The sequence below is a fragment of the Phodopus roborovskii genome, unplaced genomic scaffold (genome assembly GCF_943737965.1).
Source record: "Phodopus roborovskii unplaced genomic scaffold, PHOROB, whole genome shotgun sequence".
Taxonomy (NCBI): Eukaryota; Metazoa; Chordata; class Mammalia; order Rodentia; family Cricetidae; genus Phodopus; species Phodopus roborovskii.
Genome location: NW_026126602.1, coordinates 1,382,501 through 1,600,496, shown reverse-complemented (window position 1 = coordinate 1,600,496; position 217,996 = coordinate 1,382,501). Strand labels below are relative to the sequence as shown.

The 217,996-nt window shown below is 41.5% G+C and overlaps 1 protein-coding gene across 2 annotated transcripts; it reads right to left on the bottom strand.

Annotated features, from left to right (window-relative positions):
* Positions 1-6,579: 6,579 nt before the first annotated feature.
* Positions 6,580-147,022, bottom strand: Mpp7 (MAGUK p55 scaffold protein 7). Of its 2 annotated transcripts, XM_051205611.1 has the most exons (16): positions 146,882-147,022; positions 120,460-120,578; positions 76,238-76,315; positions 73,373-73,453; positions 58,831-58,962; positions 57,659-57,740; positions 56,636-56,721; positions 55,497-55,571; positions 55,154-55,350; positions 54,640-54,704; positions 32,512-32,682; positions 21,419-21,499; positions 13,007-13,100; positions 11,879-11,987; positions 9,775-9,918; positions 6,580-9,085 (listed from the first exon to the last, which is right to left on the bottom strand). In XM_051205611.1, the coding sequence occupies exons 1-16, from the start codon at positions 146,916-146,918 to the stop codon at positions 8,906-8,908; spliced, it is 1,731 nt and encodes a 576-aa protein (XP_051061568.1). In that variant the 5' UTR covers positions 146,919-147,022; the 3' UTR covers positions 6,580-8,905. The 2 variants fall into 2 exon arrangements, with proteins under 2 accessions (XP_051061568.1, XP_051061569.1); XM_051205612.1 differs by lacking the exon at positions 55,497-55,571.
* Between the last annotated feature and the right edge of the window lie 70,974 nt (positions 147,023-217,996).

The window sequence follows — 217,996 nt, the reverse complement described above, 5'->3', positions numbered from 1 at the left end:
TTTTTGTGCCCCTTGCTGTCACACCCTCCCCCACACCCTGCCATCATTGATCTGCCTTCTGTAGCTGTAGATTACTTTGGATATTGGATAAGAAGAATCATGCAGAATATTTTCTGTTCTGTTTCTTGCATTCCGAATAGTTAGGATATTAATAGTAGCCTGTATTACGGTATATTTCATTGGTTTATTCCTTTCTAATGTGGTATTTTTCTCCACTGAATGAACAGATAATTCTCTAGTCAACTTAAGTTGACTGCAATTTGGCCTATTATAAACAATACAAAGACAAATATTTGTGTAGAAGTCTTTACATGACCAGATGCTTCAGGTCAGCATGGCATGGTGCGACAACCAGCAGACTCACTTTCCAGCACCCCTTTCCTTCCATCCAACAGCTTCTCATCCTTGCTGAAGGGCAGTCTGCACTCTTAGCCAGCAAGTGTAAATAGTGGTGTTCTCTGTGTCCTTGTGATTTGCATTTCCCTGTTGGCTGAAGAAGCTGAATGTCTTTCTGTGTACTTAGGACACATTTGTAGATTTTTCTTTTGTAAAGTGAGTGCTTTGCCTGTTCAATATCATCAAGAACATGGGCAACTTAAGCAAGAGAGTGGCATAATTGAATTTATGTTTTAGAAAAATCATACAAGCAGGAAATAGTGAGGGTGTGACACCCAGCGACGCTGCAGAAGAGGGATGTGGGGGCTAGGGAGGATCAACACATATCCAGTTGGAATAGTTACAGAAGAAATTAGCTAGTAGCATAACTGTCACGTGGACTGGAGGATTCAGTTAAAAAAATACATACATACCCAGTACAAACTGTTCCAGTTTGAATGTTCCCTCTAAAAGCTTATGAAGGTTTATTGCTGTTGTAATGGGTGGGAGTTGAGACTCCTGTGGGGTGGGGCTTTACAAGTGTCCAGGCCATGAGGCTGTGCCCTCTTGCATGGGTAAATTCCTTATTCTGGGTGTTTATTTTTCTTCTCTCTTTCCTCCCCACTTTCTCCTTTCTTCCCAGTATCATGTATTTGAAGAAGCACTTCATCTTGCCCACCATGGCAGGGCACCAGATGGAGATTTTATACTAAAATTTCCAGTTTAAGGAGGTGATTTTCGTGAGTGTAGCTTAATTTTCTCCTTTAGGGGATCAGGTGGGCGGAATCCCTCAATTCTATTACTCTCCATTTCAACTTGTAGTCTTAATGTATATCAGACCATCAGCTCATCATTCCTAACCTAGTGTTTATATCTACAATTTCTTCAATCTTACTAGATTTGTTTTGTCCTTCACAGCCTATTCATAGGATCTATGGGGACAGTTATCACATAAAATACAACATTCACAGGATTTGAAGGGATGCTTTGCTACAACTTGTACATTTTTAATTCTGAAAATGATTTTACACATGTACACAAATTCTATTGACCACTCTCACCCTCAACCTTCTTCCATGTCCTACTACCTCCCTCTTCTGCCTACAAATCTTTCTCATATTCATGTTGTTTTTTTCCCATTTGTGAATCACTAAGTTAACCCAGGGCCATCCGCATTAACATGAATTTGGGGCTGTCTGTTGGGACCTGGTGGACTCAACAGTGGTACGCATTGAAGACCATACTCTCCCAGAATCTATGCACAGCTAAAAGTTCAGCCATAATCCTGTGGGTCCCTCATCCATCCATGACTGGTTTTTCACAATCTGAATCTTGTATGACCCCAATGTTGGGTCCATGATTGAAATAATTGTCTAGTCAAGAGGATAGCATGTTTTCAATCCTTCACCCTACCTTTTGCTTCTTATATACTCCTTGCCCTCACACTGTTCCCTGAGCCTTTAAGTGGAGAGCTCTTAATTATCTGTTATTCTCAGCATCCTGGGCAGCCATGAATCTCTGTATACATCAACATTTACTTCAAAGAGAGGCTTCTTCAGTTAAGGCTGAGAGCAGCTTTTGTGTTTGAGTACCGTCAGCACAGATGTTTAGGATGTGGCTTGATGCTGTGTCAATGTAGTTCAACTATAGTAAGCTCATCTCTTAAGCAGATGACCTCTCCAGTCAGATTGTTAACTGGACTCACAGCACAAAGACCAGGTCCCTCCTGTGGAATGATCCTCAAATCTAATCAGAAGGCAACAACCGTGTTACTATTTTGTAGGTTGGCACATACTGCTCAGTAGGTTGATTTTTGTGATTCTCAGGGTTATGACTGAGTAAGATCACTGATGCCTTTATTCCCCCATCATCCTGCATAACACCTCCCAGCACTTTAATAGCTGGCCAGCAGGGAGAAAGTTGCCAGCTCACTCCCAACTTGTTTTCTCAGCATATTGCAACTGAGGTACAACCACAATTCTATCCTCCAGTTCTGGTGGGCAACCAAGAGGACCAACAAAAGCTTACATTGTTTGGGGGAGTTTCTGGGGCCTCTCAAACCAACTCTTAAAGGGGTCTCCCACACCACTTTCATGGAAGGGAGAAATAGAAAGAAATCCATTAAAATAAAAATACACATTTTTATTCATAAATGTTCAACTGACTTCCCTGGAAGGCAAGGGTGATCAAATGAGTGTAGTTACTGTACATGCCACAGCAAGAGTACACAGACATACAAGAAGCCACCAGGGGCCTTGCTAGTAGTCACATTATACTTCAAAAGAACAAATGGCTTACTTAAGTCCTGGTGGGAGAAAAGTTCATAACAGCCAAAATCCTACTCATGTTCTTTCCCAAGCTGTGTTTAGCTGTGTTCTTGCTCCTCTATTCCCAACAGCTAGGAAATGGAAACAACCGGAATGCTCGTCAGCTGATGAATGACTACGAAATGTAGTACATATACACTATGGAATACTGGTCACCTGTCAAGAAGAGTGAAATGTTGAAGGTTGCAGATAGTATGATGGAACTAGAAAGTATGGCAGGCATTGAGTGAGGGAACCCCGGTCTAGAAAGCCACAACCTGAATATTCTCTCTCATCTGAGTTTCCTAACTATACCTGGAGTGAAGGTAGAAACCAGGAAAGAGAAAAAGGGGCCATGCAGTTGGGGTAGGAAGAGGCTCCAGAAAGAGGCATAGGAGGAGAGAGTTGATATGGAAGTGGGAATGGGGGAAACGTGGGCCGAGCTTTAACTGGGGAGTATAGCACGGATTCTAATCATTCTTACTAATAAAAACCAGGAGTCAGATATTGGGGGGGGGAGTGGGCAGTTGCTGATAGATCAGAAAAGCAAATCAGCCAGCCACTAGAGAGTTCTTACCTTTACCAATGCTCAGAGCAAAGGGGCAATCCTATCCTCAGACTGCTGCCTCAAACTTTCAGGAGCTCCAGCTCCTCCCAATTTATGTTCCTCCCTTGACCCAGACATATCCCTTCCTACCTCCACCTCCTTAGTGCTGGGATCAAAGGTGTGTGCCATTTCTCCTTTAGACTGGTTCAATTTTGTGTAATCTAGGATGGACTTGAAATAACAGATCTGCCTGCCTCTATCTCCTGAGAGCAAGTGCTGGGATTAAAGGTGTACATCACCACTGCCTGGCCTATGGCTAACTTTAAACTCTGTGTGGCTAGCTTTAAACTCTGATCTTCAGGCAGGCTTTATTTGCTAGATCATAAGCAAAATATCACCACAGGGGAGGAGGGTACAGAAGGAAAGGCGTGAGGAGGTATATATAAATAACACTAAGATGTTTGAAAAGGCCACGGAGCAGGGGTTCTCAGCCTTCCTAACACTGCGACCCTTTAGCACAATTCATGTTATCATAACCCCCAACCATAAAATTATTTTCATTGCTACTCTATAACTGTAATTTTGCTACTGTTATAAATCATAATGCAAATATTATGTTTTTCAATCATCTTAGGTGATCCTTGTGAAAGGGTTTGTTTGACCCCTCCCCACAAGGGTTGTGACCTGCATGTTGAGAACCAAAGTCATACAGCATCATGTTTCTTTACATTTTTCTAAAATTACTGTTAAGTCTTAACTTCATTCTCCTTGTCATCTTTATACCCACACTTCTATACTCTCATTTATAAAGCTTGCCTTTGCAGCAGGCAGAGAACAACATAGAAACCACAACTGGTCAAAATTCAAAGAATAACAGACCATTGGGTGCCCAGCCTCAGTGGCTACATCTACACCACAAACCCTATACTGAAGGCTCAAGAAACATTTTGGAAGTGCAGGAAGGGGGTTATAAGAGTCAGAGGACCAGGAAAACTGCTGAAATTGTTCCTTCTAGAAATGATGAGAAAGCACAACTATGAAATTTCAACTGTATGGTTACCTAAACAAGACCTGAACAATGACACCACCAATTGACATGCCAATATGTATGGGGGAAAATCTCATGGGGCTCTACTCTAGATGAAGTCATTTAATGACTGGTGAGAAGGAGAAAACATCTGCAGGGATAAGCATCCTAACTGGATAGCTAATACCAATTGGGCAGTCCTGAAACCATCTACACATGAGCAACACTAGACAGACTCATCAGGTTGTATGTACGTATGTATGTATTTGTGTGTGTGTGAGAGAGAGAGAGACAGAGAGAGAGAGAGAGAGAGAGAGAGAGAGAGAGAGAGAGAGAGAGAGAGAGAGCACGTGCGCCTGTATAAAACAATAACGGAAGCAAAGGAGGCTAGGGATTTGGAAGAGTGTGAGGGCATGGGAGGAGTTAGATGAAGGAGAGAAAGCTAGGGGTGTGTGATTAAATTTTAATTCAAAATAAAGAAATCTAGCTAAGCTAGGCATGGTGGCATGGTGATATACCTTTAAGCCCAGCACTTGGGATAGGAAGAATGGATAGGGGAGTATGGACTTGCACTTTGTATACATGTTTTTAATTCAGGTGTGTCTCCTAGCTCCAATGCAGAAGGGGCATGGAACCTGGAACAGGCAGCATGATCCACTCACATCACACACACAAGACTGTCCTGATTAATTCAGACTAACTTTAACTTTTGTTGGGATATTTTATCTCAGCCACAGGAAAAGAAATGAACACACAAGGTTCCCAGTTTCCCAACTGTGAAGTATGAGATAGATAGCATCTCACATAGCATATGGAGCATCTCATAGGCCTTCCGTGATGAATACAACTCAGACAGGCCATGGTTACACAGGCATACAGGTGGGTGATATGCAAAATAGCTTCTGTCTTCCAGGACTTTAAGCATTAGGTGAGAAGGATGGCAGAAGAAAGGACACTGAATCAAGGAGGGTTATTTCTTTCAAATTGTTATTGAGTATATTACACCAGAGCCAGCAGCTTAAAAATAAAATGTGGTTTGTTCCCTACTAAGAATTACCTATTAAGTATGATGTACAATGTGTTGTGTGGTGGAATGCAATGGAGCTTTCCCAATAATAAAGCTTATTATAGAAATTACTTACTGTGACTCATGAGTTTATTACTTAGGGGCTGAAGAACACTGACTATGATTACTCTGTATTGTGGTAACCATCACCATCAAACACAAGTCACCATCCTTGAGTGCTTTCATCCCTCATTTCTAAGTACTCTACACAGAATCTGTTACTTGAAGCCCACAGCAAACCTAGGAGATATTTACTGTTGCTATCTACATCTTCCTGTTAAGAATGGATGATGAGGTACTCAATTTACCACATCCTCCCTCCCCTGTGGTCTCATGGCTGGCAACAGTTAAAACTGGAAATCAACCAAGAACTTTAGATTCGTGGCTGGGAATATACAGCAATGGTAGTTATCTATATGGCTAGCATGTGAAAGGCCCTGAGTTTAATGCCGACCTACAAAAATCAGTTGATCACTCAATCAATCAATCTTGGCTTCAAACACCAGACTCTTAACTGCTATATCATAAATCTCTCTGTGGAAGCAGGGCTGGGCTAACGTCAATGACTGAGGCATGGTCAGTATTAATTAGGTACTCCATAAAGCAGAAGGCAGTTGTTCTCCTAGGCCCACCTGCCTAGGCCAGTTTCCTGTAACTGGACCAAGAGGAGGACACAGCATCTCGATTCCCAATGGGGAAGGTGAAGATGGGCATTCCCAACACGCTAGTCTGGACCACCCGTCCCATTCTCCTTCTGCACATCTTCAAACTGCTGCACTTACAGACCAAGACCGGCTAGTTCCATCTGTCCAATAATTGAATATAACATTCAATTCTAGGCATGGAAAGATCAAATAAATTACATCATGGTGAAGGAAGGAATCTGTTCCACTGTGGAAAAAGCAACACAGGGTAGAACAATTACAGCATACTCAAGTGCTAAACAACTTTCGAGCAGATACATTGTTTGAAGATACTTTATTAAGATTTAAAAAAAAACTTTCCATTACATTTTATCTATAAATCCATCATAGACCAAAGGAAAATAAATAAAAATTTGTATCTTTAGGGACATTTTGACTCCATAGTTTTGTAAATCTGAGTTTACATGTTTTCTCACTTTAAATTACTACAGCTTAGGTTCGCTCGATGATTATAGTACCAGGGGTGGCAGCCTTATAGACAGACACCAAGTTTCCATATTCCTCAGGGAAAACATGGTTATTGTTTCAATTTTATCTCTTTACTTTCACACCACTCTAACTGGGAGGTGGACAAGGAGAACAGCATTCCACACTAAGTTCAGTTCTGACTGTACAGGCAAACACTAAACACAGCTTTTCTCTCTAATTGTGGCTGACACTCCATCCCAGGAACAGGCTTCTGGAAGCTAGGAGCAAAGAGTTCTCCTCCTTGGTGCTAGGATCGCTGAGGTCAGAGAGCAGAGAGAGGCCTCTTGCTGCAGGTATCAATAGCTCTTTGTTGGCCTGGCTTTTTACATTTTAATTCAATCTCTTTGTAAGCATCAAAGTACGGTTAATGCTACATGTCACCTAAAACGGCTTTTATTTCCATTGTTTTAAAAAGAAATATTGTTTGGCTCTGCTCTAAAAGGTGCAGACATTTACATTTTCATAACATTCCATCACTCCCTACTACCTATAAGGACTCACAAATTCTACTGCAATACATAAGCTCTACCCCAAAATGAATAATGGAGACAACAATCCCCAGATGAAGAAAAACAGTCAACAAAGGTATCTCAGAGTAAGGAACATGGGCTTCATGAAGTAGTACAGACTGTCCTATGCTAGTATACCTTCCTCATCATTCTTGGTACAGAAATTTGCTTTGTGAGAAGTGCAAGTATTGCCCAAGGAATGGATTATTCCACCCAAACCAACTCCTTAAGACTTGTGCTTCTAGACGGGCCACACAGGACACTGGCTTCAGAACAGGAATATGTTAGTCATCTTATCTGTGTGTAAACTGCATAAACACAGAACTTACATAGATTGTTCACTAGTCCAATGATCTGACTGCTGGGTGTGAACTAGAGCAGTTTGTTTCTGCTTCTCACAGTAACTTGACATGTCTTAAGGAAAGCTAGCAATGGAGACTACCAGGCAGTGGTGAACAACTAACACGCACGTGGGCCTATCTGCCAAGAGGTCAAGTATTTACATGGAATGTTGATCTTGTTTATAAAACTACTACTTTAAATTATATCTTTACATATAAGTTTATTTTATGAATAGCCTTATTTGATAACTAAAAAAATATGCCTTTCAAATATTTCACAAATATATAAAATTTCCCTACATTTTATTTTTCTTTAAACATGTTTAAATTCTATACAAAGCAACAAAAATAATTTTGTATGACAATCATAGATATGATGATTTTTCTACTGGCTGAATCACAGTATTCACAAGAATGGCAGGAGTTCTCTGAGCAGTAGACATTTGTAATATTGTAAATTACTCACTTGCTGGAGACCTATGGCATCAAAGAAAAAGGAGAAGAGTCATCTAAGTATTTAAAATTTCATCTTCCTTCAGAATAGATTGAGATGGAATCTGGCCAATGTCAATCATTTTGGTGACAAAGAACTTAACACAATCTAAGGTTTCTAAAACACACTCCAGCACAATTTAAATGTGTAGTAATTGAATACAAAAGCATGATCACCTTTTCCTTTTCTGTACTCTAACATGTGTGTTACATATTTTGGAATACTTATTTTCACGACTTGAAAAATTCCAGAGCAAGAGAAAAAAGAATGACTCTAGCAATGTCCTCTGAAAAGTAGCTTTGTGATCATTACTTGCCTTAAGACCACACCATTTTTCCTAAACCATGAGGAAAATTTCTTTTCTACATCTATAATATTATTGAAATTTATTTCCAGGTCTCTTGCAGTGGCATGTACCTGTACTTAGGAGGCTGAGGCAAAGGAAGGCTGAGTTCAAGGCCAGAGTGGATCTTCAACTTAAAAAAAAAAAAAAAAAAAAAAAGTATCTGATTTTCCCTTATAGAATATCTGCAACATTTCTGAATGTACTCCAAAGGATTTCGTAAGCTACAATACGTGAGCTACTATCTTAAGAAAAAAAAAATTTGAGTTTCTCCTTTGTTTTTAAACATGCGTACTAAGAACACACTTTGTACAGGGGCAGTAAGAGGATGGGCTCTCACTTCCAGCTCAGTTAAATCCATAGAGCTGCCCAAGGCTGCTAAGTCCATGCTGTCAACTGCAATCATGCAAAGGGAAGGGCGGTGAGCATGGGGGAGGCATGAACTCTGATACACACTGCCTCTCACAGCACAGGCAGAATTAAAGACAAACAGGAAGTTCAAAGTTTTGCTAAGAATATAGCACTGTGCAGATTTTGACTTTGATTATACAGTCATATGCTTCAAATAAGGCTGGCTGTAAAAGACATAAACAAAGCCACATTAAAATTTTATGAAGACTTTACATCTATGACAGTGATACACAGTTTTAAAAATACTACCAAAACCATGGTAGCTGACCTAACCATGCACTCTGTAAAAAAGACAATTATGGAAATTTTACTGAGTTATGAATGTAACCAGCTCACTGGGACCCAATGGGGCTCAGTCTCTAATTTGTCAAATGTTGTTTTTAACTCATTAAATGCCATAGTGAGATCATCATTTATTATGATTTTGTCAAAAAGATGGCCATATTGACTTTCCATTATCTGTGCCGATTTAATCATTTCTTGGAAGTCTTCTTCCTATAAGCATAAGTATAAACAAAAATGAAGTAACCAGGTAATTGCATCATTTCACCTCAACAGACATTTTACAATGGCTTTACTTAAAACTGTGCTGTTAGACTTTAAGACAAGCCCCAAACAAAATCATCTTCTCTATCATGACCTTTCCCGGGTTTTAACTGCTAATACCAGCTATTATTGGACTCTCTTCAGAGTCATCACTAACACACCATTATATGGACATATCACTAATTAGCATAGATATCAGGGCAGCTGTCGACCCAGCATGAACTCATAATACCATACTTTTGTAGTTGATGCTTTTTCTTTAGTTCATTTGGTAGTGTTAGCTTGTGCATGCTCGGAAGGCCTGACACAGTGGTTAATACTACTGTTGAGATTATTGGTTGGAGACCCAGAGTCTTGCTGTGGACCACATTGGTTCCAAACATGCCAGGCAGAAGAGAATGACCTCTAACTCTCCATTCTCCTACCCTAGCATCTTGAGTGGATTACAGAGGTACATTACCATACCAATTCAAAAAACTAAAAAGAATTTACAATGCTATTGTCCAAAATGCACAGACTAAAGCACAACTACCTTTCGAGAATTCTGTATCACAACTTCATCTGTAAAAGTGTGCCTAAATAGTGCATGCAAGCATTTCAGTGCTGTTTACATGATGGCTAAGCATCATGACACCTACCGTGAAGGGCTTTGCGGTTCCTTGGTCATCTCTGCTTGAAATAATCTTTGCATTTTTCCTTGTCTCTCTCAAACGCTCTATGGATGGAGGTTTTATAAATATCACATAGGGTTTGAACTCCAGGGTCCTTAAATGCTTCACTGTCTGCAATAGAGAAAATATTTTTTATTCATATTTCTTCATAATTTCATGATTTCTGGATTTTCTAATGAGAAAATTTCTTGTAATTATTCTTTAATGTCAGAAGGTTATCATTCAGTAAGTTCCTGACAATCAAGGTAACAAACAATCTCACTGAAAAGCAGCTAGAGAAGGCAACTTTCACTTTAAAGGTTTTGAAATTAGCCATTGCTAATATAGAACACAGTGGCTAAAACCACCAGAAAACTAGGTTCTAGACCAAGCTTCTTTTTAAAAGATGTGATGAGGTTGCGAATTTCCTGTCTATAAGCTGTCCATTTCTTTCACATTCTCTCTGTTAGAAGCTGGAGTCTATGCACTCTGCTCTCGATGAGGTCACCAGCACCCCCCCCCCATAAAGCCTTTTGTTTTGTTTGGAGACAGGGTCTCACTATGCAGCCTGGGACTGCAGGGGACTGCATAGGAGCCTGCCTGGGACTCCTAATACTCTAGCCTCATTTCCTGAGTGTTGAATTATAGGTATGTACCAATACACCTGGGTTGTTTTTATTCTTTTTTTTATATTTTGTTCTTCTCTCATACAATACATCCAAACTACAGTTTCCTTCCCAGCACCCCTACCTCCCAGATCTACTCCTACTCCACTTCCCTTCAGAAAAAAACAGGCCTCCCAGGGATATCAACTGAGCACGGCATAACAAGATGCAATAAGAGTAGGTACAAGTCCTCATATCAAGGCTGGGTGAGGTAACCCAGTAGCAGAAAAAGGGTCCCAAGAGCAGGCACAAGAGTCAGAGAGAATACCCATTCCCACTGTTAGGAGTCCCACAACAACAGCAAGGTAACAACCATAGCATATATTCAGAGGACCCAGCACTAACCCATGCAGGCTCTGTGACTGCTGTTTCAGTCTCTGAGCCCCCATGAGCCCTGCTTAGTTGATTATGTGGGCTCTGTTCTGGTGTCCTTTGACCCTATAATTGGCTCCTACAATTCACACCTGGAATTTTAAGTGTTGACGCCTGCAGATTGAAGTATAGTCAAGGGTAACTGACAGAAAGGTCAGAACTGAGAGATAGTATCTCTACAAGAGGGCATCTCCAGAGTCTGGATACTTCATATGCCCCACTGTGAGGTTAAGTAGATGGATGCCATGTGTTAAATAGAGAGAGATAGCGGTGGTGAGAATGAAGGAAGGATGGCAGAGTTGGGAAGGGGCACAGAGGTGCAAGTTAAAATGCACAGGATAGGCCTGGGAGTAACCAGCTCCAGTACACAGGCAGCGAGCTGAGAACAAGCATGAAAATGCCCCCCTTCTTCCTGGTTGGACAGAAGACAGCCTCCAAGATGATGCTAAGGATTCTCTAATTTCAGCTTCTCGATCCCTAAGAGGTGTAATTGGGAGGCTAAACATGCCAGAGCACCACCATCATTAGAAGGAGAATCTTTGGCTCCAGGAGGACTAGGGTAATACTGGGCTTGGGTACCAGAGGATGAGGAGTAGGACATAAGGAACTGAATGTTTTCACCCACAGGCCTTAGTTCAAAGTGCTCACAAGAGGCCCCTAGGTGATATACAAGATCTCTCTGTGGCATCTCAGACATTACTGAACAGTGCCCCATAGATCTGCTGGGTTTTATATGTCTACATTGTGTTCAAGATCAAATTAGAGCAAGAGAACGATGATCTGAAGTGCCACTGTTGGATTGTAAATACAGAGAATAAGGCATAACACAAGCATGTTATGTATGCAACATTTTTAAAAGATCCTAAGTAAATGTGTAATAGCAGAAAACTTGACTGAATAAAAACAAGAGATGTAAACACTGACCTCAGGGCTTCTTCCCCTCTTATTTTCTAATAACATTATGCCTTTATTTTTCTTAACCAGCCCACATTTAAATGAGAAGACTTCACATGCCGCAGTAGGCTCATGGGGAATTGCATGCTTTGTTTACTTACATGAGGTTGGACATCCAACAGACAAACTTTGTTCTTAGCTAGGACAGAGCGAACCGAGTCTATACTTGTACCATAGTAGTTGTTTTTATATTCACCATATTCAATGAACCTGTAGAAAATTAGACATTCATCATAATGGTTTGTGAATATGAAAAAAGCAGGCGGCAAGTTATACTTCATAGGCAAAAGATATTTTTTGCTGAACATGTAAAAAAGTTTTTTTGCAGTATTTAATAAAATAAACAGAGCCAAGCATTTCAGCAAATGTCAATTTAAAAAAAGTCTTCAACATTTTCAAATCACTAACACTTGCTTGTATTACACTTAAGCCCAAAAAAAGTACTTTGGTTCAGTAGAGCGCTAACGTTTTCCATCACCCCCTTTCAGAACTAATGCAATGCAATAAAACAGCGAATAAGCCAAACAATAGAAACTACTGGAATTTCACTGCACACTACAGAGTAACAGAGCTGGGCACTGGAGCCACAGGAGCTGGGAGGTGGCTAATGGAACCAGGGCAGCGATTATGTGCTATAAAAACACAGTCATAGGGCCAAACTTGAAGAAAGCATTTTGATGTTTCAATAAAATCCCACAATACTGCGTGAAAACACACCCTACTTCTGACACCCTGAGTAGCCACACCTCAGCAATGGAAAACTGGGGGAGGGTGGAGTAAGAGCTGGCTGGAGGAGACAGCTTTATTCCAATGTTGCAAAGTGCCGATGTGAGACTAAGGTGTGTATGAAGACGACTATGGGGCAAGCATGTCATATAGCTAGCCATTAATCTTTAAAATAAAGTCCTACCCAAGTTACACATTGAGATTAAATTGCTGGACTGGAAAAAAAGTCACAGAAACACACTGGGAATTTTCCCTCATGCTTCAAAATAATTCCTTTGGGTTTAGCTGAAATGTTGTAGCTCCCGGGTACCCTCTGCCCCCCAAAAAAAAGAAGGAAGAAAGAAAAAAAAGATGTGGATATCAGTAATTGCTAAGTGAACTTTTTAAGGACTTCAAATAGTACTGTAAAATAGAAGGGAATCCTAGACCATCTAAAACTAGATATACAGGCACCAGCTTAAGAACAATAGTAATAGAAAACATTCAACAAAATTTTCACATACTTGTTATTTTGAACATCTGTCTCAAACAAATGCTTGGAAATAAAAATATATTCCACACCGTCACTCTCTTGGCTTCTTCTTGCTCTAGTGGTGTCTGTGATTGGATAGAAAAGGAATTGAGAAAAGTCCACATCAGCTACCTTAAAAAGTATTATAAAGAAATCAAGTACATTAAGTTAGTTTACTACATGAGATTTAAAAACAGAGGGGAAAAAAAAGGGGGGGGGGAATTAGCCGCTAACATACAGTGGAGTATAAATTGAGACTTTTCCACTGTTGTTACAATGTTCAGGTTGACGGTCTAATTGCACCATGGGTCTGATCATTACTCACACCTTTAAAGAATCTTTACTACAAGAAAATACAAAAAAGTAGCCCTATGTGTAGTTCAAACTACTCCCCAGGAAATCGCCTTTCTTTTGCAAATAACTTCCTTATTTTGTCATGTACTGATCTTTCTTTACTAAAGCAAGCATACTTGTTCACTGGGTAGAAGGTAGAGCCTTCTTCACACAATGCACAACGAGTACCTTCTGTGTTCTGTTATAACTGGATGAAATCAAATACCTCCATGTGTTATTTACCACCCTCGCCAAGTCATTAACAACAGCATCTTGCAACCTGTTGACAGTGTGGCTTTTGAGTGAATCATAAAGAAATAGAAAATATAGGCTGGTGGAAAAACAATGACAAAACATGCTTTCCAATGTGGACACACACGTGAAACCCCACCACAGCCTTACCCTTCCTGCTCTTACAATCAAAAGCCCTGGACACCTGATAATTATCTGAGAATCTTAAAACTACATAAAACAGGAAGGATAGAGAACCTGCAGGAAGCCAAGGCATACTGGTAACAAGGCTGGGGCTAGTAGGCTTCTGTAGGTAGTTAGGGGAAAGGGCTATGCAGCTAATTACAAACGTTACTCTGAAAACACATATTGGACTTTAAAAAGTGTCCGAGTTAAAAGAGTGAGGTAGGGAATGCCAACGAAGAGAAGTAAGAGGGTGTGAGACAGCCAAGCTGAGCAGGGAAGAGAGAGGACGGGGGCTCAAGGCAACAAGGCTAATGGTGGCAGGCTGTGTGTCTGTCTGTCTGTCTGTCCCCCATGAAGCCCTGGGGACAGTACATAAGACACTAATGATTCTCACATACTCATGATTCTAGTGACACTCAATGTAACTGACTAAACTGTGGGGAAAGATGGCTTTTAACGGAGGTTCCCCTATTCCAGAAAAGAGACAACTTCAGATCGCCCCATGGAGAAGGAGCTAGATATGAGAAAGTTAAGAAAGACGGAGGCTACAACTTGGTAGCTGTGTTAACATGAGACCCCATGTTGAAATATAAGCTGGACACATCCATGCTGGAAACAAAGAGCAGTGTGACAGCTGCAAGGTTGACAGTGGCCATTCAGTCCTGATGCCTTCTTCTGGCACGCAGGCATACAGTCAGATAGAGGACCATATACATAAAATAAATAATCTTTAAACATTAAAAAGAAAAAAGGAAAAGAAGTGAGTGTGGTTAGAATACACAGAACTTAGTCTAATCTCTGAATAATGGGGTGGCACACACAAGGTGGAGTGTATGATTCAGGAGCCACCCACTTTGTTTCTTTAGACAGGTCCCTCCCTAAACCTGGCAGCTAGGCAGGCTAGCCAGAGCTGCAGGGATGCAGCTGTTTCTGCCTCCCCATCCCAGGAGTAGACACACGTCACCACTTGTGATTCCTTTTCCATTGTGCTGTGGTGACTGAAGTTAGGGCACCCTGCTTATAAGACAAGCATTCTCCCAGCGGAGCCATCGCTCCAACCAGTCTGCTAACTTCTAAAAACATCAAGCCTACAGTACAGCCGTCCTCCTACTTATTTGTTCAAGGGAAACAAAAACCTACGCCTTTTCAAATTTGTCTGCACAAAGTTCGCCATAATGCTCTATCTGTCAATAGCGAACAGTGAGGATGGTGAAGGGACCACTGTATCCACCATCAGGTGAACGCCAGTATTTCCATGCTACACACACACACACACACCAAAAAAAAAAAAAAAAAAAAAAAAAAAAAAAAAAGCCAAGTATTGCAGATGTTTGAGACTCCAAACATCATAGAGACTGCACATGCACTGCAAACTCATGCTGAACTGAAACAAACAAAAAACAAAACAATAACAATAACAAACAAACCAATCTACAAATAAAAAACCTGTGCAAAGACAAAATGGTTTTCACTGTGTAACTCAACAGATGCTCAGGGTTAAAATGAGTCCCCAAGCAATGAGGCAATGAGTACAGAGCGGCACTTGACAGGCTGGGGGCAAAGCCTGGCCCAGGCATGGACATTTCTGAGGTGAAATGTCTCATTATGCCTGCGTTAATGCTTGCACACATGCAGACAGAGGCTGAAAAAGATCTATGTCCATTTTACATATTTCAATTATATCTTTTAATAATGCTTAGCAGAAAACTATGAAGTAGGGAAAGTAGAATTTTAAAAAGTCATTAAACATTTAAGTGTGTGTGTGTGTGTGTGGTGCATAGCATGTGTGACCATGGAGGTCAAAGGACACCTCCTGGACTGCTGTTTTCCTCCATCATGTAGGTCCCAGGGATCAAACTCAGTTCCCTCAGGCTTGGTAGCAGCCTCCTTTATCTGCTAAGCTGTTATGCCAGCCACAAAGCAAAGGATTTTTAAGGCCAAATAACCCCGTTATGTTCCAAATCCTAATTCTCTTTATGGAGCCAGCAAGTATATTTTAATACAAAGCTCCTTCCCTCCTCCCCGTGGAACACCAAGAACCAGTGCTGTTCTTAATGGAATGCCACAGTCTTTCCAAAAGGAGGACTAAGGACTGATACATTTTATTCCATCAAGAAAACAAGCAACACATTTCACAGTAGGAAATTATTTTGTTGAGTATGTATTAGATGATACATGTTCAAGAGTAGAAACAGTATTTAAGTGAGTACTTTTTTTCTGCTTCGGGAATGGGGCTAAGTTCATTTATTATTTTTACTGTTGATATTTGCTGGTGTTCCTTTACCAAATAGTGAGCTAAAAAAATCCAAATAAAGACACAAACAACAACAAACACTACGACTGGAAGTCAAAACTGAGACCTTTCTCTGCATTAATTTGCTGGTAATAAAGAAAAGACTATGCTTGTCCAACTACAAGAGCTTCACATCATGACTAGCCATGTAGCACACATGTTAGGGACCATTGGCCCCTGCACCTACACACACCAAGTTAGACACCTTTGGAACTATACCAGCTAGTAGGTGAGTCCAGGACACTCGGGACAGCTCCCAGAGTTAGCCATGGTTCCTGTTCCTTTACTGAGAAGAATTTCATGTCTAATTGAAAGCCTTTAACTCTTTAACAAGGGCTAATGCTTAAGGAAGCCTTCAAAGTGCTTGTGAGAAGATTACAAGGGCTGCCCTGTTCTAGAAATACTCAAGTGAGCATCCTTTAGACAGGTAAGTCTTCTAGAACATAGATAGTTTCACCTCTATGAAAACACAGATTCAACTCTGCCTGAGAAACCTCAAAAAAGGAAGAGGAAGTGTGGGCAAGAATGAAAGGTGTTCAACGCCCAGACCAAGGATTTGGAATCTATAGATCCAAATGTAATACCCATCTACTTCAGAACCTTTTATTAGCTACATGTCAGCTGTTTGAACCCAAGAATAACAGCACTCACTAGATTTAGTATCTCTTTAAAATATGTCACATGCAGTATGATGACATCATGCACTCTGGAATGCATGCTTGACAGCAGTCTCATAGATTATCTAGTAACATTCTTGCCAGCTTAGTTATACTGAGTCCAAATGATAAGACGGCATAAGGACACATTTTTCAAGATGAATACTTTCACTAAAACATGTGACTGCCTTTTTAAGTGGAAAAATGATATATTCAAAATTAATATAAAAACAGTACAGCTGGTCCCTCGGCTAATTGTAGCATAGCATCAAAAACAAGAAGTCAAATGTTAATGAATTATAATTAGTTGAACTATAAGGATCTCTATTTAACATTTAAAAACCAGACTAGGATATAGGAAAGCTCACATATAAGCCTTACACAAGTGTGTGGAGATATTATGTATATGTGTATTACAAAGACCAAAGAAATCCCAAAGATCAGCACAGCTGTATGATCAGTGCTCTAGCACAAAGCAGAGCATAGTCAGCCCTTGAATTCCACTTGAACTGCCTTCTACTACAGTTGTTGAAGACTTAATGCATACTCTCTTTTGGACCTGTTTTTTCCTGATACAGTAAAAACAGACGCTAGCTTTAGGAACACAGGTTAAAATGCAAGACTGGAAACACCAAGGAATGTAAAGAGGTCTTGCAGCTGAGTATGAGATGATCAAGCTGATCTGATATGGAGGACAGGATCTGGGGAAACAGCAAAGTTAGTGTCACCAGGTCCGCTGGCTTCCACTCTCTTGAGCCCCACCCCCACCAAGGAGCATACACGAGTCAGCCTTGTACACACAGCTTTGCATCTAATGCAGCTATTTATAATAGACTAAAGCCCCCGTTTATCCCAAAAAGGAAAGGATCACAGATCACCTTGCAGACAGGGAGCTAAATATGAGGTAACCAAGAACAAATGCAGCTATCTTGATAGGCATGGTAAGAGCTGACTCCTGATAGACAGTAAAGGAAAATGGTCCATGCTAATACTACAAGCTGGTCATGTAAACATGAGAAGAGAACATACTTTTACTAATGTATAGAAGACCTGGCCAAGGTCAGAGACCAGTAATGCCTTCAAGGTCAATGAGCTGCAATGCTGGCAGGGGCTTCTGACTAGCAGATAACCAAACCCATAAGCTAATAGAGTTATCACCCTAACTGGCCAAGCTGCCCAAGTATAGCATGTTATCATCTCCATGGGTTGTGTCAAGACAACTTGCAGTGTGTAGGGCTCCCTACGTGGCTTGGCCCATGACATACATACTCAAAGAACTAACCAATCCCATCAGGGATCATCCCTGCCCATTTTCTGCTGTAAGCCCAGATGAAAGGCTCTAGGCCAGTAGCTCAATGGCTATTCCTCTCTGGGATCCCCACCTCTTCTCCAGAGTTCCCTCTTCTTCCCTCATAAAAATAAACAGGTGAGCAAAAACCATGCTTCCACTTTCTCTACTTTCTTAGCTCTCCTCTTTTTTGTGTGTGTGTGTTCACTTTGCTTACTTCCCTGTGTCTATGTCTTTAGTAACACTGACAGACAATGGACACAATGGCTATTGACTCAGGTTGTCTTTTAGTGACTAATGAGTGTCTGGCACCCTAGTCCCCCAAGCCTAGTCCCCCTGGGCTGCAAAACTCCAGTGCTCCCAAAGATCTGCATCACTCTTCCTCAGTCTACTCTTTATGGAATCAGTTCATAGTACTGGCAGTTACAGAGTGCTGCCCCTATGCATTCTAGCATCCACTATGCAAATAAGCTGTGATTTACTTATCTACTCACTACTGGTGGCGTCTGGCAGCTTTCAGTTTGGGGCACTTATAAAGAATGTTTCTAAGAACATCAGAGTACACGCCTTTGTTTGACAGCGTATACATTTCCATTGAGTGTGAAGTTAAATTCATGACTCCTGTGGTATTTGTGTAGTTTTATTGTAGTTAGTTTTGTACACTGTTGACCTGAACTCCCATCAATGCAAAAAAAAAAAAAAAAAAAAAAAAAAAAAAGACACCGCTCCACAATGCTTATAATTTACTGACTCTAATGGCTATTTAACGTAAGGTTTTAGAAAAGAACATTAAAGAAGCCATGTATCAAACAGAATACTACTGTAATCAAACAGAAAGTTTCCTCTAAAATTCCAGGCTCTGCTCAAAGTATTTTGAAAAGCAATACAATTTGAAATTGCAAATCTGATCTTCAAATTTTAAATCAACACCATGAATCACTAGGGATGCTTGCTATAGACACACAACTTAGTGTACCTTCTCCTGTGAACCTGAAGGATATCTTACCAGGCCTAGGAAACATTCTGCATAGGAGTCTTGGGGCATTGGCATGTGTACAAGCGAAGCCAAGCAGGAAGTAACTATAGTGAGGGACTCTTTGGCAAGTTCAAACCCTGGCACTTTCTTGATATTGTCTCAATAGGATCTTAGTGTCTGGTTGATCTGAGGCCCAAGGGCTTTGCTTTGGAATTCCCAGCAGCATTGCAACAATCACAGCAGGCCATGTCTGATGTACAGTGCTTTCCCTCAGAGGAAACTGTTTTACTACTTACTGGGCCACAGAAGTTTGAAAGGACAGTGCTACACAGGAGAGAATGAGAGGTGTCATTTTTAGAATGTGAAGTATCCCCTCAGGACCACGTTCTGCTGTTCCACAGCTGGCAAGACCATTTTTGGAGGCTCTGGAACCTTCAGGGGGTGGGGCTTCATCAGTAGACATAGATTACTAGGGAGGGGGCTTTGAAAGTATAGGCTGGCCTCCAGCTCTGGCCTTGCTCTATGCTTCCTGGTCCTCTATCAAGAGCATAGTCTCAACCACATATGATGACCACTGCCATGCTTCCTCATCAGGATGAAATCGATTCCTTTCTCTCTGAGGTTGGTACTGTTAGGTACTGTGTTTACACTGAACAAAAGTAACTCAATAAACAATGTCAAAAAACCTGATTCCAAGTACTAGTGAAACATCCTTTCAACTTAGGTCCTCCTCCTAGTGAAGCATCCTTTCAACCTAGGTCCTCCTCCTAGTGAAGCATCCTTTCAAACTAGGTCCTCCTCCTACTGAAACATCCTTTCAACCTAGATCCTCCTACTAGTGAAATAACCTTTCAACCTAGTTCCTCCTCCTAGTGAAGCATCCTTTTAACCTAGTTCCTCCTCCTAGTGAATCATCCTTTCAACCTAGGTCCTCCTACTAGTGAAGCATCCTTTCAACCAAGTTCCTCCTCCTAGTGAAGCATCCTTTCAAACTAGGTCCTCCTACTAGTGAAGCATCCTTTCAACCTACGTCCTCCTACTAGTGAAATATCCTTTCAACCTAGTTCCTCCTCCTAATGAAGCATCCTTTCTATCAAGGTCCCCCTCCTAGTGAAGCATCCTTTCAACCTATTTCCTCCTCCAAGTGAAGCATCCTTTCAACCTAGGTCCTCCTACTAGTGAAATAACCTTTCAACCTAGTTCCTCCTCCTAGTGAAGCATCCTTTCTATCAAGGTCCCCCTCCTAGTGAAACATCCTTTCAACCTAGTTCCTCTTCCCAGTAAAGCATCCTTCCCCCAGGTCCTCTTCTGTGAATCTGTTCTACACTGTTGCATGGAGGATTATATAAACCAGGACATATGAAGGGATTGACACAACAGGAAAGTAATAAATCGGGTCTGAAGCTTCTAGGCTTCTCCCATAATCATGTACCTGATAAGGTTAGCAATTGTTTGCTAAATTTTTCTAATTATCTGTACATTAGAATTCAACATCTGTAAGAAAAGGGAATTAAAAGGGGAAAAAAAAAACCTGTACCATTCCACATGTTTCTTTACTTTCATCTTGGTTGTTGAAAACCAGAAGTCCCCTTACTTACAGCTAAAAGTGATTACAAACAGTAATTTGGAAAAATGTAGTAACAAGAAGTAACTGGAGGTAGCAGAACACTATAATTTAAAAACACAGATGAACTCTTCCAAAACTAGAGAACATTGCTAAGGGCAATATACAAATGATTTTTTTTTAAATGCAGCACTAAAACCACTTGAAAAAGCCAACATTTCAATTTGGCCTTTCAGACAGCTTTCTAAGTCAACATATTAAGTAGTCAAATGGCATTTATTCTGGAGATCAAAATGTTTCAAGTATCGTATTTCATTTGTAAAAATGCATATGAAAACCATTTTTATAAAAATAGATCTAATTCTGTGTACCCAAAAGAAGCCTACCATGTTTGTTCTATTAAGCTATGGAAAGCCTATTTGAAACGCTACCTGCCAATTACTACATATAAAAGGTAATTAAGAAACATTGGTGCTATGAGACGTCTCCCCCTGCTCTTCGTGGTTTGGTCTTTCTAATCATAAAACAAAACTGGTGAAAAACTTTGGGGGAACAGAACAATAAGACTTTTATTTAGAAGATAATTTGTAACTATAGATTGGTGTCATCTGTGCATTTGAAGTCACCATAAAAATCTCAAGTAGGTAAACTGAGATAAAGAAATAAACCATCAACAATCTGTGGAGTGTGGGGGAATTCCTTGAGTCCCTGGTACCCCAATTCCTTCTCTAAATGTGACGTCACTGTGTATCGTGCACGGATGCGGGTGGTCTAGAGGAGAAATGTTGAGAACAGTAATCAGCATCGTGCAAGCTCCCTAAGCCATAACAGCCATTACTAATGTCCACAGAGAACCATTGTGTGCTAGAGGACTCACGGGGCACTGTCACACCATAGTGCTGTGTGTCACTGATCAACAGCTTCCGCTTCAGCTCGTTCAGCCCAACCCCGACAGGACCTGAGAAACAAGACAGAGACACTAAGAACAATGGTCTAATCCCACATTCCCAGCAAGGAGTCTATTTCTAGCTAAGCTATACACAGGAAAATAATTGGGTTTCTAGAGTTGCTTCAGAGTGGTTTATATGCTTACCTTTTTTTTCTAGAAAACTTAAAATAAAACATATCCAAGAATACCTTAGCACATTACCAAGTAATCTATGTACAACAGCCTAAAATATGTTCCCCTACAAATTGTATTTTTAAATATTTTCAGATTTCAATAAAAGAAAATTGTTGATTTAATTTTGGAAACAAATCCAATTATGCATTTCAAATGTGCAAAGCCATGCTCACACTGAGCTTTGTCATGACACCCTACCCTACAGAATTTCAGACAGTCCTAGGCATCTGAAAGCTGCCACAGGCCTTGCACATTTAAATATATCAAATACACACACACACACACACACACACACACAGAGAGAGAACATATGATGAACAAAGCATGTGCTATGACAAAGAAAAGATGGCAGATACACTACATTGCATTTAGTGAAAATGGCTAGTCAATGAAGATATTGGGGCTAAACAAAAAATACCCAAAGAGTGGCTGTGAACAGTAGCCTGAAATCAAAAGTCATAAAGGTTACCAGCCTCAGGGCCAGCAACCTTTCCTCATCTTAAACCTCACACAACTTGTGGTTAGGTCTATGGATGAAAGGTAGAGAGATGCAGACAGAGCAGCGGCCGAGACCAGCCTACCTACAGCTAGGTCCCTCCCCATTCACTCCTAGACAAACTGCTCCTCCTGTGACACTAGAGAAGGTGATCCCACCCCAGTCAGCATCACAAAGCTCCCTTTCTTGGGAGAAGGGACGAGAACTTGGTATAGCACAGGCATCTGACTTTGCATTCCTCTATCTCCCCTTTCTCCTCAAATGTGGACCAGAGGGGTCCCAGGGAAAGGGTAATGATAGGCTTGCAGGCACACAAAGCTGAGGCCAGCCAAGTGGGCACTGTGAGTGTAGGGAACGGTGTGAGAGGCAAAGGGGCAGGACTGGGAGCCATACCTTCCTTACCCACTGGCACTTCTAGCCCCCACCCTGTCCCACTATTGCCTTCTACCTTTCCTCCACGGCTGTCAGGACCTTTTTTCTCTACCAACTTTCCTTTGTTCTCTAAGACTTGATATGCCCAAGTTGTGGTCACAGTTACCACAACTTAGTAGAACATATAGTTCCCCTCTCCAAACTAATATGCTCCCCTAAGAGACAGCATAACAAAGAAAAGAAAGGAATGTAATTTATGACAACACAACTTGTATTTTAGGATATGCACACTTGGGAGTGATCAGAAGGACAATGTACAACGAAGTCAAATGTCTGTATCCACTTAGGAGTTCAAAAGCCAGAGAGTACCAGCAAGTACTGAAACAAGGCCCCTGGGCACAGATAGAGTCAACACCAGCATTTGGATAAAAGCTATGACCAGGTTTACCTGAACATGAAGTGTCATGGATCTGCTACTGAGATGCCCTCCCTAAAGTTAGGTTCAAAGCTTGCATGGCAGCTGATGTGGCCAGATCATAAGGACTCGGCTTGGTCGATGGCTGAATGGTAGAGCCCAAGTCAGAAGGCGTACCTTGCCCTTGGAGCCTTCCTCAGTTTCATTCTTCTTGGTCACCATGAAATGAGTAGCACCCCACCTCCTCATGCCCTTCCACTCTGATGCTTCTGATTGCCAGGAGTCTCAAAGCAATGGAGTCAGCTGGCCATGGCTCGAACCTCCGAAACTATGATCCCACATAAATATTACTCATTTTAAGCTGTTTGCTTGGGTTATTTTGCTACGGTGACAAGGGTGACTATCATAAACAGAAAGAGAGAGGCAACCTTAACTGGCAAGAGGACAATGAGTCAAATGTCTCAAAGTGAAACAATACAAATGACTGGGCTTGATCTAAAGGGCAGCATGAGAATATTAACCTGGGTGCCGGAAGTGAATCCAATGCCACAGAAGGCTGGCGTCTAGCCCTACTCTAACTTTGGGTTATGTACCAAGTTCATGGGTTTCCTACACTTTCCCACTTCAAAGGGCGTGCCTCCCACTAATTACACATGCTTGCTTACTCGCCTTGATCCTCTAACAGACTGTGAGGTCTATGAATACAAAGACATCTCCTGCTTCCCTCACCTACTATTTCCACAGCTGGCAAATTATAGGTACTTATGTGCCTGCTTCCTGTTACTGGAGCAAGAGACCAGGGTCTCACACGTGCTAGGCAGGTGTGTTACCACTGTGCCACATCCTCAGGGCCTAGATCATATTCCATAAGGTACAAAAATCTGAAGAATATAGTCTTGAAAAAAGAAAAAGTGTTTCGATGGAATACCATTGCGTGTACCTTCCATCTATAGAAGAAGTGGACCCAGTTACTTATGTCCCCAAGCATGTCAAATACTAGAGCACAGTGGGCCCTGCTCCAGCAAAGATGAGTGGGATATGGGTGTTTTTCATAGGTCTCAGTTATGAAGCTCTTCCTAGAATGAGAGACTCTGAGGAGAAACAGAACTCTCTTTATTTCATGCACTATCCAAATCACAAGCAAACAAACTAAGAACAAACACTCCCCCCAGCCTCCAAAACCAATGATTTATTTTAGCTCAGGAGGAAAAAAAAAAAAAAAAACTAGATATGTGACTTAGTAGGGAAAGTTATGCCAAGTCCAGGATGTCACTCCCAAATTCTGGCCACACTCACTTTCAGTTCCTATCACCTCATCCTCATAAACAGATTCCAGACACCCACACTCACTCACACCAGGAATGACTAGAGAAAAAGATTGTGTCTGAATTTCCTAATGTTTAGATTATTCTAGATCATAATCTGCAAAGCTAGACATAGTCACATAAAAAGTCCAAAGGACAGATTTTCAAAACTGCTTCCCTGTGGGATCCCTGCTCATTTTGCACCCATGCTGAGGAGGAATGCAAGTCTCTTTACTGACTCTGAAAAACAGAAACAAGGCCCCACATTCACACCTGTGCCCTATGACCCCCTTTTCATGAGCAGATGCAATCACATCACTTTTAGTTGGCTTCTTTATATTTAGAACATGTGATCTATGTGCAGGCAATGTAGGGATATGAACAGGTTAACTCATACATGTGCCTCCGCTAAGAGGATTCACTGTGCCTTTCAATACATAAACCTTTATCACACTCAGTGAATAATATTCATGTGTACATAAGCAGATGACGTTATAGTTTGTTTTCAATGGTTCTTGTTAATGATAATGAATGAAAATCTTCAGTTCATATGGCTTTGGTTTGATGAGGACTCTAATAGAAGAGGTTTCCATGTGGCAGGCGTCTGTTACACAGACCATCAGAAACCTTCAACACATCTCTGAAAGGGTCATCATTATCCTCATGTTGCAGAAGAGGAAGCTAAGACAATAAGAGGTGGGTCTTTTGTTAAAGGCTACACTTGAATGCAACTCCCAAATTATTCCAAAGTTCCAGTCTACATTTCCACACACTGCCTACATTCTCATCAAAGCAACCTACATAAAGCATGAAGTCAGGCTCTGCACTGTCTATGGTGATGGTTTCCAATGCTCCAGCTTGTTGACTCCTTCCTAGTGCCCATACTTTCAACAGTTGATTACCTATGCTTGTGGCTAAGAAAACTGGTATCAATAAAATCTGCTGAGCTCTCCACACACATCCTGAAGACACTCTAGGAAGGCTAAAATAACCCTAAGTGTGTCCCAAACCTGGATAGCTTGGATGCATCTATTACGATATTTTTCATTTATGATTAGATTAACTAAAACAAAATAAAGATGATGACACTGAATTGACTTTAGTTTATTAATTTAGAATTGAGATGGTAAACTAAGGTTGGTGCTCTTTGTCTTTTTAGAAAGAGTGCTCATGGCCAAGCCAGGAATGGCACTCTGCAGCTGATTCACAGAAACAGTCTCTCCTAGAGGAAGGAGGGAGGTTCTCAGGACTTGGGGATGTTGCCAAGAAAGGTGTGCAATTCGCAGGCCCCTCTTCAGCAGTACATGATTGCCAGGGAGAGGATAATCTTGGGTGGAGCTGCCTGTGTAGGGAGCTCCAGGGATGCAGTTTTTGTATGTTATCGTCCATGCTCAGATGGGCCTGCCAGTGGTGCGGCTGACCCAGAGTCATCCATGCCCTTTCTAAGAAACCCCAACAAGTCCATTGGTTTGCTGTGCCAGACTTGTATGGAGTTGGAGTTGTTTCTCTGATGTATTGTCAGTATCCTACTTGGGGTGAATAGACGGCTTGTTCATGTCACCTCAGTAAAACTTACGGAATAAATGTAAATTAATTATATGCTTCATTTGATAAACATTTAATAGGGTTTAGGATCAAACTCAGTGGTAGAACACTGAGCTCAATGTACAAATTTAATTCCCATATAATAATCAAGTAAACAGGCCAGAGAGTTGACTCACAGTTAAGAGCACAGGATGTTCTTCCAGAGGAACTGGGTTTGGATCTCAGCACCCACATGGTAGCTGATAACAATCTGTAACTCTAGCACCCTCTTCTAACCTCTGAGGGCACTGCATATAGGCAATACACAGTCATACATGTAGGCATAACACTCACACACACACAAATAAATCTAGTTATCCAAAATTTTAAAATGCATTTTGTAAATCCTTGCAAAATAGCACTGGGAAGAAGAAACAGCACCATGTACATCAGACCACATTAGAAATCTTTGGAAAAACATAATTAAATAAAATTTCAACTTAATCATTCTACCTTAATAAAAAGAGCCAAAATAAATGTGATTTGTGTGTGTGTGTGTGTGTGTGTGTGAAAGCTAATTCATTCTAGCCAAAGAAATATAGCCATGTACAGTATCAATGACAGAAAACTCCTCCCCTAATTTTATGTGTTTGTTTTACAAGATAGAGTCTTATTGTGCAGCCCAGATTTGGCCTCAAGATCCTCCCGAGGCCCCTGAAAGCTAAGACTATTGAAGATGCAAGTGTAAGAATGTCCCAAGAATGTGACACATCTTCTCTAATGTCCCTCAAGTCTTTTGACTTCGTGTTTCACCACCCTTGCTTCAGGTTTTATCTCTTTATTTGGCAAACATGCTTAAGAACTTTTCATTTCTGGTTCATTTTGTTCTGACGCTCTCACTGTGCAGCCTGAACTGGGCTTGAACTTGTGATCCGGCTGCCTCTGCTTCCAGAGTTCTGGGTACACAGGCATGTGGCACCACACCTGGCTCATCTGCATGCTTATCACCTGTAACGGACGTTGCATATGACCACTTTTGTATCCAAGTGCTAGCACAGTACACATTCAAAATTAACTCAAAGTTGACACAGTTTTCACTCTAAAACAGGGTTTTAAGAAAGATATCTATTGTGAATCAGAAACAGTCACATCCAAACAACAACAGAAAGCGCTGAAGGAATAGAGAAAACATCAAGATAGGTCATAATGCTGGAGCCTACAGTGGTTCTGTGAAAATGGGTAAATATTCTGCAAGAATGCATTGGTAGTATGTTCTCATAGGAGCACATGACTGCAATTACACTTTCATCACTCACTACACACTGGAGTTTCAACCATCTACTTATTTATGTGGCAGTGCTATTTCAGAATGAGTATTTATGATAACAATGATGAACTTTTATGGTGAAAATACTTTTTTATTGAAATTAGTGAAATACACATAAATACACTTTTCACAGTTTCACAGTTAAGAACACAAGATGATTATTATTTCTGCCATAGGATATTAGTATAGTGTTTCCTGAGAGAGGGAGAAGGAGAGAGAGAGAGAGAGAGAGAGAGAGAGAGAGAGAGAGAGAGAGAGAGAGAGAGAGAGAGAGAGAGAACCTGGAGGTTGAGTGTCTTTCCCAATCACTTTCCACTTCATTTTCTGAGGCAGGGTCTCTTGCTGAACCCAGAATTGTCACTTTTGCTAGTGGAACTATCCAGCTGTCCCAGGGTCCCCGCCTCTGCCTGCTAGGTTAAAGGAGGCTCACCAAGTCCACCCAGCTTTTAGGTGGGTGCTGGGGATTTGAACTTCAGTTCTCGAGCTCAGCAAGTACTTTGTACACTGAGCAAACCCCAAACCCCTGTGTATAGTATTCTTAAGGCTGATGAGTATCAAATTCAATTTAATAATTTAAATATAGGTAGTGCCTTAGAGATGAAAGACATATTAATAATCTATTAGCAAAATAACTAAATAAAGATAAGTCAACAGAGCTAGACAAACTACACATGTAATCACTGCAGTAACACATTAATGACAAAATCCTTCTTGTTTATACATACTTCTTTTTAATATTTGGATTTATGTCCAATATTAAGTGGAATATTGGAAGGACATGTGTTGCTCTGACCAAGTACTATTTATGTTTTCTCCTGCTCTTTGTTCATCTTGGCACAAGCCAAAAACAATCTATTATACAAAGAGTTACTGGCATGAATGTGGCTTCTATTATGTATTCAACCCCAGAGTACTTATACTGCTTCACACAAAAATTCTTCCCCATTTCCCTACAGACATTTTTTTTTTTTTTTTTTTATCGTACTTGGCCAGACTTGTTACTCTTTATTATCCAGAGAAAAATACCAGAATTATTGGAGTCTGCCATAGGGACCCAAACTGCATTGTTACCTGAAAAAAAGAACCCCATGCTCATTCATTTGATTTACTGCAAGATAAATCCAACCAACCCCCTAGGTATCTCTCAGATCAGACACATGCTATAAAGTGTCTACTTATCATATTGTAGCAATGTGCTTTTATTGCTCTAGGCATAAAATAAAAACAGCCATGCTATTACACTTGATCCGTGTCCATGGGATGATCATGTTAGTGGGTGGCTGCAGTTCTGGGTTCGAGAATGACAAATCAAACTCTACAAAGTCCAGCTTACATTCACAATGAATCAAGTCAGAGCTCATTTCTTCTGTCACTTTCATGAGAGAAGCGCTCTTAATGAGGCAACCATCTATCGGTAAAGCAAATGCCAAAACAGGAAATGAAAACAGAGGAGAAGAGAAAGTTTGCTGAAAGAACGTCAGTGTACAGCAGATGTGTGGACCCGCTTAAGTACTTGTCTCCTTTCCACGCCAGCTGTGACAAGAACACAATACAACCGAAAGGACAGAATCCAACCGCAGTCATTTTCCTTAGCAAAGCAAAGGTAACAGTGACTTCCTTCCTTCCTAACCCGTCTGAAGGTGACCTTTCACTGGGGATAGCATGATCTCATTCAAAATCCATTCTGTTCTAGTCCCAAACTCAAAATTCCCTCGGTCCGCACTGCTTGTCACCCCCTCTGTAGCATTCACCACCTCTAGTAGCTATGTTCCGTTACTATGAATAGATTTTTGGTTCATCATTGGAATACAGATGGCTTGAGGAAGAATGCTCCTGTTGTATGTAACCTAGAGAAGTTGGTGCTCAGACGACGCCTGCTTACTAAAAGCCAGTTCAATGAAAAGAACTGTGTCTTATGCCAGAAATGAATCCCAAGTATAAATATTTAAGATAGACTATAGGCATAAGAAGCCAACTGTGATTCTAATAAAGATCGTATTTGTCTCCTCTACATAGGATTATACTTTGAAGCCCACCACACACTCATAAATTTGATTGTGACTTTCAGTTTTAGAGTATCACATGGGCTCCTCCAGAGCAGACCCTACAAGGTTTCCACCACGGTCCAACAACAGCAGCGGAACTTCTATCATTCGCGGCCAGCTCTGAATGTGCATGTTCTACTCTGCTCAGTGCAGCTGCACCACTGCCTTCGTTCTGTGGGAAAATGGTGACATTCTTGTAAATGTCCATTTAGTCAAAGCACCTTTGCATAGTGGTCTTCAGGCAACATGTATGGTTCAGCCCAAAGGAGGACCAAACAGTACTTACTGCTTACGTTGTAAATGTGAAATATACAGAGATTTATTGTTAGTTTCCTCCCTATGCCGAATAACCAGACAGAACAAGTCACAGGTTGTCTGAATATCCACAAGATGAATTTCTGCCCTTGCTCTGGCTGGCCACAAAAAAGGGCTTTCGTGGCTTTTTTTTTTTTTTTTTAAGCACTGCAGCTCTGCTTTTCCCACAAGCCCACATACATCATTTGACTTTATTACTTTTGAAAAAGATCAGGTTTTACTAAAGATGAATTATGATACACTATATAAGACAACATGTTAAATGCCCCAGGATTTAATTTAACACTTTTTAAGAAATATTTTTAAAGGTGAAAGGAACCTAACAGAATCATCACTGAGATATCAACGACTAAACTGTGGCCCAGGAATAATGTGTGTACCCACAGAAGAGAAAATCAAGTATTTCTGACCAAGTCTTACAGGTCTCTGATGCCACACTTCTGAATGGCACCAAATTGGTTTAATTCTAAGGTCTTCAACACAGGGTCTAAGATTACCACATCATAACACTATTGAGAGAAAACACCCTCAGCTCAGGCTATTACTATCCATGGCTTTGACATGCACATGTCAAAGAAGTCAAGAAAGTATGTCTTCAGCATGCAACCATGAAAGAAAACAGTTAACTCAGGACAACATAAAATTTCCAAAGCGTACATCCATTACCCAATATTACCCAAGTGCTTCTTCTTTCTGATGATCAGCTGCTAAATAGTCTAACAACATCACCCAAATGCTGAGGCTCAAAATCAGCAGGAATCTAAGACTATAACACTTCATGCTAATTTGAAAATATTTCAGAGAATCTGTAGGAATGGCTTTTTACTCAGTCTGTAGCAGCAGCTTTCAGGAGCAGGTCCTTTGCTAGACTAGCAAAGCTCTTAGCACCTCTGCATCTCAGAGAGGAAACTGAGGCAGAATGTTAGGGTGCTCCCAGAGGCTCCTTTCTTCCTTCTTTTGCTCTCTGTTGCTGAGATAAACATTTCCCTTCCTCCACATGCTCTTGCCATGATGCACTCTCTCCCGCAGGCCCAAAGCCACATGAAATTCATTAATTTATAGTTCAGATGGAGCATATGGCAGAAGGTCATTTTACATAGTGTTTTGAGGCACCTGTACTAGGACTCTGATCTGTTACCTGGGGAGGGGGCAGCTATGAGGTTTCCCACTGTGGCACTATCTTGGAGATGAAGACTATGAGCCAAGTGAACCTTTTCCCTTTATTAGCTAACTATCTCAAGTAGAGGCTTTGCTGACAGAAGGTTAACATGGCCTCCTTCAGCTGGTTCATCCTCTCCTAAGGTAAGTCCAAGATGGCGAACTCTATCATGGATGTACAAGTCTCTCTCGCACAAGTTCCCTATTCCTCTGAAGGAGCCTAGGGGTTGGCTACTTCTTATTCATAACCATCAACCATCTTCAAGACCTCTACCTACACCGTGACTTTCCTCATTCTCCTCTGGCTTACCATACAGATTCATGGCATACCCAACTATCTATTGTCCCTGAGGCCTGAAGAGAGGGCCTTATGGTCAGTGCTTAGAAGAGAAGAAAAATGGCAGTTTCTTCTTCCTCCTTTTAGTCTCCAAGTGAAGACCAAAGCTATGACAGCATGGTAACTCCAAGAGTAAGGCTCACCTGGAAGGAAGGAGAACCATGAACTCTGTCACACCGTTCTTCCCCTTTTACCACAGCGCATGGCTCCTGGATCTGAACAGGAGAGCTGATGGGGATGGAGGGGTGTGTCTAGGATACATACTAAGGGGAGGAGAGACAGAAGGGACAATGGGGCCAGAAGATGGGGCAAAGAGGTCTCAAGTAGCCTCCTTTCAGGACCAAAGGATTCAGCCATGCCCTCTGGATGCTGTGTGGACTGGAATCTGGAGTGTTAGGAGCACTTGTGGGAAACAGTAACATGCACAAAACTCTCCTTTCAAGTGTGGTCAGAGCTATAGAAAGGTAGGTCTCACTAAGAATGGAAAGTGTGAATTCCCTTTAAATATGCAATTTTGTATTTCTGAACAATGCAAACAATTTCAATATCTGCCAGGTCAGTGATCAACTCCAGCACTGTCTGGCATGAGAAAAGCGTATCTCTTCCCCCAAATCACCCACAGCCAGTCTCAGTCAACATGTAACAAATTTACAGAGGATCTGTCCTTACTAAAAAGGCTGATTCCTCACCCTCCCATTTATTCTCAGTCCCCAAACTGTCATCCTAAGTTTACAACGTAGGAATTAACAAGAGACATTATGCTCCTCTACCCGCAAAGTTTTGCAAAACCATTGGCTTCAATCCTGGAAGCTGACATAGCTCTCACCATATTTTAAAAGAAACAAAGTAAGGGAGGGATGGAGGAACATAAGGTCATGGGGGGTCATGTCCGAGAAGGCTGGACAAGACACTGGCCAGAACATTAATGTGAGTCAAACCAACCACTGTAAAAATCATCTGCCCAAACCTCACATTTTATAGTATTGAACCCAACGCTACGCAGGTACCCTACTCTTGAGTAACAAATTTCCCCCACATACTTGTAAATGGTTTGAAACCTCCTGTGACTCTGCTACTGTAACTTCATGATGGGTAACTGCTGTAGGAAGCTTACACCATGGCTACTGCCACAAAATGAATAAAAACAAATATCACTGATAATTACTCAAAATTTCATTAACAAACATGCAAATATTGACAAATGTCTGAATTTTCATTAACAACATTCAAATACTCATTGGCAAATATTCAGGTTTTCATTAACAAACATTAAAACTTTCATTGACAAATATATAAATACCCAGTGCTCTTGACACATCTCAAGTCATAGTGCTAACCCATCTCCAGCAGAGGCTGCACAAGCACATGGTCCACTTTTGAGGTACGTCTCCAAAGCATCATCACAATACAGAGACATAGCCAAGCACTTCACTTCAGAGACTAGGCAAGGTATTCTAGATATAGGGAATTTTAGCTTGAAAACTTCAACTACAATAAACTTCAAAGTTCTTAGTGTTTTCCTTATCTGCTCACGATTACAAACAAAACACTTACCAACCAGGACAACAAGCCTGTATTTCTCATGAGCCTGCCGCCGATATGGTGTCACTTCTTCGTATGTAGGCACGTCTGCTGTGTCGTACTGGTCACTCTTCTTGCATTCATACATAGACTTGTTTGTCTTCTTATCTTTCCTGCTAAGACGGAAACTTCTTCTAAAACCAGCTACAAATAAAAATAAAAAAAATTAGACATATATACCTTTAGAAACTGTTTAGTGTATTTCAAACTAAAAAATTAAAGCCCTGAAGCCAAATATTGAACCCCTTCTATATCAGCTCCTCAACAATATAAAATAAAATTCAAGTATCCTGTAAATGTCCAAAAGTACATTTGCTTTAAAAAGAATACTGAGGGCTGGAGAGACAGTGCCTGCTCAGGCAAGTTCCATCTAGAACCTTCATAGGAGAACGAGAGAACTGACTGGCTCAGCTGTCCTCTGACTCCACAGGCAGGCAATGGCACGTGCACATCCACACATATCCACACACATGCACACAAAAGAAACAAAATGTAATAAAAATTAAAAATAAAAGGTACTAAATTGGGTGAGTAGAGTACTTTTAGAGTTTTTCTACAAGGTATAAAAATGAAACAACGTATGTATGGATTTGGGGGACTACATAGGAAGTGAGTAATTATTCCTTTGGGTTTGAAAAAAGGAAAAGAAAAAAGAAAGGCGATACTAAAGTAACAGCAGTCAGGGCCAGGAACCTTCCTCAGTTGGTTGAGTACTTGCCTGGCATGCAGAATGCTCTGGGTTAGATGCCTAGCACAGCACTGCACAAAATAGGCTCGGTGCTACACATGTGTAATTCCAGCAGCCGGGAGGTAGAGGCGGAAGGGCCAGACATCCAGTAATCCTTGGCCATACAGTGAGTTTGAGGCCAGCCTGGGTTACATGGAACCAAGTCTCAAAAAGAGAAAAGCAACAGTGAATGAGGAAATATGGAGCTAACTGAGACGCCTTATGGAGTCAGTTCAATTAAAGGAAAATCAGCAGATACTTCTGCAATGGCCACTGAACTCACGTTTTAACAAGAAAAATTTGAATTGGCAAAGAACGAATGGATTGATAAAAGTCACTCTGTAACTCTCTAAAACTAACCCTGGTTTTGAGGCAATCCTGGGTTATTCGGGAGTTCGGAAAGGTTACTTACAAAGGACTTCATACAAGGAAATCTCAGCACAGCCCCTTAAAGGTAAAGAGGAGTGAACAGACCAGTCCTGAAATCCACTGGTGTCTCATAGAAAGAGTGAAATACAAGTTAGGTGGAGGGCAGCATGCCACCCTGGACCCAGTGGGGGGAAAGCATGTGAATTCTAAAGCCACATGGGAGAGCATTCAGCATTCTATGAGGGGCTCAAGGGAAAAGCCGTAGGTGACCCTCTGCTCCTCTCTTCCCAGGACACTGAGGAAGTAGTAGCACCTGGTCCTCCAAGCATCCGTTCACTAGCTCTATCTTCCTAACAGCATGCTACAGCGAGCCTGAATGCTTACCATGTACCCCGGTGTTAGCACAGTAGTCTCAGACCACAGTATCTGCCTAAGCTGGCATTATCTACCTATCGATGCCCCCAACTCTGTCATCAGTGACGAGATTTGTGATTGGTTATCCTGGCTTTAACAAGTGGGATGCTGGCAATCCCATCCCTTCACCGTTCTTTCTGGTACGGAAGTCACTATAAATTCTGAGTACAAGGATCATCGAACACAAATGAAGTTCCACGGCTAAAATAGTAGAGAATTCTGATCTGCAAATTCAGTTGAACCCTGACCTCTGAGAGACTGCTTACCTAGCTGGATCTTTACAGGCTGTTGATGTTTGTTTTTACTCCCACTATAATCAGAAAAGTGAGGGCAATGGAGGGAAGGAGACAATCATATTTCTAAAGTAAGACTGTGAAAAATATAGGAGCCATGCTCCACGGGATGGTGGTGGCACCTGCTCTGTGGGGCTTCGCATAGAAAATGTACTTAAGAATTTACCATATTGAAGTTTAAAACATAGCAGCACAAACTACAAACACACACCGTGTTTCACTTTGTAAATGTCAGCTAAGAAACCAGGGGACTTTAAAGCAGACCTGAAGTTGGACAGGACTTTGTACAGCACAGGTCTTAGAGCTAGTGGGACAGCAGAGGGCACAGGCTGGTGTCCGTTACCCTGGAATTCAGCCCCACCTCCAGCTTTTCAGAAGCCATGTCCTGGAACAGGCTCACCCAAGAAACTGCCTTTACAGAACACAGGAAGAAAAGTGGTCAGGTGCCCACGGAGTTCTGGAGAGCAGGTGCCCACGGAGTTCCAGAGAGAGGAAGCCACACACTTCCGGAGAGCAGATCCACCAAGACTTGAGTTGGAAAGGGAGGGACACACAGGAAGCACTGCCTGCCATACTGGCCGTGTATCTCTGCAGTTCCAGGAATCTTCTAAGACTCATTTTCTGTAGCTTGAAACATGGGTAACAGCAGCATCTCCCTCCCAGGGTGGCAAAGGACAGGCTTGGCCCACAGCAAAGCCTTCTCCATGTCTCTTACAGATCCATGCTGTATTGTGTGTCTCCCACTATCTGACTGGGCCTTTAGGGCAAGCATGTGGATACCCACAGCACAGACTCTCTCAAAAAGGAGAAAAGCACATTTGGAGGCTCATTAATCAATTTGAAATGGGCTCTCATAAAAGAGGAAAAAAAAAAAAAAAAGCAAAATGAAAGCCAGATTTAAATATACGAATTGGGGCTGGGGTTTTACTGTGTAACATAGCACGTGGCTTTCATGAGGCCTTGGGTTCCCCATCTACAGTGCTACAATTCATAAACAATTATTTTAAATGCCAAACTGACTAGTCATTTTGAAAAAGCACAATAGAAAGGCTTAGTATGTAGGAACTTTTTTCTTTTACTTATTTCTCCACATCATAAAGGTTTATGTATGATTTACACAGCCACTTTATGTATATATACTCATATCATATACATACCCACACACACTTGTTAACATATTCATGTACAGGAAACAGGAAGAAAATTTCTCAGCTCAGAATCAACAGTTAACAGGCTGTGAAATCTAATGTTGTTATTGTAATCTTTTTTCAGACAAAACCAAACCCACACACAGTCAAGACACACACCCAAACCAACACACACGCACACACACACACACACATATTTCCCTAGAATCTGTCCCTCCAAGGCCACAGCTTGTAGTTCCCCACCTCCAGTTGGAAACAAGTGACTGTGCCTGTCTGTCCCATGGCTGAGTCTCCAAGAGACTGTTACATCAAGGAAAGGGAGTTGGTTAAGAACTTCTTGACTTTGAATTTTTCTTGGTTTTCTTACTAACATGAGCTTAACTATCATGAAACTAAACTGAAAGGAAGCAGGGGTTCTCCTCAGAGGAGCGCTGGTAACAAAGGCATCATAAGTCAGCAGTTGGTACCATGGCTCAGCAGGGTGGCTTTGGGAGCAGAGGGGGAGGAACTATCAAGGAATTGAGGGTAAGGGAATAAATAGCCTCACATGAAATGTATTTTCCTTAAAGTTCATATTTTTTGTAATTTATAACATGCTCAACATTTTTATGGACAGGTTTGTTTCCAGGGAAGCTTATCCACAGCTGCTAGAAATCTGCGTCTTTGAAAGGAACAACGGGTTTTATTACAATAGGAAAGTGACATCAGAGTAGGATGCAGCTGCGAGACAGGGCTTATCTAATACTTGCAGTAGTGACAATTCACAGTAACCTGCCAATTTATCATCTGACTCTACAGCTCTGCTAAGGCATTGACTATGAAGGGGCGACTATAAAGAAAGCTGCCTGTTATCTGAAACAGCTACTCCATATCCCTAGTCCAGCTGTATGCATCAGCTGTATGCATCATCTGTGATCCCTGAGGCAGGCTATGCTGCTGGAAGCCAGGCTCTTCTCACCCAGGACTCCTCTGATGGACTAATAACAAGGCCTGTTGGCAACTGCTTCTTTACCTTCCTCCCACAACGGTGTCTCACTGCTTCTTCAAACCCTTCAATAGTGCGGCCAATGTAAATACCCACATCACTGTTATTAAAGGGGGCAGTGGGATCCAACATTTCACATCATTACTCTTTTCCCTGCCCCCTTCTTTCCGTCATTGCCTAGTTAGTGCTCACTAATGAAGCCGAGTCAGCCCTTCCGTCGTCATATACACATGTAAATGTCAAGCACACATATAAATGTCATATAGTCATGTAAATGTCATACACACATGTAAATGTCAGCAAACCGATGAACCTTCTACCCAAAGATGAACCGATTTTAAAGAAGTCCTAAATCGTGTGTGTTGGAATCAGTAATATGTTGTTTTTGATTTCTACCACTGTTTAAAGGAATCCGCTCCTCCTATGTTTGACAAATATTCTCCTGCATTCTTCTCAATTTTAAGAAGTGGGACTCATGGTTTTATAATTCATTTTTTTTGCTTTCTTTTTTAAATCCATCTGGAACCACTCAGATGTAATCATGTTATCAGGCCTGTGAAGTGTGGCTGTAACTTTTTACTTTTCTAAATAACTAACTAATGGTTCTAAAAAATAAAAAAATCCTGAAGGAGAAGGACCCCTATACAACTTCATACTGACACACATGTGCAGAGGGCAGAGGTGTTACACTGTTTCTGTCTTGATTTGAAGGCGCTCACTTTCTGTTTAGTGTCCCCATCAAAGCACACTCTCAATGGTGGCAGGATGGCTTTGCTGGGAACTCACCAGGTGACAGGCATCACTCAAAGCACCTGATGTGCTTCATTTATTCAGTCCCTCAGCAACCACTCCCTTCCCCTTCCCCATAACAGAAAGTGACAGGCAAAGCCTGGCTCTAGTACTCCACAATGAAATGAGATCACAGAGTGAGAAACACCACCTTACTTTCAGCTGTGGAACAGGGAAAATGACAAGCCCCTCTTACAATTTAACAGAAAGAAACTGTCAAAGAAAAAATCAGTTTAAGGTATGGATTAAAAGGTTATTTTTCCTAATAGGCTCCCCCCCCTTTTTTCAAATTAAACAAGTATTTATGCCTCATTATGTTCAAGGTGAGTTGTAAAGCACAAAAATTACAAAACTGTGTCACTGGCCTCAAGAAGTACTCATCCTCCAGGGACACAAAAGGCTATTCTTACATATTATAATTTATAGTGTTTTTCCAACACAGGATCCTGACTGTAACTTGGGATTCGTTGAAAGATTCAGAATGTCTGATTTGACTTTCGCCATTTTTATATGTATGTCTATAAATTAAGCTCAGTTGTAATTTGGTCATTCTCAAAACTTGCATCATACTGCATCCTTACAACACAGTAACCACAAGCATCAAATGTAATGCTTTGGGCATGGAATTTGAGAAGCATGTGTTACTAAAATAAGCTTTAACATTGTGGGAAGCAGCATTGTCTCTCTACTCCACAGCTCCACACACTGATGTCAATTTTAACAATAAAACTAATTTAGAAAAGAAACAGATATACAGAAATATGGAAATAGTTAAATGATGAAATAACCACTCAGAAAAACAGGACTGAAACAATTAAAATTATAAAGTGTACAGCACCATAGACAAAATATAATAATCAGAAGAACTAGACAGGATATAATAATTGCACTTAACATGAGGAGCTTTGTTTTTGCTGCTATTAAAAAGTGTTATGAACACAGAATTGCAGAAGAAAATACTTTAAAGGAAAACAATAGCTGTGTTGGGCAGAGAGAGCCTTGACAAACTCACTACACTGTGTGACTTTTCAGTTTATAATATATGACCACACAGATGAAAACCGATCTAGGCAGAAATAGTTGTGTGGCTCTTTCGACAAAATACGTAATGTACTTACTGCATATCTCCAAAGCAAGTTCCAGGCTCCTGGATTTTGAAGTGATTACACAAAACACCAAGTTTCTATGTAAATGATGGTTGGAAACAGCCAATAAATACAATACAAAGAAAACAATGAAAGCGAAACCAATGGCATGTTATAAAAGCATAATAGAATATAAAAAATCAAGAAGACAGAGAACCAGAAAAAAAGGTAAAGACCAAAAGAAATACACTGTTTCACAAGCTCAAAATGGAATAAAATGCTAAGTTTATTAAAAAACCAGAAGTCACCATATTCTTTTGTTCTTGTAAGTAAATCCAATGAAGAATAAACATTTTTTTTTTAAATGGAATTGTGCCTTTTAGGGTGATGACATGTTATTAAAATGCTAATTTCATAATGAACTATATCTTGGCTTTCTGTTTGCTCAAAGAAAATAAGTATCTAGCCATCATGTCACCACCTGCGATGCATCAGATAGGATGGTTTCAATACCTGATTTCAATTGTTTTATATAACCAACCCCGGTCGATAACAGCAGATGCTATGCATTGCTAATGTTTAAACAAGCTTTTCATAGGATTACATTCCACAGATGTTCAGTGCACAAAAAGAAAAATCTTAATGAAATCTTGAACCTCAGCAGTATAAATATGTCATGGATACCTCAAAACTCAGAGACTCCTAGAAGAATCCATCTCCACCTTCTAATGTATGAAAAAACACAGTCAAAATGATATGTTCAATTTTTCCTAAAAGGAGCCTAAAACTAAGCATTTTACAGCTTTTATCTCCATTTTAAATATACTGAAATACAGGTCACATTTTTATATACTGGGAGTACTGCCAAAAACATCATAGGAAAAAAAATTTGCATCTTAAAAATCAGAACAATTTAACCATGCAAATATTTACCTAGTATCTAAATTACAAGAGAGAGTAAATTTTACTATAAAGGAGTGCTTAATGAAGATTTTTAAAATCCCATGGAGATAGTAATAAAAACTAGGCAGCTGGAAGTTATTCTACAATATTAGATTCTTGACAAGGAAACACTGAGTGTATCCTCAAAAACATTCTGACCATAAAGTTGGTGCCTAGCAAATCAGCACAGGCATGATGACACACCAGAGAGGTGACTTCCATTGTATCACTGATAAAAAGATGCCCACACGGTCACATTACTTAAGTATTTCATTGCTGAGTTGATGGCTGGTACTTAATTGGCCAATTAAACATTATCCCAGAGAAGATGACAACAACCAAGCACATCTTTAAGTGACAAGTAGCAATCTTGGTGGGTGGAGGCTTGAATTGCACAGGAAAAAAAAAGTCTGAATCGAGAACTGCGGACATCAAATGAGCTCTAAAAAGTCTGGATGCGTGAGTCCTCCAGCTACCTCACAGTGCCGGGAAAATCAATAAAGAAAGAACGATGTCATGACTATATTAAACTACACATACTGTGAATCTTTATTGCTCGGGAGTGGAACAAGAGGTTTTTGAACAAATTACCAGGAAAGCCACCTTCAGCATGTTACATGTTCACAACTTCCTTTATAGTGAGCTGCATTCAAATCCACAATGGTCCTTGAACCATGCAGCTCATTTCAAGCTAAAAATAAGAGAGAAACTCGAAAGTCCCCGGTACAACCCTGGAAGCTAAAGTAAGATATAAAGTGCAATTTCCAAGGGAAAAATAATTTCTACTTTAAGATTTCCCAATCACACTAACACCCAAAATTTGTTGTTCAAATAAACAACTGGAAGAACACCAAAACATTACCCCTACCACACATACACAGAGAAAGTAAGTGAGAATTTAACTCTCTGCCAAACAGCTAATAGAGAAATGAGTTCTTACTTCAAAATTGTGACAAAATACAGCATGTACACATAAAACTGAAGTTCCAGGCAGGGAAAAAATTTGGATTTGAAACTTTAGTATTTTTTTTTTCTTAGCTTGAGACTATCCTTACAACATAAAAATCTCCAAGCAGGAATAGTTTCTGTCAGGAAACAAATATTTCCAAGCAGGAGTCCAGACTCCTTGAGATTCTGCAGAGGTCTTTTCTGTTTGAGAAAGACCCTGTATTGCTTTTAGGGGAAAAAAATGCTTCTAAATATTCTCTTCACAAATTCTATCTCATGGAAAACATCACAATGGTGTATTTAAACACAGCTGTACTTCCCTGCCTAGAAGTCTTTAATACTGGATTAAATGGGAATTTTCACTTGATTTATAAAATCAGCTGTGTTCTTAAATACAAGAGAACCACGGGGAGAAATAAGAACCTGCCCTAAGAAAAGCACATACACAGAGAGATAAACATCAACTTAGGGGGAAAAAATTGACATCATGGAGTTCTGTTTTATTATTTAACTTTAGGCTAAATACTTTGGTTAAATAGAAAGGGCAGCCTAGGTCCCAAAACTGACCTTGTTTTAAAAGAATGCAATTTGTGCTCCAGCAAGGACAGAAGCACCGAAAATCCGATTCTTCAGGAAATCATTTGCAGCAAAGAATTAGAAAACATATGCGTGATGCACAGTGCCTCCTGAACTGATTAGAACAGGATTCCTGTAATGAATTAGCCAGAGGAAAATAATGATTCATACCAATGTTTGAAAACTGCTTCATACTGAGTATTTTGGGATAAGGCAAGAAAAATAGGATTTTATAAATCTCTTCTACTGGGGAATGAGTATAAAAGTCCAAACACACCAGTTTCCACATCGCTCACCAAAGTGAATTTTCCAGACCTTTAATCCTTGTCAACTGTGTAAATATGTAGTGAACACACATGTGTGCCATGTACCGACCAATGACAATCTGCTTATATAAACATGTAGAATACGTACACATGTACACCACGTTATCTATCAGAGGCAATTTTTAATGTAGATAGCTCCTGACTTACAGGGATTCAACACTAAAATGTGTTGCCTTCTACAATTTCTCTTTACAGTGTTCTACTGATTTATCTTCATATAATTACAAAACTTCACACAGACAGCAAATGGCTTAAGTTGATTGTTCAGCCCTCCAGCTTCTTCCCGATTTTCAATAAAATAGCCAACACTGACCTTTAAGAAACTGGTTCCATGCCAGTCAGAATCATATCACACAGTAAATCCAATCAGTGAAGCCTCAGCCAACACAGGTGGCACACACCTGTGATCCCAGCACTCAAGAGATTGGAGCCAGATGCCAGGAGAGGGTGACTGCTCCCCTGGAGCTGAAGTGATGACTGTGAGTCCACAGTGTGGGAGCTGGGAACCAAAGCTGTGCCTTCTCCAAGAGCAGGTCACATTCTTAACTGCTCAGCCATCTTCCCAACCTGTCCTCAGAAAGTGAATCCTGGTGGAGAATTAGGGGCTACCCATACTCTGCGTCATGACTGATTTTCATGTACTTCAAACAAAGTGAACATAACCAAATGTCTCCCCCGGGTAGTGTCAACACATGAGGCCATGATCCAGTGGGGGAATAAAAAATGCTAGTCTAGGAATATCCTTCTCTGGATATGGATGTGGGTGACAGAGCAGGGTACAGCCCTAAAACAAGCCACAACCTTAGCTTCGCTACTAACTAATCTTCACGAAAGGTCATACAGAAAGACCAAATTCCAGAGATGTTGCAGAGCCAGAGACATGTGTGATGTGGCAAGGATGGACACAAACCCATCCTGTACGAGCCAAAGCTGTTCCAAACAAGCTAACTACAGTGTGTGCTGGGACAGGCTTATCACAGAATGCTGGGATCCCTTAGAGGGACACTCCACATGACTGAAATGCGAAGAACCAGTTCCATCTGGCTGACTCAGGCCATCTGGATTATTTCTCTTAAAGAAACAGCAGACATGGAAAATAGATCAACTCTCCAAAGAGGATTTTTCTCTTCAAAATGACACTTACCACAGATAGATCTATAGCATTAGAAAAGCCAAATGGAATAACTCACAGCTGTAATCCCAGTACTCAGGAGGCTGAGGCAGGAGGATCATGAATCTGAGATAGTCTGGATAGAGAGCACAACACTGCCAGAAAAAGCAAAAAACAAAGGGCTGGAGAGACAGCTCAGCAGTTGAGAGTACTGGCTGCTCTTCCGGAGTCCCTCCCCCCCAAACTCCAGCACCCACATGGCAGCTCACAACCACCAGTAACTCCAGTTCCATGGGATCTGTTGCCCTCTTCTGGCCTCTGTGAACAATGCATGCACATGGCACACAGGCATAACTGCAGGCAAAACTCCCACAGATAAAAAAATTCTTAAGCCAAATGTACACATACATGCACACGCACACACACGTGCGCGCGCACACACGCACACACCACACACGCACACACGTCAGTAACAGTGTTTTCCCCCTATATTGGTCAGTTATCTGGTCAAGATGATTTGGAAATTCCTCTTGACAGAAAATAATATCTAAAATATCTTCCTGAGAATGGTAAAGCAGATCACGACGTGGGAACAGTCTCTAAGCAGGTAAAGGCCGTTGTGAGGGAAAATTAGTAACTAAAAGATACAGACTCATGGCAAGAAGGGAAAACCAGAAAGAACAAGTGCTTCTGCCAATAGATATAGATGACTCCCTGACTGGAGAGTACATTCTCCCTGCTCCCCTTAAGGACAAGGCCACTGAGCCTGTCAGTCATAGAGAAAGAAAACCCCGTAACCTTGCAGATGAGCGAAACAATCCCGCCTTGTAAGAACTTTGTACTCTATGAAATCTCTGTAACCTTGGAAACCTTATGGACTGAGACTAGCAGTCTCAAGCCTCCCTTTCCCTTTAAACATGCTTCACAATTGTAAGCAGGCGCCTTACTCTTCGGATAGAGTGAGGTCCCAGCTGGTTTGGTTCTTAGCAATAAAAACCTTTTGCTTTTGCAGTCGGGAGTCACTTCCTTGGAGGTTGAGGAAATCTGGTAGGCACAACAGCCTTGACAGAATGAAGGCAAAGGGACACTGCCAGTAGACTGACAGTTCCTGTATCATGCTGAAGACCTTCCTCCCAGTCTTAGTTTATACATTTTTATGGTGAAAAGGTGTTAGACTTCGGCAAGTGTGTTCCATCGCAGCTAACACTGTTCTAACTTCTCACCCGGATGTCCTGGCAGCTCCGTTCCTTCCTTCTGAACCTTTACTTTCATCAGTCTCTCCTCTCATCTGGACCACCACTTAGTCCTTGGGTTGTCTCATCTAGTTTCATCATTTTAGTAGACCCTGATATTCACAACTTCCAAACTGATGACCTCGACTCCTGTTCCTCACGTTTGTCCCACTGCCAGTTACATAAGGATGTCTTCAACACACTGTGTCCAAAACAGAACACTCAGGCAGATCACGCCTCCAATCTCTCCTATCTCCATACACATTCAAGTCCAATCTTGTACTTAAAGTCACCCAAACCATAAACTCATACCCAACTCTCCTACATGTCCAGAATTGGATCTTCTGGCTACCTCCAGTGGAAATCCTTGTTTAAAGCTCATCATCATCTTACCTGCATTGTTCTGCTCCCTGCCAGATACTCAACCCATCAGCTAGTGTGACCCTTAAAATACAGATAAGGTCATGTTACTGCCTTGTTCAGGACCTGCCAATGATTTCCTGATTTCTATAAAGGACCGGCTAAGTGTGTGCCCCACTTGCCACATCCTGTTGCACAGACTGAGCTTCTGATCACTCTGTTCTAGCCACACAGGCTCCTTCAGGTGCAGCAGACACCCTACCATAGAGTCTTGCACCATGCTTATCCCACTACTTAGATGCTTTTTCCCCCAAATGCTCCCTCCCCAGCTTTCTGACTACACAGGATCTTTTTCAGGAAGACCCTCTTATTTAATGAGCCCCTTCATTACTCTAGTTTCTTCTCAGTACTTACTAACATCTTACAGGTTACGTACAGTTGTGCCCTCCTCACTGCCAAGGGTGGATTTCACATCTCATGCTTCAATCATTAGATAATTTACTTATCTCCCATCAGGGAGTGTGACCTTTTGTCTAAGGGCTATGCATCTTTTCATGACTCTCAGTACCCATGCTCTTAGGCCATCCCTCCTCACTGACTCTATCTTGGCCAGGAGACCTATTCTGGTCCCTAAAAGACTTTAACTGTGGGAACACTCTTGAGTGCTTCTTTCTCTTGCTGAAGTCAGGAACTCTGAGAACCCTGTTTGGGAAGCTTCCTGGGCCATGAAATGCCACACAAGGGGCTGAGAAAATGGCTCAGTAGGTAAAAGACCTGAGTTCTGATCCTCAGCATCAATATTAAAAGCCAGGCATGGCAGAATGCACTTACAACCCTAGCACTTGGTAAGTGATAGAGGCTGGCATACCCTGAAGGCTTGGTGACCAGCTAACTCCAGCCACATCAGTGAGTTCCATGTTCAGTGAGAAATCCTGTCTCAAAATATGTTAGAGGGTGATTGAGGAAGATACCTGACATTGACTTCAGGTTTTCACATGCAGAGGCCCACATGTACATAGGAGCATGTGTACACAGATACCCCCCCCACACACGTAACAAATGAGCTCACTCAGCTAACTCCCCACAAATCAGACAGACCCCAGCCACCAGGCTACAAAAAACCCACCAAGCCAAGCTTGGGCAGAACCACACAGTTGACCTCTGATCTACAGACCTAAATGCTTGTCGTGTGAAACTGTTAGGGATTGCAGGGGTACAAGGGGAGGTGCCAGCCCCCAGAGCACTGGGGACATTGCACTGCACTGAAAATGAAACAAGGAAGGCAGGACCACCCTCTCTCTCTGGTGCTCCAAATCTTAGACTTTTCTGAAAATTCAGGTGATGTACAGATAAGAAGACTACAATTTTAGCTTGGCTGATAATATGAGATCTTAAGTATGAAAAATGGGAAGACTATGTGTTTTAGAATTTCAGGTATGTTTTACATAACCAAAACCCAGAAGGCAGCTGTAGGGAAGCAGACTATAGTTGTCTTTATACAGATGTGGGATGAATCCAGAAACATTAACTGTATCCTTTGGTTCTTAGGTGAACAACACTAATTTCCCAGGCCTCAGTCTAACTGTCATAGAATGGATAGAATATCCCAACTTTGATGTATTAGAAATGGTATAGATACTAAATACCTAGAACAGTATTTGCCTGGCTTCCTCAATAACCAAGAGATCTTATCACCATGCATAAGAATGTAATCTTAAAAGGCTGAAAGGTAGATACTCGGCCCTTTGTTTCCACACATTCCCCCCCTCTTGCTGAGCACAGAACTTGTTGGCGAAACATAGCAAGGGTCAGAGGAAAGCTGGAAGCGAATTGCAGAGGAAGTGAATCTTGTTGCTTTTAATGGTTTCTAGACATCTTTGCTTCTGTTTGCAACATCCCCCAGCATCTCCAAACTAGAAAGCATTTCTTCATCCATACATTAGAGACTAATAGTAAGGCTTAACTATGTTTGTGTTATTTATGATGCTGTGGTAATAACATGTTATAAGAAGATGTATGGAAGAAGTGATATGAGAAGAAGAAATTTATTTGGAAATCTGAACAATCTCAGCAAACCCAACTGTTTAGTAAAGTCCAGAAACTGTATAGAGAAAAATTATTAACACCATGAGTGTTAAGTGCTCATCCTCTATCAAAAGCACATGTATCCATTTATAAAGCTGCCTGGAATGCTCCTGCTATAACACCTACAAGCGCAGCATAAAATCCTCCATATCCAGCCTGCTAAGCCTGTAATACAAGGTTCCACCTTCCTTAAGTGTTGGAGCACGCTCACACAAACATGCTAATTTAAAAGGAAATAATGTAATTATGTTGAAGAAAGCAACAGAAAGCAAAGAAATCATCTTCTATGACCAACTGCTCACCTATGTAGGTTCCACTGTTGTTACCATCATATCCGGCATCTTCTGGGTAGAATGTAAAAGCCAACAGAACAGAAGTCAGGAGACAAAGCAGAATGGTTAGGAGTCCAGCCACAGACGCCAAAAGTCCACTACCGGAGACAATCATGTAACGCACAGCATGGAGCATCACTAATGATGGCATGCTTAAAAAACATTTTTTATTTTGTTTTCTATTTAAGTTCAGGTATTTTAAGGTCTCATACAGGGTTGCTTTTTTTTCTTTTTCTTTCTTTCAACATTCTTCAGAAGTTCCTTGATGCAGCTCCAAAGAAAATGACTTTTTAAATTATCTGAAATGTTTATATTTTCACAGTAAAGAAAATTACACCAGTTGACTCCCAAAGTAAATTTACTTCTATAAATCAGCTCTTTGATAATATGTAAAACACAGCATTTACTTTGGCTGACTGGGGTAGATAGAAAGGTGAGACTAGAATACACCCTGGCTGACAGGTACGGGTCCCAAGTTGGGAAGGCATAGAAGAATAACATTCTATTTTCATTAAAAACATAGAACAAATAAAACTTTTTAAATTAAACAATGTGTTATTGTTTGGGAGCATTAGGTGACTTCTGACCTGCACTTATCTTAAAGAAGTGAAGTTGTTGTTTGTCCTTACAGTAGTCAGTCACACAAACACACCCCTGGAATTTACCATGCAGATATCAAGGCTCCAAGAGAGCCAGTCACCTGGCTGCCACTACACAACAAGCAAAAACAACACCACTTTTTCCATTTACTTTTATTTAAGGCAAGCACAGAGCTACAAGGATACCATGTAAACTGTGATATGTTAGGTAGTTCTTCTGCATGAAGGAAAAAACAAAACACTACACCCCTTTCCAAAACAAAGTCCCACCATGACTTTTGATACTGAACGATGGCAGTTTGTACTCATAAAGATCATGCTGCCACAACTGCTTGTCATATCTGACACTAATATTCACTAAATAAAGTTGTTAACCACACAGGGAAACTTTTATACATGTACCTTTAATTTCCTCTGAGAAGCATGGAGAAAATGAGAAAGAAGATGGTTAGACGGACAGAAAATACAATGAAAGTAGAAAGATCCAAATAAAAATAACTAAAATAAAATCTCCCTACCTCTTTCAACTGTTTCCTCATCTTAGAAAAGCCAAAGGAGGGAAAACACACACATTTAAACATTTCGGTATTAGACAGTGCTGCAGGCTACATGTACAGAATGTATACATTTTAGTAAAAACACTGAGCACTCATAGAGCTTATAGTCAGCAAACAAATGGGGGAAATAACTAGGAAAAATGTAACATTTTTACTCAAAATTAATACCTTGAAAAAGGGAATTTCATTTATTTTGATAGATTTGTTAGTTTATAAAAGTGTAAATAATCAAATGAAAAGATCTTAGAAACAAGCAAGTTTGCCCGGACATGTCTAAGTATTCTACAATTTCAACAATATACTGACAAGTCAATTATCACATATATATTATTTCATGGGAGATATTTTGTTAATTTTTCTGTTTCTTTAAAACTTGAGACAGATCACTGTGTAGCCCTGGCTGGCCTGTAATGCCATCATGGCTCAACCCCTCCCTCTGTTACTTCCTGTCCATCATCGCCTTGTCTTTTCCATATCTCTCATGCTCCCCTTTCTCCTCTTAGTTTATCTTTTTGTCTCCCCCTAGCTTCCACCTGAGAAAATACATGCTGTGTTTGTTTTTGTAAGTGGTTCATCACACTTAACATTATGATATGCCAATTATCCATTTCCAGCAAATGACATTTTTTTCTTCTTTATGACTCAGTAAAGACCTTCATGTACACACATCACATTTCCTTTCCCCATTCATTTGTTGATGGGTACTCAGACTGTATCTGTAACTTGGCTACCATGAATAGTACCATGATCAACATGGCTATACAGTTATCTTTACAATAAGTGTTATTCTTTAAAAAGTAATTTCTACTCATCATCATCATTTGTGTATGTGTGTGTGTGCGTGTGCTCACGTACACACACACACACCACAGCACACATGTGGAGGACAGAGGACAACTCCGTGTAGCTGGACCTTTCCTTCCACTTTTCTGAGGGATCAATCTCAAGTTGTTAGGCTTGTATAGCAAACCCCTTTACTACTGAGTCATCTGGCTGGCACCATCTTTCATCCTTTTAGATAATTTCCCAACAAGTAGTATAGCTGGATGGTATGGAAGTTATTTATTTATTTACTTACTTACTTATTCGAGATGGAGTCTCGCTATGTAGCCCTGGAACTCATAGGCAAAGCAGGCCAATCTTGAACTTGCAAGGGTCCTGTTTTCTCCACCTTCCAAGTTTTGGGACTATAGGCATGTGCCACATACCTAGGCTTATCTTTAATTTTTGAAGAACCACATGGAAAGTACTTTTTAAAAGAATCCTCAGTAATTCTTGAATTACTAATTAGATAGCAACTTAAAAAGCTGCCTAGGAGACTCCACTCCAGTAAAGAACGAGAAGCATATTGGCAGCATACTTCAAGTAAAATCTCACCCTGAGTCAGAGTGGGACATTTTTCACAACATGGCTATAGAGAGTGAATAGGGGTGATGGAAACCTCCCAAAGCTACAAAACAGCAGTCATAGAAAATGGCTCAGGGAAGGTGTCATCTGCTTTCCTAAATTCCCATAGCCCTCTGACTGCCTTCATGAAGTGTGACTAGTCCCATGACCACCTACCAGATCTCTAACTAGGAACAAACTCTTCTTACTGACATGCCACTGGGTCTCCATGGAGAACTGCAAAAGATACCATGGCTAGGAACCCTTGAAATTTGAAGAACTGCTCACCCCGAGACTGTCTCAGAAGTGACACCATCAGCGATGCACAGAATTTGCTGATTCAGCGCTATGTGACCAACTGGATGCAAAATTGACAGCCTAGCTCATCAGCACCTCTTCCCACAAAGCCCTGACCTGTGGAGTCTCCCCAACAGAAGGTGTTAGAGCTAGGACCCAGGTTGCCAACGGCCCACACTGCCAAGCTTTGGAAGGAAGTGGAAGTTTCATGAGGGGATCTAATGTGAGGGCATCTGGCCCCCCAGAAACATGCCCATGAAGGGGGCAGAAGAACCTCTTTCCTCTTCATATGTTAAACACCCTGGCTATCACACAAACATCTTTACTCCATTTGTAACCCCTAGCCATGACTGGCTCCTGGCCACAGATAAAAACAAGGAGATCAAATGATTATGGATTGTACCCTCTAAAACTGTGAGTCGAACTTTTCTCTTGATAAAGCTGACCAGTCCAGATATTTGTTAAGGTATTGGAAAGCTAACATAAAGGGAAAATATTCATAGGGTGTTTAAATTAATATTTTAAATTATGTGCCTGGGGGGTACATGAATGCAGGTGTCTAAGGAGGTCACCGATGTCAGATGTCCTGGGAGCTGGAGATATGGGCCATTGTGAGCTTTCTGACAGGTGTGGATACTGAAGTCTCTGCAAGAGCAATAACACTCAACTGCTGACTAAACTTTCTAGCCCATGACAGGAAATTCCACGTGTTTCTGTTCATGGCAGATGCTACCAACATTAAGAAAATGCACGACAAAGTTTTAGTTATACAAAAATATTCAACAGCATAAACAATCTGTTTCTAAGTTGATACAACCTGTGAAAACACTAAATACACCAAAGGTGGCATGTACTCAACAAGAAATACCTTATTACAACAACATGTGGGATCTGACAATGTGGCCTTAAATATTGGCACCTCAGAGAAATGGCATTGTTTTACTCAAATGTCAGAACTCTTTCACTGGCTGTCATGTCTGTCTATCCATAATGAGCAAGTCCTACCAGCTTTTGATGGGTGCTCTTTGTCTGAATTTAAGTATTTCCATTTGTCTACAAGTCCCAAATCACAATTTGTTAAATTGAAATGTTTTGTGATTTTATGTTTTCAAACATCACAAATTTTGCACATTCACTCATCTAATGCCAAGAATTCCACAGAGCTATTTTTAAAGTAAAGAATTTAAATTAACATTATTCAGTCTGCTGTATGAGAAATGTTGAGGTATTTATACTTTGATAACTGAAAAGGAAAATTAAGTACTAGAAATAGAAATTATGCTTGGATATTCTGCTGTAAAATAATCTATGTGAAAAAGAGGTTTCCCTTTCCATCCTTTCTGAAGGTCATAAATACTGGATTTAAATATAGAATATATCTGGATACAATTAGGAAGATCATACTTAGCTAACCTGCCTGTGTTTCAACAGAAGAGGAATAATATTTCAAGTTGAGAAATGTATATGTCTTTCTTACAAGCTAGTTGAAGTTCTAGGATACAGCTCATGGCATAACAATTGGCTACCACACACAAGGTCCTGGGTTCCAACAACAGCGTACAGTGTGCATGTGAGCAAATGGGGTACATATAATGTTCTTATGCATGCAAATGAGGCACAAAATAAATTATGGCAACATAAGAATTACACGCTGCCAAGTCCTCAGCATCAACCACTCCCATGTGCTACTGGAAACACTAGCCCATATCCAGGACTTACACAGCTGCCTTTTTGCTGTAAGAACCCAAAGCTGGCCATTATCAAAGGAGAACTACCAGACACCTACCTCTCTGTCCTTCTGTCTGTGTCACCAGTACAGGGCCTCCATGTGAAAACAGTGGGAAATTTCTTCTAGTATAGTTTTGCTTTTTGCTGTATAATCAATTTTTCAAAATGGGGATATGGGCAGAGAGAGAAGAGGGGATGGATCCCTGTACCAAGGTCCTAAGGTTCAAGAACGCTTTCACTGTAAGAGTTCTGTCTTAGCTTTCAGGGCTATTTAAGAAGCAAACACTCTTGTTTGAGAAGCCTGCTTCCTGGATACATATCGAGATTTCTTAGTCCTTAAGGAGAACTATGGATCCACCATCAAGGACGAACGCCACCCACACATATACTCGGAGCTTTGCACAGAAATGCTAGCTTCAAAGTCTGGAGAGCTCATTAGCTGATGCTTCTTGGTTTCATTTTCATTGGAGTAAAGAACAAGAATGCTAGCACGAAGACAAACGCAAACATAATGTGACTCCAATTTGTTTTCCTTTGTGTTCGTTGTTAAAATTAACAGAGACACTATAGGGTTCTAGAATTATCTTCTATGCACTCTTTTTCCAGTTGTTATGAGGCACTTATGAATCAAACAAGAAGTCAAATTACACAGACACAAATAATTCCATTGTGATAAGAGGTAACTAAGTGATTTAATGTGTTATTACATGGGGAAGTTGATTTAATGTATTATTACATGGTGACATTTAGTACTTCAAAGTGATTGCATGCTGTACTTCCCTGGATCTGAAGTATACTTAAATTTTAGTTCAAACATTCTAGGAACTGTGGATACAGCTCAGTTGGTAAAGAGTTTTATAATATACAAAACAGCCTGAGTTCCATTCCAGCATTTTATAAATTATTTATGTGGTACTGGACACCTGTAATACCAGCACTCAGGAAGTAGATACAGGAAGATCAGGAATTCAAGGTTATTCTTGGGTGCACAGAGAGTTCAAAGCCAGCCTAGGCCACATAAACGTGTGGTGGCACACACCTTTAATCCCAGCACTTGCAGGGGCAAAGGCAGGTGGATCTCTGTGAGTTCCAGGCTAGCCTGGCCTACAGAGCAATTTCCAGGCCAGGTTCCAAAGCTACAGAAAAACCTGTCTTGAAAAAAAATGTTTCATTATTGTATTTTTCCCATAAAAATTATAAATCACTACTTCTAAGATTCCTTTTTTAAAAAAGATCTATTACTATATATGTGTAGGTCTGTGTATATGTATGTAGGTGCCCAAGGAGGTCAGAAGGAGGTGTTGGATCCCCTGATGCTAGAGTAAGAGGCAGTTGTGAGTTTCATGATGTAGGTGCTCAGAACCAAATCTGGTCCTCTGCAACAGCAGCGCATGCTCATAACCACTGAACTGTCTCCCCAGCCCCACCAATTACTTTCTTTCAATTATTGGACATCAATAATATTAACCTTGTATTTTTCTTCCTGGAACTGTCCTATAATATGGAAAAGGTTGTGACAATGAGGGTTTCTTGTTCTAAAACTCTACTTAGCAGTTGAGTCAGGCAGTCCTTACAAAGAAAAATGCTACACAGACAAAAAGAATAAAGAATAAAGAAAAAAGAATAATACATAGGTTAACATGTGTTTAAATGTTACTGCAAATATACAGAGCTAACACAACCATTTCTGTAGACAACTGTCACAGGAATTCCAAACAAAACTTCAATCTCCGAGAATGACAGAGAATGGCTTTCAAGTTTCACAGAAACCCACTCTCTCTCTCTCTGAGCAGTGCTGTTTTTAAATGCACTCGTGATTTGATTGGGTAATCTTGGGCAGATTTACTTGAACTATAAATAGGCACGTAGCATCTCTTAGTGAATAAAAATTAAGGTATAAAAAGGGAAATTCAGAAGCACCGGCTTTAATTTCAGCCCTGGGGAAGCTGAGACAGAGAGCTCACAAGGTTGATGATACACTGGGACTCACTCAAGACCTTGTCTCAAAAACCCAAGAACCAAGAGTCCAAGAAGTAACAGGGGAGGGGGAAGAAGGAAGAGAAGAGCGAGCAGGAAGGGCCAGTAAGCTCACATGTGTCTCTCTCTCATTTTGCAGTGCTGGGACTGGAAGCCCAGGCTGTGCTGGGCAAGCACTCTACCACAGTGATGCTCCCTGAGTACTGGAATGGAACTCAAGAGGTAAAACAAAATCAACCAACCAAACAAATTCAGATGATGATTTGGTAAAGATACCTTTGGAATAAATACCAGATCCAAATATTTAAATATTAACACACAAATGAAATGATGACAAATAATGAATAAGCCTCCATTACAATTCATGTTCACACCAACACTCTCCCTTCACACCCACACACCCTCAAATCCACACACACCTATACCAAGTTGAGAGAGCAATTAAAAAGCTATCACTTCTTCATAGTTCTTTAAGGAAACTTACAGTGAATTGGCTTATTTTCAAAATAAGAAAAAATTCCCAATTACTTCAAATGATCTGTTTCTAGTTTCCTATAGTTCAAAGCTGAGTACATTTTCAAATTTTAGTGTAGTCTCATTTCCCTCCTTTGTTTAGTGGCATAGTTCATCTAACAAGTACCAAATACATTCTAACTGTGCAAACCCCCATCCAATGTCCAGGTTCAGTTCCTGAAAGCTGGAGGAGCTAACAGCGAAAAGTTACCACACTTAGGAACAATGCGCCATTAAGCCTTAGGCCTTTTGACACTACAGAACTCCACATGCATCACAAGAGTGTCTTATTCCCAACCAGACACAGGGAGAGCAAGCAGGCTTTTGATTCAGTGGTGCATGCCCATCCTGGCTTGCTGTGAGATTTACACTTAGCTGTAGCTTGGCTTTCTTACTACGTGATTCCTGAGCTGTATGTGTCTGCAAACTAAAGGAAATAACAGGAGATGTGAAAAATGCAACAATACTAAAAACAGATGTTGGTATAAAATTTCAGGGCCATTTATTTGTTCATTTCACTTTTTAACATGCAATCTCTATTTTTTTAAAGGGGGGAGTCTGTTTCTCTCTCTCTCTCTCTCTCTCTCTCTCTCTCTCTGTGTGTGTGTGTGTGTGTGTGTGTGTGTGTGTGTCTTAAAATGTCCAGACACATTTAGAGAGGTGAATATAAGATGGAGATCTGAGAGGGTGAAAAGCAGGGAGTAAATGGTGAAGAAAGGATAAACTGAAAAAAGGAATGTCCAAGCCCTCTCTTTTTCAGTAGTTCTATGAAATCCTTCTTCCTCTCATTTTGGCCTGTCAACTCTTTGCAGATGGGATCAAAGTCCCAGTTGTGATTTGTAGATAAGGATTATGAAGCATGGTTGTTCTTAGATGCAAAAGCTTTTGTGCCTGGGAAAACGTTAGTTTTATTTTGTTTGTCCCTAATTTTTACTGAGAAATATTTACCCCAAACCTCCTGGCTTGGGTAAAAACAAACAAAGCAAACAAACAAACAAATAAACAAAACAAAACAAAACCCAGAGTTGTGCTACAGGCTCTATTTGTTCAGTCCTTAAGAGTGGAAGTCACTGATGACTGTCTTAGACAGTGAGTGGCACGTCACAGTCAACACGCTATCATATTTTCTTTCTTGCAAAGATTCACATTATTATCCCTACTGTGAATTACTCCTTTGTTAGTTTTCTGAGAAATGATGGCCCAAGAGCTACTGAAGGCTAATATGACCCCTCCTCCTGGAGCACCTCCCTGGAGCACCTGCTTTAGCAGTCAAAAACCAACAGCAGGATCAGGTTTCTGTGCATTCTTATTAACAAACTTACATGATTTCCTGTTGGAAAGTTTCAGAGGTTGGACTACTATTTCTGGTCGTCTCAGAGCCAATCTCCTGGGGAAAGAAAAGGTCAATGGGCCTATCAACTTTCAGCATAGGTTCAAGGTTAACACAGCACCAAAATATAAAATCCATAAGGAAGATCTTAAAGGAACACAAGATGATCTGTTCAAACAAACTAAATCCGGCACTTTTCGGGTTTTAAAGTTATCCCTCTTTCCTGAAATGACTACGTGCTCTCCCTGTAGCACACACTCGATAGTAGCATGCTAGTTTCTGCCTGTTTCACAACAATAACCCAAGAGGACCTGGTACTGTCATATTACTTTTGGTTATTATTCATAGTTAGACAAAACAGAACTCCAAATCCAAACTCGAGGGATAACAGATTCGCAGGCAGGGTCTGAAGCTCATTTTATCATAACGGTGCTAGCATGATACTCTGCAGGGAACGGAAAGTCACTTGAGGAAAGGTCACTGTGCTGTGCCAGCGAGCGGCTCACCGTTCCTGGAAGTGCTTGGAGGGAATCAGGCCTGCTCTGGGGTTGGCATCACCCTCGTGTTTTGCCTGCCACCACGTCACATCATCTTGGCTCATGATTTGAAGAATGTCTCCCTTTCGGAAAGACAGCCCTGCCTCCTTACAAGGGATGGCCTTGTCCTCCTTTGGGTCATAGTCAAAAAGGGCTTTGATAAACACCTGGAAGGGAAGAAAAACACAGGAGGGGTGAGGCTGTCTGCATTCTTGCAACTTAGACATAGGAATGGTCATTGTCAAAGCTGATATGTATTGTTGAAAAAAATGAGGTTAAGTCCCACATCACAAACAGTATTTTGGAGACTTACCTTGCCTTCCTTGGAAGCTGTCTCCTCTTTGGCACTGGGTATTATCTTAAATGTAATTGCTCCCTGGGACTGACTCTGGGATCAAAGAAAGGGTCATGAGAGAGATGGAGACAAGAGGAATGTAAAACAGACAGGCAGAGAGCTAAACACAGCTAGGAACACATAGCATTCTACTCGGATGAAACCAAAAAAGTATGTTTGTAAAAATTCCGGAAACACAGAAAAGCTCTGCAGTATGTGAGGTCATCTGAAGACCATTTTTACACTTTTACATCCTGTGCACTTAAGGCATCAAGACATCGACTGCCATCCATGCTAAGTTACAGCAAAACAGAAACACAATTCGAATAAGAGTCAATGCCTAGAGTACATAACACAAAGTCAAGAACCTGGCATTTAAGTGTTGGTATCTGTATTTGGTAAAGTAAAATGCTGCTACCAGATGCTGTCGTCGTTTCTGTGGTTATGAAGATGGGATTCATTGGGCATCAATGTGCATCAGGAAAAGCAACTAGGCACAGCCTGGCCAGTTTTATTCTAGTAGTGGGATAAACATCACGTACAACAAGTCCATTTAAAGACAGAATGTCTACTCAAATTTAACTGAAACCATAATTTCATGACCCACAGGCACTTGCTCATTATCTCAGACCTCTTATTAATGGGTATTTATGAAGACAGCTGTTTAGAGGCACTCAGGGAACTGTCTTACTGTTGTAGGTTTGTATGTTCACATATGAATGGGCAGTCTCCATTTTATCCTTATACCTGAACTTAACACTTAGCAATTCCCATGCCTAAAACAATTTCACTCAAGTTTTAGCACTAATGAGAGGGGGGCAGAGGCAAGAGGCTCACCAACAGCACTGTACTGACCTGAAACCCTGCAAATATTATAACCTCATCTGACCCTCAAAACACATCAGCAGATAGTTACTTCCTCCTACATTCATGTAAATGGAAATCTTGAAGCTACATGGACAAAAGTGTTTCTATGCATGTGCCCACAGAGGGCTGAATCCAAATCAGACTGAGAAACCTAAAGCACAGCAAGTTGATGTTCACTGAGATTCACAACGTTGCAGCTTACCAAAATCTGTATGATTTCCACTGAGATTTACAATAAAGTGGCAGCTTACCAAAATCTGTATGATTTCCTCAGGCCTCTTGTCTTCCACTGGGATCCCATTCACTTCCCTCAGCTCGTCACCCACGTGAATAAGACCTGACAAATACAAAACCCCGTAATGACACTGTGGTCTGTGACTGTTCCCAACATTCAAGTGTCAGTCATTCCTCAAAGTTACTTAACTATCACAAAAGAGACCTTCTTCCCAACTCGTGTGCTTTAGTTCTGCAATTCTCTTATGATGGAGATAGCAAATCACATAACAGTATCTTGGTCTCTTATCTAGAAATGCACATTACTGATGCCTTAAAAAATAATTCATTTTTATTGTTTACTTATTACTTTTGTTTGGTATGAGCGTGTACATGCCATGTGTATCATGTATGCAAGTATGTTTAAAAGCCAGTGGTCAAATGTGGCATCATTCCCTCAAGTGTGAACTACCTTGTTGTTGAGAATAGTCTCCTGCTGGTGTGGAGTGTACCAAGATATGCTTACACTGATTGGCCTGTGGACTCTTAACTCCTTAGAACTGTGATGATAAGCACATACCACCACATCTGGATTTCAATATGGATGCTTTGGATTAAACTTGGTCCTCACACTTGTATATCAAACGCTTTTCCAAATGAGCTATTCTCCCAGAATCTAAAATAATGTGTAACTTTATTTTTAAATTTTTATGCTCTTAGTAGTATGTATTTTTTCACACCAGAAACACTAAATCATACTATAACTCTATAGGATGGGTAGTATCTCTGTGGTATAACACTTGACTAGCACAGCCAAAGCCATATGGGTGGAGTGGGGAGGGATCAAGCATCTTCGGAAGCCTGTGTAAGCTAAGACCACAGAGGGAGAGCCATCTATCATTTATTTGTATGGTGTCTACATTTCAACACAGTGAAAAATGTCTTGTTCCTGGTTCTGTTATATTGTACCAAAAGACTGTTAGCCACTTAATTACTCACTTGAACTGTTACTCACAGAACACTATACAATCTGTCCTTACTCAATGAATACAGAGACTCACCACTTCTGTCTGCAGCTCCTCCCCGCATGATCCGGGCCACAATGATTGCCCCCGTCTGTTCATCCTTCTTAATGGTAGCACCCTTTCAAGACAAGAAAAAAAAGTGGGAGAGGAAAAAAGCATTTGTAGGCACATTTTCAAACTGTGTCATAAGATAGAGATGTAAAATAACCTTTATCTGGAAAAACCAGAAACTACTACAAAGAGAAAGAACAAGGTAGGAGGAACAGACATGTCAACTGTCCTCTGGATGCTCACACTGTACCAAAATTCAGGCTACATAGCATCTAGTGTTTCAGCACAATTTAAAGATTGAGGAAATCTTATATCTTTCAGTTCATGCAAAACTATTTTTCTTTAAACTATCCACCTAGTATTGCTTTACTTTCCGAATACTTACTCACTTTATTTTATCCGTATAATATCCTATGATGGGGACTGGAGAGACAGCTCAGTGGTTAAGAGCATGGGCTGCTATTCCACAGGACCCAGGCGTGCGCACGCGCACACACACACACACACACACACACACACACACACACACACACACACACACACGGTGGGGAGAGGGGGAAGGGAGGGAAGTACAAAATATCTCTTTGGATAAGCTAGGAGTTTTTCTGCCTGAGATCCGTAGCAGAATCATGGAAAGTCCACTTAGAGGTTGAGGATTAGGGCAGGACTTCCTTGGTTGCAAATGGGACAATATTCCCCCAGTCCCATGCCCCTTGATGTGGTCAAACATCACAGGAATTCCAGTGCCAAAACAAACATCTATTTATATAGTGAACTTTTAGGTGTCAGGCTAATTTCTCTTCATTGTTTTAAAATAAATCAGCTTTCCGAACAGCCTACAGCACTATTTTTCAACTGCATCATTTAATTTCCAACCAGCCCCACCTGGCAAATGTTAAATTTCCTCTTACAAATGTTAGTGGGTTATATTTTCAAGGTTATTATTATTAAAAAAACAATGGGATGCTATTACTTCACTTGGAGTTTTGTTAGTTGTTCTCAGCCATATTCTCTGGATGTAAATGTCCCTTTGTTTTAAGGTGTCGGGACCCAGAAGCAGCATATCTCAAAGACAAGTGTGAGTGCTGGAAACCCATCCCACTGAGCTGCCCACAAGATCTGCTCACATCTGACAGCACACCATAGATCAGACTCACCAGGGGTTCTCTGTTCTTGACCAGGCGGATTATTTTCACTGAGTCTTCCTCGTCATCGATATCATCGGGCATAGGAGGCAACACAGGATCGTAACTCTTTTGAGCTACAGTATCATGTACTGAGAGCAAAGCCTGGAAAACCAACCAACAGGTCATAAAGAATTCATCAGATATGAAACCCTAAGTTCAATGATGTGAAAATAAAGTCAAATGTTGTGGGATAATCTCTTTTAATACTGTGAAGGTGTGTCTTTCCCAAGGTGCCTTCTGATTGGTTTAATAATGAAATGAATGGCCAATAGCTAGGCAGGAAAGGATAGGCAGGACTTCCCAGGAGACAGAGGAATGCAGGGTTAGAATCTAGGCAGCAAGAGAAGCCAGCAAGATATGGAGCAAATCAGATATACTGAAGGGAGGAGAGATGAAAAGCCATCTATCAGAACATAGATCAACAAAAACTAACAGAAACTGACAGAACATAGATTAATAGAAACCCCCCAAATAATACCATGGAGACTTCTTATTAATTATGAAAGCTTGGCCTTACTTTAGGCTTATTTCCAACTAGCTCTTAAAAACTAAATTAACCTGTTTCTATCAATCAGAAGGCAAATCTTGGCAAAGACACATTCTCACAGTGTACAAAAGGATTATCCCAAAACAACCAAAATAGGATTACCCTGGTGGCATACTAACATAAGTAAGGGAACCATTTGAAGCAGGGCCTCTTTTGGCTCAGGCAGTGGGGGTGGGGCAAGTCCTGTGGGATTACAGAAGGCAGACCTACTTAGTTGCACCTGCACCTCCTCTTCCGGTACCACTGACATATGATGACAATATGCATTTAATTTCTTATAACCTGTATATTCTCTAGTAATCCCAACATGGTAGCAGATGAGGCAAAGGTCAGGGGTATTACTTTTAGAGGAAAAAAAATGACACACTGACAATAAGCCAATAGAAGCTTGAGATACTGCACATTTTGTCTTTAATATTTAAAAACATTCATATGTGTTGTGTATGGCTGTGTAACATAAATATATGCATTTTGTGTATATATGTGCGAGTGCACATGGACCATGGGTGCACCTGTATGTATGTGGAGGTCTAAGGTTAATATGATGAGTCTTCTTTCATCTCTCTCTACCATATTGTGTAGAGGGAAGGCTTATCAGTGTTTCAGCTAGGCTGGCTAGCCAGCTTCCTGAGGGGGGGGGTGTCTCTTTTCTACTTCCCTTGTGATGGGATTACACAGGACTGCCACACCTTTTACAATACTTTTGATCCAAACCCTGGTCCTCACATTCATGAAACAACCGAGCCATAATTTTTTTTTAAATATTTTCCTGTGTTGTGGATGTGACTCAGTGCTTGCTTAGATGAAGCCCTGAGATGGCTCCCAAACATTGTATGAACTAGGTTTGGTGGTACATGTCTATAATTCCAGCACCTAGGATGTGAGGGAAGAAAAATCAGACTTTCGAGGTCATCTCTCCATGCACAATATCCTCTCTCTCTTTCATGTGTGCATATATATATATATATGTATATACGTATATGGTGTGCATTTTCTCATATATTCAATTATTCATATATATCAAGTGTATATTTTTCTCATATATATAAATTTTCCTCCTGTCAATGTCATTATTTACTGGTTTCTGATAATTTTTAGTGTTTTACACATATATAAAAGAATAAAAGTATTTTATAATATTTTCTCATATAGATTAAAGAGAAGAGAAAATGCTGAAACTTAGTATTTCCTATTTCGGATTAATGCATTTGAGATGTCTCACTCATTCACTGCACTATCCGTACTTGACTCTCTACTCCAGTCCCAACGGAGTAGTTTACCATATCCCATATAGTTTACTATATCCCAATGGGAGATGTCATTCTATAAATATGTTTCTCTTATTGGTTAATGAATAAAGCACTGTTGGCCAATAGGAAAGCAAGATAGGCAGGACTACAAGACAAGGAGGATTCAGGAAGTAGTAGGAAAGAGTTTCAAGATGTAGGACCAACAGGGTAGAACTCTGGGCCCTCCGGTAAAATAAGACCACGTGGAAATACTTAGATTAATAGAAATGGGTTAATATTTAAGACAGAGCCAGCCAATAAGAAATGCTAGTAACAGGCCAACAGCTTTATATCTAATACAGCATCACTGTGTGTTATTTGGGGCTGGCGCGGCCGCGGGACCAGGCTGGAAAACCCGCTCTTAATACCCACTCTTAATACTCCCCAAATATATTTAAAATATATTCTAATCCAATTCAAAGAACAAATGATACCACCTGCTTCTGTGAAGTTTGATAGGAACTGTCATACTAGTGAGTTCTTGTATTATCTATGGCTTCTGTCATGCTACAACACCCTAGAGAATAGCTGGAACAAACAACTCCAGATCACCATTGCCATGCTTACAAAAGACTTGTAATAGCTTTGTGTAGTGCAGCTGCACCCACTGTCACTGTACTTTGAAATGTACAGTTCACTGTGTAGCCAGTATGACTGCTGGCTGTTCAGAACTCATCTATGGATGCCTCATATTCTGAGATGAATCTACTCTAGCATGCTCTTAAAGTTTTCCCAAGCATCTATCACAGCCTCCTTTATTCATCTTAAATAGTTCGTTTTCAAAGAGGCCTGATCAAAACATTCAGTATAGAAAGATGCTCCTTGACTTATTTTAAAAGCATGTTCACTTTTATCTTTGTATGTGTTTGTATGTATGATGAGTGTATGTGCAGACATATACACCACAGCACATGTTTATATTGGTGTCAGTCACTGCCTTCCACCTTGCTAGACACAACGATTTGTTTTCCTGCTGTGTATGTACATCAACCTAGCTGGTGTACCAGCCTCTGAAGATGCTCCTGTCCATGCCTCCTACCTCCATGTGAGAGCACTGTGACTGCAACACATTACCAGGCCTGGCTTTACATGGGTTCTAGTGTCTGAGTCCATCATTATTGACTCCTTTCCATCTTGACTTTAGGTCAGAGAGTTCAAACCCATTCTTGCTCCTTCAAGGTTAAACAACACATTATATATGAAAGAATAAAGATGAAAGTGAATTCCATTGGACATAAATAAGATAATCCACAAAACAACAGAGCAGCATCTTTAAAATACCTGAAAAGAATTCTGTCAAGCTAGCATTCTATATCCAGCAAAGATATCTTTTAGCAGAGAAGACTTTTCAATGAGATGGGGTGTTTTTAATGTGTCACCAGCAGACCTGCTTTGGAAAAAATGTTATATGGAATCTTTTAGATGGGAGGAAGATGATGATCCAGGTAGAGCAGAGAAGGTCACCAGCAACGAAATGACCACTATCTCAATGTCTTTGTCAACTATATCCCACATGGTGAAAACAACAGATGGCTAATTAGAACACTTTAAAATAATATAGTAGTAATGCCATTACAGATGATATTAGGAACAGCAGTTATTTATCTTCTTGGCCTTGGACTCATTTCCGTGTCTAAATTTCAACAGTATTTTGTAGATTTCAAGTTTATCTTGCTTGCAGCTTTGCTTTAGGAATATTGTTGCATGGCAACATTTTGTAGTTTGGACAATGAGAAGTCATTTGGCATTCCATTTTCCTGTCTTCACTGGGGTGATTTTATTCTTCAGCATACAGATTTTCCTCTCACAAGGCAGACCTTTAGAACAAAAGCTGTATTTCCATGTGCCATAACCACCATTCACAGCTGATAGCTTTACCTGTTGCCCAGAAGCATCTGCAGGAAATTGAACACCAGGCCTGTAACTCCCCACCTCTGTGGACCCCTGGAGTCAATGCTAAGCTGAGCATCTGTCAGGTGCACAGAATTAAGTGCTTGCTCATCAGGATGAGGGACACTGATTTATCCCTCCAGAATAGAGCTCAGCTTTTCTTCCAGCTTCCTTTAATGAAGCCTCATCCATTCTTCAGGCTCACACAATGAGTAAATTCTGGTAAGCAGATGTTCTGGAAAGCTGAAATAAGTCATTTTTTATTTTAGCTTTTTTTTTTTCATCTGTCAAATGTTTCCTAACACATTAAATTATGATACTATGTTTGAGAAAGACTATCACATCACTGTTTTATCAAAATGAGTACCGGGATGATGAAGGTTAACTTGCCTTTACTAGAGCCATGTATGTGTAGTAGTTTGTATTCACTAATGGCTGCCTCTGCATCCTGAAAGCATCCATCCATCAGTGCCCATGAGCAAGGCAACTCTACTGATCCTGCCCACATACATGGCTGCAAACACCTGGCTACTCATGACCTTCACCCTTTCACCCTTCTAATGTCTCTTTCATACATTATACTGCTCCTCCTATACTGTAAGTTCTTAAAAGTGTTTCTGTATTCATTTTGGGTATAATTTTTAGATGCTAATAGAACAGATGATCTTCAAGGTTTTTTGACAGTCCTCAAGTTAATGCTGCAGAATAACAAGTCATTCCCTAAGTATTAAAGGCTTACAGCCATGTGTCATAGAAGAAAGTGACAACTCTTCAGAAGCAAGAGATTACAAAAGGGGAAATGAAGAGGTTACAATCTTGGAATACCAATAATATGAATAAAATGTTTAATTATATGGGCAGATAAAAAGAGTGGAATGGAATGGGGGAGAAGTTTCAATGGATAAAGCACATGTTGTAAAAATATTAGGACCTGACTCCCCAGAACCCATGTAAACCAGGCAGGGTAGTTGGCTTCCGTAATTCTAGCACTGCTATGATGAGGTGGTGTAGTCAGGATTCAGCTAGCCTGGTCTACAAAGCAGCAACCAAGCCTCTGCCCTAAGAGCTTGTCTTAGTCACTGTAACAAAACACTATCATCAAAAGGCAAGCTAGGGAGGAAAGGGCTTATGTGTCTTAAACTTCCACGTTGCTGTTCACCACTGAAGGAAGTCAGGACAGGAACTCAAACAGGGCAGGATCCTAGAGGCAGGAGCTGATGCAGAGGCCATGGAGGAGTGCAGCTTACTGGCTTTCTCAGCCTGCTTTCTTTTGTTTTTTAGATAATGAATATTATTATTTTTACTATTTTTAAATGTTAATATTTGTTCTATGTGTTTTTTACATCATGTATCCTGATCCCATTAATTTCCCTTTCCCTTTGTATCTTCCCTCTGCTCCTGCACCTCTGCCCCCATAAAACAAAATTTAGAGAAAAAAGGGAAAAAATTCAAAAAAAAAAAAAAAAAAAAAAAAAAACTAAAAATCTCATCATAGAGTCTGCAGTGTGACACAGTAAGTCATGCCATAAACCCCTTTGTCTATATATTCTTTACTTGCAAGTGTTCATTGCAAGGAATCACTGGTCTGTTTTGAGGCTTCTACTACAGCATCATTGCTGGGTCCTCACTCAGACTCTTCCTGGATACCCTGGTGTTGCCCTGTGTTGTGGAGATCCTGAAGCTTTGGGTCCACCTGTCAGGTTCCTTCGCATGCTCCAGCAGGTCATAATGTGGTGGATGTTGGGGTGGGCTAAGTCATAACCCTGGGCCTGGGCCTGGGCTGTAGGGTTGGTCAACCAGATGAGAACTGGGTACAGCTGTCCCATGTTTACAACTCTGTGGCTGTCTCACCCACACCTGTGCTAATAGGATGGGCTCTCCTGCTCTTATGACCACAGGGCCAGCTCTCCCACCGCCCCAAGAGTTGACATACAGATAGGAAGGCAACTACTCCCTCCTCCCCCAGCCCATGCAGCCACAAGACAGATGCGTAATGGGGGCAGCTCTCCCATGTTCACAATTTTGAGGTTGGCTCAACCACACTTGTGTTAACAGGGTTGGCTCTTTTTGCTGCCCAGGTAATAGGCAGGGCCTGCTCTCCCAAGTGTTGCAGCTGGTGGGGGTGAGGGATGGCTCTCCCACTCTTGTGACCAGGGCCAGCTCTCCCATCCCAGGCATTGATGGGTGTGTACGGTGGCAGGTTTTCCTTGTCCATGCTTCCACAAGACAGAGGAGAAACGGGGTCAGCTTTCCCATTTCAGCCTACTACTTTGGGGCTGGATCATCCACACCTGCACTGACAGGATTGTTTTAGCTATCCTGGGTTTTTTGTTTTTCCATATGAAGTTCAGTATTGTTCTTTCAAGGTCTGTAAAGAACTGTGTTGGGATTTTGATGGGCATTGCATTGATCTGTACATTGCTTTTGGTAAGATTGACATGTTTACTATGCTGATCCTACCTATCTAAGACCATGGGAGATCTTTCCATTGTCTGGTATCTTCTTCATTTCTTTCTTTAAAGACTTAAAGTTCTTGTCATATAGGTCTTTCACTTGTTTGGTTAGAGTTACCCCAAGATATTGTATGTTGTTTGTGGCTACTGTGATTTCTTTCTCAGCCCATTTATCATCTATATATAGGAGGCTACTGACTGGAGTTAATCTTGTATCCTGCCACTTTACTAAAAGTGTTAATCAACTGTAGGAGTTCTCTCATAGAATTTTTGGGGTCACTTAAGTATACTAGCATATCATAAGCAAATAGCAATACTTTGACTTCTTTCTTTCCTTGTATCCCCTTAATTCTCCTTTTGTTGTCTTTTCATTCTAGTTAGTAGTTCAAATAAAATATTGAATAAATAAGGAGAGAGTGGACAGTCTTGTCTCTTGATTTTTGCATAATTTTGAATTTTAATGTTTACATTAAAAAACTATTTGACAGCCTTGTCTTTTTCCTGGTTTTAGTAGAATTGCTTTGAGTGTCTCTCCATTTAATTTGATGTTAGCTGTCAGCTTTTATTATGTTTAGTTATGTCCCTTGTATCCCTGATCTCTCCAAGACTTTTATCATAAAGGGGTGTTGACTTTTGTCAAAGGCTTTTTCATCATCTAATGATCATGTGTTTTTTTTTTCTTTCAGTTTCTTTATATAGTGGATCACATTAATAGATTTTTGTATGTTGAACCAGTCTTGCATCTCTGGGATGAAGATTACTTGATCATAATGGATGATCTTTTTGATGTGTTGTTGGATTTGGTTTGCCAGTATTTTATTGGGTAGTTTTGCCTCAATGTTCATGGGGGAAATCGGTCTGTAATTCTCTTTCTTTGTTGAGTCTTTGTGTGGTTTGGATATAATGGTGGCGATAGCCTCATAAAAAGACTTTGACAATGTTCCTTCTGTTTCTATTGTATGGAATAATTTGAGGAGTATTGGTATTAGTTCTTTGAAAGTCTGGAAGAATTCTGCATTGAAACCATCTGGCCCTGGGCTTTGCTTTTTTTTTTTGGGGGGGGGGGCTTGGAGATTTTAATGACTGCTTTTATTTCCTTAGAGGTTATAGGACCGCTATTGTTTATCTGGTCTTGATTTAATTGTAGTATGTGGTAACTATCAAGAAATTTGTTTCTTCTAGATTTTCCTGTTTTGGGGAGTAAAGGTTTTTGAAGTATGACCTAATGATTGTCTGGATTTCCTCAATGTCTATTGTTATGTCCCCTTTTCATTTCTGTTTTTGTTAATTTGGATAATCTGTCTGTCTTTTGGGTCATTTGGATAAGGGTTTGTCTATGTTGTTGATTTTTTCAAAGAACCAACTCTTTGTTTCTGTTTTGTTGAGTTTAGCCCTCAGTGTGATTTGATTTTCTCCTGCCAGCTACTCCTGGTTGTATCTGTTTTTGTTCCCAAAGGTTTCAGGTATGCTTTAAATCGATAATAGGAGATTTCTACAAATTCTTCATCCAGACACTTAGTGCTACGAACTTTTCTCTTAGCAATGCTTTCACTGTGTCCCATAAGTTTAGGTATAATGTGCATTCATTTTCATTGAATTCTAGGGGGTATTTAATTTTTTCTTTATTCTTCCTTGGCCCAGTAGGTTTGGTTTGTTCATGGTGTCCCTGATTTCCTAGATGTTTTGTGTTAGGAATGTTTTAGATTTAACATTTCATTTTCTTTGGCCAATGATTCTACTTCCTCTATCATATCTCCAATACCTGAGATTCTCTCTTCCATCTGTTTATCCTGTTGGTGATGCTTGCATCTGTAGTTCCTGTTTACTTACCCAGATTTTCCATTTCTAGAATTCCCTCAGTTTTCATTTTCTTTATTGCTTCTATTTCCACTTTCAAGTCTTGAACGATTTCTTTCCCATTAGTATTTTTGTTTGTTTTTCTTGGCTTTCTTGGGATTCTTTAAGGGACTTATTGATTTCTTCCAATTTTTTTTTTTTTTTGTCTTTCCTCAATTTCTTCTTATCGGACCACCATGCTTTAAAATTGGAATTCAACAACAACACAAATAGCAGAAAACCTGCAAACTCATGGAAACTGAACAATGTGCAATTGCACCACTCCTGGGTCAAAGAAGAAATAAAGAAATTAAAGACTTTCTAATATTCAATGAGAATGAGGATACAACATACCCGAACTTCTGGGACACCTTGAAAGCAGTGCTACGAGGGAAGTTCATTGCAGTAAGTGCCCATATGAAGAAAACAGAGGATAGTCACATAAGAGAATTAACAGCCCAACTGAAAATCTTAGAACAGAGAGAAGCGAATTCACCCCGCAGGAGTAGACGCCAGGAAATAATCAACTTGAGGGCTGAAATCAACAAAATAGAAACCAGGAAAACAATACAAAAAAATCAATGCAACAAAGAGTTGGTTTTTTGAGAAAATCAACAAGATAGACAAACCTTTATCCAAATTAACGAAAAAGCAGAGACAGAACATGCAAATTAACAAAATCAGAAACGAAATGGGGAACATAACAACAGACACAGAGGAAATCCAGACAATTTTCAGGTCATACTTTGAAAACCTGTATTCCACAAAAATTGAAAATTCAAAGGAAATAGACAAGTTTTGGGATAACTATCACTTACCAAAATTAAATCAAGAACAGACAAACAACTTAAATAGACCTATAACCTGCAATGAAATAGAAGCAGTCATCGAAAGCCTTCCAACCAAAAAAAAGTCCAGGGCCAGATGGATTCAGTGCAGAATTCTACCAGACATTCAAGGAAGAACTAATACCACTACTCCTCAAACTGTTCCACAAGATAGAAACAGAAGGTTCATTGCCAAACTCTTTTTATGAGGCCACAATAACTTTGGGACCCAAACCTCACAAAGACACAACTAAGAAAGAAAACTACAGACCAATATCCCTGATGAACATCGATGCAAAAATACTCAATAAAATACTGGCAAACCGAATTCAAGAATACATCAGAGAAATCATCCACCATGACCAAGTAGGCTCCATACCTGGAATGCAGGGATGGTTTAACATACAAAAATCTATCAACATGATCCACCATATAAACAAACAGAAAAAGAAAAACCATATGATTATCTCCCTAGATGCGGAAAAAGCCTTTGACAAAATTCAACACCCTTTCATGATAAAGGTCTTGGAGAGGTGAGGGATAACAGGAACATACCTAAACATAATAAGAGCAATATACAGCAAACCAACTGCCAACATCAAACTGAATGGAGAGAAACTTAAGCCAATTCCTCTAAAATCAGGAACAAGACAAGGCTGTCCTCTCTCTCCATATCTCTTCAATATCGTACTAGAAGTTCTAGCTAATGCTATAAGACAACAAAAGGAGATCAAAGGGATCCAAATTGGAAAGGAAGAAGTCAAACTGTCTCTATTTGCAGATGATATGATAGTTTACATAAGCGACCCAATAAACTCTACCAGGGAACTCCTACAGCTGATAAACACCTTCAGCAAACTAGTAGGATACAAGATAAATTCAAAAAAATCAGTAGCCCTACTTTTTTCAGATGACAAAGAGACAGAGAAAGAAATCAGAGAAACATCACCCTTTACAATAGCCACAAGCAACATAAAGTATCTTGGTGTAACACTTACCAAACAAGTAAAAGACCTATATAATAAGAATTTGTGACTCTAAAGAAAGAAATTAAAGAAGATACCAGAAAATGGAAAGATCTCCCATGCTCTTGGTTAGGTAGGATTAACATAGTAAAAAAAGACAATTTCTCATTTCCTCTTTAAGGGCCTCTGTCATCTTCATAAAGTTATTTTTAAGTTTGTTTTCTTGTGCTTCAGGTGTGTTGGGATGTTCAGGCCTTGCTGTGTTATGGTGGTGTCAGATTGCCCTTGTCATTGAATGTGTTCTTACAATGGCATTTAGGCATCTGAATTTGGGATTATTATAGGTCTAGGTGTGATTCTTGCATTTATCTTTGTTGGAAGGGTGTTTTGTTCCTTGTTTTTCTGTTTCCTCTCTTGTCTTCTGGCCTAGATGGTCAAGGGTTCTGGTAACTAGCAAGCCTTCAGATCTAGTATGGTGACTCTTCTGAAGTCTTTGGAGCCTTGAGGGCCTAGATCCAACCTGGTCTTGTGTAAAGAAAAAGTCTCCTTCTGTAGTTGTAGACTAGAAATGGAGCCCAGTGGAGGAGGTGATAATCTTATGACTGCTGTGGGCTGTACCTGGGCCTATGGAATCTGCAGGGGTTGTAGGGAAGGGCTAGCTATGAAGAGAATGATGAGGTGGGTGGGGCTGGGTCTTAGGGGAACACATCCAGTGTGTGGCAGCAGTTCAGCTGGCAGAAGTGGTCACTCATCTGGTCAATGGATGGTGGGGACTGCATCAGAACAGCAGAATTCCACTAGAGTTGGGGGCAAGGCCCAGCAGCCATGCTGGCACTGAAATGGGGTGGGGGTGCACAGTATGTGCACTGGGTCAATCTGCTTCTTTATAGAACCCAGACCTCCAGCCCAGGGCTGGCACCACTCATAATGGGCTACACCCTTCCCCACTGATCACTAATTGAGAAAATGCCTTTCAGCTGGATCTCAAGGAGAGGGCATTTCCTCAACTGAGGCTCTTTTCTCTCTGATGACTCTAGCCATTGACAAGCTGACACACAAAACTAGCCAGTACAGACCTTCATACAAATAAATATACACATATAAATGAACACACACATACACGGGGAGAGGGAGACTTACAAAAGTACTCCCAAGAAATAAAAATTCCAACACTGCATAATTTTTACTGACTTTAAATTACCTGAAACTTCCCATGAGGTAAGCCCCATGCTAGAGACAGAGGTAAGTAATTAACAACCCTTCTATCTCACTAAGGATACATATTGGAATCATTTGTATAATGTATTATTCATCATGTTTGAAAAACTGCTCTTCTCTGAGTATGCGTGTCTGTCTGCCTGCCTGCCTATGTGTCTTTCCTTGAGACTACTTCTCTGTTCTGTGACTCTATAACTAACATTTCCCTGCAAATGTGTGTGTGTGTGTGTGTGTGTGTGTGTGTGTGTGTGTGTGTGTTCATACCTATTGCAAGGTATCAACCCCCAAAACACAAAGTCACTAGGCAAATATGCTTCCACTGAACTTCTCTCTCTCTCCCCCTCCATCTCTCCCTCTCTTTCTCTCTCCCTCCCTCCAACTTTGAATCCATTTGGAATTCATTGTAGCATGGATTTTTTTTTTTTTTTACTTTTGTATCTGCTTATCCATTTATCCTAACATTATGTATTGAGTTATAGTTCAAAAATGTCCCACGCCCTTTCTCAACCAGGGCCACAAACATGATGCACTTGAGTCCTTTCAAGACTCCCAGTTGGCTCCCCTCAGCAGTGGGACTTTTGTTACCTCTTGCACTCAACATGTGGAAGGACCCTGTCACTTTTCTACTTAAACCCCTTTGAATGGTTTCCCCTGCACTCAGAATGAAATCCAAATTTCTTAAAATGCTAACAACTAGGGTGGTTGTGCCACTCATCTCCCTAATAATGTAGCTACTGATGGTAAAAGAAAGACCATTAAAAACAACACTGGAATTGCAATCTACAGTGGGCAAGCTCAGCTTCAAGCTCTTGCCTGTCCTCTAGCACACAGTGCTGTCTGGCCAATGGTTCTCATGTTGTAGCTTTAAGCTTTAAAACTTTTTCTTAAGACCCCATGCACTATTCAACTCTTACCTTTACCTAAAGCATTTACTCTTCACCCCCCATCCATTATGGACTTCTCTGCCCTTTTCTGACTACCTCAGGCTCACCCAACAAGCCACTTCTTCAACCCAAATATGCATTTCTGTCATTCCACATCATCTGCTGTGTTTCTTTGCTCAGTGGGCACCTCTCCTACCACCTTCATTATTTGACAAAATTGTACCTCTACAAGTTATCCCAGAGGTTTTGGCACAGAACAGGCATTAAACAGATTTCTAACAAACAATAGTAGAAGATGTATCTCATTTCATTTGCAAATTACCAAAGATAAGCTATAAAACTTACCCAAGAAAAACGTGGCAAACCTTTGAGGTCTATATATTATTCTATAGTGACCATATATTTGATTTCATGGATCTTAGGATGTTTTAGAAAAAAAGTCTTACTATTCTGGCCGTATATCTCAGATTTCTCCTCAGTACTGTCAATTAGTTGAAATAGAAGAGCACTTTAAAATTAAGTAATTCCCTTCATCCACTAAAAACATGTTTACATTATATCAGAATTGCATGTTGTATTCTATTTATCTTGCTTCCCAAGATAATAGAATTAAGTGGGTATATTCTTAAAAACCTGAAATTTGTTTTAAAGATATGCGTTTTAAAAGAATTACCCATAAAAGTAACAGCCAAGGGGGGATAATTATATAAATTCCTTTAAGGAGACTAATGTCAAATGTTAGGACAACAACAGAAGAAAGATACTCTCTTCACAAGCCTGACTGGCTGCAGAGTGAGGCTGCTCACTGAAACACCATGTCTGGCTCCCATCCATTCTCCATGTGCACTTCTTGAAAATGTATCTTTCATGCTAACCTTACATCCAGTTTTTGGTCATACTGAATATAAACATAAAACTAAAGAGATTATCCACCTAACATATTTTTCACATGATGAAGTTTAATTACTCAATCACTATGACATCCACAGATATTCACTATGCCATTGAATAACACTTGACTTTTGAACCAAATGTCATTTTCTGCCCAGAACAACGTCTGTATTATTACCTAACTTTACTTCAAACACTATTGGCTGGAATAGCAAATCTTTTATTTTTCATCTGAAACATTGCTTATTTTTCATCTGGAACATTGCTTTCAACTTCTTAGTATTTCTGAGCCAAGACAACAGTCTCACTGGTGAATTTAACCGGCTTCACACAGCTCACCACACCCTGCCACGGCTGACAGTGATTTCTGAAAGGCAGAATAAAAACCAAGGGAAGCACAGTCTGTCTGCAAACCTCCTTCCTGAAGCACCTTAACATCAAGCAACATTTGCTCCAATCTTATCCTGCTTTGGAGTTAAAATTTAACTTCCTGAGCTACTACAAATCAATTAGGCTGCCAGGAGGTGGTGGTGCTCGCCTTTAATCCCAGCACTCGGGAGGCAGAGGCAGGCGGATCTCTGTGAGTTCAGAGCCAGCCTGGTCTACAGAGTGAGGTCCAGGATAGGCTTCAAAGCTACACAGAGAAACCACAAAGCAAAAACCAGTAACAAAAAAACCTCAATTAGGCTTGTGGTACCATTTATAGTTCATTTATTCATTATAGTCATATATTCGTACATTTTCTCTAGGGATTAGACATTATAGTTTATGCATATTTTACTTAAACTCTGATTGAACACTGTGGTTTTTTTTTTTTAATGTAAATGTAAGAGTAAGTAGAGCATGGATTCAAAAGACATTTTTTCCCAGAAAAGTAAAATCAGGGTTTTCACCTTGGAGAAGGTGATCAAAATACATTCTTTGAAATTCTCAAAGAATTAATAAAAATATTTAAAAAGAAAAAGAATCTCACTCAATATCCTATCATCATCAGTAATCATCACAAAATAACCCACAATTTAATTACAGAATTCAGATGAGACAATGGTAATAGTGTTGTATCCAAAATGAATACATTACAGGACTTTACATGATCAGATTTTGTGCATTCACAACCTTAGAACAAGAGAAGGCCAACTGCAAATCACCTTCTCTACACATCCCACCTGGAGGACGGACTAGTGATAAAATTGAGAAGTAATGAAGACATGAGAAGCGAGGTCTGGCCACAGATGCGCCCTAATTATTCTATACTTGAAAACTGCTCTGCTCTGTAACACAGAATGGCATCATGAAACATGTACCAGGAAGAACAAGGAGTGGGAGGTGCTAAGAAGGGGGGGCTAGAAATGCTGAAGTCCTCCTGTAGAGAAGCACCTGTCTGCAGTTAGCCGAGGAGAATGAATAACCCAGGCCCAAGTCACCACAGGGTCTGTGTTCTGCACACACTACAATGGAAACCTGACTTTCAAAGTAAATCAAACTTTTTAAATCTGATTCTGGCTTGCAGTTTTGGTTCTGTACAGCTAAGCACTTCATCATAATCTTTAAGAAGCTCAGTTCTGTTTCCTTGAAAATGGTTTGGGGTGCCAGGACACTGCACACTGTTTGAATGAACACTGACTTGAAGATGCAAGCATGAAGCAACTCGCCCACAAGCCCCGTGAGCAGCCTGTGAGAAGGCGTACACTACAGGCGCAGCATGCTCTCACCTTCACGTTGGGTTTTGACAGCAGTTTCAGCAGCTCTCTGAACTCACTGTTTAGCGGCTTGTTCTGTAGCTCCTCAGCCAGCTGCAGGGGAGATTACACCAATGTGAATAACAGTTCACAGAATACCATAAGGTTCGCTGTGTCACAACTGAATGCGGTCTGCTCAAAGCCATTGCTTTCCAGAGCTATAGGATAAGTCAGCACAAAATGAAGCAGGCCATCAACCTGTGCTCTTCCTTCCAGGCCCACAGCAGACCAGATCCAAGCCTAGGCTGAGTACAACTGGAGTAATCCCATCAGCCATTTCACCTTCTGACTTTCTGCCAGGAGAGCAAATCCCAGCACTTCATCTGCGTGAATGGTCTTCTGCACACAGACAAAGGGCCATTTGTAAAAGGGCCTGGATCAGCTTTGACAGTGTACAAAAAAGCAAAAAAGACAGCTTCTGAATGAGGTGGTGAAATCCTCAGGACTTCCAGAAACCCTCAGTAGTTGTACTGTTTGGAGCTGGGGTAAAAAGAACTCGAATGCTCCTAACAGAGTCAACAGCCTGCAGCTTTTACTATGTTTCTGAACACGGTCTCCAAAGTCTGTTGAATATGAGCCAAGTTCATCATGAACCCATAACAGTTCGGCAACTGCTCTGGGACCAACAATGCCAGCGCTACTTTATTGTAATGATCAAGAATGTCTACTTGTTGGTCCAAAAGAAACGACTGGAATTTTGAACCTGACTCTTGCTATCCTCTAAGAGGTGTGTAATGTTCTCACCATAAAGAAGTATGTTGAGGTGGCAAACAAGCTAACTACCTTGAGTTGATCCTTATGAAATGTGTATGTGTGTGCAAAGGTACTAAACCACCTCCCATAAATATATACAATTACCATTTGACAATTACAAACCAGGTAAAATGTCAAAAGAGAACTTCCCAGCAAGATTCCTAGTCAATTTTAGGCTATAAGGCACACACACACACACACACACACACACACACACACGCACGCACGCACGCACGCACGCACGCACGCACAACTTGATTCAAATAGGACAAAAAAGATTAGAATTATGAAATATATGGTGTGTTATTAGAATTTATATTCAATATCTCTTTTTAGAACACAGCATGGAACTGCTATTGTCCCCACGATGCAACGATCAGTCAGGACAAAGTGGCTCCTGTTTATGGAAGAGGTACAATATATAGACTATACAGAAGGTGAAGTCAGAGGAAATTAATATATCCATCCATTACTCTATAAAATAGACTTCAATATACAAAATTTTAACATAATTTTTACCCTATAAAAACAGCTCTTCACTCATTATTTACATGTGTTTTAACATTTAGATCTGCTACTCCAGTGAATTAAACATCATGGTTTATCATAATTTCGCTGATTCTAATGTGTGTTTATTTCTGGAGATTCTGAATCTGTGGCATCTCACCTGTTTGTGACACACTCTGGTGCTGAGGAATATCCCCTGCTTTAGATTCTTTTAATTGGAGAGAAGGCTCAGCAGTTAAGAGTGTCGATTGCTCTTCTAGAGACCTGAGTTTGGTTTCCCAGCACCCTATCAGGCAGCTCACTACCTCTTGTAACTCCAGCTCAGGGGATCAGATACCCTCTTCTGGTCTGCGCGCGCGCACACACACACACACACACACACACACACACACACACACACACACACACACACACAGAGATGAACAACACACACACAAATAAAAAAAAATGGTAAAAATAAATCTTTAAAAGATGTTATAATTTGCTATTAATTTCCAAACAGGTATTCTCAAGCCCTCTCTACACTCTGTTTTCAAGCTGGTTCTTAAGGCTCTTTCAAGTTTCAACTGCAGCAGCTCATACCACTCCCTTTATACCTTTATTCACCTTTTAAAAGTCTGGGTTCTGTGCTGTACGTTTCTTTATAGGACACGTGCTAAAACACACTCATGTCTGCAGAGAAACACAAAAGGACATGCCTGGGGCTACTCAGCCTCAACTTGGGTGTTAGTGAAAGGGGCTTTATTTTACATATTAGGATATAAAATCAACTTTGGAAGATGGTCGATCTGTTTATTATATAGGGGCCCTGGCATTCCGCAACACTGAATGATAGTTTGTTTTACACAACGCACAACTCAAGAGCAACGAAGAAGCTAGAGCAATCCCTCCCGCACACCAGCACACTCCTGTCTAGCTCTGCGCCCTTACAGTTTATCCAGGTGTGTTCCCAATTCATCCAAGGCTTAAAGTTAACAGTAAGAATCAGCAAGTGAGCTCTCCTTCCCCAGGCTTAAAATAAAATTATAGCGACAGGAAATTAACTACTCCATCAATGCCAAATGCTTCTAAAATTTATTTTTTGGTTATGAATGTAATTTGGAATGGTCTAATATCCATAAATCATTACTATACTCCATAATCCATTTTAAAAAACAATTCTGCCTTTTATGGGTTTAATATGCCCAATTCCTACCCTAGTATCTGTCATTTTTGGTACTGTCAGCAATGTAACTATCTCATTTGTCTTCATTTCTCCAAAGCATTCCCCTTGTGTGACTTTCACAGAACACTGATGCCAGGCAGTTTTTCTCTGTATAGAATTTGAAGCCTACAATTTCTATTACATAGTCACCAAGGCATAATACCAGGGTAGCTTTATGCATAATTTTAGAAAAAGAAAGTAGATAGAAATCCACACAGCATCAGCAAAGCTTGGCGATGACAGGGATTTGGGAAACATTTGTGACTTCTAGTTTTCACTCAAAGGAACACACACATCTGTCTACAAAGGGGTGGGTCCCACGTGGGGCAGGTACGTGGCTAATACATCCTACAAACCCAGAAAGGCACACTTACATCATCAGCCAAGGCTGCCGCACCATGGAGAATGGGCACCGGGCTCTGCTTCTCATAGTAGAGAAGTTTTTCATGAATCTGGAAGAAAATGAGAGCAGTATGAGTTCACCTGCTGGCAAAGCATCCTAGATACTTAAACACTTTCACTACTGTGAACAGAATCGGGTCTCTCCATCATTTTAAAGTCACGTGCTCAAATCCACCTGGAAGACGGCAGAGATGTACGTGTAATCCATCAACTACTACCAAGGGTCAAACAGCAAAGGCATCCTCAAACAGGGTACACAAAGCACTAATCCTTGGTTTCTCCTCCCACTCTTTGTGAGCTACACTGCCTCGAGGTTTCAAGTATCATTTGTAGCATACACTCCCACAAAACAACAACAAAAATCAATTATGAACAAAGCAAAGCAATTCTGACTGGTCTGCAGAAGCTGCAAACAGAGTGTGGGGAGGAGGAGGGGGTGGGTGCGGGGAGCAGGCTCTGGGGCTGAGGAAGCCAGGCACACATGCACACTACACAGGGGTACCAACAACTTGCCACCCCTCCGCCATTGTTGTCACTCCCCAAGTTCAAATCTCAAAGACACTAAGGGATTTCTCTTGACCTCAGACATCTTCACTATTTGGGTTGAATATAACCATGCCCTATACTGTAAAATAAGTAAGTAATATTACAAAATAAAGCCAACTCTGCTTCCATTCTTATCATCATGATCCAAGAAATGTATGCAAGAATGTATGTTAATGCAGTATTAGGCAAACTGAGTTTCTTTAAAAAATATTTGGGCTGGAGAGATGGCTCAGTAGTTAAGAATGCATAATGCTCTTGCAGCAGACTCAAGTTCAAATCCCAGCACCCATGAGGCATCTCACAACCACCTATGACTCCAGCTCCAACACCTCTGCCTTCAGGGTCCTGACACACGCACACACTGACAGACACGCATATACCCACACAAACAGACACAAAATGATATGATGAATCTTTCAAAATGCATTGTGGTATAGTAAGGGAAACCTTCTTTGACACACGTGCGAAGTGACCATCCTCATTTATGTTTTCTTCTTGGTGTGGAAAATACTTCAGAGCTTACTTCAGAGTTAAGAAAACTATCCTCTCCCTTGTCTGAAAAACAATGTCTCACCATCTCCTGTTAATTATACTCAAAGCTAGCCAACCCCTTGTAGGAGTCTGCAAGAGAGATTTTATTTTGATTGGCTAGACGCTCCTGCTGAGAGCAGATCCTATTACTTTTGGCAACTTGGTATAAAAGGTAGGACACCAGGGAAAGGCTTGGGACAGTTATGGCATTACCAGAATGAGCAGAGAAAATGGTTTTTTAATTTAATATCTTGGAACCTTTATGTTTAAATATTTATCACAAATTGCAAAGAATGTAAGAAATGAAATCATTTTTAGGAAACCATGACATTATGATTTGAAACAAAACCGAGGCATGCTGAAAGCTAAATTTATTAGCACTTGGGCTGCTCTGTCACATCCAACTGCAAGAAACTACCTTAGACTAGTATAAAAATCACCTAGTTTTACTACAGTTGCTTTTTCAGAATGCTTCCTGCTAGAGTAAGAGGCTCACACTTAGGAGGTACATTTTGTTCATTATTTGATTTTTTTATTTTACATATCAATCCCAGTTCCCTCTCCCTCCCATCCTCCCAAGCCCCCCACTAGCCCCCATCCCATCCCTCATCCACTCTCCAAGAAGGGTGAGGCCTTCCATGAGAGATCATCAAAATCTGTCAAGTCATTTGGGATAGGGTCTTGGCCTTCCCTCCTGTTTCTAGGCTAAGGGAGTATCCCTCCATGGGGAATGGGCTCCTGAAGTTTATTCATACACTAGGGATACATCCTGGTTCTAATGCCAGACACCCCATAGACTGACTGCCCAATCCTTCTAGCTGACACCCATGTTCAGGGGGCCTGGATTTGTCCTATCTTGGTTCCCTAGCTGTCAGACTGAGGTCCATGAGTTCCCACTTGCTCAGGTTAGCTGTTTCTGTGGGTTTCCCCAGCGTGGTCTTGACTCCTTTGCTCATCACTCCTCCCTCTCTGTAACTGCATTCCAGGAGTTTCACTCAGAGCTTTGTTGTGGATCTCTGCTTCTGCTTCCATCAGCTACTGGATGAAGGCACTAGGATGGCATATTAAGGTAGTCATCATTCTCATTATAGGGGGAGGGCATTTTAGGGAGCCTCTCACTATTGCTTAGATTCCTAGTTGGGGTCATCCTTGTGCATCTCTGTACCATTCCCTAGTGCCAGATATCTCTTTAAACCTACAATGGCTCTTTCTACTATGTGTCCCTTTTCTTGCTCTCCTCTACTCATCATTCAATCTTCCTAATCAAGCCGGGCCTGGGTGGCACATACCTTTAATCCCAGCACTCGGGAGGCAGAGGCAGGCAGATCTCTGTGAGTTTGAGTCCAGCCCGGTCTACAGAGTGAGTGCCAGGACAGACTCCTAAGTAATACAGAGAAACAAAAATCTTCCTGATGCCTCATGTTTTCCTCCCCCTCCTCTTTCTCCTATCTCCGTCTCCCCTCCCCTCATGCTCCCAATTTGTTCAGGAGCTCTTGTCCCTTTCCCCTTCACCAGGGGACAGTGTATGCCTCTCTTACGGTCCTAGCTTCTCTGGAGGTGTGGACTGTATTCTGGTAAGCCTTTGCTTTCTGTCTACTATCCGTATATGAGTGAGTACATATCATGTTCATCTTTCTGTGACTGGATTACCTCACTTAGGATGGTTTCTTCTAGGTCCATCCATTTGCCTTCAAATTTCAAGATTCCATTTATTTTATTTTATTTATTTGTTTATTTATTTTACACTGAGTAGTACTCCATTGTGCAAATATACCACATTTTTTGTATCTATTCTTTGGTTGAGGAGCATCTAGGTTGCTTCTAGGTTCTGGCTATTACAAATAATGCTGCTACGAACATAGTTGAACAGATGTCCTTGTTGTATGAATGTGTATCCTTTTGGTATAGGCCTAAGAGTGGAATTGCTGGATCTTATGATAGACTGATTCCCATTTTCCTGAAGAACCATCATACTGATTTCCAAAGTGGCTGAACAAGTTTGCACTCCCACCAGCAATGGAGAAGAGTTCCCCTTTCTCCATATCCTCTCCAGCATAAACTGTCCTTGGTGTTTTTTATTTTAGCCATTCTGATGGGTGTAAGATAGTATCTCAGAGTTGTTTTGATTTGTATTTCCCTGATGGCTAAAGATGTTGAGCACTTTCTTAAGTGTCTTTCAGCCATTTTGGATTCCTCAATTGAGAAGTCTCTATTCAGTTCTGTGCCCCACTTTTTAATGGGTTTATTTGGTATTTTGGTGACTAGTTTCTTGAATTCTTTGTATATTTTGAAGATCAGCCCTGTCAGACGTAGGGATGGTAAAGCTCTTTTCCCAGTCCTTGGGCTGCCATTTGGTCTTGTTGACTAGGTTCTTTGCCTTACAGAAGCTTCTCAGTTTGAGGAGGTCCTATTTATTAACTGTCGATCTCAGTGTCTGTGCTACTGGTGTTATAATCAGGAAGCAGTCTCCTGTACCAATTCATTCAAGGGTACCTCCCATTTTCTCTTCTAAGAGATTCAGTGTGGTTAAATTTATGTTGAGGTCTTTGTGATGCATCTGAACTTAAGTTTTGTGCATGTAGATATGGGTCTATCTGCAGTCTTCTACATTCAGCATCCATTATGCCAGCACCATTTGTTGAAGATGCTTTCTTTTTTTCCATTGTATACTTTTAGCTGCTTTGTGAAAAATCAGGGTCTTCAATTCGATTCCATTGGTCTACCTGTCTGTTTTTGCGCCAATACCAAGCTGTTTTCATTACTATAGCAGAGCTTGAAGTCAGGGATGGTGATGTTTCCAGAAGTTCCCTTATTCTACAGGGTTGTTTTGGCTATCCTGTGGGGGTTTTTTTTTGTTTGTTTGTTTGTTTGTTTTTTGTTTTTCCATATAAAGTTGAGTATTGTCCTTTCAAGGTCAGTGAAGAATTATGCTGGGATTGTGATGGGGAGTGCACTGAATCTGTAGATTGCTTTTGGCAAGACTAACATTTTTACTGTGTTGATCCTACCTATCTAAGAGCATGGGAGATCTTTCCATTTTCTGGTATCTTCTTTAGGAGGTACATTTTTTAATCCCAGCACTTAGTAGGATCACAAGTTCAAGGTCATTTTCAGCTATACAGAATGTTTGAGGACATTACCTTCTCAAACAAACAAAAAAAAATGTTCATTTTTATATGCAACTAATTTTGAAAGAGAGCTATAGTCACCTTCAAATGGAAATCTGGTGTCAATGTCTGATGGTAGTCACACATGTAATCTGAAATGAAGCTTCAATCGTCAAACTATACGTGGAAGTAAGTAAGTAGTTGCCATGCAGACATTGAAGCTAAACTCCTCCATGGTTGCACAGTGACATTTAAACTGCAGGAGTGGTACTGCCACCAGAGTCATCTGGATGTGATTAAATAAGCCATACCTGGGACCTTTCACCTGGTTTCTCTTTACTAAAACACTGACTCTTGCTCAGGTCATGTTTAGGCAGCCACGTTGATGAGACTTCATGGTTAGCTTCTGACTCTTCTGAACAAGGATGACAGACAGCAATAGGAAGACTAAAGTGGACAGGGGTGGAAGCTCACAAAGTCTCAACCCTGCACAAAGAACCACAGGCAACCAATGAATGCCAGGAGCAAGAGAAAGTCCTCCCCAGGGGAGAGCACACCAACTGGTTATCCAATGCCAAACAGTCAGCCATGAAAACCATATACTTAATAGTAACATTACACAGACTGAGCAGGTGAGATATATATATATATATACATATATATATATATATATATATATATATTTTTTTTTTTTTTTAAGAATAAAAACACCACCACTACCATCACCACCAACAACAACAACAATTAAAGAAAAAGGGCCTTGAATGTGAAAGAGAGCAAAGAAGGGTTTAGATGGAGGAAATGAAAGGGGGAAATGTTATTATAATCTTAATTTTTTAATTGTTTAAAAAAAGAAACACCGGTACTGCCTGCTTGATAATTTTTCTGCAGTGCTCCTAGTGCCCTGCTGCTAGCTTACTCCTGCACACACGGAAATATCTCTGCTTACTTTCTTCTGTTCTGTTGTCATCTGCACCATTTTTTTTTCAGAGATAAGGTCTCTCTGCAACCCTGACTGGCCTCAAGCTTGCAATCTCCTGTTTGAGTCTCCCAAGCACGAGAATTACAGATGTGTGCCACTGCCCTGGCTACTTTAATAAAAAAGAAAACAAACAAACAAACAAAAACAAAAACAAAACATTATAGCTTGGAAGCACTGGAAATTATTAGGATTGGGGATACTTTATTTTTTCAAGCAATAATGGACCCTACTTTTTTTTTTTTTTTAAGTAATGAAAATGTCAAGGATCAAGAGGGGGTTGGAAAACAATTTTACAAAAAGGAAATCTTAAGCCCCCAAATACAACAAAACCATTGTGCAAAAGCAACAGAGCCCACTGTATGCTCCCCTTTCAACTCTGATGCTGCTCAGAGATCCCACACCCTGTTTTAAAGTGGTACTTCACTGCCTCACCTAATAAGTATACACTGTCATGTGAACTCAGCATTATAAATTCATCATGAATATGTAAAAGCATTCAGTTTTGCTCCACTGTCTTTTGAGCGAACACCACTCTACTATACTTCTACTTTCTGTTGAATTCCTCTTTTATTTTCTCTTATTTTATTTTGCCATTAATCTTCTTGAGACTGATATTTGCTCTCTGGTACTGTCTTTATTGATTCTACATGCCCAGTGTTATATTTATTAATGTGCTGATTTTACCCTTAACTTGATACACTGAAAAGTCTCCTGAAAAGAGAAAACCTCAATAGAGAAACTGCTCAGATCAGAATGGCCTGTGGACGGGTCTGTGTGAGTAGAGAGTGTTGGTTAAAGATTGATGGAGACCAGCCCAAACCACTATGGGTGGACCTACTCCTAGGCAGGTGGGTCTGGGCTGTATAAAATATGCGAGCTGAGCATGAATCAGAGAGCAAGCTAGTAAGCAGCATTCTCCACCATGAAGTTCAGTTCTTGCTTGAGCTCCTGTGGTGACTTCTAGTGATGGTCTGTGACTTTGGATGTTATGTGTTGATTGAAAACCTCCTGCATTGCATTCTCCTGCTTCAACACCCAGTGCTGGTCTTCCAATCACTGGGCCTGATGCATTTTGAAGAGGCATTTCTTGGTTAGTGTAATTTCTCCCTTTAGATACTCCTCTCTCTGGTGGTATGGTGGTGCATGCCTTTAATTCCAGCACTTGGAAGAGGCAGGCAGATCTTTGTGAGTTTGAGGCCAGCCTGGTCTACCATGCAAATTCTCGGACAGCCAGGGCTACAAAGAGAGACTCCTCTCTCTTCTATGAGTTGCAGAAACAGTGTGTTCTATCGAACGACTCGTTTCCAATTTGGCCTTTTAAAAATTTACCCAATCTATTTAAGGAAAAGACACTCTTAAAACTTACTGAATTTTCTTTTACCCTTTTCTACATTACAATTTCTTCTTGCCTTTTAGCCCCCCCCCCCCGCTCAGGGGAGCACGTTTTAAGTTATTCTACCCATTGCTTTTTTCTATTTTTATCTTAATTCTTTCTTTCTCTCAACCTTAAAGTTAAATCATGTGCGTCATAAAAATTATTGGCAAACAAAAGGTAAACCATACTACTCTGAATTCTGCTTATTTATAATGATATTGACTGAAACATATATTCTATGAGGATCCCGAGCCAATCTAAAAATAACATGTATCAAGAGCATATGCATCCATAACCTTCTCATTCAGAAAAATCAGAAAGGCAATGGGAAAACAAGATATGGGGGTGTACACACCCTCTGCAGACCCCTGTGTTTAGCTCAGCATTGTACATGTACGGCATGCTGCAGATAAGTGTATTCCTTACATACGGAAATGGGTGGCAATCTGTAGACTTTTGTCAATTTAATTCCTATCATCATTTTAGAGTTACTTAATCAGTACAGCACATGGTCAGTTGCACTAGTGGTAGCGTGACAAGAGATGGCGGAGACAGTACAGTCACTCAACTGAAATAACGTGCTTTCTCTTCCCATTGTCACCTCTGTTTTCCATTCACAAGACATGGGCAATGATGAGGAATGCCGGAAGGCTCCGTGGGAATTTTGCCTATAGTCATTTTATTCATGATATATAACATACAACTCCTAAGCTTTAAAACATGGGAAAGCCTGTACGTGTTAGGCAAATGCTGTCCCACTGAGCCTTCAGCCTTCCTTTAGAAGTTTGTTTCTCAAACACGTAGAGACAGGAATGTGGTTTAGTGGGAAGTACTTGCCTAATATATTCAGGACCGTGGATTCCATGCCCAGAAAGAAACAAAACTCTAAAAGGCCTCACATGGAAAACTCAAGTTTGTTAACAGTTGATACTGTCATCTTGTTGGGACCTGGAGTCACCTAGGACACAAAGCTTTGGACATGTCTGTGAGGGTGTTTCTAGATTAGATTAAGGTGGGAGAAACCCAAGCTAAACAGAGCATTCCATGGACTTGTGTACCAAGCCTAGTGAAAAGGGGTAAGGCTGAGTACCACTGTTCACCTCTCTTTGCTTCCTTACTGTGGGTGCAATGTGACCTTCTGTCTCATGTCCCTGTGTGAACTCCCCATAGCTGTGCACCAAAATAAACCCTTCCTTCCTTCCTTAAGTTGCCTTTTATCAGTGTTTTGTCACAGTAATGAGAAAAGTAACTGATGCAATGTTTCATTTCTGAAATGAGTTTAACCTGATAGAAAAGAAGCCAGCCAAGCAGGGTGGCATACACCTGTAATTTCCTCATCCCAGAGACCAAGGCAAGAGGATCCCAAGTTTTGGGCCAACTTGGGCTGCATATAACTCCATCTCAAAAAAAAAAAAAAAAAAAAAAAAAAAAAAAAAAAAAGCTAGCTATAAGATACCTGTATACACCTGTATACAGTATTAAGACCAAACAGACATTTGATATACATACTTTAGACGGCTTATAACATAAACCATGAAAGAGATGGCTAAAACTCAACCTTCCTTCTCTTTCTTCATGTCTTCCAAGAGGAAGAATTATGAGAGCACTACATACTTCCCTATATACTTCCCTATATACTTCCCTATATACTTCCCTATATACTTCCCTATATACTTCCCTATATACTTCCCTATATACTTCCCTATATACTTCCCTATATACTTGCAAGCATGTACCCATATACAATATCTGCTATTGCCAATGTCTCCGAAGAAGACAATGAATGCTATAACACATGAATGTGTTCAGTTAAAGTTTAAAAACTTCTGGTTTTGGGGGGGGGTGAGGGAGGCTAGAGAGATGACTCAGCAGTTAGGAGCACTGACTGCTCTTCCAGAGGATGAGGGTTCAATTCCCAGAACCCACATGGCAGTTCACAATTGCCTGTTAACTCCAGTTCCGGGGTCCTGATACTCATGAACATAAAAATAAATACAAAAATTAAAAAAAGAAAAACTTCTGGTTTTGTTCTACTTGCCAACTGTCTTAAATAATGCAGTGGCCCTAGACAAATGGGCACTATTGGGATGTAGCTGAACACATTAAACTTTTTCTTTCTGGCTGTGCACTGTGCTTTTCTACCTTAGGACCAGAGAGATTCCTGAGGCTCCTTGAGAGTGTTACAGTGTCACTGTTTACAAGAAACTCTCCATTGTAGCCACGACAGGCTCTAGCTTCATCTTTTCCCAAAAGACAGCCCCATTGTAATGGTTCATCTCAGCTGTCAACATGAACAAAGAGCTCTACAAATAGCTGGAAACCAGCCAAAACTAAGCAGGGCAGTGGAAGGTTATCTTGGTTAGGTTTACTGAAGAGGGGAAACAGCCTTTCTGAGGGACAGCATTCCATGGACCCTGAGCTGCATTAGAAGGAGACCATGAGCTGAGCACAGTGATCTGCTGCCTCAGGCCTGAGATGCTGTGAAGCCCCTGCCATGAGGGACCACAGCCTTGAACTGTGAGACATAATAAAACCCACACCCCTTAAGTTGCTTTTGTCAGCTACTTAGTAACAGCAAAAGGAGAAGTCACCAAGACACCCACTTAATCTTTTCTCCCTGGTTTTAATGTCATTTAAAACTCACATACTGAGGCTCAAGACTGCTCAGTGGTTAAGAGCCCCTACTACTTTTGCAAAGGACTCAAGTTTGGACCCCAGCACCTACACTGGTCACTTTACCTCCTGTAGTAACTCCAGCTCTAGGGAAAACTGACTCTGCTGGTCTCTACAGTCACTTTTATACTCTCTGATGTGTGTATAAGTGGTAAGTTTTCTTGGAAAGGAAACACAGCTGGGCACAGCAGACAAGCCTGCACCCTAGCTACAGGGAACTTACTCAGAAGGTTTGCCAAAGCCTAGAAATATAAAAGACCAGTCTGGACATCGAAGGGAGATTCTGTCTAAAAAAATAAGTACAAGTAAAAATAAATTTTAAAATAAGTAAAACTTGTAGCTAGACTCTATACTGATTGGTTAAGCTAATAATTACTCCTTTTGTTGTGATATCTCTTGATCCCAGACCTTCATCCTCTAATATGGCCTCTATAATCAGCCTAAATATCTGAATTCCATGGAAAATCAGCTTCAAATTCTCTCAACATTCTGATAACTATCTTCCAGTTCATTATTTTTCTTAAGCTGGGTCTTTTATGGGGTTTCTTATAAAGGCTTCTGAGGTTGATACTCAGTTGGAAGCTCCGCCTCAGCCCCACCCCTCTCACTCCAAACCCTGCCCCTCTCAGAAAGCCTGCCAAACAGAGGCTCCACCCCCAGAGCTGTGGGAGACCTCACCCACAGAGTCTCGATAAACTGCCTTCTAGGGAGCAGCCATATTGGTGGGGCATTTAACCCAATAAACCTGGCCTCTTATTTTTAATTTGGCTTGATTTGGCTTACTGCGTCAGCGCCAGCAGAGAGACTAATATCGGGGTACAGAAACCTTTCAGTTGGAGACCCTTTTGGAAACGAGCTTTTAATTGGAAGTTTGAATTAGCTTCTGATCACGGACTCTGTAATTTCAGCTCTGCTCTTTTCACATGTAAAACTGACAGATTTGGTGAATAAAAAACAGCAAATCCCAAGCACGGACCAACTGGTCTATGGTTACAGATTCTGAAAGTGGAATCTCTTCTTTCCACCACAGGGCAGAAGAGGCACATCTCTGTCATTGCCCTAAGGAGAAGGATGTCCCTATCTTCCTGCTTATTCACACATGACCATAGCAATTTCTGTGTGTGCCACAGTAACAATTCCTTTTTATGCCTTGCTTAAATTTCAGGAGAGTAGCACCATCCCCACACCTGACCCACTTCCTTCACAGCAGCTCCCAGGGAAGCTGAAGCAGTTAGCAGTATGCAGTTTGCCCTTCGGTTCTGAAACACAGTCATTTCTACTGTACTTCCCTTTAAACTTAGCAGTGCATTAAAAATAATACTTGCCAATACTAAGAAACTATGGGTACAAATATTGTTTTTATACCAGCTATTGGGAAGCCATAAACAATAAATCAATTTACTGTCAAAACTCAAGACACGAGGTGTGTATGGGGGGAACCATGCATTTCCCTTAATACTGGGAGTCACACTAGCAGTACAATTTACATTGCTAGCAATATTTATTAATAAACATAATTATTAAACCATAAGATTTAAAAAGCTTGCAATCACCCATAATTCCTAATTATTGTAGGAATTAAAAGGCAAGGTTTGCAACATAATGCAAATTAACTCTGGCTTCCAACAGAACAGCAGTTAATTTTTTTATTACAGTATTATCATGAAAGGGACACAATCCACTTATCTTCAGGAAAAGCATGTAGGCAATTTATATCAGACTCTTCAAGAGTTATTGCATCCATCTACCTCATGCGATTCACTTGTGCCTGGACCTGATGCCTTTTCCTTTCATTTAATGTGTTAATGATTGCATGGGGCTGTAAACATGCTGGGTAAGACTCATGCTCTGAGGTACACCCTAGCCGCTGCATTTCTGTCAGCACTGAAAATAATAGCTTGTCTAATTTAGAATTATTTTTCAAGTTACAACAGAGATTCTTATCTGCTTATTGTCAATAGATCTGTAAATCACAGAGAGTTTGGGTATATAGTAGTGTTCATAATCATAGCTGAGACCCAGAGAGCTTTGAGTCTGTCCTTCTCCAAATACATATCCAAAAGATGGTGATGATGATGGTGATGCCAACAACAGTAGAAAACCTTCTATAAGGAAATGCTGGAAGCAATGAGTACCATGCCTTCAGGCAAGGTGTCTGCAATATCTCTATGCAAACAATTCCTATAAGGAACATGGTTACAACACCCTAAAACACACCAGTTTTTAGGCTGGAGTTAAACTATTAAAATGCATCAAATCCTCAACTTTATTATGCTGGATGAAAATGTGGTAATTCCATTTGAAATTACTCCTTAGAACATTCTATACAAACCAGTTCCCTCAGTTCCCAGAACAATACTCCAGAGAAAGTAAGCAAGGAATCCTTGGGAACCTATCAGCGAGTCAACAATGAAAAAAATCAGCTTGAATTATACAACCCAGAAGTAGGTAACCTCTTTGTTCTGAAACAGCCCGATATTTATACACACATCTTTCTATCTATGATAATCAGATTTCCAATCTAAACAAAAACAAAAATGTATTTTCATTTCTTCCATATTAAACAGACATACTAGGAAAAAAAAAAAAAAGCAACCAGGGATTCAACAGAGAGGATGAAACATAACTGGTAATTTCTCCAGCTTCATCGAGGCACTACTGAAATAGATGTTTGTTTTTCATGTGGGTGCTTGGCGGGGTGGGGGTGGGGTGATGAGCGACACTGCTCAGTGCCCCAACTTTGATATGTGTGTTGATCTCAGGGCTTAAACCACCAATGCAAAACTCAAAGAGTATTCTCAGGAAAACAATTTTGACCATTCAGTTCCATGAAACAGTCTTGGGGAGTCTGTGGGTCTGCAAACCATACTGTAAGAACTAGGACCACCCCATACGACCTCTGAACACATGAACATATCACATGGAAAAGAGACCCCAGCATATTTCCTGTGGCAGCTCAGAGCCAATCCCCTCACCCTGGGACAGGAGCCATCACTTTTCACCTGATGTGAACTTTCTTTAAAATGTCACATTGTACCTGAAACCACAGGTCCAGGCAGGCAAAGCATACTCCTCTCACAATCAGGTGCCTTTCTGTAACTGTGATCCTGGCATCTAAGAAGAGGTGACAAGAAACTTCCAACACAAGTTCACTCATGAAACTCAAACACTCAATCCTTCAACCCCTAAAGTTCTGCCGCCCATGCCTGTCACTCTGCCCACCCTCAACTGTGAGGGCTTTTAAATTCGGGTAATTTGGGAGAGCCTCAGACCTCAAGGTTTGGGCACCAATCAGCCCAGCTCCTGTTTTCTTGGCGTTTTCCATCCCCTCTGGCTCTTATAATATTTTTGCCTCCTCTTCTGCAGGGTTCCATGCCCTGAAGGGAGAGATTTGATGGAGACATCCTGTTTAGGGCTGATGTATTCCCAAGGTCTCTCACACTCTGAATGATATCTGGTTGTGGGTTTCTGTATTTGCTCCCATCTGCTGCAGGAAGAAGCTTCACTAATGATGTCAGCAAGGCACTGATCTATGAGTACAGCAGAATGTCACTCTTGTGCTAAATGTTCTACACCTTGCGGAATGCAAGACTAATTCCTGGTCACCAGGTTTCAGTTAAAATGTTTAGCTCTCCATTTAAAAGATAACTTTATATCTCTACAGATGTGTCAGTAATGTACTGTTCCGTTTTGCTCAGTTGTCTTTATGCAAATAGCATCAACTACAAACCATTTCCTGGGTCTTCAACATCATGTTTTAAAGACCTTACCTCATTATCTTGAAGACCACTTATTTTTCACTACTGCTTAATATTTCACTGTATGGAAAACCTAACTTGTCATTTCCCTATCAATGCATATCTAGATTAGTTTTGATTGTTGTTCAGATTTCCAATGCTGAAAACATTCTTCTAGAGGCTAGGGAGACAACTCAGTGGTAAAAGTGCTTGCTGTGCATGTATTAGAACCCGAGTTCAACTCCCCAGGACCCATGTGAAAATTGAGGCCTAGTTGTCTATATATCTTTAACCCAGGGCTATAAGAAGTTGAGGCAGAAGGTCAGTAGGGCTTGCTGGCCAACAATCCAGTTCCATGGTTCAGTGAGTAACCCTGTCTCAAGGCAGATAGTGATAGACAGGATACCCAGTGTCCTCCTGCGGCCCCTCTGTCCAGTCATGTATACCATCACACACATGCACATACCCAGATCTACTTTTTCCTTATATTTCCCCTTTTCTTTTGGGGGAGAGGTGAGAGTTGAGCTAGAACCTCATACATACTAAGCAAGAGCTCTCCCTCTCAGCTGTACTCCTGGTCTCATTCTTTCCTACACAGATACAGTGACTTCACAGAGTCCTGTAAGTGCTCTTCTGTCTGGTGTCACCTGCAGGCCTGTAACCAGAAGCCCCTCCCCACTCCTTTGTCCCCATCTCCTCCTGTGCTAACAGCATATTTCATTATTTCAACTTTATGATAATCTAGAACAGTGGTACATGACCTTCCTAATGCTGCAGCCCTTTACTATAGTTCATGTTGTGGTGACTTCCAACCACAAAATTATTTTCATTTATACTTCCTGATTATAACTTTGCAACTGTTATGAACTGTAATGTGGATATCTGATATGTAACCCCTGTGAAAGGGTCTTTCAACACCCCCCCAAAGGGGTCATGACCCACAGGTTGAAACCACTGCTCTAGAAGGCTCATGTGTCACAAATTGGTAGCTGACCATTGGACTCTCCCAGCTGAGCTCTGTTGGGCTACACAACTGAAGCCACACTTGACAAAAAGGCTGCTTTACATTGAGCCTCCCTATTCTCTATGCACTTGGGTCTCATAATTTCCTGTACATGGATGTTTAATATTCTCTATCACATTTATACTTGCAGTTTCTATTGCTACTCTAAATAGGGTGGTTGGGGCTAGAGAGATGGTTCAGCAGTTAAGAGCACTGACTGCTCTTCCAGAGGACCTGGGTTCAATTTCCAGCACCTACATGGCAGCTCACAACTGTCTGTAACTCCAGTTCCAGGGGATCTGGCACCCTCATACAGACATGAAGACAAAACATCAATGCCTGTAAAATAAAAACAAAGTTTAAAAATAAATAAATAGGGTGACTTTGTTGCTTTAAAATTTTCATTTTCTGTTGGTTACAGGTACCTAGATACACAGGTATATTTGTGCACAGACCCTACAGTTATTCACCTGCTCAACAGTCTATTAAACCAACCTGCAGTCACTCCAGAAACAGTCGCGTCACCCATGAACTGTGACACTTCTGTTTCTTCCTTTGCATACTTTACTCTCTTCTCTTTGGCTCACAAGGTTCTTATTACAGTAAGATGAAAGCACACCACTGATGTTCTGGGCAGACGCATCCAGGGACTATTACACCATGAAGGTTCGGACCTAAGCTATGGCGGAATCTCTTAAGGAGTCACAATATGAAGGCCTTGTTGAGAGGTGCCAAGTATTCACCAATGACCATTTAAGTCTAATGACCCTATGAGCCCCTCCTAACTCTGAGGCAATGACTATATTTGCCTTCTGAAAACGGTTTCCATCTTGTTTTCAAACTTTTCCTTCTAACAATCTATCCACAATTAGATCCACACCTCACTACTACTTTGTTAGCGCCAACCGCCATCATTCACGGGGTCTCTTCATTTCTACGTCATCAATTCCTGTCTCATCCACAGCACTTCCTCTTTTCTACCCCATTGTTCTACTGTCCTTTTAAAATCACTTTAGATGAACACTTTGCTTATTGCTTTTTCTTTCTTTATTTTTTAAACTTTAAAGACCCTGTCTATCCATGTAGCCCAGACTCATGAAACCCAACCTCAGCTTCTCAAGTAGAAGGATTTGAAACATGTGCCACTATGCCCAAGTCTTCATTGCCTTTATCCTTTCTCTTAGGTGGCTAAACTTTGACTTTTAAACACTTAACAGTTAGGTGATTTCTGTCTTGTACAGCTTCCCCTTCTTGGCCATTGTGCGTACACTGCCTCACTTTTTTGTTTTTCTCCTTTCTTTCTCCAGTACCAATGATTGGAAGCTTGTGCATTCTCACTATAAAGCAGAGTTACCTGGAATTCTCACAGATATATATTTAGCTGAAGTTCTATAAAGTTAAATAGCATCTGCACACAATTTACAAATGTGGCACACTTGAAGTCCTGTCATATTCTTCCCAGCCATGCGCTACTATGTCTAATGTAGTACGGAACACACCAGTGCAACACGCGTATCCCATCCTGGGCCTCTGCACTTCTTAGTACTTTTCACATTTTCTGTCACTGTATTAAGCATAACAAAACCTGCAATTATGATACATTGTGCCTTGTCTTCCTGCTATTTTCTTAAGACACATTTCAAAGTTACCAGCTTTCTCAGGTACAACAAAGTTGTAGTTCAAGCCTTTAAATTACAAGTACATTTTTGAAGTTAAATATTTCACTGTACATGATAGGGCATTCCTAATCATCTCTGTCTGCAGCTCCCATGGGATCATGTCCTTTATAGCTGGGATAGTCTTGTGTGTCTACTTGACCAGATCGACAACCAACTGGGCCATATATTTTTGAGCTAGCCTGTAAAGGGGTTTTGTGGAAGGATTAACTGAGGAAGGAAAGACCTTCCAGTAGAGTGGGTAGCCCTTCAGCCACCGCCCAGGCATAAGGAAGGTGCAGGGAAATGCTTTTGCTTTTTGCCTGCCCACTTTCACCTCCTGCTAAGTGTGTGCTGCTGTCTGTCCTTCACTGACATCAGAGCCCAGCCTCTTCAACTTCCCGCGTCACTGTGGGCTGAGAGGAGTGGCGCTCCAGCAATGCCCCAGTCCTTCACTGATAAACTGGAGGTGCGGAGGCATTCCACCTCACTCACAGAGCAAACAGCCAGGAGTTCTCAGCCTTTCCAGTGTGTGGACAGCCATATTAGGGCACCCAAATAAGAAGCGCATAAGCAACCTCAGTAAATCCCTCTTTTAGTGTGTGTGTGTGTGTGTGTGTGTGTGTGTGTGTGTGTGTGTGTGTCCTCTTTATTTTATAAAGAACCTTGACTAACAGTATCTTTACAGTTTCTACCTTTACTTTCATATTTCCAGGAGAAGCTTAGACAAGTCTCCCACACAGTAAAATAACTGTAGCTATATAATATAAAAATATAAAATAAATACAGATATAAAATACAGATGTACATTCTGAGTTAGCAAGCATTTGATTTCTAAAACTCCAGTCAAATACTTCACAATGGTTCCGGGGGTAAATTAAAACTTAAATTTTGCAAATGGGAGCTGGAAAGATGACTTAGTGATTAAAAGCACTTGCTGCTCTCTCAGAGGACCTGGTTTGGGTTCCCAATACTCACATCAAGCAGTAAGCAACTGTCTGTTAACTCCAGTTCCAGGGACTCCGACACCCGCTTCTGGCCTCCACAATCACCTACATGCACATGGTGCAGGTATACACTCAGGAACACACACATACACAGAAATTGAAAAAATAAACTTAATTCTATAAATGTCACTTATGTACTAAGGTCCAAATTAGAAAGTGTCTACTAGTATTAAGCACTGTGTGTCATCAGCACAGCACCAAGCAGATAGAAGGGATAAAAGATGACTCACTCCTTGTTATTTTGAAGTCTATATTGGGGAGAGGGCCTGGCATTCAGGAAATAACTACAGCTAACTGCAGTTTCTCTGACTTGCTTTCTAACCAGTTTTCTAAAAGCAGAGAAAGCAATGAGAACCAGCAGCTGAAAAGTAAGAATTTCTACAAGCCACTTCTACCTCGTTTTGTATTGTTAAGCGTGGGGTTCTCTGCTGTGAGGAAAAGCCCATTTTCCTTAAGGCTTTGCATTTTAGTAGCTGGAGAAAAATTGATGGTTAGACTTTGTGGCAGCACAGAAAGTAGGCCAAACCATAGAGCTGAGGACATCTCAAGTGAACCCAGTGATGTTCAAAGGCAAAACCATGTTATCTCACCGGAAACAGAAGCTATAATTTAATCGTCTCTACAAACATGGAGTTGCCCTTTTCTTTGCTGTACGTGTGTGTGCCTGATTTTGTGCACCACATGTCTCACCACATGCCTGCAATGAGCCTGGAGAGCTCAGAAGGGGCTTCAGATCCTCTGAAACAAACTGTTACAGATGGTTGCAAGCTGCCAAGTGGGTGCTATGAACCAAACTTGGGCCCCATAAGTATTCCTTCCTGCTGAGCCATCTCATCTGAAGTCTACATTTGAAACCAGACTTTTCAAGAACACCATATTTTAGCCCTGGCAGATGAAGTACTTTGCAGAATCACCAGTTAAATCATCTCAAACTCTGCCAAGTCTCCTGCATTAATCTTAATTGTGGTGTGACATGCTTGCATGGCACGTCTATAGTTTTATTCATTCTTTGCACAGTCTCTTTCTAAACAGCAGACTTTCTGCACTTTAGATATATCTTCCCTTTCTGGCATGTCTTTCTTTTGTGAGCAAATAGTGAGAGTGGCTGGCCTCTCGGTATCATGTAATTACTCAAAACCTAAGCATCTTTTTGAGTGGCTATGCCACATCCTAGAATATGAGGTGCTCCCAAGATGCACTGAACAGCTTTGCCCAAGAAGTAACCATAGCTATCCCACAGTACAAGATCCTAAGCTAAGGTCTTTGCAAGTTCCCAAAGCTGCCACATCTCAAATGATGCAATGCACTTTCATTGGCCCACAGAGAGGATGATGTCATATGCTCTGGCTATCTTTCATGAAGCTGCAGGATGCCAAATCAAGCCATCCTGTGAATTCCAAAGTATCACTTCATTGAAATGTACATTAGGGCTGTCCCATGCTGTGGATTTTAAATTTTAGCAGAAATAAATATGATATGAAGTAAAATCTGTGGTATAAGAATAGGTACTATTGGAATTTTATACAACAATTTCCAAAACATACCTAAGTTGATCCCATCCAAGCCTTTGCCACTGTATTACATGTGAAAGCTAAGCAACTCTGCACAGCACATGTGAGACTGTTCATCCCAGACACTTGTCCTGTCCCAGACACATAGGTATTACATTCCTGCCTCTGCCAAGGCCATTACTGTGGAGGTGCCCAGATTTTACTCCACTGGCTCAGGTGGCAAGTATACCATGCAATTTGAATGGGTGGCAGTGGAAAATGGACTGTGGAGCTAAAATGAATAATACTTTTCATCAAGCTCCAAAGAATCAAAATAAAGCTAATACCATTAAGGAACTCAATACTGAAAACACTTTGGGTTATAAAAATTATACCAGTTATACTACTGATTGCTCCTCATATATTTAATTATGACTGCCAAAATATGAGTCAGGTTCACAATAAATTAATTTTATTTTTATATTTTCTTTTAATCACTGCCAACTTTAATACTTTATTCAAACAGGTGTTTACAATGTTGAAAGAATGGATATAGCACCTTCCAATGACTATTAATAATTCTAATACTGTTGCATACTTAGTGCTACTGTATCCAGACTTGGTACACCTCTATGTGACTGACTTCTTTGACCTTCACAGTCATCCTCTGAAAATGATGTTTAATAAAAATAAAAATCCAAGGGAGGACAAAAAGGTGACAAAAGTTCCCTCTCAAAGGGGGAAGACCATCAGATAAGAATAAGACTGTCAAAGTGAACTGGACAGGAATGCACAGGATAGAGATGTTTGCATTCAAAGATGGAAAGGAAGGAAAAGCATGCATGGAGAAAGAAACAAAGAGCACCACTAATCATAATTCTCTTTCAACTATGTTCTAGAAGTCTTAGGGGAAAAAAAAACAGATAGATATAAACATAGACATAGAAGAGTAGGTAGATGATTATTTGATAAATAAGAAGACGAATGGTTAAATAGATAAGATTAATAGGTGATATATAGCTAAATGACATATGGTGATAGATGCTAGATTGATTGATGATGATATTGATGAAGGGGGAGATACTGGTTGATAAAAGACAGGCAGACAGAAAGAACAATTTAATAGAAGAAACAAGACTGTCAGATTAATTAAAATATACACTGATAAAGTAATAGAAGCTCTGAATTAATCTATCAAATTGAGGATCAAAAGGAATCCTTACTCTAAACTAAAACAACAGAATGTATTTCAATGTACAAGTACCAAACAGTTAAAATTTAACTTTGTAGTGCCTAGGGGAAATTATAACCAGTAGAATTTGTAAAAGAAAATTATAAAATGTTCCCGAAAGAAATTAAAAATCTAGATAACTGGAACATTGTACAAAAGTTAAGAGTTAGTGGAATTAACGTTATAAACATAGCTACTGTATCCAAATGAACCACTCCTCTCATGACACTAACATGTTCTCTTTCACAGGGCATCATGACACCAACATAATGAGGGACTACACAAAGAACAGAGGATCCAGAAGCAGAAACCTGTAAATAGAGACTGGGTTAATAAAGGAGCTGGTACTACAAGACAGTCAGAAAGGATGCCCCTCTCTAGAATGGTACCCTACCAACTGAACAGCCATCTAGGAAAAACAAACAAACAAACAAAAAATGCATCCCTACCTCACATGATAAACAAAAATCAACTAACCAAAGACTGCAGCTCTCTCTGTGAGCCAGGGCTGGTGGCACAAGTCTATAATGCCAGCTACCGGTGGGGCTGATGGAGAAGAACCACAAGTTTAAGCCCATCCTTGGCTCCTTTCCGATCCTGTGTCAAAACTTTGTTAAAAAAAAAAAAAAGTAAAAACAGTGTAATAAGTAAGAAGGTACACCACTTCAGCTAGCTAGTCTGGAGTTGTCTCGAGTGTTATCTTCCCAAACATGTTTTAGGGTGATCTTTGTAGTCCAGATGCATCAGGTTCAATCAAGTGGAAATGAAGTGAGGGGCCCTGTCTTCTTTCCAGAGAGTTCAAAGATTGCTGTTAGGAGTTATTATTGTTTCCTGTGGAAAACTTAAACATCAATATCAACACAGAAATTTCAACTTTTACAAGTAGGCACATTGGGGAAAGGCAATGGTAAGGATGAAAATGCCTATGAGAGAAATTAGGATTTCAAAGAGAAAACTGAGTTTAGACAAATGATAGTCCCTAGATTTTGTTTTCTTCTGAATTACACAATTGGCTTCTTGATATAAGACAGAAACTCTTGAGTTTTAACAATATGTTTGAATTTAGATGAGGAAAGCCAAATCCAACTCCAAAGCCAGCAATGGTTTATATGAATTGGGACTAACAGAGTACTAGGAAGTATAGAAATAGTTCACCAGAATTAGATATTGGTACCATACGTCAGATTCTTCTTTCTTTGATGGTCCTTTCTGGATAGCTATCTTCTTTTAGGTACCTACATGTTCAGTATATTTTGGCTGTTTGAAGATGGGTGTTTTCTGTGTTCCTGTTAAAGACAAGAACAGAATACTTCCCCTACCTTTGAAAGGTCTCCACACAACTCAGGAAATGCTTTGGCAGATGACTTATTTCTCCTCATCAAGAGGTTTCTCTTGTTCAAATCAGATCTTGATCAACTTAGATTTTATTTATGTTTCCACAGAAAATGAAAAGCTATGCATTCCTTCCAGACTAATATAGTTTAACGAAGCAAGACCCCCTGAAGCAATGTCCCAGGTGATTCAACATTCAAAACATCTGAGATAAGGCAGCCTTGCAAACTACTATAGCCAGGATTTCTGGGTCTTCTTAAGATCCCAAGACAGTGCCCCTTAACAGCAGGAAGCAGTTAGGAAAGAACACCACCCAAATTCCCAAATATTGTTTATAAATGTTTGTTTTCATTTAAATGGGGTTGGCTATAAATGATTAATAATTGTAGTCAATCTCCTTTTAAAGAAAAAAGGGAGAAATAATATAGGAATGAATACTTTGCATTGGTATGGATTTTCATTTATTGATACAAATTTAAGGTCAATTTTGTCATATGTATATCTCTCCTCTTGTTTAGGTATTGTGTTTGTATAGCTCATTTTAAAATGTAACGTATAATTAAGTAATTTGTACACAAACGTATAATTTGTAAACAAATTTTAGATAGTTATTTATAATAGTCAAAACTTACAGTTAGGTTAGTTAGGTTTTCTAGATATTTCAAATGGATAAGCATTCTTCAAACCTTTCAAAGACCTACAGAATATGGTATTTAAAATGGTTTAGGGTTTTCCTTGACAGTGAGACATAACTTCTCCTGGCAATACTATCTTCATCAGAAAGGAAGTTGGACATTGAAGAAACTCATTATGGAGTTTGCTTCCAATATGGCAAGACTAGCCATTTGGACAAGATACTGCTCTTGTCTAGACTATACTGTTTAACTATATGCTTTATAAAGTAGATGTGCAGGACCCGCAGGAAAGTGACTTCTGAAACAAGAGGGACAGTGCTACAGGGTTTCTGCTTCATGGAAGAGTCTGCAGACATTGTGCAGGACACAGAGAAAAGTGACTGACAGACTGCCAATACAGGCAGACAGGTTGAAATTTCCTGCTTTGCTGAGGAGTCTGCCAGACACACTGTGGTCTATGGGCTGAAGATGAAACATTACAGAAGAACTTCGGGTGACTGACCAGGCAGTGAGTTGTCTCTGTTGATTCTAGAGTTTATATGTTATCCTTCTGTGGTCTTTGATAGAGTTGAAGATGGATAGTTATGGTTATAGTTTTCCTCAGTTAGGATTAAAGATAAGTTACATAGACTTTAGAATCACAAAGATAGGAGAGATGATAGAATATTTTCTTTAATTCTTGATGCTAATGGACTAACCATTGTAATTATAATTCTTGCTTAATAACTGTTTTGTTACATGTAATTTTACTACGTTGAAGTTAAAACCCCTTTTATTTTGATATAAAAGAGGAGATGATGGGAGACGTCATTCTGTAAATATATTTCTCTTACTAGTTAATGAATAAAGCACTGTTGGTCTATAGGGAAGCAAGACAGGTGGGACTAGGAGACAAAGAGGATTCTGGGAGATGTAGTAGAGAGGAGTCAAAATGTAAGACACAAGAGGAATAATAGGTCCCTCTCTCTGGGACCACGTGGAAACACTTAAATTGATAGAAATGAGTAATATTTAGAACAGAGCTAGCCAATAAGAAATGTTAGCAACAGGCCAACAATTTCATAACTAATACAGTGTCTCTGTGTGTTATTTGGGGCTGACGCGGCTGAGGGACCAGGCTGGTGGGAAAGTGCTCATAACAAAACAGGGCTATAAGTTATAGCTCAGTGGTAGAGCAGTTAGTTACCTAGCACGTGTGGAATACTGAGTTCAATCCCCAGCATTACAAGTATATGTGTGCTATACGCACACACACGTGCACGAGTCTATGTGTGCATGAGTAAAACAACAGGGTTTCTTGAGAACTTAATTTAGGAAATTATCTTTGTGACATTGAAGTTCACAGGGCAACAAAACCCTAGTCTTAAAAGAAAAAGATGAACGAATTATATGGTGAGAACTTGTGTTCATGAAGACCTCATTTAAAAGAAAGGTTGCAGAAGGAGCAAGGGTGGAGCTCCATTACAGCACAATTGACTAGCAATGAGCATCCAAATGAGGGAGAAGGGTATCAACTGGGCAGGAGTCAAGTAAAATGAAGTGCTGACCCAAAATTGAGCATCACTGAGGTGTTTATAAGGAATTCTTACAAATAATTGAGGAAGTAGGCAACTTAATAAAGTAGGCAGGAGACTTGACAAGTGCTTCACTAAATAAGATATCCAAACTGACCAATAAATAAAGAAAAGTATACAACATACTGATCTGGGGGTTCAAATTAAAGCCAAAGAAATATTACCACGGTTACTCATAGTGGACTGAAGCACAATGGCAGAAACAAACCCTGTTTTCCCCAGAGCTAGCATGTGTTTGAGACAGCATGAAGTTACAGATGCTACTTATGAGAACAGAAACTGAAACACAATTCAAAATGGATACTGTCACCTCGGCAGGGCCATTTCCAAGCATATCCTACAAAGAACTTACTATGTGTACATGTAGTTGGGTTTGTTGGCTTGTTTGTTTTAACCTCTTGGGGGGCCCACCACCCAGTTCACAAATAAATACAGAGAGACTTATTCTTACTTATGAATGCCCGACCTTAGCTTGGCTTGTTTCTAGCCAGCTTTTCTAACTTAAATTATCCAATTTCTCTTTAACTATGTTTTGCCTCTAGGCTGTTTACATTGCTTTATTCTATATATCTTTCTTCCCTTCTTACTCCATGGCTGGCTGTGTGGCCAGGTGGCTGGCCCCCGGACATCATCCTCTCTTTCTTCTTTCTGGCTCCTTACTCTCTTCCCTAGATTCCTCCTCCTATTTATTGTCTCTGCCTTTCAGCCCTGCCTATTTCTTTCTTCTGCTTAGTTATTGGCTGTTCAGCTCTTTATTAGACCAATCAGGTGTTTAAGGCAGGCGAAGTAACACAGCTTCACAGAGTTAAGCAAATGCACCATAAAAGAATGTAACACATCTTTGTATCATTAAACAGCATTCCAGAGCATAAATGAAATGTAACACATCTTAAACTAACATTCCACAACATATACAAGCATTTGAAAGAAACCTATTCCCTAAGCCTACACACAACAGAAGCACAGGCATGTGTAAAAACATTACCACCCTCTACACAGCATTCAAAAGCAGAGCTAAGTATCTAAGTGCTTGCCCAGCACACCCAAGGTCCTAGGCTCAACCCTGACCTCTACAGAGTGAGTGAGTGAGTGAATGATCAAAGTGAAAATGTCTAATAGTTGAACAACTCATGCTATGCTTAAGCATAATCCAAGAAAAAACAGAAAACTAAGATATTGCAAGGATGCATTTAAGAAAGCTTGGGAACATGAAAACTGTCCACACAGCTTCAAGTCAGAATAGAGATTCACCCTCAGATTCACCATTATAGTGGTGGGCATGACAGGGTGTTTTGGAGTTTGGTAGAATTTAAAAACCAAACAACAACAACCAAGAAAGTAAACACAGATGATGAAAAGGATAAACTCAACATATGAGATAAACAGTCTTTGAAGACTTGATATGAAGAAAAACACTTCATATGCGCTAACACAAAACATTATAAGGGGGAGTTATCCTAGCCTCAGACTTGGCCACGAACACTTTGTACTGGGAGCCAAAGAAAATGTAATTAAGGTAGTAAAAAACAAATTACAAACTTGAGATTTTAGACAGACAAAACTTTAGCTATTAATGTAAGGATAAGAAATGGAGAACAGACAAGACAGACAGACTGATGGATGGGCAAAAGAGGAGAGAGAAAGAGAGAGAACGCAGAGGGGAAGATGTTTCTATGAACCTTTTCCAGGCCAACACTACCAGAGGACGGCCTTCTGGAGCAAAAGCCTCTGGGCTGGAGGTTAGTCACTGCACACCTGACTGGCGGTCCTGACTCAACACAATAATCCAAGATGAGAGAGAGAGAGAGAGAGAGAGAGAGAGAGAGAGAGAGAGAGAGAGAAAGAAGTAATGGCATCACTGATGAGTCTGGTGGTATTCACTGGAAGTCTTTAAATGTTTAACATGAGAAGTTGTCCAGAGCTGGATGTGTAGAACGACCTCAGCCACTCTCTCCAGCAAGAAGGCGAAGCTGCAATTGAAGCCTAGTGAGGCAGTATCAGAAACACAGGCTCCAGGTAGAGGGCTCCCACTGGTCAAAGACGGAGAACCCTGAAGTATCAAGAAGAGCAGTGATAGGTGGGGCAGTAAGTGGCCTGAGCCATCGAATCATCCTTCCGTCATGATGAACAGATGAGGGTGCTTCAGCAAGACAACTGAGAGAATTAAAAAGTTAAAGGTAGCAGTACCTAACCCTACATAAACTGTACTTGAAAATAACCCTAAGTACTAATTAAACAAACAAACAAACAAACAAAAAAAAAACCCCACAAACCTGTCCAACTAGGAGAAGACGGTTAAATAAACCATGATATATACAGCTGGGAATGGTAAAAATGCCCCAAAAGATCACAGTAACAAAGCTGATTGGTGGGCAGCAGAGTCCAATCTCTTTTGTGTTTTATTTTTATCCATATTGGGGCGAGGCACACAAAGCCCATGCATGTGTCTGCAAATATGCATATGTGGAGACAAGGGGCTGATACCAGGAGTCTTCTATCACTTTCTGCACTCTGTTTTGGGGACAGGGTCTCTCACTGTCTTCACTAGCTGATCTGTAAGCCCTGGGGTCCTCCTGTTCTGTCGACTCCTCAATGGGCTTACACATATTTAGTTCCACACTTTTGTATAGCAAGCAGGTTACCCACCGAGTCATCTCCCTAGCCCCACACTAAAATATTTTCAACTAAAGATAACAGAAACAGGATAGTCAGTAGACAAGAGAATTCAACAAGATTTTTTTTTTTTTTTTTTTTTTTTTTAAGAAAAAGAAAATCACTGAGTGAAACCAGAACAAACTCAGAGACTAGAAAAAAATCATTCAGCCCTGATAGCTCTGCTCAATGCTCAGAGATGCAGGCCTTGCAGAAAGGAGAGAGAATAACATGAACTTGGAAAAGTAGCATACACTGGTGCTCTTATCTGTTGACACTAAGCCCCAGGCTATAGGTACCAGACTTCCTTGGACCAAAAACCTGAAAAGCCATGGAGTTGGAAAAAGTACTCAAGTTCTAAAATGATGAGTTCTCTTATCACACACACCAAGAGCAAAAGAGCCTTCCCTTCCTATACCTTAAAGCTGGGCCTCCCATACTGGGCACACATCTGGGCTGCATTCATCTGTGCTCCAAGCATCTAGAGCATGGTTAGCATCATCCCTGGGGCCTCTATTCCAGCCTGGAAGATGCAGCTTCTATTCAGTGTGGTCAAAAACCGAACAGACTAGACATCAGTAGATACCGAAGGTAAGTCTCCAAGAGAAACACCAAATGCGTAGACAGACTGAAAAGGCAAAAGTTCCAGGGTCAAGAAGGGTAGAACACAACAAGGAAAAATTATCAAATAAAGCTGAAGGGTAGAACACAAGAAGGAAAAATTACCCAATAAAGCTGAAACCGCCCTGCTGAGTTCTTTTGTTTTTGAGACAAAGGCCTCATCTAGCCAAGGGTGACCTTGAACTTCTTATCTTCCTGCCTCCACCTTCTGAGTGCTGAGATTATCAACACACCAAGTTTATGCAGTGCAGGGGGGGGGGGGGAGGTGATTGAACCCAGGGCTTTGTATATGCTGGGAAAGCACTCTAATAAAAGCTGCATCTCCAGTCTGAGAATAACACAATGTTTAAAGCACAGAGCTTAGGTCAGACAAACTAGGTTCAAAACCAGCCCTACCCCATAACTGGCTGTCTAACAAGTAAACACAGTGTCTTTGCAATAATCAGTGTGTGTGCCTTAGGGTTGACAGAGGACTGAATGGGACACTTTGAGCTTTCAAAAGCACAAAGGATGTGATAACCAATGGATAAGTGAGCAGTTTAGGGATCAATTATTTTTTAAAAAGATTCTATATTACATGGAATAAGATCAGAATGTTAAAAAAAATAAAAAATAAAAAATAGGGGTTACCAGATACCCCTCACTAACTACTGCAATTTAAATTTTACTGCAATTTAAAAAAAAATTAAATAGAAAGATAAAGCACTGAGGAAATCTTCAGAAAGCAAAAGCTGAAGAAAAACTCACTCTAGTTCCAGAAGACAGTATCTACCTAAAAGAACTTCCAGAAAGATGAGAGAAAAATACACTGAGAGAAGCTACCAATGAAATAAGAACTCGCTGTAACTAGTGGATCCAACCACTGCAGGGATCGGGGTACAGATGAAGAACTCTGATCCCCACATCACGAAACTTCTCCCCCAACTCACTCTCGCCTCCCTAACAACCCTTTCACTTGGTCCCTGATTTCTGGAGATAAGAACTCCCTATGTAGCTCAGACTGTCCTGAAACTTTCTGTGTAGCCCACACTGGCCGGAAGCTCATGATCCTCCAACCTTCGACTCTCAAGTGCCAGAAGTACAGGTGCCTGCTATGCCCAGCTTAACCTGGTAATTCCTAAGCAAGCCAGTCCTCTCTCAATTACTCGTCAGAGAACTGAGCAAACAGTCTTTCTCCACCCATTACATAGTTTAAGTAGCAAAACCTCACTTGTTAGGAGCAGTATCTACTTACTGGCATGACTGAGCTGGATTCCCAGAGTCACAACAAAAGACCACCAAGCCCATTTTTACCACTGTATCATCATCATCACCTAACACGCTATATTTTAAGTACGTATTACATGAAAGAGCCAAATAATAAGATCAGATTCTCTGGAAATGTAACACATTATTAATCATAAATACCTCTACCACAAAGCTCCACAGCTCTTTACATGACACAAGAAAAATTTCACACGTTTTTCATACTGCTTTGGGACTGATTTTGCATCTTTTGTTTTTAACCCATCAATGACAAATGGACAAGTTCCTAGAGCAAGAGGTCAAATTTCCTAAAGGAATGGTGCCACCTAGTGGACATACGAAGATTAAGACAGCCTGAGATTCACTCCCCATAAACCCTTCAGATGCACAAGGGCAACCAAGCCAGAGTTTACATGAATTAAAAGACCAAGATGCTCGTCTCCTTTGTCAAGTAATAGAAATAAATTTTGTATCATTTTATCACTTATAATTGTTTAAACAAAACTACCAAGAGACATAATACATTTTTAGATAACCCGTTAATCTCATTTAGACTCCAACTGAAACAGAAATGCACCATATTTACGTTTCTAGAGTTCTCTTAAGTAGAGATAGATGGGTCTTCGGACTAGTGTCTAATTTTCTTCCCTTCAGCATTTGACTTCTTAGAGCTGGGTAAGCACAAATGAATTTAACACATTGAGTATAAACAACAGGTGTTTCATATGAACCAACTATGGACCGTCGAGGCAAAGGATGGAAAAAGGAAGCTGACTGTCCCATCGACACATGTTCAACATGGCTGAAGGTAAGAATTTGTCTTCCATTTGATTGGTGACGAGGGATAATCCAAGATGACACACCCCTGTGCTGTTCTACGACACTGAGACTGTCAAGCAAAAGAGTGATGAAACACACGCCACTCTTCCTCAAACCCTGCCACACTGGTTAGGAGGGAGACACATTGTTTATCAAGGAAGAAAATATAGGAGTTAACGGCGTCTTGACAAGAAGATGGGCATTAACTTTTTAAGCAAGCAACTGTCAGATCATAGCAATCACTCAAAAATAACTAACTTCATGGAATGTGAATGACTGCATTTGGTATGAGTCCCACCACACTGCCAACTAAGCTACATCTGGGAAACAGATTTGCAATGCAATACGGTGAAGACACTTGCTAGAATGAAGCATGCTAAGTTGTACAAATAACAAATCCTGAAATCTTAGTGACTTCTGACAATGAAGGTTTATATTCTAGCTGACACCAACCCCCATTCCGCCACTCCCCGCAACACACACACTTGTCCTCAGAGAACCCTGCTTGTCCTTATGTGCTCAGACCCAAGCAGAGTGGGTGCCCAAGGTCTGAAATACAAGACAGCACAGACGCAGAGAGGCAAAGATGGAGAAAGCAGTTGACTTGCTCCAATGGGCTTCTGCCCAGCAGTAAGACATCCCACTTCTGTGCATTTTAATTGGTACACAAACGGCACAGCCATGACTAACATCAAGAGGCCTGACAGTCAAGTTTTCTTCTGAGAACATCATTCCCACAGGATGATGGATAGATGGGAAGACAGACAAGTGGATAAAGAGATAAATACCTTTCTGAATTGGAGCGAGCATTCTATACTAATTTTCCTTCATATACACACTATGCAGGGAGGCACACACCTTTAACCCCCAGTACTCGGGAAGCAGTGGCAGGAGGAGCTCTGATTTTGAGACCAATTTGATCTAAAGAGTGAGTTCCATCCTAGTGCAGGCTATCATCTGTCTCAAAAACAAAAACAAAACAAAACACAAACAAAACAAAAAAAGAGCCCACAATCTCCTATTTAGATTTCTTACAGTAATGTAAGCTTGTTACATTGATTAATTATTAATACTTTAATCACTGGTTCACAACACTTAAACACTTTCAACTTTTAAAGCTATTTCATCCAAAAATGTTAAAATTCTTTTAAATATTACATGTGGCACAGAAAGAATTTTAAACCAATCTAGCCCCTGCCTTCCCTTTTGATAACATCACCAGAAAACATCTTTACTGACATACACAGTGTGATATATTGAAGCAGAGCAATTAATATACCAAAATAACATTCATTTAAAACCAGTCTAATAAGGAAAATCTTCCCGCACTACAATCTGTCTGTAAGAAAGGTAACACCATTCCTGCCACAATGTTAGTTGACTAAAAAGCCAAACTACAGTAAGTCATTATCTACAAACAGCTACAACAGCCCATCCAACAGGCTGCGAGTCTCCATCACGGTATCTCAAGGAGGCCACCTACATTTTTGTGAAATTAATGGAAAACAAACTGTTTGAGAAAAACTAATTGAAACACATTTTCCCATCTGCTTTAATCTAGCAAACTACCCCCAAGCCCTCACAATGCTTTTAAACAATGGGGAAGATAAGGGAGCAACTTGGACACAGGTGATACCCCAAAGAACTCCACTCAATGAACAAGCTACTCCTAAGTGCTCGAGGTACTGAAAAGACTTTATACATCTTCCTATGAGCATGTAAGATTCCAGCATGAGGTCAAAGCAAACAGCCCCAAAGGATCCCCATGGAGCCAGCAAACACAAAACTCAGACTGGACTGGGGGGCTACAAATACGTCAGACTCCAGTGTGTGTTCCCAGTAAAACTGGAGAGGTAAGGACTCCAGTTTGGATTGGAGAGGGGTCTATAATGCTTTTTTGTCTGCACATATGGTAGCCAGAAAACTTTTCTGTGGGGATGTGTGTTTCAGCATGTATCAGGCAGAAGGAAATGAGTACAGGCACACTGCATTACAAATATCCAAGATCGGGACCCACCAGGTGACTACTCCAATCCAGCTAGAAAAACACAAACCACCAAAGGGAGGGGTATAAAAAGGAGCAGAGCTGGCCCAGAAACACTCGGTCAACCTCCAGTGTTCACGTGAAAGTGGAGTAAAACTGAAAGATAGCATTTCCAGTCAAACCTGCTGGCAAAACAAGAGAATCTACCCATTCAAACAGTGCTGGGCACATGCAGAAGCTTGAACAGGGTTTCGGCCTGCCTGTCAATTTGAAGCACTCACCCCCATTAACAGGAAAATAGACTAGAAAACAAACAGAAAAATGATTCCATCACAAAATGCCCTACTCTCAGCAATCTAGAATGACTGGAGGTTCACTCATTTTTCTGCACTCAGTTTTTCTTTCTTTCTTTTGTTTTTGGTTGGATGTATCAGTACTTTGAGTGAGTTAAGCATGGATCTACTTACAAGAGGTATTAAGACAAAAAATGATATCCTGAATACAGACGCGAGATGAGTATTACTGGAGGGCAGGGACACCAGACTTCTACTAACTACAATGATTTATTCCTTAAGATGTGGGGTGGATATAGGAGTGTTTAATTCATTGTTCTCACATTTAGTGCTCCAAATGTCCCGTACCATTTAGAAACCACATTCGGCTAACTCAAGAACTCTGTTAAGAATTTCTAATCACACACTGCTATCAAGTTTTTGCTGCAATTTTAAACAGGACAAAAATTAAAAGGCATAAGAATAAAAAAGTAGTAATACTACAAAAGACCATTCCAAAAAAGGATCCAGGCAGCCAAAGGGATATTGGAAAGAATGGTGTTTCAATGAACATGGCTTGCAAAATGGTTTTAAAATAGGGATGATGAAGGCCATCCTTGTCTCCTCACAGTGATAAGTCACTGTGCACCAGACCACTTAAAGTATGATTTAATACATTTATTCATTCGCTAATTTCCATTTGACTCTCTAATCCATTACTAACCACTCCTCATAATAAGTACTACCAGAATCCAAGTCAATCAACCTAATGGCACAGGACCAGATCCGAATTAGGACCTGAGCTATATCTTGGCTTATGGTGGTGCTCGGACACACAGAACACCCACAGGTGTGAACAACGAACGACCTGGTATAGCCAACGGTTCACAGTGCAAGCTATGAAAAGGAGATGGCAGAGAAAGGAGAGGTGTGGGAGCAAGGGCTGGAATCCAGTGGAGATGAATCACAAATGCTGTCTGTCCTGCAGACACAATACTCCTCTCTGGAAACTACCCTGCCCTCCTTTGGCCGCACAATAGACTTCCATCTCTTTCATTTCGTGGTGGCTAACCAGGACCCGTGGAAGCTAACTAAACTTCAGGGATTATTAACCAGTCCTTCAGACCAAGCCAGCTGATGCAAAAGGTTTACTTGTAATTCTCATTTGATCCGAGGCAGTAGAATTACAAACTCAGGTTTCAAAACCCAATCTTCCTTACTGTGGCTAATTCTTGGTAGAGTGATCTGGCAATGCCTCCTGAGGCTAGAAGGGCAGTTTCTGGTGTGGCCCCTGCCGGGCTGAGCACAGTATCTAGGGAAGCTGGCTATCTTCCTGTTCTCTGGAATTCCTATTCTCTGAAAACAGGGAGTAACAGGAATTGCCTGGACATAGGAAATAAAAATATTAGAGACTTCTTGACTCCAAGCATTCTCATATGAGTGACTGTTCTCAAGGCGGTGATATTTCTAGGAAAGAAATGTTTTTCTGGGCCTAATAGATTCCTTCCCATTAAATTATGGCTAAATACACATGTTAGGTGGTTGTTCTGAAACCCTGAATTCTTGAAGAGTCATCTGAGTGCACTCTAACTTCCAGAAGGCACCGTCCCATTATAGTCAAGTCAGACCTGGCAGAGGACACAGCTCCATCAAGGCTCCACAAACCTGGCTCCGATCCACTCTCTCTCCTCCCTGGCAAATACCTAAAGAAGGGCTACATATGGCCACTGTTTGGAGAGTATGAATTACAAAAACAACAATTTACCCAGAGCCTCAGGAATTCCTATCTTCAGCAGGCTGTACGTGTTTCTGTGCCCAGAAAAGTGTAACCTATAACATATGAAATACCTCTGTCTGGTTTCTCCAACAGAGCTGGCTGGACAATTACCTTTGATTGGCCCAGGAGCATTACCAGCTGTTGAGGCCCAAGGAGAGGCTCTGTCAGACCAGGTGGCCATGGATCATTCACAGTGTCTGGCTGTCTTTTTCTTTTTCCTCCCACCCAAGGCAAACAATACAACAGAGGCTAGTAACATAACACACACACACACACACACACACACACACACACACACACACACACGGGGTTCACTTTTCATGACACCATCCTCCCTCCCTACACTGATGTGCTTCCAAAGGGTGAACTTGTACATATCTTACAACGTCATCCCAGTCTAGAATCTAATTCACGAGCACAGGAATATCACCCCAGTGACTGCTCTTAAGTTTCTCATTGCTTCTTGATAAAATGAGATCAGGAAAGACTATAAAACTATCAGATAGCTAGGTAGATCTCCCCAGGCTTGGGAGTCCCTGTAGGTGGACCTCTCCTTCCTAATCAGCAGCTTCAGAAACTAAGAACTGGGACCACAGGACGCTGATGCTGGCTGGAAGAATAGAATTTGTGCTGTGTCTCTCTCTGTCCCTGGGCAGAGATGTGGTATTCTGAATGTCTGGCAAGGCCTAAGATCAGTGTCTAGCCAGATGCTTTCTAGTAGAAGACGCAGACAACAGCTTTGTCTATTCCCTTAAGTGTTGATAAAATGAGTCTGGCAAGCACTGGGTACGGAAAACACTTTGAAAGGAAGCTGTCTGTCCCAGAGACACTAGAAATAGAATATCCAGCCTGCCATAAATGTAAACAGGTATAAATGTGCCATTAGCCCCTGTCCACTCTCACCACTTCGCAGTGGGTAAAGCCCATCTTCTACACTACACCCTTGATGTCTCATGTGAATGTTAATGGCCAGCACTAGGACTGGGGATCTGAAAGGAAGCCAGAGGCTAACCCCAGTGACAGAAATGTGTGTTGCCCCAAATTATTCCATCAACTGGGGTAAGGGATGGACAAACAAGACTGCCATGGTATCAACAAGTAGTACCTGAAATTAGTTACATATATAACTGGTTTAAGGAGAACTGATAACCAAACCACAGCCATTCCACTTTAGGAGGAATGAAAGATTAACCACTGCACATCCCTGGCATCTTTCATGGAGAAATATGGAGGCCCCCTTCATGCTTTCTCCAATGGAAATGAGAAATAAACCGTGTTGATCTGCAATGTCTTCACATTCAGAAACCAGTCTGTTGGGAGGTGTGATGGGAGATGTCATTCTGTATATATGTTTCTCATACTGGTTAATGAATAACACACTGTTGGCCAATAGGAAAGGAAGATAGAAGGGACTAGGAGACAAGGAAGAAAGAGGAAATGGTAAGGAGGAGTCAAGATGGAAGACGGGGAGAGCAGAACACCGGCAGGCTCTCTCTCTGGTAAGATAAGACCACGTGGAGATTAATAGAAATGGGTTAATAATTAAGACAGAGCTAGCCGATAAGAAACTAGTACCTGGCCAACAGAATTATATCAAATACAGAGTCTCAGTGTGTTAATTGGGGCTGGCGAGGCGGTGGGACCAGACTGGCCATGGGCAGAAAAACCTTACTCCTTACAGAGGTGCTGAGGTCAGGTTAGGCCGTGCCTTCCCCTACGTTACTCGTTACTCTATAGTGTATAAAACAGCTGTTTTCCAGGCTGTGCCTTGCCCTTAGAGACCCCACTTTTACAAGGATATTTTGGTCCCACTTTGAAGGTGGAGGATGACCTTGTTTCCGGGTATACTCATGAACTGTACCGTTCGTCTAGCACAGCTTGTACCCCAAAGGCTGAGAATGACTTCTGGGGGTGGAAAGGATACCAAGCTAAATTGATACTGTAGAGGAAACACAAATGTATTAAAATGGTGTAAAGACAACTGGGCCCAAGAACTTACTGGACACATCTGATCAAGGGTGTAACTTCGACCACAACTGAGCACTGGAAAAGTGATGGTACCTATCAGTCTGTCATCTAGCCACAGAGAGAGTCTGTTAATCATGACCTTCTCAGCTGACATCTGCCTGTCCTCATGTTCACTAGGCTGCACCTACCACCCATCCTTGCTGCTATTCCTTGATCTGGACCTGGTCCTACTTCCCATCTCTGCAGATGCTTCTCATCACCTTCTCATCAAATATACTCCCTGCGCCTGGAGCTCTCCGCAATTACTCTATAACCTACATATGTTCATGCACGCATACATAACCGGCACATGTACACATATACACAGATATATTTACTATATGGCGTTTGATGTGTTATCTAGGAGTCTCAATTACAAACTAAGATCAGCTTGAGAATTAAAATCTGCCCCCCCTTGAATACTTTATTCCATACTTTATTCCATAAGAGTCACCAAGTCTCATGGCTGAAGTCAGGGAAATTATGCCCGAGGGAAATAACTATGACTACAATACATACACCCAGACAGACCCATCCCTAAAATAAATAAAAAATAAAACCACAAGGCAAGCAGTTAGAGAGAACCATTCTATAACAACCAACTATCACTAGTAAGTCTGCAATGATCCCCAGTGGATTAGAAGTGGAAGCTTTGCCAGGCTTTGGTGGCGCACACCTTTAGTCCCAGCACTCAGGAGGCAGAGGCAAGCGAGTCTCTGTGAGTTTGAGGCCAGCCTGGTCTACAAGAGCTAGTTCTGAGACAGGTTCCAAAGCAATACAGAGAAACCCTGTCTCGAAAAACCAAAAAAAGAGGAAGAGGAGGAAGAGGGAGCTTTGAGGCATGACTCTAAAGAGGGTTTTTAAGCAAATCCAAAGACAGAGGGGCTGCTGAGGGGCTGGAGGAGAAGGGCACAAAGGAAACTCAAATCCCTGGAACTAAGCTACATGCACCCTGTTCCCAGACACCGTAACATAAAAACTCACAGTAAAGACCTGCCCACCCAAGTTCCTGTTATTCTGTGAGTCACAAGTAGCTTTCAACAAAATATTATAGGCATGATAACTGCAGGGAAGGGAGACCTAAAGAGACCAAACCAGTGACAAGGAGAGCCAAAGTGGATTTCACAATGAGACGAGGAATTTAAAATAACTATTCTTGGTATCTTGGATGTTCACATGGAGAAAGAGTACAACCAGCCAGAGCAGGTAGTATACGCAGGGCCTGGAGATATCAGTAATCCACAGAAATCCTGGAAATCAGAGAATGGTTGTGTAGACATAAATCCTGCCTTTGATGTGCGCATCAGTGGAAAGAACATGGCAGCCAGGTGTGTCATTTACATTTCTGTTGTGTGATGAAACCCTCAACCAAAAGCAACTGACAGAAGTTAGGAGTCCATAAAAGCTGGGCAGTAGGCTGCCCAGCAGAAAGCCGAGAGAGCTCACTGGAGTGGGGCAAGGTTATAAGCCCTCAAAGTGTGATCCCAACCATGTGTTTTCTCCAGCAAGGGTCCTCAATTTCCCCAAACTGCATCACCAACTGGGGACCCAGTGTTCAAACACATGAGCCTATGGGGAGCATTCTCACTCAAACCCCCACACCAGGGAAGACAAGACAAGCACAGAAGGGCAGCTTCCCCTGTGGAAACGCAAACGAGATGAGTGAAGAACAGCAGAGGAGCAATGCAGAGTGGAAACCTTGGGAACAAGTCGAGCACACACCTGAAGTAACGGGCTGAGAGTTACCCCAAAATAATGACAAATAACACACCACAAGTGTAGAAATCTAAGAAAGACAAACAAAGCCATAAAGATTAAAACAAATCCTGAGACACCTGCACTTTTGCCCACTGCATTAAAACTACAGAGGACCACAAGTAAAGAGGAAGTCTGAAAGGTGGGGATGGCACCAGAACCACCATATGACCCTTATCTTTAGTGACCCTTATCCTCCATGAACTCGGATAAGATAACATCAGTCTCCTATCAGAAATCATTTAAGAAAGAAAAAGAAAAAAATTAAGTGAAATGCTTTACATGTTGGAAGGAAAAGAAACACTACTCTAAAATTTCTGTATCCAATGAAAAGGCAAGTAACAGCAGAGGGAAGTATGAACTTTTCAGACAAACAAGAACGCAAGGAATTTGTTACCAGTAGATCTGCCTTCCAAGAAAGTATTAAGAGACATTCTTCAGAGATTAAAAAAGGATCACACAGAACTCAGGTTGGACAGTGAGAGCTGTGTAAACACAGAAGAACATCAATAAGCTAGGAGAGTCACAACCCTTGATTTTTCTTATTCTGAATGGTTTAGCTAATGCACAGCTGTTTGTTCAAAGCAGGAATGGCAACAACTTGGTGATTCTAGCACATGGGTAAGTGAAAGACTCGGCAGGGGCAGGAAGAGGGACAGACAGGGAAGGAAGGAAAGAAGGGAGGGAGAGAGAGAGAAAAAGCGAGAGGGAGGGAAGGACGGAATAGGGGGAGAGGAAGAAAGGGAGGGGAGAGAGAAAAAGAGAGAGGGAGGGGAGGGAAGGAGGAAGGAGGAAAGAAGGAAGGAGAGAGAGAAAGAGAGAGAGAGAGAGAGAGAACGAGGACTGCTCTGATGTGACAACTCTACCACCTGTGAAATGGTAGCATTATCTGGAGACAGACCCAAGTTAGTTGCACATATGCTGCTAACTAAGGGAACAGCATTGCTGAAGTGCTAAGAGGTAAATGGAATAATATAAGATATCCAACTATACATGGGGAAGGAAAAGAAAGGGTGTGGTCAAGTTTACAACTAACAATGTATTGAATAGAAAGCTACTGACCCATGATAAATATTAACCCAGTATACAAATTGTGGTGTTAAACGTGAATGGTTTGATCACTGTAAATATTCGATCACTACAATGCAAAACTTGAGGGTGGTGCTTTAAAGACAAAAGAGGTTTGCTGGGATTTAGAGGTCTACATCATCAGCCATGCTCTGGTGAGATGTCAACCTCTGAAGATGCCACCTGAATGAAGATGCCACCAATCATGAGACAAAGTAGCAAGCCAGAGTGCCACTCAGGGGTCAGACTCCCTGAGAACTAATCAGAAGGAGCTCCAGAGAAATAGCTTAATCCCTGCTGAGGGCAGCACCCTCAATGACCAGCTCAGATGCCACCAAACTCCCTTCTTAGAGGTCCCATGGGTCCTCAGCATCATCCCAGTGGTGGCCACACTCCCCCACCCCCTTAGGAAATACAACCTGTATCAAAACTATATAGCATACAGCAATGAAAAGTCAGAGGCTGGGGACCAGCGGGGTGGCTCATTGGGTAAAGTCACATTCCAGCAAGCCTAACACCTGAGTTCAATACCCAAGTGCATGTCTGTGCATCACGTACACACTTGTGTTTGAGGAGACAAGGAGAGGGCACTGAATCCTCTGGAACTGTTATTATAGATGGTTTGTAAGCCACCATATGGTGTTGTTAACTGAACCCAGGTCCTCTAGAAGAGCAGCCAGTGTTCTAAAAATGGTAATGTCCAGCTCTCTGACATCATTCAAAATAGTGAGTAACTAGATTCTTTTTTCTCCCTGAAACATTTAAAAGATGGTCACTACTACCATTGCTATTCAGTACTGCACAAGATTCTTAGCTAAAATAAGACAAAAAAGGAAACAAGAAATATATATTGAAAATAAAGAAGTTCTGTTTGTAGGAGACATGATTATGTTGACTAAGAATCAACAGCAGCAAAACTATGGGCTGCGCATAAAAAATTGTAGCAAAGATATAGAATATAGGCTCAATATATACAAAGTCAGCTGTTTGCCTATCTGTAAGTAATGAAGAGCTGAAACGAGAAATTAAAAATAAAAACCATTTCTGTGGTGGTTTGAAAGAGACAGCCCCCATAGTCTTCAGAATTTGAATTCTTAGTTCCCAGTTTGGGGCACCTTGGGGGTAAGATTGGGAAGTGTGACCTTGATGGAGGAAGTATGCCACTGGGGGCAGACTTTGTGGTTTCAAAAGACATGCTATGACAGCATGCCCTTCCCTTTCTGCTTGCGTCTGTGGGTGGAAATATGAGCTCTCAGCTGTTCCTGCCACTATGCCTGCTGTCATGCTTCACCTCGATGGTGATAGACTCATCTCTCCGGAACCGTAAGCGCACAACAAACCCTTCCTTTTCTAAGTTGCCTCAGTCATGTTGCCTGATCACAGCCATAGAAAAATGATTACACATTTTTTTTAAATTGTATTCTATATGTTTTTCTTATTTTACATATTGATCCCAGTTCCCTCTCTCTCCCTCCTATCCTCCCATCCCCCCAACATCCTCACCCCTCCTTCCCCCTCCCCCCACACAGACCATTCCCCATCCACTCCCCAGATTACGGCAATTTTAAAACTATAGCACCAAAACTAAAAATATATGCAGGTGCCAACATAACAAGATATGTAGAGAATCTAACTAGTGAAATGAAAGCGAATCTCAATAAATGGAGAGAGATTCAGCTGTGTGGACAGGGTTGCACAGTGCTGTTGTGATATAATACCTACAAAATTTTGTAGACCCAAGGATCCAACTTGAATCTACAAAATACACAATACCAAGCAAAATCCCAGCAAACTGACAAGCTCACTCTCAAGTTCATCTGAAAAAGATCCCCAAATGACCGATACAATACTGACCATGAGCAAAACTAGAGATGTGGCATTACTCTCCTGCAGAATTCACTAAGGTTACTATGGTAACCAAAACAGCTTAGTATAGGTGGAAGAAGGAAAGACAATTCAATGGAGAAAAAACAATCATCCGATGACTGTTGAACTACTAATATTCCTATTCAGACATTTTAATCTAGACCTAGAACTCATGCCTTCCCCCCAAATCAAACTAAATCACATACCTAACAGCAGCATGAAATTATAAGAGTTATTTTTTTCTGAGACATGGTTTCTCTGTGTAGCTTTGGAGCCTGTCTTAGAACTCACTCTATAGACCCGGCTGGCTTTGAACTCACAGAGAGCCATGTGCCTCTGCCTCCCAAGTGCCGGAATTAAAGGTGTGCACCACCACTGCAGGGCTTAAGAGAAAAATCTAGGCATTCTTGGGTTTGGTCATGAGTTTTTAAATGTGCAAGCATGCATTGTTTAATGACAGAGAAAATTTCAACATGGGGACACAGTCAAAGAAAGGAATTAGGTGCTATCTTCATCATGCATACATCATAGCCATATGCACAAAAAACTATAACATCATCAGGCACTCTTAAATTATACATGCAACTGGTCACTAACAGCCACATCATAATTTAAGTGATTCCTGTACTTTATCTAGCAACCCTATACCTAAATCTATTATCTACAACCTTGAACATCATTATCCTCAGCTCTAGATGCAGGAGTCTAATTATCTGATTATCCCCTAAGTACCAAGCAGACATTTAAAATACCTAAACTCATTTCCTCTGAGGAGATATTTCAAAATATATGAACTGATATGCTTGTAGAGCGCTCTCAGTGATGTACACCTCCTGAGTCTCCTTCCAACAGCTTGGCACTGATGGGTAGATCACAGAGCAGGAGGAGACGACTCGACATGACAGGAACAGCATTGCCAGCACACCCCTCAAACTGGAACACAATGCTCTGCTGTCATCCTCGACTTAGAAACCCCATGCCCTATCTAGCCTGTAACCTTTCCTTCCAAAAGAAAATAAGTTGTCCCAGTAGTTAAGAGCATGCACTGCTCTTGCAAAGGACCAGAGTTCAGTTCCTAGTGCCCCCTAGTTAAGGGCTCACAGCCATCTATATATATATATATATATATATATATATATATATATATATAAATATATATATATATATATATCCATCCATCCCATGGGGGGGGTTTCAATGTCCTCTTCTGGCCTCCACCAGTAACTTTACTCATGTGCAAATAGCCACACATAAACATGCACTCACACACATAACTAAAAATTAGAAATAACCCTTGAACTGTGAGCTTAAAAAAAAAAAACCTTCCTCCCTTAAAAAATAAATAAGAGCTTAAACAAAAAGAAAGGTGCTTTTTGATTTATTTTGTTTGGTTTTTTACTTCCCTGCTCTTTCACCCTTTCAAGGAAATGGCTCCCACTGTCATAGTTTTACAAAGCCACTCATGGGTTACATCTTGGCCTTCTCAGGCTTTGTTCGCATCTTCCACAATTCAGATACCAGCCAAACATACCCCATCCTCAAGACAAAATGTTCACTCTTCCCTTTGTCTAACCCCACTACCCCAATAAATGCTTACCTAAAAAACTCCTGCTCAGCAGATGGGGTTTATCTGAGGAAACCAAGTCCTCCAGAAACCAACACTGGAGCTACTGTTGAGTTACATACATGATCTACCACAGGATACTGTAATTGGCATGTACCTGCTGCATACATGAGAAACTGGAGATTAAACAAAAGATTATGCCTTCTGTCTTGGGAATTCTTACCAGAGAGTCCAGAAAATGCTCAGCACATAGTAAGTTCCCAGTAACCACTATTAAAACCGGGACTGGGCACTCGGGTGATTTGAGGGTCTACTTGTGTTTATTCTAATTGAGTTAACAGTGGGGGTGGGTAGGCCAGATGACAACTTCGGGTGCCATTCTCAGGTAGCAACACAGTCTCTTTACTGATGTGAAATTCATCAAGCAGGCTGGGCCAGCACCACGGAATCTCTGGGACCTGCTGCCTGGCATTATAAGTACAGGCTTCCAGGTCTGCTTGCTTTAACATGGGTTCTGTATAAAAGTCATAATGATTACATATTCTCATCCTAGACAGACAACACAATTTTAAGTTAAAAAATACAAGTTTCTGGAATAGACACAAATGCAACCCATTTTTTTAAAAATCCACTATTTAAGCAAGTTTTTATGCCCTATCTTGTTCTAAAAATGAATTTAAATCAGATTATAAATATACACAAAACTAAAGACAATTTAAATTAAGTAATTAGATCTCACTCATTTTTTTTTAAAGTGGTAAAAACAGAAGGTAAACCTGGAAATGAAGTTAGGGCATAAAACATATGTTCTATGGATCCTGTACATTAGCAACACATGCATCAGCAGTGTGTTCTCTCACGCTGGATAGACCATGGGAGTGACACCTCCTAGTCTTCCACATGTGCAGGTCCCCATCAAGTAGATATGAGAGTTCTCAGACCTGAGAATGATAGGATGCCACACCTGTGCTTATTACTCAGCTTTTCACCTAAAACTTTTCTTTTAGAAATCACCCTCAGCCGACACCTTGCAGGTACATCTAACTATATATGTGTCCCAGAGCAAAATCATAAACTCACTGAAAATACTGAGATCTGTGTGGTTTTTGTTGTTGTTGTTTTTTTTTTTTTGCAACTCTGGTTATCAACTTTGTAGGTAGTTAATATTGGGTTGCATTGTCAAAAGTTGGACAAGCCTGTTAGGGTCAGTCTTCCTTCCCAGTAACAACCTCAATATCCAAAGTAGAGTGCGGTACCTGCCACTTACACTGTGATGTGCAGTCTCGAATATTTTTACATTAGGTCCCAGGATTACAAGCATTTTAAACTTTTAAAACTGTGTGGCAATTTACACCACACACACACACACACAGACACACACATACATACATACACACACACAGACACAGGCACACACGTGTACACACAGGCACACAGACACACACACACACACACACACACACACACACACACACTCACATGCAAGGACCATGAAAACTCTGTGCTAGGATGAAAATCAAATTCTGCATTCTCCAGTTCTAAATCACACACTAACAGCTTTAACTTCAGGCAAGAGCATAAAACCAAAGCACATTTTGGTTCACTCTATAACAAATCTTTTCAAACAAATTCCTTTGGCTCTAGCAAGATTTATGTAGAAAAGCTAAAGGCTTCTGTCCTCCGGCCTTAACTAGAGGCATTTGGAATCCAGTTAAGTGGGTTGTTCCAGCTGTTTTAAGCTAAGATCCCAGGAGCTTGCCTCCTGGAGGCTCTTTAGACTTTACATATTTAAAACTAATAGAACGGGTCAGGCAGAGGACACACTTAAGGTCTGCTTCTGATGAGAGCTGGAGGCAGAGAGGAGAGGACAGAGGAATCATGAATACTATGAGAGTAGCATCAAATAAGACTCATTTTTTAAAAATGCATTTTATAGCAATCACTGAAAACATTTGGAACAGTAATGTCAACTGCACTATCTAAATGCTGACAGCATCCATCCATTGACTTCATTGTTTTTAGGGAATCCAACCCGAGCACCCTCTTGGATGCTTCCTACCCACTTGCTACTGACACTTTGGGGAAAAGTCTATGCTTAAGGCTCACTGTCCAGTGTGAGTAGGGATTTGTTTTATACATTAATTGCATCCTTGTAACTCCGGTAACTAATACCTCTGGAGTTTTTTGACATTTTATATGCTCTGATAACCTTTCCCTCAATACTTAATAAACCTGCCTGACTTACATATCTAGCTATTCCAAGTACTGAGACAGCAAGAGTTTTATAGAAACTGTCAACTTGCTGACACATATTCTCACTTCCGCTTTAGGTAAGAAATTATAGCTATGTTATAAATAAATTCAAATAAACATGCATCTATTCTTTGGGGAAATGTTCACTTAGTGACTCAGGGGTGGTGGCAATTCAAGTACGTGTTATTCCTTTCAGCAAATGCTAAAAATCAGTGTGCATACATCCGTAGCTACTCTCGGGTCCCTACATTCAACACAGAAGCATTTCTTATTATTACTATACAAGGCAGGAACTCCTCAATTGTAATCCTAAAACCATTTCTCATTCACCCCAAGGAATTAACTAAGCTGCTTAAAATGAATTAGAGCCCAACAATCCCTTGGCAATTGCATTATTATGAAAAATAAATGAGTGAATAATCTCTAGGCCATAAAATGTACTGCCCAGGGAGAACCACATACTGACTTCATCTTCCTTAGCATTGTTGCTACTCAAAACAGACAAATTTCGGGAAAAGAAACACATAGACCATTTCTGTTCTGTAAACAGTGGCAATTCAAAAGTGACCGATTTTCAAATACTATATATCAGTTAAAAGCTTCCCTTCATGACAGACAACCATAACAAAGTTAGCTGAGTGAAGCATAGGTCCAGATTTCACAGAGAATGGGCTTCAACCTCCTACAGACACAAGAAAGACTCAGCATTTCTTTCAGCTTGAGTTAAATGAGAAAAAATGCAGTTTGTATTTCCAGAAGCCGAGTGGCGTGTTTTCCAGTGAGTTTCTTGTTCTCATTTTACTATTTTCAGAGTGCTGGTCACTCCCAGTGTTTCATTTCAGTAAGACAGGATCTGGTTCCCGGTGGCTGACAGTTCTCGTGGTGGGATGCTTTCCCTAAAACGGTCTCCAAAAACTGTTTTTATTCGTATTTAGCTCCACTGTATTTATCTACAAAATACCATTTCAATGGAGTCAGGCCAATAAAAGGATCAGCTTACTAGAATTTCAGTTGACTTTGTTAAAGGAAATTATTTTAAATTAATGTGGCTTCTGGACAGCTGCCGTTTCTGACCTCAGAACACATATTCCTTCTAATTTCTGCTGTGAACATTTGTTTATCTAAGTGAAATTTCAGCTCACGAATGTCAACCATAACGGAGTCTCAACCTTCCTGCCACTATTTTGTCCTTTGACTAAACAAGGGCAGCCACATGCCACTGCATTAGCATGCGTAGCCGCGCCGTCCCCTTCACTGAAGTCATCTATGTATTTTTGGTAAGATCTTTAACAACCTCCACGCCCAGCCGTGAAATAGAACAAGGCTGTTTTGTTTTCAGACAGGAACAATTTCGTCTCTGGTTTACTAGATGGCGCTCAAAATATTTTTCCATATGCTTTTCACAAAGAGAACTTGACATCAGTGCGGTTTACCTTGACCAGTGAATGCAGGCTCTTTTCACCAAACATGTCCCAGAGGAAGGTCAGGTCCTCCTGGCTATCCACATGTGGCCGCAGCTGGGCAGGCAGAGCAGCCAATAGCTCATACAGACCTATAAAATGAAAATAAAACACAAAGTGTAATCTTAGGGTGATCTCATTAATTTTACTGAAGGTGTATGTGTAAGTGACTGCTGGAACATGTCATTTTTACTGGATTTGTATTCTGGGCCATCAAGCAAAACAGTTCTCTCAAGAAGCAGAGGAAGTGTTTTGATTTTTAAATTCCAAAGAAGTATATATTAACAGGATAGCTTTTTTTTTAACCTTTCACAGTTGTCAACATTTTACAGTCATGCATGCTTACATAACCCAAGAAATTAAAGAAAGAGAGAAAGAAAGAAAGAGAGAGAGAGAGAGAGAGAGAGAGAGAAAGAAAGAAAGAAAGAAAGAAAGAAAGAAAGAAAGAAAGAAAGAAAGGGAAGGAAGAAAGGGAAGGAAGAAAGGGAAGGAAGAAAGGGAAGGAAGAAAGGGAAGGAAGAAAGAGAGGGCATGCATGCATTCCTTTCCTTAACCGTTACTGCATTCCCCTCTTATTAGCCATGGAGTGGAATGAGTCATGAGGAGGGAAAAACTTCCTTAAGAGAAAATGGATATAGTGATCTCAAAAGAGGCTTTGTAGTTTGCAAAGAATTTCTAATAACACAAAGCTTCAGAAGATTTGCATTATCTATTTGCTTTATCTAATATGCAAATATAGTTCTGCCAAGCAGGACAAAAATCAACCCCACATGGTGATTCACAGGCTATTCTACCACGGTGGACGATGGCTTTTTCCAAAGGGACTGAAGAATGTAGTTTACATCTGCAGTGTATGAAGCTTATTTGCTTCCCCTAGGGTGGCAGATGCAGGTTGCTGTGGCACCCCTGGCAGAGATGCTAAGGCAGACAGAAGGGCAGTGTTCTCCACAGGAGCCCACCACAGGAGCCATCCATCACAATCGAAAGCAGCCAGACTCCAGTCCAAGAACTGTTGCAGCAGGGTTAGACCATGACTCCTGAGGGAGGTGACCTGGCAGAAATCAGGATCAGATCCCAGCACATGGTGCATTCTCTAGCGGGATTACATGAGGTAAAAAGGACAAAATTCCTTTTATTTCTTTCTGCTTCTACAAAAACACCAAGATCGCCTGAGGAGCAACACACAGGGCTGCTATCCCTGGTCTGAGTAAGGGCTGCTGTTTATCATAGGGACAGCTTTACAAGACATTTAACAAGCAAAGAACAGCAAATTATGGACTCTCAATTAGTTTATCTATTATCTTTCTAACACATATCAGTGCTAATTTACAGGCAAATGCCTGAGACACCACTGTAAAACCAGGTATGTAACTGTGGGTATCTGATTGAATCCAAACATCCCTGGGGCTGTATTTAGCCAAAAAGTAGTCATAAGAATAACCCTAAATTAGACTATGAGAAAATCCACTTGTATTTGTAAGTATTCATGATATTTTCCATTAATTCTCTTTAAAATCTGGCACTCTGCCTAAACCAGCTCTTCTTTACAATAGAAGAAAGACTTCAAAATATCTCAACTTAACTCCACCTACAATACAGTACTCACTTACCCTCCCTCCCTTCCTAACTCCCATGGTATGTCAACGACTTAAAATGTAAAATTAAGTAAAAAGCGGGAAATTTTTTCTAACAATTTCAAATTATAAAAAAAATTACCTGTTTCTTGGAAAAGTTACCAGGTTTAATTAAGTTTAGTAAAGGAATTTTGATCTAACTTACATGGTATAATTCCTAGGAAGATCATATAAGTCAATGCACCCTAGGTATATGCTAAGGAAACAACATTTTATATGCAACTCAGTGAAATCTGGCTACTAATTATTATTGTTACTAAAAAAAAAAAAACCCAAGATAGATCAATATTTGATGCCCATGTCTACACTGAAGGCATTTTGTGTGATTTAACTGACCCTTATTTTCCTTTGTGTTTAATAAAACAGGAGTGGGGGGGGTCAATGTCATAACAAGGGAACCCTCAGAAACAAATAACCTGGGCTCTTGGACCTCCCAGACTCTGGACTGAGAGCTAAGGAGCCCTCCATGGGACCAACCTAGGCCCTCTACATATGTGTGATGGTTGGGTATCTTGGTCTACTTGTAGAACTCCCCACAGGGCAAGCAAGGCCTATCCCTGATGCTTTGGCTGGCTTTTGGGAATCTATTCCCCACACTGGGTTGCCTCACCCATCCTTAATATGAGGGAAGGAGCTTAGTCCTACCTCAATTTGATATGCCATGCTGCTTTGTTGATACCCAGGTGAGGCCTGCCCCTTTCAGAACAGAAATAAAGGAGGAGTGAACTGGATTGGGGAAGGGCAGGGGAAGGGAAAGGAGGAGAGGAGGGAGGGGAAACTGTAGTCAGAATATAAAATGAATGAATACATTTAACTTAAAGAATGCTAAGTTGTACATGTAAAACTAAACATGGAAACACATAAAAGTGAACAGAACACTGGTGAATCTAAGTATGGGGACTCTCTCCTCACATTGCTATAGCAGAATGCCACAGACTGGATAATCAATAAACAAGCTTACTTGAGCCCCAACATGAAGGTGAGGCTCCTTGGGAGTACGTCTGTACTATGTCATCCCATGGTAGGAAACAGAAAAGAAAAGGAGAGCAAGTGAGCAAGAGGTGACAGGTTGCTTGCTCATAACAAGCTCACTCCTGCAAAAGGGACATTAACTTACTCATGAGGGATGAACTCTACTGGACTAACCTCCTATTAAAGTCCTCACTTCCCTCATGCTACCCACATGCCCCTGGAACTAAGCTCACAAAGCATGAAATTTGAGGAATACATTCAAATCATAGCAGGTTGTGTCAGTGACAGGTTTCTGGCTGCCACACTCTGCTGTGGTCGGTATGAGATGCTAACATCGGAAGGAAGAGGGTAATGTACAAGTCTGTATCAGTTCCTAAAACAACACGTGACTCTATAGTGATCTCAAAATAAAAACAGCAATACAAAAACTCTAAGATCAAATGGTTGTCTTAAAATTTCAATGGAACCATGGGGCTCCGAGCCCAATGCATTTGGTATAAAATTACATTCTTTCCTTGATGCATCTTTCTCTAAAGCAAAACATCACTGCATTCCAATGGTTCAGAGTCAAAATAACTTCATTGGGCATTCCAAATGGATACAACATCACACCCCTTTACACATGGAAAGTGTTAATTCTACACAAGGATTGTTTATATTTTGAGAAACAAGCCATTTCATACTCCAGGTTTTAAAAACTCATTTTCCTGTTAGCAACGGCTCATAAACCTGAGTTTTCTGCCTTCTCTAGCATTACACAATCCTTACTGACATGTCACCACCACAGTCTGTCATTCCAGTGACAACTACGGCCCCTGTAGCTACCTGATCTGGAGCCATATCCAAGGCTGGAAGAGAAATGTTAGTGTCACCCATAAATTAAAGGCATGGTGGTAGAGCCAGGAGGCCAGAGGTTTACAGTCTCAAAGGCAATGCAGGCTCTAAAAGCACCAGTCTGTGAACAAAGCAGAGTCTCTATCCTGACATGGGACTGAACATACACCTATATTCTTGTTCCAACGGTGAAGAATAAATACTCAAGAAGGCTTGTGAAGTTTAACCAAATGTTTTCAGAACTAGAGATTTAGAGGGCACATCTTTAATTTTTATTTCAACCTATTTGTAGTTTCTGAGCAAAAACTGGAATGATAAAATTTACCCTAGACTTTGTAATCACGCAAACTCAACAAGTTATTCTAACGAACAATTAGAGCAGAGATGGCTCATGTGCTCTGAGGTACAAAGTTGACAGGGTTTCTGTCCCTGGGGCTGACAGTGCAGCCAACAGGGGAAACCTAAGGGAAAGGAGAGTCAACTCCTGCCAAGGAAGAAGAAGAAATCCCTGAGTTTGGTGTTAATGGCTTGAGTCCCCTCTTCCTCCCCAAAGCTCATGTTGGTAATTCACCAGTGTCGTATGTTGGGAGGTAAAAATCAGACGTGACTGGGCCATGAAGACACTGCCTGGAGGAATTAACATTATCATCATCTAAGTCAGTTAATTACGTGGTAGATGCGAATTCATTATGAAAAGCGAGTTCAGCCTCTCCTTTGCTCCCCTCTCTCTCCCTCCTTCTCCTCCCTCCCACCAGCACATGCCCCATGCTGCCCCACAGTGCCTCATCAGTGCTCAACAGGTTCTTTAGAACCATGAGATCACAAATTTCTTCTTCTCCTTATGAATTAGTAAGCCCAACACTTGGTTGCCCTTATCCAAGATCCCCAGAGCATGTGTGAAATCACAGATAGCATATATAAAAGTGTGCATACTACTGCACTGTTTCCTATGTATACTTTTGTGCCTTGGGGTGATTACTATATAAAGTTTACATGATGGAGACAAGCACCATGATGCTGTGGCCGTGGATTCTGTAAGTAAGGCCAAATAAATTATTAAAGGGCAGGTGGCATACACAGTGTGGATACACTGGACAAAGGGCTAATTCACACTCCAGGTGGGATGCTGCAAAATTTCATCACCCCACTCAAGAAGGTGCACAATTTAAAGCTTATGGGTTGTTTGTTTCTGGAATTTTCCATTTAATATTCTCAGACCACAGTTGATGGCAGATAATGGAAACTACAGAAAGTAAAGCCTTGGAAACTACTATACTCTGTTTGGCAGCACAAAATGAGCTAAGTCTTTTTAAAGAAAATTCCTAAGAATCGACGTTTACTGAGGTCTTATGTTCAGATCACTACACTAGCTCCCCAAATTGAGAACACACCTCTCTCTGCCTCTAATGTTCTTATGATCTTTGATGGTGAGACAGACTGAGGACAGACAGATGGGTACATCAAACATGAAACAGTCATAGATATAAGAATCTTCTCTTTTTCCAATGCAAAATATGCCTTCTAAGTAAACAAATGTACAATTAAAGTGCAACTATAAGTTTGTAATTTTGACAATAAGTTAAACATCAGATTCATTTTTTTTGCTATCCAGATAAAATGTTCATGCCTTTCTATGACATCTAACTTGTAATTTAGAAACAAACTTTAAATTCCTAACAAAGTAAGAAATATTAGTATAGATATTCCACTCTTAGCACCTTCATATATTTCCTGGAAACATTATATTTAAAGGCTTCACAATGACTTCCTCTTTGTGTACCACTTTTAGATTTAGAACATACCATTTTTACCTCTAGGCAAACTTTTTGAGATCCAGCTTATTCTCCTTAAGTGTGTAGTACTGCCACTTCAAACTATATTCTGGTTGGATTTTTCCTTCTCAGTTGGGTGCATGTTTCATTATCTCTACAATGGGACCACTTAACTATATTTTTAGCATCTTTAACATCTGCCAGTATATGATTCTCCTCTAAGAAACAAGAAATATCCTAGAGCCACCTAAGGTCATGCTTGGGCAGCAGACAATGAACACCCCACCGGTACACAGGTACACAGAGCCCAAGAAGGCAACCCAGGCATGTCTATCAGGCTCACTAGTAAGCTCTCTGTGGGTGTGTAGCTAAAGCTCAAAGTGGGTAAAGCGCCACTGGAGATTCCCACACGGGCTGTTAAGAAGCCCATGACAGAAGCAAAACTCAAATGAAAACCACAGATCAAGGGCAGCCTCCTCCTGCTGCAGTGTCCTGCCAGCGCCCTCTACTGTCAAAACATATCATTGACAGTGGCAAAGGAAAAATACATCACGGGCCGACGGATTCTCACAGAACAGACAAATGAAATCTGCAGCTGAAGCTCAGGGGTAGTAAAATGTTAACTGGACTCATCTACAGACTGATCTAAGTCTGAGTATCTGCCTTCCTGCCTTGGGGGTGGGACCGTGGATTTCTGCTGCTTCACACTGGGATACGATTAAAGTTATCGATGAGTAAGAATGGAGGCTTTATTCAATTGAGACTTTATCTGAAAGAGAAATCTTATTAAATTGAAGGCTGGAATTGGCAATGTTTGCCTATTTGTATTACACTTGCTTATCATGCTCAAGAGAGTGTAGGGAGAGAAGAGAGGAGAGGGAGGGAGGGGGAGAGAGATATATCAAGACCAAGCAGAGAGAGAGAGAGAGAGAGAGAGAGAGAGAGAGAGAGAGAGAGAGAGGTTACTAGTACCACTGTGTATTTGTGGAGAACAGAGGACAACTTAAAGGAGTTGGTTCTTGCCTTCCACCATGTGGGTCCTGGGACTGAATTCAGTCCATCAGTCACTATGTCAAGTGAGCCATCTCAAGGGCCCTGAATGCCTTTTTTTTTTTTTTTTTTTTTTTTTTTTTTTTAACAGCACGCAAACCCTGACCTCACCATCTCAGTTGGGGAAAATTAATTAAGCCTACATTCCAAATAAAACAAACAATGAACACTTTTGCAATGACTGAATTTTACATGTCACCTCGACTGGACTAAGGTGGTCCCCAATCACTCATGGAACGGTAGTAGTTGGGTGTGCCCATGGGGGTGCTCTTGGGAGAAATACAAATTCTAATCAGAGTCTGAGTTATGATGAACCTCCTACCCCCAACCACGTGTTCACATACCATGCACAGAGGGAGAGCCAACTCCCTTTCATGTTCTCAACCGCAAACATGACAGCTCCTGGCTCTCTGAACTTCAAACCCCTGTACTTACAACCCCAGTACCCCAATCCTCACCACTGTACTAGTTCTCAGGTCTCAACAGTTGGACCATGACCTACACTACTGGTCCCTCCTTCTAAAGCCTTGATTAATCACAGTACAGAGTCTCCTGGGTCTCCTGGATGCAGACAGTGGTGGCTCATGGAACTTCACAGCTTCTACAGTAGAGGAATTGATGCCTGTGATTTCCTCTTATGCTGTATACATACACACATACAGATTTTATGTATATACACACATACAGATGGACACACAGATCTTATATTGATCCTTGAATTCTTAGCACCTGCCTGGCATTCATGAAGCTCTGTGTTTGACCCTCAGTATTGCAAAAGTAATTAATAATAATTCCTAAACATGGAAAACACCACAGAGAATGTCATGAGCTATGGAAGCTGTTCAGTGTAACAGGATTGACTGCAGATTGACACCAAGATTTCAAACAGGGCACTGGCTCCTGCTGTTTGGTGATGAAGTCTTGCAACCTATTCCCTCCTTTCCAGAATACTGTATATGGCAAATTCCAATACACTAACGAGAACACTCTCGATACAGCATCAAACAGCTCCTTCTGTGAGCCAACAAGCTAAGCTGTTGCTCATGGGCCACAGTCTTTGCTAACTTATGTGATAGGATTTAAATGTGTTGGCACTGGCCTTCATTAGTCCTGATTTAACCTGAAAACTGGCCTCTGGATTTAACTCTGATGGAATAGACTAGAGGAAGGAGGCTAAAATCAGAAAGCAACATGTCAGGGATAGTACACAAAAACAGGCCTTAGAAGTTTTAGCATAAAGAAGACTGTTACTTCTAAGTGAATACAGGTAATTTTTAAAAGATAAGTAAGACCCAGGCTACTAGCACAGACTTATAAATCTCAGCTACTCAAGAGGACTGAAGGAAGCTGATCACAAGTTCAAGATCAGCATATGCACAATAGAGTGAATTCAGGGCCAGAGGCTGGTCTCAAAATAAAAAGGAAAGAAGGGTAGGATGTAGTGGGGTGGTCGGGCACTTGTGTAGAATGTGTGAGGACCTGGGTCCAACATCCAGTCACCTGTGAATGCTCAAGTCAGCAAGGAGATATCACAGCAGGAAAAAATTTCCATCATGTTACATGTTACATGTTACACAGAGTGAGGAGCATGGCACCCATACACAGGAGAAAGGAAAACTAGGTAGGACTGCCTGCAGCTATCTGTGCTCTCCAGAGGGTGACAGAACATAAGACAGCTTATTTGGAGGGGATGCCATGGCCATTCCTTTGTGTTTGTGATGGCAACTCGCCAGCATGGTCATCTGCTGAAAAGTAAGGCCAGCAGAGAATGGCTATGGTTTCCAAAGGTTGAACAGAGTGGTCCAGAAGAAAGGAGCAGACCTAAAAAGTATAAATTGATATATTATTAGCAAGATGGTCATATCAAGTTTGTGGTCCCTTTGATGGAGAAAGTCACCTCCACTCCCAAGTCACTGCAATCCTAAGTAGACAGAGGGCCACCTGAAGGATCTATATGGACCCAAGGAAGAGGAGCTGGGGGCTGAGGCAACTACTTTCATTCTGACTGTCTACTAGACAGATGTTATAATATTAAAACTGAAATTCTGAGCAATAATCTATCCTAGTTTTTCTTCAGAGCAAAGCTCAGAGCCTCTTCAGGAGGCCAGCATGCTCTACCCTGAAGTTGTAACTACCTAACACCAGCTCCTCAGTAGCTGTCAGAGTCCCTCCTTCGGGCTCAAGATTACCCAAAAGACAAAGCAAGCCTTGTGACATGCCTACCTACACCTAAGCTGCACTCCTGGATGACAAGTTTACACCAGTGTTTCACAACCACTACCACGTGCAGCGTGACACACCAGAGATGTTAGGGGTGTATCTAGGCACCTGGCTAGCTTCCCATTCTCTTCACATTTCAATATAGTTCCTCATCTTGTGGTAACCCCAATCATAAAATTATTTCATTCCTACTTCATAATTGTAAGCTTGCTACTGTTATGAATTATAATGTAAATGTTTTTGGAGATAGAGGTTTGCCAAAGGGGTCGTGACCCTCAGGTTGAGAACGGCTATTCTAGATTCTCCTGCTCTCGCTCTGAATGATGATGCCCACTGTGTGTCAAGCAACATGGAGGGACTGGGGCACACTGATGGACAGGGAAAAGAACAAAGCTGTCTCCCCAGTGTAATGTGAATTACTTCAGGAACAGCTTCCCTAAGGACACAGTGACTCTGTGAGACCACTGGGAAGTACAGGCATTAAATACAGGGTGAAGTGGGGAGAAGGGAAGTCTCAAAGAAGGGAACCCACTTCAGAGGCTGTTCGTGGAGTGGCACACCTAAACTCTGACACCCAATATAAAATACTGACTCTGCAACTCAATGGGCCATCTCAATGGGATCTCTGAGCACCTCCAAGGGACGCAACATCCTTCTCTGAACCCCGTGGGCACCCATACTCCTATAGACAACCCCCCCACACACACACACAGAGAGAGAGAGAGAGAGAGAGAGAGAGAGAGAGAGAGAGAGAGAGAGAGAGAGGTGATATAAATAAATCTTTAAAAAATGGCACAGTGGCCACTGGGCATCTGGAAAAGAATGAGTCAAGCCAGCTTCTATTTACACAGTGAAGCATACAAGGAAAGAAGAGGAAAGTCACAAAGATGCCTTAAAACTGCTTAATTTAAAGATAAAGATGGCATGATCCTTCATCTCTCAGCCAGAGTGGATTGACAAATGTCTAGGGGGTCAGCAAAGCACCTGGCTAAACAGCTTCTGTTCAGCTCACAGCACATCCAACAGACAATCTATTCAAATGATTCCGTCCTCCTGCATCTACACAACCGCCTTCCATGGAAATGGCAAGAGCAGCACAGTGGGCACAGGGCCATTGTTTCATAAGCATCAACAGCGGCATCCCCATTCTCCAGGGCAAACTGATACTTAGAAAATCCCGGCTATCTTCAGAAACGTTGAAAACAGCAATACGACTCATCTCAAGGAGAATTATTTCAATAGCTCTCACCTGGGGGGGGGGGGATAGTGTTAGTTTCCTCAGCAATTTCTCTAAAAGATCTTAAAAGAAAATTGTAGAAAATTCCCACTTACACTTTCTTATTTTACTATGTAACGTGTTGTCTTTCTTCATCCCCAATTCAAAGGCTACATTGATTTTAGGGAATGATCTTGGCATTTGAACCACAACAAGACTACCTTTCATACAAGGATACAATATATTCCAACGGCATCCATCAACTTATACAAGATGCTTGAGGAATGGCTCAGTCAATGAAGTGCTTATGAGTTTGATCCCAGCACCTACTTAGAAATGCTGGGTGTGGGAACCTGCCTTTGTAAGCCCAGTTCTGGCTAGGGAGCTGAAGACAGGTGGATCTCTGGGTTTACTAGCTGACCAGCCAATCTAGACTAACCAGTGAACTTCAGGCCAATGAGAGAGCCTGTATCAAAAGAAGTAGACGGCCTGCCTGAGGATGACTTCTGAGGATTCTTCTGGCACACATAAACACACTCACTCAGACTCACACTCACCATGCACATTAGGGGGAAAACAATTTACAGCAAAAGAATCACAAAGAGGCATTGTCACTTGGTAGGAACAACTGCAGAGACTGCATGAACTTACCTTTATTATTAAAATTATCTTCTCCATCTTCTCCACCATTAAGGTAGGAGTGACAGTAGAGAATGGGAAGACAAGAGCAGGCAAGAATTCAAGAGAAAACTGCCCAGTTGCCATGCTTGTCTAGTGACCAGGAGCCATCTTTTCATCAAGACGACTATAAAGTCAGGACAAGCCATCTGTTCCACATCAAAGCAACCCACAAGCAGAGCAGAAAGGAAAGACTCTGACTTCCCAAGTGCTAGTGGTCTGGAAAACCCAAAGAAATTATACAGCAAAACACACGAGCTGGGGTTTCATGAGCACATCTTGCATGGAGGGAATTCATTTCTGCTTATGCAGTAGCATAGATGCCTGGGTAAAATGACCAACATGCAATGTACACAGGCAGCCTGAGCGGAGTGAGGAGCAGACGTTGAGAGCAGCAATGCAGCTAGCCTCAAGTTTGTGTGTAGAGAGGGGACCACAAGAATCCAAGAGAAAAGTGCCTGGGTTCGAATAAGATAGGGATGCTGGGGATGTGGCTGGAAGCAGGGAGCAGGGTGTAGTTCGGGATACATAACATAAAGCAAAATGATTCTGCAGTAATGAGTCATCAGAATAAAGGACAGTTGTGACACTAACATGGTCTACCCCATTGGTAAACTGTACACCTTGAACAAAATGTAAACAGTGATGCCATACACTTGAAATCTCAAGGCTGCAAATGCTAATATAGGTGGACCCCTTGGAGCTCACTGGCCAGCCAGCACCAAACTGGTGAGAGAGCCTGTCTTTAAAAAGGAAAAAAGTAGTCGGCTCCTGAGAAATAACACCTAAAGTTGAACACACATCCTAAGCACGCAGACACAGAAACGGAATGCCTAACATTCCTTCTCACTCACCCTCTATTGCTTTGTGTGTGTGATGCATGTGTATGTTTGTACATATATGTGCGCACACATGCCAGTGGCAGCCAGCAGTGGACTTCAGTCAGGTATCTTCCTCTACCACTCTCCACCTAATTTGTTGAGACAGAGTCTCTCACTGAACTTGTAGCTTATGGGTTGGCTAGAATGGCTGGCTAGAAGTTCCAGAGGTCTGGTTGTCTCCATCCGCCCAGTACTAGGATTTCAGATTTGTACTACCCTGCTATTAGTTCAGATGAGGATCCAAACTCAGACTCTCATTCTTGCGTGGCGGGCACATTACTGATTGAGCCATCTCCCTAGTCCTCTATATATTTACTCATAAGAAGATAAATCTAGGCCACAGGCAATATAAACGGTGTCATTGTATATATCACAGATGCTCTGAAAACCTGAAGGAAAAGACAACAAAGCATGGACCACAGCCTCATCGTATAAACTATAAATTATCCAGAATAATTCATTTTCTACTGCCTTTCACTTACATTTGGTCAAATGTAACTTACTGCTAACCAAGCCAAAAGAAATCAGTTTACTGTTAAAATGCAGCACTGATTCTCAAAACACTGACAGACCTAAAAAGAAAACTGTTAGAAAAAGAAGAAGCATGAGTGGAGGGGTATTCTAGCTCCAGGAAGCTGCTTCTGTAAAAATGCAACATTCTGTACAAGACAGTAGTGCTTCCCTGGAGAGTAAATGGCTCGAGAGTTTGATGAAAGTGTCCCTGCAGTGAACAGTTCATTCCACTTGCAGATTCCAGATGCTCTGCATTCCTGACACCAGAGTGGAAACATTTACTGGTAGTCTAGAGAAATTTAATGCCATCATTCTTGTCATAACCCTCATAGCTTCATTACCAGCTCAAGTCTGGGGAAGCTATAAGCCTATGCTAAATGAGAAAAAGGGAGTCCTCTCTATTCAGCCGCCCTGGACAACCAAAACGTTTAGAAAGGATTTTACAAAAGGCTTGGCAAACAGGAACAATTATGGATTTGCTTTTTTTCTTAGTTTTTGATATTTGCATGCTGCCCAATAGGGACAGGCAGTGAACCGAACCATTTCACTATAACCTGGGGCTAATAACCACTAAAGAACGCAGATCAACGCCCAGAACAACACTGTTAAATTTTATGGTATTAATAAAATGGGACACCAAGTAAATTTTCCACTTTCTTAAAGGTAAAATAATCAGCACTATTCCTCATTTTTTCTCATTTATTAAAGCATGGTGTATTTCCAAAAGTTCCTATATGACTAAAATACTTGAATTCAACAGAAACATTCTCCTCATGACACTATGCCTCAACTTCAAACAACATTAACACATCTGGCACACTGAGACTTTTAAATATGTAGAACCCCAATATTGCAGCTTGGTTAATAACAATAATAGGCAATTCATTCATTTACCTCGGAGTCTATAAAATCAGGGTGAGTTAACAGAAAGCAAGTGCATCCACTCACACAGAACTTTCCATGTTTAGAAGCTATCTCTAGGCTTTAAGGGGTTCCTATGTGTAATTAACTCCAAGTCAGTAACCTGTGGCTTTGCACAAAGCAGTGTTCACACAAAAGATACAAGCATAGAAAAGTAAAAATGGCTTCTGAAACTTATACACTATTCTAAAACTTACAGATATGGTCAATAGTCACCCTTCAATCATTTACACAACAACCCAGTTACTGAGCCAGCAAGGATGGAGTAAGTTGGGTATACAAGTTGTAGTGGTGAATGAGAAATGTCCCTCATAGACACATGTACTTGAAACTGGTCACCAGTAGTTGGTAGCACTGCTTGGGGATGTTTCAGGGGCTGATTTTGTTGGAGGTAGGCTTTCTGCATCCAAAGACTCCCCCCTCCCCATTTCCAGCTGCTCTCTTGGCTTCATGCTAGCGGTTGAAATGTGAGCTCTCGGCTTCTTGTTCCTGTAGCCATGCCTGCTGCCTGTTACTACGATTCCCTGCCATGATGAACCCTTATCCCTCTCTAGCCACAAGCTCAAACAAACTCTTGTCTTCTATAAGTTGCCTTGGTCATGGTGTTTTATCATAGCAATAGAAAGTAACTAATACACAAGCTAAAACATAGTATTTGCTATTTATGGCATGAAAGGACTTTCTCAATCTATTTTGGAGCTTACTGCTAATTAAAACTTAACATAACATATAATTAAGTCAGATAAAGTAGGAAATAGAGCTATATTGTGCATCTGTGTCCCAAAGGCTTATTAATATGGATCAACTGCAAGAAAATCTTCTGGTAGAGCCCAGGGGATGGGACCATCTTTAATGTTCCTCTCTGTAGGTATTGTCCTGAAATGTCCTTCACTAAGTTCCCAAAAAGCACCTGTTACCTAGTTATGCACAAAGTAAATCTAAGACACTTCCTGTCACCCAAAAGACATCAAGACCCACTCTCATCAGGGGAAAGATATTGTTGTCTAGGAAAAACTAAGGTACTTTCATATATGGATTTTAAAAATAAATATGCTAAAGTATAAAAATGTTATTTGTGTTTTAAAACAGCAAAATGGTGATTTATACCTAAAAACAGACAAGTAGATGCTTCTCAACCTTTCAGCCCACACTCAACTATCCTCTAACCAGATGAAAGTTGGCTTTCAAGAGAACTCACAGCCACGTAGGAATGTGAATTCTTTCTTTTCAAACAATCAAAAGAGTGGCTGGGAAAGCTAAGGCTGCAAAGAGCTGAATAAAGAATAAGGAGTTGTTTCAGCTCAGTTAGGCAGTGAGGATGCTCTCTGCACAGGCACTCAAGTTTGGACTTCCAGTTTGAAAGAAAGCAGTCCACTATGCTAGATGCCTCTGTATTAAAACCAGTCATCTCACTACATCCAAAATGTGTCATGAAAATCTAGTGTAAGAGACATTTGTGTTATGCAGGCAGTTTGAGGCCAGAGACCTGTCTTAAAGGCGGGGGGCTGAATAAAATTCTCTCCAGGCATTGACGAGCGTAGTCTTTCAGCTCCTTTAAATGCCTAGCTTGTCAAGAAGAAACAAAGCAAACGTGCCAACTCCACACATTCTGAATTGTGCTAGCATTTTTTAATTAAGGCTATGGCAAAATAAAACCTGTGGTTGCTCATCAGGTAAGCATTATGTGTGCAAACTATGTGCCTAAAATCTGATTGTAACAATTGTCTACCAAGATGCCCCTTTTATTTACTTCGAAGACTTCTCAATGGTTAACGTAATTCACTTGGTGCTCTTCATCTGATCTATGGTATATGTATGATCTATGGTATATGTGTGCACATTTGTGTGTGTGGGTAGACGTGGTTGTGTACCACAGTGCATGTGGAGAGACCAGAAGACATATCTGGGTGTCTACCCTGGCCTTCCTTCCATCTTGTTTGAGACAAAGTCTCTTGTTGCTTAAACTGTGTAAGCTACGTTACTTCACCCTCCAGCTTCTGGGACCTGCCTACCTCACACTCCCATCTAGCCATAGAAGCACTCTGATTACAGATGCACACTACTGCAGCAAGCTTTATATGGTTTTGGGGGGTTCAAATCCAAGTCCTCAGCCTCACCTGGCAAGCAATCTACCTACTAAACCAACTCCCTGATCTTTCTCTTCAATGCTATTACAGCACTTTCTCCTAAGAACATACTGAGGAGGAAAGAATGGCTACTTTCCAATTCATGCCTGTGAGAAATCACATAAGAAAGAAAGTAGATCAATTCTTGCTTCTTAGGGTGTGATCTGTTGTGTAGGGAGAGGCCCCAGTGGTCTCTCACAGGGTTCACAAGCTGCTTTCAACTGGGAATTTAACACTAACAAAGAAAAGTGTAGATTCTGGTCACCTGCAGTCAAGTCTAAACAAGACAAAGCAGAGTGGATCCATGTATGATACATGCATGTAAGGAAAAACACCAGTGAATCCCAGTATTTTGTATAATGTTGAAATTGCACACCATTGTATATTGGTATAGAAATCATTATATTGATAAACACTAGGATTAACAATAAATGAAAGTTGTAACAGTAGCATCAATATTGTAGAATGCTGGTCCTATCATTGTTACATAAGGGTATACAAAGTATGGGAGCCACGGCTGCACCAGTTGCCAACCCACTGATGAGCAGACTGGCTTGGGCTCTTCTGGCTGATAAGATGGCTGTACCTTCCCTCAGGCTCCACACAAACAGCCTAACAAACCTGTGTGCTTCATTAAAGAGGAAATCCTTCCCAACAAGAGGAAGGTGATCCTCTGATCAAAGGCAGATGAGTGATTAGCTGCCTTCCTACAGAGCCAAACACTATGGAAGTGCTTGTCAACACTCTTCAGATAATATTCACAATGCTTACTATCATGTATGTTTGGGAAATGAATACTTTACACAATTACAGCTATACAAAGCCACACAGCCTACTGACTAAAACTGAGCAAAGACTTGGAATGAGTTCAAGGAAGCATCAAAATAGTAATTAAAAGAGTAAAGCAATCACAGAGTTCTCCCAGATGCCTTCCCCACCACCACCACCACAGAGAACAGCCAGCAAGCAGCTACACGCCTGAAAACCTTACTCTGCTATGGAAACGAACTGAAATTTGGAAACATGATGCAGTCAAATGCAGTGCACATCCCCCTGAAAGCTACTAGAAGAAAAGTACACCCAACTTGAGACTTAATTTTCCACAAAGAAATCCACCAACAAGGGGGGAAAGTTATCACATGTGGCTTTGGGGTTAGTTTATTTTTATTCCTTTCCTTTTTTTTTTTAATGTTTTATTTTTGCCAAGGTTCTATGTTTGCCAAGGTCTCACTATGTAAGCCTTGCTGTGTGTGTTTGTTTTTGTTTGTTTGTTTGTTTTTTTTTTTTTTTGAGACAGGATCTTGCTATGTAGCCTAGGTTGGCCTCAAAATCATGCTTTTCCTGCCTCAGCTCTATCACAGTCCTTGAGGACTGGTTTGTTTTAAATGAACAGTAACATAGTCTCTTAGTTAGGGTTTCTACTACCATGAGGAGACACTGTGACCATGGTAATTCTTATAAAGGAAAACATTTAATTGAGGCTGGCTTATGGTTCAGAGGTTTAGTCCTTTATCATCATGGTGGGATGCAGGGCAGCATGCAGGCAGACATAATGTTAGAGAAGTAGCTCAGAGTTTTACATCTTGTTCTGCAGGCAACAGGAAGTAAACTGCCTAACACTGGGTGTAGCTTGAGCCATATATGAGACCTTAAAGCCTGCCTCTACAGTGACACACTTCTTCCAACAAGGCTACACCTACTCCAACAGGACAACACCTCCTAATAGTGCCACTCTCTAGAGGGTAAGCATTCAAACACATGAGTCTATGAGGCCTTATGTATTCAAACCATAAGACACAGTATTTTCATGATACTGGCAAAACAAATAACATCTATTTTTCATGATTTCAAATGGCTGATTTTAGCAGGGAAGCTCACAATGTGTCCAGTGTCTCCAATAAATTGAATCTACCACTTTAAGGATAAAAACATTATGATTTTGGTGATGGAAATAAATTTAATAAGATTTCCTACTCATGTATGATATATAACCTAAACATTAGCTAGCCAGTACTCCCCAAAAAGGGCATACACTGCTGAGGGAAAGCAATAATGGCAGTAAAGGATATCAGGAATGATTCAGAACAGAATAAAACACAAGGCAGACAAGAAGGGTACGAACAGAGGTAAAATGACAATAAATGGTTTCAAATATTAAATGAATTTAGATGGCAAGGCAGCAGGGTTTGGGGTAAAATGGTGCCAGATTGCACTGACTGCAACAAAGAGGGAGGGGTGTGTGTGTGTGTGTGTGTGTGTGTGTGTGTGTGTGTGTGTGTGTGTGTGTGTAAGAGTACTCCTGGTGAATGCTTCTTTTTAAAACAAAACATGCAACAAAAAATCCCAGGATCTCTATTTATAGGACTGAGCTTAAGATTTTTGCTTCAGCAGTGCTAGAAAATGACACTACTCTGCCTGACCAGTTCTCTCTTTTAAAAATCCTCTTTTTCTTTGGAAGGGCTTGTGATAGACTGAAGTTACCATTCCTAGAATAGAACTTTCCTGATAGGTTACTAGACTTGGAAATCTTTTAATGAGACTTTCTGTATTATTTAGCTTAAAGCTTTTAAGACTTATTATAGCTTTCTATTTCTTCTTGGGTCAGTTTGATACACACACACACACACACATACACACAGTGCCCTTTTTTTAATCAAAAAATTCAAACCTTTGTGGTTAAAATTGCAAGTAGAGATTCTACTTGATGCCTATGTTTTCTGTGTTGATGGTTTTGATCTGATATCTGTTTCTACTCTTTTGATCCCAGAAGCAGGCATCATCTCTGAGTTCAAGGCCAGTCTGGACTACATAAAAATTTTGAGGCAGCCAGAACTACAAAGTAAGACCCTGTCTCAAAAAAAAAAAAAAAAAAGTAAATAATAAACTCTACAGCAACAAAGAATATAAAAAGGAAATTTCAAACTAAACCGACCCCAGAATACATACCTTAAAACAAAATATAAGCAAACCAAATTCACTACATTAAAGAGAGTAATAAATTATGACAAACTTGAGTTTCTCCCTAAGAAACAATCTGGTTTAACCTTTAAAAACTAATTAATTTCCTATAAACTAATCATTAAAATATATAAACAAACCCCTGATAAAAATCAAAGGCTAATAATTATTTAATTCCCAGGGGAAAAGGTGTCATTTGCAAACTAGGACTAAAAGGAAACCCTTTTTCCATGATAAAGAATGTACAAGCCTTTTGATCTATAGCTCAAAAGCAAACAGCTCTTGTCACATATCAGCCACCTCTGACCCCTCACCAGCGGGGAAGGTAAGGACTGACAGCAGAGGTTGTCTTCTAACCTCTACATGCAGAGATCAAAATTAGATTCCTGAGGTTGGTATCCATCTGCCTTGACCCCCAAGATCGACTCCCTGAGTCTGTCCAATATTTGTACACATATAGACAGCACAGAACAAACTAGTTGGATCTTTAAAATAAAAATGTTCAAATGAATCTTTTGTTTGATTTTCAAGACAGGGTTTCTCCTTGTAGCTTTGCAGCCTGCACTGGAACTCACTCTGTAGACCAAGCTGGCCTCGAACTCACAGAGGTCTGCCTGCCTCTACCTCCCGAGTGCTGGGATTAATGATGTACACCACCACCACCTGGCTTGAATCTTTTTTAAAGGCTGATGACACTGCCAAGAAACTAGGGGCTGGAAGGTCCGAAAATTTAGTACGATTGTCCACTCTGAACAGGAAGACCCAGGCTGATAGGTGCCTTCAGCCTCTGCTATGCTCATTAAAGACCATGAGGACTCAGAGAGAGGGGCAGGGCACCAACCTTTGTTTAGACTTTCAATTGGGGATTGTTATCCAGAGCACTTGTAGAACCATTCAAGAGCCTGGGCTCTGTGGACAGCAATGTTAATGGAACTACCTTCTTGATAAAAGGGGAGAAGGCAATGATTAGATAGATATGAAGGACAACGAAAAAATATTTCAATAAAGGGTCTCCTGAAAAAAGTGGGGAAGAGGTACCGCACAGGAAAATAAACAGATCTAACAAGAGGCAACATTGAAATGATCCCCTTAAGATCTAGAACCCAAGCCAGTGGATTCTTACCACCATCATTTCACGCTGTAATGAAGGTCTCTGACACTGGCATTGCCAGCAAAGGGCAAGGACCACTATTCCAAAGTCAAAATGGAACAACAGGGTAACTGCGGGGAAAATAATTTAGAAACATACCTCATAACTTACACAAAATGCCACTCTAAAGTATTAAATCCAATAGATACATGAGAAAAGGCCTAACTTGACCATCATGTTGTTAAGGAAACATTTGATGAATAAAATACAGAGATTGTAATCCTGAAGGAAAGCCATGGAAATAAGGAACTTTGGGGCATGGAGTAGGGAAGGGCATGGAGTTGCGAAAAGGCAAACCACAGAATACATAATGGGCGGTGGCATTTGAAAGAATCTAATTAAGGATGAGTTGCCATTGAAGATAAATTTAATTTGTGTTTAGTGGGAATGTAATTATGCAGTGGGCTCCGTGGAATAGTTCCTCAGTGCAGTCTATGTTTAACTTACTGTTAGGGAAAGAGTGTTGAGGATGACTACAGCAACCAAGTGTTGGGTAAGTTAGCCGCCTCCTCCTCCAAGGATGCAAGTCCAGAGAGTGTACCAGTACACAGCCCTGTTCTACTGCTTCCAAGACAGAGCCTGAGCCAACAACCCGGGGCACCAGCTACTTGGTAATACTCCCTAGAGCTGTAAAAGTGCATGCTAAACAGTTTGCTCTCATTTTGATCTGTCACATTGGGTGTCATCTTTTGTGAGGAAGATGCTATAATCTTACACGGGTCATTTTTTCGTTACTGAGAACCATGGAAAGTAAACCTTGCTAGACTTTCTGTGGGAAGATGAATGTCCTTTGCACTGAAACTAGCAATAGTTTTTGTAAATATGTTTATCAGTAACATTGCTTTGTTTTTCTCTTTTCATAAGGAATAAAGAAAGGCTGGAGAGATGGCTCAACCGGTAAAAGCACTTACTGCTCTTCCAGAGGACCCATGCTCAGCTCCCAGCAGCTATATCAGGCTGCTTGCCACCATCTTTTACCCCACTTCCAGGATATTTGGTGCTTTTTTTTTTTTTCTAACCTCCTGGGACACATGTGCACATGCATGCACAAGCACATACACATACAGTCATGTATACATGCACCCATACACACACACCCAATCATGTACACATATAACCAAAAGTAAATCTTAAGAAAAGGAAGTGTGTAAAGAGGCTATCAGAATGTAGACAAGTAGGGCTTGGGAGATAGCTCAGAGCAAAAGCACTCACCACGTAAGCCTGATGCCCTGAGTTCTAATCCCCATAACTGTGTAAAAAGAGCCAGATATAGGAACACAGGCTCTGCGATTCCAGAGTGTCCTTACAAGAGATGGGAGGGACTGACCTAAGGTTGTCATCATCTCATCACACACACACACACACACACACACACACACACACACACACACACACAAAATCATACATACACAAATAATAACCAAAAAACATTATAGACAACATTATAAAAGTGTGACTGGTAGTTAATAGGATTATGCCCCCCTCAGTTATAAATACCTTTTTACTCCTGGATTTTAAAGTGCTTATTACTTATATCTACTTTTTGATATTTATAAATTATATGATCTTTTTCTCAACAGAAGACTAACTTTTGGCCTATAGAAATAAATATGGTTCTGTTCCATTTGGAGAGTTCAAGAGTTAACAAAATTCTACCGCATTGCAAAGGACTACTGAGCAAGCCATGAACACCAGTCTGGTGTGCAGCAGCGATTTTCACCAGATCCCCTGTCTGGCAGGAGGTGGGGCTCTCCAATTTCCTACTGTAGGTGGCAGTCACATGGATGCTGCTGTTATTAGCACTTTTAAAAATCTACTTATAAAGGCTTTATATTAATTTCTGTATAAGCATATTTTATATTTTATTTATACAAATAATATTTAATGAAATTACAGGATTAAAACTAACATTCAGCAAAGGCATGATTCTATAAGATTTTTTTCAAGTACACTCTATTACAGGAGTAAAATAGTAAGATGAACTCTAGCCGAAGATAGGCATAGCCCATGGCTTAACAATTCCATCACTTCTAGTCACATTAACTGTACTTGAATGAGTAAGTAAATGAATGGTGGGATCTCACTCCTATAGAAGTGACTGACAGATGTACAAAGGGAAAAACCTAAAACTATCTGCTTACTAATTTAGAAGTAGAAGCATAAATAAGCAAGTATTTATATTAGCTTTTTACATCCACAATTGACCTACACAGAAATATTTGTATGGCTTTGTGGGCATTAGACATGGCTAAGTAAATACTTATCCATGTCTCTGCTTTGTCAACTGAGAGGGTCTAAAGTCACTGTGGTGGTTAGAAAGAAAATAACCCCAAAAGTAAATAGCACTATTAGGTGAGGCCTTGTTGAAGTAGGTGTGGCCTTGTTTGAGGGAGTGTGTCACTACAGAGACGGGCTTTGAGGTCTCTCAAATGCTCAAGCCACACTCTGTTTCAGATCACTTCTGTTGCCTGCAAGTCAAAATGTAGGACTCTCGGCTCTGTCTCCAGCATCATCTCTGCCTGCAAGCCACCATGTTGCACCATGATGATAAATGAACTAAACCTCAAAAAATGTAAGCCACCTCAATTGTTTTTTCTTTATAAAAGTTGCATGGTCATGCTGTCTCTTCCACAGCAATAGAAACCCTAACTAAGACAGTCACACTTCAGAGACAGTAAGCAAAATACCTGCTCACATCTCCATTTCTAATTCTATTCTCCCCTGTAAAGAAACTAGGCTCCTTGGAGAAATGGCTACTAGAGGAATAGGGCAGGAAGCACTCAAGATGAACTGGTGCCCTTTGGCTGCCAGAGTAAGAAAGAGCTAGAAAATCGGCAAGCCCGCATCGATGGAGTCTTTCAAAGGAACTGACTGAAGAACTTCCAACAGGCAAAGCTAGACAAACTATGGTAACAACACAAAACAGTTCTGGATTCTAACCCCAAACATAAGCCAAATAGACACTAGTCAGTGCCAACAATGAATGCGTGAATAAATGGGAGAGAAAGACAAGAATCCAAGAAGCTTACACAGATATTCCACCCTAAACGGGGAAACAGAATGTGCCTCTGGGTCAGTGTGATCTTCTCATGAGAGGCCCACAGTTATCCTATGGAAAGTGGAAAAGGTGAGAACTTGAAGAGTGGAGAAACTGAGAGCCAGATGAACGTGAGCATCAGCAGTCTCAGTCCAGGGGACAGTAGCACCGTTCCTATGATCGCATTTACCTCTATTGCTAACTCCACAAAGCATGTAACTCCATTCCCTTTGTGAGAAAATCACAGGACAAATTCAAACACAGAGAACCTTACAATATACCTGACTACTACCCCTCCAAATCACTAAGTATGTCAGTCAAGACGAGCCTGAGAAATCATCAAACCCAGGAGCAGCTGAACGAGTCACAAACCTGCATGCAGCATGCTGCTCTAATTGATAGTCTGGAACCAAAGGGAGAGGGGGAACATGGAGGACAAACTAAGGAAACGGGATGGATTCAGGGATAGCGTATCTGCATCAGTTCACCGCCGACCTGCCATCAGTGCATGAGGTTAACAAGGGAAGAAGGTGGGTGTGAGGTACACTGCAACTTTATACGTTATCTTTGTGATTCTAAACTTACTGTAAAAATTGGATTGTTAAAAATTTTAAGATGCAATCAACCAGTCATTATAACCCAGAAAGAGAATCAAGAATGTACATGGCACTCATATATAGTAGAGGAAAAACTATAATAATGTGGAAAGAATGGAATAAGGGGTCATTAATCCTAAGATGGTTGACAATCTGCAAGAAAGGAAGGTTAGATCTCTGCCTCACTCTGCGTTCAAACGGCAGTCAGATCAAAATTCCATGTGTAAAAACGAATCTTTACATTTATTCAAAGAAATCTGGGAGAATATATATGCTCTTGGACAAGCAGAGACGTACTTATGCTGAAGGCGGAAAAGCAATAACCAAGATGTGCTCACATGATTTTTCAACTCTGTAAAAGAAATGTGACTGTTTAAGGGGGGAGGTTAAAAAAAAAAAAAAAAAAAAAAAAAAAGGCCAAGTGGCCAACTAGGAGAAGAAACGCCCAAAAGATTTAAGGTATAAAATGTAAAGAATATGGTAACAACACAATAGTGGAAAACGGGTTTGAATAGACACATCTCAGCCAGGAAAGTGCAGTAAACAACAGAAATGTTCTCCACAGAAGAACAATCCACCTTGATCACTTCACAGCCTATGTTTTCCCTATCCAATGCCAGCATCTACAAAGACTGACAGTACCAAACACTGGCAAGAATGTGGAGACCGGAGCTCTAATGCACTCCATACATAGCTAAATGGCTTAACAAGTCTGGAGGTCAACTTAACAGCATCATTAAGTGTGCTCATCTCTCCTGCTCAAATACTTACAAAAGATCAGAATTCCCTTTATAGCATTGTGGACCACAACATTGTGAAGTCACACGAAACATGAAGAGATGTTGCAGGTGTGTAGGGCAGATGTGTGAATAAACATGCATGACACACTTTATACATTCATACACTCCCTGGAAATAGCTCTCCAAGACTGTATTTGCTATACACAGTTACAGAACAGGATTGGGATGTAGCTCAGAGGCAGCACACCTGCCTATCATGTGCAAGGCCCTAAGCTGAGACCCGAGCACTGCAAGAAGAAACAGAGTAACACAATCTGCAGCTCATAATAAAATGTGTGATCTGTTGTTTGTTTTAAGAAGAGTCAAACGGATGTGCCATTGACCAAACCCTGATCCTCACACATGCTAAACCATGATCTCGACAATTGAGCTATGTGAAATGTTGAATGCACACACAACTCTTGTAGAATACTTAACAAGCTAAGAAAGAGAGACTAAGGAGATGGGAATGTCTTCATGCTGACTTACAAAATTCACTTTTTTTTTTTTTTTCCTTAGTGGAATAAACAGAAAGAGGGAGGCGGATGAGTACTCAGAGCTTCTCACTAAAAATCCTTTCTGAAGCTGAGGAAATGGATCAGAGTGTAATGTGCTTCCTAAGTAAGCACAAAGACCTGAGTTTGAATCCCTAACGCCTGCATAAAAAAGCTAGTCATGGTGCATACATGACTATGTGACCCAAAACTGTGTGTGGGTATGCACATGTGTATGTACATATGTGCGTGCATGCGTGTGAGAGCATGTGTGCGGCAGGGAGACAGGAGGATGGATAAGGCTTGCTTGCTAGATGCCCAACAGCCTAGCCCCATGTTTGATGAAAGACCCAACTTCAAAGGAATAGGACACAGAGTGATAGAGCAGACTACCCACATCTTCCTCTGGCCTCCACATGTGCAGAAGGGGACACACCAAAGTACGCATTTGGATACCACAGATACACACAACATTTTCCCAAATGACTACAACAAGCACCTAAAGTCAGTCACCTTGCATCTGGGATGTGGGCCCACCACCATCAGTAAAACTGTAACTTTATTCTCTTGGAGACTCAACAGCAAGGTAATATCAACAATGTTGCTAAGCAACAAAGCATCAGTAAACATATCTTCAACTGCACCTGTACAGGAGGTCTAAGCAGGGACTCTTAAGCATCTGATGCACACACCCCACTGTGGCTGCTGTGAGTGGACTGACCTGGGAACAGGCATGTCTTCCATGCCAGACTCAAACCTTCTGGGACACAGGTTCAAAAACACCAGAAGGCAGGTGCTTCTGCTCTATACCACATGGCTATGTGAAAAAGCTCTTTGTAAATTCCATTCCATCCATGCTACTTTCTATGACCAATAGCTCTCAGTTATAAATGCTTGTTCTCAACAGCCTTTGAGTTATACACCATTAGCAACACTTTGTTATCAAGTAAGCTAACCCAATTTTGGTGAATAACAAAGTATAAAATACACTACACAACCACAGTATGCTTGTGGCTAGAAAATAATTACCTCATCACTACAAAAAAGGTCAATTATTCATTTTACACAGTACAATAAAACATGGAACTACATAAAAACTAAAAACGAAAGGAAACATCCTAAGAAAGGAAAAAAAAAAAAAAAAACTAAAGCTTAACAGCATTTAACAAAAAATAAAATTTCCTCACAACGAAAGTAATCCACAGTAATCACTACAGATGGCCAGAGATCAGCCAGACTACACTTGCAGAGCATAAGCACTGAGTATGCTTAAACTGGAAACAATGACATCTGCCAGAACAGCAACTGGAAAGGGTAAATGCAGTGCCCATGATTGGAATGGCTGGGGTGGAAACGGTTACCTCAGCTGGCCAGAGTTATGTGGTCCCTGAGATGTGTCCTATGTGACACATAGGGCCTTGCTTTCAGCCACTTTATGTTGCCACTTCTAAGGAGTCTTAAAACTTCAAGGCATGGTCTAGGCATGATGTCACTCACAATACTCCTGGCCCTTGTGAGGCTGAGGCAGGAAGACTGTGGGCTTAAAGGTTATCCTAGGATACAGAGTAAAACCCTGTCCTCGAACAAATCAATGCAGACACAAAGAAAACGCACAGCCTATTTCCCAACCACACTCATTCTTTTCTTTCTCTTTTGTGCTGAAGATTAAATCCAGTACTCACACACATTATTAAACACACACCCTACTGGATTTCAGCCCTAATCCCTCCCCCTTATTCTAAAGAGCATCCAGGAATCCATCTGTAAACAGGCTGACAGCAAGGAAGATGACAACTGTTAAGTTGGGTCACAAAGATTTTATATGCGTGATGTGTGTTTTGTTTCTAAGAAATATTTATTTATTCTAGAGACCTCTGAATCTTACAATTGATGGGATTTCTTGAGCTGCTGTTGTTTGTAACAGTTACTTATTCATTGTAGTCAGGGTCAGGCAAGAATGTGAAGGTCAAAGAACAACCTTTAGAAGAAAATCTTCTACCATGTGGTTTGCAAGGACTGAACTCAGGTCATCTGGCTTGGCAGCAATTACCTTTATCTACTGGGTCACAGCAACAGCCCACTGTTTAATTTTAATATAACTTCTTAATTATATGTAGGGACTTCCAGATGTATTTTATCCCTGCTGGTACATTAAGAGAATAAAAGCAGATAAATAAAATACAAGGCAAGAGGTCCAAGCAAGTGTGGCAAAAATTTCACGTCTGCTGTTAAATATAAGTGATGGCAGTGTGGATTGGTATTACGGTATTTGCCAGAATACTGGGCATTCTCAACTACTTCATTTTATAAATGCACAGGGTTGTTCCAAAGAGCAAGACAAGGGTATGAGCACGCATCATCACCACCACCTGGAGAAGGAAGCAATCTAAATATCCCACAGTACTTCTGTCTAGTCTGGAGCTTATTTATTGTGACTGGTTTTATGCCTCTCGTGTTGGTCACAGAGAAACAAATGTGGTTTATTTGTACCCACAAGGCTACTGCCATGGGGAAAAACACCAAGGTAAGAATGTAGGGAAAACTGTCCCCTTGGGTTCTCATACCCATGTCGCCAGCAGATCCTGTGGACAGTGCTGGCATGCTGCAGGCTCCAAGTGTGTGGCCGCCCTCCACTCTCTTGTCTCAGGAAGCTCCAGGGAATTCAATGGTCTGCCACCGCCGTACTTTGCCCAAGAGTTGTACGTCTTAGGCCCCTATGAAGAAAAGAAACATTTAAACATTTATATGTGTATAAAAAAAAATCACTAAATCAAACATCCTATCACTAATTCAAAACTTGTCCTGAACACTATACCAGAGAGATCACAATTCTTCTACAGAATGTTTTCTGCAATAATGGGCTGATAATCAACAGGGGGTTTCTGATTTTGGCGTGATTTCTAACTGTAAACATGCTGCCCCCACATGTGTCAAGGCTTCTGAAAGATTGTGACACTTGCTTTCGGGGGCTGCTGATCAGATGCATCATACCTTTCAAAAGTCAGTTCCTCCCTCTCTTACCCAAATTCTAGCTACATTTCCCAATATGTAACAAAGACTATCTGAGTTACCAGCAAACTACAACTCTTGTTTTTCCATTGAGTTCATTCTAGTACAACAGCTGCAAAGTTCTCTACTGCAGGCTGAGCATATCTTGACAAACTTACTCAGCTAGAATCAGGGCACTGATACAGACCCACAGACATGGTAGCAATACCAGCTAAACCTTCCTTCAGTAAAAGTTAAGATGGATGCATCTGGGAAAATGTATTGTTTTTAATAACAGGCAAAGCAGAAAGGTGGATATAGGGTAGAAGCTGTGCAAGGTTAACTATGGCTTTACCTCTAATGCTGCTGGCTCTGTGGTCATGGATAACTTATTTAATCTTATTAAGCCTTAATTTCCTTATGTGCAAACAAAGACAATAACTTAGAACTGCATAATGATTAAATATGCCGAGGTATGCAACAATGCCTTGCATGCATGGAGTAAACAAGCAATAAAAGCTGCCATGTTATTGTTTATTTCTTTAATTCAGGCAATAGAATTATAAAATGAAAACATAAAAGAAAGCAGTAAGATGACAATCCACCCAGCCTAGCACCTGAGAAAGAGCCCACCATGTGTTTTAAATTTGGATCACTGCAGACTAACAACGGAAAATACACATCATTTACATTTTTGTTGAAATCATAACTATACAATGCATTTTAGTACATTTCCCCCTCCCAATTCACCATACAGAAAATTCAGTCATTTAAAAGCATATTTTAACATATATTATAGACAACAAGAAAAACAGACACTGTAAACACTGGAAAACGATTCCCTTCCATTCCTAAAGCTTCTAAATCGCTGATTCATATCACAGAATTATAGCAAATGAGCTTCCCAGCTTTTACTTGAGAAAAATACAACTGTTAAATTCCAGTAAAGCCTTCTAAATTAGCATTTTAATTGTCAGAGTGAAAGCTGATATTTAAAAAATCCACCATCAAATAGACTTTCTTGGACTTGACTATCTGCTGTGATGTCTTGCCATCTGCTTTACATTATACCAAAGGCAAACACAGAGCACACATAGTACACACCCAACAGAGAGAAGTGCTAATTAAAACTAAGGCGGCAGTTATTTAAATTCCAAGTAAAAATGTAACTCACTGCACTAAAAACTAAAACGAAAGGAGTGGGAAAGCCGGGCTTCATTTGGGCCCAGCTCCCATGCTGCTTTTTCTCAATAATCTCAAAAGGAAACTTTGCTTTGGACTCGTAAATTATTCTAATCAGGATTAAGATTTAACTACGTAAGAATATTCCTTATATAAAGCAAGGAGACAGATGGAGTCATCCGAATACAAAAAGAACTCCAGAAAGACCACTGATGATAAAGAATACACTGTTAACAGACTTTGGTTTTACTAACAGAAAAGAAAGGAAGAAAGAAAGGAAGGAAGAAAAGAAAACTATTTAAAACATAAAGCATATGCATACATATTTCTAGCATTAGGGTAACACCTCTTTATGAGGTTAGCAGATACGGTGCTCTCCGTGTATGTGCATATGTAAACTTAGCTCTTTAGGTCACAAGAAGTCAGAATATGCACAGACTGCCACCACATACACAGAAATACACACATTGTATACATCCTACACCATGCAACCCCCCCCCCTTATACCACCTAAACAATTCACGGCGCTTCATATTAATGAAGTACATACATTTCACAGCCCAATTTATACCTTTTTTAAAAAAGCAAAATTTGATAGAATGTGGTACATTCTCATTCCAGAAATATTGACAGAAACCTGATATCGCACTCCCAAAACATCTTTTTAAGCTAGAGTTACCATTCATGAAAGGACTTTGTGTTTTCAGATGAACAATCATGGTTAAGCTTGTCCAATTCTGGGCATTTATCACAAAGTAATAATCTTCTAAGTACATATTATACAACATAATTATCTTCCTATAGTAGAGCAAATATATGAATTTTTAAAAAGTTTGATATAATCCTAACTAGAAAAATCCTCATTGTTTTGTGGGACACGTAGTGTTGCTGGATTTAGCTTTCAAATTGGGTTAAATTTTTGTGTAATAATGTTATTTACTTTGACTAAATTGTTGAAAATGCTTTGGTATTCCTCAGAACACGGCTGTAATTATTACTGACTGTTGTATGGAACCGATTTACTGCAATGCAAAAATACCAGCTGGTACATTATGTCCTGAGAGGGATTACTGGGTATTCTTAAATTGAAGTCCAATCCATCTTTCCATAAAAAAAAAAAGACCTGAATGCCAGGGACATAACAGCAGTATCGAATGCACCTGAGGCATTTACAATACCCAGCAGGACCATTACGGTTCTCCTTTAAAGAGGCTTATTTTTTAAGTTTCACTATTCCAGTTGTACCTTGGTTCTATATATCACACTGTATCAGGTTTTCCTGGCATTGATCACGTGGAAACAGTGAACTACATGAAGGTCTATGTGCTCACAATGTTCAATTCTACCCTGGCAGGAGATAGTCAATGCTTCTGTAGCACTGCTGACACCCAGTGGCCGACCCCAGAAGTGCAAGCACTTGCAGGAGGAGGAAGATGAATCTGAGTGTTATGCATTCAAGACACATGAATATTACAGCACCCACATGGCAGTCCTAGGACAACTTTGGGGATCCTACTCTCTCCCTTTACCATGTGTTACAGGGATTTAACTCAGTTCCTCAAGTTTACACAGCAAGCACACTTACTAAGCTATCTCACCAGCCCAAGTAGCTCTTTTGAGTTCTCAGTAAAGCAAAAATTGGCTTAATTCGTCCAGCAACATAGTTCCCTTCCAAATTATTGTTTAACGTGAATGCATACAGTGAAGAAAATAATAAATTAATCTCTACTTGAGGAAGTATTCCAAAACATGAAAGCATTTCACCATGTAACAATTATTAGCAGCCTGTTATTTTGGGAGGCAATGGCCATGACCAGTGATTAAACAGTTAAGGCTTCCAGTTCCGAATCTAACAGAGCAATGAAATAATCCAAATAATATCTACAATACAAATCTAAAACCGCCAATCTTTAAAGGGCAATCTGAGAAATCCATTAGTTGCTTTAGTTAATGTAAGCACACTGATGGATGTAAACACACCAGCAAATCTTCAGAGACATAGTATCAAGAACATGACAGAGGCCAGACAGAGGTATGCATCACAACTCTGCTTACATGAATTAGTGTTTAGCATTGGGATGTTGCTTAGGAATATTAGTTTAAGATGTGTTACATTCGTTTATGTTGTGGAACATTTGTTTAATGATGCAAAGATGTGCTGCATTCTTTTATGTTGCATTTGTTTAACTCTGTGAAGCCGTGTTACTTTGCCTGCCTAAAACACATGATTGGTCTGCTAGAGAGATAAATGGCCATTAGTTAGGTGGGGCTGCCAATGAGAAGGAGAGGAGGAGGACAGGGGCCAGCCACCCAGCCACACAACCAGCCATGGAGTAAGAAAGAAAGAAAGGCATATAGAATAGAGAAAGGTAAAAGCCCAGAAACAAAAGGTAAACAGGATAATTTAAGTTAGGAAAAGCTGGCTAGAAAACAATCCAAGCTAAGGCTGAACATTCATAAGTAAGAATAAGTCCCTGTGTGCTTATTTGGGAGCTGGGTAGAGTGCATCCAAAAGAGAAGAAAAAAAAAATGGCTGTCAATCAATCACTGGTAGGGCCCATGCCTTGACTGCTTGATGCCCTTCGCATAAGCAAGCAAACAAAAACAGTGTGCATGCATGCCATGCACATGAACACCCTCAAAGCATGTCCATGGACCTCAGCGATCTCAAAGACCTTGCCAAAGGGGCTCATGAGGTTAGACTATGTTCAGAAAAAGCTGAGACATCTTTTCTCTTTTCCACTTTCAACATGTTGGTAAAGGCACTGGTATCTCGGCACAAATCGGCACCATGAAAGCTAGTCTTCATGAAGGGGGCATTGAGATCATCCCAGCTCCAAGGTCTCTGGGCTGGTTCTGAAGTGCATGGTGTCTGCAGCAATCGGGAATCACCTTCCATCTCTGGGGGGAAACCAACTATGTACTCACATCTAAAGACTTGGAGCTAGAGGCCTTCATAAGAGAGAATGTGTGGTGGCATCAGTCTTTCCGGGTCTGGCTCACCCTCACTCAGTGTGACCTTTCCCAGTTGCATTCATTTACCTGTAAAGTCCATCGTCTTGTTTTCCTTTACCACTGAATAGTGTTCCCTCGCATGTACATTCATAGTACCATATTTCCGATATAATTTTTCAGTTCTAGGACATTTAGGTTACTTCCATTTCCTGGCTATTGTAAATACCATGGCAATGAACATGGCTAAGCAAGTATTAAGACCTGTGGAGTAGTATAATTGGGTCATACGGTAGATTTATCAGCTTTTGGAATTCTCCACACTGATTTTCATAGGGGCCAAATCAGAGAGCAATCCCAACGGTGAAGGATGATTCCCTTCTCTCCCACATCAACTCTTAACATTTGTTGTTGGTCGTTCCAATGACTTTTGCCACTAGACTGGGGTGAGATGAAATCTCAAAGTTGTTTTGATTTGCATTTCCCTAGTTGATAAGGACGATGAACCTTTTTGAGACACTTCGTAGCCTTCGGGGTTGTTTTTGTTTTTTATCTTTTGAGAATTCTGTATTCAATTCTCTGTATTTAAATGGGTTGGGGGGTGACTGTTTAAGTTCTTTGTATATTTTGGATACTAAACTTCTGTCAGATGTACAGCTGGCAAAGACCTCCACCCTCATTCTATTCTATGGGCCTCTTTTTCGCCCACTTGATTGTTTCTTTTGCTGTGCTAAATTTTTTAGTTTCGTGAAGTTCCACTTGTCAGTTACTGGTCTTAATTCTTGCACAAATAGTCTTGTCCAGTAAGTCTTTCCCTCACTTATTATCACGTAGGGTACTCCTTATTTTCTCTTCTAGTATTTTCAGTGTTTTGAGTTTCAGGTTTAAATTTTTGATCCATTTGGGGTTAGTTTTTGTGCAAAGTGGTAAATACAAGCCTAATTTCATTCTCCTGCTTGTGGACATCAAATTTTGTTGAAGATGCTGTCTTTTCTCCAAAGTGTATGTTTGGCATCCTTGTCAAAACTCGGGTAAAAGTTGCATGGATTTTATCTGGATCTTCAATTCCATTGCACTGATCTGTGCGTCTGTCTGTTTAGGGGTCAGCACCATGCTGTTTATATTATCATGGCTCTGTAGTATAACTTGAAATTCATTATGGTGGTATCTCCTGTGGAATTCTTTCTGCTCAGTATTGCTTTGACTACTCAGGATTTTTTATTTTCCCATGTGAATCTAAGAATCCATTTTCTATTTCTATACAGAATGACACTGAAATTCTGATTTGTCTGCCCATCTTTTTAACACTCTGTAACAAAAGGAAGGGGGTGTTAAAGCATCATAAAGACAGCAAGGCCATCAGAAACACACTTGTGCAATGACTTTCAGTTCTAAACAGTTCACTCTTTCCGGGTGAGCCATTCTTACTTAAAACAGCAGACGGAAGATAAACTGTGGTGAACCACCAGGACTTAGGGATGGCAACACAGATAGGAAATTTCTAAACATGCTTAGATCTGGCAAAGTGCTAGATGCTGTAAGAACAAAATACTCTATACAACCACAACACCCAAGTTTTCAAGAAAGGGAAACTACAAGAAAATTAAAGTGTCTCACGATTTACAAACTCAACAAGGATCAATTATTATGGCATGTGAAACAGGCATATGTTTGCTGTATGGCCCTTCATAAAAAAATATTTGCTAGTTTCCACAAGCAGACAGACAAAGGCCAAAGTCACAGAAAGGAAGCATCCCAGGGGAGGAACCAGCAAGTCTTCAGGACTGAAGGAGAAGGCCTGCCACCCTAACATGGGCTTCCACGGGCAGTAGTTAGTACCGGGAACTGAACCCTTCCCTAGTCCTGAACAAGACCGACAAGTACTCTTAACTGCTCCATCTCTCTAGCCCCCGGTATTGTAACTTCTACATAAATTATTTGTCCTGTTTTTAGTGTTATTTCTTTAAATTAATTAACATTATGGGCTCAATGAAATAGTTTCAAAAATATAACCTAAAACTAAAAAGAATATGTGTTTTATTATCTACAACAAAACCATCAAATTGGTTAGTTTTGTCGGTTTCCTAGACAATACATGATAATTGTCAAAATATAAGTGATGGCTTACTGGATAAACGCAGCTGCCACTGAAGCCTAGCAACTGAAAGCACAAAGATACATAGACAGCTGTCCGCTGAACCACACATTCACACCATGGCATGCACAAACACACATATACATCATACATGTGTGCACAGGTATATACACACCAATAAGTAACTTAAGAAATAAACTTATTATGAGGTGGGAGTGTGGCTCAGTGGATGAGCTGCTTGCCCTGCAGGCATGAAGGTGAGTTCATTAGGATCCCCAGAACCTACACCAAAATCTGGCAGCTAGCCAAATGACCTGGAACTATCGAGCCCTGGCCTCAGCAAGAGATCTGTGTTGATAAATAACAACAACAACAATAATAATAATAGTGATCAAGGATGGCACCAGATATCAACTTTGAGCTCCACAGACGGGCACACACCTAACCACCTACCCACACATAAATGTGACCACATACATGGGAATATACATACATATATACACTATACATAGCCATGCAAAAACTAAAACAAAACCAAACAAAAGAAATTAGACAACATTTCAACCCAGTATGTGGTGTATGCCTGCAATTCCTGTCTGGCCTATACAGTAAGTTCTAGTCCAGTCAGCCTACTGAAATTCTTGTCAAAAAAAAAAAAAAAGTAAATTAAGAAGATTTCCAAAATCCAATTCTTGCTTTAAAACTAGCATGTTTTAATTCCAAAATTAATTGCATTTTCAAATTAGTAACAGCTCTAAAGGGGTTAAACTAAATGTAAGACAAATAGTCATGCTGATACCTGTTTGTGATGCATGTGTTTGAGAATATCAAAAGCAGCGAGACAACGCCACTGCTCATTTATAACAAGTATTTGTACTAACTGCTTTTTCTCCACAGTGATCTAGCCTCACACTTGGGGAAAAAATCCCTACTACCCTATGTAGGAAAATATATCCATGATTCTTATCATATTTTACTGCTTTTGAAAGTTGAGGATAGATGGAAATAAGCCCTTTAGACCACTCAAAACCCCAACATTCTACTGTAGAGAAAAGCTGAACACTGAGCTGAAAGGTAATTTTTGCATTCGCCCTTTGTGTTTTAAATCTTGAAGAAGCTCACAGTCAAAGTCCATTAGGCCCAAACAAAACCCTAACCTACACATCTTAATACTGTTCTGTTTAACTATTTAATAATGTTAATATTTAACCTTCATTCACATTAGTTGCTGCAACCTATCAGCTCTACTCTGTAAATTTTTCATTTACATGCCGTGGCCCATGATCAGAGTATTTTGGTTTCCAGGATGAATTAAGTGAATAGAAAAGGAAAAAGTTAACATTTCCAGACTGGTAAAAACAGAACAAAAATTAAGTTGCTATGGAAAGTTACATGCCAGTCACTGTCCAAAAGCTATGGGAGTGTTTATCCAAAAGCACATTTCACAGAACTATACAAAGTCACCGAGCCAACTGGCAGACACACTCTCCTATACCAGCCCTTGTAATGACAGGACAAAATAATGAGAACACTGTGACAAATTTAATGTAAAAATCCAGGACTGAGGACGATACAGCTGAGTGGTAGAGCACTTCCCTGGCATGTGCTAGAGCCTTCGTTCCATCCCCAACACCAGAGAAAAAGGAAAAAGAGAACTCTGAGGGCCAGAAGCTGCGCCTTGCTGCAATGGGGGAGGGACAACAAGCTGTAGTTTAAAAAAAATATGTGTAAGACCATATGGAAGTCAGCTGTGATCATGCATTTCTTGGGAGGAGACGACCTGCCCACACAAGACACACAGGAAATGCCACCAATTTTGAGCAGGAGTATCTCACCTGGATGAGCTCAGGAAATTCCGGCTGCAGGTGTCCTCCTTTACAAATACCAATACCCACCCTTCCTTGCTTCTAAATTTGCAGATTTGCAAGTCTATTTCAAGTATCATGTTTACTATGTATCTTTCCTACTAGAGTACAAACCACAGATGAGCAGGAATTCTGTTTGTGTTTATTCTCTATTCCATTTCTGGTTAACTCCTAACAGAGATCAGCAAAAAGGCTGCTCCTGGAGTCATTTGCTGAGTGGATGGAATGAATGGATGAAAGCTGGCCCTCCTGCCCACTTTAGCAGTGAGAACATAACACGCCCTGGACGTGTGACCAGCATGGGCCTGAGCTCTCACAAAAATGCCCACTTGTCTGGGTTCTGGCCTGATGAGCGGACTTGGGCCTTGCCCCTGGTGAAAGAAGTCTGGCCATGTCTCTCTAAGCAGATTTCTCTCCTCCCAAGAAGATGCTCCCCCTCCTGGCCTGACCCAGGGCACAGCCTTCCAAGAACTATGACCTCCTGACCATTTTGTTGTTGTTGTTGTAATCAAAACAAAACTTGCTAAGATTTTAAAGCCTTGGCTTAAAATTGAATAAGCATCTGCTACATGACAGTCTCTAAAGAACTTAGGAAAGGAAATAATTAGATAACCATAAACTAGTAACTGGAGAGCTGATTCAACAATGGAGCCACCAGCTTTACATCCAAAACTGGACTTCCTGACCTTCCTCTCCACTGTTCCGCTGGTAGCCTCTTTTGGAGACACGCTTTTTAAAGTATTTAGGCATGTGATGGTAATAGCAACTTACTCAGAAATACATTAGTAGAAAGAGACAAGGTGAACATGTAAGGCAAAGTGTCACAAACTCTGGGTCTCTACAAGGCAAGTGGGTATTCACTGTAGTAGTGTTTTCTGAATTTTAGTACTTTTGTTATGAATTCTGTGTGTCTGTGGGTATACTTCTGTGTTCTTCCTGTATTTCTGAATCTTCACACTCTTATTAAGGGTTCTATGGGTTTTTGCGTGCTGGAGGGTACACTTGTGTGTCAGGTGCCTGTGTGAAGGCCAGAAGATAGCTTTGGTGTCATTCCTTGGGAGCTGTGCACCTTTCTCTTATGATGGAGTCTCTCACAATCATGAAAGCTCACAAAGCAGGCATCACTGTTTGCCAGTGAGCCCCAGGGTCTGCCTCACCAGCACTGAGATTACAAATAGCCAAGTATTTTTAACAATGGTTCTGGAGACACAACTCCAAGGCTCATGATTTTGCCAGCACTTTTTACCAACTAGGCCTTCTCCACAGGTTAATTAATCTAAAGAACACAACAAAACCCATGGCTTCCAGTGTCCTACAGCTCAAAGCTCTGTGTCTCTCAACACTCTAATTGGCAAACTTAATGAGCAACCTCCACTCCAGGCCAACATGTCTCCAGCGCAGGTTGTCCATGGCTGCCAGGACCACCTTTCTAAGACAGCCATGTGACCCCATGACAAAACCAGATGATGACTCCAGAGCACTTTTGTCATAGAGGTCAAATGCCTTAGAATGCAACTGTTTGCTAGCTTTAAACTCCTTTTCGAACATCACACTGATACCTCCCCCACACTGTGCTTCCCACATCCCCAGGTGTGCCAGTGCTTCTGCTCAATGTAGCTCCCTCTGCCTGTTCCAAAGTGTGGCTTTAACTACACATACACATGCCTAAGCCTAACGGCAGGCAGTGTGAGCAGAAGGGATCATCACAAAGGAAAACAAGCTTAATTAAGCAGAAATAGTCTGTCCCTAAAGCGGATTGCTCCTACTCAGCAATTCCTTTCCTCATCAGCAGGGGGCGCCCTGATTTCACTTATCAAAAAGAAAACCACGTTAAGGAAATTTCACAACCTTCAGGTGAAGTGTTAAAACCTGTGAAAATATATTTATAATAAATAAGGAATTTTAAAATAACTTTAAAATATGGACCTGATGTGAGCAAACATCTCTTTTATTTAGGGGTCACGAAGGAAACAATCACACCATTAAGTGCCAGCTCCAGATCAGCATTTGTGGTTAGCGCTGTGCCAGCATTCGTCAGCGGAGATTCCTTCTGCAGAAGGCCCTGGGGTCTGCAATACAGAACCCACAGCTCTCCAGGGGGAGAGAATAAGACATGGTGTAGTGCTTGGCCCTGAATGAGAATGCTCTATGACCACCCAGTCCTAGGCTCGGGAAACACTGTGGAAGAGGCCATGGAAAGAATGTCAGAAGAGGCAAGATGACAGCAGGGGTGGAGAGAAAGATGTCTCCTGGGCAGGACACAGCCAGTGCAGTCAGAAATGCACTCAGCTCTAGCTGCAAGCTCAGATCAGGCCCACAGCAGTCCACCCTGAACGGGAGGGGACATGAGGCACCCAAGTCTTCCTGAGGGTCTATTGGCAGGTGAGAGTTGTTAGGGAGGGTGTTTCATTCATTCGGTGGTGCAGCCACTTACAAGTGGCCCCTTGTTTCAGTAAATAACCCCGCGACCCACACTCAGGCAAGAAATCCTCACCAGACTTACACAAAGAAGAGATGGAAACGGGTGAGGGCTTGATGAGAAGCGCTCGGGAGGGAGAGAAGGCAAGTGAGAGGGGACTGGAGGTGAAAACGACAACTCTTTTCATAAATAAATGAACCTGCCGAGCGATTTAAAAATTAAAAAGAAATAACTTGATAATACGCCAAAAGTCGCAATGTGATTAGACTCTCTGGCCCAACAATTTAACCAGTAAGGAAGTTACCCCCAGAAATAATCCAGTAAGTCCACAGGGAGTCAATGGAGTTCCACCAGATTGCAACAGAACTTTCTAGTTTAAGGGCGGTGCTTTGACCAACCAAGGAAGTGACCAAGCAACTCCCCCTCCCCACTTGTCACTCACACACTGGTCCCTCCTCCCTGCTCAGGTCTGCTTTTGCTGAACCAAAGCAGAGCTAACAATTAAGTGACCACAGTTTAGAACTGACATTGAATCTTACTGATGGCATCCAACACCATTTCATTTGTGACTTACCATATGCATTGCTTATAGTTATGAAACAATGATTAAATGCCTAATGACAAACTTGGCACCATGCCAGACATCTAGCAGGGAATATCAAACCACACAAGTTTCGTTATCTTAAAGCCAATCCCACTTCTAAAATGTTCATCTGTGGGTACAGATTTTATGCTGCCATTATGCTCAACTTTAGAGACTGGAGTCACCTGTACCAAAGCTGCCCCTGTGCTCATTCTAATGTGGCTGGAGTCCCTCCTTCCCTGAAAGAGGAGGAGAGTGTGCTGAACAGGAATGGAAACACCTACGAGTAACTTAGATGTCTGGGCGGCATAAAAGGTCAGCCCGCTAAAGCCTGAGCTGTAATATGAGAAGCTGGCATTTCTCAAGCACACAGCCTCTTAAAGTCCTCTGCAATGGGTCACTGTTCTGTTCCCTGAAGAAAGGTCTATCAGAATCGACAGGTGCACTAAACAGCTACCAGGTAAGTTCTGCCTTTCCAACTTGACAAAAATCAACCCCTTCTAGTGGAAACTCAAAAGGCTCTTGGGACTGCCTCAAATCTGAACCTATGAAGTAACAGCAATCAACAGATAACTCCAAGAAAATGGAAGCCTCCATTTCCCACACACATTACAGACAAAAAACAAACAAACAAACAAACAAAAAACCAAACCCTACTACTCCTGTCACTCCAGATCTATCCTGGGTTGCTACAAGAAACTTCTCATCCAAATTTCTGTCAAGATCAGAGTGGTTTTTATTTTGGTTAAGCTAACAGAGGGGAATTGACATAGCAACCGCCAACCCCACCCCCCAAAAGGGCTTCCTGCTTAAGACGACAATTGTTTTAAAGGTGGCTGATGAGGGTGATCAGACTGATGAAAACGCAGGAAACTAAACAAGGAAAGAAATGAAGAAACAGAGTTGAAATAAGAAACAAAAATGGACTAAAAATGGGGGGGCAAGAGGGAGAGGGGGCAAGAGAGGGAGGGGAGTGAGAAGAAGCATTGGTTCCTGCAGCATTAGGGGCAGAACCGGGTGCAAGAGTTGGATTAATCAGATGAAAACAACACTGTGCCCCCACTATTCCAACACCAAGGAAACCTGGGAACACACCACGAACCAACACTCACCTCCTAGGGCTACACCATGGTTCCGAATGAAAACTCACCAAGTTTCACCGGCACACACAGTGACTGCTCACATTGCCTCCCAACCACTAAAAGGAGATGCGGCTCTAGGCACCATGGGAATTCTCTTCAACTGCACAATAATCTCCCCAAGGTAGCAGTGTGAAGGTGCACGGCTCTACCATCTCCTACACCAGACAACACTAATCTCACAATTGAGTCAAGATGTCGAAGAGAAAACCACAGTCGTATGAGAGCAAATCGTGGGTTAAACAGAGCTGTCCTCTAAACCAACCGCTGGCTGTGTGTTCATCTAACCTGCTCTGTAATAATAAGCCACTATAGAGGAGACAGAGAAAAGACTGCTCAATTAAAGAGATTGCCACTCGGGAAGAAATGACAATGTTATGGCAAACAGTTGGGTGGCAAAGGAATTATCTGGAACCACCGTGCTTCTGTTGTGAACATTAACGTTGCAAGGCTGGGCACTGCAGCCGACGAAGGAGCCTGAATCATCGTGAGATAATGTTGATCTTATCATCCTTAATAGCAAGGAGTTCAAGAGTTACTAGACTTAAATAGTAAAGAGATGAGAAACACAGTCAGAACCTACCAGGCAGAAGTAGCCCAAGTGCAAATAAGAAATATTACACAAGCAACCACAAAATAGGTTCACTTCGATGTAAGAAGGGTGGATTATATTTTGACTAATTATGCTATCTGCGCCCTGGACAGGGCTCATAATCACAAGAGCACTGGCAGGAAACAAGGTAAAACTCGCTTCTTAATCATCTACAGTGGAAAGCTGGCTGGAAATCAAGCAGCCTGCCCAGACATCCACACAACCCGACGGTGACCTCAGGGAGAGCAGCCAAAAGGACCAAGAAGGAAACACACCCAACACAAAGGGGAAAACTACCAAGCCGTCCTAGGCCAGGGCTGTGTGTCATGGCTTTGAGCATGGTTCTGAGTGATGGCAGAGGAAGTATTCCAGTACCACGCTGGAAACATAATAATCACAGACTCAGCTTTTCTGGTTACTCAGGAGTTATCATAAAATGGAAAGTAGGAACCGTCCAGTTTTTTAGCACTTTTCGTTTCTTCTAAATTTCTTGTGCTTGCTCTAACATGGCTGAAATGTATTCAGGGGCAATTTTTTAGGCTGGAGAAAAAAACTGAAGAAAAGTGTTCCTGGGTCCCTCCTAGAATCCCAGTATAGTACTGAGTGGATACACTTGTGATGGGCCCAGGAGCACTCTCGTGCACGAGCTTCAGCAGCTGGGACTGTCTCTAAGTTGCCAGTAGCAGGAAAGAAGGGGTTAAAGAGGGAGGACATGACAGGCATGACATCCAGGCACAAATATTGTACTTCTGCCTCAACTGTCCTACTGACCAGGCCCTCCTCTGCAGGCCCGAAAAGTTCTGGGAACACTGCTCTCTGTAGGTGCACAGCAGTTTCCTTTGCTCTGACATCAGAGGCACAGCCGAGCAGGTCAGCTAGCTCAAAAGGACATCTTAGTCGATGGAGCCACTTGGGCAGGAGGGCATTCTACACAAGGGTGTTGTGGGGCCAGTGTGCTTTAAGGGAAGAGAGAAGAGTGAGCGAACCAGGGAGCAGAAGAGACAAACAGAATCAAAGGCAGAACTGTTTCCAGAAGACAGGCTTAAGCCACTGAGATGAGGGTGGCTTCCAACACACTGTCAACCACCAGGTCCACAAGCCACTTGTACTTTTAAGTCAACCTTAGAAGAAAAGCTGGTCCAAAAAAAAAAAAACAGGGTGGTGGTAGCACACACCTTTGATCCCCGAACTCAGAAGGCACAGGTAGGTGGATCTCAGTGAGTTTCAGTACAGCCTGGTCTACAGAGTGAGTTCCAGGACAGCCAGAGCTGTTACACGGAGAAAGACTGTCTTTAAAAAAGAAACAAAACAAAATATAAAAAGTCAATAAAATAAGTACATAAAGTCGCTTGCTCGCACTTCCTGTTTACTCAGTTAATATTATCTCCTTCTTGGGTCTCTGAGGGAGTTGAAGACTAGTAGTATAGTTATAGTTTTCCCTGTTTACCAGACTCAGTAAAGAAATTCACTATAGATGTATTAAGTGTAATATGTTTGAAAGGCATTAAAAGATACTTTGATATGCATATTAGAATAGAAATTAAATTAGGTATAAGACTTTGGATTAATCTAGAAAGAATAGATGATGGAGTATTTTCTTGGAATTTGTACTATACTTATAGACTAGACACTGTACTTATTGCCACGTATTATTGTATATAGTTATTTTTCTTATTGTACATAGTTTTTCTTATATTGGTTATAACTTTTTCATTTTTTAGACAAAAAAGGGGGGATATGAGGTGATATCTTTCTTGCACAAATAAAGCCTGAGGGTCAGAGAACGGAGCTTGCCACTAGCTAACCATAGAGGTCTGGAGGTCTACACAGACAGGCAGGAAGTGACGTAGCTGGGCAGTAACAGTATATAAGCAGGGACAAACAGGAAATCACTCTCTCCTCTTCTCTTGTCTGTGGAGATACTGAGCAGTCGCCATGTAGGCTGCTGGAGGAGTAACACCATGCCGGGCATGACAGGCTAAGCCACAGCCTCATGGCAATACACAGATTGATAGAAATGGGTTAAATATTAAGACTGAGCTAGCCAATAAGAAATAATTTCATAATTAACATAGCATCCGTGTATTTCTTTGGGGCAGAGAAGGGTGAAAGGACCTGCTGAGCCAGAAAACTCACCTTACAAAAATGCTGGTGGATCTAAGAACTCAATCACATGCAAGTACTTGTAGGAAGAAATAGACTGCAACCAGGTCTGTACTTCTAGAACTATCTACAATAGATACAATTTGCATCATGTGTAAGCAATGTTACTAAACAACATTACAAATCGGCTAGAGAAGACCCAGCATAAATCTAGCACGGTTCAAGTGGACCACACGGAAGAGCTTAGGGATGGAGACTCCATCAACACGATTTTCCACACTTTGACTTTGCAGCGATTCACATCACAGATAACTAAAAATCAAGACAAGTCTATACACTACTTCAACACCCACACACACCCACAGTGACACAGCATATCACAGACCTCAAGGCCTATTTAACTCACTAGTACAGATGTCTGTCAGTACCTACGTTTCTTCCATTAGACCATAAATTTCTCCAAAACATCTAATAAATACCTGTGCCTGGCACAGAGATGCTCATTAAACACACATCCGCCCACAACTATGCAATAAGCACATGGTAGTCACACAAGGTGGTCCTTGAGAACCATATTAATGTCAGAAAGTGCCCAGTCCCCTACGACAGGATTCTGTAGATCCCTCACATGATCTCCCACTAGGTGACGGCAGTAAGGCTGCTGAAATGAACTAAGGCTATGATTACCTACCCTCAAAACCACAAAACAAACAAACAAAAACCATATGGAGGTAAGAACGGTAGAATCTTTGAGATGTTGAAAAAACAAGGATGACAGTTCACCGTCTCATGGCATGGCACAGACTATCAATAAAATCACTTTATCTGGTACCTTGAAGACAAGTGTGGGCTTCATTAAACAAATGAACTAACATTTCTTTGTATCTTGTCATTTCAAATCTGAAACAAAAACTTATTAGAGAAGATAAATAATTGATATAAAACTCCAATGAAAGCATCAGTTATCTTCATAGAAACTAAAGCTTATTTTCATCAGCATTAACATTTTCTTTACATTAGCTTCTGTGTTTTAACAGCTGCAATAACTGACCAAGATGCAATCAACAATAAACCTCATGAACACAGAAAATAAAAATGGAAAATGCTTTCTATACTCAGAGATTTTGCATGGGTTCACACTTCTTATTGATTCATTACATAGATGTGTTTGGGAGCTGGACGCGCATCTCAATTAGCAGAGTGCTTGCCTAGCAAGAATAAAGCCTGTGTTCCCTAGCACTGCATAAACTGCTGTGTAGTGATGCACCTTGTAATCCCCCAAGCTTGGGAAGTAGAGAAAGGGCATTCGGAAGTTCAATGTCATCCTCAGCTACATAGTGAATTTGAGGTCAACCTAAGCTATGTGAAATCCTGCCTTAAACAAATCAATACATTTTAAAAACAAAATCAATGTGTTTCCCAGTAGAGCAAATAGACTTGAAATCAAATCCAACTACTCATCAGGTCTTTAATGTTTTCCTTCAAACTGATGTTTTGTTAGTCTTAAAAATCCTTCTGCATTCCTAACAGCTGACCTGAACAAAGGGGAGCTCAGGGACCACAGTCAGATAGCTGGGAAACCAGCATAGGACGGACCCAGACCCCCGAATGTGGGTGTCAGTTAGGGGGACGGTGCAGTCTGTGGGGCCTCTGGTAGAGGATCAGTATCTATCTCTAGTGTACAAATGGACTTTGGGATCCCATTCCACAGAGGGATACTCCCTCAGCCTAGACACATGGGGGAGGGCCTGGGCCCTGCTCCAAATGATGTGACAGACTTTGAAGACTCCCTATGAAAGACCTCACCCTCCCTGGGAAGCAGAAAGAGGGTGGGATGGGGGTAGGGGGACAGAGGAGGAGGGAAGGGAGAGGGAACTGGGATTGGCATGTAAAATAAGCTTGTTTCTAAATTAAATATAAAAAAGGAAAAAATGCAAAAAAAAAAAAAAAAAAAAAACTTCTACTACATTCATACATTGAGTGGACACAGCTTTAAAGTGACATTTCCCAAGGTGAATTTTTGCTTTGAATTACTAAAAGTCATTAAAAACAAAACCTACACTGATCCTGCAGCTTGAAGTACACTAGGATACCGAGTCAGCATCATTGTCCGGGGTGATGATGTTGAATCTGGTAGTCCTGTGATATCACCTAACAAAGGCATCTGATTCACAGCTAACATGCATTCACATGTAAGCTTCTCCGTGGATGAAAATAAAATCTTTTTTTTTTTTTTTTTTTTTTTTCAAAACAAACTTCATGTTTTAACAGTGTAGCTACCCTACCGGTACACACGAGTGTGCAGTACCTAATTTGCTCCGAAGAATGCACTAGACTATAATGTTCTTCCAAGGACTCCAAGGAACAGTATTAGTTACTATTGCTATGTTGTAACTAGCATGACCAAGGCGACTTATAGAAAACACAGTCTACAGGGCTTACAATTTCAGAGGAGAAGTCAATGACCATCATAGCAGCAGACTGGCAGATATGGCACTGGAGCAGTAGTGGAGAGCTTACTTACATCTTGAGATAGAGGGACAACTAACTGGGAACAGTGTGGGCTTTTAAAATTTCAAAACCCTTCCAGTGACATACCTCCTCCAACAAGGCCATGCCTCCTAATACTTCCAAATGGAGAATATACAAATATGAGCCTATGAGGGTCATTCTAGTTCAAATCACCACAGTTGTCCAAATACTTCAGCTACTGCCTTCTTCTGGTGATGCATTTGGTAGCAATCAAGACTTATTCATGCCCTGGATAGGAGTTGTCTTCCTACAATCTCACTTGTCATCAACAGGCCAGCCAAAACTCTATTTCATCAGTGAACCATTTAAAATTTTCCTTTCACCACTGCTGGTTCCTAACATGGTATTCAAAGTCCCTTGGCAGGCTGACAAGTTACAAGATTTTGGATTCTGTGATTTATCTAGGTTTTAGAGAGTGACCGTGTGGCCTTGTTGCTACTTTCATGACTTGGTGTGATTAGTACGTCACTCACAAAGGGATTCTTGTTTTGCCCCTGCAACCTTCAAAAACTGAACCCATGCATAGCATGAGGCAGCCATGTTTGGAGGCAGTGGAATGCCTGCTGGGTGGGACTGCCTCGTTTAATGACATCCATGTTAAAGAGGGTGTGGGTTGAAAAAAGAATTAACTACAGCCTTAACTTCCCATGTGAAGACATCTTTTACTTAGTTATTAATGACAAACTTAATTGTAGGCTCCTAAGTTTGCCTTCTTAGCCTACTGCTTTCAAGTTCTAATCCACAAACACCTTTTTGTGCCAAGAAATCAACCACATCTACCTTGAAGCATTTAAAATAGAAAATAGTTGAGAAAGTTTAAATATTACCATTTCTCAACATAAACGTTTCAAATGTTTTTAGATTCCCTTCATTTTAAGAATGTGTGACATAGTTCCATGGGGAGTAGGGGAGGCTGGGTCCAGAAGACAGCTCAGCAGGTAGAACAGCTGCTGCCTCCACTTTAGCAAAAACTAATGCATGAGCGTTACCCTCTGCCCACACCCAGGCTGTCATGTTCCAATCACTTGGAACTGGGAAACTAGCCGTGTCTAGCCATGTGTACATATCCTACACATGGAAAAATATTTTTTATAGGGATAAAAGATGCTTAATATGCCTGACAATCAAGTAGTTCAGTCCTTTAGACCCAATGGTAGGAGAACACAATCAACTACCATGAGTTGTTTTAACATCACACACACACACACACACACACACACACACACACACACACACAGGTTTTGTTGGGTTGTTTGTTTGTTTGTTTTGACTTTAAAGGGGCTACTCAGTAAGCAAAACAAAGTGGAGAAAAAAATATGTTAAATTTTCTTGAACATAATAAATTCTACAATGGTAAATTATAAAAAACTACATTGGCATGGAATCAAGACTATTTGGGGAAGCTTCAGAGGTAATGCCTGCATTAAATTTAACTGGGCTCAATACTTTGCTTTCAGAAACAAATATTTTTTTTCTTAAGAAAATGTCACCATAAAATTCCATCAAAATCAGACTAATTGTTATATCAAATGTCAAACACATGTAAATATGACAAGAAAATTAACAAAATCAATTTATATAACATAACACCACATCATTGCATCACCTGTAGTAATGGTGGAGGATAAGAAAGACAAAAACAAAACAAAACAAAACAAAAAAATCAACTGTTTTCAGCTCACAACATTGCCCAGACTGGAGGGTGAGGCAGGAGGAACACAGTCCTGGGCCAGCCAAGGCATGTAGTAAAAGCTCAATCTCTCAACAAAATAAAGGACCACAATGTGGCTCAGAAATGGAGCATTTGCCTCTCGTATTCTGGGGTTCAAATCCTAGCAAATGAAAAAAAAAAAAAGTTAAGGAGAAAAAGCAGACATGAGAAGAGCTGGACAGGGCTGGGAAGGTGGTGACTAGAGTTTAGAGCCAGAAAAGCAGAGAGGGCTTTGGTCCTAACTCCAGGGGTGGGTGTGTGTGGGTGTGTGTGTGTTGCATCCAGAGGAACATTTTCCCAAGCAGTTCACAGATCCTATGTAAACCAAGGCAAAGAAGCCCAGAGGAACTAAAGGGCTGGGTCTACATGAGCAGAGCCAGGAGAAGGAAAATGTAAGAGTCCAGGGTCCAACAAAATCCGAGAACACTTTATATACCACCAGATTTTACGTGCAACCAAAGGGATCCAGCAGAAACACCTGGAAAACTACCATTGGAAAAGGAGAATGCAAACACAACCTCAACTAGCTCTGGCTCTCATGAGACTAGGCTCCTCTTGTCAGGCCGTGTGCAAGAAGCTAAAGAGATCCTACCAAAAGAAGGCAGCATCCTCAGCACCTCTAGAGTGTTCAATATTGGACCTAAAGTTATTAGACATAGAAGAAACAGAACCAATAGAAGACACACCAACAACAGAAACAACTGCAGGGGGTTGGAGAGAGATGGCTCAACAGTTTAAGAGTGATTGTTGCTCTTGCAGAGGGGCTGGTTTGCTTCCCAGCACACACAACTGCCTGCAACTCCAGCATCAGGAGACTCAATGTCTTCTCCTGGCCTCTGAGGGCATCCATACACAAATGCACAGACACACAGAAATATACATAAATTAAAAAAATGTGTTTTAAAAAGAAAGGAAATAAATTCACACAGGTAGAAATCACCAGATGTAAACATTATTAATCACAGAGGATATGTTAATTAACATTCAAAACAAAGGAAAACTTCATTAGTACCTACAACATTACCCTGATGAATCAAATGAACAGGTAAAAGTGACAACTCTTGGGGTAACTGTCAATCAACAGTCCTGCACTCACCAGCATTCATACTCTGCTTAATGGAGACAATGTCTTTCTCATAGTGCCACTGCAATTATATGCCTTCCCTGTAGCTCACTCACAGTAACTATCAACCAGCCTTTAGTCACTTATGATTGCCAGTGAGCATGGCATCAGAGTCATCCTGTTCCAGGATCGAGTTGGAGTCTACTTCACTAGCAACATAGCAAAATCACACTGTTATCACATCTAAAACAAGAATCAAGTGGGAAGAATCAGGTCTATTTTTGTTGTTTTCAATCACCAGCAATATATTCTGAGTCTGCCAATACATTTCAGAAAAGATATCTAAAAACAGAGGAAAGTGTTCACTGGTGTGAAACCTGTCTTTTTTCCCTTTACAATGGCAGCACATGGGGATACACATAAGCATCATAGCTGATGGGCTGATTGGCTGATGGGCACTCCACCTCATCCACACCGGTCTTGAGTCAAGCACACCCTGGAGATCCACTCAAGATCTCTTTCTAGTGACTTGAGACAGCTGGGAGAAGACTACACCTCCAGTTCAAAAGGAAATGTGAGTCTGCATCTGCTTGACAGGATGTCTGAGCACCTGTATATCAAATGCAATTATAAAACATTTCACAGAACATGCAGCCTGTGTCTTCTAACTGCACTGCATCAACCCAGACTGAGCGGAACAGCGCTATGACAGCAGCGGCAGCTCCTGAACTGGAGAAAGCAGAAAGTGATCTGAAGGGGCAGAAAAGGCAGGGCCACTTGCATCATTCTTGAGACAAATATTCAGAAAACAATTGCTCCTTTTGGATTCAGGGGGTGACTGCTATGGATAAAATTAAAACCTCCAACCTCAAGTGTCCCTCTACTTGCTGGATCTGAGAAGTCCCCAGAGCTACATCATTTTCTATCAGTGCTGATGGTAAGGATCAATCAACTGGGCTCAGGACCCAAACACACAAAAAAAACAAAACACCAAAGAAAGGAGGGAAAAAAAAACTATAAAATTAGCACTTTCCACTTCTTAGAACTTGGTCATAGATCATGACCTGAGCAGCCAGGAGGAAGTGGAAAGACCCTGGATATGGGAATCTGCAGATAGGAGGGGAGGACAGATACAAAGGGCTACTCAGCTTGGCATCTGACAGAGGATGGGCCACTGAAGGAGCAAGGTGGCCACTGGGGAAAGCTGGGGAGGGCAGCGAGCACAGGACCTGGGAAGCCATGGCTTCGGCAATCAGGTAGGTAGAATGCTCATATCTAGGAGGGATACTTAGAACCTAGGGAGAAGTTCCACTCTAACTAAGGCCCTGGAGGAGAAGCTGCAGTGAAGACAAAGCAAAGCACCATGGTGAGGTGCTGGCCTCAGTACTCCAGGCAGATTAGATGTACAATTCCCAAGGATGACAAACTCCACACATGCTCAAATACCTTCTTGAAATGTTGTAGTGTTTGCACAGGGTCTACACATGCTAATCATCTGAGTCACTTATGCTACCTGATAACAGACAAACACAGTGAAAATGGTTGGTTGCTCTGTGTTCTTCAAAAAAGAACAGCAAGCAGAACCAGGTCTGTATATGTTCTATACAGACACTTTTATTTCTTAATATTGCTCACCTGTAATCGGCTGAATCCAGATGTAGCACTATGGGCATACCTTGCCTGGTGTGTAATGCAGGCATGAAACCTAGTTCAGCTCTGAACTGACTTGGCTGGAAGGGATGGTGGTAACAATCAAGTTCTCCCAGAAGACACTGAGATTTCAATTAATACTTCAATCAAATCAAGCAGGCTTCATCCCTGAATCCCCAAAACCCTAGGGCGAAGGAGCTAATTAAAACGTCACTTCAAACTATGTTAGTTCCTTGCCTTAGTACTCTGACCAACTGAATGACAGGGTTTATTTCAGCTCACACTAGAGGTTACGGGCCATCATTGCTGGGAGCAGGAATCTGCTCCCATCTGAGCCATTCAGGAAACAGAGCAGGGGGAAGCAGTCATTCCAATGACATTTTCAGCCTGGGACCCGGGCTCACAGCTACTTCATAGTCTCAAGGTACGTCTCCTCCTCAGCTGAACCTCTCTGGAAAGGCTCTGGAGGACATGCCCACAGGTGTGCCCCCTCAGTGATCTCTAATCCAGTCAAGCTGATAGTATTAACCGTCGTATCCGTTATCAAAGGAAAGCGCAAACAGTAGTGGGACCCAGTATTAATCTGTGCTACAGCAACAGCTTGATTGAGCGGTGCCAGTGGGAAGCACACAGCATGATAAGGAAACCGTTTCTGACAGCTGGGATAACACAGGGTAAATACTGAAGTAAAGGTGGGAGAAAAAAACTAAAAGATCTCAAAGGTCAACTTGCAGGTTGCGGACTTCGAGGAAAAGGACATTTACAATCAGGGCTCAGGAAATCTATTATTTAGCAGCACCACTGTACATGCTGAAGAAGGGGACTTGGGATGGAGGTAGAGCCTGCACTATCATGTGCTGATGGTACCGAGAAATACAAAACTGACCCACCAGAAGGCATCCTCTCCACCAGCTTCACTGCATGGCTGACTACAGCATGGGAAGTTGATCCAGGTAAAGAGACACAATGTGAAAGTGCTAAGAGAAGTAGGAAACACAGCAGTGGGCACACTGAGGAAACAAACCCTGTGTTAACAGGACAGCAAGAGACAGTGCCCGGACTTCCTGTGTTTGCATGGTTGCTGTCGCTGCAGGTAGAACTGAGCCGAAAGACTACAGAAATTAAAGGTAAATGACAAGCAAAAGACAGTCAGAGGATACACTTGTAAGAGTGGCTCACATCACAATGTCTTACATCTTTAAAAAAAAAAAAAATAGTTCCACTTTCAAACTCTTTCTCCAGTGGAGCATTTGCAAAGTAAAATCCCTACAAACCACTGAGTGTTAATAGTATGTTCACTATTGACAAACTAAGTATACATAACAGGTATGGATTTTAACTTTATCACCAATGCATACACTGCACATACATATAATGCAAAAGTGCATGCATGCAATATTTTAATGACAACAACAAATGCAAGTACATTAGAATGGGAAGATCATAGTTTTGAATTACCCACACCTATATTCAAATCAAATGCTTACTATAATACAGCTATAGTGCTACCTGCGTACCTTCAAGCACAAGTGCTTACATGCTTAGAAGCCTCTCTCATCTCACCTTCACAAGAGCCTCTCCAGTAAGAAGTTCAAAACCCAGTCAAGTCGGGGCTGAGGACCTACACCTGAGTGTGACTGTACAATCAGATTTCAAGGCCAAGCTCCATGATCTGCCACTCCCTCTAAGCTCTGGATCATCGTAACACTTGGTTTTAAGTCTTTAACAGGACGCATGGATAGCATTTCAAAAAAAGGCCCTCAGCAAAAGCTGGCTTCCTTCTCTGCTCCTGGTGTCCCATTCTGAAAGCACTTTCTTAGAATGCCCATCTTCCTGTGGCTTCCTCTTCTCCCACCTGAGACATTATCTATACACTCACTCTAAGGGCAATGACTAACTGCTAGATTACCTCTCAACAGGCAGGATTCATTCAAGGACCAAAGCCTTTGCCTATCCCCAGCTTTGTATCTAGCTCCGTGTGTCTAGCATGTAGTACATGATCAGCAAATGTTTTTTTTTAATCTCAATTTATTGTGGTTAATGTTTAGATCAATTGCTGTATCTGTCTGAACTGGCTTCATCCTAAACCCTTTGTCATGAAGCTCATCAATGTCACTGCATAGGTCAGGGCTAAAGTACATCCTGTGCAGCGTGTTCTGCCTCCCGCAGAGTCCAAGATTGGCCATCACTGTTTCTAGTGATTAAGTTTTACTGGAACACACTCATATTCACCTGTTTACATACCACCTGAGCCACTACTGAATTTCAATGGCTAAGCAGAGCATTTGCAGCAGGGACCAGGAGGTCTGAAAGGTTAAATATATTTGCTATCTAGCCCCGTTATGGAAATATTCACTGACCTCACCATTCACTGGGTCCACTCAATGAGTCAACAACCATAAAGTACCTACTATGCACTAGCTACTGCCTTTGGGCTTCAGGTTTATCGTGAAGAACAAACAAAATACAGCACAGTCCATCAAGTTCAACTGACAAAATACCCAAGCAGCCAGGAAACCAAGCAAAGAATATTATTACAAAATGAGCTAAGCAGTAAAGGAACGAAGAATGTTCTTTATGAAAGAGTAACAATTGTGAGTAGTGAGCAGGCATTATCTTCCTGCATTGAATGAACAGGGAATTTCTCCAGGAAGACGAAATTTAATCCTGGCATGAACCACTCAGGATGAAGAAGAGAGGCTGCAGCCATCAGAGAGACAAGGCCAGGCCAGCAGAGGGTCCACCATGACCCCAGCTGAGGAAGGAAGATACCTAAAGTGCTCAGAGGAGGAGTAGCCAGAGCCTATGAGCCAGAGGGCAACACTGACTAACATTCAGAGTAGGCAGGGGTCCTGCCACAGAGCATCTTGTCAGTTACCTTACAATGTGAATGCATATTTTTAAATCTCTAAAACACATGTTTATTATAAAAACAGGAAATTTTACCATCTCATATTTCAGATTCACAATGCTGGCCCCCTCCACATCAGCCTCCGATTTTGTGGATGAAAAGTGCAAAGGATGACCTGTGCCACCCCATCTTACAGGGCTGCAATACCACCACCAAAAGGGGCTCTGCTTCTAACCACAACCCATGCTCCAGAGGAAGGACCTGCTCTCCCACTGCATAAGAAACTTCAAAGTACACTGATGACCAATGACCACACAGCTATGACCAACAAAGCATTCAGCTTCTCAAACAAATCAGATACCATAAAGGAGCCCATTATTCCCCAGCTCCAGACTGACCCATCTTTATCACACACAGAACAGACTCATAAGGCTTTCCCTAACCAACAAAACACATCAACTAATCTGCAAAATGGGATGTTATCTGCCAGTGATACCTGAAGAAGGGTAAAAAGACATGAGGGGCTGGCATTCTAAAAGGAAATGGAATTTTGTTAAAAATAAATAAATAAATAAACAAATAGCTTTTTACTTAATAAATAAATAATAGTGCATGCTTTTAATCCCAGCACTCAGGAGGCAGAGGCAGGCGGATCTCTGTGAGTTCAAGGTCAGCCTTGTCTATAGAGCTGGTTCCAGGACAGCCTCAAAAGCAATACAGAGAAACTCTATGTCAAAAAACCAAAAAATAAATAAATAAACAAACTCATTTTTATTTTACAAATAAAAAGTATTTACTCCTTTATATCAGAGTTAATATTTAAAAAAATAAAACAATAACAGTATTTAAAAAAAAGAAAGAAAAACTGTTCTAGAGCTGGGCAAGGTGGCATATGCATTAAATTCCAGCCTTTAGGAGATAGATGCAGACAGATTCCTGTGAGTTCAAAGCCACTACAGACTACATTGTGAGCTCCAGACCATCCATGGTTATATATAGAGGGGCCCTGTCACAAAATACACAATTGCTCTAAGCACCTCCACCATAATGAACTCACTAACTCCATAACTGCAAAACTAACATGCAGACACAGGATACATAAGATGCTTGAAGTGACCAACCCATTGTTTTAAGACTTTGTCATAGCCTCTCTTAGTGATGACATCCTGGGTCAGTGCTTTGCTGAGATGGAACCTCTTCATCTCCTGAGTACATCCTCAGTGGGATGTTTTTATCCTCACAAATCTGATTTCTCATTGCCACACAAAATAAAACAAAAACACCTAAGAATTGTGTTGCTAGGGAAACCAATGACCAATAAAACCTCAGCATATGCTATTTACTTCCTTGGATACACACAGTGATGAGGCAGCAGAGTAACAGCAGCAACCTCTCTTGAAATCTCCTCTATGTAAGGCTGGCATTCTACCTTAGGAATCTCATTTGTTCTCACAAATTGCTATTGGAAACAATTCTAACACACACAGAATGAGTTCAGGAAGGTCAAACATCTGCATTGCACACTTCTGCCCTGATTATTCCACACGCTGTCTGAAGGTCAAGCATTTCCTCTATATATTTGAGACTGCAGAGACCATGATTATTAAATGCTTCATTTGCATAAAACTTTCTTCATCTGACTGACCTAGGACCTCTGGTGGCAGATGGGGAAGGCTCACTGGGTATTTGATTCCTACTGGTCTAGCTCTAAGAATAGATGAAGGACACCAGGCACCATAGTAGACACCTATAATCTCAGCATTTAAAAGCCTGAGGCAGGAGTACTATGAGTTATAGGCTGGCCTGGACTAAATACGAAACTGTGAGGAGGATGAGGACAGGAAAGGGAAGGAGAGGGAGGGAAGGAAGAAGAGAAGGACCAACAGGATGGTTCAACAGGTAAAGACACTTACTGCCAAGGCTGGTGGCCTGAGTTCAATCCCAGAAACCCACAGAAACACTGAAGGGAGACCCATCTCCATGTGTGTGCTGAGGACACACACTTCCCTCAACAGGAAGCCCCTCGGCGGCAGCCTCTATGTACAAGGCCAATTCACAGCCTCAGACCATGACTGACAGCAGTAGATGCCCAACCAATTTAAAAGAACTGTTTATGAGCCTAGACAAGCTTATGCAAGCCTAAGCTGAATGCCCATGCTGACTCCAGTATCTTCAGACAGTACCAAAGAAGTCGATAGATCAAGGTCTTTCCTAAATCACCACAAATATAAGGGAATAACTGTCTAGAAACAGTCTCCAAAGTTTGGATGTTTAAAATATAAAATATTTAGTACTTCAAACTACCTAAAAACAGATGATTATAGTTCAAACTTTGACTAATGAAGAGTGCTAACACCTACACAGGAAACCTGATTTTTAAAAAAAAAAAAAAAAAAAAAAAAAGACCTACAGAGAGTTAGGAGACATGGAACCAAGGAATATTGACATGGCACTAGCCAAGCCCACATTGCCCTGGGCCTCACCTTTTTCCTCTCTGCAAAACAGGCAGTTTGAGCTAGTTCCATTTCTGTTGCTGAGATTAAAAACACCCTGGAGAAAAAAAAAAAGCAGCTTAGGGGAGAAAGGGTTGAAGCAATTTACAATTCCAGATTACAGTCTATCACTGGGGAAAGTCAAGACAGGAACTTTAAGCAGCTGGCCATTATCACATCCACAATCAAGGGCAGAGAGAATATTGATGCACTTAGTCCCTTCTCTACACTCACAATCCACACCCTAAACTCCGGGAATGGTACCAGGAATTGTGCTGGTCCCTCCCACATCTATTAATGCAACTGAGGCATTAATCCCCACAGCATGCCCACAGGCCAACTTGATCTAGACAATTCCTCATGGACATTCTCTTCCCAGTGATTGGTTCTAGAGCATGTCAAATTGATAACTTAAATTCCACTATCATGCACTTATTTGTAAGTGGATATTAGCTGTAAAGGATAGTTGTGCTATGGTTCACAGACCCAGAGAGGTTAAGTAACAAGGAGGGCTCAAGGGGGAAACAAGGATCTCCCTAGGAACAGGAAATCAATTATTTCAGGGTGAGCTGGGGGTGGGTGGGGCTGGGAACAGGAGGGGGGGACAAGTAGTGGGGGGTGGGAGGGAGAAAATACTGGAAGAGACACCTGGAATGGGGGGGGCATTCTGGGGTTGAGGTAGAAACCTAGTGCAAAGAAAACTCTCTGGAGTCTACAAGGGAACTCTAGCAAAGGTTCCTAGACATGGGGGACACAGGCTGAACCAGCCATCTTCTATAACCAGTCAAGGCCTCAAGTGGAGGGACTGGGCCACCAACCCCGCCACGAAACCTTCAGACTACAGTTTGACCTGCCTACAGTGTATTCTGGGATCAGAGCCTAGCAAAACTGCCATGAAATAAACCAGAGAGACTTCATCCAGCAACTGATAGGAGCAGACACAGGCTCCTACAACCAAACATTAAGCAGAGCTCAGGGAGTCCTGTAGAGGAGCGTGGTGTGTGTGTGTGGGGGGGGGGGGGACTGAGGGAGCCAGAGGGGTCAAGGACAACACAAGATCACATGGCCTGCAGACTCAACTAACCTGGACTCGGGTGGGCTCTGAGACCAGGGAGCCTGTGTGGGGCTGATCTAAGTCCTCTGTATATAATGTTAATGCTGAACAGTTTGGTGTCCTTGTGGGACTCCTAACAGTGAGAGCGGGAACTGTCTCTGACTCTTTTGCCTGCCTTTGAGACCCCTTTCCTCCTATTGGCTGCCTCATCTAGCCTTGATGTGAGAATATATGCCTGATCTCAATGCAGTTTGTTATGCCTAATTTGGCTGATGTTTCTGGGAGGCCTCTTCCTTTCTAAGGAAGATGGAGAGGACAAGGGGAGGTTGGGGGAAAGAGGGGGAGGAAGAGGAAATTGCAGTCAGGATATAATATATGAGAGGATAAATTTTAAAAAGAGAGAGAGAAAAAACAACCCACACAGAGTGAGTTCCCCAAATCCACTGTAGCATCTCCATTTAATGATTTTAAGGTTGGCAGTTACCACTAGATTCTTAGCTGGCCAGTACACTTAGAAGGGTAAAAAGCTCCAGGAAAAAGTTCATTGGCCTGGTCACAAATGGGATTTTCAACACAGGGGAGGAAAGCATTAAGCCAAACCCCACTAAACCACCAACCACACCTTCATTTGGCAAAAGTTCCCAGGATGCCAAACATGGGTATATTCAATCTTTCAGGAACCCAACCAGTCTAAGTTGCTAAATCAGTAGTTCTCAACCTGTGGGTCGTGATCCCTTTCACAGGGATCATCTAAGACCATCTGAAAACACAGATATTTACATTATGATTCATGACAGAAAAATTACAGTTACAAAGTAGCAATAAAAATAATTTTATTGTATGGGGGCCACAACATGAGGAACTGTATTAAAGGGCCGCAGCATTAGGAAGGTTGAGAACCACTGCTCTAAATGTTTTTTTTTTTTTTAACATTACTGTAATTGTGGGGGAAAAAAAAGAAAAAGAAGGATTATGGACAGCAACTCCAACTTCCGCTAGTATTCACTGAGGAGTAGCACATGTGTGTCTTATGAGCTAACTATGCACTGGGCCTGGCTGACATGTGATCACCCTTGGTTCTGCTGTCCTTAAATGTTCAGTACAATTTGGATGTGTTTATCAGGAAAGGTGTATAAAAATTATTTTACAGCCACAAGTTTAAAAAAAAAAAAAAAAGACTGAAAAATCTGCTGAGTGGAGCTCATGGATTCTACCAGCTGTGCTACTCCTGCTATGGTGACAGGGAAGGAGTACAGTCCTCTCAAACAAGTGTATGGTACTCTTCCTCCAGTGCTAATAAATGACACCAGGATGCTTAGCGGGCCTTCCCCAACCGTCTCTTTGTGAGTCTTTGAATGCAACCCTGCAGCTAGCGGTGTGAACTGGACTAGAACAACACTTACAATGTGAAGCCGTTAGCCTTGTTATAACCTGCAGCTGCCGTGTTTTAATTTCTTTTACGAAGAATTATTTGGGGCTGAAGGTTTAGCTCAGTGGTAGATTGCTGGTCTAGCATGTGCCAGGAATTAAGTTTTATCTCCAGCAACATCAACAAAAAAGTATAATTGAAAAGTAATTGAAGTAGTGTGGCTTCACACTACTTTAGACACTCACACAGACATAGACACAGTGGACAAGGTAAATGTTTTTAAGTGCACTTTAGTTAGCAAACTTTCCCTGAACTTTGTCCCATATTCTTCATCCATCAAAAGCATTCCCCACATCAACATGGAAACAAAATAATATGGTTTCCAAACTTTACCCATTTCCTAGTGGCTTTCTAGAAAGTTCAACTGCTTGGTTTCCACAACCCACAAAACCATTAAAGTAGATTTATAGATCAATCACAAACATGACCCAGGGCTTACACAGCACTAACACTCCTCACACTGAAATTCCAAAGCTCAAGTGACAGGCTGCAAAACCAGGCCATTATCTCCCCAATGGAAACTAAAGACCCTGGAAAGTTAGTCCCACCCTCTGTCCCTGGTTCTCTGTCACCAAGCTCTACAGCTTAACAATCACCAGGAGAGGTAGGTACCCTCTGCATTCACCTCCTGCACAGCTCGTCCAATCCTGGTCGCCTTCCATTAGGAGTGGTGGTTCGGTGGTTAAGAACACTTGACTGCTCTTCCAGATATCTTGAGTTCAGTTCCCAGCAACCATATGGTGGCTCACCATCTGTAATGGGATCAGGTTCCTTCTTCTGGTGTGCATGAAGGCAGAGACCTCATGCATAAAAAAAAAAAATGAATAAACAAATCTTTATGGGGAAAAAAAAGAGACATAAGTATTTTGCCTGGATCCTTCAAATAACAGGAACTCAGTGGATCCTGATGAATCGGCCAGGTTAGTTGTTTACACCACAGACTCGTGAGCTCAGTATTGCTGAACCAGAAAATGTTGGTGGCCTGTGATACCAGCTCTCAAGATGATGAGGCGAGAGGATTGTGAGCTCCAGGCCAGCATGAGCTCCAGGCAAGACCTTGTCTCAAGAAGAAAAAGAATAAATAAAACATGTTACAACTATCACCTTCACGCTGCCTTGTCTAATTTTCTCTACCTTTAGCCCAGGCCCACCATACTAGCCAAGTGTCTTGTTCCCTGGGCACATCAGCACCTCAAATTCAACACATTTAAGACTGGGTGCATCCTAAAGCCATTCATCTACCAACACAGCTTCTCCATCAGTGGCATGACCACCATCCAGATGCCAAATTACATGTCTTAGAGTTCCTGGTAAGTCCTATTCCCTTACCTCTAACCCTGTCTGGTCCTGAACAAGTCCTTCCTGCCTGCACCTGCAATGCCACCATTATGTTCTACTATCTGAATAACTAACTCCCTAGCCAGCCTGAGCATAATTAGCTGCTTCCTGCTCTCCGGTTGCAGATTAAGTAGAGAAAAATCATTCCAGGTATACATGTGTGCATGTAACAAATAGAAATGTTATCTACCCGATACATCACTGTTTCTTGGAGTACCTAGGACACAGAAGATCCACAATAAATAATTATGAAGATTCAGTCATTTGTTAACTATTCCTGACAAAAAAGGCTATTGTGTGCTTTTACCTCAAGTATGAACATTAACAGGTAGTGGGCATCATTGTGGAATGGCCAACCCAGAAAGGACTTATAACTACTCATGAGTGACATGAGGAAAGAGTGTCCATATACACACCAGTGGTCAACTAGATGAGCACATAAAGATGATAAATTACTATGAGATAATGCCACAAAAGTGAAGTGGGGCAAAAAGGGGGGTTATTCAACTGTGTGCCCACCAGGCTCCAACTGACAGCACCAGCCCAAAGTCACACGGATGGCAATGCTGAAATCCCCCCATGGGTCACACAAGGGGGAAAGGAGCTTGGAGGAAAGGGAGGGTGACAGAATGGAAGAGATAGGAGAGGGACGGGGCTGAGAGTAATCACAGTGCATTGGATACATGTGTAAAATTGTCAAAGAAAACATCCAATACAAAAAGAGGCTTTTCGGTTGGTTAGCTCTTTTCTCTCTGTCTTTTATAATTTACATTTCCACACATGAACATGTGATATGTTCCACATATTCTCCCCTTACCTGCCTCATTTAAAAGAAGAGTGGGGCTAAAGATGAAAAGACTATTAAAATAAAAAATAAAAAAGATCCCATAGGGAGCTGGAACATGCTCAGTGGGAAGGGGTATAATCTCCAGAACCAAAAAAAAAAAAAAAATAACTAGAAATAGCATACAGCCAAAGGAAAGACACTGCAAGTGAATGTCGGTACCCAGGAAAGCAGGTGTGTGTTCATAGACTCAACACCGTACTCGTGCAGGGGCTGGAATGAAGGGACAGCAGTAAAAGACCAAAGAAACTGATTTGATTACACAACAGATTTATGTTTTGAAAAGGACAAGGCTGACTGCTCTAAGGACAGCAGGAAATGAAGAACAATGGCAGCAGGGGAAAGAACCCAAACCCATAGGATCGGAGCCAGCTAGACACCTGAACCAAGCCACCCGCAACTCTATGCGCGAAGGACAGTTATGTCAGCTGACACACTCAGCTAGATACTGACTCTTAGACACCTTCACAATCCCAAGGTCGCTGGGCAGTGGTAGGGCACACCTTTAATCCCAGCACTTAGCAAGCAGAGGCAGGAGGCCAGCCTGGTCTACAGAGTGAATTCAGGGCAGCCAGGGCTACATAGAGAAACCCTGTCTTGAAAAACAAAAACATAAGAGAACAAAAAACAAAAACCCCAATCCCAGGTCACTTAACTGGGAACTGTTCCAAAAGGTCAGAAGGAAGAAGGTCAGGCCAACGACCACATGACCCACGCTTCAGAATGTGACAGCAGGAGAGGTAGACGGAAGATGCATGAGGTGTATATAAATACACCAGGGTGACAGCAATAAAATGGAAGATAATAATTCAAGACAGAATGTTAAGAGGGAGGTAGGTTTTAAAGTGAAAAGGAGCTCCTGGGATTTGAAGATGAGTCTAACCTCAGTCATGAAAAGCCTGGTGGTTCCCAAAGCAGACACTGTTCTAATTATGGTTTGTTTTTAAGTGTCTTTTTTTACTTGAAAGGTTAACACACTATCTAATTGTATTTCTCTATTCCACAATTCACAGACTGGGTAGTGTAACTCTCTAGGCAATATGTAAACAGCTAAGAAGATGAAAAATTTGAAAAGCAGAGCAAGGGCTAGAGAGATGAATGGTGAATGGATGGCTCAGCGGTTAAAAGTGGATACCGCAGCTGCATTTGACTGGAGTTTGGCTCACAGCTGCCTGTGACTCCAGCTCCAGGAGGATGTGACATACCCCTGCCTCTATGTCAGGACACTCACACGCACAGACTCACACAGGCACACATGCACACACTTAATTTAAAAAAATAAATAAATCTTTAAAAGCAACGAAGTTAAAAACCAAACCAGTAGTTGGATCCTGATGGGAGATATCTTTCTGTAAATATGTTTCTCTTATTGGTTAATGAATAAAGCACTTTGGCCCATAGGGAAGCAAGATAGGAGGGACTAGGAGACAAGGAGGATTCTGGGAAATGTAATAGAGGAGTCAAAATGTAGAATGAAAGAGGAGTAAGAACTCTGGACCCTCTCTCCAGTAAGATAAGACCATGTGGAAATACTTAGATTAATAGAAATGGGTTAATATTTAAGACATAGTTAGCCAGTAAGAAACACTAGTAACAGACCAACAGCTTTATATTTAATACAGCATCTCTGTGTGTTATTTGGGGCTGACACAGCTGTGGTACCAGGCTGGCAGGAAAGTGCTCAAAACAGGATCCAATTAAGAAAGCCCCACCGCACACAAGCTAATTAGCTACAATGATGCTGTCTGGAGGCAGGGGGCTCAGATGCAGCCTAACCATGCCCTCAGAACATCAACTGCAAGTTGCCCTTTCCAACCTCAAGCTCATGAATGCAGATCACATCTGTAGATTCTACTATAGGACTGGTTTCATAAGTTGTTTCTTTCCAACGCCATCTCTGAAAAGTTCTGACACTAAGAGAACAATAAACTAGGCAGAAATCACTTTCCAGAAAGAGATAAAGCCCCAAATCTACTTTACACAGAGAACCCTAATTTGGTTATCTTGAATAAAGAACAAAGAGGTTCAGGGGTGGTGCATGCCTATAATTTCAACACTTAGAGGCAGAGGCAGGTGGATCTCAGTGAGTTTGAGGCCAGCCTGGTCTACAAAGTGTGTTCCAGGACAGACAACGCTGTTTCACAGAGAAACCCTGTGTTGAAAAACCAAACCAACCAAACAATAGAAAAACAAAACATAGGCATACACATAAACACACACACACACACACACACACACACACACACACAACTTCTGCCCATACTGGAAGAAACTCAGCCACTGGTCTGGAGCCTACTCAAAGAATTCAGGGGATGAGAACAATGTTATCCAAATACAATCGGTTTGCTACACTTTGTGACAAGCAGGGCAGTGAATGCATCTAGGATCTGGCATGAGCCCTGCAGGGCAACAGTGCCAGATACACACCACCCATCACACCACTACTTCTTTGTAAACCTGGTTTGTTCTTCCTCAGGAAAGCTGTGTTTTACATGGAGGGCTTGGGAAATCTCCCCGGAGTCCTCCTTCAGTCATTCTGGCAACAGTCTCACATATGACGTCAAGGAGACCTTCAGAGGTCCTTGCCCGGCTGCTCACTTTCCTTCTCGCCATGCCAGTTGTGGGAGCACTGCTCAGTGAGCTTTTTTAGCACAGTCACACCGACACTCGATGGAAGAGCTGCTTCGTATCTTCTCCGCAGACAAGCCATCTCCACAGCACTTCACACACCTCTCCATCAGAACCCCAAAACTTAATTGAAGGCACACTGTTCAGCTCTGAGACAACAGATGGGAGCAGGGCTGTGTCCATACAAAAAGAGAAAGAGAGAAGTCAAGACCACTAGGGGTCTTTTGAATAAAGATATGACCACAGGAAAATGTCCAACAGGCAGTGTTAGATCAGGATTGATGGAGGCTAAGTGGAAATAAAAGAGAGCAGGCAGCCATGTCCAGAAGCAGAACTGTTGTGTAGTCCAAACAACTGAACTGCTGAAGTCTCTGCAAGACATGAGACTGCACACATGGCATGAAGGTTGTATAGCACAGAAAGGGGGGAATTTTGGGGATGGGAGAGTCCATTTGCAGGTCAGTTCCTCTGCAGTCTGGAAGTGGAAGACAACTTCAGGTTTGGCATGTAGATTTCCTCATCGGAAGCTTCCACAGGAGTTACCATTCCAGTCAACTTTCCTTCCAGAACTTCAGTTCCTCTGAAGCTTGTAGGTAATTACCTCTCCATATCTGAGGACAGATATGAAGGGGTGACATATTTTCTCATTGGCTACTTCCTGAAGATAGTGGACAGTGAAAGAAGGGTTCTGTCCCCAGAATCTAAGGGGCCATGGGTTGGGCTGACTTTACGTATGTAGCAGGCAGGTAGAGAGTTTTAACTTGACCAGCTGCCATGGATCACGTGATCACCACTATGCACTCTTGAAGAAACTTTGAAAAACAATCATTAAGGGACTGAAAACGGTGATTTGATTACAGAGTGAAATGCAGAGATTGCCCTGGAATGTGGAGGGGAAGAGGGAGAAATGGGTGAGAAGAAGGTCCAATGAGAGGAAGTGGGTGTCCATCATGGATACAGGCTCCCCATACAGGGTCGGGGAAGGATTGGCATTGTGTCTCAAAGGGCTGTGGGTACTGTGCTGGGGTGAATCAGGTCAGAATGGGAAGGATGCCATGGTATGGTCAATAAGTTGGAGGAGGATGACAGCTCACACTGTGGGGTTGCAGAAAAGAGTAGTGGACTGTAAGAGTCTGGAAGAATCTTGGGACGTTTCTTATGGGTACACAATCTGGAAGAGGGTCCACTATTATGCAGCTTCAAAGGGCTGGGGGTCTATAGTGACAAGGGGACAGAGGCAGTCCAGAAGCCATGGGCCTTAGCAGGCAGACAGACCCAGCAGTGGGGTAAGTGGAACTGGCTACCTTTAAGGGCTAGTGAGTTCTATTTGAGGGGTATCCAGCTCTCCTGTGCAGCGATTAAGGAGAGAGTTAAGAGTGAAGTCCATAAAAGGCTCAGATCAGGGAAGAAGAAGAAAAATAAAGGGTTGTGGATAATGAAAAGGGAATTTTACTTTGAAAAGTCAGAGATGGGTGGGCACCCTAATGGGGTGAAGTAAGATCATGTTGTAAGAAGCAAGGCCTGTAGCACAAGCAAAGTAAGACTGCTGGGAGAAATTTTCCTTTCTGGTCCAATCATTGTCAGTGACTGTGACTAATCCTGCTGCCAGGAGTGTGCTGCACCAAAATAAACCAGCAGAAGCAACGGGGGGCTATGGTGAGCAAGAGACAGATGAAGGGACCTACCAGGGGAACTACTGTCCTAGTGTGGACCTAGAGAAGGTGGTGATTTGATCCAGGAGGAACTTCTGTGAAATATTCGAAAGGATAAAAGCTATAGGGATAATACAGAGGAACAGAATGAGGAAGGGGAGGGGCCAGGATGGGAGGGACCCAAAGCCCATCCACGGGAGGAGTCTTGTCGTTGAATTTCTGTCTTTGGCTCCATCTTGAAGCAGTTTGGGTTTGCTGGAGCAGAAGGCATAAACCCCATCCTTAAGAGCAGTCAGGGTATCTAGTCCTCTGATGTTGGAGTACCATAGCAGTCCGGGAACTGAGTTGGTCCTGAAGGATGTTGAGCTAATCTGAAATTTCTTTAAGGTTTTCTGGGGGCTGGTGATTGAGGCTAACTGATGCAAATACAACTTCAGTCCTGCTGTTTCAGTTTGGAGTCCTGGGGGGAAATGCCTAGAGTGGCAAGAGGTCACTCAAACTGTTTGGAGCTGACAAAAGGAGTTCTCTAGAAAGAGAAGCAGAGTCTCTCAGAGGAGGATCCATCTACGGGGCCACAATCTAAATTAACAGAGGGCAAAGGTCCAGAACACGACACCCATTCCGTGACAGTGTACAGAGAGCCTTGGAGTGTGTTATGTGGGTGAGGTGGCATCTGGAACATACAAGACTGAGACTGTTAGACTAGTGTAATTCTTACTGAGAGTGTGGCTAAGAAAACAGGGCCGTTTCGCCCCTATTAGAGGAAGAAAATGGGCAAGAAAACCTGCTAAAAAGAACCTTTCGCAAACTTTGTTGTAGGTGTTGGAGAAACTGCTGATTTCTGTCACCACTGTCCATTACAAGATGTAAGGCCATCCGTTTGGGGAAGGGACTTGTGACAATTTTCATTGGCCAGCATAAGTTCAGAATCAACTATTGTGTCTTCTCCATCACAACCTTGTAGGGAGCATTAAGAGATGAAACTAATGAGGGAAAAAAAACTTTAACATCATGATTAACATGCTTTGTTTAGAAAGGTGAAATGTGGTTGTAAAACAAGCCAGCTGGACCATATATATACCAGAGACCGGGAGAAAGATAAGATACCTGTAGTGAACTGTTGGCTACATCAGTCTCCAGCATAAGGAATAAGCACCTGGAAGCCTTGTCAGAGACAGCGGTTACAGCATAGAAATAGAATCCTACTGAGCCATTTTCATAGGATTGTCTAGTAAAGTTCACAAGGACATCACTTGGGTAGCCTGAATAGTTCCCAAACCCGTGAGTTTGATGACAAGAGTATCTGCCAGCCCCCTTTAATCAGGGAATGTGGATGGTTAGGGTACATAAAGACATATTATAACTGTGAGAAGCACTCTTCCAGAGATAGTGTTCCACAGTAGGTAAATACGACTTTCAGATCTGGCCTCTGTATTTAAAAAGATAAGGCTGGTTTTCTCAGCAACAGATAGAGATTGCAGGGATGAAGTTAACCAAGGAAGGTCTTATTCTATATCTAGGCAATACTGTATATAAAATCAGGAAGAGGATCACTAGTGAGACATAGTTGTCCACATAGCATTTCATATGATTATAATTTCTGAGGACTGCAGTCCCTTGAACTGTTAAAGAACTATGCTAATCATTTTAATCTTGATTATGCTTCTCAGATGTGTGTTTAAGATCACAGAGGTAGGTGAGGTAGTCTGAATGAAAATGGCCCCCACAGGCTCTTAGGGAGTGGCATTATTTGAAATGATTAGGACACGTGGCCTTCTTGGATGAGGTCTGGCATAATTGGAGGAAGTGTGTCACTGGGGGGTTGGCTTTGAAGTTTCAGAAGCTCCAGCCAGGCCCAGTGGCACACTCTCTCTTCCTGCTGCCTGCAGATACGGATGTAGAACTCTCAGCTCCTCTCCAGCACCATGTCTGTCTGTATGTATGCCACCATGCTTCCTACAATGATGATAATGAACTAATCCTCTGCAACAGGAAGCCAGCCCCAATGAAGTGTTTTCTTTATCAGAGTTGCTGGAGTCATGGTGTCTCTTCACAGCAATAAAACACTAAGACAGTAGCCAAATTAATTTGTTTTTGTGCTGTGAAGGCCAACTGAAGACCTAGCCCTCAGAGTTAACTTGGGCTTGTGAGGAACCTCTGCCTAGGAGCCTTTCTTTACCACTTATGCATCATGTGATGTGTGTAGAAGGCCTTGCTCAGCCTGACTGGCTTCCCCTGGCAGCACTGAGGACACTTCCTGTGTGTTGACCCTTGTCTTTGTGGACAGGACATTGATTACAATTCACTCGTTAGGGTCTCCATGGCTTCCCTGAACAAAAGAAAGGGTGACTTTCCAGTTTCTAGAGATGCCCCAGTCCCCTGGGGTCTCACTGGCCTTAGAGGGCAAAGGAGAATATATTCTCCTTTTCAGTCCCTCTGACCACATTAGAATAGCATCCAAGTATGGTTATTAAACACCCAGAAGATCAGTTACACCTGTCTGGTACTTTTAACTACTATGTAATACTTTAATAGCTAGATCCTTCTAAATAAACTTTGATTCAACATACATTTAGCCAGTTCTTATAATTGTTGAGCTTAGGTCTTAGTTTAATACCACCTCTAAGTCTTATCTTAAATAACTTACTCAGACCTTCAAAACTTGAAAAACTTTCCAGGTTGTTTTCTTTTACCCCCATTCTGGAAACACCCATCCATCCAACTTAATGTTCATACATAAATCCTTCTTTATTAAACCAATTTCAATCCTTTCATCCTTGTAACTTTTTATTTCTTAATACCACGAGACACAACAGCATTAACAAATAAGTGAATTTACTATCTGTTCTGAGAATCTGTTCTGGGAAGGGGAACTAAGAAACATCTATCCCCTCCTCCCTAAGGTCCCAATGACAAACCAAAGCTCAATTTTGTCAAAGGTCACAATTGGAAACCAAGAGGCTCATTGGGCTAATTTACAGAGAGCGAGAGGGGGTTGGCCTTACTTTACTGATGGGAATGTAAGTGACCCAGAAGCAATCATATTGAGAAGGCTTTACACAATACGTATGATGACATTTTACAGACACATATAATGACTCCCCTATATAAAATTAGCTGAGATGGCCTGTTCATTTCCTCTTTTTGAGGAAGAATATTAACATTTAACAAGTCCCTCTGTAATCATTTTTGACTAGCACAGTTGAAGGTATGAAATATTAATCATTCAAGTTGGAACAGGTCAGAATCCCTGTGTTGGATCTTGAAAAACTCATTTGTTTGTTTGCATCTTTAAAGAGGCTGTGGTGAACAAAAATATTCTTTAAAATCCTTCAAATATGGTGTGTGTGTGTGCGCGTGGGTATGTATGTATGTATATGGATATGTAAAAATTAAGTTATTCTAATCTAAAAGGAGGGAAATTGTCCAATGGGGTGGGGGGGGCATTTCCTGGAGTAAGAGTAATCACTTTTTAAAGTTAATTCATGCCCGGGCTTCATACTATAAACAGTAACAAATTCAGACCTGAGAGTGTTACCAGATCAAGATTGCTGGAAAACATCGTACTGACTGGAAGGTGCATCCTTCCAGTCCAGTCAGTAAACACTTAAACCTGGACATCCAGAAACCATGAAAGCCTGAGAGAGAACCAGCTAAGAAACTGGGGTAAACTGGACCCCTGTGACAGTGCTGGGCACAGCAGGCCATGGAGAGCTAAACATGCCACTGGAAGGTGGACGTCAAATGTTTGCTTTTTCCAGGCTTTATTCAAAAATCACCACACCACTTTGCACACAGCTATAATGTGTCAATATATAATAAAGTTAATATACACATATGTACATATATATAGAGAGAGAAAAAGGGTATCCAAACATTTTTTAAAGTAAAAAGACTAATTCCTATTAACAATTATTTCAGGAAGGGAGACAGAGCTTGGAAGGGAAACAGAGTGGATTACAACTTCACATTTCATTTCTTGCATTAATTAACATTCTTAACTAAACCACCAAACCATTAACAACCACCAATGCCCAGTAAAGGCCCTGGGGTACTCCTATCACCAATCAATGTTGCTGGATTTTACCATTTATCTTTAAAAGATTAGAAATTTCTCACAAAATGAAAACATCCTAGAACCGAACTGTATCTGTTATCCCGCCTAGTAACTCTAGGACAAAGACCCGCCTTCTTCATTACAAAGCCAGAGCTTCTATTTTGGACTTGTAGCAGAGTTCTTGAAATAGACTGATGCCACCAGCACACTGGAATTCTGCTTTCACCTACCAAATTTACTTAATCTACAACAGGGCCTTCATTACACACGAAAAGAAATATGTTTGCCTCAGCATCCCCCAGGAGGAAGCTCCGAGAAGGAAGGAGCCACTAAAGAAACTTCAGACAAACCCAATGTCTCCCACTAGCCTTTCTCTCACTTCAGCGACCACCGGCTTCCCCATGCAAGTCCTGAAAAAGCCAGACACACGAAAAAGTCTGCAAGCTGGCAGCTCCTTGTCCTTCAGCTGAGAAGTTCCCAAACCAGCCTTTGGTCTTTGCTCATCCTTGAACTCTAGTGCATGCTCCTGCAGAGGTCACAGTAGTGGCAAGAGTTGAGATGGCCCAGTGGGTAGCGCCAGCCCTGTGACCTGAGTTTAATCCCTGGGACACACATGGTGGAAGGAAAGAACCCACAGCTGTTCTCTGATCTCCACATATGTGCCATGGCATGTGCACACACACAGGCACTCATTAACTCTAAAATTACTAACTCATAGTCACTCAAGCACGAACACAAGAAAAGCACTCAGTACAAAATAAAGGTGAAGTTTCTACCAAGAAGCTTCTACTTATTTTTGTTACTTTTAAGGTCTGTTCATCATCAACTCAAGACTACACCATGGTTATAATTCCTAAGAACTGCCCTTATCATGAGCCAAAGAATGGAGAAACAGAGGTGAGAGGGGATGGCTGAAGAAAGCAAAGCTCCTCTTCTTCTGCTGAGACAGAGTCTTGCTGTGTAGCACAGGCTGGCCTTAACCCATAATCCTCTACCATCTGCCTCCTGAGTGTTGGGACTACATGCATGCATCATCATGACAGGCCGCTCTGTGCTTTTCTAATGCTGTTGAATAACACAGCTGACAAGACCACACCTACCACAGGACAACAGGTGACCTGACCACACCTTCCTCAGGACAACAGGTGACCTGACCACACCTTCCTCAGGACAACAGGTGACCTGACCACACCTACCTCAGGACAACAGGTGACCTGACCACACCTACCTCAGGACAACAGGTGACCTGACCACACCTACCTCAGGACAACAGGTGACCTGACCACACCTTCCCCAGGACAACAGGTGACCTGACCACACCTTCCTCAGGACAACAGGTGACCTGACCACACCTTCCTCAGGACCACAGGTGACCTGACCACACCTTCCCCAGGATAACAGGTAAGAAAGCCACACTTACCCCAGGGCAACAGATGACCTCACCACACCTACCCAGGGCAATAGGTGACCTGACTATACCTATCTTAGGACAACAGGTGACCTGACCACACCTATCCAGAGCAACAGACACTGGAAAGAACAAGGAGAGCGTATGCTTGCTGCTTTGTATTCCACTTCCTGCCAACAGCTAAGACCCCTATACCTCAAAGACAAAAACAGAAGAAATGCCCTGGTCCTCGTGCTCTGTACTCTTATGCTTTAGGGTAAAGAAGGATTAAAGCAGCAATACAGGGCCACTGCACTGCAAATATTAAGGCAAAGAATTCATTTCAGCAAGACAAATGCATAAGAAACCATTATTCTAGCACTCTCTGGATTAATGGACAAAATTATAAAACTTCTCAGCAATCTGACTTCTTAAAGACAAGCTAGGGCCCAGAGAGGAAGAGGGAGCAGCCTCCCAAGTCAGTCATCTCAGATCAAATGAAGGTTACATAACAAGGGCAAAATGCTCCCATGAGACAAATGGGCTCATACCCAGCGAAGCAATCCACTGTGCCAATTTATACAACATGAGTGGAAAAACATCCCTTCTCAGGGCACACTTCTGTCTTGGCACAGAGAGAAGCTAACCCTAACATACAGACGTTAATGTTTGAATCTAAAATGCCCATATGAACTAGTGTTTAGCTTATAGCACTATATGAAATACTATGGAACTATCAGGAGGTGGGGCCCAGCTGGCAGAAGTAAGTCACTTTGGGGCTGGCCTCTGAAGGTCACACACAGCACCTGGTGCCAATGTAAGAGCTCCACTGCCATGTTACCATGGCTGGGTGCCATGCTCCCATCACCATGGGCCGAAACACTCCACCATGCCTTCCCCACTAACATCTCTCTGCAGCCATGAGCCAAACAAGCCTTTCCCAAGCTAAGGTGTTTTCATCAGGCATTTGGGCACAGTGGTGTGAAAGTAACTGATATACTGTGTAACAGAATGGACAGGAAGGGTGGTGCAAACCACAGCCTAAGCATTTGCTGGGAAGAGACAAAAGGATTGGGAGTTCAAGGTCATCCTTGGCTACATGGTGGATCTGAAGCCAGCCTGAACCACACTGGACTCTTATTTACAAAATTAATTAAGAAAAAATAGCAACAGAAATTAGCAATAGGTAGGCTTCCACATAGCTGGTTGGCTTTTTAAAGTTGCATAACAGTTAAAACTGTGTGGCAAATCCAAAGAGTCTGTGGCCATCTTAAAAAAGGAAGGTGACTCTGGCTGTTTCCCAGGTCAGCAAGCAGCAGACTGCAATCTAGACAAGAGCATCAGCCATAAGAAAGGAGAAAGCACAAGAGGAGACACTATGAAAAAGAAGTCATTGGTTACTGACCCCACAACGGGAGAGGAGGAGCACCTTTTCAAAAGAGAATTTAACAAATAACAATCACTGATTCTGGCCTCTTGCTTCAAGCAGGAGCCATGCTCCGTCCTTTATAATGCTCAATCATCCTCACATGTCATCTATAGTGAATTCAGTCATCAACTGTGTCACTGGAGAAAACTGAGCCTTGGAAATACTTGATTACATGTGTCTGCAATGCCTTCCAGAAAGTCTGTATGTAAAAGCCATGATCTTTAACTTGGCACTATCAGGAGACAGAAACCTTCAGAAGTGAAGCCTAAAGGGAGGTCTTCCATTCATTAAGGTCATGTCCCTGCAGAGGAGAGCAGGATCCCATTCTTTCTCCAGATCTTCCTATGCCTCTCACCAAAAAGTGTTGTCTTGCCACAGGCCTACAATCAACAACCGACCAACATAGGATGGACCATCCAAAGCTGTTAGCAAAATTAACCTTTGTAAATTATAAGTGGATTTATTCAGATAGGTGTCACAGTGAGGAAAATCTGACCACACTTGCCCAGATTCATGAGACCAGTGGTTGATCAGCAGAGTTGCAATAGAAACCCTAGTTTACAGGGTTAGTTTTACAGTTCACACTCCTCAGTATTAGGGTATGAGACCTTAAGGTTTTCAGTTGGGTAACCAGGACCATACACACTGATTATAAAATGATTATAAAATACAGGATACAGGAGCGCTTCAAGCAGAGTTGTTGAAAAGAATGTCAACAACCCATCTTTCTCCTCACAGAGAAGCATTTGGCCTGGAGGAAGCTATGTTCTGTTTAATAGGACAGCAGAGTTCCTGTGAATTCTACTGGAACCATGATGTTTTATTTGGCCTTATCTCAGGCAGTGGCATACTTCACTAGGAACCAAGGCGCAGAGACATGCCACCTAAGCCACATCTGTGGGAAACCAACAAAGCCATCGACCTTCCAGAATGCTTCTGGGCTCCTGCAGTTAAATAAGGACCTTGCTCTAATCATTCCCTGTCAACATATGAACATTCTCTTCTCCAGACATGTATGACACCTTAAAATACCATGACTGGCTTTTAGGGGAGAACAGTTCAGATAACACATGCTAACTCTGAGACATTCCAAGTCTAAGGACTACTGCAAGTTCAGATTCTGAGGAGTCATGGATCTGGAGCTCTGTGAAGCAACAGACAGTGCCATAAAGAAGTCAAACCTGACCCCAGGCCATGAAGTAAAGGCCTACCTTAGAGGAGGCACTGAATAGGCAAGTCAAAACCTTAAGGTCCCACAATTAAGGATCAGGAGCAATTCAGGGAAACTAGTACCAGAAACAAGAGGAAACTGAGAAGTCAACACATAAGCCCAGGGCCTTAAGCCATCTAATCTATCGCCAAACCTCCATTAGCCATCCCCACCACTCCACCCCCACACCTCAGTTCCACCAATCACCATTATCTTCTACCTGTGCAGCATCAGTGAGTTCCCTCTGAGCTGACCCCACTTGCACACTCCACACTTGATATGGCATTGCTATCAAGTTCACTATGGAGTCAAGGGGTAGGAGTACAGAAAAAATGCACATCTTCTCACACACTGGAAAGCAATTTCCCATCTATTACATGGAGCATTAAGATGCCAAACAAAATCACGATTGCAGCGAGTTAGTCTTATGTGTCTCCTTTACCTTTCTCTGGGGTAGACTTCTGCCATTAAGCTGTGTGTGCTGACTGGTAGGAAAAGTTTAGAGACCAGCCAGTGTGGTGTGCTGTGCACCTGTCTAAATGGTGGTTGGAATCCAAAGGAGGAAAGATTACAGTTGTTAAAAATTATTTGGTGGTTGGGGGCAGTTTCCAACATGAATTCAGCTGTGTGTCACTGTCATCCACTGGTCTCTCAGGCCTCGCGTGTGGGTCACTTAGATTCGAACCTCCTAGCCTAACACTAGTTATGTGATTCATGATTCAATACCTCCATTTGTGAAATGAAAGGACAACATCAAAGAGCTGGGAATGAATTATGAACACATACCATGGCAGCACTTGCTTACCTAGCATACAGCACAGGACAGCTGAGAGGCAGATACTATCTACCGTTGTTATATCATTGCCCAGCTGTTGCCAATCCAAACTTACCAGTCTTTGCCTACCGCTTACTACCTTAAAGGGTACTTTAATCTTTGCAAAAATAGGGCACTTAGTTACTCAGCAGAAGACCCATTTGGAAATAAGAAGCATCCAGAACATAAGTCAGATCAAAACCACTGTGGCTGTCACCTGCAAAGGGTAAGGCACTGGGCTGAAAACATTTAAGAGACCTGGGTACTGGTTCAGCAGTCAGTCCACGTGCTGATAATTAAAAAGTACTTTTGCTGAGGCCACTGTTCTGAAACACCCTGGAGAGATAGGAGGAGGAAAAACCAGAGTAGCAGGCCACAGTCAACTGGTTCCCAGAAGGGATTCACAAATGCACACCAACACTGGTAATCTCCTCTCATCTAGGAAGTAAATACTTGTGTATTCAGCAGTCACTCAAATTATGAGAAGGAATCTGGGAGGGATGAAAACAGGTCTGACCCGGAGTGGAAATACCTGTTCTAGAGCCCAGGCAAGCAGAAGAGTGGGGCTGCAGGCTGAAGCTTTGCTTCCTTTCTCACTCCTGGGTTCCAACAGACGCTTCCAGAGCAACCTGCCTTGCCCCACCCAAACAGCTACCAGCACCTTGAACATCTTAATTTCTGAACAGAGGCCAGGCACACAATGGTCACACAGTGGGCACACCTAGAACCTCAGCAGTTACAAAGCAAAAGCAGGAAGATTGGAAGTTCAAGGCCAGCCAGGGCCTTAAAGTGAGGGTCTGCCTTAGGCATAATATATATTTTTTAAAATTTGTTTATTTACACAAAACATACATGTATATACAATTTCATACATATGAAATTAGGGTTAGTTTTTCTCCTACTTTATTATTCTGCAAGTACTTTGAAGACAAAGATGTTTATACATTTTCAAATCTGGAAATACAACGTATTATACATGACAGGATAATTATATGTAATTCATAGACAAGGAAAAAAAGAAACCTTTACCAACTCTAAGTGGTTTCTACGGTATTTTTATTCCAAATGAATTAAGCTACTTTTAGACTATAACAAAAGGGGGGGGCTCTACCAATAGAGCCAGAGCTCTCCCCCCAAGCTCTAGATAGAAAGAGCAGCCCCCCTCAGAAGTTCCTTTATCCGGCTGATGTAAGCACTCTCTTCCAAAGAAGTGAGGCTACCTGGGACCTCCTCCCTGAATTCTCATTAAGGGGTGCATTAAAGGCATGTCACTAAAGAGAACTCACACCAAGACACTTGTCACAAGCTAACTATTGTATCTTCTTCGGACCCAAGCTAATTCCCAGAGACTCACAAACTACTGTCTACACTTTGGGCCCTAAAGCCACTCACTGTCCTTTCAAAATGCTCACACACGTCCAGGTCCCCTCTTCCCTATGGCAAAGGTAGTCTAGCTTCCACCGTCTTCCTTCCTTTGAAATTCACATTCTGGATGGTTCCCATGTTTATGCATTTTTAACAAGTTTGTGCAGCCTTTTTTCATTGCCGTCTGTCTCCGTCATTTATCTCAGCAAACATACAGAGGCTGGGGGCTTCCCCTGCCCCCTGCAAGTCACCTTTCAAATGACTCTTAAAATCCAGTGCACTTTTAGCTTGGCATTTTTCTAAAGAAAAATGTTGTAGAAACAAATTTAATTTGCTCATCCTGTGCAGGCGTGTTTTATAATCTAATAGAATAACACATAATGTTGAAATCTATTTTAAAATATTTTCAACTATTTAGCCTGCTTTTTCTCTCTTAACTGTATCTCAGAGATATTGAAAAAAAGGTTTTGGAATGTCAGCCTGCTGAGAACCGGAGGATGGATGCAGGCAATGAGTACCACCTGTGCTCAGAGCGTCTCAGACAAGCAACAGAAACGGTTCTGCTAAGAAGTGAAAACTGAATCAAATCGAGAGCAGAGTTCCACTCACAGGAACCGAAACAGAACATGCCGCACCTTCAGTAAAGGTGGCAGGTGGCAACGTGTTCACTGAGGATGCCACAGTGGTAGAATCTCAGCACCTCCAGCAAAGGGACACCAAATCTCATGAGTTCTCTGTGTGAATACAGGAAAGAGCAGCGTGTCCGTGGATGAGTACACTTCCACACCATGTGTATCAATCAACAAAAGTAACATCATCACATGAGTCAGGCATCCCTGAGTCCAGAGACACTGTCTTTCCAGCCATACTAAACTTCCCTTTCAGAGGGAAAGCTCCTGTTAAGCAAGCATAAGGACCAACAACCCTCCTGCAATCTCAGTGCAGAGGAGGTAAAAGGCAGGGGATACCTAGAGCAAACTGACAAGCTAGACGACCCTTATCATTGAGCTCTGGGTTCAATTGAGAGAGCCTGCCTCAATGACCCAAGGTGGAGAATGATTAAGGAAAACTCTCAAAGCCACCATGGGCTTACACACACACATTCATCCCCACACAGATAACATGCACCCCAACTATACACATATACCAAAAAAAAAATTTTTTTTACTTGCAGAAATACAGCAGAGATGAGTCAAAAAGCAGGAGGTCCCAGCTTCTAGTAAGTAGACTTCAGCAGTTAGTAGAAAGGGTGGGTCAGCACCCTGGTGTGGAGACAATGGAGTCAAAGGGAAGGAGTGGGCCTTTGCAAGCTGTACTTGCAAAAGATGCTGTCAGCCAGCTGTACTCAAAGGAGCCTGGGAACTCTGCAGATCTTTTCAGGACATCCCCCATGTCAAAACTGTTTTAATTTAAAAAAAAAAAGCTGGGGGTATAGCTGAGTGGGAAGCATGTGCTTAGCATGCATCAAGCTCTGGGTCCAATCTCCCAGAACTGCTCCCCCAAAAACTAACAGACAGACAAGACCTAAAGCAGGGACCATGGAGAAACACTATTTATTGGCTGGCTCCCAGAGGCTTATTGAACCTACTTGCTTTTCAATTTTTTTTATTTTAAATTAAAATATAATTACACCAATTTCCCCCCTTCCATTTCCTCCTGCCAACTCCTACCAAGTCCCTCCCCTCTGCTCCCTCTCAAATTCATTACTTTTTTTTAAATTGTTGGTGTTACATATATGTGAGTGTGTAACTAAATAAATACAACCTGTTGAATCTGTTTAGGGTCACTTGTACGTATATGATTTCATGGCTGACTGCTTGGAACTAGATAACCAATTACGGGTTCATCCCTGGGGAAGACTAACTCTTCTCTTAGTAGTCCTTGGGTACCTACAGTTCTTTGCCAAGAAGTGGGACCCTGTGAGATTCCCTGCTTCTGCAATAACATGTCTGTTGCTGTTCTCTTTGTTCAGGTCTTGTTTAGGCAGACATACTGTTGAGGTATCATAGGTGTTGTTTTTCTTTTGTTTCTAGGAGACACAATCTCACAACAGACTTTCTAATCCTAGTACTCTGGTCTGCTTTCTTATACAACCCAGGACCACTTGGCCAATGGTGACACTACTCACAGTGTGCTGAGCACCCCCACATCAGTCATTAATCAAGAAAATGCCCCCCACAGACTTGCCCACAGGCCACTCAATTTCCCAGATAACCCTGTCTTTTGTCAAGTTGACCTCAACAAATAAAAAGTCCACTCCCTCCCCATTCCCTGTTGTTATGCACATGTTTTTAAACCCGTTTTCTTTATTTAAAAATATTACAATTGTATAAAACTTTTAAAAACGCAGACAAAGTAACTCATTTATAATCTTGAAGTTACTTTTCAACTGTTTTGAACATGGACATTAATAACAACCATTTATTAAAAGCTATTTATAGACAACCAAGAGGATTTTACATGAACTTACTCTTTATTGCTAAAGTAGAATTATCCTAAGTACAAGGTTTTATGACACTTTGCCCACTGTACAGTAACAACCCCCACAGAGAATGATGATGATTTAGGTCAGTTCTTATTTCCTAGATACTAAAATGTTGTGACATAATATATGTATAGGCATATCCAGCTCCTAATGTACACTAGCAAATGCTATACACATCTAATGTTCAAAAAAAAAAAAAAACAAAAACAAAACAAAAACACACAAGACAGGGACTACATCAATAGCTCAATAGTTTAAGAAAACTGGCTACTCTGCCAAAGGACTAGGTTTGATTCCCAGCAGTCACACAGTGGCTCACAAATTGCCTGTAACTTTAGTTCCAGAGGATCCAATGCCCTCCAACGCCTTCGTCTGGCCTCCGAGGGCATCAAGCATAAACATGGTACACAGTAACACATGCAAGTAAAGCACCCATACACAAAAATTAAAAATTAAAATAAATAATTAAAAGAAAATAGGCTGCCAGGTGTGAACAATATAGCAGCAAGTAAAAGGCAGATGGCCCACGAGACCTGGAGATGAGACTCCTGGAGACAGAATGACCAGGCAAGAAGCATCAGCCATGGTCTGGGACTCACCTTCATGACTATAAGCAGGCAGATAACTTCAACTAAAAACTCTTTCCAAAACAACAAAATATTCCCAAAAGGTACAGTGTTTGGGAAACTATTAAAAAAAATATTAACCAGTTGACTTGACTGGGAATTTTAATTCAGCACTAACAAATTAAACCCAAATGTTATACAGTTTCCTAATGAAAACAACACAGGAGGCACTCACCTTTCTAGATGTCTCTATCAAACATCCATCCATCCAGTCAGCCACCTATCCATCCTTCCATCCATCTATCCTTCCATCCTTCCATCCACCTATCCATCCATCCACCCTCCCATCCTCTCAACTATCCTTCCATCCATCCATCTGCCCATCCTTCCATCCACCTATCCACCCACAAACTGCAGCAACATTAAAAGCAAAAGTGTGGAACTGGAACAGGAACAAGTTAGCCATAACAACACAGAGAACCCAGAGACAGGTGAGTGGGAGAAATGTCACCTGGTATAGGATAGAATCAGCATTACCACCTTCTAGGCAATTTAATAAAAGACGCTGAGGAAAATTAACCTTGACACTTTTTTTAAAATGTAGAAACATGCCCTTTATTTAAAGAAAAAAATATTTTCTAAATAAGATAGAAGGAAGGATGGATAACAAAATGACAATTCTAATCAGAACAGAATTTTGAAGAAAAACCTTTAATGTAAAACAAGACCTTTTTTAGTGTCAGGGATCAAGCTCCAGAGAAAAATATAGTGGAAACATCTAAAATCAAAGGAGAGCATGACTACTATAAAGTAGGACAGAAAGGCAGGGAAGAGACAGGAAGCCCTAGTAGGAAAATCAGTAAAAATGAATAAATACTCATATCAAAAAAGGAAGGGGAATCCCACACGGTTAACAGGCATATGATAGAACACAGGGCTGTGTTAGCAACAAGAACAATACAAATAATAGTGCTAGCATGTCTGTCTGTCTGGATGGCTCCACCTGTTGCACTGGATTGGAAAAAATTATGAAGTCAGACAATGTGTAGCTCCAGCAAGGATGTGGGAAACAGCAGCTGTTGAGAAAGCGGGCCAGAACAGCCATGGCAAGTTATAAGCCAACGGTGCTTCCAAGCAAGGCATTCACACCAACAATGTGAGCAGGGACAGAGATGCATGAACGGGAATAAGTGAGAGAGGGAGACAGAACAGGAAACAAGTGACACACTCCAAGAACAGCGCTGACAGCATGCCAGGAACTGTACATTAACTGAGTGCCAACTCAAAGAAGGGAGAGGGACCAAGAAGAACCATTTCTTCAGCTAACCAACAGCTACTAATTCCCCCACACACCAGATGTTGTGCCCCACACTCAGAATACCAGTATCAAGGGACATCCTTGATCTCAGAGTTTACAATCTGATGTAGGAAACCATAGCAACTAGGCAAAAGTGAAGAGTATGGTAACTGCCACAAAGGAAATAAAAACAAGAGCATATAACAGTCATAAAGAAAGGGATCCTACTTTGCAAAAGACCACTAAAGAGATGGGGGTGCTCAGATCTGCACAAAGAAATGAATCAGACATGTGACAAATTGAGGTTCTAAGAACTGCATCCAAGATCACGGAGTGCAGTCCCTGAATTGCTGCAGGTAGGCAGCATCCAAGAGGTGACTGCCAGGAATGTCTTGTAATTTCACTCATGAACAAATTTAAAAGCCCTGTTACTGTTCAGCTTGGTGACACATACCTGTGATCCCAGTGTTTGGGAAACTGAACATGTAGATAGAGCATTCCAGGACAGCCTCAAAAACACTGGGAGTGCTGTAGACAGACCTGTGCAAGCTGAGTTCAATGCCAGCACTCATATAAGAAAGCCAGTTATGCTGGCCCAACTCTTGTAGTTCCACAACAGCAGAGGTGGAGCAGGTGGATCCCAGGACGCCTGGCCACATACCAGGAAGAGACCACTCAGATGGGTGGCTCCTGAGGAACCACATCTACAGTTGTCCTCTGCGCACACGCACACACACACACACACACACACACACACACACACACACACACACACGGGCACATATATGCATGAACTCTCACACACATACATATACACAAAACATAAGGAGACCATCCCATTTAGCATGGACCACAAGGCTTACTATGAGAGTCCAAAATATTCTTAACAAATTAATTCAACCTTGGAGAGAGGCACCCTCAATATGAATATTTTACATCTTTAAAAAACTGCCCCTGTATTCCATAAACAGTAGTTGAGTTTGCATACTATTTCCCAGTGTGATGCGGGGAAATGAGGATAAACAGAAAAAGCCTTTCTTTAAGGATCATCCTTCAGATTATAAGACTTGGGACTGTCACTGTTTCAAACCTTCACTGACTTCTATGATTGAAAGCCAACCCTTACTGCATGCTCATCACCTGCCAAGCACAATTCTAGGAGTATAAAAGTTCACTTAATAGCAGCATTGCAATATCAGCATTTACACTTTAGGGATGAAAAACAGAGGACACAGTAGGGCCACTGCAGATATGGGCTCATAGCAGCTGTCGGTGACCTCAAAGCTAAACAAGATCAAGCCAGTCAGCACAAGGACCCACCCCCAAGTGAGAAGCTTCTGACAGGTGAACTGAGGGACTGAAGGGAGACTCCTTTTTCTTCGGGGGAATGGCCCCAGGTAGGTTGCCAGTGCATGACCTCATACTCCTGCACATATAGGCAGCACTAACCGGACTCAGTAGGAAGGAGGAAGAGGAAATAGAAATGAGGTCAGGAGGGGGATGTGTTTGGGGGAGGGGCAAACCAAGAGGAGTCAGAAGAGGGAAGTGGGGGTGTGGATGGTTTAATTGCATTGTGTTCATGTATGAAATTATCAGAGAGGGAAAGAGAGAGAGAGATTTGCCTGAAGCCCTGGCCTTAGGAAGTGGCATGGATCACGTTCAAATCAGCCTCTTTCAAACTCCAAAGGCTGTATAAACAATGATGCCTGTATCTCCCCTGTGATTCATTCCATGGTTTTCACATGTCAGCAGCATCTCATTAACTTGGAACTTACCAGAACTACAAGAAGCAGGGGTCAACCAAATGAGACAATCTGGAATAGGATAGCAGGCCACATTGCCACAAGGCCTACACAAGACTTCAAAGTACACCAAGGTTTGAGAATCACTAGCCAACATTTTACATTGAGGGTAAAATGATCACCATTTTGAAAAACCTTAAATGAAGGGTTCTGTCCTAGTTTCAATGACTGTTAGTACTTCAAAATAATGTCAATTTCCTTGACACCCACATGCTCCCAATTCTCATCAACTTCTCTCCCAAACCTGAGGGGTGGGAGGGGACAAGTTGGGGGGCCAGTGAGATGGCTCAGTGGGTAAGGGCATTTGCTCTCAAACCTGATAGCCTGAATCTGATTCCTGGAACCCATGTGGATAAGCAGCTCCATCTATCTCTATCTCTCACTGGGGCAACTATTTGCATGCAGGTGCACATGCAATGAATATATAGATGTAATTTAAAAAATGTAAGACAACCCAGCACCTGGGGAAAAAAATCCAGTCAAGCACAGTTGCACCTCTGCACCTGTGCAATTCCTCATCTAAGGATTCAGTCAACTGTGGGGCAGAAAAGCTGTGGGTAGACTGAGCATCAACAGATCTTCTTAGTTGTCATCATTCCCTAAACCGCTACTCTGGTGCCATTTACACTGTAATAGGAATGGGTCTGGCAACCCATGTAATCTAGAGATAATACAAAACATGAGGGCCATTTTGTACCTGGAACTTGAGCATCCAACCTTAGATTCCGGTACCTATAGGGGGCACCAAGTAAGGGTAAGAAGATCCCCAGGAAACAGACCAGATACCCTGTATGAGCACTCCTAAGAACTGAACTAAATTTAAAATATGCTAAAAGTCTGTGTTGACTGTTCAGAAGTTAAATCAGAAGACATATTAGGAAGAAATTGAGCAATGTGGTCGGTGGCAACAAGATAAATCTGGCCCACAGCTCCATAATCCTTTTAAAGCCTAAGCTCAACTCCAAATCCTGATACCATTTCAACAAGCTTCCATTTGCCAAAAAGGCCACAACCCTCAAAACTAACTGATTCTTGAGATTCAGATGGTTTTACCCACAAACACAGAAAAAATCTTCCCAAAAGATTGTAAGTCACAAACAGAGCTAATCAACAGTGTGGCTGTCCTGCCCTTCACATCTCCTCACCAGCTCTTCTCAAAGCTGAACCCTGATGCCAGCCTAAGTTCCCAGCCTGAGCTACACAGGTGCATGCCCTGTAAAGTTCACCTATCATCAGTCGAGGCTTTTAAAAAAGACGACTCAGAGTTATACAGCCAAGCATCTACCATAGCCCAAATGCACACCGCTTAAAGCTGCCGACTCACATACCCAGCTCATTAGACTGAGAAAGTTCAGATTTCCACTCATTTCAAAAATTGAAGCTGAGTGTAAAGGATTTGGAGAAACTAGGCTGGCCTACAGTGAGACCATATCGGGGAAACAAAACTGAAAACATAATTGGAGTACCCCAAGCCTAAGTCTGGCCCTCAAGGGAGCCTTAACCCTGACAGCAATGCTCACCTGCCTACATGCTGCTTCAAAGAGCACTCTAGGCAGCTGACTCCAGGGCAGCTTTCAATCTGCACTGCCACTTATAACTGCCCACCTTCTGGTGCCCACACCCCAAGGACTGAAATGCTGCCAAGAACCACCTTCCTCAGAGGGTGGGAGCCTGTTTACCTCCCCACTCCCAAATCACCATCAAAGGCCCTGGGCAGCAGTCTCCATCCAAGGCCTTGAGCACAGAGGTGATCCCTAGAGGCTATGGGGCAGGTCAGTGAAACTGAAATAAACTCAGGCCAGTCTCCAAAACTTGCATTTTAAAAGACTAGTGTTTTCATCAAAATACCTCCCTAAAGAAAATATCTGCTGTTGGGAGTGGGGGTGGTATTGTTTGGATATCTTACTCTCCTCCCTTTCCCTCTCCCCTCCTTCCTTCCCCTCCCTCCTTTCTCACTCTCCCACTCCTACACCCCCTACCCCTACCCTGTACCAAACTGGCCCCAAGCTCCCAGCAATCAATCCTCCTGTCTCAGCCTCTGGAGTGGGATTTTGAGGTGTGAGTCACCCCACAACAGCTTCCTTGGACTCTTTATTCTCCAAGAACACTGCTGTTGCTTATCTAAAATAAGAACTGATGTTGTCAAAGGACAGATGTTTGCTCGTTCCCCTTTTTGCAACAACTAATAAAAGGCAATCCAATCAATAGCAAGCCCAGCTAATAGCTCCAACCACCAGAGAGAGGAAGACTTCTATTCATCTCTTCTCATAAGACAAACCACAGAAAAATGCATTAAGTGAATGCTCAAAGAGGGGTGGGGGGTGGGGGCTTTGCAGACCTAGAGGGAAAACCTTACCAACAAAACATCTGTCCCCAGTGAGGGACACATGTTCACTTCACCGCATCTTTTAAAGAGAAGAACATCCAAGATACTCTCAAGTACCTGAGTCATGTAAAATGTAAGCAACACAAAGCCATGTTTTTTAAAACTTCAGTTTACACAAACACAGACCTATAAATCTGCACTCTGGTTTGGGGTTACTGATCACAAGGAGGACCAGGGAGCTCACAATGGAGGTTACTTATGAAAGCACTCGAAATTTTATCACTTTAAATTAAACAATCCTGTCCCTCCAAACACTCCTACCTAATAAAACTCCCAGATGTCATTCACTGTCAAGAAAAAAAGCAGCTGCCCTTCTATATATGCATCCTTGTCATTGAAATGCTATAGCAGTAATAGTAACAGTAGTAAAAATGGCAAAGCTAAAATAATGAAGATGTCAATAGCAGCACCGGGTACACCATCTAGTGGAACTCATGTAATGTCCTAAATAATTTTGGAAAAAGTGCAAACACCACTAGATGGGAAGGAGGGTTTAGGAGGAAGAGTAAATCTCCATTTCCCACCTGCAGGAGAGTTGGGCAAAAGGGCAGGCTTGGGGCTTTAAGATTAGCAATCATGAGTTTTGTTACAGAAATTTTTGCTTCAAATTTGTTACATTGACAAGGAAAGGAAAGAAAAACAAACAAACAAAACACCAAAGCATGAAGAAACAGTCTGTCCTGTCCCAGTGGACAATCTGTAATCCAGCACTCTGGAGGCAGAGACAAGAAGATCACCTCAAGTTCAAAGCCAGTCTGGGCTACATAAAAACCCTGTCTCAGAACACAGGCATGGGGATGGATGGAAGGAGGGAGGGAGAGAGGGAGACAGATTGATGGATGAAAGGATGAATACAGGGTTTAACAATCCTTGTGTAAGGTTTTCTTGTATGTTTCACAAATAAGTTATAACAAAATGTAGTATTCTGTAATATACCACAGTGCATTACATAAAACACAAGAAGGATTACTTCATAAGAACAGCCCTATTTAATAATTCAGGAGACATTTCAACATTTCTAGTTCCTTTAACAAAACCTAACAATCTTCTAGAGTTCCCTGAGCCATGACATCACCCAAGACTGATGCCCTAAATTCCTATGCTGGAGTCATTCTAATCAAAAAAAAAAAAAAAAAGATGATTGCTACATTGTAAATCCTTCCATAAATTTAAAGACTTCCCCCAAAGTCATCTGATAATCAAGATTCATCAAAATGCATCCTTGTTCTTTAGACCAACTCACAAAACTCCTGAAAGACACGGCTAACCTAGGTGTGCAGGTACAAAGCTCTCAGATTTGCAAAGGCCTCTCCCCAAAATATTTCAATAGAGCCTCATGAAGCACTATCAGATTTATTTATTTATTTATTTACTTACTTACTTTAATTTTGCCTGTGTGGAAAATTACCTTTCTGGGAACTTTCCAACTATCTTAGTAGCAGCCTAGAAAAACTAAGACAGTATTTCTCGAAAATAACCATCTCTGATCCTGATAAACTCAAGCCTATACCAGACCTGAGATAAAGTGTCAGTTCAATTCTTGTGACTATAAAAGGGGCATATGTGCTCTGCAAATTCTTCCCCGGGAAAAGTATCTGGCAAGTGCTGTGAGTTTTATTAACACAGCTAAGGGAACGTGTATGCACCTGGGCAAGAAGACACTTCAAAGACGCTCGCCCTCTAAACCTCAATGAGCAGCATCATTTCACCTGTGGACAGATGGCATACTGCGCAGGTTAAAGAAAAGTTAACAGTCATTTGAGGTACTTCTTCCTAATAACGAACTGAATTGCCTGGGATTTATCTGCCAAGTATTCAAGTGTTACTACAGGAGCAGCAGGTGCAGTCCTGAAGCCTAAAGTCCACAGATTGCTTTTTAAAAGGCTTTCCTTAATGTTCTTGGTTGGAGAAGGAGGGGGAGAAAAAGAAAAGAGAGAGATTAAGAGGGGGAGAGAGGGAGGAACCAGGGAAAAACCACAATCCTACTCCACCCGTGGAATGACAGCGGCAGGTCCACCCCCACAGTACTCTCGAACCTGCACGGGCATCGCCTGAACATTCCTCCCCCATTCCTTTCACCCTTCCCTCGCCACTTCAGCCCAGACAAAGGTGAGTCACCAGTCACCGTGCTGGGTCCACTTGTCACCTAGGTAAACGTCCCCAAACAAATTCTCCACAAAGGGCTACTTTAAGTAAAAGAGCAAATAACAAACATCTCAGTGAACCCCGTGAACTCCGCAGTGCTAATAAACCTGAATTAAACACGACTCAAGTAAAGACGTCTTCTGGCCGAAGCCGGTAAAAAGGCTTTTCACTACTTAGCAGGTCCTTGTTCCCCGCAGCCTCATCTCCCGCAAGCCTTCTTCCCGCCTTGGCTCAGCCGCTGCGTCCCGCAGCACCCCACGGTCCCAGGGTCCGCCCGCGCCCGCACCCCCTCCTCCGCCCGCCTCTGCGCAAGGTGCTAACGCGAGGCGCCTGGAGGCCGGGGGCTCCAATGAGCGCGGCCACAGGAGCCGGGACCGCGAGAGGCGCCAAAGTCCCGGGGTCCCCGAACCCCCTACCTGCTCTCTGCTCGGCAGCCGTGATCCACACGCCGCTCAGTTCGGCAGCTGGGACTCGCAGCTGAGGACAATCCAGAAGCTGATCCGATCCGCCGCCGCAGAGCAGGACGAACAAGCCCACTGCACCCTCTGCACCTCCCGCCTCTGCCCCGCCCCGGGGGTGGAGGCTCGAGGGGGCGGAGTCATGTGGGGGCGGGAGTTCTGGGGGCGGGGTCTCGCTGGGTGGGGTCTTCGGGAGGCGGGGCTTATGGGTCTATGGGCCGAGAGTAATGCGGACTGTCGGTCAGGGCGTCTGCTGATGGATTACCGAAGGAAAGGTCGTCTCAGAGCCTCCTCATTGGTTGGCAAGGGCAAATACATCAGAGCCCTGATTGGTAGCGGCACTATAGCTCCTCCTCCCCGTCCCCGCCCCCTCCCCGCTGCTGTGTTTGCCCTTGGCTTCGCAGGCCCAGGTGGCTGCAGGATGAGGTGCCGTAGGGAAGCTGGCAACCTAGGAATTAAATTCCGGATGTTCCCTATGCAGGATACGAGCTCTCCCGAGCCCCTACCATTATCTTGTGGTTTTTATGCAACCTTTTGTTGAACATCTCATCTTCAATATCATGTTAATTTAGTAAGGTCTTTGGGGTATATTTTAAATGCTGCATAAAATTCAGAAAGATGTGAGACAGGGAAAGTCGTGGGATGTTTTCACCTTTGGTGAGACTGGAAGTGAATTTTTTACTGTTCATCTATGTTCCATACAGAGTAGGAATTACTTTCATAATTTTTAATAAGACAAACTTTTTTAAATAGAAAAATGGATAAGGGAGGAAAATAAACTTTGGAAATATGCAAGGGACTATTTCTTCCATGATAGAAGAAAATTATGTCTATACCTTCAGTCTCTTGGAGCAGTTTATAGGATGGCTGAGATGTGTCTATTCTTCTGATATATTTATGCAACACATAAAATAACATGTAAGTAGGAATTATAGCAGGACTGAGTGATACAAAACATTTTGTACTAAATAAATCTTTGCTCAAAAATAAAAAATGACATAAAAAGAAATTCAGGTGATACAGTAGAAAGCTTAGCTGATAGAAGAAGTAAGAAAATGTGAGTTTCATGGTGTGGACATAAACTTTGAACATTAAAAGTCAAAGAAGGTGGGGGGCAGTTGATCAATGTCTGTGGTTAATCCAAGCAATGGGAATGCTCACACATTTCCAGCCAGGCTGGGTGTCTGACACCTTGACCAGCTACGGTGTGAAGTGAATTCCACTGTGGATTTCTCTCAACCTGTGCCATCCACCTCACAAAGTCTGAACTGGGCCATGGGAAATTAGGCTTCTTCCCACAACTTCATAAACTATGTAATAGTGAGGACAAATGGAGGAGGGCAACACACTCGATTTTGTTTGTTCTGGAGATCCAGAAGCCACAACCGAAGGCTTGGAGGGTAGTCATCCCCTCCTCCACACTCGACTTAGCTTGGCTCCCAGATGTCCACCACCCTCCTTGTGGGATTCCGAGCCACCTCTCTCCTCAGATCCTCCACCATCTGGCCTCTCTGTCTGAAGCAGGCCTGTGTTGGAAGACTTGGTGAATGTGAGTGAATAAATGCACTGCTGCCACTCAGTGAGACCACCATGACACCACTGAAACTTGTGGGGTGGATGGTAGGTGGGGGCTGCCATTGTCCCTTCAGCAGAAATCTTGGAGGAAGGGATCTGACCCAGCAGGGGACAATCTTGTAACCTTTCTGATGGATCACAAATAATAAAAAATAAATGAATAAATCTTGTAGTCACTTTAGCCCCAATTATAGAACTTAAAGGTGAGTGGCAACATTTTGATCAACACTTCAAGCTTCCTTCAAAATAAGGTCTTGAGCTAGGGTGCAGTTCCATGGTAGTATGTCCACTTAGCTGTGTAGGGTCCCTGTTTTGATCTCTGAAAAACAGAACCAACAAAATCCCCACTTCCCAGCTAGGGAGGCTCTGTATTCCCTCAAGGGGAAGGAAATACGACTCCCCATCCTCAGGATCCTCTTTCCAGCTCATAAAGAAAGGAGGATCCAGGGCTGGCACATTCCCATCTACTGAGTGCTGTCACCCTGAAGGTTTATTCTGAGTTGCCCAAGGATTGACTGTAGCTGTGTCTCCCCATCACCTGTATTTTCAGTCATTCATAAAGACCTGAACTTGTGCAAGCAACTACAACCCCTTAGGACCTGGGCATAGTCTCTAGTTGTCTCCCTTCCCTTGGTTTCCTGCAGTGCACTTTGTGTGGATTGTTCTCTCAGATTCCAAAAAAAAAAAAAACACAACTTAAGAGTGCTTTCTTCCCATTCGCAGAAGAGCAGCTCTGTCCTCTACAGACCCGTTTCTCTGTTCCTTCTCCTCCATTCTATACCAGTGCCTTCATCTTCTCAGCTTTAGGTAGGGCAGGTCAAGTTCAGACACTCTAAATAGTGAGTTGCCCTTGCTGTCCTACCAATGCCCCTCCATTGAGATTAGGGACAACACCATAGAAGTTACTAGACTCACAACATTGCTTCTTCAGAGTAAAATCCTTCACTGAGCTTTGCCTCACAGCCCTTTCCTTCACCTCTCAGGATCTTGTTTTGAGTGAAGGACGTTTAAAAGTCACCAAGTGACTCCATTCCTTTCAAAGTTTCTGTTTCTTCCCCCAAGAAACTTCAGGAAGTTTACACCTGCTTTGCCTCTTCCTGTTTGAGTCAGAACTATGTGCATCTTACTATCTTACTGTGCTAATATGAATTTCTAAAAATATTTCAGTAGATTAACCAGAACATAGGCTAAAAATTAGTTACCGTGAGTCACACACAAGTTTAGTGCTATTTGAGTATGAGAACCAGGGAACACACACTTTTGCTTGTCAGTCTCAAATTACAAAAGCAGCCTTGGTTTCCAGCCTGCACAAAGGCAGGCAGACCTGTGTTCTATTCAGGAATTCAAGGGCACAGCTGTCCACACGGTACCTGTTCTTTTTAGACAGGGCTTGCTTTATGTAGCATCCCAAGCTGACTTCAAATTCATTCTGGAGTTGATGATGACCTTGAATTCCTGAACCTCCTGCTTATACTCCCTAAATGTTGGGATTCCATGTGTATATATACTGCCACACCTAGCTCTTTTTGTTTTGGCTTAGGTTTTGGTTGTTTTTTCGGGTAGAGCGGTACCTTTATTTGTTGAGACAGCCTCTTTTTTTTTTTTTTTTTTTTTTTTTTTTTTTTTTAAAGATGTATTTATTTATTATTTACAGCATTCTGTCTGTATGTATACCTGCAAGCCAGAAGAGGGCACCAGATCTCATTATAAATGGTTGTGAGCCAACATGTGGTTGTTGAGAATTGAATTCAGGACCTCTGGAGAAAGAGCCAGTGCTCTTAACCTCTGAGCCATCTCTCTAGCCCTGAGACAGCCTCTTAATTATGTAGCCCATGCTGATCTTGAACTGTTCTCAAATAATCCTCCTGCTTCAGCCCCTTAGAGTACTTGGATTATGTGTGCCACAATGTCCAGCCACACTGATCTTAACTTTATAATTACCAAGGAAATAGGTGTTTCTTAACAAAAATATTGCTGCACGTTAGTAAGCTGCTGCTCAGAACTTGTGTGCCAGGGCTACTCCCTGGGAGCTATGAACGAAGCTCTATGCCCTGCAGTTAGGACACTGAGAGCAAACAGAAGAAACAGTTCTACTGGAGTCCAGCATGCTGAACCAACTAGCTCATTGGGATTACTGATGGGAACACAGGAGCAGCTACATCGTCATAAAGCCCACCCAGCTCAACACGTGCATCCCTAGAGTCCATCTCCAATGGGAAGTAGCCACACCTAAGAAAATCTCCTCCAGCAGCAGATGTTTGGTGCTTATGTAAGAGCTGTGGGGAGGGGCATGCTAGTTTCTGGTTTGTGACTTTCTGAGCTTCCTGGGCCTGCAAATTTCTTTTACTTCCTGAGTCTTATGCCGGGCTCCTAGGTGGGAACTTTTAAATTAAGAAACTGATATACCATGTTCTGTTTTGAATCTATCCCAAGACTTTCTCCCTCATTCTTAATAGAATTTATTTATGTATTTATTTATTTATTTTGTATATGTATGTATGTATGTGCATATGTTTGAGCACACCCGTGCATGCACGCACACACACACACACACTAAGCCATCTTGCCAGCTCCTCCCCTCAGAGTTCATCTATGTACCACCCCTTTCCTAAACACATGACTCTCCTCTCTTGGCTTAGTGCAGCCCCCTGGAGATCTCTGATCACACTCTCCCTTGTTGACCTGACCACATTAGATTAGGTTGACCTTATAGGGTTTGGCTATTTGGCATTATCCTCAAAAACTAAAGAAAGAAACCAAGCATAGTGGCATGTAACTTTAGCACCAGCGCTCGGAAGACAGAGGCAGGAGGATGGCAATTTTAAGACCAGCTTGGGCACATAGCCAGTCTCTGTTTCTAAAACAAAAGCAAACAAAACCAATAAATTAGAGAGCTTTGTGCTGCCCATACTATGGGCATGAGACACATCAGTCTACACTCTTGGCAGCCCCTGGAGATCATGATCCTTATTCCTATTTGGCAAAGGCTCCCTTGTACGTTTTGCAATCTGCTGCTTCTGTTAGGACATCTGTGTGTCAACTCCCATCTAACAGCCCTGGGGAGGTGGGGCTAAGAAAGACAGCTGAATGTCTGGAGTGTTTGAAGTGGGATTACTACTGCTCTGTGGATACCTTTATGCAAACTCACATGTAGGTATGTCATAGAAAGTGACCATATGAGTCCAGTCAAATGGCCAAGAATTTCTAGTCTGATTTAAAAAAAAAAAAAAAAAAAAAAAAAAAAGGAATGCTGCTAATTTTTTCAGTACTGGAATGCTCACCTGGAGCACCTCGGCCATTTAGTAATTTATTCTCTGGCTATTCCAAAAAGATATGTCCTGTACTACATGTGCATCTGCCATGGTATAGACATCCCCTCTGAAACTCCTGATGAAATTTCCTCCTGTCCTGGGAGGAGACCTCTAGGAGATGACTAGGTCATGAGACCATCACTGCCAAGAGTGAGCTAAGCTGTTATTACAGGATTGGGTTGGCTGTAAAAAACAAAAACCTGTTCAATTTCTGTGGGTTCTCCCCCTCCAGCTCTTCGTGTGCCTCACACTGGGTGAAGCACTCTCCCAGGTTAAAGCACCACAAAGAAGCACTGTTTGTTTGGTTGGTTTAGGTGAACTCTGACTGTGCAGCCTATGCTAAACTGAATTGTAATCCTCCTGCCTCTGCCTCCCAAATTTGGGGATTACAGACATGTGACACCATCTGTCTTGGTCAGGGTTACCATTGCTGTGACAAAACACCATGACCAAAAGGCAAATTGGGGAGGAAAGGGTTTATTTGGCTTACACTTCCACATTGCTGTTTATCACCAAAGAAATCAGCACAGGATCCTGGGGGCAGGAGCTGATGCAGAGGCCATAGAGGGATGCTGCTTACTGGCTTGTTCTCAGTACTTGCTCAGCCTGCTTTCTTATAAAACCCAGGACCACCAGTCCAGGGATGGCACCATCCACAATGGACTGGGACCTTCACTAATTGAGAAAAAATGCCTTACAGCTGGGCCTCAAGGAGGCATTTCCTCAACTAAGGCTCCTTTCTGCCTGATGACTCTAGTTTGTGTCAAGGTGACACAGAACCAGCCAGTACCTTGGCTGCCAGTGCCTCGATACTGAACTTCCTAGCCTCCTGTGAGAAATAAGTTTCTTTTCTTTATTAGTTACTCCCATCTCAGGTACTGTCACAACAGCAAAATCAGACTAAGGCAGCCTCTGATTGAAATATTGGCACATGTTTATACACACATATATACATATACTTACACACCACACACATAATAAACACTCAAAATACTCTTTATCCATATAAGTGGGATCAGACAGTAATGTTTTGTGGAGGGAGTGGGCAGGGTAGAGTGGGGCGGGGTACATATGTATATACACTTGTTCCTGTGTACACATGTGTGCATGTGTGTGTGGTGGAGGCTGTGGACTGATCATACTCTGCACTGCAGCTAGTTTGCAGTACAGATTCCAGCTTAGGTCCTCCTCACATTTTCTGAGCAACCACTTTGCAGACTAAGCTATCCCCTTGGTCTACAGAAAACAAACTTCAGCCTCATTTACCTTTAAAAACAAAATAACAAAACTTAAATCAAAAGCGGGTCTGATGGCACAGGTCTATAACCTCAGTGTCTCAAGAGACTGAAGGCTAGAAGTTCAAGGCCTGCCTGGAATAACTCTACATTCAGGAGAACCCAAACTCTGCCTCAAAATTTTTAAAGATGTCTATGATGCATTCCAGGGGCAGAATTCTTGCTTAAGTCCCTGGTGCCCACCATCCCAGATCAAAATCCTGCAACAGTTGAGAGCACTTTCATATGTGGCAAAAAAAAAAAAAAAAAAAAAAAAAAAAAAAAACACCTTCATCACTGGCTAACTATACTCACTGTGTAAAGCCAAACAAGTATAGATCCTTAACACATATGCTGGGGTTAGGTACTTTGCATTCCAAAAGATGAGCACTGGTGGAAAGATGCATCTTACAAGTTAAGTAGTGAGGAGCTAGTGTTTAATTAAGCTAGGTTGCCTCTGTGCTCAGTCTGGAGGTCCCAGTGGGACACTGCAGGCAAAGTTACTCCCTAGCTACTTGAGTTTCCTCAGAAACAGCCCTGGCTACACCATCATCAATTAATTAACGCTGACCTAGATGGCAGAAACTTCCAATTGACTCTCCACTTAAAAGATTAGCACCCTGGCAATAGTGGAGAGGGTATCTGAACTGGCCTTTCCCTATAATCAAATTGGTGAATACCCCAACTATTATCATAGAGCCTTCATCCAGTAATTGATGGAACCAGATGCAGAGATCCATAACCAAGCACCAGACTGAGCTCTGGGAATTCAGTGGAAGAGAGGGAGGAGAGAATACATGAGCAAGGGAGGTCAAAATCATGAAGGGGAAAATCTACAGAGACAGCTGAACCAAGCTCATGGAAATTCATGAATTCTAGACCAACAGCTGTGGAGCCTCCAGGAGACTGAGCTAGGCCCTCTGCATGTGGGAGACATTGTGTAGCTTGGTCTATCTGGGGGGTCCCTGACAGTAGGATCTGTCCCTGGTGTTTGAGCTAGCTTGCAAGAGCCCATTCCCTATGGTGGGATGCAGTACTCAACCTTAGTGCAGCAGGTAGGGGCTTGGTCCTGTATCAAGTCCTGTATCAAGCCAGGCTTTGTTAACTCCACATGGGAGCCCTTACCCTTTGGGAGGAGTGCATGGGGGTAGGCTGAAGGGGTCTAGAAGGGGGCAGGAGGAGTGGTGGGAGAGAGAACTATGATTATAATGTAAAATGAAATTAAAATTAAAATAACTTTTAAAAAGCTAAGTACCTCCTTGCTCCATACAGAGGATTATGGGCTCAGGACTTGGCAAAATAGCCACAAAACTACAAGGCAGAGGAAGTGAACTTTTGATACTTGTGAGCTTAGGTTAAAAATATTTAAGATGATGCCACATACCCCCCAAAATGAATAGTAATCTACTCAATAGCAAGTGTAGAACATACATGATGCTGCTAAAAATTTGACTACGAAACTAGGCCTGGATGTGCACATCTGTAATCTCAGCACTTGGGAGGCCAAGCAGGTGTGTTATATACATGCACAAAATGACATAATAAAATACATTACTTGAGCCCAGTGCACGCCTTTAATCCCAGCACTCAGGAGGCAGAGGCAGGTGGATCTCTGTGAGTTTGAGACCAGCTTGTTCTACAAAGATACACAGAGAAACCCTGTCTCAAAAAAAGAAAAAAAGAAAACATTACTTGAATGTATACGTGCTAATCATATCAGCAAAGAAAGTACACGAAGTATGAGCTTGATTAGAACAAAAGCAAACTGGGAGACATAGCAAGTTTGAGTTCTGAGCAACCACTCTAGTCAGACATTAAGGCCAATGGGGTGGTCTGGGTATCTCCTTATTGATAATATGTGCAGAAATGTATCTGCCAGCCAGTTGCCCACAGAGGTTATGCTGAGCAAGCACAAGTATGTGGACATATGAACTCATTTGTAACTACTTCAAAACCATGGACAAGTCTAACTCTCCAGGTCCTGCTTTGAAGTAATTGTAGGTACAGGAGATTACCTACTTCCCTGCTTGGCAAGACCACGTGTGACCCTAAGAGCTGCAGCTTGCTTTTCAATCTGCCACACACCATGCCTGACCTGCTGCCATTACCACCTGACCTCACCCTTGCCACTCTAGATACCTGAGTTTTACCTCCAGCATTAATTAGGTCTGTTTTGTTTTGTATGAGACAGGGACTTGCTACATAACTAGATTTTGAAGAATTTGTTGTTGGAAATTATAGGAATTAGTTTAAATTAATATATAATATAAAATTATGTTTGATGAATTACACTAATTTGAAATACAAATTTTTAATGACAAAGAGCATTCCATGTGATAATAGCAAATCTTCTTCCTTTAAGGAGCTGGGGCTGCTCTGTGTCCCTCAACTATGACCAGGACATAGTGACCTATTTCCAAGATTCAGGAGGAAAGATGAGAGGCACAGAGGCACATCACAGTGGAGAAACCTGACTGGCACTACCTCACATGGATGGCTTAGAAGGCATGCTGTCGGCATGTAGAGTCTTCCTCCTCAGACCCATGACCCCAGTCTAATCATGAGACAACCACCAAGTCACAACAGAGGTCCCTCCTGTTACAAGATAATGGTCTAATATTCCTCCAAACTAAGAAGCTTATTAAAGACCAAGGCAGTCTGAGACAGCGGTAGCCAGGTGGAGCCCAAAGAGACATATAACAAGAAAAAAGACAGTTCTGAATTGGAAACTAGAACAGGGAAAGGATGTCATAGAAATCAGAGGAAATCTGAGTGACATGCGGGCTTTAAGACCATACACCAATACTGACTTCATGCATTATAGCAAATGTAGCATAATAATGTAAGACACTTAAGATGGAGAAGAGGTATCCGGAAACCTGCTCCACAATCCTGTCAATCTTTCTGAAAATCTGAAACTGTTTTAAGAAGTAGATGACATTTAGAAGAAAATGTGTGTCACTATGTATAGACACCAAAGAGGCTACTGGGGCAGAGTCGGGGGAAGGTCTGAAGTCTGAAGACCAATTCAGTGAGGCCCCCTCACCCCTTCCCTGATCTGACTTTGCAACTTTCTAGTCCACATTTCAATTTCCTCAAAAAGAAAAGCACGTGGCTTCATCCTGGAGAGGCCCAGGGACCTTTGGTGGAATGACCACACCTATACCTGAGCCTGTGCTTGGGTAACCCTTTCCACAGGAAAGAGCTGTGGGTTCAAAGCCCACCTCCTTGCATTTGAAATGCTGAGAATGTGTGAGAAAGTATTAGGAGAGAGGATTGTGGGGTGCAATGGCACACCTGTAACCCACCACAGGGGAGGCTGAGGTGGAAGGGTAGTGACCTTGAAGGTCTACCTTGACCTCATAGAGAGACTGTGTCTCAAACCCAAACAAACCAAACAACAAAGTTTAAAAAGAAGGCTTCATTGATATTTCCTACTTCCTCAAACCCAAGGCTGGACATCCAAAACCAATGAACGTCTTAGTCACTTTTACCAACCAGAAAGCTCCCAGCCTATGAAATAAAAACACTATACACTGTTTTCTATGAAGATGAATTAGATCCCTATAGTTGTTAGGTTTTTAACTCTTTCCTCTTTTGCTCTTTTGGGGGCCCACCACCCAGCTCCCAAATAAATCAGAGTCTTATTCTTACTTATGAATGTCCAGCCATAGCTTGCCTTGTTTCTAGCCAGCTTCTCTTATCTTAAATTATTCCTTTTGCCATCTACCTTTTGCCTCTGGGCTTTTACCTTTTTCTTTGTGAATCTTACTTTCACTCTTAGTCCATGGCAGGCTGTTTAGCTGGGTGGCTGGCTATCACCCTCTTCCCAGATTTCTCCTATTTATTCTCTCTGCCTGCCAGCCTCGCTATTGGCAATTCAGCTCTTTATTAGAACATCAGGTGTTTTAGACAGGCAAAGAATCACAGCTTCACAGAGTTAAACAAATGTAACATAAAAGAATGCAACAATTTTTTCATCATTAAAACAAATGTTCTGCAGCATAAACAAATGTAACACACCTTAATATTCCACAACAGATCCCATATATTCTCACCAGCCTTTTGACTTTTAACCAGTATGCATCTTATTTTAAGAAAGAAAGAAAGAGGGCTGGAGAGATGGCTCAGAGGTTAAGAGCACTGGTTACTCTTCCAAAGGTCCTGAGTTCAATTCCCAGCAACCACATGGTGGCTCACAGCCATCTGTAATTGGGTCTGGTGCCCTCTTCTGGTGTTGAAGCAGACATGTAAACAGAGCATTGTAAACACAATAAATAAATCTTAAAAAAAAAAAAAAAGAAAGAAAGAAAGAAAAGAAGAGAAGAGAAAGGAAAAATAAAGACAACCTTGCTGGGTGGTTTTGTCCCAGCACTTTGGGGGGCAGAGGCAGGCTGACCTCTGTGAGTTTGAGACTAGCCTGGTCTACAAGAGCTAGTTCCAGTACAGCTTCCAAAACCACAGAGAAACCCTGTCTCAAAAACAAAACAAAACATACAAACAAACAAGCAAAACAAAAACAAACTTGTGTCAAATGGGGAAATCTAAAGCATTCACTGCCATGGAGACCATTACAGTAGTCTTGTTAATTCAGGCAGGGAGCCTCGCCAGATGTAGACCAGATAAGAGACAGCAGGGAGGGATAATCATTTAAAGCTGTGTTGGCCCCCACTGATTGTCTAGCCTTCGAAGTTAGTGCTTGAGCACAAATTAGGGAAGACACTGTTCCTCAAGCTATCTCATTTGCATTGTTGGAAGCTGTTACCATGCACTGCTTTGGTTAGAATGAGATACTTCACTGACATCACAATGAAAATACAGATGTGTGATGCTCTGAAGCTAGCAGGGCCCTGCACAGTGCAGAAGCTCCGTGGTATCAGGCTCTTAGGAGAAGTTTTGGCAATCTCAAGCACGTCACACCTCACTATATATAATTCTCCCAACATTCATGATATTGTATTGGAACAGAGACTTGAGGTCCTAGCAGGATCCTAGAATTGCAGTTTCCTCAATCAGGAGGAAGGCAATAGTGATAGCCACTACACAGGGAAGTGGGCACAGCACCTGACAGAGCCCTCCAGAGGTGCTTGAATGGTTTTCCTTCCTTGGTTGCTAGACAGAACACTGTCCAGCTTCCTCGCTTGGTGGACAGGACACTGGGGCTTCCCAGCTGGGTCAGGGTTCTCTGCCAAGAGGGAAGACTATGGAAGTATCCACAGGTGCACACACAGCCTTGTCTTTCTGTGAGAATTTAAAAAGATTCTCTTATGTTCACTGTCAACTTCCATCTATGAGCCAGCTTCTAAATATGTCTTCCCTAATCTATCTAAATTGAGACTTCATGTCTGCTCTAGTTTGGTTTTCTGTTGCTATGATAAACACAATGACCAAAAACAACTTGGGGAGGAAAGAGTTTATTTCTATATACACACTCCAAGGTCAAAATGCATCAGTAAGGGAAGCTGGGACGAAAACTAAGGAGGCAACTGTAGAGAAATGCGGCTTTCTCACTGGCTTGCCCAGCTAGCTTGCTTATATGCACAGGCCCATCTGCCTAGGGATAGTGCTGCCTACGGTGGGCTGGGTCCTCCCACATCATATATCAATCAACAGAGTTCATCACAGACATGGTCACAGGCCAATCTGATCTAGCAGTCATTTCTCAAATTACTCTAGACTGTGTCAATTGACAACTGAAGTCAACTAGGATAATGCCTTAAGTTAGCTATGTAATATCCTGACTGCCATGAATAAATTTAAATTCTCTCTCTCCCCCCTTCTCTCTCTCTCTCTCTCTCTCTCTCTCTCTCTCTCTCTCTCTCTCTCTCTCTCTCTCTGTGTGTGTGTGTGTTGTTTGAAACATGGTCTTATTCTGTAGTGTAGGCAGATCTCAAACATAGGAAAACAGATAGCATCTGTCAAGGTTTGACCCCATCCACCTACCAGAGGCTCTTGTGTGAACACTGGGCTCCTTCCCCACAGCTTGTGGCATGAAGGTTGTGGTGTTTGGGGGAGATAGAGTTTAGTTGGTGGAAGAAGGTCACCAGAAGTGGTCCTTTGGAAGTTGCATCTCTGGTTCTGACTTGCTCTTTCTGCTTTCTAGTCTGACACCAAACAAGCAGACCGATGAAAAGCTGAATCCCTTTGAAACATTGACACAAAATGAAACTGTCCCCTCTGTGGCTCAGGCATTCAGCCACTGTGTTGCAAAGATGGGGCATGCAAAACAACCTTCTGGTGGACCTCTGTTGCCTGCAGAGGGAACTGGTCTGTGTCAGACAGGGAAAGTTTTTTCTTCCACCTTCCAGTCACATGTGATTCACATCATTGGAAGGGAATCTGTTCTTGTCCCTGGAGAAGGATACCGAGACATGGACATGAACTCAAGGAAGAAAAATTGGTGGGAGAGAGACTAGAAGTGCTTGAAAAAGGACATTCTCTCTGGCACTGACCATGAGTGAAACCTGCCAAGCACAAATGAACTGGATATGTTTAGAGGACAGTGAGGGCACTGGGAACAAGGAAAGACTCCAGTGGGGAAGGGCCACCACAGTGTAGTGACCTACATTGCAGGTTTAAAAACCTGGACCCTATCCTAAAGCCAGTAGCAGCTTTGGAGGATTTTTTTAGCTTGAGGGGAAAATTGCTATTTTAGGAAAATTAACAGTAGAGGGGGGAAAAGAGAGAAAGAAATGATTTAAAAGTGAAATAATTGAAAGTTTTGTTTTACAATGTAACAAGAAAGATTATTTCAACAGGCCTCCTAAGGAAAACACAAGAACAGGTGTTGATCATGGTCAAACCATTACCCACCCTGCATATCCACTCTAGCTCTACAAAAGCCTGAAAATTAATCTTAGAAAGGCAAGATTCCCTTAGCGGACATGAAAAAAAAATCAATGAATTTCAATTCACATGATAGTACAATTGTATCCATGCCAATCAATTGGTAGTGG

What these genes read in the sequence shown, in the direction of transcription:
- Mpp7 (XM_051205611.1), bottom strand. Translation starts at nt 146,918, where the DNA reads ATGCCAGCACTGTCCACAGGATCTGCTGGCGACATGG. An exon ending in AGGATCTGCTGGCGACATGG is followed by an intron (nt 120,579 to 146,881) that starts GTATGAGAACCC and finishes TTCATTTTATAG; the next exon opens with GTCTGTATGAGCTATTGGCT. An exon ending in CAGGCTTGTTGTCCTGGTTG is followed by an intron (nt 21,500 to 32,511) that starts GTAAGTGTTTTG and finishes CTTGTTTCTCAG; the next exon opens with GTCCTGTCGGGGTTGGGCTG.